The sequence below is a fragment of the Dama dama genome, chromosome 1, assembly GCF_033118175.1.
Source record: "Dama dama isolate Ldn47 chromosome 1, ASM3311817v1, whole genome shotgun sequence".
In the NCBI taxonomy this organism is placed as follows: domain Eukaryota; kingdom Metazoa; phylum Chordata; class Mammalia; order Artiodactyla; family Cervidae; genus Dama; species Dama dama.
Genome location: NC_083681.1, coordinates 30429463 through 30708493, shown reverse-complemented (window position 1 = coordinate 30708493; position 279031 = coordinate 30429463). Strand labels below are relative to the sequence as shown.

Below are 279031 nucleotides of genomic sequence, written 5' to 3'. Positions count from 1 at the left end.
GGACTTTGGGGGTAAAATGGATACACGTGTATGTATGGCTGAGTCCCTCTGCTGTCCTCCTGAAACTACCACAACATCGTTAACTGGCTATACCCCAATACAAAATAAAAAGTTAAAAAAAGAAAAAGACAGGACCCCACCCAGGGACAGTGACTGTGAATGTGATGAGGAAGAATACTGAATGGAGACACTTTCAATCCCTGATTTCCAACCTCAAACCGCTCCGTGAAGCTGCCTAACAACCCTACTGTCTGTCCACAGTTCATACACTCGCCCTCCCACCCACTGGGCCATACTAGCTAGTTCTCAAAGGGTCATCCCTAGACCAGCAGCCTCAGCACCACCCAGAAACTTCCTAGAAACTCAGATTCTCAGGCCCACCCAGCCCTCCAGAACCAGAAACTCTGGACGGGGCTTGAACAGACTCTCTAGGTAATTCTGATACACACTCAAGGTTAAGTGTCCCGAGATGACTAGTGCATCAACGCCCCCCAACTTCTCTAAATTTCTATCCCTTCTTCCATCCAGCTGACCTTGCTGCCTAATTCACTGAGGAAAAGAGGCCATCCGAGAGAATCTCCACCAGGTTCCACCACATCCATCCGTCTCTCTGCCTTGGTGCCCATGCTGTGCTTCTCGTTTCTCATTCTGAATGCACGTTAGTATCCTGACCAAAGCCAAGCTCTCATTCCATAAGAGATCCCATCCACTCATACCTCATCAACAAAGTTGCTCCACTAATCTCTGTCACGCATCATCTGACTCTACTGGCATTTTCCCATCAATATATAAACATACAACTATTTTTCCCACTTAAAAAATTGTCTTTGTAACTCAACAGGACCCCATGGGGCCCTCCCAGCACAGAGCCACCTATATCCTCTGCCTTTCTCTTATTTGTAGAAAATCTTTAGCCTCCTAGGCCTTCCCAAAGAACAAATTTAATCAGAGAAGTGAGAAAATGCAGAATGAAAGGAAAACAGTCAAGCAAGACAATAAGAGTTTATCTATTAAACCAAGTCAAGGGGGACTTCCCTGGTGGCCCAGTGGTCAAGACTCTGTGCTCCCAATGCAGGGGGCCCTGGCTCGGTCCCTGGTCAGGGAACTAGATCCCACACATGGCAACAGAGGCTCCCACATGCCAAAACTAAGACCTGGCACAGCCAAGTACATTTTTCAAAAATAAGTAAATAAATAAACCAAGTCACGCACTTTAGTTCCTCCTCAAGGGCTATGGATAATATTCTGAGCCATATCCTTTAAGCTATTCAGCAGATGCTGAAACCCTCACCATGTGCAAGAAGTTAACTACATGCTGAACACAAACACTTAGACCCCACACAGTTGGAACTGAAAATGTGCAACTCAGACTGGGGCTTAAACCCATCGTCTTCTAACCGAGATCACACACCTGGTCTCAGGACTTAACAAAACTCAGGTTATTGATGTCTCATCACAAAAAGAATTCAGTGAGAGACAAAGGATAGGTAAAAAGTGGACTTAGAACACGCTCCACAGACAAAGTGTAGGCCATCTCAGAAGGTGAGAGCGGCCCCAGGGTATGGGGTTGTCAGTTTTTACCTGGGTGGGTAATTTCATATGCTAATGAGTGGGAGGAGTATTCTACCTATTTGGGGGAAGAGGTGGGAATTTCCAGGAATTTAGGCCACCACCCACTTTGACCTTTAGGGTTAGCTCTGAAGGGTCAAGGTACTGGAGGGTGTGTCATTTAGATGCTAATGTATTATACTGAGCATATAAGGAAGCTCATTTGCCATCACTTCATGGCAAACCAGATAGGGAAACAATGAAAACAGTGAAAGACTTTATTTTCTTGGGCTCCAAAATCAATTCAGATGGTGACTGCAGCCATGAAATTAAAAGATGCTTGCTCCTTGGAAGCTATGACCAACCTAGACAGCATATTAAAAAGCAGAGACATTAATTTGCCAACAAAGGTCTGTCTAGTCAAAACTATGGTTTTTCCAGTAGTCATGTATGGATGTGAGAGCTGGGACTATAAAGAAAGCTGAGTGCCAAAGAATTGATGCTTTTGAATTACGGTGTTGGAGAAGACTCTTGAGTCCCTTGGACTGCAAGGATATCTAAACAATCAATCCTAAAGGAAATCAGTCCTGAATATTCATTGGAAGGACTGATGCTGAAACTGAAACTCCAACACTTTGGCCACCTGATGTGAAGAACTGACTCACTGAAAAAGAGCCTGATGCTGGGAAAGATTGAGGGCAGGAGAAGAAGGGGATGACAGAGGATGAGATGGTTGGATGGCATCACCAACTCAATGGACATGAGTTTGAGTAAGCTCTGGGAGTTGGTGATGGACAGGGAAGCCTGGCATGCTGCAGTCCATGGAGTCATAGAGTCGGACATGACTGAGTGACTGAACTAAACTGAATGAGGCTCAAGGTCCACTGGAATCTTCTGCCATCTTGGACCTAGATGTTTCTAATCAGTTTGTCATGGTGGCTCAGTGGTAAAGAATCCACCTGCCAAAGAAGGAGACACAGGTTCAGTCCCTGGGTTGGGAAGATCCCCTGGAGATGGAAATGGCAACCCACTCCAATATTCTTGCCTGGGAAATCCCATGGACAGAAGAGCCTGGCAGGCTACAGTCCACGGGGTCGTGAAAGAGTCGGATACAACTTAGCAACTAACCAACAATAATTCTCTAAAACCATTTAATGTCGGAGATGTCAATGACAAACTGGCACTTGCCACAGGCATTTGCCATCTGCCTCTGCAGGGATTGACTCCGGTGCTGTTGCAGCTGTTGATCTTCCACATGCCCTGAAGGAAGTTCAGGGTGGAAAACAGGAACTAGATATTTTGTGTTCCAGGAAAACTGGCAGAACAGGTCCTTAAATAGCTAGATATTTTCAGGAACTGATTTTATGAGCCCAGTCCTTGCATCTCCTCCTATCTAGAAGAGCACTAAATCCCCTCATGGTGACATCAGCTCCTCATGGTTGGCAGAAAACTTCTGCAAAGAAAGCGCTTGATCGTATGAATTCCCCCTTCACCAAAACCACATACACTGACCTCCCCACCACCTCACCTCATTGGAGCAGTTTCTCAGAGCTATCTGAGGTGCAGCATCTCGGGCTGCAGTTCTCATTTTGCCCCCAAATAAAACTACTTTGCCCCCAATAAATCATAACTCTCACATTGTGTATCTTTTTTAAGTCGACAGAGAGCTCTGGGATTCAGTCCTTGCACATCTTTTCCTTCCTGTTTATATTTGCTCCCTTGGTGATTTCTTTTAATCTCATAGCTTTAAATAACATCCGTATGCTGATGACTCTCAGTTGTATATCTCCAACCCAGATCTTGCCAAACATGTAAATCCAACCTCTTTCTTGGTGTCTTGACACGCCTAATAGACATCTCAAACTTAATACGTGTTAAATCAAGTTCCTGATCTTCCCCTCACTCCCAAATCTGCTCCTTCTGTGATGTATGTGTGCACGCACGCACGTGCACACTCAGCTGCTCAGTCTTGTCGACTCTCTGCGACCCCATGGACTGTGTAGCCTGCCAGGCTCCTCTGTCCATGGAATTTTCCATGCAAGACTACTGGAGCAGGTTGCTATACTCCAGGATCTTCCCAATCCAGGAATTAAAACCCGTGTCTCCTGTATTGGCAGGTAGATTCTTTACTACTGAGCCACCTAAAACAAAATCTGACTACATGTTGGATCTTTCTTTTACTTTAATCTTTGCTTCCTGTTGCTTTTGTCCACTAACAGGATACTGTCTGTACATAATGGTCTGCCATAGGGAACCCTCCCTTCTGCCCGAAGATTAAACCAAAGTGCCTTTGTTTAGGGAGACATCCGGATCTTTTCCACCTGTGAATGGCTATTAGAAAGAAGAAATTAACACATTTCCTTCCCTCTATTACCCAAGACTGGCCATTCCAGGAGATATTTGCAAGATTTATGACCTTTTTGGGCTTTCTAGGTGGCTCAGTGGTAAAGGATCTGCCTGCCAATGCAGGGGACTTGGGTTTGATCCCTGGATTGGGAAGATCCCAGCCTGGCAGGCTACAGTCCATGGGGTCGCAAAGAGGCGGACACAACTGAGCAACTTCACTTCACTTCACTTCTTGGAGGAGGAAATGGCATCCACTCCAGTATTCTTGTCTGGGAAATCCCATGGACAAAGAAGCCTGGTGGGCAACAGTCCATGGGGTCACAAAAGAGTTGGACATGACTGAGCATACACACACGGCCTTTTTACATACCTTACTTCCTCACCTCCTCCCCCTCTCTGTTCTATAAAAGACACCCAGACCCCGACAAGATCTTTTTTTTGAGACACTAGTCTGCCTTCTTCTCTGCCAACTTTCCAAATAAAGTCACTATTCCTAGCCTCAGCACCTTGTCTCCCAATTTACTGGCCTGTTGTGCATGGAGCACAGAGAGCTAGGACTCAGTAAAACTGCCACAGCCTATACATACTCAGTTAATGGTCAGGCCAAAAATTCCTCCCTTTTTCTCATGCCACCCAATCCATCAGGAAACCCTATTGGCTCTGTATTCAAAACATCCAGAATCCAACTGCTTCTCATCTCCTCTCCTGTTACCACACTAACCAGAGTCACCATCACCTCTCATGGGATGACAGTAGTGACCTACTTGATCTCCTGCTTCTACTCTGGCTCTCTTCAGATCTGTCCTCCATTCACTGTGGGGTCCCATACCAAGGTCACAGATGCGAGACCTTGAACCAAGGCCATCTATGGAACTAACTGAACCCAGCTGTAACTGTTGCCAAAAGCCCCCCAATCCTTACAGGCAGCTTCCTGACCCCAAATTAGGCAAAAATACTCACCCTAACCAATCACCTAATGCAACCTTTCCAGCAGGAATTTTTTGTCTTGAGGCTATAAAAATTGGCTACTAACCCACAAAAACTGTCAACTCTCCCTGACCTGTCAAAAGGTCAGCCCGCTGCACTTTAAGCACCTTAAATTCACTCCCTTCTGAAATACTCTGTGTCTGGAAATTCTTATCCAACCTAGGCTCAGGCTGCCATGACATACAGTGGTTTTAGGGACTCTGTTAAAGCAAAAATCAGATCTATGTCCCTCCTCTGTTCAATGGTTCCTATCTCAGAGTAAAAGTTCAGTTCAGTTCAGTTCGTGTCCAACTCTTTGGGACACTACGGACTGCAGCACACCAGGCTTCCTGTCCATCACCAACTCCCGGAGCTTACTCAAACTCATATCCATCAAGTCGGTGATGCCATCCAACCATCTCATCCTCTGTCATCCCCTTCTCCTTCTATCTTCAGTTGCCCAGCATCAGGCTCTTTTCCAATGAGTCAGTTCTTCGCATGAGGTGGCCAAAGTATTGGAGTTTCAGCTTCAGCATCAGTCCTCCCAATGAATATTCAGGACTGATTTCCTTTAGGATGTACTGGTTGGATCTCCTTGCATTCCAAGGGACTCTGAAGAGTCTTTTCCCACACCACAGTTCAAAAGCATCAATTCTTTGGTGCTCAGCTTTCTTTGTAGTTCAACTCTCACATCCCTACATGACTACTAGAAATCTTCTTTCCAGTAAAAGTTAAAGTCACTGAAATGCTCTTAGGATCCAACAAGGGTGTTCCCTTATCTCTTTGACTTCATCTTCCACTCTCTAGCTTGCCCTCTTTCACTCCAACCGCACTGATCTTCATTCTCTTCCTCAAAGGTGGCCTATCTCAGGACATTTGCAGTACTGTTCACTCTGTTTCAAATACTCTCTGCCCAGACATCCAGACGGTTCACTCCCTTAGCTCCTTTGGGTTATCCAAAGTCACTTCATCTTTGGGGCCATCTCTGATATCACCCGACTCTGATATCACACTGTATCATCCTCCCTGCTTTATTTGCCTCTATCACTCCGACTGCCATCCAATACTATGCATTTTACTTATTTCCTTATTTGCTTATTGTCTTCTACTCCTTAAAGGCAAGCTCCTTAAAGGCAAGGACTTTGCCTGTTTTGTTCACTGCTGTATCCCCACTTCCAGGAAGATTACCCAGCATGTCCAGTAGCTATCTGTAAAATGCAATGGAATGAGGGTCCTAAGGTAAACAGAGTAGGTGGTCCCTGGAGAAAGAGAACTAGGCATGGCTTTCTTGACAGAAGAGAAGCCATTTTTGGCCAAAGCTGTTTTGTCATCTAAGCCTGGCCTCAGTGGCAGCTCTTGAACAGGTCTCAGTGATCAATGACCTTAAGTGAAGGGAAAGAATACAGAAATAAAGGAAAACCAGTCAAGAAACAATTGCTCAGTTAAGTAATAGTAAACAATAGTTTAATAAAAAGAGTCCTAGTTCTTCCTCAAGGGATATATATAAGAATCTGATGTCAATCTTTTAGTTCCGCTGGATCTAAGGTCCTCAACAAGGTGGAGGATAACTATCTGCTGAGACCCTAGACAGGTCTGAATCCAGGGAATGATGCTGACCTTTTCCAACACTCTGACTTCAATCAACTAAGGCTCTCTGTTAAAAAGCAGAGATATCACTTTGCCGACAAATTCCGTCTAGTCAAAGCTATGGTTTTTCCAGTAGTCATGTATGGATGTGATAGTTGGACCATAAAGAAAGCTGAGCACCAAAGACTTGATGCTTTTGAACTGTGGTGTTGGAGAAGACTCTTGAGTCCCTTGGACTGCAAGGATATCCAACCAGTCAATCCTAAAGGAAATGAGTCCTGACTATTCATTGGAAGGACTGTTGCTGAAGCTGAAACTCCAATACTTTGGCCACCTGATGCGAAGAACTGACTCACTGAAAAAGAGCCTGATGCTGGGAAAGACTGAAGGCAGGAGAAGGGGACCACAGCGATGAGATGGTTGGATGGCATCACGTACTCGATGGACATGATTTTGAGCAAGCTCCGGGAGTTGGTGAATGACAGGGAAGCCTGGTGTGCTTCAGTCCATGGGGTCGCAATGAGTCAGTGACTGAGGGGCTGAACCAAACTGAAGTCTGTTAACCTTTGATCCAAATCTCTGCGGAATTCCGCTTAAGCCCCTTCATGAATATGCATACACTGCTCAATCCCTTTCATGAATATGCATGTACTCTTAGCTTAAAACCCCCAATTTTGCTGTTCAGGGACACACTGCTTGGGGAAAGATCCCATGTACCCTCTTTACTTGTTGCAAGTAATAAATTCTTCCTTCTCCTGATCTTTTGACTTGGTTGTGTCTTTTGGATTGACACCCACCAAAAGGGGAACCCGGTTTGGGGGTAACAATAAGGAAACAAAAGAGCTGAGATCTGGAAGACATTTGTCTTGCACAAGAGGGACACAGCTCTCACTGCTCCTGGAGCAGAGGTAAGAATGAATTCAGCTATGTTTGTAGGCAGAACTTTGAGGATTTCCCTCCTGATTGCCTCTAGTTCCTCAGGGAAACAGAAGACAAGGAGGAACTTGGGAGAGTGGTAACGGACAAATGTAGAGAATAAGAGAAGCAGTTAAGGACACTTGGAAGGACTGATGGTCCAGGTGAAATTGAAAACCTTAGACTTGCCTTGGCACCAATCTACCTGGCCGTGTGGTTTTCTTCACGGTGGACGAAAGGGGGAAAGTTATATACAAAGAATGGAAGTAACAAAAAATCAAGTTTCCTTTGGCTTTTTCTTGAAAGACAAAAAGAGAATCTCTTCTACTGACCCGGTGCTACCGTTTACCCACTTCAGGAAACACCACCAATCACTCGTCTCATTTTAGTAAAATAAGCAGAGAGTGTCTTAAAGAGCAGAGAAGAAGGGAAGAAGCAGAAGAACTGGCCCTCTCCCAGTCGGGTGGGAAGGAGCTGGAACATTTAGCCGTCCCTAAAAGCTGAAAGCTGATATGTATGCCCTGGGGTTCAACGCTGAGCCTTCTCCCCGTGACCCTTCCTCTTTCCCAATACCTTCCAGCTGTCCCGTCGTGTCATATTCAGGTCCACTTCAGGTGCTCCAACCACCCCCTCCAAGCTCCTGTGCCTTTTCTCCACGTGGTTCTCTGTATATGTCGGTCGCCTGGGAGATCCTGGTCGGGCGGGGCTATGATGACGTCACAATAGGAACAAGCCAATCGCCGTGACGCGTCTCAGTGACGCGAGACGCGAGGTGTGGCTTTGCCGGCCCCGGCGCAATGAGGCGGCGGCCCGCTGGGTGGCGCCGATTTCCCGGGGAGGTCCTCTCTGGGCCCCCGGCGGAGGTGGGGTAGAGGCGGGCAAGAGCCGAGGCCAGGGAGCCCTCTGCGTCAGCGGCTGTTCACTGCGCCGCTCCAGTACCAGCCGGGACTCACCCGTAGCTCCATGCTTGTGCCCGGTTCGACTCATCCATCCGCGGAGAATAGGCAGGTATGTGCCACCTGTCGGAGACTGGGGAGGGGAGGATACGGAGGGCAGTGCCGTTTGAGGCTCCGAAAGTGAGGTGTCAACGACCGCCTGGGCAGAATGAGCACTAGAAATGTAGGGCAAATGCCAGCTGCGCTGAGGATCTCCAGCTGTGGGTGCCAGTTGTGTGTGTGAGCCGACAGCTCAGGGTGCCAGGGAGAGCCATCTGTGTGCTGATCAGCGTGTTCTAAGGAAACGCTGCCTGAGCAGGACCATATCTCCGAGCCCTGTGTGGGATGTGGCGGAGAGTGATGCCTGGACCCTGACAACCCCCTCCCCACGTGTGCGTGGCAGCTTTCTTACTCCCTCCTCTCAAAGCTCCTGGGGGCTTGTCTCTGGTCAGTTTGCCAAAGGGGGTAGGGTTGGGGGGGGGGGGGGAGGGCAGTAGTTAAGTGGACGGGGGTAGATTTTCCACCAATCCCAAACCAGAAAGAGGCATCTTTGAAATTCTCACCAATCCCAAACCAGAATCAGGCACGAGATGCTCCAAGGCAAGTAACTTATACTCAACAGCCTAAGGAAGTCCTGGCCAACCCATTCTGGCTGTCCTCTAAGGAGGAGCATCTACCTCCTGACCTGGCCGCTCTTAGAATGGGACTGAGCTGGAGATCCTGCCCATGCTCATCTCCCCAGGCACAGGCAGGAGAAGGTCCCCAGAGTCCGACATGTACAGTGGAGGAAGGAGAGCTGGTTGGGCTGCGGCTGGAGCAGCCACCATTCCTTTGATGCTGTAGATGATGCCAGACTGGAGTCGGAATGAGGACTGGAATGAGGGCTGGGGACGAGGGCGTCCTCTGAAGTGCATCGTCAGGACCTGAGCTGAGTCAGTAGTCTCTGCTGAGACAGGGTGGAGGCACCATCCCGGGTACTCCCAGTCCCCAGGGAGAGACATCGAGAAACAGAAGAGACAGACTGGGAGCTGACAAGAGCACCAAGGCCCGAGAGGTTAAGAATCCTGCACCTTCCTCCTGTGACCCTGCCCAGCCAGCCCGGCTCTGTAGGCTCGGGATCCTGAACACTCCTCCAGGTAGAGTGGAACCACTCCAGAGCAGCCAGGCTTGCTCCTGGTAGCCTGGGGGAAGCTACACTTGTTATATTTTTCTAGGTAGAGAAGGAAACAGCCCAAGTGGGCCTGGCCCTTCTCTGATGGGTGGACTGCATATCTGGGAATAGGGCAAGCCTCATTTGCCTTGCCAGGTATGGGACACAGATCAGCTCGGAAAACCATGGCGGTTTTCTGATATGAGAACAGGGCACTCCCACGGGGTGGCCTGGAGGAACCTTTTTTCCCTAGCAAGTTTCACCCGACAAATGCTACCACTAATTGTAAGTGGAAGTATTCGATTTAGTAGTAATGATCATTTATTGAACTCTTACTATGTGCCAGGAAATTAACAAGCATTATTTAATCCTCACCTCCGTGAGGTATATCATTATTATTACTCCCATTTTAAGACTAAATAAGGTTTGGACCACTTAAATGACCGCTTAAATGTCTCCGAGGCAATAAAAGGGAAAGACTTGGAATACAAGCCCAAGCCTAGAAGTCCATCATAAAAGAGTTTGAACCGGAAACCTGAGAGAGGTCCCTTCTGCCTCTCCCTGACTCTGTGTCCTTGAGCCAGCTGCTGTCTGCCTCCAGGTCCCCTCTACCTCAAAGCTAAAGGAGGTTGACTGGAGCTTCTTCCTCTTCTCTAGTTCTGTGACTGACACCTCCTTCTCCATATTTTTGCCTAATTCCACCCCCATCCCTCTACCCTCTTTCCAGTTCTGCTTCCCCTTGAGTCCCCCTTGTGTTCCATTTCAAAACGCTCCCTGCAAACAGTCTCCTAGGGTCTCCTTGCCTGGCACCCACCTGGAGAGGGAGGGCCTGCCACTGCCCCTTTAATTCTCCCTGGGCTCAGAATGCCAGCGAGCGGAGCTAGCCATCTCCATGAGGTCAGATAAGATACTATATATATCGAGTCAGTAACCTGAGCCCCGGATTACCCGGCCCAAGTCAGACTCCTGCTTCTGGGCTCGCCACTGCGCTCCCTGCCCTGCCGGGGAAGGAGAAGCCCCCCAGATCCTGCCCAGTGTCCCCGGACACAGGTCAGTAACTGCCCCTTTGGTATCCGAACTTCACAGGGCTGTTGTCCAGAGGGCCCTGGACTGTCTGTTTGAGGAATCCCTGTCTGTTTGGGGGAGCATGTGAGAGGCCACTCCACCAGGCCTGGGAGGTGCTATGGGCAAGACCAAGGGGCAGGACCAAGGGCTGGGAGGCCAGGAGGAAGAAGCTGAAGCCCTGGAGGGAGAGGGAAGGAGCCTGGGGCTCTCCCCTCGAGTGGGGGTTCCAGGAGAGTGCCTGGGACAGTCGTGGTTGGAAAACAGAATTTAAGGATTCCAACACTGCCTGGGGGCTCCATATCTTTGCCTTTTCTTGGAGGTGTAGAGATGCCCACCCCCTCTCAACCCAAATGAAGGAGAACCCTAAAGAGACACTGCCTTAAGCCCACCCACCTCTTCTCCTCCAGGCGGAATTCTGGTTTTACTCTCCAGTCTCTTTATCTTACCTCTTTTACCCCCTCCCAGGCCTTGAGTAACTGTTGGGATCTAGAGCGACTGAGAGGGACCCAATCCCCTTGATGACTCCCGACCAAAGCATATCAGGCACTAAACTGGGGGGTCAGAGGGTGCCAGCCCGAGAGGTAGAGCCGCTAGCGGCAGGCTGAGGCTCCCAGGCATCTGAGAGCAGTAAACAGAACTCCTGAACTGTGAGAGCACAAATGTTCCCCACCCCAACCTCCCCCTATGCCTACATCTTCCACTCCTGCCAGGACATCCCTCGACCTAGGGGATGACGCTTGTGTCTAGGCAGTGTCCCAGCAGCTGGGCTTGTGGGTGGGAAAGTGTAGATGGAGACAGGGCCCCTCTGTCAGCCCACTTTACCCTTCAAGGTCAGCTGTCTCAGTGCCTCATTCCGATGTTGTTAGCAAGCAGCTTTGGGAAGCTCTGAGGTCACCACTGTGACGGTTCCCAAGCACCTGTGGGACTGGCTGGGATTCCCTACTCACCTCCTCGAACACAAATAGGAGGAAAGGGGTGGAACCCCACTGAGGTATATGTCTGAACCCCAGCTAGGGGCTTTCTATCCAGGCAGTGGCAAGGCCACAGAAGCTGGCGTGCCTTCACCCCAGACAGGAGAGCGGATCTGGGCAGAGAGGGGCCATGAAGGCTACAGGGATGTTGGGCATCACCCATCCCATATCCTGGGGGCCAAGAGTGCCTGGCATTCCTGGGGAGCAAGTCCCTCCCCTGACTGGGCAGGTTAGGGAGCCCTTCACGTGAGCAGCAGGAAATGACAGTGGCTGACGTAATGGGCTGGTGGCCCCAGGAAGATAGGGTTCGTTTTAAGCTCTGACTCACCTAGACTGGGTACCCAAGCTGCCAAAAGGGTAGGAGGCGGGGGACATGCAGGAGCTTGGCATCACGGGTGAAATGGAGGCCTCCTGGACCATCTCTCAGCAGATCAGCATTGTTCTGGGGCTCAGGTTGCGCCTGGCTTCGCTTTCATTTCCCTGCAGTGGAAACTCGAAGGGCAGCTCCTTTGGGAGTCTGTACCTGCCACGCTGTTTTGTGTAGACGGCGGCCACCTGGATCCCCTCACCCCATGCTGCAGGCCCCCCACCCTGTGCCAGCTCAGGGAAAGGCCCGGGAAGACAGAAGGGGGCGGCGGGTTGGCTTCAAGGTAGGCGTTAGCAGACAGAGCCCAGGTAGGTCCCAGTCCCAGTGTGACCCCGCGGGATCCACACTACCTCTCCAAACCCTAGTTTCTTCATCTGCACACCAGCATAATAACAGCACCTGTTGCTTAGGGCAGTCGTGAGGATTAAGTGAGTGATTAATACGCGGTGTCCCAGAAGTCTTAGTGCTGATTTAAGCTTTAATAACTTCAGAAATATGAATGCTAAATGCTTCACTTGTCTGTTTTACTATTTAAATTTCTTGTCTATTTGAATCAAAGTATTTTGAATTTCAATTTAACATTTAAAAAAATTAAACCTTCAAATGATGTTTGTAAGCCAGGGGCATTGGGAAGGCTGTCTTAGTGTTGGACTTTGGGCTGCTGGAAAATGACAAGCTGCCTAAGAAGTACCCAGTGGGATGCCTGGTCCAGGGGTGCTCTGTACCTGCTGGCGGGGTGATGGCCAACTGGTCCCCTCGTCCTTTCAGGCGGGAGAGTGCCTCCACACCTCCCAAGAAGGGGAACTGAGTAAAACGAGGGGGAAGCAAGGGAAGCCTGGCAGAACAGGGAGGGGCCAAGGGCCCTGGTGAGCCTGCACGGAGGAGGAGGCTGGCAGGAAGGCTGCCCCACTGTCCGAGGTGGCAGGCACCTGGGGAGGTGCTGCCTGGAACCGCATGCCTGTACTTGCCAGCTCTGGGTAAACAGCGAAAAGGAGTCGGGCAGCAGGGGCCCCACGCTGGGCAGGGAGGGGCACGGGGGATCACAGCCAATCGGCTGGCCTCCCACTGCCCCATGAAAGGGCCATTCAGTTCAGGCTGTTCCTTTGGCAACAAGGAGACTCGCGGCCATGTGAGTGCCCGTCCTGTCCCTGTCTTGGGCAACAGAGCTATAGCCAGGGCCGCGGCCCGCTCTCCTGCCCAGGGTGCCTCCTGCAGCCTCCAGGGACAGCCACGCCAGGTAACTCGAGGGGCACCAACCCAAGCTGTCTGCCCACCTGCAAGGTGCTGGCACTGTCCTCAAGGGCGAAACTAGGGGTTGGGGGAGGAGACAGGCATGCTCCAGGCCTCAGCCGCAGTGGGGACCCTCTCCCCAGACAGAGGAACTCTCTGCCAGATGCCAGCACTGACCAGACAGCTTCCAGGGGGCTGTTCGTGGTGGGGAGGCCTGTCAGTTGTCTGGCAGATTGAAGCAGACAGGAGAGCAGGGTTTAGGAGCCCTCCCACGAGTGGTGCAGCTCCACTTCCGACCCTGATCCTGCCCAGGGCAACCTGTGGGCCATCCAGGGCCGTCTGTCCCTATCCGCTGTACCTGTTTGGCCCCAGCACTTCTGCGTCAGCAGGGCCAGGAGAGGTCGCAAGCTTGGGGTGCTGCCTGCAGAATACCAATTCCCCCGAGCTTGAGTGTGGGGGGAGGAGTAGAGAGACCCGTGGGGAGGAGGCAGGAGTTCAGGCCCTTGTGGGGGTGGGGGGCATATCTGATTGGCTGCCGGGTGTCCCAGAGCCCAGCTCCTGAGACCTGGAGCCTCTGTGACTTTGAATTATTGATGGAACTCTCCAAAGTGAAATAGAGCAGGACTGGTCCCACACCCCCACCCCGAGCCTCTGCCCATCTCCACCCCTGGCCTCCTCAGCCTTCCTCCTCTTCCTCCTCTGGACCCCAGGAAGCTAAGCAGATGGGAGGGAAGCCTGTGGTTCCCCCAGCCCTACACCTGGTCCTCCTCCCGTTCTCTTTTCCTAGAAAGGTGTAGAAGGTGTGCTGGCTGTGGGAACGTGGCTGGTTGAGGGAGCCCCCAGCCAGGCCAGGTGGGAATGAGGGTGGATGGTAATTTATAGGCCAGGCCTTTCTGACGTCGGCCTGGACTGAAAATGGCTAGAGGTCTCTGGCAGAGCCTGTAAGTTCTGTCCTGGGGCCTATATGAAAAGTGCCACCTGCTCACCTCCCACCTCTGCAACCTATCCCATACCCTACATGGACTGAGTATCTACAGCTCTCTGCCAGGCACTCAGTACCTGGGGCTTGGCACCAAGTCCCCTCTGCCCTAGTGAGCGAGGCTGCGGCCTAGGGCAGGCTGTAGGCTGCCTGAGCCACTGACTGCCAAACAGCCAGATTCTGCCCACGACCCACTCATCTCACTAGGAGCTGCGGGGAGAACCCCGATGCCCGGGGCTGCGGTCAGAGGCTGGCCCGGCCAGGAGACAGCCAGCCCCGACATTATTATAGGCCTACAAAGGGAGGAGCCGGGCTGCCTGGCAGGGCTGGGAGAGGAGATAATAAGCACTGTCTTTGTTGAGAGCTTTCACATGTTATTATCTCATTTATTCCTCACAACAACCCTGTGAGGTAGGAATCATGATGATGATTACTATACTGATTTTGCAGGTGAGGAAATTGGGGCTCAGAGAGGTTCAATGACTAGGGCAGAATCACCCAGCTAGTCAGCCACGGGGCAAGACTCCTCTGAGAGTCCTGGGTGGCTCTGCACCCCCACCACCCCAGGAGCCCCCAAGAGCCCCTGTTGACCCTCAAGGAAAGTAAGAGATCTTACCTACTCCTCCTTTGCCCTCCAGCTCCATTGAGATAAAGCCTGCAGGTTTACGGTGATGGAGGGACTCTGGGGGTCCCCACGTGAGCCTAAATTTGATGGGGGTGGTGAGTCAATGTAAAGTGGGAAGGGCACTGGGCTGGAAATCTGAGAGACATGGACACCAGTCCTGGCTCTGCTAGCATGTGACCCTGGGCAAGTCAGTGGCACTTTTCCACTTGTACAACGGAGAACATAAGATAGATGACCCGAGTAGACACTCTCATATGCCCCCGGGGCGGGGGAGGGGGGTGGATGTCCTAACCAGTCTTAATTGGCTAGAGCTTGCACTTGGACACAGCTGACTCCAAGTTCCTGAAAAACAGCTTGGGCAAACATCTTACTGTTTAGTCTGAGTAACAGTTGGAGGATGTTGCTACAAGTCCTTTGTAGCAACAATTAAAGCGAGCTTGACAATGAGGGCAGGTGACAGGTGCAGTGCATCTAACTGATAATCACCCTTGTTTCAGCAGCGGGGAAATCTGGGCTAGATTCCCAAACCTGATGTCCCCGTGGTGAGACCTGGCTCTAGCTGTTTCGCATCAGTCAGCTTTGGTGTCCTCTATGTAAAGTGTGGTCGTGGCTGTCCACTCCCTAGGCCTGCGGGAAGGTTCAATTGGATGATGAATGTGGAAATGTCCTCTTTCACTTGTGGTAAAATATATTTGATGTGAAAGTTTAAAAAAAAAAAAAAAAAGTCGTCGACCCGTTCAGGCTTTGAAAACTCAATTCAGAGGTTCTGTGTTCCTTCAGCAGATCACTCCAGCGGCAAGGACTGCAGGTGGAGACAGGAGCTCTGCCTGCAGTGCAGGATTTTAGCCTCTAGGGGGCCCCCTTTGCACGAGTCATTATCACCATCAGTTTGCTGTGGGTACTGATGGGGGGAGCCCTGGGAGGCCACAGGGCCCTAACTCCACTTAGAACTGAAGGCTTAGGTCAATGAAGAGGGTGGGCTCTACCACACAAGGATCCCCCACCGCAGCAGGTGGCCATGTCCAGGGAAGTACTCTGGGATTGAGTCTGGAGACTGAGGTCAAGCGTTCCTCTCAGCCACTCATCACCACCACCCCCCACACCTAAGCCCCTTTCCTCCTCTCATGGGCCTTCCTGTTCCTCATCAGGGATCTGGCTAAATGATCCTCAGGTCATGCTGTCTGAACAGTGTAAGATTCCCAAAAGATTGCTTCCAAAGAGGGGAGCAGTCTGAACTCTTGGAATGTCCAGCAGTTTTTAATCCAGGGGGTGAGGGCGGTGGCATCCCTCATCTCGGGGGTGCCTGCAGAAAGAAACCAAGGAGAGGAAGCAGATGGGATTTGGGTTGGAATACTACTGGGGGCTTTTTTGTTTTTGTTTATTCAGCTGCACTGGGTGTTAGTTGGGGAACGTGGGATCTAGTCCCCAGACCAGAGATCGAACTTGGGGCCCTTGCATTGGGAGTGCAGAGTCCTAGCCACTGCACCACCAGGGAAGTCCCTGGAATACTATTTGTTGCTTGAAGGGCTGCAGAGGTGGGGCAGTCCCTGCTCTCAGGCTGGGGGCTTTGAGGGGAGCATCCAGTCCAAGCAGTGCTGAGACTGATTGCCTATGTGGTTTATGAAAGCCTGCTCAGCTCTGGGGCTCTCCCTGAGGTGTGAATGCCTGGGTGCAAGGAGACCTGCATGCCGGTGCGCACGCACATGCAGAGGTGTGTCCCAGTGGTGGGCCAGTGGCTTTCCTGGAAACAGACAAGTATGGTCCCTGGTTGAGGTCAAGCCACTGGGGGATGGAGAGCAGGCACAGTGGGAGCAGCCTGACCCCCGGCAGGGCCTTCTGACAACTGCTTTCCTTGTCTTTCAGCCCATGAGGCTCCCAGTCCCCACCGAGTGCCGCCCTGAAGGATGTCCCAGCTCTCCTCCACCCTGAAGCGCTACACAGAATCGGCCCATTATACAGATGCGCCTTTCACCAAATCGAGCTATGGCACCTACACTCCCTCTTCCTACGGAGCCAACCTGGCTGCCTCCTTCCTGGAGAAGGAGAAGCTTGGTTTCAAGCCCAGCCCCCCCACCAGCTATCTCACCCGTCCCCGTACCTATGGCCCCCCCTCCATCCTGGACTATGACCGAGGCCGCCCCTTGCTGAGACCCGACGTCATCGGGGGTGGTAAGCGGGTGGAGAGCCAGACTCGGGGCACCGAGCGGCCTTCAGGGAGTGGCCTCAGCGGGGGCAGTGGATTCCCTTATGGAGTGACCACCAGCTCCCTCAGCTACCTGCCTGTCAGTGCCCGTGACCAGGGGGTGACCCTGACCCAGAAGAAGTCGAACAGTCAATCAGACCTGGCCCGGGACTTCTCCAGCCTCCGGACCTCAGATAGCTACCGGCTGGACTCTGGGAACCTGGGCCGCAGCCCCATGCTGGCCCGCACGCGCAAGGAGCTGTGCGCCCTGCAGGGCCTGTACCAGGCAGCCAGCCGCTCCGAGTACCTGGCTGACTACCTGGAGAACTATGGTCGCAAGGCCAGTGCACCTCAGGTGCCCACCCCGACCCCTCCCTCACGAGCCCCCGAAGTCCTCAGCCCCACCTACCGACCCAGTGGCCGTTACAGTCTGTGGGAGAAGGGCAAGGGCCAGGTCCTTGTGTCCAGCCGCTCCAGCTCCCCAGGGCGAGACACCATGGTGAGTTTGCCCCTTGGGGACCTGGTGATGGGCTGGGGAGGAAGCCACTGATGAGGAAAGGGCTTCCACCTTGACCGACGATCACAGGCAGAGGTTTTCCTTCCCAGGCCTCACAGTGGCTGTTCCTATAGCCCAGGTGGGGACGAACCAGGGAAGTCATCTCAGCACACCTGGTGCCCTCGTGGCTTGATGTCTTTGCTCAGGGGCTCTCCCACTCTCCCCAGGAAATGCACTTCACGACCCGTGCCCTCGATGATGGCCCTGCAGTGCTCTTGGAAATGCCCAGCTACCCTCACACACACTACGACTTTTATCCTCTGCTTTCCCACCCAACATGCCTGAGGCCCCTGCAGGCCCTGCCCCATCCTGGACTGCATGCTGAGACCCCCAGACCACCAGTGTGCCCTGTGGTAAGAAAGCCCCCCCCCCGGCCCTGACTGCATCTCTCCTCCTGCTCAGGCTTTTACCTCTCAGTCCAGAGACATGGCTTAATGTTGAGACGTAAGACATCAGAAGAAGAGGGTCTCTCCTCTGGTGGATGCAGCCTGGCTCTGGACCAGGGGTCTAGACAGGAGTAGTTCTCCTGTGTCTTTGGAGAAAATGGTGCAGAACTTCTTGTCTAGGGCTTTAGATGATCCAGTCTTTCTACTCCAATGTGCCTGGGTTCAAATAAGGGAAGAGGCTCTGCTGGAGACTTGAGTGAGGGCTGGCATGACCCACCCACATCTGATCCCTGACACACCTCTCCTGGGGCACTGACTACAATTCTTCTTCTTGTGTAGTCATCAATTTACCCATTAGGTGGTGAGCTTTCAGAGGATGAGAAAGAAATCAAATCTCCAGATCCCTCACTATGTACCTAGCTCAGTGTAGAATTCGGCTGACCTGCGTATCACACGGATGATTGGATGGATGGATAGATGGGGGAGTGAACAGATATATGGAGGAACGGATGGATAGATGGGGGAGTGAGTGGGTAGATGGATGGATGGATATGAGTGGGTATGCAAAAGGACAGGCAAGCATATGGGCAGGAGAACTGGGTGTTGTGTCATCTTTATTACTTTATGTGCCCTTCGACTCTTAGGACACATGTCTTTTAGAAACAATAGTTGTGCCACAGCAAGAAATGCTGCTTAGGGGACTTGTCCAGAAAAATGGAGCAGGGGTACAGGATGGGGGCGGGGCTTTGGGACACAGACCTTGTCATAACTAAAAGTCCTGAGAGGACAACTTGATACCATTGCTTAGAGTCTCAGCCTTGCTGGACCCCCTGTGAAGTGCCATGGGAGATGCAAAAGCTGGTGCCTCCCAGAACATTCAGACCCTAAGAAGGCAGGGATGGCTACGTTGGAGGGCTAGAGTGGACAAGGAACGGCAAACGACAGAGCTGGCCTCGGAGAGAAAGACACGTTCTCAGGGGACATGTACTTGGGTTGAAGTGTGATTGGCTGGAACAGGTCTGGTGTTGCTCATCTCAGGGGCAATCAATCAGAAAGCGACTCTCAATGGAGGGGCCTGGGTGTTAGGGGCCTCTGAGGGGCTCCCTCCCTTTGTTCAGAAGGACTCTTTATGGGGCTCAGTGTTCCTAAAAAGTGGGGTCTGCAGACTGACTAGCTCAGAATCATCTGTGTGCTGAATTGTCTGGGGGCCCCATCCAGACCCCCTGGAGCCAAACTCTCTAGGGATATAGGGCCTGAGACTCTGCCCTTTTTCACAAGCTTTTCAGGTAATCTTCAAGCACACTGAGGTGTGAAAACCTCCCCTCCACAGACTAAACTACAGAGCCGTTCTCAGCCCCATCTCAGCCCCAATCCGTGGAGAGCAGGGCCTCCTCCTTCCTACACAGGCAGATCCCAAACCTCCTTGGAGTCTCCACACCCTGGCCCCAACCTCCTCCCCCAGGGCCAGCCTGAGGGGAGTTTTGCAAGAGGACCTCAGAGGAGTGGGCAGGTGGACCCAGGGCAAACTCAGCCACTGTAACATCTCTTTTTCCCTGTCCAGAAACAACCCACAACACACAGGAGTAACCAGCAGCCCTACAACTGAGCTAGTGTTTCACTCTGAGCTCTTCCTCAAGAAAAAGGTCGTCTGAGTTTTTCTGTAACAGAAAAACCAGAACGAATTTCCTGGTCAGCTCAATACTACCAACTGGGAGAGACCCCTCCTGGGCTCAGTGGTGTGAGGCCTTGATTTGATCTCACTCCTCTCCCCTCACCACCCTCACCCTCGCTTCTGGTGCTGATCACATCTTGCTGGGTGAGAACGACCCTGTTTGTGGGGCCTGGACCACTTCTTTCTAGAACCAGGTCGTTTCTTTTCTGACCTCTGGTGCTGATCACATCTTGCTGGGTGAGAACGACCCTGTTTGTGGGGCCTGGACCACTTCTTTCTAGAACCAGGTCGTTTCTTTTCTGACCTCCATCCACGGCTCTTCCCGTCTCATTCATTCATTTTATGGTGTTCAGCTTACTAGCAGCGTAACCTTAGAGAAATGCGTGAACTTCTGAAACTGTTTGCTCTGTAAAACGAGAGCGGTCATAGTTCCCACTTCAGAGATCCTGGTGTGGAATCAAAGGTTGTGGGCTTGGCACTTAGTAGGTGCTTGATCAATATCAGTCCTCCCTTCTGCCTTCCAGGTGCTTGGGCAGGGGCCGTTGGGGGGTGGTGGGGGGGCAGGAGAGTTGTGAGTTGTGGTCCCTGCCCTCAGGGAAGCTTGGGAAATAAGTTCTAAAAATAGTTGCAACAGGAGGCTGCCCTAGGTGTTTTTTCAGTGTCATAGGTGATGGGAAAGGGAGAGGTCATCCAAGGCTGGGATGAACAGTTTGACCGCTGGAAGAACACTTTGCCTCTTTAACCTTGGATACCTCTCATCTGAACTGTTGCCTCACCCATAAAAGGGAATGGTCATGCCTGCCCTGCCCACCTCCCAGGGATGTCATGAGGTTCAAAGCAAATCATGGATGTGGAGGAATCTGCAACCAGTAAAATGCAATGGGAGAGCTGGCTTAAACTCAAGGGGGAAAAGGTGCTGCTGGAAAAGAAGGGGCCTTTGGCAGCTGACTAGAGTGGAGGGAGGGGACCACCGCTGGGAGGAAAAAGGTGAGAAAGTGCATCCCAGGGCAGGGCCCCAGGTGAGATCCGACTCCCCTGCAGCAGCCCTGGCCCCCCGGGCTCTCTGGGCAGCTGACCTGAACTACAGGTCAAAAGAAGCAGGACCAACTGGGGAGTAGAACAGATCTAACCAGATTCAATCCTCCTGTTAATAGTAACAGCCCACATGAACTTGGAATATCACAGACTCAGCTGAGCACGAGTGAAGAACTGGTGGAGGGGGACAAGAATTCTCAACACCTCCTGTCCATGACTGGCTTGCTTAAGCACCGACAAGACGCCAGTCCACAGAGTGTGCGCTGTCAGCCTAGGGCAGTGAGGGCTGCCCTAGACTCCCCCTTCAGATAGATTGCTTGAGAGTTGTATGTTGGTTCAGAACTGGGGTTTTTTTTGTTTTGTTTTTTTTAAAAACTTTCACTACCCACAGTGGGGACTTCAGGCCAGGCCAGGTGGGTTGGCCCTGCAGAGAGCCAGGGGTCCACGCCCCCAGCTTGGTCACATCCCCCCTCCACCCCACCTCTCTTGTTCCCCTGGGCCTATGGAAGGACAAGCTGTTCCCAATGAGCCCTGCCCGGGCTGAGCTTTAACCCCTACAATCCACGCTAATCCTCCACTCCACCCACTCCAGCTGCTCTCTCCCCTGAGCCCTGGCAGTTCTGCCTGCGAGCTTCAGCCCTGCGCTCACCCTGCCCAGGGCACCCTCTCCTCTCCCTCAGAAGAGCTGGGAGCTGGCCCAGGGCCCTCCAGAGCACAAGTCACGGGCTGGGCACCTGCTACTCAGATGCGGAGCCCAGCCCAGCCTCTTGCCCTCACACGGCCTCTCCCACACCCTTGCCCTCTGCTCTGGGACCTGTTGCTAGGAGCAGTCGGCCTGGGCACCTGGACTACCTAGATCCTATTTGCCGCTGGGGGGGCTGCTGACTCATCTCACAAAGCCTTGGGTTCCAGCTGTTCAGTGACAGGGAGATTATATAAGATGAGGTCATGTGATTTTCCTCTCGGGTGGGACTTTGGACTTGACTGCTGTCAAGCAGTGGGGGGAAGGGAGGAGTTTTAGTCTGAAGTGGAGGACAGCGGCGGCTGTCCTCCAGCTCCTGGGTGAGCAGTGTAACCTTTCCCTCTGTCCCTGGCCTTCTCACTGTTTACTCAGCCACGCTGAACTGCATCCCTGCTGTCCTGTTTGTCCAGCTTGGCAGCCGGAGACCCTGGGGCTTGTCCTCACCCACTCGGCCACCTGGAGGAGGGCAAACTTCCTGGGAGCCCGAAGCTGTGCTCACAGCCTAGGAAGGTCACACACAGGGGTCCCATGGATGGACTGATCCTAGATGCTGAGAAAGAAAGGGCAGTCGGTTTGTAGTCTGTGGTCAGAATCAGCAAGACGCCAAGGTCTCAGGCCTTGAAGACTGGCTGTGGGCTGTGACCTGGCTGGTGGCCTTGGAGCTGCCTTACCCAGGCTCATTTTCTCAACCAGTGCCCAGCACCATGCTCCCTGCTTCCTCCTCCACCCCCACTCTGGGATGGATGTCTCTGTGAGTGAGGTCAAGTGGCATGGGGGTGGGCTCAGCAAGGCAGGAGTCCATCCAAGCCTGGCAAAATGTTCCCGGCCTGTGGGAGAGCCGCTCCACTGACCATCCTGCTGCAGAAATGAACATCGCGTTCAGGGCCCAGAGCTGCACACGTTCCCTGCACCCTCTCACCTCAATGGAGACGTAAAACTGGCGCCCCACACAAAGACATAAACGGGAGAGGGAAGTGTGTGGGCCTCTGGAATCCAGCTGGTCCAGACCAGACTGCCCAGGGGCTCCAAGGAGCACAGAGCTTTAGGCCTCCTGGGGTCTGAGTGATGCAGGAAGGAGGAGCTTCCCAGGGACCTCGGTCCAGCTGGCTGGCCCTCCCTCCCCAAAGGCACTGGAAGGCTGAGAGCTGAACCCCTAACAAGGACCCTGAGCCCCCACCAGTTCAGTCAGACAGTCTGTCCCGTGTTGCGTGGGTAATTGCAGGTGCGTGCCGGAGCAGGGTTTAAGCCATGTTTCTAAACCTGGGACTGGGCTGCCCCCTAACAGCTGAGAAAGCAAGATATTTGCAGTCTTGTCTTCACACAACTAACCCTGACTTTAATTTATTTAAATACTCCATCCGTGCCAGGGGGGATTTGAGGGGAGAAAATACCAGCAGGGGAGGCAGGTCAAGCATGGGGTCTGAGAGATGGCAGTCTTGGGCTCCAGCAAGGAGTTCTGCTCAGGTTAGCTCAGTGTGTTTGAGGCAAAAAGTCACGGAGCCAGAGCCAGATTCAGATCCCTGAAGACTGTATGCTTTGTCCATGCCACTTCAGGAAACAGCATTAAGGAAAAAGGGTCTCACGGAGTCTTGAGAAATGACCACAGTTCTTCATGGCCGTGTCCAGCAGCCATCACACCTGCCTGACGAGACTGGACCCCATGTGAATTTTCCCCAACCAGACTTCTCAAAGGGCACCCATGCAAGAGCCTTCCCCAGCTGGGCCTCCCTCCCTGCTCCCAGCAATGCCCCTGACCTCCTACATCCCAGGAAAGAGGGAGAGAGCAGGCTGGCAGAATGCCATGATGTCCCCGGGGTAGCTGGCCTACGTCGTGGGGAAACAGGTCAAACGCTCCAGTGGGTGACCGCCTGACAGCACTTCCTGCAAATCACTTACTCAACACGCAAACCCAGACTTACCCCACCCTCTGAGGCTCAGTGGGACTTCCAGCACCGACTGGTCTGGCCCCCTTTCGTGATGAGCCCAACACCTCTATTAAGCACCTACTAAGAGAACTCACAGTCCTGCCCTTGAGGTATCAGTGTGATGGTACAATCAACACACAACTCAGACCATTTACAGAAGTCTCAGAGACATGTATAAGACAAAGATATACATAGTAAGACAGATTGGTACGGTGGAAACTGAATGCTAGAAAACCGAGAGTATGCTATGCAGTAATGGAATGTTTAGAACTTGGAGTTCATTAGAAAAAGCTTTGTGGAAAACATGCGTTTTGAGCAGAATATACAAGGAGATAATTGCCAGAGAACAGGAAGGGCATTCTAGAATCTCCTGGTAGTTGTTACTAGCATGGGTTTTGCTGTAGGACCCATGTGGGTTCAAAGCCGCACACTGCCATGTACCAGCTCTGCAGTCCTGGCAAGTCGTTTGAACTCTCAGGGCTTAAGATCCTTCATTTAGAAAACAGAGGTAATAGTTACTGCGTCACTGTCACTGAGTTGTTATGCAAGTTAACTGGCATAATGTATATAAAGCACTCAGCAGTGCCTGGCATTTAGTAAGTATTTTACTGGTGACAGTTTTGTTAAACGAGAGAAGGCATGTGCTAAAGCAGGTCGATTGGCAGTGGGGATTAGCGAACAGTGAGGCTGGTGACCATGGTGCTATCCAGCCTAAGGACCACAGCCTCACAGACAAGGCTACCTAAGGCTTCCGGACTGGCTGGAAGAGTCAGGTGTGTCAGGGCAGGGGAGTGATGTGATGAAATGCAAGCCTTGCTGCAGACAGTGTGGGACTGGCTCAGAGGGGTGTGGTTAGGAAGAAGGAACCATGGAGGGAAAGGTGGTTGCATCTTGTCCAGGGCCCAGCTCTGATCCCGGCAAGGACAGTGCACTGGGAGATCTGCGCTTCTAATGTCGCTTACCACCTAGGAGGATGCCCTGAAGCCCCTGCCTCCTGCCCACTCCTCCCACCACTGAGGCGGGAACACGGGGGCGACCGTCTGTGCTCCTCTCTCAACAGCACAAAAGTGCTGTTCTGTGGGAGGCCTGGGGTACAGCCATACGTGTGTCCTGGACACATTCCCCATGTGGCTGCGGTTGTGTGTGCAGTGCGCGTGTACATGTGGGGATGAGCAGGCCAAGAGGAACAGAAGGAGGCCACAGATGAGTAACAGCACACACTGCTGCCTCTCAGAGTATTTTTAAATGCTAAAAATACTGGCTAAAAATAGCCCTCAAGCTCCAAACAAGATACTTTCTCCAGGCAGATTCTGTGTGGGTCCCTGATAGGTGAGACGGTGGAGCAGCAGTAATAAAACCCAGAGACCTCTGATCTCTGAGCATTGCTGCCCTTAGGGTCAGAGAAGGACACTCCCCTCCACACACCAAGGGAGCACCAGTTTCCCCACCAGCTGTGACTTTCTTCCCACTCCCCCCAAAACAAATCAAAATCTGAGATTCTCAGATGGAGTTGGGTAATTGGGTAGATGAGGTCAGAAAAATGTTTCTTCCTGGGGCCAAAAGGGACAGTGACCTGTTGTCATGTAAAAAATCTAGGCATTGCCTTTCCTGATAGTGGGCCAAACTAGGACTGGAGGGAGGAGGGGAGTTCGTCCAGAACCCGTGAAAATCTACCTTCAGGCCCTCTTACCCTCACGGATTGGGTGAATATTGGGCTCCAAGAAAGCCTGAGTCGTCCCCTCCCACCCACACGCCCAGAATGTTGTGCAAAAGTTTGTGCGTGGGTGCATTTTTTCCTGAAAAAAATGAGTACAGGGCTTTCATCAGGTTCTCAAAATGATCTGCAGCCCTCCAAAAGTTAGAAATCTTTCGCTGCCTTCGGGGAAGCTCACCCGCTGACACTCGGCCTTGGAGACGTGTCCTCTTTGGGCCTCAAAGGCAGTTTCTCCCGAGTCCCAACTGGAGGTGGTTCCCGGGCTCCGCGCTCCGGTCCTGCCCGCCTGGGTCCGGCCCGCCCTCGGGGACTGCAGGTCTCGGTCGCGGGCTGGCCCGCCTGGTCCCGGGGGCCTGGGGGCAGCTGGGCCGGGGGTGGAACCGCGGGAGGCGCGGGGGCGCGGCCTCACTCCGGTCCGCGTGCCGGGGCCCGGGGGCGGGGCCGAGCGGGGCGGGGCCGGGTCCTAGCCCCGCCCCGACGATGACGTCGCGCGGCCCGAGGCGCCGGCGGGGCCCCCAGTCGGCAGGAGCGCGAGAGCCGGCGCCGGGGCGGTTGGCGGCTCGTGCCGGGGAGGTTGAGGTGCGGGAGCGCGCGGTCGGCCCGCCGGAGCGGTTACCGCCGGGCGCCGCGGACGGCGTGCTGTGGCGGCCTGGGCGTCCGGGCCGTGGGACCTCGCGGTACTCCCCCGCGCCCTATTGGCCAACGTTAGGCTAGGGGCCGAGCCCGCCGCCCGCCCCCCAGCATGCGCACCTCGTACACCGTGACCCTGCCCGAGGAGCCCCCCGCCGCCCCCTTTCCCGCCCTCGCCAAGGAGCTGCGACCGCGCTCCCCTCTCTCCCCTTCCCTGCTGCTCTCCACCTTCGTGGGGCTTCTGCTCAACAAAGCCAAGGTACGCGGGGCCCTTTTCCGGGACCCTCACGCCGAGGGCTGGGGCTCTGCTTCCTTCCCGGGGTGCCCCCCTCCCGCCCCCTTCCACCGCGCGCCCGCCCGGCCGGGGCACAGATTCTTCCCAGCCCCCACCCCTCCTTTCCCAGGGTCTCCCTACAGGGAATGCCCCCTCCCCAGGTGATCTCACGCTTACTCGCGGCCCCCTCCCCCTTGCTGAGGTCCCTGCCCCCCACCCCGTGTCCCCCGAGCCCCCCTGCCCCCTCCCTCTCCTTGACCCCAGCACCAGGTGGCTCTTGGGCTCGTAATTCCTGGCACCTATCAGGACAGGTGCAGAAAAGCGTAACCTTGACTAGTTCTCGGGGTGTGAGAGAACGGGCAGCTCGCTGGACTCTGCGGGCGTGACTCCTCCAAGGCTAAAAGCCAGCTAGAAAGGCTGGTGAGAAAGGGACCGCCTCCCCGTCACTCATCGCTAAACGCCCTCTCCCAGAGGGTGGGCAGCAGGGGTCCTTTGACCCCGCGAAGGGCAAAGGAGTTGCAGACAGGGAAAGAGGTCAACATCCCTTCCCTTCCCTCCCCTCCCCTCCCCAGTTCAACTAGGTGGGCACTGGAACCCTTCAATGATGTAGCTGCCCCAGAGTGATGCTGGGGCTAAAAGCTGGGCACTGCCCCCTCGGGGAAGGGAGAAGGGGCCAGAGCTTGACAGATCTTATGTAACAGCGCAAGCTCCCGTGTTGGCAGTGCGTGCACTGCCCCGTGCCAGGGCCACACCAGGCTCCTTGGCTGCAGCCAGGACTCATGGCTGACCCTCATGGCACAGGTGAAGTAAGCCGGAAAAGCCCTTTCCTGGGGTCTCAAGTGTGAAGACACAAACCTCCATCAGCCTTTCTTCTGTGGCCCGTGTTCCCAGATGTTTCCTCCATGCTCCCATAGCGGCGGGGCTCTTGCTCCTTCAGTGGGTGGTGAATGCTGTCTGTTTACTAGCCATGGAGGTGGCACCTGCCTTCTAGAACAATGGCTGCTCCTGAGTCGAATTAGGTCTTCTGATGGCTAATTTTAAGGAAGTTTTTGCCCCGAACTTTTCTCAGCTCTTTGCACTTGAGCTCCAGCAGCCCAGCTGGAGTCATTTCCTTCTCCTGCTGAGAGGCTGGCGGGCAGGGTCTCTCCCAGCTTCTCCAGTTTGGGCCTCTCCCTGTCAGCCCTGAGGTAGGATTGTTTTCCCCGTAAGAAAGGTCACTCCTGGGACATTTTGTTCCCCTCTGGAATGGAAACTGCTGACTTTCCCTGGAGCTCCTGATTTCCTATTCATGGCAGAAGAATATCTGGCTGGGCAGAGAACAGCCCTGCTCTCCCCTCCACTCCCACCCCCTGACTCCTGATACCCATCCGCCTTCTACCACAGAGTGCTTGGAAATTGGCAGGCACTTTCAAGCTCAGGAAATTTTAGACAAAGACACAGCCCCCACCCCCAGAATTAAGAGGGTCCTGGCGAAGAAGCCTTAAAGGAGCCTCCCACATCTCTCCACCAGCCAGGCCAGACATAGGGTTAGATTCTTAAGAATAGTAACCCCGATCATGACCTGTTCTTCCTGACCTGCCTCCGCTGCTTCAGAGAGGGAAGTGTCAACACCACAGGAATGCTTCATTAGAAAGATGCCTCCAGCCTCCCATAGCCGCACCCCCACTGGTGCTATGTGACTGCTATCTCAGTCGAGGGCCCACTTTGGTGGACAGTGACAGTCATCAGCGGTAGAATGCTTTGTTTCTGTGGCCTGTTTAGACAGATGTTGTCTGAGGCATGAGGGGCAGGTGGGGGAGGGGTGCGGAGTAGAACTGATAAAGCACTGCTGGAAAGAGGTGTTCAAGTGGGTATTCTAGGGGAGGAAGAGCAGGTATGCAGGTGTGGGCAGGCTTTAATGTTTAGTTCCAAATGAGCAACACAGACTTCAGTGTTTCTCTTGAGCCCCAGGTCTACTTCAAAAGGCTGATAAGGTCTTTGTCCAGGGAATTATCTCTGTTGTGGCCCACTGACTGGAACATCAGGGTTTAGATTGTCATAAAGGTAAGATTTAAATGTCGTGTCTGGGACCATACACTGCTGATCTTCAGTGATGCTTGTACCCCACCTGCTGCCAATAGGCTTTTCTTTCTAGCTGCAGGTGGACAGCAGGTCTGCCTGCTGGTTTAGGTATTTCGCTCCCTACCTGTGAGTGTTAGACCTGATAACTGGCAAGGAGGGATCGTCTTACTTGTGGGGGATCAGCAGGGCAATTCCTGAAAAAGCCCTCCTTCAGCCTGCCTCTCCCCACCCCACCCCCTTATGCTGACAACCTCATGGGCTTTGAGCTGCTGACAGCACACGGCATGAGTAATTTTAGCTGAGTTATTTCAGGCTCCTGTTCTGATCAGGGTTGAGCTGGCCCCACGCATGCCCCAGCCAGTGTTGCTCCAGAGTTGCCTGCTCCCAGGTCCCCTCTCCAAGAAAGTCGGTAGCAGGCTCATCTGTATGCTGATGCTTTAACCCTTTGAGCCGGAAGGTTATCTGACTTCTTGGAGGTTGGGCCAGGATTAGCCAAGAGACCTGGACAAACATTGCTCAGAGTCCTGTTCACTCTCCCACCCCCTCACCAGCCTCCACAAGAAGTACAGGAGCTAGAGTAGCACCTTCAGCCAGGTGCTGACCTCTGCTTGGCCGCAAGCTGCCATCAGAGGGATTCCCAGCCAGTGGCTGATCAGGATGTTGAAACCTGAACCAGGAGGGAGGATTCTCCCAGGCTCTAAACCGCCCTCAGGAGCTGAGCTCAGCTGGAAGGAATTCCACCTGTCTCTGGCAGTTCAGAATGGCAGGCCGACTGGAGATTTTCCCCAGCTGAAGATCTAAACTCAGTTTAGATGTTTTGTCATTGAACTTTTCAAGACCTCCATGAAGTGCTCATTATGACAGCTGCTTTAGATATCAGACATCTCAGAGTACAAATGTAGGTCATTTGAGAGAGTGCCTGGATTTGGGACCTGAAATTTGTCAGAATCAGGTATATGAATTCCTAGCCTCTGGCTTCTAATCTCCAGTCTCCAATATGGCAGATAATGAAAAGTATTAACATAAAAGATGGGGGGAGTAATTACATGTCAGTTAAAAAAAGCAAAACCACATAAGTCAAGAAAAGAAAGCAAAATCTTGAAGAATGTTTTTGTCATGTGTTGAAAATGACAGGCATTCCATACCCCCTTTTCCTACAGTGTAAGTAGATTAAAGTTGAAGAGAGGATCATGTGTGTGGCCTGAGGCTAGTGGCTACAACTGGCAGAAAGTTGCAGAGAGAACCTAACGTAGGCCAGGCCTCTTCCCTCAGCCTGAATATGCCTCCTGTTCTTTGCTTACAGAATTCTAAGAGCGCCCAGGGTCTGGCTGGTCTTCGAAACCTTGGGAACACGGTGAGTTCTCCCCAGCCCACTTCTTTCCCGAGGTGGGACTCAGTCCATCTCAACTGGGACTGTCTAACCAGATGATCCTGGCTGCAGCTCACTCCCTACCCCCAGGCCCATTGGTACCTGCCCTTCCTGGCTGATGTTTTACAGAGTTGCTGGGCTCTGCCTTACCCCCACCCCAGCAGGAAGCACTGCTAAAGGGCAGTCGCCCTTTTAACTGATACCTCAGTCACTTTCCTGGATCCCTCTCCCCCAGGACATCCATCACTTCCCACTCACTCTGTCCAGCTGCCCGACACTCTTTTGTACACCTCTGTAGTAAACAACCAGTTACTTCACCCATGCCAGCAGTGGGGATTTGCCTCACTTCAACACTGTGACTTACAGAAAGAGGAACCTGAGGCTATGGGAGGCTTCATTTGTAGGCCAGGTGTACCAGAGGGCTCTGAGTGTTAGGTAACTAGACATGCCAGCCAGGAGTCTTTGTTCCGCTGCTGATGTCCAGTGGTCTCCCGCAGTGCTTCATGAACTCCATTCTGCAGTGCCTGAGCAACACGCGGGAGCTGAGAGACTACTGCCTGCAGCGGCTCTACCTGCGGGACCTCAGCCACAGCAGCCGTGCCCACACGGCCCTCGTGGAAGGTGAGGGCCTAGCCCTGGGTGCTTTTCTACGCTACTGTAGGAGTCGAGGGTTACATGCTTCTCTCCCATTACTCTTCCTCTGGCTTCTTTTTGTTGGGACTCTATAGAATAGAGAAAATGGCTCAGCTATCCTCCACGCCCCCCCTACCCTTTTCTTCTTCCTATAGAGTTTGCAAAACTAATCCAGACCATATGGACCTCATCCCCCAATGACGTGGTGAGCCCCTCTGAATTCAAAACCCAGATCCAGAGATACGCACCACGTTTCGTCGGCTATAAGTAAGGGCCTTGGGGACGTGTCCCTCCCCAGGGTGGGTGGCGACAGTAGCAGATTCGAGGGACCAGAGGTGTCGCTTACTCCCTTTTCTTCACGTTCAGTCAGCAGGATGCTCAGGAGTTTCTTCGCTTCCTTCTGGACGGGCTGCACAATGAGGTGAACCGGGTCACAGCGAGGCCCAAGTCCAACCCTGAAAACCTCGACCATCTGCCGTAAGTAGGAGGAGAGGGCTGGGGCCCGAACTATGGGAACTTCTTTGGGGATAATGATTTCAGAAGAACTTTGAATGTTAAGGATTTAGATGGCTAGGTCTTTACACTTATCATGGTTTGAGCTCTGACCCAATTGTCTTCCTCTCTTTGGGTCCTAGTGATGATGAGAAAGGGCGCCAGATGTGGAGAAAGTATCTAGAACGGGAGGACAGTCGGATCGGGGGTAAGTGCAGGCAAGGGGGCCGGGGCCTGCCTTCCCTGTTAACTGCTTGGCCTGAGCAGAGCATGAGAAGCCCATTCTCCCAGCACCCCTCCTGCTTCCCAGTGCCCAGGCCCCAGAGGACTGAGGTGGGAGCAGTGAGAAAGGAGACATGGCGTTTAAGCGTCATGTATCCGTCTCTTCCCCAGATCTCTTTGTTGGGCAGCTGAAGAGCTCCCTGACGTGCACTGATTGTGGCTACTGTTCTACGGTCTTTGATCCCTTCTGGGACCTCTCTCTGCCCATTGCTAAGGTAGGCACCCCTGTCGCCCCAGTTTTGAAACTCTCGCTCTTACCCTTTCACTTCGTTGACCTCTGACCCCTCGCTTCTCTCTCATAGCGAGGTTATCCTGAGGTGACGTTAATGGACTGCATGAGGCTCTTCACCAAAGAGGACGTGCTTGATGGCGATGAAAAGCCGGTACATCACCCTCTGTGGCAGGGAGGGCACATCTCCCAGAGTACTCTTGGGGGCAGACCAGCCTAGAAATTGCTGCATTCGGCCGTTGGCCTCACCCATGAGTCCTTCTCAGCTCTGTCCTGTTATGTCTTTCAGACGTGCTGTCGCTGCCGAGCCAGAAAACGGTGTATAAAGAAGTTCTCCATCCAGAGGTTCCCAAAGATCTTGGTGCTCCGTATCCTTGAGATGGTCAGGGCAGGGGCTGACGTTAGAGAGTGACTGAGCACTGGGGGCCAGGTGAGGGCCGGCAGGGTAGGACGAGAAAACGCGCTGGGCCCTCCCCTCCTCTGCCTCCTGAGACGTGTAGCGCCCTCAGGGGCTCTGTCTCCTGTGCTGACTCTGCCCTTGACTTACACCAACACCAGATCTGAAGCGGTTCTCAGAATCCAGGATACGAACCAGCAAGCTCACAACATTTGTGAATTTCCCACTAAGAGACCTGGACTTGAGGGAATTTGCCTCAGAAAACACCAGTAAGCATTTCTCAGCTGGAAGCACAGAACCAAGGCACGGGTGTCTGAGCTGCAGATGGGAGGTTCCAAGGTGGCGGGAAGCTGCTGAGGAGAGAGAGGTGGAAATTGGGAGGAGACGCAGGACTGAGAAGGGTAGAAGGGGAGGGTGCAAGGGATACCTTGGGGCTTGACACCTCAAGCTTCTTCTTCAGACCACGCTGTTTACAACCTGTACGCTGTGTCCAATCACTCCGGAACCACCATGGGCGGCCATTACACAGCCTACTGCCGAAGTCCGGTGACAGGCGAGTGGCACACTTTCAATGACTCCAGGTGAGATGGGCCTCGGGCAGGGCTCCCGGCCGTCAGACACCCGTCCCTCACCCAAGAGCGTCCCACACCCAGAAGGTGTGGAGCTGCCCATTAGAAGGCTCTCCAGGAGATGGCCTCGGGTGTCCAATAGGTCAGAGACGGGCCCTCATGCTGCCCCAGCTGCATGTCACAGGCCCACCAGGCCGCCAGGCTGACCTGTCCTGCTCTCTCCACAGCGTCTCCCCCATGTCCTCCAGCCAAGTGCGTACCAGCGACGCCTACCTGCTCTTCTACGAGTTGGCCAGTCCACCCTCCCGCATGTAGCAACGAGGAGCTACATCCCATCCTCCCTTCCCCGTGGTGGCCCCACAACCTAAGTTTTTTTAAAAAGACCAAAAAAAGGCAAAAAAAAGTCCTGACAAATAAGAGGAAAATAAAGGAAAGTGAAGCTGCAGAGCAGGAGTTGCTGCAGCCTGACCGGAGCCTGGAGCGGGGAGCCCGGTGCCCCCGAGCCCCGCCTGGTAGGGAAGATTGGCAGGACGCAGACTGAGCCAGCACAGTGCCCTTGGCTTCTCATGTCTGTATTTGTAAGTGTGTGGTTCTTTTCCCGTGTGTGATAAACCGCAGCCCTCTGTGGGGAGAAGATCTTGTCTAAGGGCCCACTGGCCTCGGCCCAGCCCCGGCCTCCCGAGAACACAGCGCCCTCTGGAGCCTGCTGGGAGGATCGCCGCCTGGAACGCTGCCCATCTTTGCCTGGACCCCGCTCACCCATGAGCCAAGAGCCCTCTTAAGGCTGCTAACTCCGGGGGGGACAGATGAGGGGACGTCTTTGAAAAAAGCTGTTTTTGATTTTTAAAAGCCCAACTTTTTTTTTTTTTTAATTACCGTAACTAAAGTTTTCAGACTGGAGATGCTCTCTTTCACACCTCTTCACAGCTGGGATGTTGTGCTGGTCATTTTTTTTTTTTAATTCCTCAAGTACAACTTTTCTAGTGCTAGCCCCCAGTGGTGCTAGGTGGGAGTTGGCCGGGCCCAAGCACAGCCACAGTAGACCTGGGATCTGACAGGTTTTTTGTTTTTTTTTTAAATGTTTTGGATGGAATCTAGTTGCCTCCAAGAATTGTGCCTTATAGTGTTTGGGGACCAGGGGGTAACTGCCCCTCCCTGAAATATCCCTCAGCCTCTTCCCTTTTCCCCAGTGCCATGTCCAGAGCTACCAGGGAGCTCGGGGTCACACCCAGAGCCCCTGGCTCATTTCGCATTGCAGTGACGTGAAAGAAGAGAGTAGGTAAAAGGAAATTCTTCTGATAGTGTATCAAGTTCTTCCCGCCAGCTTCCTCTAACCCAGCCCTGGTCTGCTCCCCAGCTGTTGGAAGGATAGTACGAGCCCCTGACCCTTGAGCTTCTCTCACCTTTAATTTATTCCCCCTTAACTTGCTCCTTCGCCCCAGCCTCCCTGCCCCGCCCCCATTCTCAGAGCCTCCTGACATAGGCCCTTTGGACCGAGTTTCTCAGGGATGCCCATGCCACCCTCAGCTCCTCTTGGCATCAGTCTGCAGTTCAGCCTGGGAGCTGGAGCCTGGGTGTCTGGGGACATCTTGCCTCAGTTGTATGGTTCTTCCCCAGGGGCTTGATTTTGCTCTTAAGTCATCAGGCAAAACTCTGTGTTGTCCCAGAGAGAAAAGCTGTTGAGCACCAAGGCCCAGAGCTCTATGCGTGGCGCCCCTTGCGCACCCACACAGCCGGGCCCTGCCTGTGCCCCTCGAGGGCAGAACTCTCCCGTGCTCCCAGGAGGCAGCAGAATAAGACGCCCTGAGTCTCACTGGCCTGACACCCTTCTCCAGGGAAGACCTGTGAACCTGAGCCAAAGGGCTGGTGTATACACTTGTTTACCGTGTAAGCAAGAGTAGATGAATGTGTGATGTACAGTGGAACCTTGTACAGAATAAATCATAGCTTTGAGAAATAAGCTGATAAGTGATGGAATCTTGATTTGGTAGGGGTCCAAACCCAGGAAGCGCTCCTAGCCTATAAGTGACCAGATATTTTACTGCTTCAACCAGGTTGTAAATTTCAAGTTCTAGAAAAAGTAAACTACCTACTTTTTAGCTTAAACTCAATTCTGTTTTTAAAAAAAGCCAGAATAGTACATATTTTGAACATGATATTCCTCATCTGAATTCACCAATATTTTAACTTTTTGCCACATTTGTTTATGCATACACTATTCTTTGGGGCAAAACATTTAGGGGGCGAGGCATCATATTACCACTTCTGAACACCTCAGCGTGTTTCTCCCATTTAACCACAACCCTGGCTTCACACAGAGGAAATCATCTCTAACAGACCTCTCTCTAAATGGTCTGTTTTTTAACTGCTGGTATGGGCACCCTGGTGGTTCTCTATTGACAACTCGGGTCCCTCTACAGACCCATGACGAGCCAAGACAGGTCTCCAGCAGAGGCTGAATAGAGACAGCACAGTTTGCTCTTAGAGCAGAGTGGCCTATGCCTGGGTGTGGAGTGATCAAGGCCTGGTCCTCATATGAAACATCTCCACTTGCCCCACTAATACCTGGAAACAGTTGCGTTTACATTAAAAGTGTTCTCTACTGTTTTCAAGACATCACTAGATTGAACTTCTTGAAGGAAAGACCTCCTTGGCGGCCCCAGGGACTTGGTTCCTTGGGTTTTCTCTTTTTTTCTGTTCAGATTTTCCATTTCTGTCACCAATCTAGAACTTGGGAAATTTAAGTCTCCACCAGTTGAGCTTAGAGTGTCTTAGTGGGATTTTTCCCAGTAACAGCCACCACCCATGATCCAGACACAGAAATCAAGGCCTCCCTCCCCCTCCCTCTCTGAGACAGTGGCACCTGCTGTCACACCTCCTGGGCCAAGACAGCGGTATGTCTGGGCATTTCCAGAGTAGGATCGAAAACAACAGTGACTCAAGGCAGACGTTTCTCCCAAACATGCACTGGCAGGGGCCTGACCTAGGAAAGATAATTTCCCCCAAACCACAAGTGAACAGGATGACCTTCCAAATGGAAACATTAGGCTTAGAGCAAAGTGGATGGCTGAGCCCCTAATCCGTGTAAGGTGCTCTACCTCTTCTGTGACCAGTTTTTCACGAGAGGTAGAAGTCACCTGTGTGTGGTGGTGTCTTTACTGGGGAACAGACAGACTATAGGTAAGGCCCCCCGAGGACAGGGGCTCAGCCCAGCCTGTCCTGTACTTAACCTGTGCTGCTTTCTCATCCCCGAGGCAACAGGTCTTAGGGCCGCACAGGCCCCCAAACAGCCCATCGCCACGCTTCCTCACCCGTCAGCTTTGCCTCCTAGCAACTGGGATTGCGGTCCCCATTGTTTGCTGGCATCCCAGCAGGCCTCTCCCTCGAGGAGAAGCTCCCCTTGCTCCTGCTCTCATGTGACCTTGAGCAAGAACCTCCCTCTTTCTGGGCCTTGGTGTCTCATCTGTGAATTAAGGAGATTGGACTAGAGCTTCTCAAAGGTCTCAACTCAGCTGTTCTCACTCTAAGTCATTTTTTCCCTAAATACAAGTCCTACCTCTGGTTCCCTGATTCCATTTCCTAGAGTCTATCTGTTTTAAAGGAGCCAGTGCTCAGAAAATGCATTCTGCTTTCCGTTGGGGTCACCTTGTCCACGTTCTCATCTTGCCAGGGAAGACACGAGCTCTAGACCACCAGCCTCAAGTTCACCAGCTTGTCAGTGGCAGGGACAGGACGCAACTCGGGGATCTTGACTCCCCACCAGCTCTCTTTCCATCTGAGTGCTCTTCCTTTTGGCCAAATAATTGACAGCATTTTTCAGGGCTTTCTGCAGCAAATTGCCCAACGCTGTGTTCAGCTGAGCGGAACAGTTAACCTGGGAACTCACTGACTTTACACATTTGATACGTGCTAAGTCACTTCAGTCGTGTCCAACTCTTTGTGACCCTGTGGACTGTAGTCTACTAGGCCCTTCTGCCCATGTGATTCTTACACGTTCATACAGCCAAGAGCAAACCAACATGATCTGTTGCATACCTGGGCCCACACACCTCTGAGGGTCCTGTCCTTCACTGCTCTAGAGGCACAAATGAGCATCTGGGCAGAAGGCAGGGGGCAGCAGAGAGAATAGCATTCATAGTCCAAAGTACTTCATTTCTCTGGGCTTGTTTCCACCTCTGTAATCTGTGCACAACAAGAGCTACTCAGAATTGTGACTGAGAATCTGGCACATAGTAGGTACTCAATGGATGTCCATTTCCCCAAGCCTCACCTCCATTTCCAGGACTGTGCCATCAACACTCCATAAGATTCTCATAGCAAGTGATCCTTGGCAAATGCCGAGCTCCCTTGGCCTCTCAGAGTGCTTCTGACTTTTCAGGAATGCAATAAGTATAGTACAGCATCGCCCAAACCACACAGAATTGGTGACGCAGAGCACTGTCTGGGCATTCCAAGGCCAAGGGCTGAGCTCTTCTGGTTTCCTAGTAATCGGTGTGACCTTCCTCTTGGAGACCGCAGAGGGTGGGCTGGGAGGGAGCTGCAGTCGTCCTGGCTCCTAGAGACTAAAGATCCAGGAACCAGAGGGGTGAGTCAAGGGTACAGGAGGCAGTGCATAACAAGAGGAGAGTATTTGACAGACTTAGTGAAGGAGAATTAAGTCCAAATGCACGCCTAGAATGCTGGCTCTGGGAGCAAGCAAAAGGAAAGTCTTCAGAGGACAAGCCTGGACAAAGACAGGTAGGGTGGGTACAGTGTGTGCCAGGGACCAGAGAGAGGCTGATCTGGCAGGAGTGGAGGTCTGGGGCCGGAGGCCCAGTAGGAGGGAGAGCTAGTGAGCCAGAGTGTAAAAGGTGACAGCTAACTTCAGTTGGCCTTGCCCTTCCTGGTTATGGAGGGGCCACAGAGAGCCAGGGAGGCCAAGCTTTGGCAAGAACCAAAGCAAAAGTCCAGTGGATCTTCCAGGGGTCTGGAAATCACCTGAGCAAGAAAAGGGGTCACTTCCCCCTTTGCTTGTTAGTTTTATCCACAGTGGCTGGCAGCAAAGTCCATGCAGTTGCCCCTGTAGGGGCAAGAAAAGGGAGGGCTGGAGACACAAAGTCCTTGCAGGCAACGAGGAGGTGGGGACACCCCTGAGAAAGAAGAGGCAAGAAGGCCAAGGCCTGGGGCCTGCAAAGGAGAAAAGGAAGCCCAAGAGGCAGCCAAGAATGAAGCAAGAACCTGGGACTCGAGCTGCCAGCAGAAAGCCTCCCCCGGGCCTCAGGGCCCAGGCCTCCTCCGCACACCTGGGCTCCAGCAAAGGCCGCCTACGGGGCCCTTGCCCACAGGCCCTCTCGCCTCCACTATTCTACGCAGTTTGCAGAAAAACTTGGAAGGAAAGAAAAAAATAAAAAAAGAAAGGAAGAAAAGGAACAAAAGCTAAAAATTCAGAATCCAATAGACCCGGCTCTGAAACCCAGGGCTGCTCCTTGCCCTCTGTGTGACTCTGGCGCCTCAGTGACATCTGGAAAATGGGAACAAAAATGCCTCCCTGTCCTTGCCTCACGGGGCTGTTGTGAGGGTCAAATGAGCCAATGAGTGAAGGGTCTAGGTTCTGTTTCTCTCGTCCGTTCACCCAAGCCATCTTCCCACCCTGCCCTGGTGCCTTGCCCCCCTTACCTCCTCTCCTAGGAACACTTTCACGAAGCAGCCAACTGCAAGGGGTGTCATGGAGGATGGCCGTGGGCAAGGGCAAAGCCAGAGAGACGCTTCCAGCCCTGGCTGCCTCCCCCTTGCCTCCTTGCTACCACTTCCCCACAAACAGGGACTGTTCTGAGACCTGGTTCTGACCAAGCCACTCCCTGCTTAAAATGGGTCACAACCCAGGCTCCTGAGGCCCACAGTGCTAAGCAGCCCCTCCTTTCTTGGAATCCCTACCCAACCCCCAAGTTTTACCTATTAGAATCTTTTACAGTCCTCTCACTTTTTTCCAATTAAAAAAATTTTTATTTGGCTATACCAGGTCCTAGTTGCAGCATGTGGGATCTAGTTCCCTGACCTGGACTAGAACCCAGGCCCCCTGTAATCTTATCCACTGAACCACCAGGGAAGTCCCTCAACTCTCTAACTTTAGACTAAATGTCCACCTCTTCCAAGAAGTCTCCCTGCCTGTTATAGCTATCAATATTTTCCATGTTAAAATTTGAAAGGAATATAAATACTTATTAATTTTTAAATAAAATTTTAAAATAACAGAAAATCTTTTACATGCTAACATAAGTAACATTTTCTTTCTTTTTTTGACTGCACCACACAGTTTGTGGAATCTTAGTTCTGTGACCAGGGATTAAACCACCTGATCGAACCAGTGACCCCCTGCAGTGGAAGAACACATTCCTAACCGCTGGGCTGCCGGGGAATTCCCTTAAATTTTTATTTTTAATTTATTTATTTATTTATTTATTTATTTAAGTTCTACTACTTTTTTGCTACCAACCCAACTCCCTCCACCCTCGAACACACATGCTCAGTCATGTAACCCCATGGACTGCAGCCCGTCAGGCTCCTCTGTCCATGGACTTTTCCAGGCAAGAATACTGGAGTGGGTTGTTAAATTTTTTTTTTAAACTACATTTTCCAAAACAAAAATAACTTAGGAAGAAGGATAGTATTTACATTTTTGCAAATCTCATTAACACCTGGCTGGATTCTCACCTGCTTCATATCAGGCAGCCTGAGCTGTATGCTCAGGAATGAAAGAGAGAAGGACAAATAATGCCTGTGTTATTTATGGACAATAGTTTTGACCTTTTAAACCCTCTAAAAGCAGTCCAGCCTTAGGACCCAGGAAAGCCTTCTCCCCTAGACAAAAGTGCCCCAGGGCCCTCCATTGGGTGAATGGAGAGGAGCTGGGAACTTCTCTGGTGGTCCAGAGGCTAAGATTCTGAGCTCCCAGTGCAAGGGTCCAGGTTGGATCCCCCCAGTCAGGGAACGAGATGCCACATGCCTCAGCCAAAGCGACTGCATGTGTCAACGAAGATCAAAGATATAGTGCAACTAAGACCTGGCGCAGCCAAATAAATGTTTTTCAAAAAATAAAAAGAGAGACACAGACTTAAGAAAACTTATGCTTTCCAGGGGGAAGGGGTGGTTAGCGAGTTTGGGATGAACTGGTACACACTGCTATATTTTAAATGGATAACCTATGAGGACCTACTGTATAGCACAATTCTGCTCAATGTTGTGTGGCAGGCTGCACGGGAGAGGGGTTGGGAGGAGAGTGGATACATGTATGTGTATGTCTAAGTCCCTGTGCTGTTCACTGGGAACTATCACACTGTTAACTGGCTAAGGTGGTGGTGAAAAGCCGCTCAGTCGTGTCCGACTCTTTGCGACCCCATGGACTGTAGCCTACCAGGCTCTTCCTCCATGGGATTTTCCAGGCAAGAGTACTGGAGTGGGTTGCCATTTCCTTCTCCAGGAGATCTTCCCAACCCAGGGATTGAACCCAGGTCTCCTGCATTGTAGGCTTTACCACTTTACCATCTGAGCCACCAGGGAAGTCTCCAATACAAAAATGCTTTTGGTGTTTAAAAAATTAAAATTTAAAAAAATTAAAATAAATAAAAAGAGAGAGAGGAGCTGAATGTGTGCATGTGAGGAGAGCTGCCTCAGGATCACAGACTCAGTCTCCCCTCTTCTCTCCCCACTGGGTTCCTCACTTAGTTCCCATCTGTCACAAGCCTGCCTCGGGCCAGTGTAGAGGCACAGAGGTGTGTCTGAGAAAATGTGTGTTTGGGATTTTCCCAGTTCAGGGTTCAACGCCTGTCTCGGTATCTCACCAGCTGTGTGAACTTGAGGAAGTTACTGAACCTCTCTGAGCCGTAGGCCATCATTTGTAAAAGGATTATGTAGTTTCACAGTGATTCAAGGAGAGAAACTGCACTTAGGATTTCTCACCCAGGGCTAGTATGTAACAGACATTCTACAAACAGTAGAAAAAAAATATGCTGCTCCCCCACCTCCTGCCCTGCCCGACTCAGCCGGAGCATGGCCGAGTCAAAACAGATTACAATCCCTTTCCAGTCTCCTGCGGACAGCTGCGCCAGGCGGGGATTTTCCAGGAGAACTTCGCTCCTGGAGAGAGAGACATGGAGTGATGTAGTTTGCAGAGGGCAGATTTTCTATCCTGCAACAGCAGATGGCACCACCCACCAGAAGTCACAGCCCATCTGAAGGGCCTGCCCTGACCCTGCCCAAGGCCTCAGGCACCTTCTCCTCCTCTGTCCTTTCTCCTGCAGCCTGAAGTAGCCCAGGAAGAAGCAGCCAACCCCTCAAGTTCACAAGCAACCCCTACACACCATGTCCTGCCCACACCATGTTCTTGTCCCGGGGCACCCAGGTGCTTTAGGGGGACTTTCAAAGACCCAGCTTGGGTAATGCCTCAGTCACCCTGATGCCAAGAAGCAGTTGTTGTTTAGTCGCTAAATTGTTGTCTGACTCTTTGCGACGCCATGGACTGAAGCCCACCAGGCTCCTCTGTCCATGGGATTTCCCAGGCAAGCATACTGGAGTGGGTTACCACTTCCTTCACCAGAGGATCTTCCCCACCCAGCAACTGAACTCCTGTCTCCTGCATTGGCAGGCAGATTCTTTACCCCTGAGCCACCTGGGAAGCCTAGAAGGAGTAGAAGGCCGCTGTTTTTGTCCGCTGTTTTGTCAAAGACAGGCTTTGAAGCTGTCAAGTCCTCACACCTGGCTTTGAAGGCTCCCTCATGCTTGCAAAACTGCCCCACTGCCCCCCTTTCCTCCCAGCACTCACTCAACACGTCAGTGAGGTTAAGAAAGAGGGTGACCAGCTCCCCGTCACAGCCCACAGAGAGCACCCAGCTTCCTCTGCAGGGTGCCCTCAGCCATGGCCTGTGCCTTTAAGGACCGCTGCTGTGTGCCAGGGTCTCGACTTCAGCATCCTCAGCTGAGTTGGATTAAGGGACCGTTCCATGCCCTTGCGAATTCCTTCTGGCTGTTGTCCCTTCCCCCACACGGAGACGGAATAGCCAGCAGCCTGAGCCAGTCTGCCTAAGGCAGCAGGAGAGCTGGTCTAGCCCGACTGCCCGCAGCCTCAGGGAGCAGAGGCTGCCCCTTGAGAGGGGGACTGGGGCAGGAAGTGGGCTCTTTAGGGCCTTGTGCCGTCGCAGGGACTCCAGAAAGCCATGCAGAGCCTAGAGCCATGAAGGACTGCTCAGATATCGTCCTCTGTGTGGAGACGACAGAGCTGAGCAAGGTAGGGTCACCAGGGCCACTCCCGCAAGACCCAGACGCCTGCCCAGGGCTGCTGTGCCCCGTGATCAGACCTGCCAGGCAGCACTGCCACCAGCCCTCAGCCCTCAAATCTCTCCCTCCAGACTGAGTTCTGCAATCCTGCTTTCGAGCCTGAATCAGGGCCACCCTGCCCCCTCCCCGCCCTCCGGGAGGACGCCAACTGCAGCGTCCAAGCTCCCTGGCATGGTAACCATCTCAGGGGGTGACCCGGGGGTAGGACAAGAAAGGCCTGGCAGCTGAGGGTGGTAGGTGAGGGACGCCCAAGGGAGAGGGTTCTCAAAACCCCGCCCTGCCTGTCCCCAGGTCGGCATCCCCGACGGCTGCAGCCGGACTGCCGCTTCTCCTGGCTGTGTGTCCTTCTGCTGGCCGGCCTGCTGCTCCTGCTGCTCGGGCTGCTGGTGGCCATCATCCTGGCCCGTAAGTCCCCAGGGCCTGCTGGAAGAAGGGCTTTAGGATGAGACTCCATGAGCTCTACTGCCCATGCCCCCAAGGGATCCAGAGCCTCTGAGCCCCTCCCCCATCTTGTCACCTCCAGAATTGCAGGCTACAGCCCCACCCGGGGCCACCTACCATCCACTGCCTTCCCGAGGCCTTGCCACCATTGACACCACCCCTGCCACCTCCACCACCACCTCCCAGGCAACTGGGACCCCTAGAGGGCAACCGGAGGTAGGAGTGAGCCTCGCACCCCACTCAGGTGAGTACTCAGGGCTGATCTTCCTGGAGAAGGGCCCAAGATGGCAGGAGGGGGGTGTGTAGGAAAAGGCACCTTGAGAAAAAAAAAAAAAAAACTCTCTCTTCTTTTGACCTCTGAATGCTAACCTCCATCTCTGCAGCCTGTGGGGGCCTCCTTCCTGGCCCAAGGGGCTTCTTCAGCAGCCCCAACTACCCAGACCCTTACCCACCCAACGCCCACTGCGTGTGGCATATCCAGGTGGCCACAGACCATGCAATACAGCTCAAGATCGAAACGCTCAGCACGGAGAGTGTGGCCTCTTGTCTTTTCGATCGCTTGGAAATCTCTCCTGAGCCGGAAGGCCCCCTCCTCAGGTAGGTTCCTCTGTCCCCAGAGATCCCAAGCCCCACTCTCTCACCCCTGTCCTGAACGACTGTCTGGAGGGCAGACCAGGGAGGTGCAGAGGGAAACTCTTGACTGGGAGGAAGAAATGGAGAGACTTGGCCTCTGTGCCCAGCTCTGCCACCATCTTGGTATATGACCTTGGGAAGGTCACTTCCCCTCTCTGACCTTGGCTTCCAAATCTGGAAGCTGGAGCTCCCGCATGTCTTTCCCATGAATCAATGCTTCAAGGATGGACAAGCAGGTGCCGGGGAGGTCACGGCTCTGCTGGGAAGAAACGGAACCTTTTTCGACACATCATCCCCAGGATGGGGCTTCAGGAAAGAGGACCACAGAGCCCAGGCAGGCTCCACTCCTGCTGGCCCTGAGCTCTGAGCCACCATCACCCCCAATCTGGCTTCTTGCAGAGTATGTGGGAGGGTGCCTCCCCCCACACTCAACACCAATGCCAGCCGCCTCCGGGTGGCCTTCGTCTCTGACAGCAGTGTGGAAGGATCTGGCTTCCATGCCTGGTACCAGGCTGTGGCCCCTGGACACGGTGAGTGTTCTCCCGCCAAATGCCCAGCTACCCATCAACCGGCCACTTTCCTCCCCTCCCAACCACTCCCAGCCCTGCAAAAGGGGTAGAGCTCTAGAGGGTTCTGAATCCAGATGCCTACCCCCAGGGAGCTGTGCCCACGAGGAGTTCCCCTGTGACCAGTTCGTCTGCTTGCTGCGTGACTCGGTGTGTGACGGCTTTGCCAACTGTGCTGATGGCAGTGATGAGACCAACTGCAGTGCCAAGTCTTCAGGTACAGGTCCGATCAGCCTCGGGGCGGGTACTGTCTGATCCAAGTGCAGGCTGGACCCCCCCCCGGCCTGGCCCAGCTCCAAACCTGCCTGGTCACCCTTCTGGCCCAGAACTTGTTTCCCATGGGCACAGCCAAGACTCTGCCGCTGTCACTGCCGGGCCTACTGGCCAAAGGCACAGATCCTGGTAAACTCATGAGCCTCCTCCTCTCTACAGGGTGTGGGGGGAACCTGACTGGGCTTGAGGGCACTTTCTCTGCTCCCAGCTACCTGCAGCAGTACCCTCACCAACAGGTAAGCCAGCCAGCACTCCATAGGGAGGGCAGTGGGGCACACGTGGGCACACCTGAGCATCGGGGTTAGTGCAATTGAGAACAGCATGGCAGATACTCCTTGTACCTGGACAGACCAGAGATCAAGCAGACAGGAAGGGGACATTATTAAGTGCTTACTAGGCACCAGCTCCCATGCTGGGTAAGCTTATCTGAGACCAGACAAGTTAAAGGCCCTTCCACGAACGATGATGAGAGTGGTGTGAACCAAGCACCCCCCACCTGCACCCGGGGAATGCCCGTCTGGAGCTCAGCCTGGGGACCCCGATTGGGACAGGAGAAGGAACCCATAAATTACCCGACCTGTGCCTTTCCCCAGCTTTGCACCTGGCATATCTCGGTGCCTGCTGGACATGGCATCGAACTGCTCTTCCACAACTTCAGCCTGGAAGCTCAGGACGAGTGCAAGTCTGACTACGTGGAGGTGTACGAGGCCCGCAGCTCAGGGGCCCTCAGTCTCCTGGACAGGTATAGGGCAGAGCCACGGGAGGAGCCAAGAATACACCCCCGCCTCCACCGCCTGACGTCAAGGCTGCCCACAAATTACCACACCCATTCAGTAGCTTCGTTGTCCTCTTTTGCACCAAGCTGGAGGTCTCCTCACTGTCACGCTTTTTTAAAAAAGCCTTGTCCTTCCGCACCTTTGTACGTGTCCCTCTTGCCTTGACTCCTTACATTGCTCCTCCAAGAAGCCCTCCCCGGGCCTCTCCCACTCCCAGTTCTCCTGGGTCCGTGTCCACTTCCCCCAGAACCTTCACTAATTTTCCCCAGGTTGAAGTGGCTCAAGTACAAGCAGTGTGTCTAGTCCTTTGTCTACTGAACACGGGTGTCTTCCTCCCATGAGTCAATGACTATGCCTCCCATCCCCTCTGGCATCGTCCAGAGCACCTGGCTCCCCCCACCCACCCCGGGCCTGCAGGAGGCCTCGAGCATGCTCGGTCAGCCAGGCGGCCCGATGCCAGGACCGCTGCCTGCTCTGGACAGGTTCTGCGGAGCAGAGCCGCCCCCGCGTCTCGTCTCCTCGCACCACCAGCTGGCAGTGCTCTTTAGGACAGACCATGGCTTCAGCGTTGGGGGCTTCTCAGCCACCTATCGGGCCCTCAATGCCACAGAGAGTAGGTGGCCCTGGGCACTTGGGTGTGGGCAGTAGGGGCGCCTCCAGAAGAATGGGGAAGGGCACTGTGCCCTGGTCTGGGCACAGTGAAGGCCATGGGGATTCAGACATGTCCCCCTGTGCCTGCAGGCCCCTGTAGGCCCGGAGAGTTCCCCTGCCAGGATGGAGGGTGTAAGAGTCTGCAGTGGATGTGCAGCACGTGGCCAGACTGCGCCGGTGACAACTGCAGCAGCCCCTTGTTCCCAACCCCAGGTGAGGAGCCTGCACCCGGGCACTGCAGGGCTGGCAGACCTGGGAAGGCTGGGTGCCCATCCAGAGAAACCCACGGGCACGTGTCTCAATAGCTACCCCATCCTTCCTGATGGGGGCTGGGGGCCCCCTAGTCAGACTCTGAACAACTTCACCAAATCCTGAAGGGATTCTCCCCCAGCCATGGCAACAGTATTTAGAGTTACCCCCATAGCAAATGGGAATCTGGGAGACAATGGTTGGGGCTTCAAGAACCAGTCTGGCCTTTGCCACACAGAGAGGTCCACCTCACAGATGTGGGTGAGCCCGAGGGAATTCCTTCCAGATGGCTAGTGGTTCTGCCAATGTTGGTGACCCTTGCTTCCCGAGATCACAGGGGTGCCTGCATGATGCCTGGGGCTGGCGAAAGATGCTTGGAGTAGGCTCCCGAGAACAGGAACCCTTGACATGTATATAAGGCACCTCTCCGTGTTAGCTCCTTTGATTCTCACAATGGCAACCCACTCCAGGATCTTGCCTGGAGAATTCCGTGGACAGAGGAGGCTGGCAGGCTACAGTCCATGGAGTCGCAGAGTCAGACACGACTGAGCGACTGACACTTTCACTTTCTTTCCATATTACCTCCTTTGGTTCTCACAACAAGCCCCATCTGACCCATGAAGGGTGATTAGGTGACTTGTCCCCAGTCACACAGGCGGGGAGTGCTCCCCAGGGTGACCCTCCCCTCCCCTCCCTGCAGAGCTGGCCTGTGAGCCTGTCCAGGTGGAGATGTGCGTCGGTCTGAGCTACAACACCACGGCCTTCCCTAACATCTGGGTGGGCATGACCACCCAGGAAGAGGTGGTGGAGGTCCTCAGAGGTTACAAGGTGCTCCAGGCAGAGATAAGGAGGAGCCCCCAGGAAGGGAGGGAAACTGGGGAGCCGGGTGCCTGAGGGCTCCCCTCTTCCTTCCACAGAGCCTGACAAGCCTGCCCTGCTACCAGAATTTCCGGAGGCTCCTTTGCGGGCTGCTGGTGCCCCACTGCACCCCACTAGGCAGCGTCCTTCCCCCTTGCCGCTCTGTCTGCCAGGAGGCAGAGCGCCAGTGCCAGTCTGGCCTGGCGCTACTGGGCACCCCCTGGCCCTTCAACTGCAACAGGCTGCCTGAGGCAGCTGGCCTGGAGGCTTGTGCCCAGCCCTGATCCTGAGGCGGGGCCCTTGCCCTCTGTTACACACCCTTTTTTGCCCATCAGGGTGGGCAGGCAAGGGGGCAAGGGAAGGGGCCCAGCATGGAACTCTGCCCATCCCCCTCACCTCGGGGTCCTCCCAGGGAGGGGAAGAGGAGTCCTCAGTGCCGCTAGTGGAGCCCTCCCACCCTCCCACATCCTCGCCTGTGCCTTTACTTTCCCCAGCTGCTGCAAACAGCTGGCCTGACTCCACGCTGTGACAATCTGGAGCCCTTCCCACCCAAGGGTCTGACCTTGACTTCCTGTTTTCTGCCTTCCCCATCTCCCATCTGGTTTTTCAGGCTCTCTACCACCTGCCTTCTGACATTTTCATTTATTCAACAGAAAATGTCATCTAGAGTCTAGTTACGTGGCAGGGCCTGTTCTGAGCCCTGGCCATCCAGTTGTCTACTGCTGCTCTAGAACCCTCCACCCTCAGTTTTCAGCTTCTATTTCTCCTGGATTTATCCTTGGTCTCTGTCGCAGCATCATCTCTGCTTCCAGCTCCTTGGAGCTATGGATGCTCTGAGCCTCTGTCTCTCACAGTTCTGCCTCTCTGTGTCCGCCTCAAACCTCTCCCTCCTCTCTCCCCCAAACTTTGGCCGGCCGCCGCGAGACACCACGAGTTATTTCCCTGCTATTTCCCGGCCTGGGCTTTTGGCCCCCGAGCAACTGGTTTCCTCTTGGAGTCTGGGAGGAGCACCGCGGAGCCGGCAAGGAACGAACAGGACCAGGGAGACACCGGGGGCAGGGGGAGCCTGGCTGGAGCGAAGCGCAGGGAAGGCAGCGCTGGGGTCACCTGGAGGGTCTGGATTAGCGAGAGCCCCGAAGGCCACGGAGACAGCGAGCAGCCCCCGGCGCCGGGAGGGGCGTGAGTGGGGCGGGGAGATGGGGCTGGGGGAGGGGACTGTGGGAAAGACTGGGCGCCGGCCGGGGCTGGAGGAGGAGGGAGGTCCGGTCTGTCCTTCCCTCGGCGCGGGGCTTTAGAGGTTCCCGGGTGTAGGGACCCCTCTTCTTCTTCCCCACGCGGCCACTCAGCCTCGCTCAGGGACACGGCAGTGGGGTGGGGACCGAGGCGGCCGCGCCGGGAGTGGGGACCGAGACAGGTCCCAGGATTCTTGGTCCCGACTCCCGTCCTGCCCGGCCCACAGACGACCAGAGGCCCGCGGCGTCCGGGCTCCGCGTGCCAGCGCCATGAGGCCGCTCCTCGCCCTGCTGCTCCTGGGCCTGGCGACCGGCTCGGGCCCTCTGGACGACAACAAGATCCCCAGCCTGTGCCCGGGGCAACCGGGCCTCCCCGGCACGCCGGGCCACCACGGCAGCCAGGGCCTGCCGGGCCGCGACGGCCGCGACGGCCGCGATGGCGCGCCGGGGGCTCCGGGAGAGAAAGGCGAGGGCGGGAGGCCGGGTAAGCGGCGCCTCGGCGGCGATCGGTGGGGACGTCCCAGTGAGCGCGTCCGGGCTCTTGCCCGCGGGGTCCCGAGCTAGCGGTTCACGCCAGGGGGCGCCGCTCCCGTCCCCGCCCGACCCCGTCGGCTCCGGGAGCGCGCAGAGGAGTGACTCAGCGGGGGAGCCGGAACCCCTGGGACCCTCAGATCCGCCCCAAGCCCTGCAGGAAGAGGGGATGGAGGCCCTGGGGCGCAGGGCGGCCCCAGCCGGGAAGGGGCGGCTGGGAGGCTGAGGGAGGGTGCGGGAGGACCGCGGCGGGCGCACCCTAACCGCTCTGCTTCCCTCCCCCCCCCCACCCGCAGGCCTCCCGGGGCCGCGTGGGGAGCCCGGGCCGCGAGGAGAGGCGGGACCCATGGGGGCAACCGGGCCGGCGGGCGAATGCTCGGTGCCTCCGCGCTCCGCCTTCAGCGCTAAGCGCTCTGAGAGCCGGGTGCCCCCGCCATCGGACGCGCCCCTACCCTTCGACCGCGTGCTGGTGAACGAGCAGGGACATTACGACGCCGTCACCGGCAAGTTCACCTGCCAGGTGCCCGGGGTCTACTACTTTGCCGTCCACGCCACCGTCTACCGGGCTAGTCTGCAGTTTGATCTGGTCAAGAACGGCGAGTCTATCGCCTCTTTCTTCCAGTTCTTCGGGGGGTGGCCCAAGCCAGCCTCGCTCTCCGGGGGCGCCATGGTGAGGCTGGAGCCTGAAGACCAGGTGTGGGTACAGGTGGGCGTGGGGGATTATATTGGCATCTATGCCAGCATCAAGACAGACAGCACCTTCTCTGGATTTCTAGTGTATTCTGACTGGCACAGCTCCCCTGTCTTCGCTTGATGCCCACTGGGGAGTGAGCTCATGCTCTCTCACTCCTAAGGGAGGAGGGAGTGACGCCGACGGCCCCATCACCTGGGAGGGCTGGCCCCCCTGGAGTGTCCTGAACGACTGCAGAGGTGGGGTGGGGGCCTCTCTGTTCTGCTGCCGGCAGGGAATGGGGATCAAGGCTGAGATCAGGGCTGGCAGCATGGGGCAGTAGCTGGATTTCTGCCCTAGATCAAAGGAGTTCGCTGTTCTGGCAGGTTTAGTTCCCCCCAGTTGCTCTGGCCCGGGACCCCAAGGTGCGGTGCTCGTTTCCTGGTCCTCTGTCTCTCTGGGTCTTCCCTCATCCCTCCTGCTCCTGGGCCCTTTTTCTCAGAGATCATTCAATAAATCTAATGAAACCCTCCTGCTGGCTTCAGTCTTTCTTTACTGGTGGAAATGCTTTGATTCCAAGAATGGGGAGACATGGGAGAAGGGTGGAGGGAGACGGTGCTCAGGCAGAAGGGAGGGCTCTGAGGCTGGATGGAGCTATGGACCAAGAGATACAGAAAACAGGCCCAGGTGATGAAGAGGCCGGTCCACGGAGCTGCTCCCCAAGCGATGTAGGTTGTGAACAGGAGCGCCCTGCTGGGGATGGTGTCCTGGTGGGGGACTCCGGCCACCCAAGAAGGCACACCTTTTTCTAACTCAAAGATGTCATAAGAACTGGCTGGAGCTTCAACACACACATGCCTGCCCTGACCAACAAAAAGGAACTTGAGATTTTCACCCATGGCTCCTCTGGCTATGTGCCTGTTTCCTGGATGACTGGAACACTATTTCTCCGTCCTCGATGCCAGGGGAGTGGAGTGTCCCTGGCTGTCTAGAGATGTCATTTTCGGAGATGGCCACAAGGGGGCGCCCCAGTTCCAGAATGCAGCAGTGACCCCAGATAGCTTGAGCTGGCTACTAGGGCGATTAGGTAGAGGAAGGGTTTTGAGGTCTCCCAGTAGGATTCCAGATGAGGGTGGGGGATAATGGGGTCATTTGCTCCCAGCTCAGGAAGTTTATCTTCTCTCATAAAATGTTTATCCTCACATTAAACAGAGACTGGAAGGAACTAAGCCTCCCCTTGGTCAGCTCCCCCTCCAGGGTTGGGGGAAGGGAGGCAGAAAAGCCCTTCCTCAGGCCTCTCCACTCCAAGGTGGATGTGGGGAACGCTCCCTCACTGTGCTAGGCCGCGCCACTAAGTCTGAGGCTAGCCGCAGAGCCCCTTCAAGTCTCCCCGCCTTGTCCCGCCCCTAACCCAATGACTAACAAACCCTGGCTTGCCAGGCCCACATCAGCTCAGGCTCTCAACGCAAAAGTGAAGGGGCCTCTCCTCAGCATTTCCTCCTGACCTACCCCTTTCCCCCCTCCCCTCCTTCCAGAAGGCTGTCCCTGGCATTATGCTCCTACATTTAACATATAATTATAGGGTAGTGTCCCGCCTCCCCCCACCCCCCGCACCCCTTTGCAGGTCATGAGGATTGATATGACCAATGGGGACTGGGCCCATTAAATGAGCTAGGCCTCCCAGCTCTCCATGAGGCCCCACAGCTAGACTCCAGCCCATCATAGCGCCCCTCTCTGCCAAGAGACACAAAGAGAAGCACCAACTCCTTCAGGGATCTCAGGGTAGATTGGACTCCAGGCAGCAGGAGCCACAAGTGCTCTCCTGGAAAGTGTGGCACTAGAGGAAAAACTTGCTCAAAGGGTAAGTTCACATTCCTCTCTCTGAGGGCTCAATTCTGGCAAAATGGAAAAGATAGGGCTATGCTTAGTCGCTCAGTTGTGTCCGACTCTTTGCAACCCCATGGACTGTAGCCTGCCAGGCTCCTCTGTCCATGGGGATTCAGGACAGAATACTAGAGTGGGTTGCCATGCCCTTCTCTGGGGGATCTTCCCAACCCAGGAATCAAACCCTGCAGGTCTCTCACACTGCAGGCAGATTCTTTACTGACTGAGCCACCAGGGAAGTCTGGAAAAGATAGGGAGAGCTTTCCAAAAGCCATGCATATGAGAGGGCACAAATTGGAGAAGCTAAAAGCAAATCTAGCCACACAGGGCACGGGCTATCCCTAAGGCACCCTATCTCAGCTCTTCCCCTGCCAGTTCCATCAACTACACTTGTTGGGACTGAAAGACCCTGCTGGAGCATCCATTACCATAACCAACCACTGACCCTTGCAAAGATGCACACAGAGGCCATCAGAGCTGTAACACAACTTTATTCATTGGATCCTGGGCCAGGCGGACCCCTCAGGGAGCTGCATGCCCCTCAGCCCTGGCTCCTTCTGTATTTGGACCCTAGTGAAATGTGCAGTCTGCCCTCCCCAGTGGCAGGGAGAGACGGACAGAAAGGGAATACCATTTTTGTCTCTGTGATGTGGGGAGTGAAAGGAAGAGGAATAGAAATCTGGTTATCCCTCCTGAGGTTCCCAGTGGTGCCGGGTATCAGAGGGTACATGGTCCCAAAGCCAGGTGCAAACATACACACATACACACACACCTGGGAGATGCTTGATCCCAGCTGTCGGGTCAGGTAAGGAGGGAGTCTTGTAAGATCACAACAGGTAGAAGCAGCTCAAAGGGCACCTGAGATATACTACCCCCAAAGCCTGCCAGAGCATAGCAGCTCCAGCTGAAAGCAAATGTTCAAGATCATTCTAAGGCCCTTGAGTTGCCAAAATACCCAAATGACATTGATGTGCGTGGCTGAAGAAGCTGGGAAGGAAGTGGGCAGGGAGCAAGGAGAGAACCTACAAATCCACAACAGAAAAACCAGAAGCGAAGTGGGGGGAGTCCCTAACGCTGGCATCAGGGTGGGCCCTGGCAGGCTGGAGGGAATCCACAGTGAACAGTCTCCAGGGCCTTGCAGGGCAACACCCTCACCACCCTCGGCATCACAGGGACACACGGGGTAAGGAAAAGCTGTTACCCTGCCCCTACCCAAGTCACAGTCTTCCAGGGTTTCCCATTTCAATGTCCTGGAGATGCAGCTTAGAGACTCAGCACGATGACTGTGGGGGCAGCAGGGGATACAGGCCGGGACCCAGAGATCAGGTGTGAACGCTGTCTGCGCGCAAATGGCTGCGTGGAGCATGGAGGGGTGGGCAGGAGGGAGGGAGGAAACCTTCAGAGGTAGACGTTGAGGGTCTGCAGGATGCCCCGACGGCACAGTGGGCAGTTGCGGTGGTAGACGGGGTGGCGCATCAGGATCTCAGTGCAGGCCTGGCACAGGCACAGGTGCCGACAAGGCAGAAGCAGCACCGTCTTGCTCTGGTCCTGGCAGATGACACACTTCTTCCGCTCCTCCTGCTCCTTCAGCAGTTTCCACGGGTCCTGCCCAGCTACAGACTCCTCCTCGTTGAGCCTCTCCCGGCCCCGGGCTGCGGTCACTCTGGCCATCCTGACCTCCTCTTCTGCCTCCGAATGGGGCCCAGCTTCAGGAAGAGCGTCCTGTCGCCATGTCCTGGCTGAGGGCAGCCTCCTAGGGCCACCCTGGGGGGCTCCAGGGGCCCCTCCCCGGTTTGGCCAGCTCGCCAGCTGCAGGCTACGGCTCCAGACTCGGCGCCAGGCCTCCAAGCCCAGGACTAGCTGAGAGAGACGCACAACATCCTCTCTGAGCCGGTGGTAGGATGGCCGGGCATGGAGCTGACTGAGCGCCCGGGTGGCCAGCCTCAGGGTGAGGTCCGGGTGCAACAGAGTCACTGTCACTGCCAGCACACAAGCCAGCAGCACCAGGCCAGTGAGATTGACAAGTACAAAGCTGGCCAGGAGGCGGGCAGCTGAGGCCAAGAGCTCCAGCACTAGCTGGCAGGGGGTCCAGAGAAGGATGGACATGGCCACGGCACTGCTAGAAATGTGGGCTAGGAAGGCAGCCACTACATCTGTCATCCTCCACAGCGGCCCCATCACTGCATCCCACAGGGCCAGCACGAGGGAGAAGAAGTTCTGAGTGCCAATGAGGCAGATGTTGACCAGGCTATTGATCACGTAGGCCACCAGGCTCATGGTGATGGCACAGACGTCACAGATCTGACGCAGCAAAGCATGGCCATTAGAGATCATATTGAGGACACCTCGGTGGAGGATCTCCCGGCTCCTAAGTGCCCCATGGGAGGCCAGGTGCCCCAGGAGCTTTAGGCTCTCCAGGCCAGAACAGCAGCTGTACAGTACCGCAGACAAGGCCTGCAAGCCCCCACAGGTGAAGCGGACCATAGCTTCAATCAAGGCCAGCAGTGAAAGTAAGACTCCACGGCCCAAGTGCAGAAGACTAGTCAGTACCGTGTGTGGCAGGTTGTAGATGAAGGCCAGGAGCCAGGCCAAGGAAGCCAGGAGGGAGGACACCAGCAGGAAGTTGAGATCCAACACCAAGGTCAGCACATCCAGCAACAGGCCCACCCCATTCACTACCAAGTACACAGCCTCCATGATAGGGCTATGGGGTTGGTCCAAGAGAAGTCTGGCTCCCGGTTGAGGGGGGTGTCAGGGTTGTCAATATTTGGGGGAAAAGGAGCTCAGGGATTAATCTGGAAGGGAGGTGAACGGTCTCTCCAATCTGAGAGAAGCTGAGGAAGAACTGGGTTAGAAGTGGAGTCTCAGGGGAGGGAAAGAGGGCCAGGTCTCCCAGTTTTGAAGGCGATCTGTTTGGGAAGAAAGAGCCCAAACATCTCTAAAGTGGAAGTGATTCCCAGGCTGGAGGAAAAATTTCAGCTTTGGAGGCCTGCTGGTGGCGTACCACGGCCGGGCAATGGGTCAGATCGAGAGGAGACCGGGAACGGAAGGGATCGGGCCAGGCCGGGGCCGGGTGGGGGCGGCGCAGTCTGGGCGCGAGCTCGCGGTCCAGCTACGCAGGTGCCCCTGTCCCCTCCCGGCCCCCGTTCTCTGGGCTCGCGGCGCTTTGCGCCCAAGGGAGCAGGAGGGAAGGGAGCGAGCCTCAGCAAACCCCAGGCGCTGCCTCTACTCCGCTGGGCGCCGCCATCTTGTGTGAGGAAGGGTGGGGCAAGAGGCATGTCAAGGAAGGAGGGGCGACGAACTCTGGCCAATCGGTGAGACCCAACCACAGGAAATGTCGAGCGCTCATTGGTCCGTTTGAACGGCGCCCAAACACATTCAGTGCTTTACAGAGGTGGGGCGGAAACAGATTGAAATCCCCGCCCCCTTGAGGCTGGGATTGGTCAATTGAAGGGCAGAGGCGAATTGCCCCAGCCCCGCCCCCTAAAGGAGCAGGACTTTGTGTATGTGTGTTCTGTGACTCAGTCGTGTCAGACTGGGACTCCACGGACTGTGGTCTGCCAAATTTCTCTGTCCATGGGATATCCTAAGCAAGAATGTTGGAGTGGGTTGCCATTTCCTACTCCAAGGGATCTTCCTGACCCAGGGATCGAACCCTCCTCTCTTGAGTCTCCTGCATTGGCAGGTGGATTCTAAAGGAACAGGACTTCAGACTGGGCTAAAACGGGCGCTGTTCTTTCTCTTCTCCTCCAGCCTTGATTTTTTTTTTTTTTAAGTACGGATTGGTGGTCACTGTTCTGAACCAGGCTTTAGGATTGCACCGCCTCCGCAACCAGACTCAGTCCCTTGTCCTCCTCCATTCATCCATTTACTCCGTCGTGTATTGAGCTGCTACACATGCACTGGGGATGCAAAAAATGTTTAAGACCTGCCTGCTCACAAGCAATTTAAGGGGAAACAGATTGTGATAGGGGATTCCCAAGCTGCTATTTCCAAACTGTTTCCTCAAGCCCTGTCACGTATTCTCAGCATCCTCAGGAGATTACCTCATTGTCACAGGCCGGAAATAGCTCACACCCCTAGCCCAGGCCCTATTCATTTGTTTACTTAAACACTCTAGTTAGATATCTGCCTGGGCAGCCTTAGTGACCTCAAAAATTTATCCCTTTTTAAAATATTCAAATAATATTTAAAATATCTAAGATCCTATCCCAAATATATCGAGAGCCTGGTGTCCTTTACTAAAGCCAAGAATACTTGGGGGTCTGAGCCTTCCCCAGGCCTCTATTGCTTTAATTTCCTGCTTCCATTTGTCCACTGAAAACAATGCACAAGAAAGTTGTGAGTTAAGTTTTACTTAGGGTAAAACAAGGACTATAGGCCAGCAGACAGCCTTTCAGATAGTTCTGAGGAAGTGCTCAGAAGAGGTAAGAGGGGAGGTGGATATATATATATGCAATTTTGGTAGGTAATCAGGCAGATGTGCAATTTCACACATGTTTTTACAGAAGGCTGCTGTTGGTCACAGGAAGTTTGCTGCTAGTCGTGAGAAGCAGATGTCTCAGTTAATGATTGTAGTGCTTTTCTAGATATAAGAAGGTGCAAGAATTTGGGTTCATAAAATCTCCTGAAAATAACTATCCAAAGGCCTGTTCTGCCTGTTTTTCCCAGAGCACAGTGTGCCTCATTCCTGCTCTTGGCTCTGAATTCCCTTCAGGGTATGTCAACGTTCAGTGACTGGTGGCTAGTGACAGTTTTTAGTTGGCACATTAAACTCTTCATCTCCACTCTGGCCTGGACTTCTTAAACTGTCCCCATCACCCCACCCTTGACACTGCCTGAATCCTTTCTTTCCCAAAGGACCACTGATTCATGGCTGAAATATTTGCACACCAATTTTTATAGCCTCAAGACCGAGAAAATTCCTACCAGACGAGTGGCATTAGTGATTGGTTAAGATGCTATGGGCATTTCCCTGGTGGCTCCGATGGTAAAGAATCTGCCTGCAACGCAGGAGATGCAGGTTTGATCTATCCCCTGGAGAAGGGAATGGCTACCTACCCACTCCGGTATTCTTGCCCGGAGAATTCCAGGGACAGAGGAGCCTAGCGGGCTACAGTTCATGAGATCACAGAGTCAGACACCACTGAGCAACTGACACTTTCACTTTTTAGGATGCATTGAGTGGGTATTTTACCTAATATGGGGTCAGGGCACTGACTGGTTTAGATGATCTGAAGACTTATGGCAGCAGTAGATATAGGGCTCTGTCAGTTTCAGAGATTTCTGTCCTGTGACCTTGGTATAGGGCTCCACACCTCTGAACTGGGTATAAGGCTCCACAGTTTGCTTTCACTCTGACCCCTCCACCCTGTTCCCTTCGAGTAACACCCTAAGCCCCACAAATCACAAACACACTGAAAACTGTTCTCCTCTCTCAATCGGCATCCGAGGCTTGGCACTGGTACAGGAGAACCCAAACCCTAAACATCGGCTCTAGTAATAACACTGTTCAGGCCCAGAGAAGCACTTCACATCTCATAACCCATGTCCTGGAAACATGAGGTGACTGTATCCAAATGCCACAAAGTTCTATGGTTTGTGCCAGGGGAGGATTTCAGCCACTGAAGCACTTAGGGAAGAAAAGAAATACATTAATTAACTAGTCAAATCCTCTTGCTTTTCCTCCTGTTCCAATTTGTGGTTCCAGAAGTACTCAGAAATTAATGTGGTATGTGCAATAGTGGCTGAGGAACATTTGTAATATTAATTCATATTTTTTAAAATTTGTCTATATATGAGTCTAAATGAAACAGACTCGCAATTTAATTGGTTTTAGTCCTGTTCTGATTTACGGGAAGGACTGAAGAAAAGCAACTTAACGATTTTAGGCATTGATTTAAAAGGATGTTGAAGGCAAGTTGATAATGTGATTGACATGGTTAGTAAAAATAAAGATGAACAAGGTCATTTTTTTCACTGAAAATCCAGAAACATTTTTTGTGCCATATGCCATGTATGGCATATAGTTATTTGTTACTATGACCTGACCTCAATTGTGATCATCATGGCTTTCTTTGGAACATTGAAAAGATTATATACAGAATTTTCTGGACCTTCCCAAAGATGAAACATCTTAGGAAAACACATATCACATTTGACTTCACAACACTCTTGGACACATAATGAGAATATTGGCTAAATGCTAATAAAACAAGTAGACTTAATTAACACATGATACTAAAATAACTTGAAGAGTTAAGCAAAACAACAGAAAACTCTCAAATAAAGAGTTTCCACATGGTCCCAAGTGGAAAATGAAATTATTCTTGAATATGTGCTACCCACAGATATTTGAGAGGGACTGTTTCTTAATATTAATAATATCGACAAAAGTTTAACAAATCTAAACCTAAGTTTGACCGTTTTAGTTTCTTTCTCACAATTGATGAGCTAATACTAATACATTATTATTACTAACTGAAGTCCATAGTTTACATTAAGGTTCACTTTTAATGTGGGACATCCTATGGAGACTTCCCTGGTAGTCCAGTGATTAAGACTCCAAGCTCCCAATGCAGGGGGGTGGAGTTTGATACCTGAACAGGGAACTAGATTCCAAATGCCACAACTAAAGATCCCGCATGCCGCAATGAAGACCCAGCACAGCCAAATAAATAAATAAAAATAAATATTTAAAAAAACCCTGAAATCTGCTGTAGATCCTATGGGTTTTGACAGATGTATTATACCATGGTCTACCATTACAATATCATGCAAAGTATTTTCCCTGCCCTAAAAATCCCCTGTGCTCCACAGGGATGACCCCTTCCTGCCTCCCCTCCAGCTCCACTTCGTGGCCATCACTGATCTTTTTGCCATCTTCTTCGTTTTGCCTTTTCCAGAATGTCAAATCACTGGAATCATGCAGTAGGTAGCCTTTCCAAATTATCTTCTTAGCAATAAACATTCAAGCTTCCTCCATGTCTTTTTGTGACTTGATAGCCCACTTCTTTTTAATCCCCACATAATAATCCATTGTATGGATGCAAATACCAGTTTGCTTATCCATTCTCCTATTAAACGACATCGCAATTGCTTCCAAGTTTTGACAGTTATGAATAAATCTGCTATAAAACTCCATATGGAGGTAGTTGTGTAGAACTAAGTTTTCAATTCATTTGGGTGAATACCAAGGAGCGTGATTAATGGATCTTATAGTAAAGGTATGTTTCACTTTATAATAAACTTCCACACTGTTTTCCAAAGTGGCTATGCCATTTGGCAGTCCCATCAGAAATGAATGAGAGTCCCTATCACTCCATATGCTCTGCAGCGCTTGGAGTTGCCTGTGTTTTTGAACTTTAGCTATTCCGATAGGTGTGTATTGCATCTCACTGTTGTTTTAATTTGCAATTCCCCAGGTTTCCCTGGTGGTTCAGACTGTAAAGAATCTGCCTGCAATGCAGGAGACATAAGAGATATGGGTTCGATCCCTGGGTCGTGAAAATCCCTTGGAGGAGGGCACGGCAACCCTCTCCAGTATTCTTGCCTGGAAAATCCCCTGGACAGAGGAGCCTGGTGGGCTACATTCCATGGGGTCGCAAAGAGTCAGACACGACTGAAGAGACCGAGTACAGAATAGCACTCCCCACTGCTGAACTGTGTGCTTAAAAATGGCAAAGGAGTTAAATTTTACAAACGTTTTTTAATCACAATTAAAGAAACAAACAAAAAACCCTACCTGTGCGTTTACCCTTTGACCCAGAAATCCACCTCTAAGAATGTACCGTTAAGACACTTTCAACAACATGAAAATTTCTTGTCACATTATTTATAATTGCAAAATACTGGAAATTGTTTTTGGCCCCGCCTGTATGGCTTGTGGAATCTTAGTTCTTGGACCACAGCAGTGAGAGCTCCAAGTCCTAACCACTGGACCGATAGGGAATTCTCTTGTGTAATTTTGACTTTTAGAAGCATGTTAATCTCCTACACACTTAAAATATTAAACTAAATCAAAATATGAGGAAAAAACAAACCAAACTGAATGCAAACAGAAACATGAACCCAGCTGAATTTCATACGAGTGATATAACCACATAGCAAGGAGGGAAGTATACCCTATGTCTAAGACGGTAAAGAATCTGCCCGAAATGCAGGAGACCCGGGTTCCATCCATGGGTCAGGAAGATCCTCTGGAGAAGGGAATGGCAATCCACCCCGGTGTTCTTGCCTGGAGATTCCCATGTACAGAAGAGCCTGGTGGGCTACAGTCTGTGGGGTCACAAAGAGTAGGACATGACTGGACAACGAACACCACACCATACACCCTCAGCCTGGGGGAAGTAAAGACCTCCTGAACTCACTTTACTAGGCTTACCTTTTGTAGTGTACGACAATTTTGAAATATTTTGGGAGCCAGAGTTCTTCCTTTGGAAGAAGGAAGACATAAATATGGAATACAGGAAGGCAAGGTAGAGAACCCGATGAAACTGGATCAAAATTGTGTTACCAGTATAAACTCATGCTTTCTATAATAATAATATATATATTAGACATACTATATATTAGCTTAGGTGTATTATATACATAGTATTTGTGATTATGTGTGTCCACTGAAAGAACCTAGAAGCAATAAAACCCTAGTAGCAAGAAGCATACCTAGTACCCAGATGTTGGTTTCTACCATTCCCCACTAAAAGAAACAGGGTTCCTGGGGGAAAGAGTTGATTATAGTGGCTGAGACAGAGAAGGTAGAAGGTTGAAAATTCTGCCAGAAATAAAGTAGCGCCAAAAATTATGGGGCAGGGGCCAGCCGACTGGGGGTGGGGGTGGCTGTGTCAGAGGATACAGAAGCCAGGTCAAAGGTGGCCACATCTGGGTTGATTTCAGCATCAAAATAAATAAGGACAGTAATGGAATAAAACCCACTGAATAAAACAGGAGTCCATGAGTCCAAATATGTTACAAAGAATATAAATAAACAAAAAATTAGAAAGGAGGGCTCTTGTTTACAATGGAACACTGACTGATACAGAAGGAGGGAGGCTGACCGGAGAAAATTATCATTTCAAACCATCATAGCTACTCCCCTAGTGGTCCAGTGGGGAGTACGCTGCACTTCTAATGCAGGGGGTGCAGGTTCAATCCCTGGTTGGGGAACTAAGGTCCCACATGCTGTGGGGTGTAGCCAAAAATTTAAAAAATATATAATAATAAATAAAACCATCATGGTAAAAATTGGTTCAGACCAGAACCATTAAGGGATGCTAACGTATGTATTACTTATATAGTATTTCAGCCTGGGTTGCATAACCCTACTTCATGCACAAGATTACACCAGACAAATCCTGATTGACAAATGTGAAGGCAATGTATGAGGAACCATTGCAGATTACAGGGAAATAACGAGACCTGAAGACTAAAGACAGCAGAGAAGCCTGGACTGCATCCTGTTCTGGAGGGAAAAGACCAACACCACAGTGGACGTTTGGGACTCTTGTCAAACTGGGATATGGATTATAGGCTAAAAATGTTTTGTATCAATTTAAATCTTCTAAATTGGATAACTGTATTGTGATTATATGGGACAATATCCTTCTTCTCAGGAAATATTGAAGTATAAAGGGAACTAGGAGCATACCGTATGCAGTCTACTTTCATGATTTAGAAAAATTATACATATGTACACACATCAAATAAAAAATTTTAGTTAAAATTTAATATAAATTTTAGTTCAGAGAGAATGAAAAAGCAAAATCTGGGGAATTCCCCGGTGGTGCGGTGGTTAGGACTCTGAGTTTTCACTGCTGAGAGCATGGATTCAAATCCTTGGTACAGACTAAGATCCCACAAGCCAGCTAGCATGGCCCAAAAAGAAAAAAGCAAAATCTGTGGCAAAACATTAATCATCTTTGATTCTAAGTAAAGAGTATACAGGGAGTCTACACTATCTCTGCAACCTTTCTGAATGTTTGAAATTATTTCGAAATAAAGTTAAATATATAAAAAGAGAAGCTAAAACAAGGAAATAAAAATGTTTGCAAGGGCATAAACGAAAAAACTCACGTGCAAATAATCCCCAAACTAATTTCTCTTGAAACTTGAACTTCTGGCCAAGTTCAAATAACAACTTCAGTTGCAGAGAGATTTTAAGAAATATAACAAAATAGTACTCTTTGGTGTTTTTTTAAAATAAGAGCTCAGCATTGAATAATTTTCAATCAGTAAAATTTAAACACCAAATGGATCTAGATATTGCTTTAAAGGGTGTTGAAAATTATTATGATAAAGACTTACATGATGAAAAAGTATTTTCAGGGATAAAATATTTATTATCTGTGACTCCTTTATAATGTTTAAATGTGAGGTGCAAAATTTATGATTCAACTCTGAATCCAAGTATTGTTTTAAAATTGTTAGTAATAATTTCAGTTTGGAGCAACGTTTCTCTAAATTGAAATTTATTTTTTAAACAGTTAAAAACAACAACCCAAGAAAAGTAAATTAACTAGGCATCCCTAGCAATAGAATATGCATTATGAGATTTTTATTATACAAAGTAACTAGGGGTTTTGCCAAAATGAAGACAAGAACATTTTATTTAATGGAATATTATATAATAACTTATGAGTTGCACATGACTTTATTATCCATCCAAACATTGTTGGCCCTTCTTGAGGATACCCAGGCAAGCGCAATGAAGATTAAATTATCTTGAATATTTTGCTGACTTTAAGTCATAAAAAAACTGTGGCATTACATATCTTATAATTTTGTCATTAGAAAGGTTATTTGTCAAGGTAAGAGGGCAGAGCATGTTTAAGAGTTAGCTAACCTTCAAATAATTCAAACAGCTTGACATATAACATGTGAACCTTCTTTTGTATCTGACCTGGCCACACAAGTATTGAAGGTTTTGGTCCTTTATTTCTATTTGAAAGTATAAACATATGTTGATCATATAAAAATATTTATCTATTCTTATAAAAAAGGTAGCATTCCACATATAGCACTGTATATCAAGCTTTTAAATTTAGAACTATATTCTACATCAACCATACCTCAATAAAAATGTCAATGACCCTCAAATAAGTAAATAAAATTATATTCCAGTGATCATTCCATATCAATGCCTAGGGGTGTCCTTATCCTTTTAACTGTTGCATAGTATGCCACTTAGTGGAGTTAATTCAAAGATTGTTGATAGAGGGCTCAGAAGTGTTGTGTCCCATCTCCAGGTGGATGTGGTAAGGAGAGAAGGCTGCCAAGAGAATCTCAGTCACGGTGAGTGACATAGGGACCAGATTCCTCCCAAGCTTATGTTTTATTCTAGTGTGAAGCTTTTATGATCAGATGGATTGGCATGTTCAAAGTTAAAATAAGGCCATACCCCAGGTAGAGTAGGTATACCCCAGGTATAGCAGCAACCTCCCCAGAAGCAACTGGATGTTTCCAACCTCAGTCACCCAAGGGAGAGGACAGATCTGGGAGGGGAGACAGGACCTTAGAAAGTGGAACCTTTGGGGGGACTTCCCTGGAGGTCCAGTGGCTAAGACTCCATCCACGCTCCCAATGCAAGAGGCCTGGGTTGATCCCTAGTCAAGGAGCTAGATCCCACAAGCTGCAATTTTAAAAAGATCCTGCATGCTGTAACTAAAAAAAAAAAAAAAAAAGATCCCACATTTGGCAACAAAGATCTCTCATGAGGCAACTAAGACCCGGCCCAGTCTAATTAATTAGTTAAAAAAAGAAGGAAAATGAGACCTTTGGTTCTGTCCCTCTGTGCCTGAACTCAGATGGATCTAAACTGATTGGCAGGGATTCCTCTGCTCAGAACCATTTATACACACCCTGCTGTGCTAAACCATTTATCAGGGTCTACAAATCCTCTGTAATCTGACCTCATCCCTCACTAAATTCATTCCTCCCTTGCAGGATATGAACCAACCACTAGTCTCCTGCACAGAGGATGCTACCATACCCTATTTACCCGGCTACCTGCCATTATCCCTTAAAATGAAGCTAGGTGTCAACTCTTCCAGGAAGCCTTCCTTGGCCACCTAAGGTTGAGGTAAGTAACTGTTCATATGCATTTGTGCACCCTAGTACTTGCACTTTATATTCTAATTGTTTACTTGTCAGTCCCCCTCACTAGGGCTTCCCCAGTGGCTCAGCGTTCACAAATCTGCCTGCCGTGCAAGAGAGGCAGGTTTGATCCTTGGGTCAGGAAGATTCCCCTGGAGGAGGGCATGGCAACCCACTCCAGTATTCTTGCCTGGTAAAATCCTGTGAACAGAGGAGCTTGGCAGGCTACAGTTCCTGGGGTCACAAAGAGTCGGACACGACTGAAGCAACGGAGCATGCATTCCCGCACTAGAGTACAAACCTCTTAAGCCCATGAACCTTGTCTTAATTATGATCCCATCCTCCGCCCCCAAGCTTAGACACGACATCCTAGTTCAATGATGAGACAGAGAAGGGAGCAGCCACAGTGCCCTTTTCCTTTGAAGCAAACCCACATGTCACCTCTATTTGTACCACAGTGTTGGCATCACTCAGGACGAATTGAAATGAAGCCTAAGACTGGCTTCTCCAACTCATCAACTCTGTTTTTCCATCCCCCCATCCTACCTGCTTTCCGTGAGATGAGAGAACAATTTAAATTAGGGGCACCAGGGGGCGCTCTCAGGCAAGAAGAAATAGAGAAACCCTTCAGTTAAGTTCAATCGTTCAGTCTTCTGACTCTCTGCAACCCCATAGACTGCAGCAGGCCAGGCTTCCCTGTCCATCACCAACTCCTGGAGCCTACTCAGATTCATGTCCATCCTGTCCATGATGCCATCCAACCATCTCATCCTCTGTCGTTCCCTTCTCCTCCTGCCTTCAATCTTTCCCAGCATCAGGGTTTTTCCCAATGAGTCGTTTCTTCGCATTAGGTGGCCAAAGTATTGGAGTTTTAGCTTCAGCATCAGCCCTTCAACTGAATATTCAGGACTGATTTCCTTTAGGATGGACTGACTTCCTTTAGGATGATTTCCTTTAGGATGGAGAAACCCTTATAAACCTCCATCCCAATTTCATCACAGCATTGCTCAAGAACTTACAGTGGCTCCCCACTGCCTCTTCTATCTTAAGATCCAAGTTCCTCCCCCATGACTTTACCCCACCTCATCTGCCCACCCTCTACCCTCTTGAATTTCTAGCTAGCCGTGTAACACTTTATTTTAGCACCAGCTATTTGCATAAAAGTGGTGCCAATACATGGTAGCACTGGCTGAAGCTCTCCTCAAGACACTCGAAGTAAACATACAATGAAAGTGAAAGCGGTGACCTGGCTATGCAAACAGCAGTTCTTGTTTGCCAGCCTCCCCACATCAGCCTGACCTTCTAGCCAGATGCTGATGCTGAAACTTTAATACAGAAGAACCAGTTGTCACTGTGTGTGTCCCCTTCTTCATCCTCACCCTTCCTGTCCTTGTTTGTGCCACTTGCTCTGCTTGGAATGATTTGGCCTCACTCCCCCCCTGTCTACACTTGACTTTTCGCTAGAGCCTCCACACTTCCAGAAAGGCTTTCCTGGCTAGTGCAGGCGCTGTCCATAGAAGCTCCCTCTTCTGAATCCCTGCTGCATTTCCTGTTTATACCACATAATTCGTTGGTAGTCAATCTGCTGCTTTCTTTCCCATGATGTGTTTACTTAATGCAGCTGTAAATTATCACAGGTATGGGGCCCAGCTTTGGGAGTTGGATCAATCTTCGTTCAAATTTTAGTTCCTTGGAGTGATCAAAAGTTCTGGAACTAGACAGTGGTGATGGTTGCATAACATTGTAAGCATGCTTGATGCCACTGACTTGTGCACTTAAAGTGGTTTAAAGGGTAAGTTTTAGGTTATGCGTATTTTACCACACTGAAAAAATGTAGCTCCGTTACTCACAGGCTGTGTGACTTTAGGTCGTGTAAATTTTCACTTCAGTTTCCTCATTTTTTGTTGCAAAGATCAAGATAAACATTAGCAATGAAAATGACCCTTAAGTCATGGGCTGAGTTGTACAGCCCTGTGAAAATATTAGCCATGAGCAGATTCTTCTTTCATTCTGGGCACTGCCATGTCCCTTCTCAACAGTCACTGGTTTGGCCACATGCCCAAGATGAGTTAATTAAGTGGCAAGAGATCTCAAAGCCACCAATTCCTTCATGGAGTTTACAGCTGGGTGTTGGAGACAAGTGCTTCTACGGTGGCTCGGCCGGTAAAAGAATCCACCGACAATGCAGGAGATATGGGTTCGATCCCTGGGTCAGGAATCCCCTGGAGGAGGGCACGGACAACCCACTCCAGTATTCTTGCCTGGAGAATCCCACGGACTGAGGAGCCTGGCGGGCTACGGTCCACGGGGCTGCAAAGGGTCAGACATGACTGAAGGGACGGGGCGACATGCATGATCACACCCTGGAGACCAAAGCAGAGCTAGCTCTTTCCATGTGATTGGGACACAAAGACAAGGTGCCCGCGAGAACACAGGCTCAGTCTGACCTGGTCTGGGGATTTTCTCTGACTCCAAATCCTGTGTTCTCTCCACTTTTCAAGGTCCCTTGAGGCCGCGGGCCCTGGGATGTGGGTCAGGGAGATGGGGGTTCAGCGTCCCTCTCCCCCCAGCTTGCTGTTCCCTTCCCCCCACCTCTCTGGCAGCCTCCAAGGCCAGCTGTGGCGACTACAGAAGGGGCCACAGGCCCTGCCAGGGTGCAATGGAACACGGCTCCCCCCTGGTCTGGGGCTCCCCCAGTTGTTCAAAGCTCTGGGGGTCTCCAGGGGTGGAGCAGAATCTGGGGTCACTAGGGTTCCTATAGGCTCCTCTCGGGTAGACGAGCTAGCCCTTCCTCAGGGACGTCTCAAAGTCAAAATTTAAACAGTTCTCTGGGGACACTCCTCCTCCTGGGTGGTGGTATTTTGGGGAGCGGATGTGAACTTCCCCGAGGGGAGAGATGTAGGCTCCCAGCGTCCGGCCCTTTGCCCTTCCCCTTGCCCCCCGCTCGCTCCGTTCTCCAAATTTAGGATGGGAGGAAGAAGTGGGAAGATGTTTGGGTCCTCAGAGGCCGGAGAGCAGAGACCCAGGACCGGAAGCAAGACAATCCTTTATCACAGCTGACAGGAGCCCCCAGCCCTGCCCGAGGCTGAAATCCTGGCTGGATCATCCTCCTCTCCCCTCCATCAGAGGTCACTGGGCCCCGGGAGGCAGTGCTCAGGGACTCCCCACGCCGTCTGGCTCTCTGCCCAAACTCCACCCGACTCCCACCCGCAACTCAGCTCCCCCTCCGTTTCCCTAAGCAGAGACTGAATCACCTCCACCAGCCCTCGCTGGGAAAGGCCTGGAGACCGGATTCGGGGCTTCCGGAGAGCCCCCAAGGTCTCCTGCCCCAGCCCCTCCCCGGCCCGCAGCAGCCTGAGCATTTATGGTAATGTTTGGATTGGGGCGAGCTCGGCGAACGCCCCGCCTCCCCCGGGCAGGACCTGGGATCCCCTGGGCTGAGGCCCTGCGTGCTGGACGCCAGCCCACGTGGAGAGGACCCTGGGGTCGGAGAGGACTAGAGGGGATAGTCCAGGCCCGAGGGATGGCTCAACAGGGCTGGAGACTAGGACGGGAGGGCAGGGTCCCCCTCTGCACACCGCACTCACTGCGAACCCTCCCTCTGGTTTATGGGTCCCTAATCCCCAGGAAGAGTCCCCCTGCGGCCACATCCTCTTTTCCCTCTCTCCCCCACCCCCTTAGCAGGGAAGGGGCTGAGAGGAGAGGCCGGCAGCTCCCAGGGGAGTCGCTGGAATGCTGGGAGCCTGGGAACGGACCCTGCAGTGTCCCTGGGAAAGCCAGGCTGTGGGAATTCCACCCACAGCCCCCTCCCCAGGATGCGACACCGGATGCCAGAGACAGATCCCACCTCCCCAGGAGGGGGCTTCTGTGAGAGAGGGAAAACCCTCCTGTCCCAGCCCCAGCCTGGTTCGACCCCGGAGTTCAGTAGGCCAGCTGTGATGGAGACGCCCCCTCCCGCGCCCTCCTCTCCCCCGCCGGCTCCGATATAATCCCAGTCATTGTGCCACCACCTCCCCTCCCCCGCCCCTTCTCTGGACCCCTGTACAATGGGGCCTTTGCCTCCTCCAGCACTCAGGGTGGAGATGAACTCACTGACGGTTTTTCCAAGTTTAAAAATAGCCCCTCCCATCTCCCCCCGCCCCACCCACCACCACCAGCACAAGTCACCCTCCTCCTCTTCCAAGGCGTTTCTGGGGCGCAGCTCAATCCAGGCCGCAGCTCCTTCCTGCCTGGAGTCAGGTGCGAAGGACATGGGTGAGGCCACGTCCGGCCAAGACAGGGGCCGCTTCCCCCTATTCAATCTCTTCCCCAACATTTTCCACCCAGCCCCCCAGTATCCGGTTTCCTGGCCCAAGATTGCCTCAGCAGCAACTGCCCCCCACCCGCCTCCTACCCCATTTCTTCAGTCCCTGAGCACAATCTCCTCCCAGCTCAGACCCCCCGACACTGGAAAAAATTCTCCTACCTCCCCTCCAAAGACTCAGACTGAACCCTATTTTTAGGCCAGGCCGGGAGGCGGGGCGGGGGGGGGCGGGGGGGGATTCCCCAGCCTCAGTCATTGCCAATATTGCTGGTCCACCCCCTCCACCCCATAGCTCCTTCTTACTGCAGATGTAAACTTGTCTTTATCGGCTTCCTTCCTCTGCTCAGCCCGCCCTTCTCATATCCTCCTGGTTAAGGCCCCTCCACCGGAGAGGATGGTTGGGAGACCTCTGTACCCACTATGAAAGAGGACTCCTGGGTTTACTCTCACCCCAGCAGGACTACCCCCGGGGGCAGGACTAGCCCCCCTGGGCAGGACTAGCCTTGTCTTTTTACCTCCAGCTCCATGGGGGCGGTGGGAGGGTCCCACATCGTACAATGAAATGAAAGCCCCCACTCACCCCGGAGACAGCAGTTGAGGAACTCAGACCGTGGCCACCACCCCACACAGCCTCAGTTTCCCTACCTGTGGTCAGATTTATGCCCAAGAGACGCACCAAGGGCCTTCTGCGCCCCCTGGGTCTGCCGTGGGAGTGAAGAAGGTAGCCTTCCTACCCATTCCTTCTGGACAGAAATGAGGCTGGGAACTTAGGGCTCTGGTCTGGGGTTCTGCTGATCCTGGCCTGCATCTGGGCAAGGCTGCCTCCACCGAGTCCAGGCACAACAGTGTCTGCAGATGGAAAGCCCACAGTGGCCTCCTTAGCTCTCCCCTTCTGCTGGACCTCCATCCTCTCTCGCTGAAAGTTCTTCCCCATCTGCTTCCTCTCTTTCCTGCAGCTGTGGACGCTCTAGCTTCTGGCATCTCAGAGACATGGAGATCCCCATCTCAGATACCCTCCGCCTCCTGCTCCTTCACCCTGTGCTGCCATCATTCTGCTTCCTTCTGCTTCCAGTCCCCTCTGAAGCCTCTCCAAGGACTTGACCTCTTTGGTTTGAAATCCTAGTGGGCCCTGCTCATGAAGCCTTCTCGAGGTTGTCTGCCCCCTGACCTCTACCACCCACTCCCTGGCAGCCCAGATCACCCTAAGCTACTGGCTTCCCTAAAGGATAGTCTCTGTGCTAGTTTGGTGGAGACATGTGGGACACAGAGGTCACCCTGGGCTCTACCCTCACTTCTCTTTCACCGCAGAGGCAGCTCCACCACCCCCTCCTAGCTTCACTCTTCTCACAACGGAAGAAGGATTCTGAACTGACCGTCCTTGGTGGTTAGCTGGCTTTGCTCTCAGGCTGGAGAGAGGAGAATGATTAGTTAATGCTGTTAAGAGAAGGGAAGCGGGGTGGGGGCAGGGAAGCAGAATACCATGCCCAGCTCTGAGCTTGCCAGGGCAAACAGCATCCTTCAGCCATTCCCACTCCTGCCCCTGCAGACAAAAACAAATGCATCCATTCCATTCTGGGCCCTGGGCCAGTCCATACATTCACTCTGGGGGATGAGGAAGCACCATCCTTCTCTCAACCCCCACCCCCACCCCGGGCTCCAGGCCCCTGGCTTGGCCTGCCTGGCATGGCCTCTGGCTGAAAATTAATGGAGACGGAGGAGGGGATCAGCAAAGATCTGAAAGATGAGGGCTGATGTGGCTCAAGAGTCACCTCGGCGTCATCAAAACGCCATCCTGGAGCATCCTCTAAGTCACCTGCCCATCTCTGGCATTTGCTGCCTCACCCTGCTCCTCCCCCAACCAGCGGGAAGGCTGCCCTGCCTAGGACAGGGCTCTATCCTAAATCCAGGCCCCCTTTAGACCTTCCCAGTTAGACGGGTCCCAGATGATGTGGAACCCTTTCCCAGGGTCAGGGAGCTGGGGGTCTGTCTCTATGAGACAAGAATCAGTCTCACTCCCCAGAGCCTCAGTTCAGGTTCAAGGGGCCCGAAGACCCAGGCATTGGGAATAAGGGGAGATGCAGGTCCCCTTGCCTCGCTGGGACAGATTCCACTTGGGCAGGGCAGCCTGGAGTCAATTCTGATTCCTCCTCCAAAACCCCCACCCTCAGCTGCTGAGGGGCAAGAGCCCTGACACAGGGGGTCTCTTCAACCCTCAGCAAAAGCAACAGGTAAGGGGGGGCAAGCTGGAGATCTTGTGCCCATTAACTCATTTTCCCCTCTTCTTTCTTCATTCGGGGGAAACTGAGTCCCGGGCTGGGTTCAGTGAGTGAAGCCAGCAGGGGCAGAAACCTCAAGATCCGGGCTGGGTGGGACAAGTGTGACAACTTCGGGCCTGTGAATTCAGGCCCTCCCGGCTTCCTCTGGTCTGAGACTTGCAAGAGCTGAGGGTGAAGGGACCACCTTTAGCGCACCGTCTCCACTCCGCAGTACAGATGCCTCTGGGTCTGTGGGCCCCCGGCCCAGGGTTCTTCCCTCAAAGCGGCCAGGACTGCAAGGCTTGGGGGCAGTGCCAGGCCGGCGGCCGCCGCAGTGGTGCAACCGTTCTGGGAAGCCCTATTTCTCTGGAGCAGAGGTCCGGGGGAGTGGAGGAGGCGGCGGGCAGAAGAGCTTAAAAGGGAGCGAGGCCCCCATCAAGGACACCAAGGACCTGCCAGTGGCTCCTCCGCCAGGAGGTCCCCCAGGGCTACACGGGCTGGCTGGGGCTAAGCGGGGTCTGACCCGGCGGGACTCCAGCATCCGGGCCAGCTTCTCCCCGCAGCCGCCTCGGAGACACCTGTCACCGCCCCCTGTCCGTTCCCTAGCGGGGGTCTGGGAGGAAGGCTCCGGCCTAACCGCGCGCCGCGCTGTTCCGCGGCGCAGCTCCGGGCATCTCGGCGCCGGGCCCGCCCCCTAGGGCTGCGGCGCGCCGGGCGGGGGGTGGGCTGCGCGGGGCGTGGCGGGCGGCCCGGGCGCCCGGGCCCCCTCCCCCGCCCCCCTGACGTCAGCCCCCGGCGGCCGCGAGCTCCCTCACTTGGCTCTAGCCCTCCGGCCGGGAAGCATGGGACGGTCCGGGCTCATCTGCGTTTTCCTGCTCGCCGTGTGCTGCTGCTCTCGCCGCGCCGCGGGTGAGTGAGCTCGCTGGAGCCCCGCACCCCGAACGGCCCGGCCCGGCGGTCTTCGGCGGAGCGTGCCCGGGAGCAGAGCCCGCATCCCGGTGGGGGCCGGGGCTTTGCGCGGCGGCGTGCGTTCCTCCTCTCGGGGTCCCCGGCACCCGGCGCCTTGCGCGCGTACAACTCTTCTTTGTGGCCAGTTTGCGGTCTCTGCTCCAGACCATCCCGGGAGCAGGACTGGGGAGACGGGGAGGGGGCTTCTGCCTGGATCGGGAAGGGGTGGAGCAGAGTCCCTTCAGGCGCTGGGGAGAGCTTTTCTTCAGGTGCTTTCTCGGGGGCGGGGGGCGGGGAGCGTGATTGGAGCCTTGGCGGGAGGGGCAGCTACAGCGCATCCCCAAATCCTGAATTCCGCGCCCGCCTGTTGCTGGAAAATGCAGCTTTCTTAGCTGGAGGGGTGCACCGACCCCTCCCTCTCCCGCCTGGGCTTCGAGCCAGACTAGAGGTGAGCGAAAGGGGGAGGTACGGCGGCTCCCGCCCTGCCAGGGCGTTGGCAAAGGCTGGAGCGCCGTGTGGGTCCCCTCGCGCCTACCCGGGTGACGGGGTCACAGGTGGCAGGGAATGGGGATCGCGGAGTCCCAGAGTGCGAGCGCCCCAGACTTGTTACACCTCCCAGAATGGGACCAGATTCAGGTGGGAAAAGGGCCCCTGCACCTCGGAGTTTTTCTCTGAAACCGCCCAGGAGCCGGGTGCTCCCGGGCTCACCCTGCCCTTGTATGGCCGCAGTGGTGTCGCTCCTTTCTCTTGGCTCCGTTTCCCGGGTTCTAGCCGCTGGCTGGCTGGGGAAAGGGAGGTCTGGGCAATACCCAATGCCATGGCTTCGTGCCCATGCCAACAGTATCCCTGGGGTACTCTCGGTTGCTGCCTTCAAAGCCTTTCTGGGGGATGGAGGGGAAAGGGCTGCATGGGGCTCCAGTGCTGCAGAAGGTCCAGCCCCACCCTGCCCCGTTCTTCTAGCGCTGGGGAAACTGAGTCAGGGAGCTGAGGCTTTTGCTCTGGGCTGAAGACCACCCCATCTGCCCTCATTGTCTGGGAGCCAGCTCAGGGCAACCGCCCAGGCACCCGAGTCCAACCAGATGGTATGGAGTGACATCACCTCCTCGTGGGGCGGGCAGGACACTGGCACTGCTGACGTCACTCCTGCCCACTGCCTGGCCCTTGCCCTGACCCCTGCCCCCGACCCCAGGGAGAGATTCTGGCCCCTCCATGACTCTGACCCCTCCTGTACTCACAAGACTCCCAGGATGGGGTCCCCTGAGAGTGTGAGAATTCGCAGAGGTGCTGCTTACAGAGTAGGAGATAGGGGTCTCCTGACCAGGGTTGCCCATTGGGGTCTTATGGGGGGGTCGTTGGGGGGCAAAGGGTAGAGTAGTGATGTCTTACCCTGGGTGTGGGGACAAAAAGAGCCTGTGTGCCCCGGCCTGGCACATGCCTTGCATTCCCACACTCTGAGCTCACCCAGGGAGGAGGGGGCCTGGAAGGAAAGGGGCCTTCCTCTTGGCCCACCCTCTGCCAGCCTCATCTGAGAGTTCCTGGTGCTCAGGGTCTCGGCTCCAATGACCAGAAATGTCCAGCCCCAGCTCCCTTGAGCCAGGAGAGGGCCGGCCCGGGGTTGGGGGGAGTCATACAGAGTGGTTGAGGCTTAGAGAGGACAGCGTGCCCTTCGGACCCTCATTGAAGTGGCAGAGAGAACAGCTGCTGCGAGCGGGTGTGAGCGAAGGGCATGGTGAGCAGCTGGAGCTCACACAGCTGCTGGTGCCGCCTCCCGCCTCCCCCCAGGTGTGCCCGGAGAGGCCGAGCAGCCGGAGCCCGAGCTGGTGGAGGTGGAAGTGGGCCACACGGCCCTTCTGAAGTGTGGCCTCTCCCATGCCCAGGGCAACCTCAGCCACGTGGACTGGTTTTCTGTGAGTGCAGCAGAGGGCAGCAGGGGCGGGAGGCCCTGCCCTTCGTGTAGCCCCAGGACCCTAACCCCCGCCCTGCTGCCTCTGCTCAGGTCCACAAGGAGAAGCGGACGCTCATCTTCCGTGTGCGTCAGGGTCAGGGCCAGAGTGAGCCTGGGGAGTACCACAACCGGCTCAGCCTCCAGGACAAAGGGACTGCTCTGGCCCTGACCGGCATCACGCCCCACGATGACCGCATCTTCACGTGCCAGGGCAGGCGCCGGGCTCAGGAGCACCGCATCCGGCTTCGCGTCTACAGTGAGTGCCCCGTCCGCGCCCTGTGGGCAGCGTGGGGCCCAGGAAGCGGTGGTCCCACACGCCTCCCCACCTCTCTCCCTTATAGAAGCTCCAGAGGAGCCAAGCATCCAGGTCAATACCTTGGGCATTTCTGTGAACAGTGAGGAGCCTGTGGAGGTGAGGTCTGCTGGGGTGGCCTGGGGTTGGGGGAGGCAGGTTGGCAGGAGCTAAGAGGGGGCAGCTCGGCCAGGTCACAGAGTCAGGAAGCCTCACGCCCTGTCCTCCCTAGGTTGCCACCTGCGTCGGAAGGAATGGGTACCCTGTTCCTCAAGTCACCTGGTACAAGAACGGCCAGTCACTGAAGGAGGAGAAGAATCGTAAGTCATCCTCTCTGCCCTTAGAAGCCATGCTTGTGGCACTATATGGGGACCGCTTTGCACTTTTACTTTGTTGTTTTGACTGCACTGTGAGGCATGCTGGATCTTAGTTCCCCAACCAGGAATGAAACCCATGACCCCTGCCTTGGGAGCGCGGAGTCTTTAATCACTGGACCGCCAGCGAAGTCACTATTGTATTTTTTTTTTTTTTAAGTACACAAGCCATCCATGAAAATATCATTAGAGTTCAAACTGTACAGAAAATCTAGAAGGAAAATTTCCTTCCTGCCCCAGACCCCTCTCCCAGAAATATCTCTGCTGTCAGTGTGTATATGTATTCTTTCAAGCCTATTTCTAGGTCCTTACTCACACATGTAAATATATCTAGGACTATATAGGGTTTTGTTTTTTATTACTTAAATCAGTGGTTCTCTTCTAAGGCTGATCTTGCTCTCCTCTGGGACACTTGGCAGTGTCTGGAAATATTTTTGGTTGTTGCATACGGAGAGATGCAACTGGCATTTGGGGAGGGGGGCGCGCAGTGAGGCCAAGGATGCTGTAAACATCCCATAGGGCACAGAGTACTGGCTCCAAATCTCAGTAGTGCTGAGGTGGAGAAACCCTGATCTGAATGGCACGGCCTGCCCTACACTTTGTTTTCCTTTTGACAACAAGTCCTGGAAATCTTGCTGGATCGCTTTATTTAGATCTACCTGATTGTTTACCTACTACCCAGCACTTCACATGGCTGAGCTATAATGTAATATATAATATAGCTATAATATGATCTAGCTAACCATTCATTCTGGTTAGTAGACGTCCAGAGTATTTTCTCTTTACTTTTAAATCACTGCAGTATTATTTGCACACACCCTTGTATGAGTGCCCACGTGTTTGGGGTAGATAGCAAGCAGTAAATAGCTGGGTTGAAGGGCTGCAGGTGGCATTTGTAATGATCCACGGCCCTCTACAGGGGCTCCCCACCATTCCTTCCCTGACCCAGGATACCACAGGGTGGGGATGGAGGCGGAGCAGAGACCCACCGAACCCTTCTCCCCTTCTTCCCTGACCAGGGGTCCACATCCAGTCATCCCAGACAGAGGAGTCCAGTGGTCTGTTTACCTTGCGCAGCGTTCTGCAGGCACAGGTGTCCAAGGAGGACAAAGATGCTCAGTTTTACTGTGAGCTCAGCTACCGGCTACCCAGTGGGAACCACATGAAAGAATCTAAGGAGGTCACTGTCCCTGTTTTCTGTGAGTACCGACCCTTCACAGTGGGGCTGGGTCCTGCGAGCTTCTACCTGCCTGGCACAGAGGCCATTCTTGGGCTGAGAACTGTCCCCTTTGCCTGTACAGACCCGGCAGAGAGAGTGTGGTTGGAAGTGGAGCCTGAGGGGATGCTGAAGGAGGGGGACCGTGTGGAAATCAGGTGTTTGGCTGATGGCAACCCCCAGCCCCACTTCAGCATCATCAAGCAGGTGTGGGACCCTCTGTTCTGGGTGGAGGCGGGCATGCAAGAGTGGCTGGAGGTCTGTTCTGATCACACTCTCGTCCTCTCCCAGAACCTCAATACCAGGGAGATGGAGGAAGAGAAGACGGATGACAATGGGGTCCTGGTCTTGGATCCCGCCCAGAAGGAGCATAGTGGCCGCTATGAATGTCAGGGCCTGGACTTGGAGACCACGACATCGCTGCAGAGCGACCAACAGGAGCTGGTGGTGAACTGTGAGGGGCTGGGGGCCCAGGACAGGGGGACCAGGCTGGGGCAAGAGGGAATCCAACCCGCCCTGTCCTGCCTGACCCCACTGCTGCACCCCCAGATGTGTCTGATGTCCGGGTGAGCCCCGCAGCCCCTGAGAGCCAGGAGGGCAGCAGCCTCACCCTGAACTGTGAGGCCGAGAGCAACCAGGACCTTCAGTTCCAGTGGCTGAGAGAAAAGGTACCCAGGTGGACCCAGGGCTCTGGGGGCATGGATGGGCCTGGGAGTGACCTCTGACCCATCTCTCATCTCAGACAGGCAAGTTACTGGCAAAGGGGCAGATGCTCCAGTTACACAAACTGAAACGGGAGGAAGGGGGAGGCTACCGCTGCCTGGCCTCTGTGCCCAGCGTTCCCGGCCTGAACCGCTCCCAGCTGGTCAACGTGGCCGTTTTTGGTGAGGCCCTTGAGTTGGTCGGTGTTTTCAAGCTCTCCAGGGGCCAGAAATCACCTGCTGCCCTGGGGCGCTCTGGTGCGGGGAGGGGATGGTGGGCTGGCAGAGTGTGCTGTCTCAACCTGCCCTGCCCTCACGCAGGGCCCCCGTGGATGGCATTAAGGGAAAAGAAGATGTGGGTGAAGGAGAACTCAGTGCTGAATCTGTCCTGTGAAGCCTCGGGGCACCCTCGGCCCAGCATCGTGTGGAGCGTCCACGGCGCGGTGAGTGGGCGCATGGCAACCTCCCAGGCGCCGGGCCATCCCCTTGCAGGTTCTGCTGCCACCACCCCACACCCTCCCACCCCTGAGCCGCACCTCCTTTCTTGTAGGCAAGTGAGCAAGACCAGGAGCCGCAGAGTGTCCTGAGTGTCCTGAACGTCCTGGTGACCCCTGAGCTGTTGGAGACAGGCGCTGAGTGCGTGGCCTCCAACTCCCTGGGCAGAAACACCACCATCATTTTCCTGGAGCTGGGTAAGGGCCGGGTCCTGCAGAGGGGGCGGGGACCAGCCCACGTCGGGCTCATTCTTCTCCCACCCCTGACCCCAATCCATTTCATGTCTTCCACCCCAGACTCCAACAGAACCACCAACCTCAGCACCTCCACCGTCAGTCCCCCTGCCAGAGCCAACGGCACCTCAACAGGTGAGCTAGGCTGGACCGGGCATCCTCATTCTGCCCTGCCCAGCCCAGGGGAGCCTTGGGCAGCTGCCCACCTTCCATCAGCCCTGGACTGGGCAGGGCAGTGATGGTAACGTGACAGCTTGGGGCAGGGAGTGACTCCGAGTGTCTTTGTGGAACAGAGAAGAAGCTGACAGAGCCCGAAAGCAAGGGTGTGGTCATCGTGGCTGTGACCGTGTGCGTCCTGGTCCTGGCCTTGCTGGGCGCTGTCCTCTATTTCTTCTACAAGAAGGGCAAGCTGCCATGTGGACGGTCAGGCAAACAAGAGATGTAAGCACAATACCTGGAATCTTGCACACCCACCCCCCCATCTCATGCTGCCAGCTTGCTGCCTCCTCGGGGACGTTCCCCTGCCAGCCCTCAGCCCACTAGCCCTTTCGGAGCAGGAGTGGGACACCTGCTTTCCCACCACTATCCAGCTCCTTCCACCACACCGCTTCCCTTCTTCCCTGTTGCCCTTCCCCGAGCTGGTCCAGAACACCCAAGGGCCCGTCATCACCCAGTGCCCTGTCCCTCCTGACAGCCCCCCTTCCCTTGCCCTCAAGTTGCCAACCTCTTGCCTCCCTCCCTCCTCCCAGCACGCTGTCCCCGTCTCGTAAGAGCGAATTTGTAGTTGAAGTTAAGTCAGATAAGCTCCCAGAAGAGATGGGCCTCCTTCAGGGCAGCAACGGTGACAAGAGGGCTCCAGGAGACCAGGTAGGAGGCAGTTCCCGTGGCCAGAGCCTGACAGTCTTCAGGGATTGGGAGCAGCAGGGGCTGACGGTTGCTGAACACTAACTCTGTCCTTCATCCTTCCCCGTCTCCAACGGGGAGCAGCTCCCACCTCGCCTCCCTAACGCTACTCACAGATGGTAGGGCCAGGCAGGTGGCTGAGGGACCCCGGAGAAGGTAGCCCCCAGGACCAAGAGCAGGACCCCGTCTATCACCACTTCCTGAACGGCGCTGGTGGCTCACATCACTAGGTGTGACGCACGGCCCAGTGTGATTTGGGGGTCTCACCTCTCATTCCCTGCCCGCCCCCCCGCCCGCCCCCACCCTGGCTTCTTCCCTCCAGGCGCTGCACCTAGTTCATCAGCTGTGGCTTCAGTCCCTGCTCCCTCTTAGCGCTGGCACCTAAACCCCGGTCTGTGTCTCCGAATCCCCGCCTCACTTCTGCTCTTCATCCATCTTTAGGGAGAGAAATACATCGATCTGAGGCACTAGCCGCTGAATCACACGGCTCTCCCCCCACTGCCTGGAACCTCCCCTGTTCCCTGCTCACCCTCCTCCCCAGCACTCAGGATGGTCGCCAAAGCCTCTAAAGTGGACTACTGAAGTGGAAAAGATCCCCCTCCAGCTTACCTGCAGACCCCGTTTCAGAGGGCACGTGGGCTAGGACCCGAGCTGTCCAGAGAAAGACCTCATGTGGCCCTGGAGGCCCCCTCCTTGGGGACCTGTCCACCACGGTCTTAATTTGTTGAGACCAAAGAGAAGCCTCAATATCCCAGAAATGCATAGGAGAGTTTCTTATAGAACTTCTTTTCTCTTTACACATTATGGATGTAAGTACCCGTCTTCTACCAGCAACCAAATTAGGTAGCCTGTTTATCTTGAGCTGACTTCCTGGCCCAGGGCTGGCTTCATAATCCAGTCATATCGCTGAAGCATGGCTGTGGTGAGCCCAGGCCTCTCTCCGCGGGTGAGGGTCACTGCTCACTTCAGTTCTGGGGAGACCCCCCCTCCACAGTAAATGGAAGCAGCTGCCTGCCTGCCTGCCTGTGGAGTCGCTTTTGCGACATTCCTTTCTTTCCCTGGGCAGAAGCTAGGACCTGGTGGTGTTCCTTACAGGATAGTCAGTGAGGATGCCAGGCACAGATTTCCAGAGTGAAGGCCCTTGGGCCCGAGCACCCTCATTCACTTGGCTCCCCCCACCCGCTCTAAAAATCACATTATGACTGAAGGCTGGGGGTGGGGGCTGGAGATGAGGTCCAGATTGTCCTTTACAAGGGTTAAGGCTATAAAGTTATATTAGCACCAGGGTCCTAATGGGAGAATGGTACTTGGAGATGAGAAATGGGCCTGGCTAGAGCTTTGGGGCGTGTATGTGTATCTGCGTGTGTGTGTGCGCGTGCGTGTGTGTATATATATGGTTTTGTTAGGTTGTAAATTTGCAAATTGTTTCCTTTTTATATATGTGTGTGTATATATATATATATATGAAAAATAAAGCTTAATTGTCCCTTAATCTTACACTGTTTTTTATTCATCATGGGTACCACAGCAGCCTGGGGCCTGCAGAGTTGGAACCATGCCAAAAGGAACACAGAGCCCTTTGCAGCTGGGAGCAGGGACCAGAGGTCAGCTCTGCTTCTTAGCAGAGGGCTCAAGCTCTAACACAGAGGATAAGCTTGCTCCTTAGCAGCACAGCTGCCCTGATCGAGGCAGCTTACAGAGCCTGGTGAGCTGTCGGCAGGGAGTTTTTGCCCCTTTCCTGTCACTTAAACGGCCCTCCAGGTAGCAGAACAAGGCGTCTGGTGATGAACTGATGGGGTTATACATCTGGCCCTGTAGTTCCCCAATGCATTACTCCCTGACCCACGAATGAGCAAGAACTCTGGTCTGCTACAACAAAAGAAACTTTATTTAAAAATATTTTTTACAGACATGGGTGCCTGAAAAAGCTCTTTAGTTAACTGTGTATGGAAGTGAAAAAAATTAATAAATAACATTAGTATAACAGAACCTCTAAACATTAATACATTGGCAAAACAAAATGGACTTAAAATGAAAATGACTCTTAAAGCTCTGCTATTCTCTGTAAGAATATTTACCTTCTGTTTTATTCTTTACAGGTGAGAATGATTAAATACTGCTAATATAATTTTTTTATATTAATGACACATTTTTAAAATAGTCCACAAAAATCTCATCTAAGGTTTCATTTTGTTTTATTTTTAACACTGATATACAAATGGGACTCTTCATTCTGGAGAAAGCATCAAGTTCTCTCCAGCCCCACCCAGGCCAAGAATGTCAAAATCCTGAATAAGGAGGACTTTGAAAAGAACTGTTTCTATCTCCCAATTCTTTATTAAGTTAAAGGCAAGGAAGAACTGAGAAGAGGGAAAGAGACAAGTAAAACGTCATTATACAGAAAACTTTTGTTGTTTAAACCTACAGTGGCCACCATACTGAGGACAGGCTTCTGTTCCGGTACGTGGTCCTTGCCGCCCTGTCCAGGGGAAAACTCGCCCCTGCAGAGGCACTATCTGCTTAATGCTCTACGTCTGAAGTTTTCAAATGAAAGGAAAGCCAAGTCTTAAGAGAGAGGCAGGAGGTCTAGGCCAGTTCAGGATCCAGCATAAAGACAAGACAAGACAAACAACCTCCTCTTCTCGGGAGTCCACTCTACACTGTTCAATGCCGTTGGGTCACTGACAGGATCGGGAGGCTGGGTCACTTGAAACGGTCCAGAGGATACCTGGCAGTCATGGAACATTCTGTCTCCTGCTGAATACAGAACATCCAACCTGACAACTAAGATTCTGACTGGAGCCAACGAAATGATCCTGGGGTACAATGCTCATTTCTTCCAACTCAGCACTGTGGCTGGAGAAGGGACCGCTGACCCGCTGCACCTGGGTGCCACCTCCCCGGCTGCATGGAGACACGTCCTCTCCCCTAGACTGGAGAACTAATGACCCTCAAGGTAGAGGAGCTAAGACTCTGGTATTTCCATATTAAGTCCTAAAATGCAGCCTGGGATACAGTGCTGCCTTAGAAAGGCACAAAATGTTTGGTTTTTTTTTTTTTTTTTTTCAGTGTGCTAAAAATTGTTTTGTTTTGAATAAAGCAAAAAGATATATAAGGTTAAAAATACCAAGTCACCACAGCCAGAAAGCAGGGGGAGGAGGTACCTCCTAGCTGCCACGCCCCTGCCACACATTTTAGCAGGAGGCCAAGGCCAGGACACTAAAACAAGGCTGAGACGGGCAGGTCGGGAGGCATCCACTCTTGTGGGCCTGGCGCCTGCAGGCTCACTCACCCCGACAGCAGAAGGAAGAAGCCAAGGAACAGAATACACAGGGTCTACAGCTGGGTAAGCAGTCGCCTGCCTCGTCAGCTTCCAGACAGCCGTAAGCGCAGCTTCCTCAGCCACAAAGCGCAGTCAGAGGGAGGCAGGGAGGCGGGAACCGACACATGGGGCACATTAGCACCTATGTCTGAGCGTCGGAGCGCTGGGTGCAGGCGCACACACACCCCCCACGCGGGGGCCCAGCAGGGCAGCGGCACCAGGCCTGGGGAGGCTCAGACAGCCTGGACCGAGCAGACTCTCCTGGCCTCCCAAAGTGACCCAGGGGCAGAAGGAGGATTTGTGAAGGGCGCCTCTCACATTTTGGGGACCGAACAAGAATCTGGGGCAGGGCAATGAGAACTCTGATTTGTTCCACTGCCAGATCAGTAGGTTGGCGTTCAGCCTCCGCTCTCTACACACGTAGGGAGTGGTCGGCTACATTTTTCTCAAGAACTGAACAAGGGAAGGGGCAGTGAGATCTCCAAACAGTTGTTAGTCTGTTAGTCAACAGCTGGCCCTTTGGCACCCTGCTCTCCAGAAGACTGCCAGGGGGCCTCTAGGCAGGCCTGGCTCTCCCCACCCCGACTCCCCCACTCACTCCTGGGCTACTTTCCGGAAACAAGAAACATTGGTGCTCCCCCTCTGAAACCAACCCAGACTTCCTAGGACTAGGTGAAGGCAAGTGGCACGGCTGTCCCTCTGCCCCTGAATTCTAGAGCCTAGAAGGGAATTTCAAACACAGGCCCCAGCCTTCACCACGGGCCTCAGTGTGCATCTTTGGATTATTAGGCGACTTCGATGTACATCAAATGACTCCAGTAGTTTAAAAAAGTTGTAAGTAATTATGAACTGCATTAATAACAAGGGACAGGGTCCGGGATGAGAGAAATAAGATCAGAAGATTCAGGCAAGCAGAAGCACGGCTTTAAAAAACCAACAAACAAAGGCTTTACTACAGGATGACAAAGGAAGCAACGGGACAGAGAGGACAGATGCATCCTGTCGAAAGAGCTCTCAGCAGAAACTCTCAACTGGAATCTATACCTAATTCACATCCTGGCAACTGTCCCAATGTCATAAATTCTTACTGCAAAGTAGTTTCTGAGGTACCATGGACCTCAGTGATGCCTAAGGACATCACTGCAGAGGAAAGACTAGATGAAAGGGTAGGGAGGAGGACATGGAGGGACTGAGGCCACGGGCCTGGAGAATGAGTATGTTCTCAGCACTAAAACCTGAAGAGAGCCCAGAAGTCCACGGGCAGGGGCGACGGGGGATTTGTGATCTGCTCTCTAAAGAAACTGAAAGACAGCCAGAGACCTGAGATTAAATGAAGGCTAAGAAATGTCACCCAAGAACAGACTAGCTCTGGAACAGGAGAAACAGGTCCTGAAGAAAGAGGTAAGAAATCTTGGATGCCAGGACTCATAAAGGAAAGAAAAACAGGCAATAAACAGTGAAGACAGTAACCCAAGTTAACGTTAACCTAAGCGCTTCTTCAATGTCCCAGACACAGTCCCATGCCTGCCTTTCCCCTCTCAAGAAAGCAGTATGGTAAGCTTTGCTACTAAAGTATTGGTTTGGCCAAAAAGTGCATTTGGGTTTTCATGTCATGACATCATACACAAAAGCTGATTGAACTTTTAGGCCAACCCAAAATGGTTTAGGGTCTCTCTCACCTCCAGTCAGAACCTCCCACTGCCCCTTCTTCCCACCTGAACTAACCTGCGGCTGCCGCCCTGTGTGGCAAAGGCGGACTGGTTGGGTGCCCATACCTGATCAACATGCTGGGCTGATGACAGTTTTCCTTGAGAATATGAACAAGAGGAGCTGGGTATCTGTTAAAGTGATGATCCCTAGAACTGGGGGGCCATTAGGACTTGAGTACTAGGGTACTGATTTCACGGCCACACATTACTGACAAACAGATTTACTTGCAGGAGAAAGATCGAGTTGCAAAGTTTCTCAGCTCCATGCAGAATCAACTGTACTGCTTCGCTGGGTTCTGGGAGATACTCTGCATCCTGATGACTCCCTCCTTTCTTCTGCTTGAATTCGGTTTCTGGTATCCGAAGGACTGCTCAACAGGATGGTCAAACATACAGTCTTGACCTTCTTCCACTATGCGCCCTCCTCCATGCATTAAGTGGCAACATGCATTTCTAACATGAGGCTGCTAATGTAGACTGAGATCAAAGTAACAGTAATGCTTTATGCTGAGAATACTTCAGATCGAATTTCTAGCGCGTGAAAATCCAGGAGGAGAATAACATGTTGACTCTTACACTAAGTTCCAGGGTCTCTAAGCTCCATACTCCTAGAGATACAGGCTGACATTTTTGAGAACTGAATTCAGTCTACCTCACTGCCTGGCTCTTGGGAGACCAAACAACTGGTGGACGATCAGGACCCAGAGACAGGCGCTCATTCTCCTCTCACAACTTTGGCTCTTCTAAAGAGACATAGGATTAGCAGGAAGGCTGTGGAACGATTGAAAACCAATTCCACACAGGATGGGAGATGGTAAGAGGTCCCAGAAGGGTCATAAGAAAACTTCCTAATAAAGGGGAATAGGAATACAAGCAGCTGAGTAAAAAGATCAAGGAAGGCACTAGAGTGGAAAGGGGACTGTAGGCAGATGCTTTCCTTAAACATTTGACTGCCCTACTGTCCAACTCTGAGCCAATGAACAGATCCATCACACAGACTATAAACACATAAAAATGGTGGGTAATCCATGAGACTTACATGGAGGAATCTCCCAGACATTGTCAAAACTACAGGAAGATAACGGGAGTTAAGGGGAGCATCTTGAACTGATTCTTAACTAGGACAGCTCTATAAGGAAACATATGTCTGCATACAGCTGTGACTATAAACTGCACAATCGAATTGGGAATGGGTATTTTAGGGCCAAATGCACATGCTAGACAGTCCAAGTACAATTCCTCAACATCAGTAAACCGCCTTGTGGTGGCAGGCGAGAACACAGAGCTGGCACTTGAGGCTCATGGTATTCACTCACAACCACCTGTTGAACGAACACACACTCTGAGAGCCAGGCCAATGGTCAGAATATCATTATTCCATGGGCAGTGGTCACTGCAGAGTCAGAAAGGCCAACAGCAAGAGGGGAGATTTACAGTTTGGGAAGAGGGCCTGTACCCCTCTGCCTCTCATGACGTGAGGTAGGAGAATATTCTGCACTAACACCATTGCTGGTCACATGCAAAAAGATCTAGATCTTGTTAAAGGGAACATATAGCTAGTCCTACTTTGCAAGCAAATATAAAAAGTTCATGTGTGAGGTTTCTGATTGAACCATAAAATATATTTTACTTTTCTAAAGAGGAAATAAATATTTTAAGTATGAGAAATAGCAACCCCCCTAATTTTTCTTCTAAATCCACAAAACAGCTAAATGATACTAACAGTACTATACTACGCCCTGGGCCCTGGTGTGAAAAGTCTGCATGAGAAGCAAAAGAACAGAAGGATGGCACAACACGCAGAGCAGGGTTGGGGGCACAGAGAGAGTTAGGGGAGAGAATGGCCACCCACAGGTATATAGCACTATTGATATAAATATTAACAGATAAATGCTGAGACGATAGACTGCCAAATCTATTATTTACCTAAACGGAGGTATATCACTGAGCCCACAGGTTTTTTCCACCTTGAGAACCCCTGACTTTAATAGGAGTATGGCAGGGGCAGTGGATGAAACAGCCAGCCAGCATCAAGGAGGGCTGTAGAAAGCAGTCCAAGGAGACATGGGGAAGCAGGGTTGAACCGAAGAGCCTAATGCATTTGAGAAAAGGGGAAACAGCAAAGTGGTTTTTACCTTACCTGATAGCTAACAGAGGGGGAACCATTTGTAATTTAGAGGGAGAAAGGGGATGTGACTGCTCCAAATGGCAAAATTCAAAGCCCATTTGTGAAAGGGCAATTTAGTTAAATTCAGAGCAGAACCAAAGAATTAGAAACTGCCACATGAACTGAGGATGAAGAATGGGTGACTGGTGCCTCAAAGGAAAATTTAAGAAATTATGGTTTTGGAAATATCCTCAAACAAGAGCCATGCGAAAACCTGCCTGAGGCTCATCTGGCAATCTCAGACTCAGACCCAGGCATGAACTCAGAGCACCCAAAGGAACCTCTCACCGAAAGGTCTGAGACCCTGAGTGCCCGTAGACAAACAACTGACAAGCTAAGAACCAGGCCAAGCAATGGTGCATATGTTCAGCACCGAGTTTGAGGGCTGACCCAATGAACCACACAGGTACTCAATGAACTGTTGAGTACTGAATGACCCAATGAACCATTATGGAAAAAAAAAAAAAGGATAAGCTTGCCTTTCGCGTATATAAGTAAGGACATAATCTTCAAAGAAGACTTTGCATGCACTTTGAAAAGACAAAGGATTTGCAGAACCACTGCTTTGTTCTCTTGTCAGATCTTCAGACTATAGGTAGTATCTACAGACGAGGAAAAACTCCAGCAGGCAGAGGTACGCAGGCTGCTGCCATGTTTTCTAGTTCTTCACCTAGGCCTTCCACATCTAAACAAAGTGCAAAAATGAACCCTACCACAAGTGAAACACTATACCGGCTTTGAGCAGGAGACACTAGGTTCCTCTTTCCCACTCTCTGTCGCTTTCCTCTGCCCTCTCCACCCTGACTGAGGCCCTCCTGCACCTGCTGGGGGCTGTGTCATTTCTGCCATAAAGAGAAAACAATGCGTAACCACGGCAATTCAGCAAGAATCCCCAAACCATCCACTCTGGAAATGTAAATGGCTCGGAGGCAAGAGGAGAAAAACAAAAGATCTAGGAGTAACTGAAAGCCAAGAAAAGAGTTAGAAAAAGCTTTAAGTCCAATTATGGTAACATGGGAAGGAAAATAGATGCAAAGTCATTTCTGTTTAGACTGTGAGACAAAACCAGGTTTTAGATTGTGAGGCAGGTGGGTTTATCAAGGAGCAGGCTTGTTTCTGACCAGGAGGAAGGTTACCCACTGCCAGGGAAGTCAGTTAAAAGGCTCGGGCTGGCAGCATCTACAGGAACAGACCAATGAACTCTGAGTCTTCTTTACCAACTGGCAAGGGCACAAGCTGGAGGGCTTGTCAATGTTGTCTGAGTGCAATAAAGGCATTGATCACACCAGTGATGTCTAATGACCGTGGGGAACGCAGTCACTAAAGAGTATCTGAGAGCTAAAGGGAAGAAGAAAGGGGATGAGGAAGAAGAAGGAAATGCTACATTCCCAAAGCCATAGGCACAAAGAGAAAAGCGAGTCGCCAGGCAGCACCAGTGTAGGGCTGGTGCTAACTGTCAGCAGAATGCTGTGCTACCCTGGAGTGATACCCTCAACTCCTTAAAGAGCAAAGAAAAAAACTCACCTCTGAAAATATAACCTGGCTCATTATCACAGGGAGACACCCATACAAGCTGAAATTCACTGGGAAGAAAAGCTGAAGAGAGAAATCCTTATTGTCTGCTGTGTGCATTTTATGTATAACAAGGTACAGAGCGTGTGAATGGAGCTTCCTAAGTGCTTCATGGTATTTGGGCCAGAAAGCCATGCTGGAAACAAATGTTTTCCCCTTCCCATTAAGTAGAAAATCTCATGATCTACATTAGAACACATACCTGGCACCAAGGCAACTGACTCCCGCAGACTACTTTCTGGGGAGAGCATGGAATGTATCTGAAGGCCTCTATCTCATATCAGTCATTATGTAATTACGATAATTAAAACATCTTTTTAAAAACAGATTCAATGTTCCTATAGAAACAGTGCTTTGGAGTGACCAGTGTTCGCTGCGAGTATCAAACAGGACCATAATGACAGAGCGACAGTACTTTTTTCCCACCTATCTACCAAATAAACCAACACCATCACACATTATAAAGAACATCCTATAAGCTGCTTGGCGTCAGTAAGGCTGATCACAGTAAGCCCACTGCCAATGACGGACACTAAGGAGGAGGAGGGCAGAGGAGACAGGGAGAAGACAGAGCAGGGGGGTGGGGAGGCGTTCTAAAAATACAAGACTTCAGCTATGCACATGACAATCCAAGCCAAAGGGGAGTGTTTGAGTTGTTAACACACGCTGGGGTTGGGGAGAAAACCACAGTAGATGGGAGTCTTTAAGATTCCTTCCTAAACCTCTTGTGCTAATTCCCCGCCTGGAATTTACACACACAGCAGGTTAATCTTATAACCACAGGACACACACAACCACAGACAGACAGACAAAACGCATACAACCATATCCTTAACCCAAGAAAGTCTTAAGTCCTCAATTAGGATTTAGAGCACAGTACTTCTGCTTTCTGGACTTTTCCCCAGGTAGGCTACCATTTCACAAAAATCCACACTCTTTCCAAGTGGGAACTGAAGGACACCTTCAAATGCACTCTTAAAACATTAAGAAAAGAATCAAGCCTCCTAGCTGTTCCGTCCTCAGTCCACTGCTTTGAAATCTTGGAACCACAGATGTGATACCCCACAGACAGGGCAAGACCTCACTGTGAAGTTTCCAAAGGAACCTAACCGCCCTTTAGGGTGCTACTTGAGCGAGAGCTCCCGGCTCCTCGGTCCTCTAAGCTGCGGCAGGGATGGGGTGTGCTAGGTGGCAACGTGGGCCGGAGAAGAAATAGAAACGAATTCCCGGAGGATGTTTTTGGCCATTTCAATGTTGTTGTGGGCAATGACCAAGGCTTTCTGAATGTCCTGATAGGAGTAGCCCTGACTCAGGAGGCTCTCGATCTCGCTGGAGAGCTGTGGGGAGGCGGCGGCCGAGGTGGCAGCACTGCTCTGCTGACAGCTGCCTGCTTTCCGTTCAGAGTTGATTCTCCGAGGGAACGGCTTGGGTGGCCTCTCAGGAACCTGGGCACTCTCAGTGAAGTCTGGAAGAAATCGGAAAGAGAATATTTGCAAATCTGGGGGCGGGTGGGGGTGGGGAGAAAGCCTCATCTAATAACAATGTGCTAGTATGAGATATTACTGACCCACTGTCAGTCGGGTCCATGTGTTCTTCAGTCACACGGCTGGGTTTTTACAGCTTTAAGAGTTTTAGTGTACAGCCTTCCTCTCACGGCAGGACAACCTTCTACAGACACCATGCACTTGCCCTACCGACGGGGACCATGCTGCCCTGCCCACACAACATCTGCAACACGCTTTACACTGAGCACCAAATTTTCACATGCATTACTGCCTGAATAAGTCAAAAAACATTTCTGAGGGGCCAGAGCAGGCATTAGATTTCTCCCTTTACAAATCAAGGAACAGAAATAAGCCGAGGTCACAGTGAAGAAGCATTAAACAAAGCTGGGTGGCAGGGGATCACTGCCTGTTTGGGCAATGGATGCCATGTATCTTTTTTCACCAGCTGTCCTAAAGGCTGTCTTCCGTTAGTTACTAAAGTGACAGAAACTCTGGCCACTGCGTTCCCAGGCGGCCACAGGTGCAAGAAGGACAGCCCTTAACAGTTGAGGTCCAAATGTGGGCTGGCTCTAGGCCCACTCAGATGCTTTCCAGAGCCAGTACGCCTCCCTTCCAGCGGGACAGGGCCTAGAAGTCAGGAATGTGTGCTCCAAATCATCAAGCTGAATTATCACTGTCATCACGCATGCTCAGATGAGCCAGAAAGCCTACTACCCCCAACATAGGCAGAGCCAGGGTGTAGGTAATAACCTTATTTCTAAGTCAGGCAAAATTCTCAAGAGTCTAAATCAACTTTAACTTCCCAATTTGGGTCCGAGGACCAGCTTTCCTCCCACTTTGGTCCACTCCTTTCAGCTACTGACTTACTGTCACTAGGCAGTCATCTCTGTCTTGGTATAAATAGGGAGCCACACAGCATTTCTGGGTAAACCTGAGGGAGCCTGGAGACTCACGTGTTGGGGGATCACCTTCCAGGGATAGCCAGCCAAAGGAGGAACTGGCGTTGGAGATGTCGGAGAGCGTGCGGCGGGCCAGCACCACAGGCACGGGTGGCTTGGGAACATCATACCCGTCCTCTTCATTTTCTGATTCCTCAGGGCCAGTGTTGGCATGGGCTGCAGCCAAATTACCTTCACCTAGAGAAAAATTTGTGCAGTAATCCTCTTTTTCTAACATACTTCTCTGTCTAACATTTCAGGACAGGGACATCCACTCATCGAGCATATATAGCATCAAACAGTTACTAAATATCCATTATGGGTCAAACACTGTGTGGCCCTGTGGGTAGAAATAAAAGAAACAAGGAACCAAAATCTGCACCAATCCTGCAGCTCTATTTTTCTAAATATGTCAAAAGCTACCCTGGCTAAGGTTAACGGCCACTGAAATCCAAGACTCAAGCACCACTTTACAGCATTCAGTCAACATTTTCATCTGCATTTCACCTTGGAAGATCAGCCAAAGGGCCCTGTTGTATGTACTGCCTTCTTGAACTTTCAACTTGGTAAGCTAGTTAATATGGGAATGGAGTATTCACCACCCACACACACAAGAATTTCATCAATGTTGAAAAGCAATGGGAGTAAGAGGGAGCTAGCTGCCAGCACTGCAGGTCCAGGCCATATAACACAAAGGCTGCCAGGCCCTGGAAGGATGAAAATCCCAAATGGAACTGGCTGTGTGAATGAAAAATAAAAGAGAAGAAAGGCCTTTACTGCCATAGATCAAAGATACTTTGCAAAGAAAATTATTTAAGAATATTCCACTTAGATCAAGCTCTCATTGGCCAGACATTATCAGCTCATTCCTCCAGCACATCAATGATTGTTAAAGCAGCAGAACTGGGGACTTCCCTGGTGGTCCAGTGGCTAAGACTCCATGCCCCCAAAGCAAGAGGCCCAGGTCTGATCCCTGGTCAGGGAACTAAGATCCCACATGCTGCAACTAAGAGTTTGCACGCCACAACTAAAGATCCCACATGCTGCAATTAACACCCGGCATGGCCAAATGAATAAATAAATTTAAATAAATAAATAAAGTAGCAGAATGACTACTCACCAAACGTACCACTCTCTGTGACAGATGGCGCCACCTGGGACTGAATATTATACATGGCTTCGTATGTACAGCTATCGATCTGCTGGTCACAGTCACACGTTCTGGACCGGAAGGAAAGTGGCATAATGATCTTCAGAAACAGAACTCTGTTATCTGTAAACTTAGCAGGAGTCACTTAATTCACAACTTCTCTAGACCCTGATTCTATCAAGATAACACTCTCCCTTCGCCAGTGTCACTACTAGTAAATATCCTAAGATTGACTCCTATTATGAGTAACAGCTGTGTATGTTTTTGAAATTATTGTGATGCTCAAGAAACATTTAAGTAGAACTGCTTACAGCTGCAAGAAGCTTAAAACATTAGCGGCTACACACATCTTTCTGCTTTATTTTTGGCTGGATAACGCTATGTGCAGGCAGCAAGCCAAGCAGGTAAGTGAGTTGGTGTCAACTGAATTCCCAAACAGGACTGTTGTGAACCTACCGTGAACTCTGCGCTATCTCTGGAGGCCACTTCACTTCTGGCTTTTGAAGTCCCAGGGGCCTAGAGGAAGGAGTCATATACTCTGTATCCTCCTCATTTTCACACTGCTCCCCAGGGGGCAGCTTTGGCACAGGAAGAGGTCTGGAAGAGGAAGAATAGAAAAACAGAAAAAGAAAACAAAAAGAATGAACTGCTTTGCAATTACCTGAAATAATTTGAAAATCACTGTGGCAGAAGAAATATATAACATCCTCAGATGTTCAAGATACTCCTAGTAAAAAACAGCAAGCATGATTCTAAACACATAAGAATGGCAATGAGTATACTACCCATTGCCAATTACTGTCTGACTCTAGGTGGTAAGATTCTGCTAACTTTCTTTAGCATTGCTCACCTGTGTTTTTAAAATATTCTTATAACATATACTATTTTCATAAAGAGAAAAAGGTCATTAAAAGGGTAATCCAAAAATTTTAATTACAATTCTTTTTGTTGATGCTACACCATTTATTCATTAAGCATTTTGGCAATACATACTTTAAAACATTCACATTCTTCTGTCACAGTAATTCTACCTTGGCTGCATCTCTGGCTATGTAGAAAGATACACTGAAGTAAAATCATTACATTAAAAGCTTTTAAACAAAATGAATATCCAACAACAGGAATGATTAAATATATGATGTCATAAATTTGCGGGAGATAGTGAAGGACAGGGAAGCCTGGTATGCTGCAGCCCATGGGGTCGCAGAGAGTTGGACACAACTGAGCAACAAAATAGTCACATTATGTAATAATATGCAATCATTAAAAGTGAAGATTTTGAAGAACTTTTTAACTGAAAGGAAGAAGTGCCCAATATATAATGCTAAGTTTAAAAAAAGGGAAAACATAAAACTATATTGATCTAAAACATACATACATTTTACATGTCTACAGCCATGACCAAGTAGCTAGTCTGACCATCTGCCTAGAACAGCCAGCTATAAAAGCAGGAAACTATACAAAAGAAAGAAGCAGAGGCATATTCTCTTTCCAGAGGCAAGGAGAATACACTGCATTAAGCCCCATATTAGGAGTTCTGAACTTGGGCTTTCAATGTAGATTTCAACAGACTGAGGAGAGAGGGATTGGAATTCGGGAATACCACGATGGCCAAGACACAAGGAGTCAAAAATCCTGGAGAAGGGAACGGTAGAGACACAGGTTTGAAATGCTACCTGCAATTTTCCCTAGAGCTACTGTGAATCCTTAAACCATGTATGCATGGGACAACATTCTGAGAAACTAAGCAAAAAGCAGTAGTACTTTGGCTGTCTTGCCAAACTAGAGAGACAAAGTTGAAAGTAACAAATATGACCTTTAAAATAGTTATAATTTATATGTTCAAGAAAAAAGAGAATTTTATTAGAAAGCTATACATGAAAAGTCTAGAACCTAAAAACATAGCATTTGTTAAGATGGATTCTGGGGCAGATTAGAAACTGGGGGAAAAAAAAAAGATTAGGCAAGTGAAATAGAGTAAGAACTATTCCAATTCAAGTAAAGACAGGAAAAAGAATGGAAAACATGGAAATGAGCAAAAGAGCTATACGAGGTATGATGAAAAGGCGGAACTTCCAGGTAACTGGAGTCACAGAAGAGAGAGACTGCACAGTTTCAGTCTATCTGAAGAAACAGTACACACTGGAAACTAACACAACACTGTAAATCAACTATACTCCAATAAAAGTTTTAAAAAGAAAAAGGAAATACTGGCTGAGATTTTCTATGCTGATTTTTTTTTGCGGGGGTGGGGGCAGGTGGAGAGAAGGGGGCTGCACTGCATGGCTTACAGGATCTTAGTTTCCCAACCAGGGAATGAACCCAGACTCTTGGCAGTGAGAGCACAGAATCCTAACCACTGGACCACCAGGGAATTCCCAGTGGCTGAGATTTTCTAAAACTGATTAAAAGCATCAAATGGCAAAATCCATAAACTCAAAAGCCTTAAGCATAAATATAAAGAAAACTACATAGGCACATTATAGTAAAACTGCTGGGATTCAAAGACAAAAAGGTGTTATAAGTAGTCAGAAAAAGAAACATTACCCTTGAAGAAGCAACATTACTCTCATTTTCCAACAGATACAATAAAAGTCAGAAGGTGGTGTGATATTTTTAAAGTGCTGAAAGACATGGGTTTGAATTGCATTGGTCCACTTTTATGCACATTTTCCCCATAAATGAATACTATAGTACTACACAATCCACAAAGTTGGTTGAATTTGGATGCAAAACTGTGGATACAGAGGGCGCACTGTAGTTATATCTGGATATTCCAATACATAGTGGGTTGGTGCCCCTAACTCCTGAATTGTTCAAGGACTGACTGTACTATATTTAGTAAAAATATCTTTAAAAAATGAATGATAAAAGATATTTTAAATTTTTTTTTATTTTTTTTTTTATAAAAGATATTTTAAGTCAAAGAAGATTTAAGTGAATCCACTAATAGAAGATACACTCACACACTCTCCTCTTTCTCTCCCTCTGTTGCTCTAAAGGAAGTTATCTAGGCAGAAGGAAAAAGATTTCAGATGGAATGATGGCAAAGCAGGAAGAAATGAAAATACTAGAGGATAAATATGTGGAAATTTAAATGTCCTTGAAGTGTTAAGAGGCCCTGATTCCAAGTGGACTCTAATGATCATGAGTCAAGGGTATATGTTGGAATCCTGAAGATAACTGTTAAAAGAATATAAGGAGAGAAATGGTATAATAAAAAGGATTTTACTCCCAAAGAAAGAAAATTGGAAAAGAAAAAAAAAAATGAGCAAAGACAGGAAAAATGGGGGAAAGGGTAGGGAACAAATATTTTAAAACAAAAATGCTAGACTGGATTTAAGGGGGAAAAAAGCCAAAAAGTATATCTATATATACTGCTTACAAGAAACATACCTTCAAACATCCCTTCAGCAGGAAAGTTGAAAGTAAAAGGATGGAAAAAGATCAAGCAAACACTAAAAGAGAGCTGAGTCCAGGGGTTAGGACTCTGATACAGACATTTTAATATAAGTCAAACTCCAGGGGGTCACAAAGAGTCGGATAGGACTTAAGCAACTGAACAATAACAATAAAGCAGACTAAGGCTGGTTTGAAGCACAATCAGAGAGTAAATGGAGTAACAAGAACAATGATTATTTAGTTAATAATTCTAAATTTCTATGTACCCTGATTACATAGACTAAATACACATACAAATGGACAGAAATAAACAGAAAAAAGAGAGACCCCCAATTATAGGTGGAGTTATTAAAATAACGCCTCTTAGTATTTGACAGAACATGTAAATTTAAAAAAAAATCAGCAAGGAGATAGTACATTTGAATACAATTAACAAACCTGACATATACAGAATGTTGTGCCCAACAACTGCAGAATATCCATTTTTATAAAATGAAGGTGGTAATAACACATACGGAATTTACCATAAACTAGTCAATAAGGAAGGTCCCACAAATGGCACAAATTTAAGTCACAGGGTATAGTTTCTGACCTCACTGGAAGGAAGCTAGAATGCAGGAACAGAAAAATAACTAGAAAATCTTCCAATATTTGAAAATCAAGGAACATATAAACAACTGATAGTCAAAGAAGAAATCACAAATGGGAAATCATATAATTTGAAGTGAATGATAAAGAAAACATGACATATCAAAATTTGTGGTTTTACAGCTACAGCATCTGTTATGGACTGAATGTTTGTATCCTTCCCAAAACTACTGTCTTGAGGCCCTAATCCCCATTGTGGCTATATGTGTGAACATTGGGCATCTGAGGCAGTAACTAAGGTTGGATGAGGTCATAAGGATGGGCCCCAACCCAACAGGATGGTGTCCTGATATGAAGAGACACCAGAGAGCCTGCTGTTGCTCTCTATACCTCTCCCTCAACACATGTATGAAGGAAAAGCCATGTGAGAACATAGTGAGAAGGTTATGCAAGCATATAAGCCAGTAAGAGATTCCTCACCAGAAACCAAATATGCTGACATCCTGATAGATCTTGGACTTCCAGTTGCCAGAACGATGAGAAAATTAAATTCTGCTGCTTAAGCTGCCCAGTCTGTATGCAGTATTTTGTTATGGCAGCCTGAGCAGATTAACAGAGCACCCAGCTCATGGAGCTAGAAAAATAACAAATAAAGCCTAAAGAAAGTTGGGAGAAAAAAATATGAGGAGAAAGCAATGAAACAAAAAACAGATACTCAACGAGGATTCTGGGAAGATGGTAGAAGTTGTCTGGTGTAACCATTTTGGAACTCCAGAGTCTGTCGAAGGCTTGTAACTGCCAGGTAAAGGTCAGGATGCTAAACTGCTATTAATTTCAGTTCTTAGCATAGTAGCAGCTATCCATTCCCAACCCTTGTCACAGGGCAGGCAGCTGTACAAATGTTCCTGGAGCAGCCTGCACATAACATTCAGGAGTCAAGGTGGACAAAAGGACTCAGCCCCTCAAATGTTGGGAATCTGTGTTCTGATGACAGATTGCTGCTCCTGTTCACCGAGGTGCTCACAAAGGGGCAGGAGCAGCAGCCACTGCTGCTGCACCTCCCTGCATTGTAAATCCCTCCCACTCTGGCTGAAGTAACTTCCATGAGATTTAAAGGAAGATGTGGAGAAAAATCAAGAAAACCATGTGGAACAAAATGGAAGTATCAACAGAAACAGAAAAACCTAAGAAAAAACAAAAAAGAAATTCTAGACTGAAAAGTACAAGTGAAATGGAAAAAAAAAAAAAATCACTAGAGGGAGTCAAAGGTACACTTGAGCAGCGAGGAGAAAGAATCAGTGAACTTGAAGAGAGAACAATGGAAATTATCAAGGCTGAGGAATAAACAGAAAGAAAAAAAGACTGAAGAAAACCAAACAGAGTCTAAGGGAGTTGTGGGACATACCACCACCAAAGGACCAACCTACACACTGTGGGAGTCCTAGTAGGAGAGAGAGAGAAAAGGGGCAGAGAGAATAGATGAAGAAATAAGGGCCCGAAACTTCCCAACTCAATGAACACAAACATCTGAGAAGTTCAACAAACTCCAAGTAAAAGGAACTCAAAAAGACTCACACTCTTAAAAGACAAAGATAAAGAAAGAAGCAAACCATCACACATGAGGGATCCTCAATGAGATTATAAGCAGACTTCTCATCAGAAACTTTAAAGGCCAGAAGACAGTCGGCTTATATATTCGAAATGCTAAAAGAAAAGAAGCTCTCAACCAAGAATTCTACACAGGCATACCTTATTTTACTGCACTTCAGAGACAGCATTTTGTTGTTGTTTTTTAATAAATTGAAGACCTGGGGCAACTCTGTATCAAGTAAGTCTACTAGCACCATTTTTCTAACAGCATTTTCTCACTTCATGTCCGTGTGCCACATTTTGATAATTCTCAAGATATTTCAAGATTTTTCATTATTATATTTGTTACAGTGATCTATAATCAGTGATCTCTGATATCACTATTGTAAAAAGATTATGACTTGCTGAAGGCTCAGGTGATGGTTAGAATTTTTTAGCGATGAAACATTTTACATTAAGGTGTGTGTGTGTGTGTATATAGGACACAATGCAACTGCACACGTAACAGACTACAGCATAGTGTAAACATAACACTTATATATACTGGGAAACCAAAACCAAAGAATTCAGCGGTCTCACTTTACTGCAATATTCACCTTCACGCAGTGGTCTGGAACCAAACCACAGTATCTTTGAAGTATAACTGCATCTGGTAAAATTGCTTCCAAAAGTGAGGGAGAAATCAAGATATTCCCAAACAAACAAAAGCTGAGGGAGTACATGACCACTAAACCTGCCCTGTAAGAAATGCCCAAGTAAGTCCTGCAGGGTGAAATGAAAACACTAGACAGTAATTTCAAGCTGTATGGAGAAATAAAGACTTGCATAAAAGTAAATACACAGACAGTTATAAAAGCTAGTATTGTTGTTAAGAGTGGTTTGTAACTGTACCTTTTTTTTCCTACATGATTTAAGAGACTAGTGCATTTAAAAGGAAAAAATCCATAATTAACAGTGTAAAAGCCAGTATTACTATAACTTTGGCTGGTTAACTCCAAATCTCTTTTTCTGTATAAATTTTAGGAAACCAATGCACTTAAAAGAACTAGATCATAATCTAGTTTAAAAGTACTAGGGGAAAAAAAAAAAAGTACTAGGGGCACACAATATATAAAGATGTAATTTAGGACTCAACAACGAAAGGGGTGTGGTGGAGCAGTAAAGGAGCAGAGTTTTTACATGCTACTGAAGCTAAGCTGGTATAAATTCAAATTACACTGTTATAGCTTTGGGATGTTACATATAATCCCTATGGTAACCACAAAGAAAGAATCTATAGAATATACACAAAAGGAAATGAGAAAGGCACTTAAAACATTTCACCACACACACACACACACACACACACACACACACACAAACCCAAAAACTAAACACAAAAGAAAGTAATGCAGGAAATGAGGGACAAAAAAACTACAGGGAATACAGAAAACAAACAGCACATGATAGAAGTCCCTCCATATCAGTAATTGCTTTAAATATAAATGAGCTAAACTCTCCAATCATAAGACAGAGACTTTGGATTGGATTAAAACATACAATCCAAGATATGCTATCTATAAGAGACTCATTTGAGACTCCATGACACAAACAGGCTGAAAGTCAAAGGATGTATTAAGTTATTCTGTGCAAATAGTAACCAAAGGGGTGCGGGGAGGAGGGAGCTATGCTAATATTCAGACACAATAGACTTTCAGTCAAAAAAGGTTACAAGGGACAAAGAACATTATATAAACTGGAAGATTTAACAATTATAAACATTTATACACCTGAGATCAGTCCTGGGTGTTCACTGGAAGGACTGATGTTGAAGCTGAAACTCCAATACTTTGGCCACCTGATGTGAAGAGCTGATTCACTGGAAAAGACCCTGATGCTGGGAAAGATTGAGGGCAGGAGGAGAAGGGGACGACAGAGGATGAGATGGTTGGATGGCACCACCGACTCAATGGACATGGGTTTGGGTGGACTCTGGGAGTTGGTGATGGACAGGGAGGCCTGGCGTGCTGTGGTTCATGGGGTCACAAAGAGTCGGACACAACTGAGCGACTGAACTGAACTGATACACCTAATGACAGACCATCAAAACATCAATATATGAAGCAAAACCTGACAGAATTGAAGGGAGAAACAGACAGCTCTAGAATAACAACTGGAGATTTCAACACCCTACTCATAATCATGGACACAAAAATCAAATATAAGATAAGTAAAGAAACAAAGGACTTAATACAATAAACCAATTAGATGTAATAGACAAACACAAAAAACCTCTACTCAACATTAACAGCACACACGCTCTTCTCATGTACAAACAGGACACCTTACAGATGGACAATATGTTATGTTAGGCCACAAACTAAGTCTCAATAGATTTTTTAAAATATCATACAAAATATTTTCTCTAATCACAACAGATAAAGTTACAAATCAATTAAAAAAAAAAGTAACACTGAAAAGTCCCCAAACTGTGGAAATTAAATGATATACTCCTAAATAACTGTGTAGCTGAAACATACTGGCTCCATTCTGTGAGCTCCATCTTACACCTGCAGTCCCATGCCTTCCCCTTCTCTGTGACTGGGCTTTAGCCTGCTCACAAGGAATATGCCCAAGCCAGGTGACTTCCCTATCAACTTTTACGTTTGTTTCATCTGACATGAAAACTCGAGGAATACCTTCAGCTGACATAGATTAATGGTCTGTGAGGAATAATGGCAAGAGATTCTCCCCCCAGCTCGCCCCACCCGGTTCCTATTGCTGTAGACACACTTCTCCTTTAGGAGTCAGATTCTATCTTTAGCTTTAGCCCCTTTATACTCCCTTGTTCCCCTTTCAGTGACGTGCAGTGTAGCTCCAAGTGCCTCTGGATGGTTGTCTGCCCAATACTGCCTATATGTAAGTTTCCCACAATACACTCCACATTGTACCTTATTTTGCTTTTTTTTTTTTTAAGAAGGTCTCAAAGTTCCTTCTCATTCTGTATTGTTGGAAGAGGATGTTTGCTATGACCAGTGTGTTCTCCTGACAAAACTCTCTTAGCCTTTAATTACCCTGTTTCATTTTTACTCCAAGGCCAAACTTGCCTATTACTCCAGATATCTCTTGACTTCCTACTTTTGCATTCCTACTATGTACATATACACAGAGAAAATAATGGAAAGAAACAGTCCAATACATGATAATTTTTACATAATAGAAATACAGGTCAATTTTTATTTTCTTCTTTACAACCCTCTGGGTTTTCTAAATTTCCTATAAACAAGTTGTTTGAAAATATCAACTCCACTGTATGAAATACAGTTTTAGTAAACTTACCTGGCAGCCAGAGAATAAATGGCATTGGCAGATGCGGAAGGTTTGATTTTGGGATGCTCACACTCTGCACCTGCTAATGGGCTGCTATTCATATTCTGGAAAGAAGAGAGTTAAAAAAAAATGTTCTTAATATAGCTAAGCATCTCCTCTTATTTAATCTATTCAAAATAACAAGAACAGTCATATAGACAGAGACCTCATCCTCAATGCCATGCTTTGGGCTTATTATATCTGACAAAAGTATAGTTGAAGGTTCAAATATAAGGGTTAGGGAGGGTAGATCTAAAAATGAGGCAATGAAATGAGGGGTTTTTTTGTTTGTTTTAATTCTAGAAAGATCTGAGGAAACTGGTTGTCTGCACAATTACCATTCTAGCTTTAAAAATCTACATATTTTTCTATATTAATGCCACTGAAAGTCAAACCTAATCCACTCTCACTAATTAAGACTGCCTATACCATAGATGCCACTTAAATGCTAAGTTACCTTCCCCTTTCCCTTTCAACCATGAAATGCATAGTTCATTTAAGGACCACAGCATTTCTCAACTTTACCCTCCAATTCCATCTTCTTCTTGGGTTTGTAACTGCCCACTGGCCAATTCTTCCTTTAATGGCTCATGTCAAATTCAACATGTCTATCCCTAGTTAGCCAGGTTAAAAACCTCTGCGGTGTGTGCATATGTGTATATATGTACATGCGACCTCTCATCCTCTTTTCCACCGACCAACTGCTTTCAAGACTCACTGGGTCTTTGTTCCATGCGCCCTGAAGTCTCTACCTAACCAGGCTCCCCCTTCTGTTCCTGGACCAGGAGTCTCCCTCTCGCTTCCCCGTACCAGCTATGTGGAGCCCCTCTGTGATTACAACCACAGACTCTCCCAAACTCATCTGCTTTCCCTCCACCCCATGTTGCTCCAAGTCTTTGCTCAGAAATGTATGTCATCCCTTCATGTACCTCCCCATCCCAAATCCAGCTTTCTCTACACTGTTTTCACCCTATGTTTCTCCACAGCATTCATCAGCATCCAAAACTTTTTGTATTTTATAGGTTATCTTGTTTATTTCCCATCCTTCCTCCAGTAGAATGTAAATTTTTTGAGGGCAAGATTTTTTGCTGAGTGCATAAAGAACCAACAAAAAGAAAAAGAAAAAAAAAAGAACCAACAAAAGAATAAATACACCTCTCCCACCCCCAATTCTATCCCTTATCTCCTGCTTATCCAATGGACTGCTAACCTGTCTTTCTTCAATCCATTCTCTTTCTAATCCATTCTGCATACTATTCCTAGATTTCTCTCTCTTTTTTAGATTCCTCTCTTTAAGCCATCATTTTGGTCACATTACTGCACTAATTTAATCTTCATGTACTCTTCATTTATACCAAATAAATTCCAATTCTTCTGGGAGGGTGCCCTCTAATCTAGAAACAATGTTCCTTTCTAGCCCCCTTTCCTACTCTGATACACAAAACTTCTCCTCCTCTCAAATTAAACACTTCTTATTCCACAATACATCTTAAGCATTTCTGCCATTGTAGTCTATCTTAAAACAGTATCCACTTTGGAAAGAATACTTCAAATTCAGATGCCACTCTTATAAAGCCCTCATGATTGCTCTATCTGGAAATAATCTTTTCTTTCTCTAAAATTAAAGTGTTTTCTATTCATACAACTCATGGCAGAAATATGCTTATTGCATTTATAAACATATTAATAGATATACTTCTTGAAAATAGGGATTATATTATCTCTGAATCCAGGACAAAACATAACATAGAACATTCCCCATCAATGTCATCCACAAATATTTGTTACTAAGATAAATAATTTCAAAATGAGGACTCACCATGGAGGTATCCAGATTGAATGTGCTTCCGAGCCTAGGCATATCAGTTCTGGGTTCCATTTGTGAGGGCAATGAAAATGGAAGTGAATGCCGGTTGGTTAATTCTCTCCCTGTCCAGGGGTCACTAGGGTTTGGGGCAACTACTGGTACTTTGGGGATTGGCCGATGTAGCCATGACGCTTCTCCAATGCGGCCAGAGGGAACAGGGGGCAGTTTGTCTCTGGATGGACAGTCACCCGGTGTACAAGGCAAGGGGCGTCTCTGAGGCCGGGTTTCTGCTCCACCAGAATATGGCCGGTCTGGAGGAGGTGGCGGTGGAAGATCTCGAAGAGTGGGAGGTATTGGTAATGGTTTGTCCTTATGAAGAGAGCCAGGAGGAGCCTATGGAAGCATGATGGAAGCAATCAAATTCTACTAATCCACAAAAAAGAATCAGAAAAAACTGCAGAAGTGGATAATGCTTTACCTTAGAAGCAGTTCCAAGACCAGAAGCACTTGAAGGGATAGATATTCGCTGCTGTAGAAGGTCAAGTCGTGGTGGCACTGGGGGAAGGGAAGCTTGTGGGGCCATGGAGAATGGAGAAGGAGGTCGTTCCACCTAATACAAGTAACAATTTCCTAATAGGTTATTCTTGTTTGGAGAAGGGGTAACTATCAACTCCTAAAGCTGTAAACAAGTACAATATGAACAGTGAATATAGCAATGAGCCTGACTTTGGCTTACGGAAGCACTTTCTGAATTATTTTTATGTTACCATAAGAGGGCGCTCTCAATCACAAAAGTATCATAGATACAAGCTACAAAACTTATATCTAGAAACTACTGTGCTGTAAAAAGCTTCCAAGTTTATAATTTTAAAAAACTTTACGATTTCCCATCTCTTAATCTTCAGAAGAAAAAAAATCTTTTCAAGATTAAAAAAAGAAAGTCGTACTAAAAGAAAGGGATACACATTAATCTCTCAACAAATCATGTAGGAAAATAATGCTTAAGGAGCAGAATGAAGAAAGAAATCAAAGTAAATAAACTCTCCAGAGGTTATTATGATTCAAAGAAAAAAAAGAAATTTATAAGATAAAGTGATCGATGGTATTATTAAAAAGCATCTTGTGTTCTTCCAAAGAAATGTTATTTCAATTGAGTAATTAAAAGGGATGATATTTTTGTCAATTTGTATTCCGAAAATTGTGCCAAATCAAAAGAAACAAATAAACATATAACCTTTTCCATTTCCCTGCCCACAGCAGGGTGATGAATAGCTGATAAGCTTGTCCAAGTAGGCTGTCAAGAGATATACGAGAATTTATACAAAATACTACTTTGCATTTCCTGAAAGCAAAACAGATGGAAAACAGGCAAATATGTATTACAAGCACTTATGTAAAATGACAGAAAAACAATCATCTCCATATTAAGTCCTATCATTAATGCCAGGATGGGAATAAGGGAAAAAGCCTGCGTTACAGGTTACTTGCTCTGACTCACGCTTAAGAACATGGCCTCCACGTCAATGAAGCGTGAGCAGCGCAACACCTCAAGGGTTAAGAAAGTGAAAAGTCACACTTACTCTCCCTCCATCATCAATATCTAAGTCAGTCACTGTATCTTCCCTGGTGGCTCAGACGGTAAAGCGTCTGTCTACAATGCGGGTAGACCCAGGTTCAATCCCTGGGTCAGGAAGACTCCCTGGAGAAGGAAATGGCAACTCACTCCAGTACTCTTGCCTGGAAAATCCCATGGACAGAGGAGCCTGGAGGGCTACAGTCCATGGGGCCGCAAAGAGTCGGACTGAGTGACTTCACTTTCTTTCTTTCTTTCACTGTATCTTGTTATTTTTCCACAAAAGAATGGCATATCTATATTTTCCTTTCCATTCTACTTACCAACCTCAGACCTAATTTATCAAAACCACCTTCTAATGATTCTCCCAGCTTTCTAGTTTCTTATCTCGCTAAATCATTTTGCTCACCATTACCAGTTTAACCATCCTTAAATCCTCACTAGCTCAAAAACCATCCACCAGTAACTCCTACTTTCCCATGTCATAAAATGTCACTTTCCTGCCTGGCTTTCACAAGTCTAATTTGGTCTCCCTAACCAATAGCGTTTTCTGTAATTCTCTATTTTGGAATTCCTACCTCCTTAACTTTCTTCAAGTTGTTTCTCAGTTGGAAGGCCCTCTCAGCCTATTTTGATCCACTCCCCACCATCCATTCCTCCCCTCCTTCTCATCCTTAAAGGGCAGAGGTTTGAGCTAATCAATCATATTCTTCAATTCATGCTTCAATATCATAACCAATCCCTAAAATGTTCTTTTATCTCAACATATAATAAAGTTCCTGAAAAGGATAAAAGCACATACGAGGAAGAAATTACAAAAAAAAAAAAAAAAGAGTATTTGCAAGACCTAAGGGATATAAATATCCATATAGAAAGTGTTCATTACATAGGTAGCCCAAAGAAAGAAAAGAAACCCATAACCAGCCAAACAACAACACCCTTAAGTTTTCAGGGAATCAAGGATAAAGAAAATAGTCTAAGGCTTTTGAGGACAGAGAGAAAAGAGGCACCAAAGAGCAAAAATATGCTAGAAACTAGAAGTCACTGAGGCTGTACCAATTCAGAGGTGAAGTGTTCTTTCAACCCAGTAAGTCTATATTTAGTCAGCTTGAGGGCTGAATAAAGACATTTTTAAGATATCAGATGTCTCAAAAATTTCACCTCTCACCTCTTCACAGAAAGCTATTTTGAGGGCATACTCTACTCAAACAAGGAAGTTAAAGCAAGAAACAGAAAAACATGGGAGTTACGAAATCCAACACAGATGAGAGGCAATGAAGTCCCATGATGATGGCGAGGAGAGACCTCAGGGTGACAGAATGCAGGACACTCAGTGAAAAACCAGTCTACACTGAAGCCAAAACATGACAGACTCCCATACATCAGTATACTACAATCCATAACATCTACTTTATTAATACATGCATAGAATTTACTCCAGAGAAAATTATATCAAGAGGATGTTTGGTAGTGACAGGTACAAATTGAAAACTAAGGAAATAAAAACAAATCAATTATTTCAGAAAAGTGGAAGGTTGTAAAACAAAGCAAAAGTAATCACATTATAGTATATTACTTGAAACAATAGGGAGCAAAACTCATTTAAACACTGCATACTGACTGAACCAAAAAACATTCCAATTAACTACAGTCGGAAGTTAGGGAGTAGGAAGGAGGAAGATAAGAGATTTAAATCCTTTTCTAAACATAACTAATATCGAAAAATCAGGAGAAAGCAGTATAGCCTGTGGCTAAGGAACAGCTTTACGAATGGAAAAATCTGAATGGGACATAGGAGCTGGAGGAGATGGAAGTAGATAACGACATATTTAGCAATTCTTTTAAACTTTAAACAACAACAAAAAAACCATCTGTATTTATCACAAGGATATTTTTAAAAGTAGATTCACTATTTTAAAAACAAATCAAAATTAAGCAACAAAACAACAAGCTACTGGGATGTGACAAAGCAAGTACTCTCATAGTCGCATATACTTTAGGAGTGACCTTAGGACAAAAAATACGGGTAATAAATTTTAATGTCTATCCAAAAAAAGAAACATTTTTACTCCAATATTTTATCCATAAAAAGTAGATAATGAACTATAAGGTACAAAGAATAAGATGAAACATTCACATAGAACCTACCTTTCAGCTAAAAAGTGAAATACCATTGCTTTCTGAAATTCCCATATGCCCCACCACTAATTATATCCCTCTCCTCTCTCAAAGAGTTTAAATGGACATACTCTTACCTAGCAATCCGACTGTTAGAAATTCACCCTACAGACAGACTTGCAAAAGAACACCCATAAGGGTCAGCCTCAAAAAATTAAAAATGTACTACTCAAACAGTCCAGATTTCTTCACCTATCCATATAGCATAGATACATTTATCAATTCCTGTTTCAATGTGTTTTTAATTCCCAAACATCCAAAGCAATTACTATGTGCTCAATTGTGAATAGCCAATTACAAAAGAGAGGTGACTCTTGCCTTCTAGGAACTAATGGGAAACGATTATTTTTTTGGTCACACAACATGGTATGTGGGATCTCAGTTACCCAACAAGGGATCAAACCCAGTAGTGGCAGCAAGGAACTCTAACCACTGCCATGGAATTTCCAGGAAATACTTTTAATAAATTATTACCAGGTGGCAGACATTCTATGGCAGACATTTCACAGTGTCCCAGAAACACTTAGCCAGACCTAGATTATATTTGGGTAAATATGTGTGAGTTAGGGGTAGGAGAAGCAGGGTATCATCTGGAAAGATTTCTCAGGATATGAAAACTGAGCTAAATTACATAGAAACTATCAAGACAAAAGCACGGAGAAATCTTTAATGATTCAGCTTCCACAAAACAAAGTGAAAGGATTATCAGGGCAAAGTGCCTAGAACAGAGAATGTACTTACTAACCTATTAAGTAATGAGAAATCATTAAAGAGCATGAGGCAAAGGAATGAGACGATCAAGGTGTGTGTTGTAGATCAATGACTCTGGAAACAGGGAGAACCTATGCTTCTGAGAGCCTGAAATAAGGCAGTGGCATTGAGGACAGAGAAGAAGAGACAAACTGGACACAATCATTGAAGAGAATCCAACCCATCTTCTCAATATTTATTGAGCACCTACCATGTACCAGGCAGTTGGGTGCTGATATAAAAGAAAGATTCTTCTGTATCAAAAAATGCCTCCTATCAAAGTTGTAACAGCCTAAACTAGAGAACTGACAGCATATTAGAACCTTTGTCTGCCCTATATTTATTAACATCTTTGGTGACTGCCTTACTTTGAATTAGCGAATAAACCTCTGTTTTATCCTACCACTGATGTAACAGAATCTGGTCACAGCCTTTCTTGGCCTTTACCTTTCCTATCTCTACTAGGGCCTTTCTAGTTTGTTTAGTCTCTGTACGGTACCTCCTATCACCCTCCAATCACTTTAGTTGCCATTTATTAGTTAACAAGGCCTCATTTCTCCTGCCTAAACCTAACTTTCCATTGCCAAGACTCCACTAGAGAAAAAAACAAGGAGAAAATAGTCTAGTCACAGTAGCAAGACACGGTCCAATTCTTTTACTCCCCCTTCATTTTCTCCACAAGCTATCTGAGTAGAACCCACTTCTAGGATACAGACAGTAAGAGCATGGGCCTGGAAGGCGGGATGCCTGGCCACAGATTCTAGCTCAACTTACTAGTAGTGTGACCTTCAGCAAATTCCTTAATCTCATTGCTCCTTGATTTCTTCAATTGCTGAATGAGGATAATAATAGCATTTACTCATAGGGTTACATGAATATAGGTAAGTATAGGATTATGAATTAAAGCAGTTAAGTATTTAGCATGGTTCTCTTTCACATGGTAAATGTTCAATAAATATTACCTATTATTACTCCTTGTATTTTAGATGTTGTTAAGTGTTCTACTGCTTTAGGACACAGCTGATGATGAGATTTTGCCACAGTCTATTAAATTGTAGACTTACCTTGGCACCAGCCAATTCCTTCATCATGAAGAGAGAATCATCAGCTCGTTCATCATCATCATCATCATAATTTGGGGAGGGAGCTCCCTCTGCTCCTTGCCTCAACAGGCTGCCACTTCCTCTAGGATCAAAGGGATCAACCACAATGGGCTCAGTACCTTTAATTTCACATCGGCAGAAAGGACAGCCCTGGCCTTCTGATTCCTACAAAGCAAACAGGAGATGGTGACAGACACATCTGAAAGTTCTTAAAATATTCGTCCACTAAGAACACAGTACCTAAAAATGAAAAAAGCACCAAAAGTTTAGAACCTACCCCACAAACCAGACCATTCTTTATATCCATAAAGGATATACAACCCCTAATTCTTCACTGTGATTATTGAGCTGAGAAAAAGCATGGTTTGGATCCATACCTGCCAGGATGTTAGACAGGATGTGCACATGAGGTGGCCACAGGGCTCAATCTTCACATCTTTATCATTCTCAGCACATATTTTACACAGTTGGAATGTGGAGCCCATCTCACAGTATAATTCATATTGCTCCTTTGATTAAAAAAGAAAAAGAGATTATTCAGTTTGTTACAAATATTTGTTGAATGAATAAATGAATGACTGCAACTATATAGCTAAAAATAGGAAAACTGAAGATGGTTACTTGTAATACTAATCTTTGCCTGGAAACAGAGTGTCACAACAGTGAACAGGTAAAACAGAAAGCGCCTAGTCTTGGTCCTATTTTAAGAAGCAGGGTTTAAAAAGAGAACACACACACATAAATTCACTAATCTAGTCAATGGTTTAAAATTTTAAGTGTTCCAATCACTTAATATAATTCTGTCAGTTCTACAGAGTAATATACAGAAGCTTGGGTCTAGCAATATGATTAAAATGGAAAACAAAACTCACCTGGGTCACTTTGATGTGGTCTTGAGGAGTTGGCTCACATAAGCCTGTCAGGTCGGGATTCTGATTCCGTCCATCAGGAAACAAATAGCTGTAAAAAGAGTAACCAATCTGAAGCCAATTTATCACTGCTTACTAGTACAGACAAATGTTATCTAGGAATTCTCTCACTCTAAAAGGGTAATTTAGGAGAAGTGCAAAGAGAAATTTTATTAGTACTTCAAAAAAATTAAATAACACAGATCAGTTCTAAGAAGATACTCTTCAAACATTGATATTCTTTATCCAGGGTGTCACAGGCTCTATTTTAATCAAGGGGTTGACAAGCTGTTCCTGTAAAGGGCCAGTTAGTAAATGTTTCAGGCTCTGCAAGCCACATAAGTCTGTGTCACATATTCTTCTTTGGGTTTTTTTTAAAACAACATTCTGAAAAGGAAAAACTATCTTAGACACAGACTAAAAGACCTAGTCTGTGCACCACAATTTACCAACTATTTTTATCTGTGGATGACCACAGATTAAAGTGTGAATTCTCAATTTAAAAAAATGACACTTGCTTCAACCAAAGACCTTAAAACACCCTTGTTTACAGATTTAACACTAAGAGACACCAATTTGAAAGAAAAGTAACAAGAAGCAAATTAAACCACTAAGATCAACTACCAGGAAGCTTCTAGCATCAAACTGCTCTGCCATCTGGTGAAGTACCCCTTTCAGTTCTAACATTACTGTAGAAAATGATGTGCAATGGAAAATGGATTTTCCTAATCACTTTAAAACACATGTAGTTTTCTTATACCTGGTCAACTGTTAGTATGTTTAGTGCTTACCAATTTGATAATCAATTTGAATTCCCAAAGGAATAGGAATTCTGGAATAAATAGGAACTTAAGTCATAAATATTAGCAGAGATAACAAAAACCCATAGCCTGAAGAAATTCTGCTGAATTAAAATGAAGTTAGGATGAAGGCCACTGGGCCTGTTGCCATCAGGAACATCTAAGTCATCCTAACTGTGCCTAGTCAAATAACTGGTAACATTTTCTGCTAACTGGTATAGAAATATATATTTTAAAAAATATTTACCTATTTATTTATTTGGCTGAGTCAGGTCTTAATTGCAGCACGGGAGATCTTCACTGTGTCATGAGGGATCTTTCATTGTGGCACTGAAATCTTTAGTTGTAGCATGCGGACTTAGATGCTCTGCAACATGTGGGATCTTAGTTCCCCAACCAGGGATCGAACCCGTGTCCCTTGCACTGCAAAGTGAATTCTTAACCACTGCACCACCAAGTGACACAGACTTATGTGGTTCGCAAAGACTGAAGAACTATTTACTATCTGGCCCTTCACAAAAAAAGCTTATCAACCCCTTGATTAAAATAGAGCCTGTGGCACTGTGCCCTGGAGAAAGAGTATCAGTGTCTGGAGGACAATACTGATGTTGTCAGTGTTGTAGTCACTCACTCATGTCAAGACCCCTTGTGACCCTTTGGACTTTAGCCCACCAGGCACCTCAGTCCATGGGATTCTCCAGACAAGTGGGCTGCCATTTCCTTCTCCAGGAGATCTTCCCAACCCAGGGATCAAACCCGTGTCTCGTGTCTTCTGCACTGCAAGCAGATTCTCTACCTGCTGAGCTCTAGGGGAGGCCCCTGTGTTTGGAAAGTACTGTATATTTTAAAATCTAATATAGACCTGAAAATAAGTTAACATGTGAAAAAAAAAAGAAAGATAAAATCTACTCAGGGTAACAATGGAAATAGTAGAGGCAAAAATAATTTCACTCAAGGAATCCTTTTCAAATAAAAACAGAAGTCCTACAGAAGTTGAAAATTCAAACAATATAAGTTGTTAATATGTTTCCTGAATCTTAACCTGTAGAGGAAACCTGTAATAAAGTCATTAATGATGCAGTTTCATAGTCCTAAGTTCCTAGACTCTAACAGATGATAAACAGTAGGTACTCACAAGCCTTCCCTGAAGCCATCAATCAGCGCTTGGAAGAGAGGTTTATTGTGAGGGATTGTCTGGAGAATGTTCCCATCAGCAGTGACATACCCAATAGCCCACTGACCCAGACGAGTACAGCTCAGCCGGAAAATGTAACTGAAAACAGAGAGAAATAAAACCTTGATTACATATGCTTGCATTAGGGTGGAAGATGAGACAGAGACAAAATTCAAAAAGACCATCAATAACAGATTTTTCAATGACTTCACACCAAAAGTAAAAGACACAAAAGCTTAATTCTTAAGTGGCTTGAAAGCATTTATCAAATCATAGTATCTGAATAAGTCAATTCCTCTGATAAACAGACAATCCTATCACAGAAATGTGGCCACCAGGGAACTAGTAAAAGATCATGTTTCCTCCTTTTCAGCAAAGGTCACAGAATAAAATTCAGGTGAATAAACTTCTTTGCTTCATTCCACTGACCTGCCAGGTTTGTGAATGAATTTCTGGAGTCGCGCTTTCACTTCATCATATGTCAGGAAAGCCATGTAACCAGGATGAGTTACAGCAAGGCTATTCCAGTTTCTGAGCAAAGAGGACCAGGGCTAAGGAAATAAGAGATTCAATCAGACCATCTGGCTCCAAACATACAATCAGCCTCAGAGGTTAAGCAACAGACAAAAACAGAGAAAACAGGGCAAGGCCTGATGTGCAAGTAAGTTCCAAATAAAGGTTTATGCAAGGTAGCATATACACACATTATTTTTAGAAAAGGAAAGAAGTTGCAAACCATCAATGCATCTCAATATTAGTCAAGAATTTTAATACCACAGGAGAAAAAGCTGGAAACATACATAAATGTCCAGTAACTGAACCCAGGAAGTATATTATACCCACTTTTAGGGTAAAATACAACCACTAAAATGATGCAAAGAAAAAAAAATGATGTAAAAAAGAATATTTAATAAAAAAAGAAAGATTATAAATATGAGGGGAATAAGCAGATTATATAGTTACTCTTTTTACAAATATCTATATAAATATAAAATACAGAGTAGTTTTAACCTTTTTTTAAACTATATTTTCTAGAATAAAAATACTTTTATAAAAGGCAAACTCCCAAATGTCCAAATGTTATTTTTTCAGAAGGTTTCCCTTCAGAAAAGTGGCAATAATTAGTTCAGCCAACATTTTAGCATCCTACCTGAAAGAGTCTTGTAAAGATGTCGAATTCAAAAACTGAAATATAATCATTGCAGGTCAGATCAATAGTGGATTTCAGAGCCATGGCTTCCAGCCCAGAACTGATGGGATGTACTTCATGAAGGGCCTGTCTGAAGCTCTTCCAAGGGACTATTGTCCTAGGATGCGGGTGGGGGTGGGAGAGAAGGCACAGAATAAGATAGCAGATAATTCCAGGCACTACTACAGTCAAGGAAAACACAGTCTCTTTAAATTCTCAAAATCCACTTTAATTTTCTTAGAGAAACTGAATTATATTTTACATTGATAATAGAAAGGATATAAATGATACATTTCTTAACTTGCTAATGAGTAAATTAATAATAGAAACATCTTTTCCCATTTTTCTTTGGCAGAATGCCACAAGTCAATTCCCTTTCTCACCTTCAGACATTTGTTGTATTAGAGAAGCATGAAGAGAGATGAGATTATCCTTTTAGTATTAGAGATGTAACCTGTGGCCAGATCTTCATTCACATAGTGTGTTTAAACTAACCTTTTAAAAGCACATAAAACACTCTGATTCTTTTGAGGAACCCACACTATCAAAGACTAAACTTGAGGAATATAAAGCTTAAGGTACAGGAAGAAAAGAGTTCTGATACAGATGAAGAAGAAATTATTTAACAAAAGAATGATTAAACTCCAGATGTGGCTAGCAAAGGGTACTGTGGGATTTCTATTTCTCAAGATTTAAAAATAAATAAAATAAAATCTCATTCTGTTTTCATTTACATGCCTTTATGTATTCACCTGCCTGAAAGTAAGAGATCAAGTGACAATTCAAACTCTTTTCTAAAGTAGATAGTTACTAAGTTAAAGTAAAAAAGTTAAACTCATGCCTATCCTCTTCAACTAGGTTTTTAAAAATCGCTAATTATTCTATATCTGATGTTTAAACACAACTTTTTAAAATAAAGCAAGCATTTAACATACATAAAATCAAGACGCAGTATATACCTGAGACTAACTTAACAGTTTGCATCAACTATATTGCAATTAAAAAAAAAAAGCATTCAAAGAGAGGCTTACATTAGGATCTGTATATTCAACTGAAAAATTTTATTGTTTTCTACTTTTTCAGTTCTTTGATTTAAAATTTCAGAGTATATTCAAGAACATTTATATTAATACTTAGAAACAAAAACTTGACTTAAATCATGGGCTTCCCTGGTGGCTCAGTGGTAAAGAATCCACCTGCTAATGTAGGAGACATGGGTTCAATCCTTGCTCCTATTCCAGGAGGATCCCACATGCCGTGGAGCAGCTGAGTCCCTGCGCCACAACTACTGAGCCTGTGCTCTAGAGCCCGGGAACCTGAACTTCTGAAGCCCTCATGTCCTAGAGCCTGTGCTCCACAACAAAAGAAGCCATTGTGATGAGAAGCCTATGCCACCACAATTAGAGAGTAGCTCGTGCTTGCAGCAACTAGAGAAAAGCCTGTGCAACAGCAAAGACGCAGCACAGCCAAATAAAAAAAAATTTTTTTTTAAAAAGGACAATACAGCAAAGTGGAAACACAAGCCACAGACTAGGAGAAGACATCTCTAATGTTAGTGACTAACAAAGAATTAGTATCTTACAACATGAAAAAGACAAGTCTATAGGAAAATAGACAAGTCAGGAATAGAAACAGCCAAGTCAGAAAAAGAATCTAGACAGGTGACAAACGTGAAAAGGTGCTCAAGCTCCCTTGTCATTAGGAATATAAAGCAAAATATGATACCAATTCATATTACCAGTGTTAGCCAAATTGCAGAGCTACTGGAACATGTGCATACTACTTACAGGAACAGAAACGGGTACAACCACTTTGGAAAGCAGTTAGGCAATGTTTGGCAAAGCAGAAGATGTGAAATCCCCTGACTCAGCAATTCCACTCCTAAGTATTTAAGTATTGAGAAACTCCTGCATATGAAGGTAAATACAATTTTGTTTTCTGCAGCACTGTTTGCAATAGCAAATAATTTGAAATGTATGTGTTCATTAACAGCATAATGGATGAGGAAAAAAAGAGAACAGCATGGGTTTCAACACAACTGCAAAGGTCTATCTACTTCTTTAAGAAAAAAAAAAAATGATCAGAGCAAAAAAAAGAAAAACTAGGTTAATATTTACCAAAGTTGGGAGTAGTTACGCATATATTCATTATTTTTCTGTTTCAAACTAAACAAAAACCCAAAACACAAGCTTCAGTTCCTCATAGTTCAAATTCATTATTTTGACACTTACTTTTCCCCAAAAGCTTTCCTCCAAAATTCTGCAGCATCTGCTTTAGTAATCCGAAACGTGTCTCCTTGAAAGAGTCCACTTGGGAAGATTCCTTTTAGTTCTGCCAGCATGTGGCTGAAGATCAGGGACAGTTTGGTCAGGTTTCGCCTAAAAATGATCAGAAGTGCAATGGTTAAATGAGCACATAAAATTATTTTTATTTTAAATGTGCTGAATCTACTACACCAGGTGTGTGATTATAATGCAAGAAAGACTGTTGCATTCACTAAAGTCCACTCCTTTCCCTCCATTCAAATAGGCATTAACAGGTAAATAAGAAAAAAATAATTTTAACAGTAATCTATTTCAAGACTTTTAATCTTAAATTAATCAGGCCTAATAACTGAGCATAAACTTCTATGAACAAATCTACCTTTTTTAGGCTGATAGGTAAAAGAGGACTCAACCAAAAAGTGTAAGAAGTTATACACTGCTATAACCATTCACTCACAAAAGAGATGTTAGAAAAGCAAAATATATTATTTCCTGCTTTGCATAAACTAATCTGGATGTTTAAATTATCCCAACTCATCTAAATTAAAAATCCTCAATAAAGAGGACTATTTAAATATCCAGAACAAATATTTTCACTAATCAGACATAAAAGAGATAAGTTTTCCTCTTTAAGGAACTTCTTTTTCTTTATCAAAAACTAAAAGCTAAAATCCAAACCATGTAAAAATTTCTAAATAAGTGCACATGCTACTACTATATTTTAACAAGTTAACTTTAGCCTGACAACCTCTGTTTAATGGTTGTGGTTATAAAGTACCAGTTCAACACACCAGACGATGTCTCTACTTTCAGGTGTGTGCTTAAATCAGATTATCTCGGTAATCTTTAACGGTACTGCTACAGAACAAGATACAGATGTCTTAGATATTGCTATTCACCAAATCAGCTACTATTACAGTTGCCTATTTTCCCTTGCCTCAATAATTAGTATTTATGTATTAAAAAGTCAATTCTTGTCATACAAGTAGACAATAAAATTTCAAATCAATCCATGATCAATTTTATTGCCTCAAAATTCTCTTTAACACAGATTTTTCTTTTCACCATTGGTCCCATCTTTGTCCTTCCTGGATAAAATGCTGCACCAAGTCCCTGCAGCCCTAATACTTCTGAAATCTTTCTAATCAGCTTTTCAACAAATCAGCTTCAGTTTTCTGGTATCTGACTTCTAGCACTTGTATCAAGTTTTACTCTTTCTAGTTTTCCTATTTCTGAAAGCACCGAAAAAGTGATAAAATCAATATTCACTGAAGTCAGTCTAAAATAATTCATATGCCAAATAGCTCAAGTAAGTTGTAAAGTTCAAGTAAGTAAGTAAGTTGAAAAACACAATCACTTATCCAATCCCTGAACTCCAGTAATTGTTTTCCTCTTGGTACTTTGAGAGCCTTCAATTGTTGCTGGTTAGGACAGTTACTATTTTAGTAAACAGGAAACACACACAGAGACTATTGAGATATATATATATCACAGATAATATGATAGAAAATCTGCAAAGCACAAATTATTCTCAATGATTTCCCCAAGTTTTCAGCAGGACACCAGACTGCACAATGCACTAAACCTTAATATTTATGTAACATTTTGCCAAATGTTAATCTTTAAAGATAAGCAAGAGAGAGTCCTGATTCCCTTAAGATGTGCTAAATTGCTGAGAACTATGTGTAAAGAACTATGCTAAACAGTACAGCAGAGTAACATATATGATAGAAAATACACATATTACAAAGTTACACCAAAGATCTTTTTGGAAGAAACAGTTTGAATCCTACGTCCTCCTGAAAATGTCTTTCCTTAGTTTCTCCAGTGTCATCCTCTCTTGGTTCTCCTACTTGCTTTTGTTCTTCCTTTGGTTTTACTATCTATCCTCCAAAAATAGCTATTTCCCAAGAATCTGCTCAGAACTGAAGAATCTGCTCTCCATTTCCTTTCTTTCTCCATGCACTCTCTCGACTCTTTCTTTGCTAACTCAAGGATTCAAAAACTGCTTTGCAAGAGATTCCCAAATCTTAGGCCTTGGTAGCTTTCCAACTGCCTACTGTATTTCTGCAAACAAATGCTAGCACCTCAAAGCAACATTCTCAGACTTAAACTAACCTTCCTTGAGTGAGGTGTTAATAAATTTGGAATTTGAGATTAACAGATATATACAGTTCAGTTCAGTTCAGTCGCTTAGTCGTGTCCGACTATTTGCAACCCATAGACTGCAGCATGCCAGGCCTCCCTGTCTATCACCAACTCCCAGAGCCTACCCAAACCCATGTCCGTTGAGTCGGTGATGCCATCCAACCATCTCATCCTCTGTCGTCCCCTTCTCCTCCCGCCTTCAATCTTTCCCAGCATCAGGGTCTTTTTAGATGAGTCAGCTCTTCGCATCAGGTGGCCAAAGTATTGGAGTTTCAGCTTCAACATCAGTCCCTCCAATGAACACCCAGGGCTGATCTCCTTTAGGATGGACTGGGTTTGATCTCCTTGCAGTCCAAGGGACTCTCAAGAGTCTTCTCCAACACCTCAGTTCAAAAAAAAAAAAGCACCAATTCTTTGGTGCTCAGCTCTCTTTATAGTCTAAATCTCACATCCATACATGACTACTGGAAAAACCATAGCCTTGACTAGACGGACCTTTGTTGGCAAAGTAGTGTCTCTGCTTTTTAATATGCTGTCTAGGTTGGTCATAACTTTCCTTCCAAGGAGTAAGCATCTTTTGATTTCATGGCTGCAATCACTATCTGCAATACTACACACAAAATAAACAGCAAGGACCTACTGTACAACAGAGCTATATTCAGTATCTTCCAATAACCTATATGGAAAATAATCTGAAAAAAGAATATATATATAAAACTGAACCACTTTGCTGTACCCTTGAAACATTATAAATCAGCTATACTTCAATCAAAAAACTTGTCTTCAGTCTATTCCTATACATGTTCAATCACACCACATATAACTAATTACCTTTTAAGGGGAGGAGGGCACAATTTCAATAGTACCAATGAGACAAAATCCAGGTCAGCTTTGATTTTTAGACTTTCCACTAACCTGGGTCTAACCTACCTTTATAACTAATTTCACTAGCATATTCCTGCCAAACTGAATATTTTCAGTTCAGTTCAGTTGCTCAGTCATGTCCGACTCTTTGCGACTCCATTGACTGTAGCACATCAGGCTTCCCTGTTCATCACCAACTCCTGGAGCTTGCTCAAACAGATGTCCACTGAGCCAGTGATGCCATCCAACCATCTCATTCTCTGTCGTCCCCTTCTCCTCCCGCCTTCAATCTTTCCCAGCATCAGGGTCTTTTCCAGTGAGTCAGTTCTTCACATCAGGTGGCCCAAAGTATTGGAGTTTCAGCTTCAACACCAGTCCTTCTAATGAATATCCAGGACTGATTTCCTTTAAGATTGACTGGTTTGATCTCCTTGGCAGTCCAAGGGACTCTCAAGAGTCTTCTCCAACACCACAGTTCAAAAGCATCAATTCTTCAGCGCTCAGCTTTCTTTATAGTCCAACTCTCACATCCATACATGATCACTGGAAAAACCACAGCTTTGACTAGACGAACCCTTGCTGGCAAAGTAATGTCTCTGGTTTTTAGTATGCTGTATAGGTTGGTCATAGCTTTTCTTCCAAGGAGCAAGCATCTTTTGATTTCATGGCTGCAGTCATCATCTGCAGTGATTTTGGAGCCCCCAAAAATAAAGTCTGTCACTGTTTCCATTGCTTCCCCATCTATGTGCAATGAAGTGATGGAACCAGATGCCATGATCTTAAGTTTTCTAAATGTTGAGTTTTAAGCCAGCTTTTTCACTCTCCTCTTTCACTTTCATCAAGAGGCTCTTTAGTTCTTCCTCGCTTTTAGCCATAAGGGTGGTGTCATCTTCATATCTGAGGTTGTTGATATTTCTCCTGGCAATCTTGAATCCAGCCTGTGCTTCATCCAGCCGGACATTTGCATGATGTACTCTGCATATAAGTTAAATAAGCAGGGTGACAATATACAGCCTTGATGTACTCCTTTCCCGATTCTGAACCAATCTGTTGCTCCATGTCCAGTTCTAATTGTTGCTTCTTGACTTGCATAAAGATTTCTCAGGAGGCAGATCTCTGGTTCCTCTGCCTTTTCTAAATCCAGCTTGAACATCTGGAAGTTCACGGTTCACATTCTGTTGAAGTCTGGCTTGGAGAATTTTGAGCATTACTTCGCTAGCGTGTGCTGCTGCTGCTGCTGCTGCTAAGTCGCTTCAGTCGTGTCTGACTCTGTGCGACCCCACAGACGGCAGCCCACAAGGCTCTGCTGTCCCTGGGATTCTCCAGGCAAGAACACTGGAGTGGGTCGCCATTTCCTTCTCCAATGCATGAAAGTGAAAAGTGAAAGTGAAGTCGCTCAGTCTTATCCGACCCTTCGCGACCCCAGGGACTGCAGCCCACCAGGCTCCTCCGTCCATGGGATTTTCCAGGCAAGAGTACTGGAGTGGGGTGCCATTGCCTTCTCCATCGCTAGCGTGTGAGATGAGTGCAATTGTGCAGTAGTTTTAGCATTCTTTGACATTGCCTTTCTTTGGAACTGGAATGAAAACTGACCTTTTCCAGTCCTGCCACTGCTGAGTTTTCCAAATTTGCTGGCATATCAAGTGCAGCACTTTAACAACATCATCTTTTAGGATTTGAAACAGCTCAACTGGAATTCCATCAACTCCACTAGCATTTCTATCCTTTATTGTGCCTAGCTTTGCATGAAATGTTCCCTTGGTATCTCTAATTTTCTTGAAGAGATCTGTAATCTTTCCTATTCTATTGTTTTCCTCTATTTCTTTGCATTGATCACTGAGGAAGGCTTTCTTATCTCTCCTTGCTACTCTTTGGAACTCTGCATTCAAATGGGTATGTCTTTCCTTTTCTCCTTTGCCTTTAGCTTCTCTTTTCTCAGCTATTTGTAAGGCCTCCTCAGACAACCATTTTGCCTTTTTGCATTTCTTTTTCATTTTACCTTTTCTTATACATACTACCCTAATTCACTTTTTTATCTCTGAATCACTATGCATTTGTTCCTTAATTTGAAAAAGACCCTGCTTAAATGTCACTTTCCTAAGAGGCTAGATAGAAGTAACAAACTCTAAAATACCCTGAGTATTTTCACTGCAGTTCTTCTCCATGTCATCTGAACCCATCCTGTACTACAGTTATCTGTGTACATGAGGGCTGAATTCATTTCTGATGTATATTTATATCCTTCTGGCATCATTTCTAACCTTTATTACACCTCCAGAAAATATGTGACTGCATACTATGTGCTAGGCACTAGGGATGGATACAACAATGAACAAGACAAAAATTCCTGGTTTTAGAGCACTCTCATTTCCTTGGTATCAGGGTTGTATGAGAAAAAGGCTTTGAAGAAAAACAAAGCAGGGTATGCGAAGAGAGGCCTGTATGGCTGTTATCTTTAGAGAGGATGATCTTACGGTCCTCTCTGAGAGGTGATTTTTCAAGCCAATTCTGAAGTGAAGGTAGGAAGCCAGTCTTTGGGTGACTGGGCCACGTCAACATCTTTGACTTTTCAAATAATTTTCTACTAAGAATCTACCAGGTATGCAGTACTATGCTGGATCAGAAATAAAATACATGAACCAAAATATAATGGGCCAAAAAGCTATCTTAATATGTGGAGTAAGCCACAACAAGGAGAAAGTTATTGACCACAAGGATATAATGGCACCAGGTGCATAAGAACAATCTGAAGTGCTGGCTGAAATAGTTACTGAAAATCAATTTAAGACATTTTCCTACTCAAGGATGCATCCCCCAAAAAGCCATCTTATATTTCTTAAAACCACCAGAGATGTGCACCATAAGCATCACACTTCTTAAAAGGAAAAAAAAGAAACTATAAAAGCCCATGTATGGATCAGAGTATTTGGTAAGTGGTCTTGAGTTGCAGTTCTATTCAAAAACATTTTAAGGCAGTAGGCTTATGGTTCAGTGCCTTCAGGGCAGAATTTAACCAGCAAAATCCGTCTAAACTTGTAAACTTAGAGCAATGAAGCATGATGGATATTTGGGCTTATTACAAGCAACCAATTACATTTCAAAATTCTGTCAGCAGTTACTTCAACTTATACAATGTGTTCTGACATTTCTCCAAAGATCCACAGAGGAACACAACTATTCAATTTTCCTTGTAAATGCCCTAAAGACAAAACTTGTCTTTCTTAACTTTGAGTGGTAGCAAAAGCTTTTCTTTAATTCAGTATTTGAAGGCAGTTATTTTTACTACCCTTAACACTAACCTTCACATCTAAGTAACTACAAATTCTACTCTATAGCTTCCATCTTTCTTTTCTCTTTTCCTCTCACAACTTCCCCAGAATCAAAGGCTGCTTCAGTATGCAGTGTCAATTTTTAAAAAGGTTCAGGACTGGTGTGAGTTCTCCCCCACCTCAGGTCCTACTCTAAAAGCCAAAGTACCTTTGTACCTCAGGCCTAATGTAATGGTATACATTTTTCCATGTATACTTTCAGCTAAAAGGGACTAAGATTTATGTATCACCAATACATAAGGATATTGAAAATTAAATGATCATTGTTCCTGTTTTAGCTTCAAAAGTAAAAAGATAAATACAACCTGACAGAAACCACAATCACCATTTCTATAGATCAAGCAAGACAGTGTTGGAAAGTAGCCTTTATAGGAATATGAAACAAACAGAAAACTCTTTAAGGGATGCCAACCAATGAATTTTCTATTACACAAAATACTAAAACACAAGTTGCCATGTTACTCTTGGTCACAAAGTACTTTGCAAAGAGGAAATGGAAAAAAGAACACAGTATGGGGAGCTATATTAACCCTCTATATTAAAGTGTATCTATTAATGTTTAAGTTAAGTACAGAGAACAGTACCATTCTTTTTTGTTACAATGAGAATGTTCCATCCCAAAAAAAGTTTCAAGAAAAAGACTTTTGAGAAATTAGTATTAAGAGATTTGAGATCTTCTAGAAAAAAATTTAATGATGACTTACAAAACAATCAGTCCAATGTACTCATAAAGATAGTCTCATGGTTACTTTTTCTGAAACTACACTTTGATAGTCAAGTGCTGCCATTCAGCGGCTAAAGTGTATAACTGACAAGCATGCTCTGTTTATTCTTTCCACAAAAGAGGACTTGAAAATATATATAACAGTCAAGATGACTCGGGACTTTATATATGACAACAGTCAAGATGACTCAGGACTTCGCTGGCAGTCAAGTGGTTAGGACACCATGTTTCTTTCCACCGCAGGAGGCACAGGTTCAACCTCTCCTCAGGGAACTAAGATCCCACATGCTGTGTAGCATGGCCAAAAAACAGGGGGAAAAAAAAAAAACACCTGGGGGAAAAAAGACAACTAGAAATCTAAAATGTATTTCCTGGTCTCCCATTAATTTACTGCGTCCTGCAACAGTTATTTAAACACTCTGAGCCTCCACCAACTCAAATGTAATATAAGGAAACTGGAACCAATTACCCCCAAAGGTGTCTTTCCACTTATAAAAATGTATAAATGTATGCTACTGTCACTGATTTGAAACTGGAAAAGAAACCTTAACTTCAGCAGTTTAACTGCATAATAAGATTGAAGAAGTCATGAAAGAAAGAAAGTCAGCACTTTACCCTTATATGACAGAGGGCTAGAAATTATGTCAAGAAACAACAATTTTTAAAAGTACATTTCTGCCTGCAAAAATTTAATAAACTTACATTTTATGGAATTTAAAGTAACTTGTATGAACCATATACGGGAATAAATTAAAATACTGTTGTCTACTCTAGTACTAGGGGTCTACTAAATTCCAGAATATGTACTGAATTATTTTACTCAAAGAATTTTATCATTTCTGAAAAAATAACATAAAAAATCATCCCAGCTAAGTGAAAATACTGTCACATGTGAAAATGGTTCAAAGACTCAGAAGTTTTATTTTTAAAAAGCAAAGAAAGTTGAACTTTCCTCTTGAAAACAATAACTTAGGTAACTGTAGCATCTAGGTGATAGGTACATAATTATTGTAAAATTTTTCCCAATTTTTCTGTATGACTGAAGAATTTTATAATAAAACATTGGTGGGGAAAACCCCAAAAATCTATTTTAATAATATCTGTAGACCCAGTGATCCTGTACTTCCCAGGGAGTAAATTTCAGAATGATTAACACTTAATACAATGATTGACAAACAAGCTGCACACCATTATACAATACCATTTTGGAGCAGTAAAATATTTCCCAAATAAGGTCACAATATAACTCACTCTGCCACTCAGTCATGGTGTGAGCTGTAAAACCTACACAGATGATGAGAAATAATCATACTGCTCAACAGTGACATGATCAATGTTTTTAAGTATTTCATTTACTGGTACCATTTGAGGGATAACTGTGTTGCTTTTTTTATTCAATAAACTCCAAAACTTTATATGCAAACACTAGTGTCCTCCCAAGAACGCTGAGTGAGAACATGCTGAGATGACATTTATAACTCAATAGCAGCATCCTCTGCTCACAGTAATCAGCTTTAAAAATAGATACAACGGAACTTCTTTCAGCAAAGCTTCACAGGAAGTCAATGAAGTACTGTGTAACTCTTATCTGCTTAAGCTGCTTTAAAAAAAAAAAAGAGGGAGGTGAAGCAAAAACCATCACCTATTTAAAAAAAGTACTAAGCCATGTCTAAAAATATCAATGACCTTTTTTACTTAACACATATTAAGTGTATTTGATAATATACTAATGGTCATGCTTTTGAGACCCCCCCAAGTTACATGATAACAGATTGGAACAGTATTATTCAGAGCATTTGGAGCCACTTCATAGAACTTTAATCCTAAAGAAACAGTAATCTCATTCACCAGGTAAAGGGGAAGTCAGCAGCCTGCAAAAGAATCTCCAACATGACCCACTAATTCTATTACAACCTTAAAACATAGACTCAATCTCCTTAATCTCCCTACACCAAAATCCTCAATGATTTACCAATAACTACCAAAAACGTTCAAGTTACTCTACTTATAAGTCTAAGCACGCACAGTATAGTCCTGATTCACTTTTCCAGACATATACTACTCAGTATTTCCCAAGCCCCAGGCCTATGGTGATTGTGTTACATCAATAATCTATGTCTCTCTTTCTCTAGTACTTAACATTAAGAGTTTACCATGTATCAGATAGGCTCTTCCGGTGGCTCAGGCAGTGAACAATCTGCCAGCAACGCAGGAGAGCTGCGTTGGATCCCTGGCTTGGGAAGATTCCCTGGAGAAGGGAATGGCTACCCACTCCCGTATTATTGCCTGGAGAATTCCTTGGACAGAGGAGCCTGGCAGGCTACAGTCTATAGGGCCTCAGAGAGTCAGACAGGACTGACAAACCAACACTTGGACTTTTTTCAGGTATCAGATACTTTGTTAAGCTACATAAGTACTTCATTTAATTCTCATAACAGTGCTTTGAAACAGAAATTACTAATCCTATTTTACAAGGAGAAACAGACTTTAGTAACATCAAATAAGCTATCCAGGTCACAGAGCTAGTAAGTGATAGAGCAGGTCTGTGATTCAAGAGCCCTGGCTTGCTGGTGTGATATGTATCATTTCCTTTCCAATGACTATGGTTACAGAAATCTTGCCCATTCAAAATTCATTTTAAATGTTATCTTCTCAGAAATGTATTCCCAGTCTTCATTTAGTGTCTACTTTCAAACTCAGAAATGACAATCCACTCCAGTATTCTTGCCTGGAAAATCCCATGAATGGAGGGGCCTGGTGGGCTACAGTCCATGGGGTCGCAAAAAGTTGGACACGACTGAGCGACTTCACTTTCACTTTCAAATTCGGACACACCCCTGCCATGCCTCACAGCTTCTTGTTCATACTCTGTACTGGCTTCATCATGTTCCACTGTGTACCAGGTATCTTATTCCCCAACTGGATGACAACTCCTTAAGGACAGGCACAGTGAAGGTGTCTTGTACACTATCCCCTGCAGTGGTGAGCGCACTGCCTTGCACTTAGACATTCCATAAATTTATAGGATTGAAAAATATTCCTAATTTTTTAAATAAACTTTTTATTGTGGGATTTTAGATTTACAGAAAAGTTGAAAAGATGGTACGAGGCATTCCCCCATATACCCTTCATTCAATGGTTTCCATTAATAGTACCATCTCATATTCCTGTGGTACATCTGTCAAAACTAAGAAACTGTCAGTACGGTGCTATTAACTAAACCCTAGACTTTATCCAGGTTTCACCAGTTATTTTTTCCATTAATGTCCTTATCTATCCGGGGTTCTAATCTAGGATACTACATTATATTTATCCACACATCTCCTTAGTCTCCCCTGGTCTGTAATAGTTCCTCAGTCATTCCTTATTTTTCATGATCTTAACTGTTTTGAGGAGTACCAGTTACGTATTTTGTAGAACGTGTCTCAGTTTCTATTTAGCCGATGTTTTTCTCATGCTTTGACTGGGGTTATCAGCTTTATGGTCACAATACCACAGAGGTGCCTATCTCATCACATAATACTGGAGGGTACATGAAGTCCCAGGACATCACTGGTGATGTTAACTTTGACCACTTGAGTTAAGGCACTAAGGATTCGCCATGCTTCTCCACTTACTACTGGAAAAGATTTATTTTTTTTTTTCACAGATACATTCCTTCTTTCCTAACTCATGTAAAACAGGTCACTTATCCTTGTCACTATTTTTAAATGATTAATGTGATATTCTCATTAAAGCACACACTATAAAGACACAGTATTTATAAGTTAGTATCTTTGGCTTTTAGTGCATTTGGAAAAAACAAAACAGCTTAAAACTCATTGAGAACATTTAGCAAATGTTCACTAAGTTACATTAACTTAAGGTACTATCATCATTATTTCCTAAAGAGGTCAAGAATATAATCAGATTTCCCTATCTTTCAAAATAACCTCTGAATTTATTCAACCCAAATTCTGAAAGATAACTTTGTAAGTTACATACACTGGAGCATCTGTCTGCAGCTAAAAGCAAATTAACCCTGAGAACTGATTACTATTTCTCTATGTGTGCATGCTTTGTCGCTCAGCTGTGTCTGACTTTTTGTGATCCTATGAATGCAGCCCATCAGGTTCCCCACCCATGGGATTTCTCAGGTAAAAATACTAGAGTGGGGAGCCATTCCCTTCTCTAAGGGGTCTTCCTGGAGAAGATGCCCTCGAAGTATCGAAGGTTCATCTCTTGCACTGCAGGCGGATTCTTTATGGTCTGAGCCACCAGGGAAGCCCACTATTTCTCTACACCAGCGACTTAAAGAATATACAAATACATCCGTAATATAATACAGAAATCTCCAAGACTTCTCATACCCCTCAACAAGTGACAAAAACTACCAAGCACCTTCAGAAGTTTTATCCCGTGAACTTAAAAAAAAAACTTTAAAATATACAGATATACAGACAAATTATATACCGAGCAAGAGACTGCTCTAATAGAATCTAATCAAATACATAAAAAGCATATCAAATTGTCATTAATTATTTAACTCCTGAGTATATTATTTATCAGACATCCATTTCCATTTCAAATATATGGTTTCCTAGAACAAACGCTGAGTAACTACGAGATTGTACTGTTCTCAAAAGTTGGGAAAGAAGAAATTTTCTATATCTACTGAATCTCCTCTAACGTGGAGGCATCAAAATCAGAGAATCTTTACCACTGCCATTTTCTGCAATGTATTTTCCATGAAAAATAATTCTCCTCAAGTTCAAGAATCTGTGTCTGTACAACTCTGGTGTTAGTATTTTAGTTAGTAGCATTTAATTAGCATTTTACAAAATTTAATATGGTTTTATTAAAAAGCTATAGATAAAGACAACGCCAGATAACACAGGAAAGAAGGTCTTCCTGGCCCTGAACAGTTATGAAAGCAAACTCACACATTGAGGCAGACTTTGCTGAGGATTAGAGTAAAGTGTCAAAAGAGCATGGGTGGGAGAACCACTAATTAAAACTAGTATATTTTAGGAGGCTTCTTGGACTTTAAAGAATAGATGGGATTTCAAAGACAATATGGGAGGGCAAGGGATTCCAAGTCAAGGTAATGACCAAAGCAAAGACTCAGCAGAAAAAAAGTTCAGGGACTGGCAAATAGATGGACATGGGCTTCCCAGTAGCTCAGTGGTAAAGAATTCATCTGCAATACAGGAGACACAGGTTCAATCCCTGGGTCAGGAAGATCCCTTGGAGAAGGAAATGGCAACCCACTCCAGTACTCTTGCCTGGAAAACTCCATGGACTAAGGAGCCTGGTAGGCTACAGTCCATGGGGTCACAAAGAGTCAGACACCACTGAGCGACTTAGCATGGGCTAGAATGTAGAATCATGGCAGCATGTGATAAAACTGAGTAACATAGGCAGGACTCAAAATGTAGAGACTTAATTACCATGATGAGAGAGATTACAGATGCAGCAGGAAGTCATTAAGGGTTTGGAACTGAGGAGTGACATCGAATCTGTTTCAAGGCCATAAATGACAGCAGTATGCAAGATGAAACACAGAGGAAATGACAAAAAGCAGCAAGCTCAATCAGGACAGTACTGCAGTAGAAAGGTAATGGGAGCCCAAAAATGGGCAGTAAAATAAGACAGACTTGAGAGAGACTGCAGAAGTAAACCAAGAAAATGAGATGATTAGTAGGAGGGAAGAGATGATGAAACAGCCTGCGCAGCTGAGAGCAGGGTCTTAAAAATAATATATTAATAAAGCTAATACTTTTAAAAAAAACTTTTTGTTTTTTTATTGGGGTATAGCCGATGAACAGGCTTCCCTTGTGGCTCAGCTGGTAAAGAATCCCCCTGCAATGCAGGAGACCTGGGTTCGATCCCTGGGTTGGGAAGATCTCCTGGAGAAGGGAACGGTTACCCACTCCAATATTCTGGTCTGGAGAACTCATATACAGTCCATGGGGTCATAAAGAGTCAGAGGACTGAGAGACTTTCACTTTCTTACATAGCCAGTGAACAATGTTGTGGCAGTTTCATGTGAACTGCGAAAGGCCTCAGCCATACATATACAATAAAGCTAATATTTTTAAAGGGCTTACTATGTGTCAGGCATTTTATATTTTTTATTATTTAATTTTCACACACAATCCTCTAAGACAGATTCTGCTCTTATTCCCATTTTATAGATGAAAGAAACCTTGGCTGAAAGAAATTAATCCAAGAGTCAGTCTCATAACTAATGCCTGTCACCACTATATACTACTAACCAAGGGAACTTAGAGAAGAGGAAGTTGGTTTGCTAATGAAGAGGACACATTCAGTATTTAGACATGTTGAGTGTGAGATGTCTGAAAGATATTACTATGGCCTGTCTAGCAGGAAACTTGCGATGGACGTAGCAAGTAGGGAAATAGTTTGTGAATATCTGTATAAGGCCATTGACACTGTTGAGAATAACCTATCTGCTAATTCACTCACATGGGATAATCAAAATGAAATGGAGCTTTTATCAAATCAACATATTGCACACCTTAAACTTACATAATGCTGTATGTCAATCGCATCTCAATAAACTTCTAAAAGTTTAAAAGAAACTGAAACAGTTTTGAAAAGATTTGGCATTTCTCCCTTTGGGACTATGGGGGTATGTAGGATGGAGTCAGAAAAGGACAGAAGTGGCAGGCTTCTCTTATTAAAAAAATATGAGTGTGTGTGTGTGTGTGTGTATACACACACACACACACACACATACACATATCACCCTAAATATTTGCTCCAAAGAAATTAGAATATATATCCACACAAAGACTTGGACATGAATGTTCCTGTTAGCTGCATTTATAGTAGCCAAAAACTGGAGACAACTAAAATGTACATCAATGGATAAACAAATTGTGGTAAACCCATATAACAGAATTCTACTTAGCAAACAGAGGAATAAGATACTCATATGCAACGTGTGTATGTGTATATATATATGAAATTATTTTATAGATCCAGTGACTTTTTATTTCCACCACGTTCAGTTACTACCTTAGTCCAAACAACTACCATCCCTCTCAGATTACTGCATCTGACCCCTGACTGGCCATCTTGCTCTTTCTGCATTGCCTGGCAACGAGCTTGACTAGGACCAGGGGCTCCTCCTAATATGCTCCCAAGGAACCTCCACCTCCAAAGTCTCTAGCGACCAGGCTGGTTCTCAGCAACTCCTATACAAAGGTGGCACCAAACATGCTCTTTACCTCACTTATCACACTGACTCCGTAAACCAGAATGCAGGGGTGCATGGGGAGGCTGTGCCCCCTTCCTGGACTGTGCCTGAGCGCTTCTCTCCACAAGACACCAAGAAAACTATGGGTCTCTATACAGGCTCATCCTGTGAATTCAAGCCTGATGTTCACCTAGAGTGCACTGAGAGCAAGATTTCAAAAACGCTTGCGGGGACTTCTGGGGCAGCCCAGTGGTGAAGACTCTGTGCGCTAATGCAGGGGGACTTGTTCAATCCTTGGTTGGGGAACCAAGATCTCACATGCCGCACCACATGGCCAAAAAGCAAAAGTTAAATTAAATTTAAAAAAATAAATACTTGCTGAAGACAGCAAAAGAGACACAGATGTAAAGAACAGACTTTTGGATCATGTGGGAGAAGGCGTGGGAGGGAAGGTTTGAGAGAATAGCACTGAAACAGTACATTACCATACGTAAAACAGATGACCAGCGCAAGCTCGATGCACGAGGCAGAGCACTCAAAGCCGGTGCTCTGGGACAACCCAGAGGGATGGGGTGGGGAGGGAGGAGGGAGGAGGGTTCAGGACGGGGGACACGAGTGCACCTGTGGCCAATTCATGTCAATGCATGGCAAAAACCACCACAATACTGTAAAGTAATTAGCCTTCAATTAAGATAAATTAATTAATTTTAAAAAATACTTGCTGAATGAATACTTGCATAAAGAAAATTTCAACAGCCTTTGAATCATGCCATTTCTTTTTTAAAAGTAATGACAAATATACATGACATAAAATTTATTACAACTATTTTGAAGTGCATATGTACATTTCTCTTAACATTTTTCCCCCTCCCATATTTTTTCAGTGAGTGTATATCTCTAATTTTTAAAAAATCAAATACTTAGGTCTTGTGGTATTAAGCAGTGCCTTAATCACTCAACAAATCTATGCAACCTTAATCTAGTAATAAAAAATAAAATAGGTAACACTCAGTCATATACAGCCCTAAAGAGCTCTTCACAATGTTTCACGTCAAAAGAACCTAGCTTGGGGCTTCCCTAGTGGCTCAGTGGTAACGAATCCACCTGCCAATACAGGAGAGACAGGCTCAATCCCTGGTCTGCGAAGATCCCACACACCACAGAGCAACAAACAGGTCCACGTGCCACGGCTACTGAAGCCCGCGTGGCCTAGAGCCTGAGTTCTGCAACAAGTGAAGCCACTGCAGTAAGTCCACACGCTGCAACTGAGAGCAACGTGCTCACTGCAACTAGAGAAAAGCCCACGCGGCAACAAAGACCCGACACAGCCATAAATAAACACATAAACAAAATTATTTTTAAGAAAACAGAGAACTGAGTTCAAACTCACTGTTAACAGAAATAATGATGAAAGATTTCCTTTTCTAAAAAGCCACTAAAAAAAAAAAGTGGCTTTTTAGTCATGCTCTTTTAAGTTAGAACAGAAGAATAGAAGAAAAGGGATCGCTACAATCTGGCTCAACCTTACAGGGTAAATAAAACATTCAACTAATTATTTTAAATGTAAATAAGAAAAATACCATAAGAGTAAGAATGAAACAAGTTAAGAAATAGTAACTCTGAATACTTAAATCATTTAGATATATTTTATTAGATGCTAAGCAGGATGAGTGTTTTGCATGTAAAAGGAGTAGGGGAAGGGTTTAAACAAAGAGTAAAGAAAAATGCTAATGGGAGTTTTTTATTCCATTTCTTTAACAAATATATAGGGTTTTAAGCTTTCCGAACAAAACATACACTTCAGGTTCAATAAGCAGCAAGTAAAACTAAAATATATATATATATATATATATATATATATATATATGTTTCCAGGATTCAAGTTCACTATGTTTCTAACATTTTCATGCTACTAGGTATCTCTAGCAAGCATTTGCTGCTTTGTATACTACAGTCTGGCAAAAAAGACATTCTTGTAGCCAGCTTTTGAGCTTGTTCTTTAAGATGTCCTAATTTAAATGCAGTTGTAGACTTCACAAGTATTATGGTTTTAGAGCAAGTCTTGGTTGGCACTATTAGAGCAAAGTGATTACAAAAAGGCTTTCGTGCATTCTACTCAACATTCACTGCTTACTTCTCTATACTGCTCTGGTCTTATAAAAGTCATCACTGATTCTTTGAGGGGAGGCAAGGGCCAGGGTACCTTCATATTCCCTGTCTATCTGCATAATCAAGCCTATGTTCTGTTAGAAATATTCTGAGTGAAATTCTCTTGCTATCTATGTGAATACCTAATCCTGTAGTAAATCACAGTATTGAATATTTGCCTGTTCAAAAGACAGGTCTATTAAAATGTTTTAACTTCCCCAAGTTTATATAGTTTACCATTTCATATACTACTTGAAATATGGCCTCTAAGGGATTGTTTCTGTAATATGAAATGAAACACACAATCATTATTCCTTTAAATTCAAACCAAGATAACCAAAGTAACTGTTAATAAACACTTGGGAGACTAGCTTAAATTAAAAAGGCCCTGGCACTTAATAACTTCATACACTTGGGTAATGTAGTCTAACTTTCTGAGCCTTGGTTCCACATCTATAAAGTGGAAAACACATAAAGGCAAAGGTCATGCTCTTTCTGTTCAACATAAAGGAGAGAGTGCCCAATTGATATGTGTGGTGCGACAGGGAGTGAGTAAAGAAGATTAGACCACATTTGAACTTTTCAGGCATACAGCAATCACATGATGAAGATTAATGGTATCTGAATTTGGAAAACCCAAACACCAAATTAAATTTTAGACCGAGACTCCTACTTTCAGCCAAGATGAAATTTGCAGGGACTGGATATGCCCTCCCTGAAAGAACTAAAAAACTGGACAGAATATATAAAATAATGGTTTCCAGACAGTAGACATCATGCAACAGAGGACTGTCCCTAAGAGAGGGGAAACAAATGGAGATGAACTCTTAGGACTGATTACACTTACTGCCTGGAATTTCCAGGTCTCAGCACTGGGAGGGGGGACCCAGGCAGACCCTGACAGTCTCTTGAGTTGAGAAAACAGATTTGAGTCTGGGGAAACCACGGCAGCTGGAGTTCTCAATACAGAATACAAGAAAGGAGAAACATGCATAAGAGCACAAGCTCAGGAAATCCACAGCTGAGCACCGATGAGCAAAGGGCAACACCTGAGGTTGGGCACGACCCATACGAAAGGAGTACAGGGAACACGCCCCAGTTCTCAAATAGGAGGCGGTGGGAGGAATCTTGTAATTCAGACAGCACAGGTAGTTCCAGCACGCAGCTAGATTAAAAGCTATTCATCTATCTGGAGAAAACTCTTAAATTTGAAGATACATGCCCCCAGTGTTCATTAACAACACTATTAACAATAACCAAGACATGGAAGCAACCTAAATGTCCACCAACAGGCGTATGGATGAAGATGTGATATGTATGTGTATACACACACACACACAAAAATGGAATATTACTCAGCCTAAAAAAAAGAACAAAATAACGCCATTTGCAGCAACATGACGGACCTACAAACTATTATATATCTGCTTGTCACCCTGTTTGTTTGCATATATACGCTGAGCACATCATGAGAAGTGCTGGACTGAATGAGTTACAAGCTGGAATCAAGATAGGGGGCAGAAACATCAACAACCTCAGATACGTGGATGATACCATTCTAATGTCAGAACCTGAAGAGGAACTAAACAGCTTCCTGATGAGGGTAAAGAAGGAGAGTGAAAGAGCCAGCTTAAAACTAAATATTAAAAAGCTAAGACCATGGCATCCGGCCCCACTGTGCTATGCGTAGTTTCTCAGTTGTGTCCGACTCTTTGTGGCCCCATGGGCTACAGCCCCCAGGCTCCTCTGTCCTTGGGTTTCTCCAGGCAAGAATACTGGAGTAGGTTGCCAAGCCCTCCTCCAGGGGATCTTTCCAACCCAGAGATCAAACACAGGTCTCCCATTGCAGGCGGATTCTTGACCGTCTGAGTCACCAGGGAAGCACAAGAATACTGGAGTGGGTAGCCTATCCCTCCTCCAGGGGGTCTTCCCGATCCAGGAATTGAACTGGGGTTTCCTGCACTGCAGGAGAGCTGAGCTACCAGGTCCCATTACTTCATGGCAAATAGAAGCAGTGACAGATTTCCTCTTCTTGAGTTCTAAAATCACTGCACATGGCTGATTCATGTCAATGTATGACAAAACCCACTGAAATGTTGTGAAGTAATTAGCCTCCAACTAATAAAAATAAATGAAAAAAAAAAAGAAGCTTAAAAAAAATAAAAAATAATAATAATAAAATAAAATCACTGCAGATGGTGACTGCAGCCATGAAATCAGATGATTGCTTCTTGGCAGGAAAGCTATGACAAACCTAGACAGTATGTTGAAAAGCAGAGACATTACTCTGCCAACAAAGGTCCGTATAGTCAAGGCTATTGTCTTCCCAGTGATCACATACAGCTGTGAGAGCTGGACCATAAAGAAAGCAGAGTGCCAAAGAATTAATGCCTTTGAACTGTGGTGCTAGAGAAGACTCCTGAAAGTCCCTTGGGACAGCAAGGAGATCAACTCAGTCAATCTTAAGGCAAATCAACCCTGAATACTCATTGGAAGGACTGATGTTGAAGCTGAAGAACAAGTATTTTGGTCATCTGATGTGAACAGCCGACCCACTGGAAAAGTCCCTGATGCTGGGAAAGGTTGAGGGCAGAAGAAAAAGGTGTCAGAGGATGAGATGGTTGGATAGCATCACTGATACAATGGACATGAACTTGGGCAAACTTCAGGAGATGGTGAGGGACAGGGAAGCCTGGCACGCTGCAGTCCATGGAGCTGCAAAGAGTTGAACACGACTGGATTACTGACCAACAACATATATATCTGTGTGTATACGCACACACAAAATGGAATATTACTCAGCTAAAAAAAGAACAAAATAATGCCATTTGCAGCAACATGATGGACCTAGAGACTATTAAGTCAAGCAAATATCATATTTCGCTTATGATACAAATGAATTTATTTACAAAACAAAAATAGACTCAGAGACATAGGAAAAAAACTTATGGTTACCAAAGGAGATAATGGAGGGGCAGAGGTAAATTAGAAGGTTGGGATTAACATATACACACTGCTATACATAAAACAAATGACAAGGACTTACTGTATAGCACAAGGAACTATCTCTCTCTCTGTATATACAAATATATATATATATATATAATTACACCTGATATACACCTGAAATTAATACAACATTGTACAAAATTAACTATACTTCAATTTTTAAAAGGTAAATATTTTAAAAAGAAAGTTATTCTGGCCTTGCCTAACAAAGTTTAAAAGGATCAAATTATTCAGCTATATCCCAAAATACAGCTCAAGAATATTTATAAGGATACAAAAGTATAGAGCACCTACCACAGTAAAATTAACAATGTCTAGCATCCAATCAAAAATCAGCAAACATGAAATGAAGCAATAAGCAAGTAAGGATAACAACAAATCAACAGAATTCATGAGTGACACCAATGACAGAATAGACAAGAATATTGAAATAATTTATTTTAACTATATTTGTACAAAAAGGCAGAGAAATTCTTGTACATGTTAAAGATATGAAAGACATAAAAAAGATCTAAATCTACCTTCTGGACATGTAAACTAAAATGGAAGGGGCTCTCAGCAGATTACCTACTGCAGAATAAAAGATTAATTAACTTAAAAGCACAGTGATAGAAAATCCTCAAAATAAAACACTGGAAAAAAAAATAAATAAATAAAACACTGGGAAAAAAATGAAGACCAGAGTACCAGTGGTTTATGGGATGACATCAAGTAGCCAAATATACATATAAACAGAATCCCCTAAGGCGAAGAAAACAAAATTTTTTTCTGAAGAAATTAGATAAAGATTTTCTAAAACTATGAATTTTAGACTAAAACAATACAAAGAACAAATTATGACAATGTCATATCTCTTTCCCAAGTCCAAGGAAGACATTTCTATTCTACATTTCTATTCCAACCTTTACCCACTGAACTCCTCAAAACAACAATCTAAGCAGCTACACCCTAGCTATAGGACCAGCAATTATTAAAACCTATTTACCAGCCTTGATATTCTGTTCCCTAGAAATGTACAATGGTTCAAACATAAAAGAGGATTAAGATTATCCTGCCTTGCTCCAGAATTATAAGACAGTACTGGAACAGTATAACATCAAGTCACTCTTTAACAGACTAAACGGAACTATATCAAAATAACAGCAGCATGAATCACGATCTTTTTCCTTGCACTACTTTTCAATTCTCTACAACATGGCTGTAGCATTTTTAAAACTTGTATATCAGTATAGTAGTTCTCAAAGTGTGCTATGCAATCCTTAGGGGTCTTTGAGACCTTTTCAGAGTTTGCAACGTTAAAACTACTTCCACACTACTACTTAAGACGTGACACGATTCATCTTTTCCACTGGGTTGACACTCGCACCAAAGGCACAGTGTCAATGGAGAGTTGTGTCTTGCTCATGTTCTGGCTGAATCAAGGCAGGAGCCCTGAACTGTACACAGAGGCACCGTATTCATCACCATGACTGGCAGTAAAATCAAAAACAAAACGCTAGTTGCACTTCAGAATATCCTTGATGAAACAGAGAAGACCATTAATTTCTTTAAATTTTGAATATTGAGAATATTTTTAAAAATATTACGTGTGACCAAATGAGAGGTACCCTGGAAGCATTCTTGCTGTAGAACAGTTGTCTTCACAAAAAGCATTTGTGCCATGTTTAGTTAGTTGAAGAAGTTGCTTTTTTGAGGAATATCTTCTTTTGTAAGCCATTTTTAAATGTACAATTCCGTAGCATTAAGTACATCCACAATGTTGTATAACTATCACCAGTACCCATGTCCAGAATTTTTCATCATTCCAAACAGAAACGTTAGCAATAACTACCTACTCTCCCTCTGCCCAGCCTCCTGGTAACCTCGTTTCTAACTTTCTGTCGCTATGAATTTGCCTAGTCTAGATACCTCATATAAGCGGAATCTTACAATATTTGTCTCTTTGTATCTGCTATATTTCACTTAGTACAATGCTTTTAAGTTTCAGCCATGTTGTAGCATGTATCAGAATTTCATTTCTTTTTATAGCTGGATAATATTCCATCACATGAGTACATCACCTATTGCTTGTCCATTCATCTACTGAGGGACACTTGTGTTGTTTCTACCTTTTGGCTATCAGGAAGAATGCTGCTATGAACACAGGTATACAAATATCTAAGTCCCTCCTTTTGATTCTTTGGGGGTAGATACTTAGTGGAATCAGTGGATCATATGGTAATTCCACTTCAACTTTCTGAGGAACCACCAAATTCTTTACAAAGTGATCACACTATTTTACATCTCCACCAGAAATGGAAAAGGATTCCAATGTCTCTTCACCAACTTTTGTTAGTTTCCCTTGTTTCATAATAGCCTCTCTAAAGAGTGTGAAGTGGTATCTTGTGGTTTTTATTTACATTTTCTTAATGACATGGAGCATCTTTTCATGCACTTATTGGCCAACTACATAACTTCTTGGGAGAAGTGTCTACTCAAATCTTTTGCTCATTTTTGAACTGGGTTTGTGTGTGTGTTTCTGTTGAGCTGTAGGAGTTCTTTACATAATCTGGATTTAAATCCCTTACCTAATATAGGCTTTGCAAATATTTTCTCCCAGTTGCAGGCTGTCTTTTCATTCTCTTGTTAGTGTCCTTTGATGGATAAAGTTTTTATATTTTGATAAAGTCCAACTGATCTTTTTTTTTTTTTTTTTATGCTTTTGGTGTTATAACTCAAGAAATCATTGCCCAATCCAACATCATGAAGATCTTCGCCTGTTTTAAGGGTTTGGTACTTAGCTCTTTAATTTAGGTCTTTGATCATTTAAAGCCAATTTTTTTATGTAATATAAGGTGAAAGTCTAACTTCATCCTTTTAATTGTGGTTATCCAGTTTTGCTAACACCATTCATTGAAAAGACTTGGCATACTTGGTGAAAATTAATTGGCCATATGTATGAAGGTGTATTTCTGGGCTCTCTTTTATTCCATTTGTCTATATGTCTATCCCTATGCCAGTACCACATCATCTTGATTACTGTAGCTTTGTAGTAAAAGTTTTGATATCAAGAAGTGTGAGTCTTCCACCTTTGTCCTTTTTCTAAATTATTTTGGTTTTTTAAAGCTCCTTAAGATTCTTAATAAATTTTAGGATTAGCCTGTCAATTTTCACCAAAATGGCAGCTGGAATTTTAACAGGAATTGCACAGGACCTTTAGATCAATGTGGGTAGTACTGCCATCTTAGCACTACTGAGTCATTCCCAATCTATGAACATGACATGTCTTTATTTGGGTCTTCCTTAATTTCTTTCAGCAGCATTTTGTTGCTCTCAGTGTACAAATCTTTCACCTCTTTGGTTAAATTTATTCCTAAATACTTTACTCTTTCTGATGCTATTATATGAAATTGTTTTTTCTTAGTTTCATCTTTGGATTGTTCATTGCTGCTGTGTAGAAAGAATACGATTCAGTTTTGTGAAGTTTTGTGTTTGATCTTGAATCCTGTAACTCTGCAGATATCATTTATTGGTTCTGGTAGTAGTGGGTTTTTTTAATGGACTCCTTAGGATTTTAAGCAAACATAGTTTTACCTCTTCCTTTTCCATGTGGGTGCTTTTAATTCCTTCTTTTTGCCTAATCACTCTGGCTAGAACTTCATATGCTGAACAGAAATCATGTTGAACAGAAGCAGTGAAAGCAGACGTCTTTGTTTTCTCTCTTTTGAAAAAAAAATTTATTTATTTATTTGGCTGTGCCAGGTCTTAATTGTGGCATGTGGGATCTAGTCCCTTGACCAGGGATTGAACTTGGGCCCCCTGCATTGGGAATATGGAATTAGCCACTGGACCACCAGGGAAGTCCCTTCTGATGTTAGGTGGAAAGCTTTCAGTCTTTCATCATTGAGTATAATGTTAGCTGTGGGATTTTCACATATGGCATGGAAGACCATTTTTGCTTGAAAGAATGACTAATAGACAAAGTATGGTTTATTCAGACTCGGCTATTTGGCAGTTTCTCCAAAATAAGCAAAGTGACTTGTCACTTCAAGGAAAAGAAGTGATCGCCCATCCTCCACTATGAGCTTAACAGCTTCCAAATGAAACTTTTCTAATATTTAACTAATGAATGTGATTATACAGTGATGTGTCAACACTTGGAAAATCTACATAATCTAGTGAACCAGTATTTTCCAAGTGATCAAGGGATGATGCTATGAAACCATGCATGGGTAAAAGATTCATTCCAAACGCAAGACAGACCAATGAATTTTGATATAACCAAGTACAAAATGTTGTCTGAGGCAGTTTAAGACATTTGCGAAAATGGAGAGATACTTATTTTTTAAAATATTTCCCCAAGAGTTCCCTTGGGAACTAGTGGTCAGTTTCCTTGATTGCCTAGTGGTTAGAATTCCAGGCTTTCACTGCTGTGGCACAGGTTCAGTACCTGTTCAGGGAACTATGATCCCATGAGCCAGATGATGTAGCCAAAAGGGAAAAAAATTTTTTTTTCCTATTAAAATGTTTTCATGTTTAAAAAAATATTTTATGTTAATATGTAATGGGCTTATTATTAAATGGTATTTTAAGTATTTTCAATTTCTCAGTTTTAATAGTGAATATGGTAAATATTGATAGATATATAATCCACACACATGAAAGTTCTTTGAGGTCTTCTTTGAGGAAAAAACTATATCAATTAATAACTGCTCTATACAACAATGTAGATATTTGGTTTAAAACAAACAGTACTTTAGTCACTAATATTCAGCCAAACACCTACATTAGAATTTCTTAAGATCTTATTATCAATATTAACAATTAACCACAGTAATTTATGATTAACTGGTCTGCAAGTGCTGTCATATTATAGCTGTACAGGATGGTGTTAAGAACTAAATGTGACTCTTAACTTTCATTAAACTTCACCCTGTCCATTTGAGCCCAGTTCTCGCCTCTCAAGCAGAGAACTTAAGACTTTGACTTTAGGTTCACTGAATTCAACTGAACCTACCAATCATGTTACTACAAGAAATGGGAAGTTCAGGATTGTCCTTGTAAACCCAAGTTGTCACCTAAGAAGTATCACACCTTTTTCTTCTTTCAAAAAATAATTTGGTTGATTATATATTAATTGGAGAAAATTGAGAAAATATATAAATAGAAAGAAAATTAAAATTACCTCTAATTCCAATACCTAGAAATAACTACTGTTGATATTTTAGCATCATTCCTTCCATGTTTTTTCTATATTTCTTAAATACATTTTACAAAAATGTGATCTTATTAGTTACAGATACAATTCTGTGGCCTCTTTTCCTTCATAAAAATATTACAGTCATCATGTTGTACATTATATCCCCAGGACTTATTCATCTTATAATTAGAAATGTGTACCTTTTGACATTTTCACTATTTCTTTAATATATTGCCTATCAAAAATCTTTGACAAAAACTTTTATGTCTGCATAGCACATCTTATTTTCTCTTGTGTATGTAATTTATCTTATGTTGGACCTTTAGGTTGTTTCCAATTTTTCCCTTTTATATACAACACCTAAATGAATAGTTTTGTAACTGCATTTTAACCCAAATCACTTCTCTGTTCTTTCCGATAAATCACCCTCCAGAAAGGCTAAACCAGTTTCATTCTACCACAACCAGTTATGAGTACTCACATTCCTGTACCCCCTCCTTTGAAACATTAATTATAAGTAGATTTTCCTTTTTGTCTTTTGCCAATTTTACAGGCCAAAAGGAAATTTTTTACAACTAACAAGTTGATGGAAGGGCTTCCCTCGTAGCTCAGTCGGTAAAGAATCTGCCTGCAATCTACCTCTTTCATGGATTACTTATTTCCTTTGCTAGTTTTGTATTTAGAGACAATTTAAGGAGGGGAAGGAAGGATATTTCTTTTTTTTTTTTAACTGAAGTATAGTTTATTTACAGTGTTGTATTAATTTCTGCCATACAGCAAAAAGATTCAGTTATACATATATATATATTCTTTTTTATATTTTTTCCATTAGTTTATCACAGGATATTAAATATAGTTCCCCATGCTATATAGTAGGACCTTGCTGTTTATCCATTCTATATATACTTGTTTGCATCTACTAACTCCCAAATCTCACCCCACCTCCTTTCCTTTGGCAACCACAAGTATGTTCTCTATAACTGTGAGGGTCTGTTTTATAGATAAATTCACTTGTGTCATATTTTAGATTTCACATATAAGTGATATCATACAGTATTTATCTGACTTACTTCACTTAGTATGATATCTCTAGGTCCATCTGTGTTGCTGCAAATGGCATTATTTCATTCTTTTTTATGGCCAAGTACTATTCCATGATGTGTGTGTGTGTGTGTGTGTGTGTGTGTATTCCACATCTTCTTTATCCATTTATTTGTTGAAAGATATTCAGGTTGCTTCCATGTCTTGGCTATTGTGAACAGTGCTGCTATGAACATAGTGGTGCATTTATCTTTTTGAATTATTGTTTTCTCTGGATAAATACCCAGGAGTGGAATTGCTGGATCATACGGCAATTCTATTTTCAGTTGCTTTTTTTTTTTTTTTTAGGAATATCCATACTATTTTCCACAGTGGCTGTACCAATTTACAATTCTACCAACAGCATAGCAGGGTTCCATTTTAGAGAGAATTGTTTTTTGTTTTTTACTCTGTGTTGACTATTTTAATCTATTCTCTACTTTCTTCCTTAGTTGTGCCCCCTTTTAAGTCTCCTTTGATGATTTCTCTCCCCAACCAGAAGTCCTGGCTTTAAATACTATTCTGAATATTACCAAAATTCTCTATTCCAGATCTCTCCTTCTAAACTTCAAGCTCTAATATACCCAATTGCCTGCTTGATGTATCACCTTAGATGGCTCATGAGAATATTTCAAACTTAAAGCTGTCCAAAATGGAACTCTTAATTTCCCTTACTCTCAACTTAACTTTTCCCACCTCTACTCCGAATTCTGCATTTCAGTAAATGCTGCCACCAGTTGGCAGAGTTAATGACCACAAACCTACAAAGCATCCTTGATTCTTCCCTGCCCATTCTTCTCACCATTCTCTTGTCCAATCCACTAGCAATTCTTATTGAGTCTAGCTCCACTCTATTTCCCTTCCTTTCACCTTTCTCATCCTTAGTCTAAATTATTTCATCTCTTATCTGATCTATAGCAGTAACCTTTTAACCTATCCCCTCTACTTTCATCACTGCTACCTCCACAAGCCTAATCCATTTCCCACACAACAGCCAATACTAGCACTGTAAAATAAAAATCAGATCATGACTTTCCCTTGTTATTTATACCTTTCCATGGCTTCCCATTACATCATTCACTTGCTCAAACCAGAAACCTAAGCCACTGCATTTACAAGTCATGTTATGCAAACTTTAAAACACCTCAAGTTTTGCCCAAACTCCTCAACACAGATCTAAGCCACTGTTATCTACCAATAGGATTTGGCATACTTGTTGACACCTATTTTCAGGCTACTAGTGAAAAACTACAGCAGTAACAAATTCTGCCATTTCTTTGTGCATCACCACTCTTCCACTGGAGGATAACCTGGAAACCAAGAGTACTGGTTCAGTGGTTATATTTTTGAAACAAATGTAAAGAGACAAGAGCATAAAGTTATAATTTTGTTGTTCAGTCATTAAGTCAAGTACAACTCTTTGCAATAAGCATTGTGAGAAAAGGGACTATCTTCTATTTACTGCTCTATCAGTGCTCCTAGAGCAGTGCATACCAGAGAAAATGCTCACTACTATTTTTTCTTTAATGAATGGTTAGCACATAAGCTTTTATCTATTTCTGAATTCTTCCTGGCTGAATATAACAAAACCAAATTTTGATAATTTCAGTTTATAACCACCTCTAAAAAGATAAAATACATGCAACAGAAAAGTTTACTCTAACTTCCAAAATGAATACAATAAGACAATGACAATACAGTAAGATAATTTTAAAATTAACTGCACCGACTGGGAGGACCCAGAGGGATGGGATGGGGAAGGAGGCGGGAGTGGGGATCGGGATGGGGATGTAAATCCATAGCTGATTTATCTCAATGTATGGCAAAAACCACTACAATACTGTAAAGTACTTAGCCTCCAACTAATAAAAATAAATGAAAAAATAAACAAATAAAATAAAAATAATAATAAAATTAACTGCACCGTATAATCCCACTCAGCTTCTACTATAACAGCCTGCACACTAAGGAAAACAGGTGCAAAAACCAGAATTAAAGATAAAAGGCAAGAAAGCAGCTTATGGTTTTCACTTAATTCATTTTTAATAAAGTCTAAGAAGAATGAGGGCAAATGTATCTTCAGAGAAGTTAATTCATCTAATATCCTCCCTAAAATAAAAACAGGAAGTAACTGTATTATATACTGACAGATACTTATGTACACTCTTCTACAGAATATTTAAGGGATAAGCTCCTTAACACCCAGTCTTGGAACAAATTCCCTCATGTACATGGTTTGAGGGAACAGATATGTTCCCCAAGCCATAGCAGGTTTGTTTAGAAGTGACACTTTGCCCATGTTTGACTAATCATAGAACTAAGTTTTTCTTTTAGAGCTGACTGGTCCATAGATAATCAATTGGTCTATACCAAGCCTAAATCAAAAGGGGGATCAAGACACAGATGCTCTGCTATGGTGGACACCTATAAGATGTAAATCTTGGATTTAGCAGAGGCCAGTTGTTGCTCAGTCACTGAATCGTGTCTCATTCTTTGTGACCCCATGGACTGTAGCGTGCCAGGCTTTCTGTCCGTGGGATTTCCCAGGCAAGAACACTGGAGTGGGTTGTCATTTTCTTCTCCAGGGGACCTCCCGGCCCAGGTATCAAACCTGCATCTCCTGCATCAGCAGGTGGATTCTTTACCACTGAGTCACCTAGGAAGCCTCTAGCAGAGACCAGATTTCCCCACAATTCAGATATTAATCTGCATTGAAAGAATGCAGGTAGTGTCCTGGCAGCATTCTCAACCCTGATTTCAGTTACTCCTTGGGCTTGCCTGCATTCTTGTCCTTAACGCAACTCAAGATACTCACTTTTTCTAGAATTTTAAGAGTCCAAAATTTTCCTTTCCCAAGAAGAAAAACCAAAAGCAAATCATAAAAGGCCTATAACATTCTTCTGTGATTTAAAAAAAAAAAAAAAAATTAAAGAAATAGAAACTTTCTCAACCTGAATAAAGGGCATCTATGAAAATCCCAGAGTTAACATCATACCCAGTGATGAAAGGCTGAAACCTTTCCTCCTAATATCAGGAACAAGACAAGGATATCTGCTCTCACTACTTCTATTCAACATATTTCTATCCAACACATGAGGTTCTAGCTAAAGTGATTCGGCAAGAAAAAGAAATGAAAAGCAGCCACATGGAAAAGGAAGAGGTAAAACTATCTCTATTTGCACATGACATGATCTTGTTTGTAGAAAATCCCAAAGAATCCATTAAAACAAAAACCCACCACTACCAGTACCAATAAATGATTTCTGCAAAGTTACAGGATTCAGAATCAAACACAAAACTTCACAAAACTGATTTATATTCTTTCTATACAGCAGCAATGAACAATCCAAAGATAAAACTAAGAAAAAACAATTTCATATAATAGCATCAGGAAGAGTAAAGTACTTAGGAATAAATTTAACCAAAGAGGTAAGTGATTTGTACACTGAAAACAAAATGCTGCTGAAAGAAATTAAAGACCCAAAAATAAATGGAAAGTCATCCACGTTCATAGATTGGGAAGACTTAATATTGTTGGGGTAGCAGTACTTCCTGCACTGATCTAAAGGTCCTTCTCAATTTCTATTAAAATTCCAGCTGCCCTTTTGGTAGAAATTGGCAGGCTCATCCTAAAATTCATAAGAATCTCAAGGGACTTCAAAAAGCCAAAACAATTTAGAAAAAGGACAAAATTGGAAGATTCACACTTCCTGATTTCAAAACTTTACTTCAAAGATGACGTGGTACTGGCATAAAGATATACATACAGAAAAGCTAAAGTCAGTTGCTCAGTTGTGTTTGACTCTTTGCAACCCATGGACTGTAGCCCACCAGGCTCCTTTTCCCATGGAATTCTCCAAGCAAGAATACTGGAGTTGGTCGGCATGCCCTTCTCCAGGGGATCTTCCCAACCCAGGGACTGAACCTTGGTCTCCCACACTGCAGACAGATTCTTTAGTGTCTGAGCCACCAGGGAAGGCATAAGGATAGACATGTAGACCAATGAAATAAAATAAAGAGCCCAGAAATACAACTTCACATACATGGTCAATTAATTTTCAACACAGATGCCAACTTCATTCAGTGAGAAAAGGACAGTCTTTTCAACAAATAGTGCTGGAAAAACTGAATGACTACAATCAAAAGAATTAAGTTGGACCCTTACCTTACTCCATAAACAAAAATTAACACAAAATGATCATAACTGTAATCTTCATGATCTTGGATTAGGTACTAGTTTCTCTGCTATGACGCTTCCCTGGTGGCTCAGACAGTAAAGAATCTGCCTGCAATGCAGGAGACCTGGGTTTGATCCCTACATTAGGAAGACTCCCTGCAGAAGGGAATGGCAACCCACTCCAGTATTCTTGCCTGGAGAATTCCATGAACAGAGTACAGTCCTTGGAGTCACAAAGAGTTGGACACAACTGGGCAACTAACACTGTCACTTTCACTCTGTTAGCTATGAAATAAAAAGCACAGGAACCAAAGAAAAAAATTACTGAACTTCATCAAAATTAAAAACTTTCAAGCTTCAGGGACATCCCTGGTGGTCCAATGGCTAAGACTCCACACTCCCAATCCGGGGGGCCCAGGTTCGATCCCTGGTCAGAGTACTAGATCCCACATGCCACAGCTAAGAGCCTGTGTGCTGCAACTAAGATCTGGTGCAACCAAATAAATAAAACACTTCTTTGCTTCAAATGATACTATCAAGAAAGTGAAAAGATGACCCACAGAATGGGGATAAAGTTTTATAAATCATATATCTGATAAGAATCTGGGCTTCCCTGATAGCTCAGTTGGTAAAGAATTTGCCTGCAATGCAGGAGACGTCAGTTTGATTCCTGGGTCAGGAAGATCCCCTGGAGAAGGGAAAGGCTACCCACTCCAGTATTCCTGGGTTTCCCTTGTGGCTTAGCTGGTAAAGAATCTGCCTGCAATGTGGGAGACATAGGTTCAATCCCTGGGTTGGGAAGATCCCCTGGAGAAGGGAAAGGCTACCAAATCATACTATCAAGAAAGTGAAAAGATGATCCACAGAATGGGAATAAAGTTTTATAAATCATATATCTGATAAGAATCTAGTATCCAGAATATGTAAAGAACTCTTACAACTCAACAATAAAAAGACAAGTTGTTGTTCAGTCCCTAAGCCGTGTGTGACTCTTTGCGATCCCACTGACTGCAGCACACCAGGCTCCCCTGTCCTCCACTATCTCCCAGAGTTTGCTCAAATTCATGTGCACTGAGTCAGTGATGCTATCTAACCATCTCATCCTCTGATGCCCCTTCTCCTTTTGCCTTCAATCTTTCCCAGCATCAGGGTCTTTTCCAGAGAGCCAGCCCTTTGCATCACGTGGGCAAAGTACTGGAGATTCAGCATCAGTCATTCCAATGAATATTCAGGTTTGATTTCCTTAAGGATTGACTGGTTTGAGCTTCCTGCTGTTCAAGGGACTCTAGAGAGTCTTCTCCAGCACCACAGTTCAGCACTCAGCCTTCTTTATGATCCAACTCTCATACCCATACCTGACTACTGGAAAAACTATAGCTTTGACTAGATGGACCTTTGTCGGCAAAGTGATATCTCTGCTTTTTAATATTCTGTCTAGGTTTGTCATAGCTTTCCTTCCAAGGAGCAAGTGTCTTTTAATTTCATGGCTGCAATTACCGTCTGCAGTGATTTTGAAGCCCAAGAAAATAAAATCTGTCACTGCTTCCACTTTTTCCCCTTCTACATGCCATGAAGTGATGGAACCGGATGCCAAGTAACCCAGGTCAAAAAAACAAGCAGAGGATTCAAATAAGACATTTCTCCAGAGAACATACACAAGCAGAGAATAAACATATAAAAATACTGCTCATTTTATTATTTTTTAGGGAAATGAAAATCAAAACAATGAGTATCTACTTCATACCCAGTAAGATGGATATAACAAAAAAAATAAAAGTATTGGTGAGAAGTTGGAACCCTTATATATTGCTTGGGGAATGTAAAATGGTGCAGCTACAGTGAAAAACAATTTGGTGGTTCCTCAAAATGTTAAATACAGAATTACCATATGACTCAGCAATTCCACTCCTAGATATATGTCCAATAGAACTGAAAACATATAGTCTCATAAAAAATTGTGCATAAATGTTCATAGCAGCATTATTAGTAATAGGCAGAAACCACCCAAATATCATAATCAAAATGTCAATACAATATCAATAAAATATAATTACAATGCAATATAAATACCCTGGTAGCACAGTGGAAAAGAATCTGCCTACCAATGCAGGAGACACAGGAAACATGGGTTCGATCCCCAGGTCAGGAAGACCCTTGGGGAAGAAAATGGCAACCCACTCCAGTAATCTTGCCTAGGAAATCCCATGGACAGTGGAGCCTGGTGGACTATGGTCCATGGAGTCGCAAAGAGTTGGACATGACTTCGCGCGCGCACACACACACACAAATACAATATAAATATAATTTTGCCATAAAAGGAACGAAGTAATGATCTAGGCTATAAAAGGGATGAATGGGAAAACATACTAAGTCAGAGATGCTAGACAAAAAAGGCCATATGTAAATGAAATGTCTATTACAGGCAATACACAGAGACAGAAAGTAAATATTATTGATCACGAAGGGCTGGGGAGAAGCAGGAGTAGGGAATGGGATAGGGTGACTGCTAATGAAAATGAGGCTTCTTTTTGGGGTGATAAAAATGTTCTGGAATTAAATGGGTAGTGACGGTTGCACAACTTTATGAACACTAAGTTTATAAAAACTACTAAATTATATACTTTAAAAGGGTGAATTTTATGGTATATGAATTCTATCTCAATTTTTAAAACTGAATAGGAGAAAAGCTTCCTAACAACCAAAATACAGATCACAAAGATTATAGAGTAAAGCCATATATTTTCCTTTACTAAAAAAAAATTGTATTCTCACCTCAAATTTATTTATTCTCACTTTATATATAATTTGTACAAGCCTGGTTGTATGGTCAAAACCTATAGTGGATTAAGAGCTTTATATTAGGGGAAATGAAATTGATACCAACAGACATACTGATAGTAAGATTTTTTTAAAAAAGCAAAAGAACTTATAAGCATCTTGTGAAGCCATGTAGTAAGAGCAAATTGGTCTATGCATTTCACTGCACATATGTATGCATTCTAAGTCACTTCAGTCGTATCTGACTCTTTGCAACCCTATGGACTATAGCCCGCCAGGCTCCTCTGTCCATGGGATTCTCCAGGCAAGAATACTGGAGTGGGTTGCCATGCCCTTCTCCAGTGGATCTTCCCCATCTAGGGATCGAACACTTGTTTCTTATGTCTCCTTCACTGGCAGGTGGGTTCTTTATCACTAGCAACATCTCGGAAGTCCCACGCACTTCATTAGGTTATGCTTACTAATGACAAACAGCCTGACACAACAATCTTATGTTTATAGTAATGAAAATAATGAAGATGATTAATATAATAAGAGCTAACCCACTCATTATTTTCCGTATGTCAATCACTGTTCTAAGTACCAAACATTTACTTATCAAATTCCCAACAACCCCACAAGAAAAGTTATATTATTATCTCATTTTACAGATGAGGAAAACAAGGAATCACACTAAGTAAGTGGAAAAGTTAAGATTCAAACTAAGGCAGTTGGCTTCAGAGTTAATCCTCTTCTTAACCAGTAGACTATCCTGCCTTTCAGTGATGAACTATCAGTCATAAAAATTAAAAAAATTAAAATGTCAAACAATGTTCAGTGTGCTCCAGAAAGACTGAAAAATCTACAATTTTGTTTCATTATTTTAAAAAAGCTGCAGTCCATGAGGTCACAAAGAGTTGCACACAACTTAGCAACTGAACAACAATTCAAAAAATAAATAAATAAAACCTTTCCAATGGCGTCATGTTATCAACAGGAGAAATTCTAGAGGTCAAAAAACAGTTTTTACAATCTGACTCTAACCCGTATTTCCAGCTTATCTATCTCCCCTAGTTCTAGCCAAACCAGACCGCTCACGTTCTTTAAACAGAGCCTGCATTTTCACGCCACTGTGTTAAAGGCCTTTGCTTCACTTCTCTGCCTAGAAAATTCCTTCAAAAGATCCTTCAAAATCTAGCTCAAATAATACTTTCTCTGTGCCACCTTCCCTGATGCCACTAGGCAAAACTGTTCATACAGCATTTTGCACATATTTCTATTAAAGCATTTATCACATGACATCAGAATTAAATGCTTAACTCTTCTTTTCACCTCCTAGAATTAGAACCTAGTACACTGTGGATGATAAATAAAATTAATCTTAAGGTATGGTACTTAATAAAGTCCAAAATTACTTTTATTTTAATTTAGCAATACAAAATGACTGGTTAGCTAATGTCTAAGTAGTCATGGTTTTAACAAAAGCCATAAAATTTAAATAATTTAAGTAGACAAAGGTCATTTTCATATAAATTCGATGTTATAAAAATTCCTACAAATAGAATTCAGTCACCAAAAATCTTAAGAAGAAAATTCTAATACTCTAGACCAAACCTGAGTCATTTGTCACAGTAAAGTTAACATGAATAATGATGTGGGTAAAATTTTAAGTGAGAGATGAAAGTTCCCAGAATCTAAGCCAACAGAATCAAAGGCTACAAGGATACCATTTAGTAAATTACTGCTTGGCACACTGACTGAATGCCCTCAGAAATTATTGTCCCTCCCAATTCAAGTCAGTCCTCAAGAGTAAATTACTCTCTAAAAAGTTCTAACAGAATTTATATCTTATTACTTGTTCCAGGTGAGTTAATATTTAATTCCGATTGGACAAAACACAACTATACAATGCACGCAATCAATCTATTTCTCTCCCAATGCGTAATTTACAACAACCAAGCCAATAACATACAGAACAGCCAATACAGTTTTTAGCATTTAATAATTACAAAAGAATACTTAACGGTTCCTCAAATATTTATTGAATTAACTGCATTTTGCCAATTCTATTTGAAAAGTTACTTTACCTATAAAGGAAATGTCATTTCACTTAGGCTTATTTGTTTTTAAAGTTACCCAAACTACTAGCTAATTTTTTGTATTATCCCCAACTTATAACCTTACCTAATATGCTATCAGCTCAGGCAAATGAGGCTTCCCAGATGGAGCTAGTGGTAAAGAGCACGCCTGCCAATGCAGGACACATGAGACATGGATTCGATCCTTAGGTGGGGGAAGATCCCTTGGAGATGGGCATGGCAACCCACTTCAGTATTCTTGCCTGGAGAATCCCAAGGACAGAGGAGCCTGGTGGGCTATAGTTCATGGTCCAAATCTGACCCCTTACTATTTACTGTCAACTCCAACTTCTTTCTTTCAAACTCTCACCCATCCACAAACTTCCGGATCTCTAAAAAATCGCCTGCCTCCAGCTCATCTTCCTGACTGTAAGTCACTCACACTTTTCAGAGGTAAATGATCAGAGCTAAGGATGGATCACTACCCTCCAAGGCAACCTTTAACACAAAACACAGCTTTAAGTCAAAATGTTAACTTTGCATTCTATTTCTGTTGACATAAAATTAAAACCAACTCAACTATTTCTATGTGTTACCCATTCAGGCAGTCACAGACCTGAATAAATATTTGTGTAGTATTCTCCATTACCTAGGCTGAGAATTCTCCTCATACATTCTTTCTTTCCCCTCCTTGAAGAGGCTTATGGTCTGCTTAGTTTTCTTCATCAAATTCTCCATGAACACCCTAAAATACTCATTTTCTCCAAGTGTCTCCATCTTCCCCTCATATCTTGACAAGATAGTGCGGAGATGCTGGTAGGTATCTGGTAGCAGGTCTAAGATATAAGGTGGGCTATTCTTTAGCGCCAGCTTTGGGTTCTGACACAACCGTACCACCTGCAACAAATGGAAAAGAAGGACTATTACTTGGAGGATCTTATGGGCAACTTCCTTTTTTAAATTTAAAAAAAGTTATAAAATATGTGCTCTTTTGTAGAAATATGAAAAATGCACAAGAATATAAGAAATGATCCATAACACCCCCCTACAGGCAATCTCTTTTAGCAGTCCCCCGAAAGGGTGGGTTCTTAAAACTGTATTTAACAGTTCAGATAACACACAGAAGACTAAACAATTGGGGTGGGGGAGACACCCACACACATGCCTAAAAAACGCTAGACGAAGTACAGAAAGTTCCTTTGAAATGCATGGCTCATCCCACAACAGAACAAAGAAAATTTCTAGGCGGCACAAATAAAGAACATGGCTGCCCTGGGAGGAAAACCTTGGAAATGCAGGAGCCTAGAGCTTTGACGACCACTAGGGGACAGGAGCACAGATGTCTTGGACCCAGCAAAGACCCAGCAAAGAGTTGAAACCAACTCTTTCAAGACACCATTTCTTCCCATTTAAATGCAAGACTCTGAGAATGTGCCTGGTCATTCATTTTACCTTCATTTACTTTCAACTTTTTTGAGTTCTTAGCTTTAAGTAGGTCTCTTTTTAAAAAACATATTAGACTTTATAATCCAATGTAACAATCTTTGTTTTTTGACTGGTGAGTTTAGCATATTTTATATTTGTTATAATGATTAATAATTTGTATTCATTCCTATTCTTGTTTAGCACTTTGCATCTACATAGATTTTTCTGTGTCTGAAAAAAACATAAATTAGTGGAATAATAAAGCCTACTTCAGTAACGAAATAGACCCACACATATATAGACCCTTGACTTCTCACAATGGAGGGATGATCTTTTCCAAAAACAGTAGTGGTACAATCACACAGGAAAAAAAGAAAATCAAACTAAACCCTCCCCTTATACTATACAATAAACAAAATAAATCAAGGACTTCCCTGGTAGTCCAGTGGTTAAGACTCTGCACTCCCAATGCAGGGGACACAGGTTTGATCCCTGGCCAGGGAACTAAGATCCCGTGTGCTATACAGCATGGTCAAAAATTAAGATAAATAAAATAAAAAGAATTCACTCTTCAAAAAAAAAGACAAAACAAAAAACCTAGATGGGTTCTAGACCCAAATGTGAAAGGCAATTTTAGAAGATAGGAAAACTATCTTTCATTATCTCATGATGGAGAAAAAATTCTGAAATAGGACCATAAATACATTAGCTATAAAGGAAAATATTAAAGACTACTATACTCTAAAAGAACTTCTAGATACCATGAAAGAGTAAAAACGCATGTAAAGAAACAGACAAGATATTTATAATATGTATATATTAAGACATACATATATATCCAGAATATATAAAGAGCATCTACAAATCAGTAAGGCAGATACAACCTAATACAAAATGAACAAAAGACTTGAACAAGAGCAAAACAAAAGAAGATATCAAAATAACCACTAAACATACGAAATGGTCCTTAATCTTATTAATAATTTTAATTTCACTAAAATGAAAATCATATGCTCACAACTACCACTACACACATCACACTGGTAATGCCAATCACTAGAAAGGAGCAAGGACCTTCAAATACTACTGGTGGGAATCTAAGCTAATAAAACCACCTTGAAAAACAAGTCAGCACTATATTGTCAGGCTAAAGATTGATATGCTCTAAAAACCTGCAGATCTCCACCTGGAAAGGTATACTAGGATACACATACAAAAATATGTAACAACTAACAACTACAAACAACCCAAATGTCCATCAACGTAGAGTGGACAAATTGTAGTATATTTATTAGCAATAATACACTACCACATTGGAGAAGGAAACAGCAACCCACTCCAGTATTCCTGGAAACAGCTTCCCTGGTAGCTCAGAGGGTAAAGCATCTGCCTCCAATGCGGGAGACCTGGGTTCGATCCCTGGGTCGGGAAGATCCCCTGGAGAAAGAAATGGCAACCTACTCCAGTATTCTTGCCTGGAGAATCCCATGGACGAAGGAGCCTGGTAGGCTACAGTCCACGGGGTCGCAAAGAGTTGGACACAACTGAGTGACTTCACTTCTCTTTTCAGTATTCCTGCCTGGACAAGGACAGAGGAGCCTGGCAGGCTACAGTCCATGGTGTCACAAGAGTCTTAGTGACTACACCACCATCACACTACTACATGGACGCTCCTCTCAAAACAGATCTAAAGAAACCAGAAAACAAAATATATTTAACACCATTACACATATATGACTACACTACTGTTACAAAGATATCCCATTAAATTGTTGAGATATGCATACATAGGTGGTAAAAATATAAGTAACAGAAAAAAATAAATTTTATTTTATCTGCAGCTGATATAACTGTCCATGATTAAAATAAAGGAGAACTGACAAACCATTAGAAGCAAACAGTCTAACAGGTTACTGGATTCAAAAGTAACCTGGATTCAAAACTGATATACCAAAACAGCATTCATAAACATTTTATAAATAATTTTAAAACATGATTTTAATTGTTGTCATTTTAAATGGCTTAAATAAAATTTTAAGGCTCCTAGGAATACATCTAACAAACAATGTGCAAGACTTTTATTAAGAAGATTATTAAACTTTACTGAAGAACATAAAAACAGAAATTAAGGAAGAATTGTATCATGTTTAAGGAAATGTCAATTCTCTCCCAAGTTAGTATATAAATGCAGGGCACTTCCTACCAAAACCCCAAAAAGCTTTTTCGCAGAACTTAACAAGTTGATCCCAAATTCACATGGAATAAAAAGAAACCAAAACCAGTCAAGCCTATTTTGAAGCAGGAGATATTTACCCAATGGGCCATCAAGACTCCTTCATATCTTATAATTAAAATAATGTGATATTGGCCAAAGACAGATAAATGACTAAATGGATAAGAAAAGAGATCAAACAGACACACATGTATAGATATTCAGTATCAGAAGCGGCATTACAGATAAGTTCAAGAGGAGTCCGCTGGCGACCAGCGGTTAGGATTCTGCACTTCTGCTTCGGGGGCACAGGTCCCCTCCCTGGTCAGGGAGCTAAGATCCTGCATGCCCTGAGGCGTGGCCAAAAAAAAAAATCAAACCCACAAATCAATTAAAGAGAAAAACTACTGGAAAACTGGTTATCCATATGGAAAAAAAAATATCCCTTACACATTACGTCAGAAGTAAATTTCCAGTGAATTAAACATTTTGTGCAGAGAAAAACTTTGAAGATTTTAGGAAAAAAATTTGGAAAATATTTGTTGAACTTTATGATCTCAAAGGGGAAGTATTACTTAAGACACAAAAACAAATCATAACCATAAACAAAACAAAGACAACCCATAGAATGGGAGAAAATGTTCTCAAACAAAGCAACTGACAAGGGATTAATCTCCAAAATATACAAACAGCTCATTCAGCTCAATTTCAAAAAAACAAACAACCTAATCAAAAAATAAGAGGAAGATCTAAATAGACACATCTTCAAAAGAGACATACAAATGGCCAAACACATGAAAAGATGCTCAACATCATTAATTAGTAGAAAAATGCAAATCAAAACTATAGTGAGGGATCCCCTTACACTGGTCAGAATAGCCATCATCAAAAAGTCTACAAATGGGGGGTTAGTAGTTAGGATTCTGGGCTTTCTTTCTTTCTTTCTTTCTTTCTTTTTTTGGATTCTGGGCTTTCAACTGCATGGCCTGGGTTCAACCCCTAATCAGGGAACTGAGATCCTCCAAGCCAAGCTGTGAGCCAAAAAAAAAAAAGTATTCTTACACTTAAGGCATAATTTTGTTGTGCAGAATATAACTGCTGCTGCTAAGTCACTTCAGTCGTGTCCGACCCTGTGCGACTCCATAGACGGCAGCCCACCAGGCTCCCCCGTCCCTGGGATTCTCAAGGCAAGAACACTGGAGTGGGTTGCCATTTCCTTCTCCAATGTGTGAAAGCGAAAAGTGAAAGTGAAGTTGTTCAGTCAATGTCCAACTCGTAGCTACCGGATCGACTTTAGCCTACCAGGCTCCTCCATCCATGGGATTCTCCAGGCAAGAGTATTGGAGTAGGGTGCCATTGCCTTCTCCACAGAATATAACTGGTTTCTTTTTAATCCATTCTGTCTATCTTTGGTTCTAACCAATTTGACCTGTTTACACTTCAATTATGAAACTTATTATTGCAGGTCAAATACTGCCAATTTCATATGGTTCACTTAATAAGTTCTGACAGTATAGTAAATAATAAAATAATTTACTATTTGTTTCCAACGTCTCTCTTGTTTCATATTCCTTTACCTCCCCTTTCTAGCCCTCACTTAGTTTACGTGTTTTTTGTCCCAATTTTCTCCATTAGCTTGTCAAATATATATTCTACTACTCTTTAAATGAACAACTTAATAATTATAAAATGCACTCTGACTCATGAAAACTTGTATCAAGTAGCACTTTTACCACTTCCCAGACAATGCAAGGGACACTAACTCCATTCACTCTTTCCAAGTCATGTGCTATCACTATCATACATTTTAATCCCAAATAGCATGTATCAAGTTCATAAGTCATTATTACTATTTATTATTTTATACAGACAATATTCATTCATATTTACCCACAAGACCACCCTTCCCAACTCTCTTCATTGCATCTGAAATCATTTTCCTTCAGCCTAAAGAACACCCTATGCCCTTTAAGGTATAGGCTATGGGCTATAAGTTCTCCTCAGCTACAGACATACCTCGGATATACCACCATTTCCGTATCAAACCACTGCAATGAAGGGAGTACTGCTATAAAGCAACTCACACAAAAATTTTGGTTCCCCAGTGCACATAAGCCATCCTTATATTATACGGCAGTCTATTAAGTGTGCAATAGTAATAATGTGTCTTTAAAAATAATATACATACCTTAGTTTAAAATATTACTAAAAAATTGCTAATCTTCAACTAACAACACAGGGCTGCCACAAACCTTCAATTTATAAAAAATGTATTATCTGCTGAGCGCAATAAAATGAGGTATGCCTTCTGGATACCACTGTTCCTGTTGAAAAGTCATGCTGTCAGTCTCACTGCTGCACCTTTGAATATAAAAGGTCTTTTATTCTACGGTTGCTTATAAGATTTCTCTTTTCCTCGGGCTTTACTAATAATGTGCCTAGGTGCAGTTTACTCTGGATTTTTCCTGGTATTGAGAAAACTTTTTTAATTCATGACTTCATTTTCACCAGTTTTGGAAAATTCTCAACCAATTTCTTATCAAATACAGCTTCTGCCTCATTCTCTATTCTCCTCCTCAACTTCAAGTACTTGTGCATGATAACTTTACTCAGTATTCCATATGCCTCTCGTACTCTTTTTGGTATTCTCCATCATTTTGCCTCTCAATGCTTCAGTCTAGATTTTTTTCTGACTTATCTTCCACTTCACTAATTTTTCCTTCATCTTTATACTGTTAAACCCAACCACTGAGCTCTTAACAATCAGGTCTTCTGTTTTTCAGATCTAGAATTTCTATTTCATTATTTACCATCTCAATCTCTGACAAAATTATCCATTTTACTTTTAATTCTTCTAAGACATTAATCACAGATATAAACCCATGACTGACAGCTCAAATATCTGTATCCCTTGTATGTTTCTATTATCAATCTTTCCTGTTGGTTGTAGTTTATCTTTTCATAAGCCTTGCTATTTTTTATTGAGGGCTGAACACTGCATATAAAAAATTATAGAGATAATCTGAGGCTATGGATGATATTATTCAGAAAGGATTTACTTGTGCTTCTAGCAAACAGATTAGCTAGGGACACGAGGAATTCCATCCAGGTTGTCTTACTCTAACCCCAAATTGAGAGTAAAAGGCTGGGTTTCAGTCTTCAATTCCCTGTAAAGACTGGTTTACTTCTGTTTCACCCTTACTCCTATAATTCAGGCCCTCAGGGACTCAACCCCCAAATCTAGAGTGTTTCTCTCCACCTTTGCAGGCCCTAATTCCAGTTTTTTGTCCTCCAAGACATGAGCATTTTGAAAATTCTATTTGGCCTCTTCACCTATGGCTTTCAGAATCAACAATGACCTCATGGGCAAGGCAGCCTCAAAAATCAGGCTTACCTTTCAGAGCCTTCCTTATCTTCCAGATCCTGGCCTCTAATTCCTCACTGCCTTTATAGCTCTTTGACCTCTTCTAGCTTCTCTAGTTGCCAGCAGCATTATTTGGTTCCAAACAACCTAGTCTAACATTGGTAGAAGAAGAAATCAGACTTCCTATGCTTTAATTCATATTTTTAAATGCCTATTTTCTTGTGTCACCAAAAGCTCATATAAACTTTTTAAAGACATCTAAACGATTGTACTCTACGGATATACCACATCTTAAACCATCCCCTCCACTTTAAAATTAATATTGTTTTTAAGTCTTCACTATGACAAATATCACCATGATGAACAACTTTGGGATCACTAGGTCCATCTAGAACAATTGCAAAATTCCAATTTAATTACTAATTGTTCTTCAAATGATGTAAGAGCATATGAAAATTTTTAAACTAAATATTTTCTCCTCTGTACATCAATTCCTGTACTCTTGAAATATAGCCCTATATGAGCCTAGCAAATAAAGACAAGCTGAATCAACAAAAATATCTGATTTATGAATATTTTAACAGTGTTTTAGGAAGCAGCTCATCCCATTAAGGGTTTCAAGCCAAAAGGGCACAACACAGCCAAGAAACAGGACTCTACCTCAGAAGAGAATATATTTGAAATGCAACAGAGTTATGAACTCATACTAATTTTAAAAAAGTAGTCTCTGATGTATTACATTCCAAATCTCATTTGTAAGGCAGTTATTTATGATTGAGAATACACATTTATAATAAAAATTAAAATGGTAGGTTCTTAAGTTAGTCCATGGAAGGAGTCGGGGAGAGTGACATTGAGACTAAGAGATCAAGACTAAAGGTTTTTACTTTCAGAGACTACTGAATGTGTTTTATATGGATAAAGAACCAAAAGAGAAGAAGATAAATTAAAGGGGGTCTACAACACAGCTAGGAACACTAAACGCCTAATATCATTAAAAGAAGGGACACCTTCCTCCCCTAAAACAGGAAGAAAGGGAGTGAGGACAGGATGAAACAGACACAAATTCAGAGATGTGAAGGCAGTCTATTTAAGAAGGCTGCACCTGGTTTTGATTTTTCTCAATGTACCCATTCAACAAATATGTCAGGCACTGGGACACAGAAGTGAAAATATAATACTCCTGAATCTGAGAGGAATCAAGCAATAAACAACAAAAGGAAATCAATAAGAAAAATATCAGCTTCTTTGCAGATAATGAAAATAGAATAATAAGAAAATACTGAATGACACTGTAGCATAGTGAGTAGGGAAAGCTTCTCTAAGCTGAACTTAGGCTGAGTTAAAATTACAGGAAGGAGCCAGTCATGTAGAATCAGCAGAAGAGTAGGCCAAACAGAGGGAACAACTAATCCAACAGCCCTAGAGTGGGAACAGAAAGGTCAGTGAGACTGAGATGTAAAGAGCAAGGTGAAAGAGGGTCATTAAGAGAGAGATGTGGAGCATCAGGGAATTAAAAAGGAGACAGTAAGACAAAGCCTAAAATATAAGCTTTTATGTGTTGAATTAAAATTAAAATGTTTTAATATGACAAGATTACACCAAATAGCTGCATCAGAATGCCCTGTTTCAGTCTTTTACCTTCAGTAAATTTCTTAACCTCTGAGTCTCAGTTTTTTACCTGTAAGACAATGATAATACCCACCTCATAATAAGTGTTTATGAAGGGACTGCACAATTTAAAAAAAAAATAGACATTTAAGGCTCGTCCCCTCCCCATTTCCATACAACTTGACCAGGTTTATCTGCAGGTTACACAGGAATTATCTATTGAAGACAGACGGTTAGACCTCACATAACCCTTTGATGACTCCCAGAAACTGACACCATTATTCCTACCATCCTGGCCATGCCACAGGTAGCCTTCCAAACATGTATGGTCTCAGACTACTTTGTAATCAAAAGATAGAGAAAAGGCAGCAAGCCTCCCAAGAACAGGGTGACCAACAATCTGCAAAAGCTACAGTATCCACTCCTTCAAAGGTTCAAACCAAGCAAATTTATTACATCCAGGGCCACACACCCCTAACCCACATACTCTCCCTGCCGCTGCCGCTGCTAAGTCACTTCAGTCGTGTCCAACTCTGTGCGACCCCATAGACGGCAGCCCACCAGGCTCCTCTGTCCCTGGGATTCTCCAGGCAAGAGTACTGGAGTGGGTTGCCAATGCCTTCTCCTATATTCTCCCTATTTCAAAGCAAATGTATTAACATTAAGAATTCAGGCTAAAATGCAGTATCTGCCTAATACTTCTGGAGAAAAAGGTATACTTCCTTTCAATAATTAAACTAAAATTGTTCTACCCAACCTATAGTAAGCAAACAATAAATGCTGTTAATGACAATGAACTGAAAAACCATATTACCCCTCACAACAAACAGATTTAAAATATCATGAGTTGGGACCCAGAAATCCCAAAGGAAAACAAATAAATAAATAAAGGAAAAGTTTCATTTTCCATAACAAAAAAATAAATAAAATATCATGAGTTTTAAAATGTCTCCTAAACACTTGATTAGTTCACATTTTTGAACCACCACCATCCCATGGTACATCCCATGAATGTTACCAGTCCCTCCTTAGAATGTGACCTCATAAAGATCGTTTGTAGATTAAATATCTGCTTTTCTCAAGATATTTCAAAGATAAATCATCACATGACCAGGGAAATCAGCACTCCACTGACAACTCTGAGTCTTTAGCACTAACACAGACCATAAAGAAAAGTATATAGGTAGAGTAACTTTTTTGATATTAAAATCTCCAGAAAAAAAAAAAAAAATTCCCTAAATATTTAGAGCCTCTAGGGGAAAAGCTTCCCAAAGCCTTTGTGAATAATTCAAGTCAATAGTTAACAAACATCAAAAGCCAAAAGAACCTGCTTTTACTACTTAGTGAATTTCAAACACTTGGTTTTCATTAACCTCTAAAGTACAAACGAGCATTCTGAGCTTTAAAACTTCACCAAAACAATTTCTGAAAGGTATTTTCCTTCTTAGTCTATTCTTCCTTTGACTAATGTTATTTTGCTTTACAAGTCTTGGAATAGCAAAAATGGCTTCCTCTTGTTTACTTCTGCCTGTACATTTACAGCATCACTCAGAACAATGTCAAAAAGAAACACACTCAGTTCCGGGAAACCAACAACATCCTTGTACGGCTGCCATATACTCCATTCATAATAGCTTCCTCACTGGCCTAGAACCTCCCTTTGCTTCTGCCAAGGGCTCAGTGGTCAACAAAAAAAAAAATTTGGAAAGTGCTATGATTACAATAAAGAATAAATTATGGTTGGAAATTGTTAAATTTTAAAAAAGATAAAAGTTAGAGAGAACAGCATCTATGCCTAATTCTATTCTGAACACAGAGTCTTCTGTAACACTAAGGAATTAAATTTCTAGTCAGGCAGAAAACTGTAAGCTTATAGTTTTAGTACAACTTATAGAACCTAGATAGCATATTAAAAAGCAGAGACATTACTTTGCCAACAAAATTTCGTCTAGTCAAGGCTATGTAGTTTTTCCAGTGGTCATGTATGGATGTGAGAGTGGGACTATGAAGAAAGCTGAGTGCCGAAGAATTGATGCTTTTGAACTGTGGTGTTGGGGAAGACTCTTGAGAGTCCCTTGGACTGCAAGGAGATCCAACCAGTCCATCCTAAAGATCAGTCCTGGGTGTTTATTGGAAGGACTGATGCTGAAACTGAAACTCTAATACTTTGGCCACCTCATGCAAAGAGTCGACTTATTGGAAAAGACCCTGATGCTGGGAGGGATTGGGGGCTGGAGGAGAAGGGGACGACAGAGGATGAGATGGCTGGATGGCATCACCGACTCGATGAACTTGAGTTTGAGTAAACTCCGGGAGTTGGTGATGGACAGGGAGGCCTGGCATGCTGCGATTCATGGGGTTGCAAAGAGTCGGACACAACTGAGCAACTGAACTGAACTGATAGACTATGAATGATTAAATATTTTTACCTCTGTAACCTTAACTTATCCATGGAAGCATTTTTCATTTCAAACTTTTCGTATGATAAAAAGCATGATTAAAATAACCACTATACTTCTAAAGCAAGTATTCAATATGAGGAACTATACATAAAACACAAAAAATTTGATTACAGTTTTAAAGAATCAGTTGCTCAAGAGAACAGGAAGTATACCAGAAAGGACTAGGAGCCGAGAGACATGGGTCCTAGTCTGGTGACTGACATTAACTGGCCACGTGACCTTGAGCAAGTTACTCATCTTTCTGAGACTCTCTCCCTCTATCAATTAAGAGTTAGATCAATTAATCTCTTAGTCTTCTTAAAGCTTCAAATTTTAGAAACTAATCAACTTAGAAACTTAAAAAAGATTTTAAGTTTTACAAGTGTAACTACACAGTGAAGCTTCTAAGTGAAAACAACTCATGACTTTTTTCAAAGAGAAATCAGAAACCCATACTTTTTTAAGAGAAACATATCATCACTAGTAATGGCCCCAAGGAAAAAAAGTCTTTTACTTCTAATTACTATTCTCCATTATTGATTTATCAAAACCCATCCAGGGACCTGAACTATAATTACTACCCAACACTTCTCAAATACCACCCAACACTATTTATTAAAAACACTCTGCCACTTACAACTAATTACCAATCTCATTATTTTCATTTATCACATTAATCACAGGACAAAAATATAGTCAACAGGAAATTAAATAACTGACATGTGCTTACAGTTTAACTGTGCAGTTTTTATACATGGATTCTGTTTTTAAAAGGAAAAAATAATTCTCTCCCCAGACTTATCAATGCAACTTCAAAACCAAATACTTAGCATGAACTAGAGATTAAATGATTTTAGCACCATTTTTGGATGTCAGACCCTAATTAGAGCACAACTGTGAATTAGGATATTGTGGAGTTCCCATTCCCAGTTTGGTCTAAAACACCTCCCCAGTTCCAATTCCCTTTCTCCTCTCCTCAAGGATTAGGTAAAGATTTGCCTAATGGTTCCCATGGTGTGGGGTGTAGGGTGCAAGGCTGGGATTCCTCACCCAGTATAACTACAATTATATCTCTAGTTTGTAAATGTGAGCAATGGCTCGTTCTTAACTCCCTAGCACCCAGCAAGAAGTTCATGTTCAATGAAAACGTGATGTGGAAAGGTGCCAACACAATTTTCACCTAAAAGAACTAGGAATCAGCTACCATATTTAAATCAACAAACTAGACAAGGATTGTGGATGAAAGCAGATTTTTTGGAAGGCAATGTGCCAATACATACTTTTCAAAGTTTAATGTATGAATCCCTTGACCCAGTACATTTTATTTCTGGAAGTTTATTCTAAAGAATACCTAGAAACTGCATAATAGATTGTCACTGTAACATTGTTTCTAAAAACCAGAAGCCACCTAGAAGACTATCATTATGATTTGTTAAACAAACATATATATATCCATATTACAAAATCTTAAATAAAACTTAAAAAAAGAATTCAAGGAGACCTACATGTTGTATCAATATAGATAATCTTTTCATTCTAGAAGCATTTTTGTTTAAAAATTCCACTTTTGCTTAGCAATGTATTCTATATGTATTAAAAATGTTATATATACTACTTTTCAAATTTAAGAACATAATAATATATTAAACATAAATAAATAAATAAAATTCAAGCTTATCTAAAATAAAAGTAACTGTGGAAGGGGCCTTGCTTCTTGAAGTATGATCCATGTCAGCAACACAGAGTTTCAGGCCCCACCTCAGACCTATTCAGACAAGGTCCACAGATCTGAATTTTTGTTAAGGTCTGAGAAGCACTGGTTTATAAAACTCACTTAACAGAGTCTGAACATCAGTTCAAGATTCACATTAAAAAACAAAACTATGAGTTGGGTGGCTTATCTTACTTAATTTCTCTGAATCTTGTTTCATTCTCATAAGACACATTATTTTGAAATTTTTACTGTATCAGATGTGAAATTGTAAACTGCTCCACAATATAAGGAATTATTAGTTGTCAGTCTTCGCAACTAAATGCTAAGAAGGCAACAACTTGCTCAGAGCCACTTAGAAAAAGGGACTGGAGGGATGGACCCCAAATAGTAGACAGTGGTTACCTCTGCAGAGAATAGTAGTTTAGGGGTATGAGAGTAAAGGGAGACTTACATTTTGTTCTATATATTTTTTTGTGTGTTCTATATATTTTATGATCCATAAATTGTTTCTCACAAAGAGTGCTATACTTGTATACTGCTATTCAGATAGGTCTAAGAAGTGAAGAAGTGAAAGTCACTCAGTCATGTCCAACTCTTTGTGACCCATGGACTGTAGCCCTCCAGGTTCCTCTGTCCATGGATTTCTCCAGGCAAGAATACTGGAGTGGGTTGCCATTTCCTTCTCCAGGGTATCTTCCCAACCCACGGATCTAACCCAGGTCTCCCGCATTTTAGGCAGATTCTACACCAACTGAGCCACCAGGGAAGCCCAAGTCTGAGAAAGGAGGCAAGAATTAGGATCCCATCCCCCTCACTGAAGTAGCAGCAGGTTGGCCTCATTTTAAGATTTCCTCATGGCTGATCCCAGAGCCACAGGGAAGGTCAGTGGTGGCTGCAAGGAGGCACCCGAGGTAGTGGACACCACTGAGTAAGACCTACCACCTGTCCCGGAAGTTGCAGAGGGGAGACCCAGAGTCATTGCTGGTTAAGGAGCTTCTACAGTAGTGACATTCCATCTCCTAGGGCTTGACCCCCCATGGGTGTGCATCACTAATGCCATCACTGTACCCCTTTCCCCTCCTCCTTTTGGAAGCTGCTGCAGGAAGGAACATTGTGGGGACAGAGCTGAGGCTGGCTTCCAGTGCTCCTGGTTGACTACTCCCACCTATTTCCTTCCAGCACAAAATGTGCTAATCATGAAAACATTTCACAATGACTTGCTTGTTATAATTCCCCTCTTCCAACAAACCTAATGGAGATCAGAATTAACAACTTCACTGGAAAATATGAATGAAATTTAGGCTCAGTTTTCAAAAAAATATTTGGACCACTTTTCTTTTAATACTTAGTTCATTTTTCTTTCAATGCTCTAGGTTAGTCATTAAAGGACATTATCATATGGCTGACTGTAACATGAACTCCACTGAAAGTAGACTTGGGGAACCAACCTGCCCATGTGTATACAGCTAACAACATATTAAAAACAGGCTTCATTATAGCAAGAAGTCACCAAAAACTTTAACCAAAGCCACAAAATGAACAGAGCAGATTATCTTCTTCCCCAGCCTAAGCCCTTCAAAATTTCTATCATGAATCACATGAAATGCTCAGTGAGCTCACATCTCACAAGGAATTAAGGGAGAATATTACATCCATTGGGGGAATTCTTAACAGGTTCGAAAACCACACCATCTTTTTTTTACACTGACTATGTATCACTTTTACAACCAAAAGAAGGTAAAACTACTTTTAGCAAATGTTATTTTAATTCAACACTCAAAAAAACCAAAACAAAACAAAACTCCCTACCTTATCCCCCTAATTAATCACACAGAAAATGAGGGAGCATGTTTCGATCTCATTTTACTTTATTAAAATGTCTGCGCTTCATTCAGCAAGTATAATACTATGTATTAGACACAGGAACTGAAGTTAAGACAAAGCCTTGATCCTGAAGAGGCTCTAGTGGAGCAAGAGACAGATGAAATAAAAAGTGATAAATGCTACCACAGATAACATGAATAAGTATCGTGGAAAAATAACATGTAGAAGCCTCCACAATAACCATGCAAAGTAACCAGTACACATAATTTGAAAAGACACAAATCCTTAACTTAAAAGTAGCTATTTCTTTTAATGGTACTAGTTAAACATCATGTTAATATCATTTAAGAATAACATCTACTTTGTGTGTGAATGGTGGTGTGGGAGTGTGAGTGAGGATTGCTGTTGTATACCTACACAGGCCACTTTCTGAAAAATGACTTTCATTATCAAGACTGTTGTATACCTGAGAAGTTACTGTATGGAGGAAATAACTAAGCCTTGTTCAGTTGCTAAGCCGTGTCTGACTCTTTGTGACCTCATGAACTGTAGCATGCCAGACTTCCCTGTCCATCACTGTCTCCCCGAGTCTGCTCAAACTCATGGTTACTGAGTTGGTGATGCCATCCAACTATCTCCTCCTCTGTCGTCCCCTTCTCCTGCCCTCAATCTTTCCCAGGATCAGAATCTTTTTCAATGAGCTGGCTCTTCATATCAGGTGGCCAAAGTACTGGAGTTTCAGCTTCAGCATCAGTCCTTCCAATGAATATTCAGGGCTGATTTCCTTTAGGATTGACTGGTTTGATTTCCATGCTGCCCAAGGGACTCTCCAGACTCTTCTCCAACACCACAGTTCAAAAAAGCATCAATTCTTTGGCGCTCAGCCTTCTTTATGGTCCAACTCTCACATCCATACTTTGACTACTGGAAAAATTGTAGCTTTGACTGTACAGGCCTTTGTTGGCAAAGTGATGTCTCTGCTTTTTAACAGGCTGTCTAGTTTTGTCATAGCTCTCCTTCCAAGGAGCAAGCCCCAACTAAGCCTAAGGAGGTGGGTAATCCTAGATTCTAAGTCAAGCTCCCTATTAACTAAATAATATAGCCTCTTCGAAGCTAAGTACCCAAAAAAGAGGGGTGATACTGCCAAAGAACTAGTGAAAGAAGTTAATGTAATTAATAATGATTACCACTTGCATACCTCTTCCTTTCAGTTTTCCTTTGGGGGCACACAAAGCAATTTCATTTAACAAATATTTACAAATGCACTTACTATTGTGTAAGACCTCGTGATTAGAGACTGCAGGAGATAAAGAGATTACAGCTGTTGTCCTCGTGATACTTACATCTTGAGAGGTTAGGATAGAGAAGAAATATGTGCTTTTTTTTTTTTTTTTTTTTTTAATCTTTCAGCCGAACTGCGTGGCATGTGGGATCTTAGTTCCCCAACCAGGGATTGAACTCATGCCCCCTGCACTGGCAGTGCAGAGTCTTAACCACTGGACCACCAGCGAAGTCCCTGTACATGATGTTTAAACTTAAAAGATCCCGTATCACGCTGAACATCCTTACTTAGTCACTTATCACTATAATGGAATCTCCTGGAATGCAAGAATTTACACGTAGTGCTATCCTTGGGATTTAGTAAGCATGCAAACATAGGGGAGAGGTAAAAAGGAAGGGAGAAAGCAATCCAATGAAACACTGATTCATAAATTCTGTTAAGTGCATCTTACTTCCAAAATACAAGAAGTTACTTAAGGTGCTTTTTTTTAACAGCAAGCAAGAAAAGGTAAGTAGTAGTAGGATTATCTTTTTAAAAAGCTTTTTAAAACTCATGATTTAAAGGAAAGCATTTTTCCAATAAATTATATTCCATTAAATAAATCAATACCTCCAGGTTTTACTAACGTAAGCTAATTTAAAATAAAAACATAGCAGGGACCTAAAATACTGCCGGCATGATGCTCTACTTCAGCGGTGGGCAAACTAAAACGTGATGGATTTTTCTGTACACCTGCAAGATAAGAATGGCTTTTACATTTTCAAAGAGTTGTAAAAACAACAGCAGCCAAGAATATAGAACTGCATAGCTGGCCAACAATGCTTAAAGTATTTACTATCTGTTCCGTGACAGAAAGTTTGTCAACTCCCTCTCTACCTCACAATGGAATTTTGAGTCTCTCACGAAATTAAATACTTGATACTTCCATATTTAAATTTAAGGCAATTATATGATTGCTTTCTCTACCCCCTACCCAGCTGTCTATTTCCTTACTAGCCACTTTCTTCGCATACAGGTATCTTCACAAATATCAATTACAATATACTGGGATGGTAAGAAAAAAACAAAACTATACAGACTGAACCACATCTTCTGTTTAATAACAAGCATCTCAGCACAAGCATTTTTCCAACAATGAGTTTAAGTTCTGCAATGGTATAGTAAATTGGGCCTACACTGACCAGAACCCATGGCTTAGGCCAACTTCTCCATCCATATATATCAAATATGGAGGAGAGGAGACAGTTCGCAGTACTAAATCAACAAGCTGATTAATAATAGGCTGGAATAATATTCACCTAGCTTTAATGACAAGGTTAAAACAGGTAAGAGATGGTGACTTAGAGTTAAATTCAATAAATACATGGAACATTTGTGGATTTAACACTAAGTTCTTCATCACTTGTATTATACAACATGAAGTCAAGAAGGGTTAGTGATACATTAAGACTGTCAACAATAAAGTGAAAAAAGAGAACATTTATGCTCAAAACATCAAGAGTAAAAGAGCACAATCTAACAACACTACAGGAGTATTCAGAAAATCTGGAAAGCAGAACAAATCTACTGGATTAACACATCAGAAAGAAGAACGAAGCTTTCATTTCAGCACAACCAGTAACATGTGATATAGGGCACTGAATACTAAAAATCATCTTTCAAAACAATCAACACAAGAATAAAACCACCACTCTTCCTACACTAGAATGGAAAAGGTAGACGCCTACTTTTCTTCAACTATCAAAACCTGAAAAGTCTTTGACTCAAAACTGAGAGGTCTTTATTCTTCTCAAATAAACATTCTGCAGAAGAAATCATACTACACACTCTTTAAAAGATGGAGTTAAGGCTTAAGGGGTGGGGGGAATCATTTTAAGGACTACATTACAGAGACTCTAGAGTTTTACAAAAAGTTTTATTTTTAAGGAGAGGTCTCTAATCAATACAATCTTGATACACTGCAGTTTGATACATGTGTCTCAAATGAGAAAATAATTAGAAATGCAAATTCAAGGAGAAACTTTTTAAATCAACTCTAAATCCCCAAAATGCAAACCTACAATCTTCAGATTTTGAATATATTCAATATATTTTTTTAAAGTATCAATGCACTTAAAATTCCTTTAACTGTCTATCTTTCTGTAATGGTTTTACTGCAATTTCTAAGAATGAAATTAGCATTATAACAGTAATTACAATACCAATTACTTAACATGAGAAAAACCAGCCCTGAAAAAGTAGCTTCCGAAGCCACTGGTATGCACTACAGGAGCGCTAATTCACACAGAGGACTTATTAAGTATTTCTACAGCACATTTATATCTGCCAAGTGCTTCATAATCACTTTTATTAGCTGTTTCTAGTCCAAAGCAATCCATGAAAAACTTTACAGAAGAGGAACCTAGGCTCAGAGAGGAACCAAAGAAAACCAATTTTACTGTGGCGGAAATAACACCATTCTCTTACAATATACGCCTGATCCTTCTAACCATCTTTCATCTGCAGAATGAATTTTGCAAAAGTCAGTTATTGATAAATGTTGAAAAACAGCAAGGAAAAATTGAATGCTCTGGAACAAACCGTTAGACTTGGGACTAACTACTATCTTTCATCATACAGACATACTATAAGGAAGTAAAATTCTGTCAAATGGCAAGCTTAAAGTGAAGTTATTTTTCACACTTGCTAAAAAAAAAAACAAAACAAAAAAAGCAATTCAAACAAATCAAAGCAGTTCATCTAACAATTTTAAAGTCAGGTTCTGTAATAAGGAGTCAGGGTCTATTACCAAAAAAAGTAGAACCCAACGAAAAGCAGTGTGTGTGAGGAGGAAGTTCTGGAAGGAGTCAGAATCTGCTGCTTAACCCACTCGGTCAACGTATCTCTTCGAAGATAAAGGTTATAACCAGAACTTGTGGTTTAATCAGTGCATATCTCAGCACCAGCAATGGATCCCATCCAATGTTTTGGAAGAGAAAAACTTGAGCCAGCGCTAGATGTGGAGGAAAGTTCCTTCCTCGGTCCATTTAAACATTCCCCATTTCTTTTATCTCTGTCACATCTTAATGAGAAGAAGGGGGAGAAAAAAAAAAAAAAACAATTGTACGCTCACCCAGAGCAGTCTACCCGCGGAGTTGTCAGGACCCCAGGTCTCTCCATGAGAGCCCGTAAAACCCAATTTCCCAATTAGAGCCCAGCCAGCTCAGTCCCAGCCGGTAAATCAAGCGCTCTTCCTCACCCCCCTTCCCTCCTATCTCCCGGGGCTAATTCCGTGACCCACATCCCTACATCCTGCGCAGAGCCCCAAACTCTGCAGCCCCACTAGACTTCCGCCCCGGTGGCTCCCCAGTTAACCTCCCCCAGCCCCCACCCCATCTTTGTCTCGCAACCCCAAACACACCACCTCAACGTCCCCCCCCGCCCCGCTCCCAACCGCAGCCCTTCCCCCTCCGCCGACCCCCGTCCTCCTGCTCTCCTCCCTACCCCCACACCCCCCAGCCCTCAGCCCCGGCACCCCGGCTCCTCGCCTCCCCAGCCTCGCACGACCCGTCCCCTCCCCCAGCTTCCTCCGTCCCTTCCTTCCCCTCCCTCAGCCCCTCCGCCCACGCCCACCCCTGCTCCCGCGGGTCCTCCGCAGGGCCTTTCACCTTGTCCATGAGCTTCCAGCACTTCTCCACCATCTTCTTGTCCACGGTCCCCGGCGGGTGGGGGCTGAGGTGGTGGTGGTGGTGGTGGTGCGGCTGGAAGGCGTCCTTCATGAGCCCGATCAGGCCGCCAGAGCCCCCGGAGCCGCCGCCGCCCCCGGCCCCAGAGCTCTTTTTCACGTTGCCGGCCATGGCCCGGGAGAGGGTCAGGGGCCCAGCCGCGTCCGCCGGCTCCGCTCGGCTGCGAGTGAGGGAAGAAGGAGGGCGTGAAGGAGGGGCCTCTCCCGCCGCCGCCGCCGCCGCCGCCGCCGCCGCCGGCCGTCCGGCGGAGGGAGGGAGGGAGGGGAGTGGGCGGTGCCGGGCGCGCGAGTGCGCGCGGGCGCGCCCCCTCACAGAGCGCGAGCCCGAGGGGAGCGCGCCGGGCTCGGAGAAGCGAGCGGCCGCGTCTGAGGAGCGGCCTCTCCTGCGCCACCCCCTTTCCGAGTCGCCGCTCCCGGAAAGCCGCCGCCAAGTTTCCGCACCGCCTCCCCCGTCCCTGCCCCCGGGGGGCGGGCCCAGGCCGAACCGTCCCCCTTCGCCCCCTGCTGGAAGAGTGGGGGAAAGGGCGGGGCGTGGCCAACGTGGAGTCTGCGCACTAGGCGGAACCCAGGCCCTCCATGTTCCCTCTGGGTTGTGGGGTGTCACCCCTGGAGGAGGTCGTTGGGCTGTTTAAGTGAAGACGGGTAGAGCTAGGAAGTTCCACTGGTTAATCAGAACTAGAACAAAGGCCTCGACCAGTTCTCCCAACAAGTGATTGTAACCTCTTCTGAGTTACTGATTCTGAGAGGTTCTTTTCAGAGGGTTACCCACATGAACCTCTATTTTAATAGAAGAAATTGATGCCTAAGTTGTGAGTCAACCTTCAGTTTCATGTCTATTTCAGTCTGTGGTGAGGGGTCATTTGAATTCTTTTTTTATTTTTATTTCTATTTTTAATTGAAGTATATTTGATTTACAGTGTTGTGTTCATTTCAGGTGTAAGCAAAGTGATTCAGTTGTATATGTACCTATTAATATATTTCCGATTCTTTTCACTTATAGGTTATTACAAAATATTAAGTATAGTTCCCTGTGATACAGAGTATGTCTTTGTTGGTTATCTATTTTATATTGAATATCTTCTTAAAAGGGAGTCTACTGCACTATTTTACTTATAATGATTCTTGGAAAGGATGTTAGAAGAAAGGAGATTTGGGAATTTCATGAAAGTCAACTTTGGAATGACATCTGAGTTTAAACTTCTTTTTCTAAACTTCTGGCTTTGTAAAAGCTCTTTTCTACATTGTGAAAAGAGTGTGTGTGTGGGGGGGGGGGGGATGCATGCGCACGCGTGCTTGTTCTCAGTCATTCAGTTGTGTCTGACTTTGTGGCCCCATGGAGTGTAGCCCATCAGGTTCCTCTACCCATGGATTTTCCAGGCAAGAATACTGGAGTGGGTTGCCATGCCCTTCTCCAGGGGATCTTCCCCATCCAGGGATCAAACCCACATCTCCTGCATTGGCAGACAGATTCTTTACCACTAGTACCACCTGGGAAACCTTAAGAGAATATGTGCATGCATGCTAAGTCGCTTCAGTCCTGATGCCCTCCTCCAGGGGATCTTCCCAACCAAGGGACTGAACCCACATCTCTTATGTCTCCTGCATTGGCAGATGGGTTCTTTACCACTCGCACCACCTGGGAATCCCCAATTGTTAAAAAAAGAAATAAGAAAAGAAAAATTAAGACAAGTGCCATGGAAAGAATCTCGATGTTGTCTTTACCCCACACCTGACAAATTAGGAAATTGAACTTTATTTGCTTCTCCTAACATTGTGGAAGAAAAGGGGAAGTTTTTTCCCCCACTTCGTAGTGTTTTAAACTCCTAGTTAAGTCTGGACCAGGGCTTCCCTGGTAGCTCAGACGGTAAAGCGTCTGTCTACAATGCGGGAGACCCGGCTTCGATCCTTGGGTCGGGAAGATCCCCTGGAGAAGGAAATGGCAACCCACTCCAGTGTTCATGCCCGGAAAATCCTGTGGCCCGGGGAGCCTGGAGGGCTACAGTCCATGGGGTCGCAAAGAGTCGGACACGACTGAGCGACTTCAGCTCAGCTCAGCTAAGTCTGGACCAAGGACAGGAATTGGAATGCTGCAGATCATTGCATCCTGATTAGACCTCAGAAAGGCTAGTGTCATCAGACCATGAGTTCTTCTTCCAGGCCCTTTGACCTTCTGAAAACAAAACACTTCCCCCTTTTTTTGCCTTAAGATTCCCCTGCTTTGCACCTTGTTCTGCAGGTGGGTAGGCACCGCCAGTATCAGACCCTGACCCCAGAAACCTTGAGCTTTGAGCCCTGGCCTGAGGAGGCCATGCCCCTCCCAGGAACAGCAATGCAGTTCCCAGTCACTTCCACTTTTCTAGTCTCAAAGTTCCGTTGGAAGAACTTTGAAAAAACAGAACTTCCCTCCTGAAGAAGGAAGTGCCCTGCCCTAATTTGCTAATTCTGAGCCTCAGCTTTGGGAGTTTGCAGGCCCTGGTGTGTCAATAAGTACTCAGTTCCGCCTTAGATTCCCCACCTGGCTCTTTTACAAAGCTCTTGACTGATTAGGGAATTAAGCTTATCAAATGATCCTAGAAGAAAGGGCGGGGGAATCTCTGAACTCAAAGACTCTTCAACCAGACATTCTTGTTTGTAACTCAGTGGCCTGTATCTACAATTGATTGTGGAGTCAGAATTATCATCTCCTATCAATAGAATTTCCATTAATCAGTACTTACCTAGAAAGAGTTAGAATAGCTAAAGAAAAAATACAGGCAAAGCTCTTAGATAATTATCAAAACTTCGCACCCCTGATGCATCCACCCTTAGTTGCAGGCCCTCCTTTCCTCCCACTGCGTCTATTGAAACCTTTTCCTTACTGATTTCCCTGCCACTTTCAATCCATTCTGTCACCAGACCAGTGTCCCTAAAGTATACTTCTGACAACATAAAATAAAAAACAAAAACTTTCAGCACTCCCCATTGCCTCCTTAATGAAGTTAATAGTCATGTTCTAACTCCAAACTACTTTGCAGTTTTATACTATTCCAGTACATATATTCTATGCTGGGTGACTCACCAAGTCACGAAATGCCACAATTCTTTTCCCATCACCATTACTTAGAACATTCCGTCTGCCTAAAGAGTGCAATGAAGTCCAATCCAATTTTTATACTCAAATGTTGTCCTCCTTATCAGACTCTCCAGCTAGAAATAATCCTTCTCTCTTCTAAATTTCCATAACTATCTATTTCTCACCTACCACATATTAATTTGAGGGCTTCTCCGGTGGCTTAGCAGTAAAGAATCCATTTTCGACGCAGGAGACTCAGGTTTGATCCCTGGGTTGGGAAGATCCCCTGGAGAAGGAAATCGCAACCCCTTCCAGTATTCTTGCTGGAAAAATCCCATAGACAAAGGAGCTTGGCTGGCTATAATCCAAGGGGTCACAGAGTCAGACTCGACTGAAGCAACGGAGCACACATGCAGACATTAATTTATGCTACACTGTCCTATCAACTTTGGTCTTCCACAGTACCCAGAACACTGGAGACATGCAAGGGGACATTTTTCCCCTCATAGTCAAAGCCTAGATTTAATAGAGTATAGCTCAGTTCAGTTCAGCCATTCAGTCTTGTCCAACTCTTTGCGACCCTGCGACCCCATGGACTGCTGCACACCAGGCTTCCCTGTCCATCACCAACTCCCAGAACTTACTCAAACTCATGTCCATCGAGTCTGTGATACCATCAAACCATCTCATCCTCTGTCATCTCCTTCTCCTCCTGCCTTCAATCTTTCCCAGCATCAGGGTCTTTTCAGATGAGTCAGTTCTTCACATCAGGTGGCCAAAGTATTGGAATTTCAGCTGCAGCATCAGTCCTTCCAATGAATATTCAGGACTGATCTCCTTTAGGATAGACTGGTTTGATCTCCTTGCAGTCCAAGAGACTCTCAAGAACTTTCTCCAGCACCACAGTTCAAAAGCACCAAATTCTTTGGTGCTCAGCTTTCTTTATAGTCCAACTCTCACATCCATACATGACTACTGGAAAAATTAGACAAAGTCTAGTTTGACTAGACAAACCTTTGCTGGCAAAGTAATGTCTCTGCTTTTTAGTATGCTGTCTAGGTTTGTCATAGCTTTTCTTCCAAAGAGCAAGCGTCTTTTCATGGCTGCAGTCACCATCTGCAATGATTTTGGAGCGCAAAAAAATAAAGTCTGTCACTGTTTCCATTGTTTCCCCATCTATTTGCCATGAATTGATGAGACTGGATACCATGATCTTAGTTTTCTGAATGTTGAATTTTAAGCCAACTTTTTCACTCTCCTCTTTCACTTTCATCAAGAGGCTCTTTAGTTCACTTTCTGCCCTAAGGGTGGTGTCATCTGTATATCTGAGGTTATTGATATTCCTCCTGGCAATCTTGATTCCAGCTTGTGCTTCATCCAGCCCGACATTTCACATGATGTGCTCTGCATATAAGTTAAATAAGCAGGGTGACAATATACAACCTTGACATACTGCTTTCCCAATTTGGAACCAGTCTGTTGTTCCATGTCCAGTTCTAACTGTTGCTTCTTGACCTGCATACAGATTTCTCAGGGTGAGAAATTAACCCTTGGAGTTGCATATGAGCTTGTGGCTCATCTACACCATCTCTGGCTTGGTTTAAGGCTTCCAATTTGTATTACATTCAGTATGGTCTGTATATTATAGAATGGGATGGTGTAATTTGCGCTTTGTCCTTGCTGCAGCAAGCCATATTTCTTTTAATGCATGATGACCTATGTCTCACATCTGAATAAAGTAGAGAGGGTGACCTTCTCTCTGTGTCTCTTTAAAACCCCAAGATGGGATCCTATTTAAAGGAAGGCAGAATTCTGCTGAAATGATCTTTCCTCTTTTCACTTCTGAACTGAGGTTAATGGAAAAAAAAAAAAAGAACAAAAGATTGACCTTTCTTTCCCAATTTTCACTTGGCTTATTTTCAAAAGGTACTAGAGATTGAATCATAGAGCACAGTGTCATTCCTGGATGATTCTAGAGCTGGCTCAGTTTGTATCGCATCATGTGATCTGTGGCACTCTTCTTATTCCATTTCACCTTCACCCCAAACCACATCCTCATTCTGCACCTGAAAGTCAGTTGACTGAATGTATTTGAAAAGTAAATGCTCTTCTGAGACACGATATGTTGTTTATTCTCTGTAATCTCTTCCTCAATATGTGACTCCCTGCATCAGCCTAGCAGAGACACTAATTGTTCTATGGAAAAGTCCCCAGCACAGAATTCTGGATGAGGGGAAGACAGGACAGAGATGTCTACTGCTTTCCTATGCGGGGAGAGAGGGTTGTCAGTGGGGTGGGGTGGGGGTGGGGTGGTGGGGGAAGGGCAGGAGTAAATGAAAACGTGTCAAGGTTATAAGAAAAGTCTTCAGATTTGAGACATGTGGGCAAGATTTTCTGGCACTGAAGTAGAGGAACAGTAAGCATCGTGAAGAACAAGGCTGGCTCTTCCCTTTACTCTGTAAAATGTCCCTGTGGTCAGAGAGGTATCCTGCAACTGTGAAGGTGACAAATAAATATCCTCAGGCTCTGCCTGAATCTGCTACTACCTAGAAGGATCCCCCCACCCCCACCCCGCCCCAAGATCTCATGGCTGTTTCTTCAGATCTGTTCCTGATAACAGGCAATGGACCAAAACTGTTGAGGAAGACAGAGAAATATCTAAAGAAAGAGTCTGCAGTTCCCTAAATCCACAAGGGGGAAAGCCCTGAAGTTTCTGCTGTTTTCATTTTAGCCACTTTGGTGTTCACAAATCTGGGTGGCAGACAAACAACAAGGCTCCCAATAGCAAAAGGCTGGAGAGAGGGGTTTCTGGGAGGGAACAGCTGACCAGGGCAAGCCACTCAGCATTCTCCCTTCCCCAGATTTATTTTTCCAACTATTCGTGACTCCAGCAAGATGCTAGGCAGCATCCCTAAGTGAGGGGCTCCCCCAACATTGTTCCATAAATAATTTAAATAGAAAAATGCAGGAGACTCAGTAGAAGGTCAAGAAAATCCACTAGAGGGAGCACAAATCAACTCAATGCCACAGGGAACCAAGCTGGTTATTTTCTCAGCACCTGTCTGAAAGTCAACCACAGACAGGAATAGGGGGAAAGAGGAAATATATTAAGTCGCCATAAAAGAATATAGTCCTGTAAATACCTGGTGAAAATCCAAGCCTTTCAAGATTTACAAAATCAAAGATTTATTTTTTGGCCACACACTGCGGCTTGCTGGATCTTAATTTCCAAACCAGGGATCGAACCCATGCCTCTTGCAGTGGAAGCACAGAGTTCTAACCACTGGATTGCCAGGGAATTTCCCAAAATCAAAGATGTAAAGATTTAGGAAACCAAGGCTGAGCAAGGAAAATGATTTACCCAAATTTACATATCTGGAGAAGGGTAAGGATGAGAAGTCAAAAGCTCCTGTCTCTAACCAGTACCTTTCTTCTTGATTTGCATCTACGTCAGAAGGGCATGGCAACCCACTCCAGTATTCTTGCCTGGAGAATCCAACGGACAGAGGAGCCTGGAGGGCTACAGTCCAAGGGGTCACAAGAGGTCACAAGAGTCGAACACGACTGAAGCGACTTAGCACAGAACCTTGAGGTCCTAGGTCTAACTCTCCTCTGTGTCTCATTTATCTGAAATAGGAAACTATCTCAACTACCATCTTCTGAATTGCTTTCCCTCATTCACCATAGAGTACCTTCCTGAAAGGGATCTTCAGTTTTAAGCCTATTTAATAATGTTGTTTTGTTGATAAGACTTTGGGAAGTGTAAATCACCCCAAATGGCTACCGTCAGTTCTTTTCCTCTGTATCAGCACAATAGCTGATTTTTTTCGATGTGTAAATCTGTAATTTATAAGTGTTCAAATTGCAGGCAGTGCTACATAGAAGTGAATCATAGTTAATCAGTTCCAAAGCCCTTTTTCCTCAAACTACACTTAGGATCTGGGGACAAGAAGAGTATTGGCTCTCTGAGACCTTGTTATTTTAAGCATTGTATTTAGCCCCTTCTACCAGACATGATTAAAGCGACTAAGCAAGCATGCATGTACCTTCCTATCAACTCCATGTTTCCCAGTTGCCTGGACAACATGCAGCCTCCAGAAGCCCAACCTTCCAGTTCTCAGTCCCACCCCCAGATGAAATTTGCCACTCCGGATTGGGTCCCAGAACACAATCGCCTCCTCCAACTCCTTGCTGGTTGGGTCTTTTCTCTGCCCCTCCTGGAGAGTGGGTCACACCACAGGGAGACACAACAGAGACAAGTAAGGGTCTTGGAGGAAGGAAGAGGCAGGGTAAGGATGATGGGAAGAGAGAAGGGGCCAGGTACTGAGCTTTATTTTCTCTGAAAGAGGGTTGAGAGGAATGATTTCTGTACTTAAAGCCTGACTGGTAGAGAGAAACGGGTTCATCCTTCCCACTGGCCCCAGCCTTGCCTAAGTTTCCAAGGAAACCAAGAACTGAAGCTTCTGGAAAGTGTAAGAGACAGACTTGGAGACGAGAGCACTAATTCTCCTGGGACTTCTGGGCCTCTAGGGAGTCAGGAGAGCGTCTCCATGTCCAGGCCTAAATATGAGTCCCCTCCCTCCCTCCAGGACAGGAAGGAGATGCCACCTAAGACCAAACAAAAAGGGACAAAAGCTGGGGCCCAGAAGAAGAAAAGGAGTGCAGGTGCTGGTGAGTCAGACTGGGTGGAGGTGGGTGCCTCCCTGCCTCTCCTTGTTCTGGCTCAGAGACCTCCAGAGAGTATTCAGCCCTCTGCGTGACAAGATGGAGCCGTCTTGGCCTTCCCCCTTTGTATCCATATCCAGGTTCCATGGAGCTGGGAACGTGGGAAAATCAGTGCCCATGAATCCTTTCTGGCTCTGTGCCTTCCTTATATATTCATTACACATCTTTTAAGTCCCTACTATGTGCTGGGCAGTGAACTCATTAGACTTTGCCGTCAGAGATCCCTCATTTAGTGGTTCTCATATCGCCCACAAAAAAAGGAGAAGTCCAGGGTACAGGAGGAGGGTGGGAGGGGAGTAGGGAAGGCTGAGATCCTGACAGGCTGAGGGTCTGCCGTCTTGCCAAGGCAGATGTGGAGGCTGAATCCATGCTCAGGATGGCGCTGCTGGAAAAGGAGGTGCTCCAAGACCGCTTGGGTAAGAAGGGTGGAAGTTCTGGGGGCAACAGAGACAGTGGGCATTTGTGTATCCCTGGGAGCTTAAAGTTTTGGAGCCATGGTGGAGGGCTGAGCTGATCTCTAACCCATCCCCTAATGGGAAAAGATTGTCAAGAGTTGGGGTCGTGAGGACAGGGTGGGCAGTGAGGGCTGATAAAGAAAGCTATTTTTTTATAGCTGGAATACAGAGGGAGTTTTTCCCTCTTAGTAACAAAGAGTCTGTAGGATTCTAAGGCGGGGAAGGGAAACACACAGAATGACAATGAGAGACTGGCAGCCTGCCACCAGGTTTCTGAAGGTGGACAGAATCCATCAAGCTCTGGGGGCTGAGTCAGTGGAGTCTCCAGCCAGTGCAGAGGGCCGCTCTGGACTGTTCACAGCTCTGCAGAGGGATGAAGCCCGCCGAGCCAAGGCTTCTGAAGACCAGCTGAAGCAGAGGATCAGAGACCTGGAGGCTGAACTGGAGGGGGCCCGGAGCGAAGGGAAGGCCATATATGCAGGTGTGAGGTTGATCAAGCAGGTGGGCGGGAGACAGGGGCCTGCAAGAGGACAACTGGGAGGGCCCGAGGATGCTAGGAAGGGAGACAAGGAGGACTTCAGCCCTCCCAGCATGCACAGGAATCCTGAAGGAACCAAAGCAAGATCTTCTGTGGTCTTGGGCAGGAACCGTCCATGATGTGCAGTGCTAAGTGCTTGATGTCACGTGGGTTATAAAACACAGCCCTAGCCTTTGTCTCGCTCCTCCCGTGGGAGTGGGTGGGAAGGAGGGCCTGAATTCCCATCCTGAGCCGGCACAGCAGGTGGGTATCTTGTTTCCTAGCTTTGTCCCCACCTTCTCAGATCACCACAAGAAAAACCCAGAAGACCTTTTTTTTTAAGATTTTTTTTTAATTTGATGTGGACCATTTTTTAAGTCTTTATTGGATTTGTTACAATATTGGTTCTGTTTTGTGTTTTTGGCCCTGAAGAATGTGGGATCTTAGCTTCCAGATCAGGGATGAAACCCACATCCCCTGCATTGGTACGTGAAGTCTTAACTACTGGACTGCCAGGGAAGGCCCCCAAAAGACCTTTATGCCCCTGTCCACTGGATCAAGCAGAGCCCTCCCCACCCACAACTCCTTGTCTTTTCTCCACTGCTCTCTCCCCACCTGGGTCCCTGGCCACCCACCACTCTGCCAGAGATGAGTCGTCAGTGCCGGAGCCTGCAGGCGGCAATGCAGAGTCGCAGCAGGCAGCTGGAGGAAGAAGTGAAGGGCCTGCGCGAGCAGTTAGGTAGGCTTCCCAGGTGGCCCTAGTGGTAAAGAACCCACCTGGCAATGCAGGAGACTTAAAAGACGCGGGTCCCATCCCTGGGTCAGGAAGATCCCCTGGAGGAGGGCATGGCAACTCACTCTGTAGTCTTGCCTGGAGAATCCCATGGGCAGAGGAGCCTGGACGGCCCCATTCCATGGGGTCACAAAGAGTCGAACACTAAGCAATTTAGCACATACACACAGCACACCCTAGCCTCACAGCACTTTCTCTCAGAGGATCACTGATGTAGTCCAGCCTGAAGGGGTGGAGTTAGGATGGTCTTTCTTTAGAAAACTCTCTCATTTTAAGCTCAATTTAAGCTTAACTGCTGCTGCTGCTGCTAAGTCACTTCAGTCGTGTCCAACTCTGTGCGACCCCATAGATGGCAGCCCACCAGGTTCTCCAGGCAAGAATACTGGAGTGGGTTGCCATTTCCTTCTCCAATGCATGAAAGTGAAAAGTGAAAGTGAAGTCGCTCAGTCATGTCCAACTCTTAGCGACTCCATGGACTGCAGCCTACCAGGCTCCTCCATCCATGGGATTTTCCAGGCAAGAGTACTGGAGTGGGGTTAAGCTTAACTAAGTTTGCTTAATTTAAGCAAACTCTCTCAATTTAAGCTCTCATACTGTCTTCCCCACTGACTCTCCTACCACTTGCAACAGAATGTTCAGGATGGCAAAAAATACCCTATCTTAAACTTTAAGTTATAAGTGAAGAAGACCTAACTTTCTCACTGCATCTCCCTCTCTCAATGGTCTCTCTAAAGACAGTTCTTACTCCCCACCGCCGCCATGTCTCTCATGAGCAAAACACATTCTCTCTTAGTTTGGCTAATTTTTAGAATGAAAGCAAGCTTGAATGTAACCGTTTGAATTACTTACCTCTGTATCTTCAAGACCTAATGTGTGGTAGGTCCTAAATAACTATTCGGTAATAAATGAGCTTCTAAATAAGCAACAAAGCAAAACAAAAAAACAGGAAGTTTTTGCTCTCTTCCATCTTGGTAACAGGACAGAGTTGAAAAATTTTAGCATGGCACGGATTTTCCATAATTTTGGCCTCAAAGTTTTCTTACCCTAAAATAGCTTTAGTTTAGCTTTGGATATCCAAGAGTTGCTTATCTGCCCATGCAGACCCTGAGTTCCTTTCCTAATCTTTGCCTTATCTCAAATGCAATCAGCGTTTATTAAGCACCTCCTACATACTAGGTGCTTTCCCACACACTATCACATTTTTTTAAATGTATTTTTTTTTATTTATTTGTTTGGCTGCCCCAGGTCTTAGTTGGGAGCATGTGGGATCTTTAGTTGGGGCATGTGAACTCTTAGTTGCAGCGTGTGGGATCTAGTTCCCCAACTAGGGATCAAACCTCAGCCCCCTGCACTGGGAGCGCAGTCTTAGCCATTGGCACTGGGGAAGTCCTCAAGTTATCACATTTAACTTTCAGAGCACACCTGTGAAGTATGTGTCATTTTCCCTATAAAGATGAAGAAACTGAGTCTTAGAGACGTGTCAGATGTTACAGAAGTAGGGAATGGCAACCTGATTTGGGAGCCAAATCTCTTGTCCCAAGCCCTCTCTCTCTCACTCTGTTAATGGTATAGGTCAGCTCTTTATAGGAACTAGGGGAAGTTGACAGCTCTGGGGGAGTCTTGAACAGTCTTGCTCATGTTGTGCTCTTTGGGTGGGAGATTCTGTTCAGAGTGTCCTCTTTCATCCTGCCCGTGGCACCATCTCCCCCAGAATTGTACCAGAGGGAGGCTGAGACTGCACAGAGGGAGGCCAAGCAGGCCCTCGGAGAGCGGGACCGGACTCTGGCTCAGCTTCAGGCCCACGTGGCAGACATGGAGGCCAAGTATGAGGAAGTCTTACATGTAAGCCCTACCCTCTGAAGACCAGCCATCCCAGTATCCAGCCCTCCCCCATCCCCACAGATCCCAGTGAGTATGACAATGACAGCCCAGGGGGAAGCGAAAGAAGCATCTCCACAGGGGACTCTGCTCTGTCTTAGGGGGATCCCACCATGCCTACCCACTAAGAATAAGAGCTTGAAGAAACACTGGCCAGGAAAGCTTACAGACCAGGCTGGGGGCAGCCCTCACCCCACCCTCTCCCTTCCTGAGATTGAAGCTCTGTGTCTGCAGGACAGCCTGGACCGGCTCCTGGCTAAGCTGAGAGCTGTGAAGCCTCAGTGGGACGGGGCTGTGCTGAGACTCCACGCCAGGCTCAAGGAGCAGCTCCGCCAGTTTGGACTCAACCCCCTGAATCTTTGAGGCTGTGAGTCTCTAGTCTCTGGGGCCCTCTGAGACCCCAGCAATAAAGCTGTCTTGATGTAGACCTCAGCAGGACTGTGAGCTGTGTTTTTTTGGCAGAGAGGAGTACCTCTCATGGGAATATCTCAGCTGTGGACTGACCCATTACCCTGAAGATGGAATAATAAGAGAGAAACTTGATTAGGTCTCAACTTCTCTCCTAGAGAGTCTGGGTCCCACCCCTTGAGCCTGAAACCCTTTTGGTCACCCTATCCCCATCAGCACCAACAAAGGCAGCCAGATTTGTGGATAAAGGCCTTTTCTATAAAGGACCAACCGTGACTAGGCACCAGCCCCCACAATCCTCGGGTGCCCCCAGAGGGAAGGTGCAGCTAGTCTCCAGATTCTTGTAATATACCCAACATCCCGTAGTCATGCTTAGGGCAAGTTCCAGATGGCTTCAATCCTAGCCAGCCCCACAGCCCACCTGAAAAGGGAATACTCTCTGCTTCTCCTTTTTTTTTTCACTACAACGTTCTCAATTCTACTTCATTTCTGGTTAAATGTGGAAGGGGTAGATTTTGAAAAGAATTCCCAGCATTGCCTTTTATTGAATTTATAATGTCATTTTAAAAGTTTACTTAGTTTAATTAATTTTGTATAAAGTAGGAATAACCAAATATATTCTAACTGTTCTGCCATCTCTTGGGAATAATAGAATATATTCACCATAATAGAAATAGCAGAAACAGTTCATTTTCACCCTCTATAGATTCTTCCTTTCAGTAATTTGTGTTTCATCCTTACAGACTGATCTTTCATGTAGAACAGGTGAAGGTTTAGGTAGAAATAAGCATCAGGATTCTACTCACTATGCACAATTGTTTCCACTATGCACAACTGTGTATCTTTTAGCTATGGTGCTTAAAAGGCTTCCTGGGTAGCTTAGTAAAGAATTCACCTGCAATGCAGGAGACCTAAATTCAATCCCTGGATTAAGAAGATCCCCTGGAGAAGGAAATGGCAGCCCACTCCAGTATTCTTGCCTGGAAAATCCCATGGACAGAGAGGAGACTGGCAGGTTACAGTCCATGGAGTCACAAAAGAGTTGGACAGGACTGAGCAGCTAAACCACCACACCACCACGGTGCTTAAACTTCCTCCAAGAGAAATAAATATAACACATTTTTAAAAGGGGGGCGGGGAGGTTTCCCACACCAAGTAATTCTCTGTAGACATAATTTAACTCTTGTGTTACAATTTAACTCAATTGTGGCACTATCTACCTGGCAATAGCATCAGATCCCACAGGTTAAGGGCTCAGTCCCACAAGACTGCCCTCAACCTCAAATACCAATCTGAAGTCCAGGTTGTCACTTGTGCTTTTGACTAACTGGCTATCAATCAGTGATAGCCACAACCCCCTCCCTGGGTTCAATCATTTGCTAGAGTGATTGAATTCAGGGAAATGGTTTACTTACTAGATCACCATTTTATTACAAAGGACACAACTCAAGAATAGCCAGTTGCAAGAGATACACGGCGTGGGGTATGAGCGTGGAAGCTCCACACCCTCTCCAGGTGTGCCACCCCCAGCACCTCCACATGTTCATCAACAAAGAAAGCTCTCTGAACCTGTGCTTCTGGGTTTCTATGGAGACTTCATTATGTAGGCGTGATTAATCAATCCACTGATCACTGTGATTAATTCAACCTCCAGCCCCTCTCCCCTCCCAGGAGACTGAGGGTGGCAGAGGCACTGAAAGTTCCAGCCCGCTAATTAGATGATCGGTTCTCCTGGAAACCAGTGCCCCATTCTTAGGTGCTTTCCAAAAGGTACCTCATTAACAAGGATAGCTGTAATTGAAACAGCCTTATTATGAATAACAGAAGACAACTTTATCACTCTTATTACTTAGGAAATCCCAAGGATTTTAGGAGCTCTCTGCCAGGAAAGGATAGGAAAACCTAATATTATTTCTTGTTATAAATCACAAAATTGCACAGCTCATCTCAAGCAGATCTTCATCTCTGGGGCACAGCTCCCAAAGACCCCACATGACTTCCTCCAGAATCAAGCGGGAAGCTCCCTCATGGGCCCACCTGAGGGCTCTGGCCACACCCTCTTCCAGGAGGTGGACCCATGGGAAGGGAGAGAGACCTTGAACAATCCTGTGACTGGAGGTATCAGGAGTCCTAAAGCTGCAGCTTCTGGTTTAAAGAGAGCATCTCAGCTCCTACCACCTCAGGCTGGAGGGTGAAGACAGGAAAGCTTGGGCAGATCATTGCCGAGCACGGGGTGCTACAGCAGATCTGAGGCCAGAACCCCGTCCTAAGCAGAGAAAGAAGGGAAGAAGTCATTCAGGGAACAGAAGAGTTCCTTTTCCCTGCCCCCACCTGCACTGGAATGCCCAGAAATAGGGGCTTCTTCTCCGGGGCCCTTCTGTCCCCACCCACCCTGGCCTAAAGTCCCAACCAGGGTCCCCCAAACTGCTTCACCCTGCAGCCTCCCGCTCTGCCCTCCTCTCTGACCAACCCCCTCCTCTTCTGGCTATCTCTTCTTCCTCACCTCTCTGGACCCTGGGGGAATCCAGGCTTCCAAGCCCTGCTGAGATCTGGCCGCCAACTTCAGGCACAGGGGTGGCTTTGCCTCAGCCAGCTGCTGAAGTCTTTTCAGGTCATTGTCTCCACCCATGGGATACCCGTTCACCTCCAGAATCATGTCTCCTGTTTGCAGCCCGGCCTGGGCAGCAGAGCCTCCTAGGGTCACCTGGTGGAATAGGTGGGGTCTAGAGGAGCCTGGAACACCACAGAAATGCTTGCTGGGTATTCTAGGGCTCTGGGAGGGAAGCAGAAAAAGGCTCATCAAGAGGCAAAGGATTGAAAACATCCAAGGTGCCCGGGGCATCCGTCACCTGGGAGATGAAGAGACCAGGCTTGCTGGCCACACGGCTGAGTCGGAAGCCGTAGCCACCGCCAGGCCCAGGGTACAGGAAGCACTGGCGGAAGTTGCCGGGGACAAGAGCCACTGCTGTGTCTTCGACAGGTGGGCTCTTGCTCTCAACCACAGAGGCTGAGCCACTACCCCGGGGAGAGTCAGGAGCCTCTGTGCTCTCCAAGAAGAGGAGCGGAGACAAGTGAACCTGGAAAAGAGGAAGCGGACAAGTCTGTTGCTCCTCCCTAACCTGAGCCCTGCTCCATTCCGGCCCCTTCTCTAGCCCCAGCCCCTCAGCTCGCACCATGCTGAAGAAGCGGTCAGCCTTGGGGTCGACGACAATGAGGGAGACACGGGAGCCCTGCGCCCGGATCTTGGACACTGTCTCCTCGTGGCCCAGCCCCTCCACGCTCTCCCCAGCCACAGCCACCAGCCGGTCCCCAGCCTGCATCCCGGCCTTCTCCGCTGGCAGTCCTGGGTCCACCTCCCATAGGAACTGACCTGGGATGCAGACATCCTCATGGCTCCCTCCCCCCTGACCGCCAGTGCCAGCCCAGGCCACTGTGTGCACACTGGGGGCCTGACCCAGGGGAACACAGGAGGAGGAGGCCCCGGGCTGGGGTTCAGCCAGGGCCACCACTTGTGTGCACTGAGCAGTGGATGCAGACACTGGTGTGCCCACCCCGAGGCCCGCCTTCCCGCCTCATCCCCAGGGCTCCCACTCACCGAGGCGACCGTCAAGGCCCTTCTCCTCCCGGAGCACGAACCCGAAGCCCTGGGGCCCTTTCTCGAGATGCAGACAGCGGGGCTTGGTGGGCAGTGCCCAGCCCTCTGCCAGAGGCGCAGCCAGGGGCATTCCCAGCTGGCGACACTGCTCCTCCACCTCTGGCCCTGCCACCAGCAGGGTCACCTGCTTGCCACTCTGCCAAAGCTGTGGGGACCCAGCAGGGCATCAGCATCAACCAACTGGGGAGGGAGGGCAGAGGCAGGCACCCCCTCCCAGCCCTTCTTCCCAGGCCCTAGAATGAAGCCCTCGGGAGGGGAGGGGGGTGGCGAGCACAGAGTGGAAAGGGAAGGATGGTGACAGAGGCACAAGATCAGACCGGGAGATTGAGAGTCTGCTTCCCGAGACAGGGACCAGGCCCAGAGGGGTGAGGACCAAGAGGAACCAGCCATACCTTCCTGTTGAGTTGGTTATGCGTGAGGTTTTCAACACTGACCCCATTCACTTCTAGCAGCCGGGCCCCAGGGGGCACTCCTGCCCGCTCAGCTGCTCCTCCAGTGCTCAGCACTAGCCAGAAAGGACCCCGATGTCCTGGAAGCCCAAAGGGTGACTTTCTGCCTGCCGCCCACCAGAACAGGGCTCAGGGCCCCCCTGCTGACCCCTGCCACGCTCTAAGCTCACCTTGGGTGACACTGAAGCCAAAGCCGCCCTCGTCTTTCACTATGTGGCACAGCCGAGGCCGGACCCCCTGGCCGAGAGGGGGACAGAGGTGGGCGTTGTTCCCCCGCTGAGCTCGGGCCACCTCGTGCACGTGCTGCGCCAAGACTGTCAGCAACACCCGAGGCCCGCTGGCCCGGATCCGGCGTATCACCTGAACAGCAGGCATGCGGGGTGGGCTTGAGCCGGCCCCCTTTATGAAGGTCCCCTCCCCGGAAGCTACATTCTTCACCACAGGAACCAGCTCTCTGGAGGCCTTCACCCAACCATTCTGACCTGGGGTATCCCTAAATTCTGGGAGATGGGGGAGGTGACCCCCCACCCCCCCACCTCCCATGTGGGAGGTATGTCACCCCCACATACCCAAGGAGGTAACTAAGAGGCTTCTGTCTCCCTTAGGTGCTACAGAACGTTCCCTCGTACCACCGGGATTCCAGCCCAACCTCACCATCAAATAATCTTCATGTTCCACGACGTGGTTGTTCACCCCCAGGATCCAGTCCCCTTCTCGAAGACCCTGGCGCTGGGCGGAAGAGCCTGGCTCCACCCTGCATACCACATGCCCAGCCCTGCCCGGCTGCTGCTGCAGGTGGAAGCCAAAAGTCCTGCCCTCCTCTTTATTCAGCAGGTAGAAGCGAGGCCGTTCCAGGCTCCAGAGATCTGGATGGGGAGGTGGGCAGCAGAAAATGTGGAGGAAAGGGGACATGACCCAAGTCACGTTATGCCTGGTAGCCTCTGCCCGTGTGATTGAACAGTGAACAGGCTTCTGCCCAGTTAGGGGTCGGGCAGAGGGGCTGAACACAGCCCAGGCAGAGTGGCTGGGACAGAAGGAAAAAGTCCAGCCCCCTTCCACCTCCATGTAGTCACTCCCCACCAAGGCTGTCATCAGAGGGAGACAGTGAGTGGTTTCCAAGGAGACGGGATGCTTTGTGGTGCCCTGGTGGCTCTGGGGAAAGGAAGTGGTTGCCCCAAGGGGGTGGGGGAGGTTACCAGAAGGGTCGTAGTCTTCAGCCAGGGAGAGGACAGGATTATCAATGCCCAGCTTTGGGTTAAACTCAAACTTCCTGCAAGGAGGCAAGTCACGCAGGTAGGAGAAAGCTGACATCCAGACTTGGGTCCCAGGCTCGCCTTGAGGTGCCAAAGGCAGCTGATGAGCCTCCCCACCTTCAGTTCCCTCCTCTCCTTGCCCCAGTCTTTCGCAGCATGGCACTTACAGGGCCAAGGAAGCTGTGTCCTGAAGATCTGCCAGGCAAAGAAGGGGTGAGGGAACGAGAGGCAGTCTGCCCCCCAAGACTCCACTTCCATGGTCGTTAACTGAAAGGACTTAGGGGAACCCCCAAATTCAGGACTCGCCCTATGTTCTGCTCCAAAAGGGTCTTCCCTTCCCCTTCCTTCCGCTCCCTGGCCCAGGCCTTCTGATCCACACAGAAATCTGAGCATGTCAGTACAGGGCGTGGACCAGGAAGGCAGACACATCCACCCACTCACCTCTCACCTCCTAACTTCCAGTCTATTTTCAGGGCTCCAAGCCCCAATACCAAGTGTGTCCTAGTGCCAAAGCCTTCCAATCCGCCCTCTGCCCTGAAGTCCCCTCCAGAGGGTTTCTCCCAGCCTCCTACCTGCAGCTGCCTCCATGGTTGGATCTGCGACCCAGCGCTCAGTGTAAGGACAAGGTCCATCGAAACCAGCTGATCCTCCCACCTACCCCCGCCCCCACGTCCCGCCTCCTTCAAGACACTGCCTTAGAAGCAGCTGGGTAATGGTTAAGGGGAGGAGAGTCTTGTCTTCTGGGGAAGTGTATATGTCCTTCCCGCCCCATTCCTGAGCCCCGACTTTCTCAGGAGGCTCTGCTGCTGTCCCAGGTCCCTCTCTGCACAGAGAAAGGTCACTATAATTGCTAGTCACTGCAATCCCAAGCCTGGGATAAGTGTATGACATGGGTGACAGAAGCCCTATGACCCAACATGGCCTCCCACCCACCCCAACATCTAGTTCATGTACCACCCCCTCCCCAGCCCTCGCTGCCTCTGAACTTAGTGCTCAAGAAACGTCTGCAACAGAAACTGGCCAGTGGTTTAACCAGAATGACGAAGAACAGTACCCTTTCTTGAAACCAACAGGCAAAATAGAGGCCACAATAGTTGGAAGACACAGCTCTTTAATAGCAGCAAGTCAGCGCCCACATCCCTAGAGGCCACCAAGCTTGGGTACCATTGGTGAAAGGGCGACGACGGTGAGGAGACAGCACCAGTGAGACAGGAAAGTGGCTGCTGGCATCCCGAGTGTCCCCAGAAAACATAAAGGCAGGACGTGGAAACCCTCCAACACATCTGGACAGCAATGCCCCTGGCAAGTCCAACATGAGAAGAGTGCCCCCTGGTGGCATAATCAGAGAGGAGCGTGGTGGTGCTGCTACAGGACAGGTGTATTCCCTGAATAGCTCAGCGGTAAAGAATCTGCCTGCAATGCAGGAGACACGGGGGACATGGGTCCAATCCCTGGGTTGGGAAGATCCCCTGGAGGAGGGCATGGCAACCTACTCCAGTATCCTTGCCTGGAGAATCCCATGGACAGAGGAGCCTGGTGGGCTACAGCCCGAAGGGTCTGACACAAACAGTCGGACACAACTGAAGCAACTTAGCGTGCACATACCCACACTAAGGAACAGTGTGGCCAGCAAATGCCACATCTTTCAGTCCTTCTGGCTGAAGGGAGGTGAGGCATGTTCCACAGTCCTGGAAACTCCAGACTTGTAACACTGGTTGGACATGCCCTAGGAGAGCAACTGGCATACCTGTGTGCCTATTCCATCCATCCCCTGAAGGGATCTTTCTAGAAGTAGTAGTGGAAGCTAGGGGATCACAGACAGAAGGGACTTGGGGCGAGGGGACACACACTGCTGCCATGGTCTCAGCTTCCAGGGCCGCCCAGCTGCTCCAGGAGGGCCCTGACCTCACCCTCCACCCGCAGCAGCTGGGCCTTACGCCAGGGATTAAGTGTGGCTCCCCGGTTGTCTTCCAGATCCCTCAGCAGCAGCTCCAGGTGGCGCCGGACCCGGCCCCGATCCCAGCTGTTGAGGTTCCGCTGGACTTCACTCAGGATCACGGACCAGTACTCGGACACTGCTGTCCCCTCCGTCAGCGACACCACGACCCGGGCACCGCCCTCTGCAGCGCTCCCCAAGTCCCGCAGGGCCTGGCGGCACTCTGAGCTCAGCTCATTGAAGTAGAGACTAGTGGGAGACAGCAGAGTAGATGCCATTCAGCGGGGTTCAGAGAAGGAAGGCAGAGGGCGAGTGGACAGAAAGCGAGGGGTCTCATAACTCATCCCCTAGCTGTGGAATGCGATGGGGAAAGTGTCTGAAATATGCCAGAGACGGAGGGTGGTGGCCGGTGGGAGGCAGGGATGACACTAGAATTCAGTGGGACCAGAGTCAATAGGAACCAGGCCACTAGGACCCGAAGGGAAACGGTGGTGGAGAATCAGGGCTGGGGAAGGGCCCATCACGGATGGGGGGTGGGGTGATGGGACAGGGTGGGGGAGGGGCAGGGAAACTCACTGCAGCAGCTCCAAGGAAGGGTGCTTCCAGGCAGCCTTGGCTAAGGCCAGGGCCGCCGTGTCACCAGCACCGTTGTAGGCCACGTTCAGCTCCTGGAGCTGCTGGTTTTGGTCCAGCTGGGCAGCCAGCAGCTCTAGGCCCTCATCCCCAAGGCCCGTGTGCAGTAGAGACAGGTGTTTCAGGGAGGTATTTCCTGCCAGCCCCTCTAGCAGCAGGGCCACGCCTGCCGCCGTCAGTGGGTTGTTGGACAGCCTAGGGCCACAAGCAGTCCAAGGTTATGAGAGCTCCTAGCAGCTGCCCTGTGCTGAGCACCGGGACTTGGGCCTAAAGGGTGCATCGCCTGGGGCAGAGACCAGCCTGGATGCAGAGAAATGCAGGCCAGGAAATGAGAAAATAGGGGTGAGCTCCCTGCAGAGGAGGAAGAGTGAGATGGAAGCTGGCTTCTCCCTCCCCTCCTCCGGCCTTCCATTCTCCTTGGGACACCTTCCCCTCTATTCCCTCTCCCCTTCCTCCTCCCTTCTTCCTCCTTTTTTCACTCCCTTCCAATCCCTGCTTTGCCCTCTGTTCCCAATTGCCCCTCCTTCTTCCCACCCCATTCACCTCCCCTTACTCCAACCCGAAATCAGGAGCCCAGGCGTCTGGGTTGCTAGTCAACCAGTCAACACTTTGGGAGCATCTATTGAGTGCCCAGCATCAGGGTCATCCTTGTGAGGCGACAGGGAAAATCCTCAGAGGGAACCAGTGATGCTGTTACCAGGCAACTGGCCTGGGTGTTATTTCTCTGGCCCCTCCCCAGGCTGATTTTAGCCATGTGAGAGGCTTACTTAATACCTATGGCCTGTGGTACTTTCCCCCGGCCTGGCTGCTTGTACTAGACAGGAAGGATCGGGAAGAGGGGGGTGGAGGGAGTGGGTGGGTCGGGGTCTACCCTCCTGCCTTGTTTATTACACCAGGCATGTTGGGAAGCGGAAAGCCCACCCTTGACCATAGCTGGCCAGCAGGATGAAGCCCCCCATAGGGCGCTCACCGCAGGGTAGTCACTTGGCACTGGTCATGTAGCAGCAGGTCTCGGAGGTCCCTGCAGGCCTCGGGGCCCAGGCTGTTGAGCTGCAACCTAGAGCAGAAGGTGGCCAGAGGGGAGGTAAGAAACCGAGGAAGGAGTTCGGCCTGGAGCCTGCCCACCCACTAGGACCCTCCCTCATCATCCACCTCTTTTAGGCACAGCTGCATCCCCTTCTGTGGCTCTTGTCACCTCCACCCACACCAGACTCACCCCACCCCCTGGTTTTTCCTCACTCCCTTTGGTCTCCTGAGCACCTTCTCCTCTGCCCGTGCAGGAGGGCAGGGCCTCACCCCAGCTTCCGGGCACGCAGGAAGACAGGCGTGAGCGTGCGCAACCCAGCAGGATCCAGCTGGCAGGAGGCCAAGTTCACCTCATCCAGGGCGTGCCTTCCACTGCCCAGGACAGCTGCCACCACCGTGCACTTGAGGGGTGTCATGCGCACGCCCGCCAGGTTGAGCTGGCGCAGAGAGCCAAGCACCTCGGCAGAGAAGCGCTGATTCTGGAACTCATAGTGGAAGAAGAGGTGGTCCAGGAGCTCCGAGGGGGGCAGCACCTGCCGGCCCAGCTTGCCCAGCTTCTTCTTGATGGCCTGGGCATTCTCCAGGGCATCCAGGGTCTTTATGGGGCAGCCAAGTTGAGCCAGCACTGCCCGGTTGTGGGCAGACAGAAGCCCGCCCATGAACATGGGGAAAAGCTCAAAGACTTCATCATCTGGAGGCTCGTCCGGGTGGCGCCGGGGACCTTCGATGCCCAGGATACTAGCACCCATCTGGTCTAGGACATCGTCGTTGTAGTAGTCCTCCTCTCGGAACATCTCCAGCACCATGGCCTGGGCCACTGCCTCACGGCTCTTACCCACCACGCGCCCAAACACTCGTGGAACCACCTGGAAGGGAAGCAGTGTGGAGGAATGGGGAGGCGGGTGCAGCCTCCTGCTTGCCTTTCAGCCTTCCTGCCTAAGCCTCACAGTCTCCTTTAAACTGGAGCGTGATTTGTCTGATCACATTACCCCCCTCCTGCAGCACCTTCCGTGGCTCCCTGTTGCCCATGTGAAATAGAAAACTGCATAATTTGGCCCCAACTGGACCTTTCCAGAGTCATCTCTCAGCACTTGTCTCACGTACTCCAGACAAAAGGAAATTCTTTCTTTTTCCCTAATACTCCTTCCGTTTTCAAGTCCAGGGTTGGTGGGAAAGAATTAACATATATTATGCATTTAGCTTGAAGAAATTAGCATATACTATTCATCTAGCTTGGTCCCAGGCTAGGTGGTGTAAATACATCACCATCTTCAACATCATCACTGTCATCACAGCAGCAATGACTGATGTCGCTCCTACTACTTCAGACCCTTCATGACTTGACCTGATGAAATAAAATTCATCTTTTAAGGTAAGACAAGAAAAATTTAAACATAAAGTTTTTCTCTGCCCATTTGGGCCTCCTCCCTTCCTTCTGGTATGCACTGTGCATCTCTATTCTACATTTAACTAGACTTCCCCAAAGGCAAAAATACCTGCCACAAAGATCAGTTTCTCCTTCTGGCATCAATTATGTGACTCCTTTGAAGATAACATTCCTTTTTCAATCTTCTAAGAGGTCATGATAATCTACCCCTCACCTTGTATATGCAAACATCTTAGGTGAACTTTATGTAGAATGCCGATATATCATTTTCCTTAAAGATAGCGACTGATGCAAAACAAGACTTCTCAGATGACCTGGGGGGATACTGGACCTCACCTCAAGGAAGATCTTAGCTTCAATACTTATTTATGATCTTATCAGTACTATGAGGTCTATTACTTGTATTTGCCTATTTTATAAGACTGTTCCCTGAATCACCATGTGACTGAGCTTCAGATAAAATTAATGACTAGGCAACTTGAAAGTGAAAGTTAATCACACAATCATGTCCGACTCTGCAGTCCCATGGACTGCAGCCTGCCCGGCTCCTCTGTCCATGGAACTGTCCAGGCAAGAGTGCTGGAGTGGGTTGCTCTTTCCTTCTTCAGGGGATCTTCCCTAACCGGCCGAGTCTCCTGCATTGCAGGCAGATTCTTTACCAACTGAGCCACTAATGAAGGCCAGGCAACTTGAAATACTGATCAAATACATAGTTCTATATGATGAATGACTGTAAGTTGTAACTCTAATATGGGAAGAAGCAACAAGAGGGAATCATTTTCTGGATCATAACAGACTGGTAAGACAGGCAGGTCAGAGGATGTTGGCTACTGTGAATAAGGCCTAGTCCAGTAACCGCACACTGAGTGGCCCATCAGTGAAATCCTTGCCTGACCTGCAAACGAGAAGTCCTAGTCCCTTGGAACAAATTGGTCACAAACTGCCTCCCAAACCTTCATCAAAATTAAGACTGAAAAGGGAAGGGATTGTAAAATAAAGAATGTTGCCCACCACCCAGTTCTACAAAATCAAGTCATTAGCCACTGCTGTTGCTGGCCTACAATAACCTTGAAAGGAATTCAGGGTAAAGATCAGGATGAGGCAATTTGTGTTCTGGTTAAACTGACAGTGAAAGTGAAAGAGGAGAGTGAAAATGCTGACTTAAAACTCAGCATTCAAAAAACGAAGATCATGGCATGCAGTCCCATCACTTCATGGCAAATAGATGGGGAAACAGTGGAAACAGTGACAAGACTTTATTTTCTTGGGCTCCAAAATCACTACAGATGGTGACTGCAGCCATGAAATCAAAATTCACTTGCTCCTTGAAAGAAAAGCTATGACCAACTTAGATATCACATTAAAAAGCAGAGACATTACTTTGCTGACAAAGGTCCGTCCAGTCAAAGCTATAGTTTTTCCAGTAGTCATGTATGGATGTGAGAGTTGAACTATAAAGAAAGCTGAGCATGGAAGAATTGATGCTTTTGAACCGTGGAGTTTGAGAAGACTCTTGAGAGTCCCTTGGACTGCAAGGAGATCCAACCAGTCCATGCTAAAGGAAATCAGTTCTGAATATTCATTGGAAGGACTGATGCTGATGGTGAAGCTCCAATACTTTGGCCACCTGATGCGAAGAACTGACTCATTGGAAAAGACCCTGATGCTGGGTAACGTTGAAGGCAGGAGGAAAAGGGGACGACAGGAAGAGATGGTTGGATGGCATCACCTACTCAGTGGACATGAGTTTGAGCAAGCTCCAGGAGTTGGTGATGGACAGGGAAGCCTGGTGTACTGCAGTCCATGGGGTCGCAAAGAGTCAAACATGACTGAGCGACTGAACTGGACTGAAACTGACAGAACTGGTCCTTAGATATTTTCAGGAGAAATTTTTATGAACCTGGATTCTTGCATCTTTCCATACTTAGGAAAGCACTAAAACCATTAAGATGTCTGTTCCTCATGATTAGATGGGGCTTCCCTGGTGGCTCAGTGGTAAAGATGTGGGTTCAATCCCAGGGTCAGAAAGATCCCCTGGAGAAGGAAATGGCAACCCCCTCCACTATCCTTGTCTGGAGAATACCATGGACAGAGAAGCCTGGTGGGCAACAGTCCATGAGGTCACGACCCGAATGAGGCAACTAAACACACAGACACACACACACTCCCTTCAACAAAACAGCATATGTACTGGTCTCCCTCTGTACGTCTGAAATAGTTCTTAGAACTCTCTGAGAGACTGTCTCCCAGGTTAGAATCCTCAGATTGGTTTGAATTAAAATTTCCATTTCTCTCTTAGATATGTTACGGAACCATTGACCTAAACAGCCCGCCTTGACCAGAGCGATGATGACCACTTGCATGAGTGATCTCACAGTAGGAGGTCCCAAAGAGGAACATGGTGCTGCTGCCAAATGCTAACCTGGAAAACCTGGGAGGGGCCAAAAGGAGGGAGGAGATGCCAGCCCCATAATACTGTCCTACTAACATCCCAGAAGCCTTCACACTGGAATCCATCTTGGCTAAGAGATGCACACGCCACTTGGAAGGACCCTGAGTCAGACTAAATATGGGCCAAACAAGATGACTGACCAAAGACAACCCAGAAATTAATCTTATCACCGTAAGTCCTGAGACTGTGAGTCACGGTGCAGAGCAGTTCTGCTCCTCCCCACCCCCTTTCCTACTACTCTCTGCCTGGACGTCCCTTCCCAATAAAGCCTCTTGCGTTGTCAGTATGTGTGTCTCCTCAGACAATTCATTTCCAAGAGTTAGACAAGAGCCCACTCTCAGGCCCTGGAAGGGGTCCTCCCTTCCTGCAACAGATGGACGATTGATTAATTTTTCATTGACAGGCCCCTGCCAACCACAGCGCCTTCATCACAGCCTCTCACTCACTCTGCTCTTGTCCTCTCTGCTTCTCTCTCTCTCTCTCTCTCTTCTGTCTTTTTGACAGCGCTAAGATTTTTCCTCCTTCAAAGCTATATCCTCTTCCTGGAGTGTTTCTCCCCCAGTGCTTCTCCTGGTTAATCCTCCAGAGATCAGATTAAATGCCCTTCCTACAGAGCGGCCTTCCTTATCCCCCTAAATGAGGTCCCCACCTTACACACTTCCACAACACCTGGAACTTGGCTTTCCAGGCACTTCACAGGATTTTTAATCATATGGTTATGCTGACAAGTTTGTGTTGAGACTGCATGATCAGAAAAGACAAAAACCTGGGGTTCTGTTAGTTTTTTTCCTCCGAATCTAACACATTGTCTAGCACAAAGCAGGCGCTCAAATATCTGTTGGAAAAAAATGAATGTTTGGGAGGTTGGTGACATCAGCTCCCATGTTTGCAATGGTTCTGAGGAGAAAGGACCTCTGGCCAGAGCCACGAGGTTGTTTTCTGGCACCTCCTCTACTAGCGTGCTGCAGTCCATGGGGTCACAGAGAGTCAGACATGACTGAGCAACTGAACAATTACCTCTAATGCCTGCCTTTTTTTTTTTTTTTTTCACTTGTTACAGGCAAGGTTCTCACCATGGAGGGTAGAGGGTCCCTCCCCCAACAATCATCTGGAGACAAGATACGAAAACAGTCCCCCTGGGAAACTGAATCAATAGGCTCATATAGACACAGATGGGACCCAACCTCTGCTAGGCAACCCTCCCTCCAAGAGGGGCTGGGGGTGCGGTGCCCCCTCAAGTAACTGAGCGGCTTTCTGAATCCCGTCAGGAGACCACAACCCCACTGCAATCCAGATGAAGCAAGGACATCCTCAAAGGGGTGGAGCAGCCTCAGCAATGGCCATTACCTCCCTGCCTGAGTTGATGCTGTGAGAAGGGATGGGCTGCCTGAGCCTGTTTATGTTTAACAAAAAAATTTTTTTGTTAAGCTTTTTATTTATTTTTATTATGCTGCACTGGGTCTTACTCTCAGCATATAAAACCTTAGTTGCATCATGTAGGATCTAGTTTCCTGACTAGGGATCAAACCTGGACCCCCCAAATTGGGAGGGTGTAGTCTTAGCCACTGGAACACCAGGGAAGTCCCTAACAAACAATTAAATAGCACTTACTATGTGCCAGGATCTGCAGATGAAGACATTTAACCCTCATATTGGGCCAATGATACAGACTCTTTATTTTTCTAGTTTGGAGTAGGAAATGGCAAGCCACTCCAGTATTCTTGACTGAAAAATTCTATGGACAGGGGAGCCTGGGCGGGCTACAGTCCATGGGATTGTAAAGAGTTGGACATGACTGAGTGAATGAACACACACATTATTCCCATTTAACAGATAAGGACCTTGAGACATAGGGAGATTAAGTAATTTGTACAAAGTTACACAGCTAGTAAATGGCAGAGCCTGGATTTGAACCCAGGTAGCTGTGTTACAGAATCCCTATTCTTAACCCTAATGCTTTGCTGCCTATAAAAAGGAAAACTTGTTAAAATTTTGTCCACTTACCAAGGCCCTGCTTCCTCAAGATAGGTAACTGAAACATTTCTACAGAGGACTGGGGTTCCCAGCAAAGCACCACAGCTTCACAGAAATATCCACAGTACATCAGTAAAGTTTAGCAGAAAGAGCACAGGATTCGGAACTATAACACCTGCACTCAGATCCCAATTATTCTACTTACTGAGTGACCGTGTTCACGTTACTTAGCCTCTGCAAGCCCCAGTTTCCTCATCTAGAAAAAGGATTATAATAGTGTTTCATTTACAAGGCATCCGGCAGACATCAGCTAAAAGTGGATACTTCTTCCCGTCAAAAACTTAGTGCATCTGCACTGCACACAGCACAGTCCTGAGGCCTGTAATTTGGTTTCTGGAGCGGACCTGCACCCCGGACGGATTGTCCTAAACCAATTACCAATGCCATTTATCCTCCTGGTATAAATGAATAAAATGCCATCTGCTTTATAAACCTGTCTCTGGTGATTAAGTTAGGATGAGACATCACTCCCAGAGTCTCATCACCTCTGAGGAATAGATACAGTTGGGTTTCCGGACCTGCAAAGCACAGGATAGACCCTGGATTGTAGTGACCCCTGCCGCCCAGCAACAAAGACCAGGAGAGATAGTAAACCACCCCCCAAAACCTATCATCAGAGTTATGGGATTGTTATTAATAAAGTCCCTGCACCCTCAGGTTCCCCTCCAAGCGTTCCCCAGCCTATAGCTTCTCTCTCCCTCTTCCTTATACCCCAATCCCATTAAAAGCCAGACTGCCCAGATCTGAAACAGAGCCAAGAAAGAGATTCACAGCCATGCAGGGTAAACAGGTTCCTTATGGGAGAAAAGCAGGGGTGAACAGGGAGGATGGGGCTGGCAGCCAGGGGTCCTGGGGCTGTTACCTTGAGAAGGTTGAGGAGCAGTGGCAGGGCCCGAAAGGGCAGCAGCTTGGCCACGATGCCCAGGACCAGGCTGACATCCTCCCCGACACGGCCCACAAGCTCGGCCACTTCCTTGCCCACCCGCTGCAGAGTCGTCTTCCGCAAACCCAGCACGATGTAGAGGGCAGCCAGGTATTCCTGCATGGCAGGCACGGTGAACACGAAGGCACCCTCGTGTCCTGGCTCCACGCACGGAGCCAGAAAAAACCGCAGGGCATCTCGGCAGAAAACATGCAGCAGCTGAAACTCCTCTTCTGTCTGGACGCCGGCTTCCAGGCAGCCACGCACGTCCTCTTCAGAGAAGTAGGTCTTGCGGGAGGACACCCCCTCGTAGGCCAGCTTGCCCATGGTTCGGGCTGCATAGGCCATCAGGGACAACTTGGAGGGGTCAGTGCTGTCCAGCATCTCCCCACTGAAGTTAAGACGCAGGAAGCTGGTGTAGATGCTCGTGAGGGTCTGGCCGGCTGGCGTGGGGGCATGCAGGAAGTGCAGGGTGGCACAGACGAGCCAGCAGTAGGAGGGCAGGAAGCAGGCAGCAGAGATCTGGTGGTGTCCCTCCAGGTTCCGGGTCAGCATCTGCACCAGGTGGTCGCGCTGAGCTGGCGTGACCGACACCCCCCCAGCTCCAGGCCCGCAGTCTGGCTGGTTGAGGCGGAGCTGGAAGTAGAGCTTCTGGAGGTTGGTATCAGAGAAGCCACAGATCTCGCCATAGCGGCCCACGTATTTGCTGGGGATGCGGCCGATCGCAGAGGACCGGGTGGTCACCAGAATGCTGGCCTGGGAAGGGCATGGTGGAGGGTTAAGAAAGACCCTGGTGTCCTCATTGCCTCACTTGCCAGGGAGGAGAGTCCAAGGGTGAAGATGATGATGACTTCAGTAATAATAACTCAGGCTTACTGTGGACCCACTATGATCCAGGGCACCGTGCTAAGCACTTCATATGCAGCATCTCATTTGATCAACGCAACTCAAGGCAAGAAGGAAATGGAAGCCTAAAGAAGCTACTGACCAGCTCAGTCCCACAGCTCGGAAGCAGAGGAGCAGGATTTGAACTAACCCAGAGCCTACGCTCCTATGCATTAAATATGTGGACCCAGAATGCAAAAATCCTTAGGGTGCAAGTTAGGGACAGCAAACCGGGGCAGGGCACACTCACCTCGGGCAACATGTATTTGCGCAGCAGGTTGACGATGATGGCAGCTGGCACCTCTGGCTTCTCAGGGTCACTGCAAAGCCCTGTGCTGGCCAATGAGAAACTGAGGTTGAGATGCTCCAAGCCGTGGAGCACAAATAGCAGGCGGGAGCCGGCAGTGGCCATCAGAGGCAGAATCTCCTTCAGGGGTGTGTAGCGCTGGGCTACAAGTTGGCACAAGGAGGCGGGAGCAGGGCCCAGGGATGACAGGTCCTCGCAGGAGAAGGGGATGAGCAGCTCGAAAGCTGGCAGCCGCCCGTAACACCAGTCCAGGACCATCTTGCGCACCAGTGTGCTCTTGCCTGTGCCCACGGTCCCATAAAGCACCACTGTCTGCACCCGACGCCCACAGGCATCTGGGTCAAAGAGCTGAGACAGGGCTAGCGGGGGGAGCCCAGCAGAGGGTGGCTGACGCTCCAGGGCCAGTTCAGCCTGTGGGCGCAGCAGCTCATCAGGGGTGCTCTCACGGATCACAGGGTCTACATGGACTGTGTCTAATGCAAAGGTCGGGCCGAACTGGCGCTCTTCCCTGGGCAACCGACTGAACCACTCGGCCAGGTTGCGGCGGTGCCGCTGGATAGCTTCTGAATGGGAAGGCAAGAGGAGAGAGGGGCGTCAGGAAGAGGGGCGGAGAAACACAAGAGCTTAGGGAGATGGTAGGGTCAAGCTGCCGAGTCAAGACACGACATCGGGAGATGCTGGGGTCCAAAATGGTGCTGGACACACAGGACTCCCTCAGAATGTCCAGGAAGTTCAGACCCCTGTGACAGGAAGTGGGGAGCCATGGGATGAGTGATGGTGAGTCTGGGCTGACTGGTTGCATAATTATCTGTGCATGATCTTCCCTGACAGCTAGAGGCAGTGTGTTGAAGGGAGGGATGATATGTCCCTCCCAGTGCTTTGTACATCGAAAGCGTGCACTGCACGAGTGTCACAGGAAGGGGTACACAGATAGATGGATAATAAGGCCAGGGAGAGTGGGTCCACGGATGGCCGATGGTAACGGATGCTTTATACCACCTTCCTGCTTGCTTCTCTGCCCACCCTCCCCGACCCCATCACACGCCCTGGGATTCCAGCAGCCCCTCTCCTCAGGCTGACTGAGGAGCCAGTTCCTTTACCAGATGCAGCAATGCCCCGGAACAACTGTCCGTGCGTCCCGGATGAAGGACCGTTGCCCACTGAGCTTCCATTGTGGCGTATGAAGGCCCTGTGAGCAAAGAGAGGGGGTGAGCTGGGGCTTGGCTGTTGGGCTCAGGCTCCACAGAGGCTCAGAGTCCAGTCCTGCCTTAGCTGATAGGCTTCTGGCTTCTTGAGATCCAGCCCTGACCCTGGACATCCAAGTCCAGAGCCTCGTCTGACTCACACCCTTCCCCGGGTCTGAGGTCTTGCCCCTAGCCCTCCAGCTCCCCACTGCTCCCTGCCTGCCTGGAACTCAGGCTGGCCTCTGCTGGACTCCGCCCACTTTCCACCAGTCCTTCCTCTGGCTGACCACTGTGACTTGCACCATGGATGATATGAGCCAACTTCCTCTTTAGGTCTACTAGCTGACTCTCTACCCTTCTACCCACTGGAAGACCAACCTCTCCCCAGGACATCAAGCTCTCTTCAAGTCCTGACCCTTCCCAGGCTACTCTGCTGTGTCCAGATGTGTCATAAAGTATGACACCGAGGCCTCACCTCAGGGACCCAAGAGGGCCCTCCCCTTTAAGGGGCCAACTCCAGTGAATCAGGAAGGGGATACGTTCATCTACAGAGAGAAAGAAGAAGGAAGAAATAGCATCGAGAACGCAACCACATTAGCTCAACAATACACAGACCCCACATCTACGTCAACCCCCCTCATCATTTGCTCTCATAGCATCACGAACTGCCCCTTTGCAGCAGTTATTATATTTCATTATGTAATTATTTCATTAACACTCATTCACACACACACCCATTCTTCCATGAGAGCGGGGATTATATCTGTTTTGTTCATAATTATCCACTTAGAAATAAGCATAGGGTCTAGCACACAGCAGGCACTCAATAAATATCTGTTGAACGCAAAATGAAATCAGACAAGTGTTCCTGGACTTATGTAGCTACAAGGACCCTCAAAGATCTTCCAGTTTGACTCCCTTAGTTTAGGATGGGAGAAAGGAAGCTGGGGAGGTGCAGTGACTTGTTCAAGGTCAACAGCTAGTGAATCACAGAACTGGGACTAGCACACCTGGTGTCTGGATCCCTGCTCTCCTGGGGGTGCCGTCTGGACTCTGAAGATGAAGGAAGAGTTGGAAACAGAAACCCTTACTTTCTGCTCACCTGCTGGCTGGAGTACTCTTCCCAGACCAGGGCTCCAAGAGGCCCTGGGCAAATGGCAACCCCACCTCATGGCAGGAGAAAAGATCAGAGCCTGAGGGACTGAGCACACCACCTTCTATCCAGTTCCCCTGCAGGAAAAATGGTATGAATGGACCCCACACACCCCAACTTTCCCACCCCACCTCCCCGAGCAGGCCAAAGGGTGACCTTCCGCCTCAAGAGAATATTAGCTTTTCATTAAGTGTCAATATCGCCAAAGCCCTGGCCTGGCCTTCAGACCTCTCTCCCCTACATCCCCCACCTGAGTGATCCCATTTTATCTCCTACCATCCACTGCCCCTCCTCCCCTATGGCTTCATGATTGCCTTTCTCCTGAGTTCCAGCTTAATGAACTATTTAGTTATCCTTTTAAAAAAACAAATTTATTTATTTTGGCTGTGCCACAAAGCATGTAGGATCTTAGTTCCTTGACTAGGGATGGAACCTGTACCTACTGCAATGGAAGGGCGGAGTCTTAACCACTGGACTACCAGGGAAGTGCCCCTTGTTGTCCTTTTCTTCTTTTGCTTGGCTTCCAGCAAACTCACAAGAGTTCTGTGTTCATGTTCAGAAGCTTTTCTGAGCCAACAATTCCCAGTAAACAGTCATCCACTCTCTTCTGAAGTTTTTCTGTAGCTATCAGGTCCTTTTAGCTGAGTTTTAATGGTTTGACCGTTTTATCTTCTCTGTGACTTTTATCTAACCTGCTTTTCAGGTTGGCATAAATAATAGATAAATGAATGAAGGACTTCTTACTTGGTGTCTCCATATGGACATCCTGCCTGTGCTGCAAGACACATGCTTGCAGAACTGAACTCAGCATCCCTCGTCCCTGTTCAGTTACTTTATGGCACGTCTTCCCAATCACATGATTTCTACTTTAAATCTGACCCCTTTGTCTTCAAATTCTTCTCTCCTTCTTCATACACTGGAAACAGCCCGGCCCATTCCTCCTCCCCATTCTTTACCAGCCTGTTCCTATTGCATCATCCCTCCCACCCCTGTGCTAACTCAGACCCTCTCCAGACTTCTGGGGACCCCTCTTCTCTTTACCGGCCTCTGCCTTCAGTGTCATCCATTCCCATCCCTCATCCCAGCCACCAATCGCCTCCCTAAAATCCTAGGTTGTATGGAGTCCAAATTACCTGACCCACACCTGCTAGTATCCACCAGGCTTTCTGAATCTTGCTTGCACTTTACTTTGTTCATACTCTTCCATCAGCTCGGAATGACCTTTCTCTCCTGCCAGAATCCTACCCAAGCTTTTAAAAACTGCTTAAAGGCCCTCTCCTGGAAGTCCTTCCCAATCCCTGAGCTCCTTTAAATGAAGCACACAGCTATTTGGCAGCCGGTCTCCACTGGGATGTGGCTCCTTAAGTGCAGGACACACAGGGAGAAGTGGGTGCACTGGGTCCTCTTGCCAGCAGGGCCAACCAGTGGAGATGCAGGCTGGGGCTCAGAAGACCTGGAGTCCCGGTTGCAGAAGAAGGGTTAAGAGGCGGCCCTGGCAAGCTGGAAAAGCTTGGGGAAACTAGTGGGGAAAAATCTGACGCAGGGCCTCTAATTCAAGATGGGACTCGCGGTGGGGGCGGGGGTGGGGAAGGTAACTTTCGGAAGATCTCCAGAGCAGTGAGAAAAGAAGAGGGCACCGCAGGAAAGGTACCAGGTCTGTGCTCGCACAAATCCAGAGCTCCTCCTCTTAATCGGGGACCCCAGCTTTCCTTGTTCAAGTTGGTTTCAGACCCAAGGGGAGAGCCCGCCACAACGGCCACCATTCAGCGCACCGCTGCGTCCTACGCAACCCCGGCAGCCAGCTCCTAGCGGCTCCAGCCCAGCCCCGCCCCGCCCCCGCTGCTGAGACCTTTACCCGCCGCAGTCCAGGCCGGGAGCGGTCGCCGCCGGAGTCTCCCGCTTACTCGCAGAGGCCCCGGCGCGGCGCCGCGCTTCCTGCCCGCCCCGCCCGCCTGCGCGGAGCCCTGCCCTTTCTGGCTACCCGCCCGGCAGCGGGCACGCGCGAGGACGCGCCTCCGCGCTCCGGGCCTCCGCGTCCTGGGAGGAGGGAGATAGCGAGAGAGGCTGGGGTCCCGGAGAGCCGGCCCGGGGCGGGGACTTCTTCCCCATTCATCCGGCCGTCTCCCCGCGCCTTCCGTCCTACACCTCTCCATCCGGCGGGCCCTGCCGCTGGGACTGTCTTCTGCAGGTCGCCGAGCGACAGTCTCATCCCATTAGTCACCACCGCCCAGGCAGGCCTTGTTGCAACCCCCATTGTACAGATGAAGGCACTGCCGCTCAGAAGGGTGAAATGACTTGCGCCGCCAGTTGACCCAACTTGGAAGGGGAAGAGCCAGAACAAGAATCTGGGGCCTAGGTCTTCCTACCTCCGACCCCTGGCCCTTCCCGAGGCGACCTCACTCCCTCATCGCCAGGACATTCTTCCCTCTGCCTCTTCACCGCTTCAGCCCACCTCTTGGCAGAGATCTTTGGATCTTCCGTCTTCCCTCTGTACCTGGCTCTCTGCACCTCTGCCCCAACCTCTGTGTGTGGCTTCTGGTCACTTGCCTCAAGGAAGACAGAAGAATGGGGCTGAGGGGCTGCTCCCACCTCTAACTGCCCTTCTTGTCTGGCACCCAGTCATAGCCTAGCCCTGGGGCTTCCTGGTCCTCAGAACCCCCACTCTCCCTGTGCTTCCATACCTGGCACGCTCAGGACGCACGAAGCTGAGGGAGGCGTCACCCACCACCCACAGCCAGGGCATGCCTCCGCAAGCAGACACAGGTGTGCACTGAACTGATGTGAGCTGTAGGGAAGTGGCAGAGAGGCAGCAGGGCAGGGCTGGGAAGAGGGCTTTGTGATCCTGATTTCAGGGAGGCAGCAGTGAGCAGTGGCTTGAAGCAAGATCTTAATTCCCTCTCCAGGAACTGAACCTGGATCTTTGCCCCCAGTGAAAAATACATGTATCACAAAGGCAGAAATTGTAAATGTAGGTACAAAGTATCATTAGAGACATAGCACACAGGTGGGAGAGCATATAGAGAAATGGCTTGTTTAGTTAAGGCAGAAGCAAGGCAGAGATGGACACCCAGAAAGAAGGGGCGGACCCCTTAGAGAGGAGGAGTGCAGTAAAAAAGCAGTGAAGTCATTTATACAGGTCAGTACTTCTGGGTCTTTGTCTTCCTTCAGCCAATTATCTGGTTTCTTTTTCTACATCTGACCTACCCTGGGACCCTCCCCTGGTTGCACAGGCAGCCCTCAGTCACGATTTATCTCGAAGTGAAGGCTTCTGGGAGGCGCAAGGCTCATTCATTATTGCCTGGAATTATCCCCTGACTTTTGACCCTCAAGGAGCCTTTCTGCGCATGTGTAGTGTCTCCTTTGTCCCAAAAAGGGGGGAGTGGAGATCCCTTAATCCTTTACTCAAACAGAGCTTTACACCTCTTTGTCCTTGCTATGACTATCATTTTTATTATTGCCATGACTATTACCTAAAGGTGTTCACAAGAGACAGAGGCTGGCTATTTACCCTGCTTCTGTTGTTACTTCCTCAACTGGAGCCTATCTCTTATATCAGGAATTGCAAACAGTTGTTAACTACCCAGGCTAAAGCCCACTTCTTCCAGCCCCATGAAATGCAAACAGGAGGCCAGTTGTAAAAGTCTAGCCTGGAGCCCACCTATCTCCTGACTCAATCTCTACCTTCCATCCAGACTGAAGATTCACTTATACGTGTAAACATCTGTTCTTTCACCAAACGCGTGGTATTGGGCTAAGACTGAACAAGAAGAATGAGGACCAGACCAGAGCAGCTCCCCTCTAGGGGACCCAAAGCACGGTACTTCAGAGGCAGATGGAAGCCTTAGGAAAGTCTGGGAGAGGAAGTTACTCACTGACTGTGACCCGGAAGTGACATTTGAACTGGATCTTAAAAAATAAGGTGATACTCAGCCCAAAAAAACAATGAAATAATGACATTTGCAGCAACATGGATGGACCTAGAGATGATCATACTAGGTGAAGTAAGTCAGTTGCCTCTGTCAGACAGAGAAAGACAAATATCATGTGATATCACTTATATGCAAAATCTTAAAAAAAAAAGGTACAAGTGAAGAAGGAATTCATAGGGCCTGGACTCCATCTCAGACCTGTCCGTGCTGGCCGTGCTCGGCTGCCTCTCCAGCGGACTCTGAACTCTCTGCTTAGTGCCTGTGGGGACGACAATGGAAGGATAAGACCCCCTCCAGGCAGGGGAATCTTGAAGATCACATCCAGGCTATTCATTGCCTAAGAGGAAGCATACCGTAATCACCCCTGTCTCCGGACAGGTCATAAACTTTTTTTCGTATCTATCAGGATGTAATCACAGGCTTATCGATTATTAACTGGTTGGAATGTAACTGCGGGCTTATTGACTATTGACTGTTTGGACACGTACACATGGGGTAGGTGGTGGGTTTAGACACATACACATGGGGTAGGTGGTGGGTTTAGACACGTACACATGGGGTAGGTGGTGGGTTTAGACACGTACACATGGGGTAGGTGTTGGGTCTGGACACGTACGCATGGGGTATAAAAGATTTTCACAAATGCTGGACGGGGTCCTTGGCTAAGAGGAGACTCTGCCTTGGGCCCGCCGGCGTAATAAACTGCACTCCACTATCTGCATTGTCCTTCTGAGTGAGTCTGTTTCCCGGAAAGCGTGGCTATAACACAAAGAGGGAGGTTCAAGAGGGAGGGGACATATATATATATATCTATGGCTGATTCATGCTGGTATATGGCAGAAACCAACAATATTGTGAGGCAGTTACCCTCCAATTAAAAATAAATTAATTTAAAAAATGAACTTATTTACAAAACAGAAATAAACTAACAGACATAAAAAACAAACTTATGGTTACCATAGGGGAAAGGGAAGGGAGGGATATATTTGGACTTTGGGATTAACAGATACACATTACTACATATAAAACATAATCAGGGACTTCCCTGGAGGTCCAGTGGCTGACTCCACGCTCCCACTGCAGGGGCCCAGGTTCAATCCCTGGTCAGGGAACTAGATCCAACATACCACAACTACAAAGGTGCCATGTGCTTCAACGAAGATGGAAGATCCCACTTGCCACAACTAAGACCCAGCACAGCCAAATAAATAAATAAATACTTTTTAAAAATAAAAAGTAAAAATAAAATAAACAGCAAATATAACAGGGAATTATGTTCAATATCTTGTAATAACCTATAATGGAGAATAATCTGAAAAAGAATATATATATAGTTGAATATATATATATGTGTGTGTGTAAAACTGAATCACATTGCTATACACCTGAGACATTGTAAATCAATAATGTGTCAATTAAAATTTTTCTTAAAAAGCCAAGGAATGGAAGGGCATTCCTGACAGCAGGAAAACAACACATTTGATTTCAACAGCATTCTGAACAGGGAGTGGGAGGGGTAAGGGGTGAGGGGAGAGGAGGCAGAGTGACCCTGTGAATGTGATTTTAGGGCCTGGGGGGCTCCTCTAGCTTCACTCCACTTCCCTAGCCATGTGAGGCAGACAGGCCTCTGGCTGCGTTACTGGACCCGGTACAGAACAAACCATTTCCCTCCCCTGCCCCCTCAGAGGGCATGGCAACCAAGTAAGCTTTATTAATGACATATAATTTGACCAGCCTCTTGCAGACAGAAGCACTGTGAGTCATGCTGCGGGCATGTGCCCTGTCGTCTGACCTCAGGACGGGGCAGCAGGTGCCACAGAGCCACAGCACGAAGTGCCCTGGTCATCTCTGTCCTCCTGCACCTCGCACAGACCCTGACACAGAAGGGAGCACCGTGTTGAAGGAAACGATCTCTGGGTCCAGGAAGGTTGGCATTCAGGGAGAGTGGGTCCATTTCAAAACATGTTTGAAAGCCGCCTGGCACCTCCGCAGGTTACTGGGACTGGGAGTAGAAATTGAGAAGACTCTCAGTGGCAAGAGCGTAGCAACTTGAGGGCTTGCTCAAGGCACTTCTCCATGCCTTGGTTTCCTTCTCTGTAAACGGAGGAAATGATCACACTCCTCCTGTCAGCCTCAGGGGGTTGCTGCAAGAAACAGAAGTGCTTTCTCTGCAATTAGGTGAGCCACTTTGAGAATGTTCTGTGTGCCTGAATGGCCTTTGCTGGCTCTGGAATGGCTGTTCATTTCCTTTAGCTCCTAAGGGAATGTACAATTGTGTGAACTTATAAGTGTTACTCTTTTGAAAGTATTTTAAATTTCATCTTAAAAGAGAAAGAAAAGACTTCCCTGATTGTCCAGTGGCTAAGATTCTGCCCTCCCAATGCAGGGCCCCTGGGCTCAATCCCTGGTCAGGGAACTAGATCCCACATGCTGCAGCTAAGACTTGGTACAGCCAGATAAATAAATATTAAGAGAGAGAGAAAGTAAAAATGAAGAATCTTTAGACTATATAGTGGTGGGATTTTGTGCCTTCTGACTTATGGGAGCCATCTATTGGCATTATGCCAGGGAGAAGGTGGCACCCAGTCCAGTTCAGTTCAGTTCAGTCGCTCAGTCGTGTCCGACTCTTTGTGACCCCATGAACTGCAGCACACCAGGCCTCCCTGTCCATCACTAACTCCCGGAGTTTGCTCAAACTCATGCCATCGAGTCGGTGATGCCATCCAGCCATCTCATCCTCTGTCATCCCCTTCTCCTCCTGCCCCCAATCCCTCCCAGCATCAGGGTCTTTTCCAATGAGTCAATTCTTCGCATGAGGTGGCCAAAGTATTGGAGTTTCAGCTTCAGCATCAGTCCTTCCAATGAACACCCAGGACTTATCTCCTTCAGGATGGACTGGTTGGATCTCCTTGCAGTCCAAGGGACTCTCAAGAGTCTTCTCCAACACCACAGTTCTAAAGCATCAATTTTTCGGCGCTCAGCTTTCTTCACAGTCCAACTCTCACATCCATACATGACCACTGGAAAAACCATAGCCTTGACTAGATGGACCTTTGTTGGCAAAGTAATGTCTCTGCTTTTAATATGCTATCTAGGTTGGTCATACCTTTCCTTCCAAGGAGTAAGCATCTTTTAATTTCACGGCTGCAGTCACGATCTGGTGGCACCCAGAGTGGCCCTTAAAGCTAACTAGAATTCCTGGAGCTAGGACTCAGACTTCCCACTTCCCAACCCCCATGCCCACCCCCATAAGAAACTCAGTTAGTCCATCTCCAGCCAAGCACCCAGCCAGTCATAAATTGGGCCCTACCCTACCCGTGGCACTACTAGGGTATTCTGGGCAACCGGCAGGACTGATGCTGCCCTTTCCTTCAGTCCTCAAGCTCAGGATCAGGAGGGAAGAGGGTGAGACAATGTATTCCCTCTTGGGTAATCCTTCTACCAGCCCTTAAGGCCTTCCAGACAATTGCCTACTTCAAATCTCAGGCCACAATGATAGGGACAGAGTACAGGGACAAAGTAGGTGATTAAATAGTTAATCCCACTAGGTGATTGTAGTAAAAAAATATGGGAGACCCCTGTAAGTTAATGGGTACTCAAGAAAGCAGGTTTGCTTAACCACAAAACCACACAAGCTTGTTTAGCAGTGAAACCATGCAACAGAAGCACAAGACGAGCTCCAAAACAAGCAAACAATGGTTAATGATTCCTAGGACATGCTTTCTGCACACATAAACAATATTTGGTCCATAATTTGTGGACCTAGCTTGACTATACAGGGACAAGAAAACTCCCCTGCTCATCCTGGAGAAGGAGTTGATGATAGAAGCACAACATTAAAGACAAGGAAGTTCTTCTCCCCTTCCTCATTTTTCTTTTGATTATAAAACTATAGCCCAGTAAGTACTGGGTGCAGCATCCCTTGCCTGCCTGCTTGTAAGTCTCACAAGCATCCTATTCTAATGAATCATTTCTATCTTCTCTGTGCTGAGACATAAAAAATTATGGTACCGGAGGTCTTCGGAGCCCCCAGACAACACCAGATGGTTCCAACCGGAGCAGTCCTCATGGCTGATGAGTTGCCCTGGAAGTATGGCTCAGTAGGAAAGAAGTGAAGAGGAAATGGGGAAAGCTGTGCTGAGCTCAGTGGGGTCCCTGCCACTCTTATCCTGGGGCTTAGGCCCCGGGAGCTTTCTGCTTCTCACTGCCTTCATGACTCCTAACCCTCCCCTCTCTCCCATAGGCACAATCAGGGAACCAGGGCTCAGTGAGTTCTGAAAAGAAAGCCGGGTATCAGTCAGGCAAGAACTCACCCAAGCAACAGACAGAGAACCCACGCACAGAGCTTGCATGTGTGTGTATGCATGTGTGTGCTCAGCTGTGTCTGACTCTGCGGCACCGTGGACTGTAGCCCTCCAGGCTCCTCTGCCCATGGAATTTTCCAGGCAGCAATACTGGAGTGGGTTGCCTTTTCTCCTCTGGGGATCTTCCCCGCCCAGGAATCGAGCCCACGTCTCTGGAGTCTTCTACATTGGCAGGCAGATTCTTTACCACTAGTGCCATCTGGGAAGCACACAGCTTGCAGATTCACCATAAATAAGCGTCATCAGCTGATGCCGAGGATGAGGCAGGAGGCAGAAGACCTGGTTGCCAGAGCGGAGTCCCACTTCCCTTAGCTCAGGGCCCTTTGGCAAGTTACTTAACCCAAGTCTCAGTTCTCTTATCTGCAAAATGGGTTGTCACGAGAGATAACACAGGTTTGATCTGAGACTTCCTTGAGATAGTGAACATAAAAATTTGTAAGATGTGGAGCGTAATACAGATATCTCATAAGTTACACACTCACCAGCTTGATTTCCATCTAGGACTTCCCATCCATTGCCACAGCTCCCTAAAGCGCATAGACTTCTTACCAAGAGCTTTGAAGACCGCCTCATAGCCCATGGTACCGAGTGCCAGACCCACACACATTTCCACGCAGCATACTGTATAAATATAGGTTTTATTAATAATGAGTGAAATCCCACAAATACAGTGGGCATCTCTGTGTGATGGGGAGAATCCGTGGCAGGGTAAGGAAGGTAGAGTGGTATGTGCACAGGAAGAAAAGGTGACAAGTGCCCTAGGGGAAGAGGAAATCAGAAGTAATGAGCCTGGACCCTAGCCATCCCAGGAAAGTCAGACGTGTTCTAGATGCATCTGTCACTCTGGTGTCCTGGCCATGCTGCTTTGACACCCAGGGCCCACCTTGGCTGATAGGAAGCAGGTAGCAGGACATGGACAGGAGTTTGAATGAGCCGCAAGTGGCCATGAAAGGGGTGAGGGAGTGACATCGCCAGCTTGACACGCAAAAGAAGAGCCATGGGGAGGCGGGGACCATGTCCAACTTATGCTCACACTTTGTGCTTGTGTGGGGTCCTGAACTCCAGGGAGCTGGTACCCTATGTCACCCCAGGCTTGGGAAGGAGGGAAGACTCGGGGGTAGACACCTGCAGCTCCTGGAGACGGCCCGGGCAGCACCAGCCTCATCCTTAGAGTCAAAGTGGGGGCCCCAGGAAGAGGTTGGCATTGGCCTCCCCACAGCACCTGCCACCACCATGCCACTATCACCCTTCCTCTGAGCCATCGGGGCGACAGCGAGTGTGTGCAGGGTAGAGATTGCCTGTTTGTGTCGTGTGGATGTGCCTGTAACTCAGGAGAGGGGAGGGAGCACCGCGGGACCACATGAACAGCAAGAAGGGAGGCTTGGGTCTTTGCTCACTCACCACCACCCCCTCCACCCCATCCCACCCTCACCCCGGAAGAAAGCATCTTCTCCATTTCCAGCAACAGATGGGAAAGAAACAGAGACATTATTGCAGAGGAGCCATAGGCCCAGCCCCTGCCAGAGGGGCCCGGGGGACAGCCGAAGGTGCCAGCCCTCTCCAACCCCTAGGACTGAGAGGGATGGTCCAGACAGATCCAAACACCTGTCTCCACAGATTGTCCAGATCAGCCAGGGTCTAGGGGCAGAGAGAAGTAAGGAGAAGGAAGAAGAGGCTTCCAGAGCCTGTCCCTGCCCCGTTCCAACAGGACATCCAGGGGACCTCACTGGGACCCAGCCCTAGAACCCCAACCTTATAACAGCCAGTTTACAAACACTTGTGTGGTGGGACCCAAAAAGGAGGGCCACTTTGGTCAATTGTGAGAGGGGGCCTGGAGAGCCTGGGGCTCCCAGGCAGACAACAGAGGAGGGTGTCGGGGGCGGGGCAGGAAGGAGGGTGGCAGCCTCCTAGTGGTCTTTGCATGCAGGTGTTGGAGAGAGGAGGGAGGAAGCTACAGACCTCGTCAACTCGGAAAGACTCCTGGTCATGGCAGAGAGGCCTGGCACCCCCACCCCTAGGGCCAAGGCTGGGAGCACAGTCCGACAGCCAGCCTGCAAAGGAGCTGAGAGAGGGGAGGGCCCAAGTCTACAAGGTTAAAACAGTCCCGAAGGGCTGGGGCCCAGGCCAAGGCAAAGCTCTATCTCTCGGACTTGATTCGGTAGCGGAGCACAAGGTACGCCAGCAGCCGCAGGAACAGGAAGAAGATGCCCAAGGCCAGGAAGTCCATGTAGAGCTTGCCACCTTCAACATCCATGGCTCGGAGGATGCTCTGTGGCTTTTGGAAAGGGCAGTGTTCCGTCAGGCAGCTCAGGTCTTCTCTCCCCATGCCATATATGGTCAGCATCACACCCTCGAAGCCATACCTAGGCAATCACAGGCATCAGAGCAGGACAGAGCACAGGGCCCCTGCCACCTGGGCAAACTGCCAGAGGCCAGGTGCAATCTCTCACCTGGAGGCACGGCCTCCTGCAAGGAGGAGCAGGGGCAGATGGGAAGGGGAGGGGTACTGACCTGACATAGGAGAGGTAGGAGCTCCACTGCAGGTAACTGGGGATGGTTTTGTAGCTGACGAAAAAACCGGAGAACAGGAGGACAGGGACAGAGGTGACGGGACCCACAAAGGTGGCCACCTGCAGGGGAGGGAAGGGGACCGGGCCATCACAGGGGTGACCAGGACAAACTCAGGACTGGGGTTGGGGGGACCCGGGCTTCCCAGAGATCCATCCCATTCCTTAGGCCAGCCCCTGCTTCCTCCCACTAGACTTCGATCCCTCTCTTTGGGGTCCCCACATGCCAGCCCCTCACCTGTAGGGAGCTAGAGGCAGCTCCAATCAGCATCCCCAAAGACTGGGCTACAAAGGCCGTGGAGGTAGCCAGGGCTAAGAAGAGCAGGAAGCGGCTGGTCTCAGCTGGCTGGCTTGTCATCCAGTACATGATACTGCAGTACACAGTTGGGAATATCACCTGGGGAGAAGGCACAGGGCTGGGCAGTGGCCAAGACCCTCAACTCCACCCAGGCAGGAGCCTTTAGGACAGCAATGCTAGAGTGTCCATGCCTGGTCCTCTGTCCTCCTGCTCATGCTGTCACATGAACTTGACATGTGTCCCCTTCCCTGGCTCTAAGAACCTCATTCATCTTCCATCAGGCCCACTCAGGCCCATGCAGGTCTGGTGACTTCTTTGAAGATCCATCCCATCTGAACCAGCGGATCCCTTATACTGTTAATTACTTTACATATGAGCGCCTTTTGTCCCACTGTACGTGCTAAGTCACTTCAATCGTGTCCAACTCTTTGCAACCCTATGGACCATAGCCCACCAGACTCCCCTGTCCATGGGATTCTCCAGGCAAGAATATCGGAGTGGGTTGCCATACCCTCCTTCAGGAGATCTTCCCAACCCAGGGACTGAACCTGTGTCTCTCATGTCTCCTGCATTGGCAGGTGAATTCTTTACCACGAGCACCACCTGGGGAGCCCTCTGTCCCCATCAGTTCCTGGGCAACAGGGACCGAGATACCAAGTACAGTAGTGAGGGCTGCTCCCTGGACAAGGCACTCAACCAAGAGGCAACCAGAAGCCAAGCCCCAGCTTGTACTCTTTTCACCCTGGCACAGTGCACCCTCGCCCTGGGGAAGGGACACCTCTTCTAATTTGCTCAAAGGTCTCCTATGGATCATTAGTGACCCTGGTGCTTGGAAGAGGGTGGTGGTGGCCATAACAATCAAACCCAGCGAACATTATTGGATACTTCAATACGTGCCAAGCACTATTCTAAGTACTTTACCTGTATTAACTCATTTCATTCTTATAAACAATCACAAGGTAGATATTATCATCATTCTATTTTATAAATGGAGACACTGAAGCAAAAAGAGATTAGGTGACTTGCCCAGTGTCTCACAGCTAACAAGGAGCAGCAAGGCTCCAGAGCCCACGCTGTTCTCTACTGTCTTGAGTGAGAGTCATTTGTAGGGCTATTATTTTCATCATGTGTTGTTTGTCTTCTCTTATTCCCACTGGAACATAAATTCCACAAGGTCAAGACTACTTCCGCCATGTTCATTGCTACATCCCCAGCGCCTGACAAAGAGCCTGGTGCGTGGTTGGTACTCACCACCTCTTACTAAGTGAGTAGAAGTGAAGGAAAGGATGGCACGTAACAAGGTTGGGGGGTGGGGGGCAGGAAGCAAGGATGGAAGGAGCAAGACAGGAGGGAGGCAGCAGGGAGGTAGGAGGAAGAGGCTCACCTGGAAGGGCACATCAGCCATGGTCTTGGCCAGGAAATACACTTTGAGGCTGTACCAATAGTTGAGATGCTCCCTCAGGAAGACTGCCATCTCTAAGGGGACTGAAGACACAGGCTGATGAGGCATAGCACCCTGACCCTACCCCATGCTCCCCACGCCCGCCCATGCCCAGGGCATCTCAGCTCACAGGTGAGCACAGTTGGCATCATGGCGGCAAACATGAGGAAAAGAATGGAGAAGAAGAGGCAGCCGGTGTTGTTTAAGACCTTGTTGGCATCGTTGCCAGTTTGCAGGTAGAGGAGACCAATGAGCACGCCAATCCCCGCATGGGATATGAACCGTAGGTGGGTCAGGACCTGTGTGAGGGGTGATCATGAGAGAGGATGGATCACAGGCTAGGGATGGGTGAGTCCACTTGCATAGGAATGTGGGTGTGCCCTCACAGGCACAGAGACCCACAGGAGCACCGGGGGCCGCTGGGAGAGGGACCCATCGCCATCTCCACTGCTGGGACCCTACACCACACACCCAGGCCAACACCAGCCTCCCCCTCCTCCAACCTGATGTCTCACCATGTCCCTGAGGATGGACAAGAAGCTCCTTTTGAAGAGGATGCAGAACTGCGTGAGGGAGCTGGTGGCAAAGGTGTGGCTTTCAATGGTATCCACTTCCTGGGGAGAGGAAATTGGATCAGGTGAGCCCACCCCACCCACCCACCACATAGCCAGCTCAGTTGGTGGGAAAACCACTGAGCCTGTCCCCAGGGACAAGGGTCCCCCAGAATTCTCCACCACTGAGCTGGGTACCTGGAAGCTGGCCTTAGAGGTGTGAATCAGAGTGAGATTCAGAGAGACACAAAGAGGGAGTAAACAGAAGTGGGGAGGGAGGAGATGGAAGAGGAGTCAAGGACACCTGTGGTGGCTACTAGTAGATCAGTTGTTTATTTTTAAACTTTATTTTATTTGACTGAGCTGCATGGCTTGTGGGATCTTAGTTCCCTGACCAGGGATTGAACCCACACCCTAGGCAGTGAAAGCAGAGTCTGAACCACTGAACTGCCAGGGAATTCCCCAGTCATTCTGGGGAAATTTTAATCCATTGAATACATTTATCCTAAGGGCATAATACCTTTATGCAACCAGTTTCACGATAATGGTAATGATGACAGCAGCAACAGTAACCCTTCTGGTCCCCTGTGGTCACAGTATCTCATTTAAGGAAAAGAGCCAACTAGAGTAGGAAGAGCTTTGTGTGACTAATCTAATTAGTCCTCCCAATAAGCCTGTGAAATAAGTATCATCACCCCCAAGTTAAAGGTGACAGTAAACCACATGGGCCATGAAGTCAGAGACAGATTCAACCTTGCTTACCAGGTGGCACTACAGTTGCTTGGTAAGAATTTGTTGAACAAATAAATGAATGAGAAAGCCGAAGCTCAGAGAGGTTAAGTAATGTGCCCAAGGTCACACCGCTAATAGTAGGTCTATTCCAAGTCCTGGTTCTTCCTAGTACCCAGGGGTTGGGAGGCCTCTGGGGCACAGCCTCTCTGGCCGGGCCATGTCCCTGGTCCTGTCTCCCCTCCCCAACTCTGCATCCTGCTCCCTCCACCCCTACTCACCAGAGGGCGAGGGGGACAGAGGGCGGGAACCTCATTCTTCTCAGGGCCACTGTTCTTCTCTGCCAGGGCACAGAGCCCATTCTGCACAGCCCTGAACAGCAGGGGGTTCAGGTCTCCATACTCGCCAGAGGCCACCTCGATGACTGGGGGACACAGAGGGGTGCACTCAGCTCAGATCTCTCCTTGCTTCCCAAGGGCAAGTCAGCTCTTCTTTGAGTGTGTGTGGAAGGCAGGTGACAGTGAGATCTCTGCCCCCAGGAGGTCCAAGGATATGATCTGGACCCCTAGGTTTGGCCCACCACCATATCCCAGCCTGGACCACCAGGCCCCTACTCACTGAAGTCAGCCGGGTTGTGGTACGTGGGGCAGTGCAAACCGAGCCCCTTCAGATAGGGAATCAGGTTGGTGACCATGCCCTTGAAGATGCACTGACCCTGGCTCAGGATGTAGAGCTGAGGTGGAAAAAGAAGGGCAAGGAAAATAGCACGAGTGGGTCAGGCAGGTCCCAACACACCCTGACTGACCCCCGGCCCTCTCCCCATTGCTGGTCAGTCACCTTTGAGTCCCAGAGACCCTCACCTTGTCAAACATCTCAAAGAGCTTAGCACTGGGCTGGTGGATGGTGCAGATGATGGTTCGGCCCCCCTGGGCCAGGGACTTCATGAGGGACACCACTTGGAAAGAGGAGGCACTGTCCAGTCCACTGTCCAGAGAGAGGCCACCAGGGGGCAGGGTGAGGTGGGGATGGCCAAGGGAGTGTCTGAATGAGGCAGCTACTATGAGGGCGAGGGAGCTGGCAGGAAGGGGGTCACTCTGGCCACCCCTATATCCCATCCACATTGGATGATTCAGGCGTTTGGAGGTACCAAGAAGCCCAGACTACGGATAGGTGCAACAAGCAATTATTAAGCACTTGTTGAATTCTAGCCACTGGGATTACAGACAAATAAATAAGACATAGACTCTGGTTGGAAGGGAGAGAGAGAGAGAAATGCATAGATCATTTGAGACAATGTGAACCATGCTGTAGAAATGGGGTGAAAAGTAGGGGAGAATTCACATCCGCTGTACAAAGGTTTGGGAGAGGGGTCAGGGGAGGTTCCTGAGTGAGGCTAGCAGAAGAAAGAGCTCAGCCAAGTGAGGGGGCAAGGGCAGGTGCAGTGGTGAAGGGCATTCCAGGCAGAAGACACAGCATGTGCAAGGCTCAGAGGCATGGAACACATGGCTTGACGAAGATAATAATAAGCTATTCAATCTTATTAGAGCATAAAATACAAGACAGCATGAAGCAAGATGTGAGGCCAGAGAAGTAGGTTCAGCCCCGGACCTTGTAAGTCCTCTGCCTTTATTCTGAGGGCAAATGTGAATTGTTGCATGTTTTTAAGCAGAGAAGTGAGTATTGCCAGACTTGTCTTTTAGAAAGTTCACTTTGGTTGCAGTTTGGAGGAAGGATGGGCTGGGAGAGACTGGAGACAATGAGAGAGGAGTCTGTTGCAGAAATGCAGGCAAGAGTTGATGATGTCCTGAATTTAGGCACTGGCACTAAGAATGGGGGTGGGGTGAATGTGAGAGATGGAGAAAGAAGGTAGACTCAGCAGGACTCTGATTGATTGGCTGTTGAGGAGAGAAGGATCGAGTGGCATCAGTCAAGGAGGACATGGGGATTTCTGTGAGGGTGAAGGATAGGGCTGCTAGGCAACAGGCTTGGCAGGGGTGCAGCCCTTCTCTGGCCTCAGGAGGCTACAAACACATGCTCTGGTCTCCAGCAGCGGAGCAGATGCAGCCTCCAGTTCTGGCTCTGGGCTGAGGGGAGGGGGCAGCCCAGTAGGAGAGGAGGGGAGAACAACCTGGTGGGTTCATCAAAGAACATGACAGGTGGGTTGTTGACCAGCTCCAGGGCGATGGACAGGCGCTTCCTCTGCCCGCCGGAGAGCAGGGCTGTCCTTGTGTGGGAGCAGGACAGCAGGCCAAGCGCCGTCAGGATCTCCGTCACCTGGCCCAGCCCCCCATACAGCCCAGGTCAGCTTCAGAGTCTCTGCTTCCCCCCAGCACCACCCCGATGTATTTATGTATTCAAAAAAAATTTTTAATTGTTTTATTTTTTTGGCCACCCAGCACGGCATGTGAGATCTCAGTCCCCTGACCAGGAATGGAACCTGGGACCCCTGTAAGAGACGTGTGGAGTCTTAACCACTTGGCCACCAGGCAAGTCCCACCACCCCAATTTAAATAAGCATCTCCCTTAAACCCCCAGCCTTGGCCAACCCTCTCCTCCCACTCAAATCGAGGGCACCCCAGATCTCAGGGCCTGGAAAGGGCAGCTGCCTTGTTTCCCCTCCCCACCCCACCCCACCCCCATCCCACCGACTCACCAGTTCCTTCTTCACCTCCTGCTTCTCATTCAGTTTCAGGTTAGCAGAGACCTGGGGCCCAGAGACGGGGCAGATCAGATATGCATGGGGGCAGGCACGGCCTTGACCCCTTGGCCAATGGAAAGGGTGGGGACAGCAGGCACCTGGGGGACTGGGAGGGGGCAATGGCTGTCCAGCTCTCACCATCATGGCTTCCAGCACCGTGAGGTGTGGCAGTAGGATGTCTTCCTGCATGATGTAACAGGACATCTTGCGGAAGGTCCTCAGTTCCCGCGGCTTCCCATTGACCAGTATCTGCCCCTTCATTCCAGACTCCCTGCAGGAACGTCGTCAGTTAGGGATGGAGGTCAGGGTCACTTCAGAACCTCTTCCGTGCTCCCCAGGGTACCTCTCTTCCTGGGCCCTGCCCCCATTCTACCCCAGCCTTGTCCTTACCTGTATCCTGCCAAGATGTTCATGAGCGTGGACTTGCCAGACCCTGAGGGGCCCATGATGCCAATCATCTCCTGGCAGCAGAATTTACCTGACAGGCACTTAAGGAGGGTCTTATAACCTGTAATGTGGGAGGTAGGGAGGAACTTTCGATCAGTGCTTCAATGAACAGAGACACCTCAGACTCTTAGCAGCCATGGCTATCAGTGAACTAGGCAGTCTCTACTCACTGTGACTTGGTTAGGATGGCAGAGTGACCCTCAGAGCCCCAGTGATGACCTGTACCCTCTCATTCTGTCCCCCCAGAAGCAACCACCACTCATGTCAACGTACCTGAGGTGACAGTGCTCTTCTGAAAGCCATGGGAAAATCCCCACATCCAATGGATGGGTATGGAGAGGGGACCCAACAGAAGACCCCACTTCTCTTCTACAAACACGGCGGTCACTCTCTTACCCACTCCGGAAAGACGTTTCCAATTTTCCAGTCTAAACTAGGTAACTGTCCTCTATTCCCACAGCACTTCTCATATGCCAGCGTGTTTGTTGCTTGAGGTGCCTGGCCCTCAGCCCCCTCCCCCAGCCTCTTAGTCAGTGAGCTCCTTGGGGACAGGGTCTGTGTGTGACTCATCTTTGTAACCTTAGCAGATTGGCTGGCACGTACTAGGTGCTCAATAAGTGTTTGTTCTGAATGTGTGTTCTCAGAGCCTTGGCCTCCTTCTAAAAGTCTTTCATCAGCGTGCTCTGTCTCCCCACCAGGCTTATGTCTGCAGCCCCTAATGTGGCCCAGTAAAATCTCACCTTTCACTCACTGGGAGGCAGCATATGCATTAAGAGTACACATTTGGAGTCAGTTGGATCTGTATTCAAATTCTGATTCCACACTCACCAGCTAGCTGTGTGACCTGCGGCAAGTTGCTTAACCTCTCTGAGCTCCAGGTGCCTCATTTGTAAGGTGCCTCATTGTAAGATAGATAGTATCTATCTCATTGGGTTGCTATAAAGGTTCAGTGAGATAATATATGTAAATAGGGCTTCCCTGGAGGCTTAGTGGTAAAGAATCCTCCAATGCAGGAGAAACAGGTTCGATCCCTATACTGGGAGGGTCCCACATGCCACGGAACACCTAAGCCTGTGCACCACAACTGCTGAGCCCACGTGCCACAGTTACTGAAGCTGCGCACCCTGGAGCCTGTGCTCTGCAACAGGAGAGGCTTCCGCAACGAGAGGCCCTTGCACCGCAACCGGAGAGTGGCCCCTGCTTGCCACAACTAGAGAAAAGCCTGCACAGCAACAAAGACCCAGCACAGCCACAAATAAAGAAATATGTATATATATGTATGTAAAGTATATGACACAGTGCTTGGTACATAGAGTGCATTAAAAGCAAGTGGCATTTTAGTGCTCGCTTCGGCAGCACATATACTAAAAAAGCAAGTGGCATTTTAATGTTAATTCCATGTGATAATGCTTATTGATATACACTACATTCCAAACTCTGTATCAGACACTCAATCAAAAAAAAAAAAAAAAAAAAAAAACACGAGGAAGACACAGTTCCTGCACTCAAGACAGTGATAGTCTAGGTAAAAGAGATGGACAAGAAAACATCTATGGGGACTTCCCTGGTGATCCTGAGGCAAAGATTCCGTACTCCCAATACAGGGGGCCCAGTTTCCATCCCTGGTCAGGGAACTAGATCCCCCATGTCCCAACCAAGAGTTTGCATGCCACAATTAAAGATCCCACATGCCACAACGGAGACTGAACATAGTTCATGTGGCAACTAAGACCCAGGACAGTCACATGAATAACAAGTAATTGTTTAAAAAAGAAATCATCTATAGATCTGAAGAAAGATAAAGTAAGGGTTATCATAGAAGCATAAATTTTGGGCAATGAGAATCTAGAAAATAGAACTGAAGAGGGTAGAGGGACAAGGGGGAGATCAGGAATGGCTTCATGGAAGAGGTGGCATTTGAGCTAAGTGTTGAAGAATAAGCAGCATTTCAAAATGGAAAAGGAAGGCAGAGGCTTTCCAGGCTTTGGGAGGGAAAAGCTGCTGTATAACAACATATATGTAATACAATCCAGGGAGCAGAGGGCAGAGATTCCACAGAGTCAACTGCCGAGGCAAGGGGATGGAGAGGAAAGATGAAGCCAAGGAGGCTGGCCTTGCCTGCCCTGCTTATAGGCCTGCCTCAGTGAGGTTGAAACACCAATCCCTGACAGCCAACACTCACTACCACTCTCTTCCGTCCCCTATGGAGCCCAATTCCCTCTTCATCCTACCTCCTTAGCAGAGGCAGTGAAGGGATGTGATCTTTCACCCTCCCTCCACAGCACCCAGCTGTCCTTCTGAACACATTCCATCAGACAGGGGATCCTCTGGTGTCCACTATGGGATCCTGACCATACTAACTGCCTGGATGGTGCTTTCTGGTTTACAAAGCTCGTTGCCTCAGTCACTGCCATAGCAACACGGATGAGGCAGCTAGGGCCCAGAGACATTCAGTGACACCTAAGGTCACACAGCAAGGTCTTTACTTGGAGAAGGGACATCGTGAATTCCAACCCTCTGCTTCAGTCATTGTCACCATCAATCAGAGAGACATGTGGCTGTGCAAACCAGCAAATGCCTCTCAGAGCTACTCATGAGAAGTGATTTCTTTTGCAGGGGAAGAAATTGGCAATGATGAACCTTCCCCTCATTTAATCACCGCCAAGCACTTGATTGAACTCTGATGCCAAATTCAGATATCATCTTAATGCTTGCCTTTCACAAAGCATTTTCATGGCTAACGTCTCAGCTAAGCTGCACAAGCCCATGTGGTGGGTATTCTTATCATCCCTGTTTATAGGTGAGGAAAGTGAGAGCAAGAGAGGGTAGGCAGTCTGCTCAAGATCACGCAGCTTACAAGTGGCTAAGAACCTATGTCTTGGGACTCCTGCTGGACCCCAGCTGCTCAACCTGGGAAGGGCCTGCCTCCCAGGCTTTCAGGATGGAGACCCACCAGAGTTCTAGTTCTGCCTCCATCAGTAACTCTCTTTGCAATTTTATGAAGTCACTTACTCTTTCAGGGCCTCCATTTCCTCACCTGTAATATAAGGATAGTAGTATCTCCTCCCAAGGACAAAATAAGGTTATTATGACTATTAACTGACATTAATAATAATTAATAGAAAAGTGTTTTGACTATCAAGAAATGTCATATATAATTAGGAGAGGCAGGTGACAAATTCTGACCTGGGAAAGTCAGAATCTCCCTTTCTCCATGCTCCTTATTCTTTTTCCTCTTGAAATGAATGAATGTGCCTGCGTGCTCAGTCGTGTTCAACTCTTTGTGACCCCATGAACTGTGGCCCACCAAGCTCCTCTGTCCATGGGGATTCTCTAGGCAAGAATACTAGAGTGGGTTGCCATTTCCTTCTCCAGGTGATCTTTCCGACTCGGGGATCAAACCCGTGTCTCCTGTGTCTCCTGCATCGAGAGGCAGATTCTTTACCACTGCCTCTAATTGCTCTCTGTCCTCCAAAGAAAAGGACAGGGATTCACGTGAGAAAAGCAGGCAGAGAGAGGGACAAGGGATGCAAAAGATGGCAGAATGGCCAGTAGAACAGAATGGGGCTGGCAAGGGCAAAGGAGGGCAGGACCTGGTCTGTTGCTGCTACTGCTAAGTCGCTTCAGTCGTGTCCAACTCTGTGCGACCGCATAGATGGCAGCCCACCAGGCTCTGCCGTCCCTGGGATTCTCCAGGCAAGAACACTGGAGTGGGTTGCCATTTCCTTCTCCAATGCATGAAAGTGAAAAGTGAAAGTGAAGTCGCTCAGTTGTCTGACTCTTCGCAATCCCATGGACTGTATCCTACCAGGCTCCTCCATCCATGGGATTTTCCAAGCAAGAGTACTGGAGTGGGGTGCCATCGCCTTCTCCAGGACCTGGTCAGGGGTGCCCATTTGTGGCTGGTGAGTTGAGTTGAAGCCACCAGAGAGTTGGCCCATCTAGACACTTCTTTTGTATTTTCATTTCTCCTAAAACTGAAGGTGTTACTTGCTCAGTCATGTCCAACTCTTTGAGGTCCCATGGACTGTACCACTCACACTCTGTCCATGGAATTCTCCAGGCCAGAATACTGAAGCAGGTAGCCATTCCCTTCTCCAGGGGATCTTCCCAACCCAGGGATCGAACCCCGGTCTCCCACATTGAAGGCAGATTCTTTACCATCTGAGCCACCAGAGAAGTCCTTAAAACTGAAGGTTAAGGAGAAGGAAATGGCAACCCGCTCCAGTGTTCTTGCCTGGAGAATCCCATGGATAGAGGAGCCTGGTGGGCTACAGTCCACAGGGTTGCAAAGAGTTGGACACGACTGAGTAACTATATTTACTAACTTACACTTACTTACTTACTTACTTACTTATAGGGACAACAGATATTATGATTAAAGTAGAGGCCTTGACTAATTTCACAAAACAGGCCCTCCTAGATAGAACAAAAGCCATCCAAGCCTTAAATGAAGAGCAAAGCCAAATGAGAAAAGCGGTAATTCAAAATAGAATGGCTTTGGACATACTCACAGCTGCTCAAGGAGGGACCTGTGCTATAATTAAGGTTGAATGTTGTGTATGCATTCCTGACTTACCTGGCAATGTATCACTGCTTTAGATGACATGAAAAACCAGGTAAAAGGAATGTCAAATGAAAACATTCCTTTCTGGACTTCAGTCCTATCTTGGGTGAAGGGCGATTGGTGGAAAACTATATTTACCATTGTTATAGTTGCCTTGATATTTCTGCTTTGTGGACCCTGAATTTTACAATGTATTATGAACTTTGTAACCCGAAGGTTGATGTCATTCTCCCAAACTGGCGGTCGGAGAGCCAGGGTGCAATATATCCCTATGAATGATGCTCATAATATGAGTTAAGAGCATCAGGAAGGGGGAATGAAGGAGGAAACAGACAGAGCTGGACTCCATCCTAGACCAGGCTGTGAACATTAGGCTACACGCATGGTCACCCTCCCAAAGGACTCTGAACTTTGTGCCGGGTGTCTATAGAAATGGCATACAAATGGAAAATCAGACTCCCTAGATAAAAGCGCCTCAGGACTTGTACTTGGATTCTCTGTTGCCTAAAACAATACGCTAATTATCTCTGTAACAGAACAAAGTGGTAAATTCCATTATGTTTATTGGGCTATGACCACAGGCCTATTGATAAATATCCACTGTTTAGCTCGTCTTGCGACACATGAATTATGGGTTAACTTTGATCGTATCTCTCTTTTACCTAGTCCAGACTAGTTTCAAGGAATTTGGGGAGGTGGGTTTGAGCAAGTACACTTAGGGTATATAATGTTTTCTCAAAAACTGGTTGGGGTCCTTGGCTAAGAGGAGACTCTGCCTTGGGCCTGCCGGTGTAATAAACTGCACTCTATTAAAACAAACAAACAAAAAAACTGAGGGTTAAGGAAATAACAGGTACCTCATGATTGTGCCCAAAACTGGCCTCAGGACCGAGGGGACTGAGCAGAGAGCCCAGATATCTCAAAGTCTAGTGACTCAGACCCTGTGATCTTTTGGTCGCTCATGGGAGTGAGGGTAGGGAGTGCAGAGAGAGTATAGGCTCAGCTCTGCTCAGAAGCACCCCAAACATTTCTTAAACCTCAGAGAAGAATGTCCCAGCTCCACCCCTGATCCACACCCAGCCTCTAGGGAAACCCCAGCTTCTCTATTCCCAGCTCAACCTGCCCAGGGCAGGGGGATGAGGTGAAGAGCAAAAGATGGGAGATGGTGAGGATTCAGAGAATTTGGAGTCACAGGCAATCCCATTACCCACCTGTCTTAAATAGAGAAGCAGTGCAGATGGGAATGCTTAACAGGGAAGATAAGAGAAAGACAGGAACACTGCAAGGAGAGCTGGGAAACCTGGCTTCTGGTCCTCACACTGCCACTTATTAGCTGTGTGACATCGGTCAAGTTACTCAACTTTTTTGGGCCTCAGTTTTCATAAGAGCAACATAGAGAGGGCTTCCCAGGTAGCTCAGAAGTAAAGAATCCATCTGCAAAGCAGGAGACCCAGGTTTTATTCCTGAGTTGGGCAAATCTGGAGAAAGAAATTGCAACCCAGGCCAATTTGCCTGGGAAATCCCATGGACAGAGAAACCTGGAGGGCTACAGTCCATGGGCTCTCAAAAGAGTCGAACAAGACTTAGCAACTAAACAACAAGATGTCACCTATCCTACCAACCCTTCACCCTCCCTGCCTTGGAGAACTTTGGCAAGAATGAAGTAAGAAGACAGGAATGAGAACATCTTTTAAAATTAGCAGTGATCCATAGGTCCAAGGATTTTTGCTAACCACTGAGGACAACCGCTGCCACACAGCCCAGACTTTCTCAAATCCACCTTAGAAGGCAGGAGCTCCACCTGAAACAAAGAAGGACAACGCCTCAAGGACCAGGAACAGAAGCGTCAACTCAGAAGAGGAAATAACCCATTGAACCTCGTGTCCCATGGTGTTTACAGGTGTGAAGGGAGCTCAGACCCTGGCACCTCAGCTGTCGGCAGAGTAAATGAGGGGCTGAGATTTTAGTGGACTGGCTCCTGCAGGATTTGCAGAACAGGGGACAAACCCAGGCCTCCTGTTCCAGAAGGGGCAACTCATAGGGGCCCACAGTTCCCCACCAGACTGCTCCCTTACCCCGTTTGCGCCAGCAGGGCCCCTCCCTCACGGAGTAGGACAGCTCCACGAACTCAATGTCCACCGCTGAGCGCTTGGGTAGGTGGGAGAAGCGCTGGGCTTCGGTGATGTCGTTCTCCACCTTCTTCAGGTGCGCGGTCAGCACAGGGGGCTCCGCCCCGTCTTCCAGCGCCACGGCCATGGCCACAGCTCCAGGTCGTAGTCCACAGGCCACGGCCTCCAGAGTCTTCTCCGCCATCACGCCAAGTCCGGCCTGAGGGAGAGGCCCTGCTCAGTTTGGGGCAGACCTCCATCCCTGGCTCGGAGCTCCCGTGCTTTCTCGTGTGCCCTCGCCTCCCCGCCTCCTTCTCAGGGTAGATCGGCTACCGGAAGCTCCCGCGTCCTACCTCCAGAGCATCTGCCCTCCACCGACCACCACTCCCAGCGCAGTTATGTTCAGTTCCCACCTCTCCACCGTCCCGGGCAGCCCCAGCCCCAGCCAGACCCCTCGAAGTCCACACCCGCTCCCTCCTCCCCGCGGAGGTTCTAATCTCCTTACCCCGCAGGCCAGCAGTCTCTGGGGACAGGATAGGGCGCGGAGGGGTGGGGGGTGGGGGGTGTGCAGAAAGGGCGGCTGGCAGAGGCTGCCTGCTCGGAAATCAGGGTAGCAGGATGGACCAGGCAAAGGCGGAGGAAGAGGATGCTCTGGGCCTCCCGCTGCGCCTCCCTCCCCATCTCTAGGCGAGGTGCCCTGGCCAGTCCCTCCTGCCGGCGGCCCTGGGTCCGCGCGCCCTGGGCTCTCGCCTCAAACGGGCTCACCACCCGGACTCAAAACCCACACTGCCAACTAAGCTCCGCATTGGGGGTCATTCCCCTCCCATCTTCCGCAAGCCTGGTCACCTTGAGGCTCCCCGGGCTGGTGCAGAGCTGAGATGATGAGCGCTGCCACGGGCTGAGGATGGAAACGCTAGGTCCTCCTTACCTGCCTCTGGCTGCGGCACTGGGCCCGGTGTCCCGGCTCCCGAACCCGGCGGCCGGGCCGGGGCGGGGCCAGAGTGGGGCAGGAGACAGGGGAGAGCTCGAGCCTCAGGTCAGAAAAGAGATGACAAGTCTGGGGAGGGGCGACTGGGGCGTGCCCCTTCCCCTCTCGGCCGTGCACACCCGGTTCCCTAAGCCCGATCTTTGGTGGCTTGTCCTCCCGAAGCCGCCGGGCGACTGCGCTCTCGCCCAAGCTGCTACCAGCCGGTCCTGCGCTTCTTAAAGGGCCCACGCCGCCCCGCAGCCAGCGGGGAGCGAGGATGGCCAAGGGGAGAGAAGCGCCGGCTACTAGCGGTGCGGGAGAGAGTGCAAGTGTGGACCCAGGACTGGGGATTGGTGGCAAAAGGCCGACTCTGAGGCGGTGAAGAGAGCTGAAGTCGCTCAGTGGAGACAGGTCCCTGAATTTCAGATTATACAATGGTGGTGGGGGAGGCGGGGTACAGATTCCGTCACTCTCAGGGGATTGTGGAGCTGCAAGCCTGTCTGCATCACCACCCTACCCCCATCAATTTCCCTCAATTCTGGCCCTTGAGCTCAGCATCCCCCAGGAATTCCCAAGCAAGAGTCTTGGGACATCCTCCCCACCTCCCCTTTCCCTCTCTGAGGGCCAGGAGACCAGTCAAAAAGGGACAGAGCTGCTTTTGGAGAATTCAGAGGCAGCTCCAAGGTTAAACCGGTACCCAGAGCCCAGCCTGCTCCTGTCATCCACTCTTTGCAACCCCGTGGACTGCAGCCGGTCAGGCTCCTCTGTCCGTGAGACATTCTCACCCCCACCCCAAGCAAGAATCCTGGAATGGGTTGCCATTTCCTTCTCCATTTCCAACTGTAGAAATCTCGGTTCTCCCAGGCAAATTTGGGCCTTTAAGACAGACAGCGCCTGATGCTGGAGGTACATGTGTGCCAGGGCGTAGAGCAGAACACTGTGTTTGGCATCTTCTCACACACATGTGCATACTCACCCTCACCCTACAAGCCTGTAAGACTCCAAGGCACTCCAGGGGCTTCCCCCTGCCCTGTGCCTTTCTGAGGCATCTCCTCCTGGCCCCAGCCTGCCCCAGCCCCAGTCTTCAAGGGGGTAAGTAGGTTAGCCAGCTGAGACACGTGACCTGAGCTTTTAAGTTCCTACCTGTCACATAGCAAAGATGGATGGGAGGGGAGGCTGCTGCCACTGCTGAGGTTTCTCCTTACCGCAGCAGACGAGAGGTTACTAGCAGTCAAACCTCTCCTCCGCGGGTTCCCCACCCTCCTCCAGCCTCTCTGCAGCCTGCAGACATCTCCAGGCCCCGCCCTGTGACTTAGAGTTGCAAACACATTTCAGGTCCAGCCCTCTCTACCTTCCTCTGATCCCATGCCCCACATCACCACTGTTCCTCAGGACCCTCTATTCTCCCAGGTAACCTCCAGTCCTCTACTATAGGCTCCCCCCTCCAACAGTTGCATTATCTCATTTAATTCTCACCCTACTAGGCAGGTGTTACAACAACTCTTTACAGATGAAGAAGCTGAGGCATAAGTTTCTGAGGTTTCTGAGGTGAAGCCATGTGCCAAGAAGCCATGTGCCAAATCTAATTGGTAGCAGAATAGGGCTTAAACCCTAAAGCCCTCACTTCTACCCACTCTGCTATGAAGCCCCTGGAAACCCTGTTCCAGGACTGTCTCCCTCCACTCTCTGGACAGGCTGTTCATAACCTCCACAGCTTAAGGACATTCTCCTCCATTCTGTGGCATATAACTTGACAATTTTCAGGAAAACTTCTTCCCCTTCCTTAGGAATGCTCTGTCCCCATTCCTCAGGATAGCCTTCCCTATCCTCAGAGATCAACATTCCCAAATCTTCTACCAGCTTTCCACCCTGTGTGATTCACATCCCCGGCCCCAGAGCAGTGGTCCCCAGCTTTGGTTGAGACACAGCATCACTTGGGGATTTTCAAAAGATGCTTAGATAACACTCTAAAGCAGTTCATGCTGATCTCTAAGGTTGGATCCAGGCATTAGTATTTTTAAATGCTCTCCAACTGATCCCACTGAGCTGGCCAAGTTGAGAGCCACTACCCTAGATGAAGCTGCCAATTCCCTGGGTTAGAACACCTGTCATTAAAACAAACAAAGATGGGCTCCTTTTTTTAGGCTTTTATCTTTGGAATACAGTGTCTGGATTTTCCAAAGGTATTGGCATATCCCAATGATCTCTGTCAAGTTTTAGGGTGTGATAACTTAGGAATTAATATGATTTGAACTTGATAAGCTTTTAGATAACTAGACATCCCATCTCCTGACCCTAAACAGGATCCTACAGTGAACTGCTTGAGGAAATTGGATCTTAAAGATTACAGGTGGCAAACTTTGAAGTGCACTCCACTGAAGATCAAAGAGGCCCAACTAAAACAGCTGTGGCATCACAGCTGTGGATTGAGCAGAACTTTTTGTAAGGGCTGCCTTGAAGATGACAACTTTGGAGGAACTATGGTGACTGACAGTGGAAAGAATCAGGACATGTGAAAATCCTTAAAAAATTATTGACTTAAATAACTTTGCCTATGTTATGAATAAAAAGAAACCTTTGTGCAGAAAAAAAAAAAAAAAAAGAAGAACACCTGTCATGTGCCTACTAAACGCCTGTCTCTTCCCTGGGATGTTCTCTAGGACACGGGACACCCTCTCCCATTTTGTGAACACTTCTTTCATGTCCTGAATTTGGAGTTGGAAGATATGCATTCTACCCGTGGTGCTTTCACTAATTCTGTACTGAAGCAAATTTCTCCACCTCTCTGAGCATCATTCAAGTTGTGGGGATGATAAAAATCCAACATGTCTACCTCAGAAGGTTCTTATGAGATTCAAGTGTTCAAGTGCCTAGATTGGTGATTTTTCATTCTCAAAAACAGATCATATATCCTTACTCTCTAAGTCTTACTTTCTAAGTCAGACTTATCATGGTTCAAGGTCATTTCATTTTCCCCAGAAGAATCTCTCATTTCCTTGGCAAAGGAGAGGAAACTACATTTGTTGAATATCTTCTATGTGCTCGGCTCTCATCTTAGGGATATGAGCTCTAAAGACGGAGCTAGGTCTCTTTCTCCCCTCAATTCCCAGAACTTGTACACAGAAAACCCATTCTATAGCTATCTGTTGACTAACCAGTCCTCACAAATTTAGAGGCCAGTATTTGTTACTATGATTGTTTTATTTGGCTCCACCAGGTTTTAGCTCTGACCGGTAGGATCTTCAGTCTTCATTGTGGCATGCAGGGCATTTAGTTGCTGCCTGCAGGATGTATGGTTCTTTGTTGTTGTTGTTGTTGTTTTAGTTGCAGCATGCAAACTCTTAGTTGTGGCATGTGGGATCTAGCTCCCTGACCAGGGATTGAACCTGGGCCCCATGCACTGGAAACGTGGAGTCTTAGCCACTGGACCACTAAGGCCAGTTATTATCCTCTCATGTTTCAGATAAGGAAACTGAAGCTAAGAAATGTTAAGTACTAGTGTGAGGTCATACAACTCATGTAGTGGATCCAGGGATTCAAATCCAAGACTACTCATTCTAAACCATGACTTGATCTACAATGTCAAGCTTCCTCAGTCCCTGGTAGTGTCACCTTCCCATTTTATGAAGCAGATACATCTCTACTCTCCTAAATAGGCTTTTTCCCCTTCTAGGATACAAAAGTTTTCCACCCTTCTAGAGGTCCACTAGGGTAGACCCTTCCCATTCTGGAAGATACCTCCAATTTCCTCCGTATACCTTCCCAGACAAGAGTTTGATTCCATAGTATGCATACCTCTAACTCCTGGAAGAGGGCTTGTAACTCGAGAATGGTGGTTCTCAAGCTTAGCACATGTGAGTATCCTCTGGAGGGGTCCGTAAAACACAGATCATGGTCTCTGACCCTCCCAGAGTTTCTGATTCAACATCTGGGGTGGGGGCAGAGAATCTGCATATCTAATAAGTCCCCAGGTGATGCTGACGTTGCTAGTCTGGGAGTACACTTTGATTTCTCAACCCCCAAATTAACTTTCAATCTCCTACCCTGGGCTTTTCCTCAATGCCTCAATGAACCCTCCCTCCTTTCCTCAAATAGACCTCCTCCGTTCCCTGTCATTGATCCTCTTCTGTTTCTAGGATCCTCCCCAATTCCCATTCCAGAACTTCCCCTCCCATCACCACCAAAGACAGCCTCCATCCAGGACAGGTTCCCTAGACCCAGATAGGTAACTGTTGATGGTAACTGGCTTATGAGGAACAAGGCAGAAGCAGAAAATTCCTATCTCAGCTTAGTGCCAGGAAGTAATCAAGCAGACACAGGGTGCTCTGGGCAGGGATTTGTGAGAGAAGCAGTTGATAAGGAGATTTATGGACCAATTCAGAAAAGGGAAGGGTATCAGGATCCTATGGGAGCTGGGCAGAAATTGGACTGAGGACTTTGGAACTGACTCAGTTTTGCTTCCACCACCCCAGGTTTCTTGTCCACCAGGACACTCTCTTATCTTTGGATAATTATCAAGTGTATTTGTCAATGGAAGGACCCTCTGCTGTCTACTTGGGGAAATGGGAGAGAGTGGTGGTTGAAGAGGGAGGTGTTGGAGGCAGGTAGTAAAGATGGGTCTAGGCACCTGAGTCCAGGCAGTGGAGTGGTATCTACAAGGAGTCCCTGATGTTACCTTAAAAAAAAAACAAAAAAAACAAAAAACCACCTTTATTGTTAGGACTTCCCTGGTGGTGCAGTAGAAAAGAATCTGCCTGCCAATGCAGGGGATATGGGTTCAATCCCTGGTCCATGAAGATTCCACACACCACAGAACAACTAAGCTCATGCAGCACAACTACTGAGCCCAAGAGCCAAAACTATCGAGCCTGAGTGCTGCAGCTCCTGAAGCCCGCATGCTCCGGGGCGCGCAGCCGCAGCTACCCAGCCTATGCTCGCTCGCCCCAGCACCTCAGAGCCCATACAGCACCACTGTGAGCCTGAGTGCGCAGCTCCTGAAGCCCGCCTGCCTAGAGTCTATGCTCTGCGACAAGACAAGCCACTGCCATGAGAAGCCCACACACAGCAACAAAGACCCAGTGCAGCCAAGCGAAATCAACTTTTAAAACTTTGTTTAAAAATATAAGGACATAACATATATAACAAAATCAAGCAATATTGAAGTATATTTTTAAAGTGTGATATTTCTCTCTCCATCTCTTACCTGTGATGTACTGCCATTTCCTCTTGATAAGAAGAAAATGAGGGGTTCTTCAAAGGTGCAGAATGCCAAGGTTCTCTGCCCAAGTCATTGTCTCTCTTTCCTTGAGAACCCACACACCGCTGCCTCCCAGTCTTAGCTTGCCATCTTTCTTTTCCTAGAACCTGAACTCCCACCACAGCCCTTTGTACTCTTTGCATGGAACCAGCCTGAGACCAGGTGTCTGCCCAGATTTTCTCTGTGACCTGTTCTCCTGCTCCTAACATGGATTACTCACTGGAGGGTGAGAAGAAAGGCCACAGCTAGTAGGTGTTCAAAATGCTTTATTTCCACTGGTCTCCGCTACTCCAATGACCTCTGTCTCCACTCAGCAGCCTACTTCCTTGTGGACATACTCTGGATTCTTAATAGCTCCATTTAAAAATGTCCCTTTTCACACACACATACACACACAACCCAATCAAAAAATGGGAAGAAGACCAAATAGACATTTCTCCAAGGAAGAAATACAGAAGGCTGATAGGCACAAGAAAGATGCTCAACATTGCTTATTATTAGAGAAATGTAAATAAAAACTATTGATACTATGAGGTACCGCCTCATGCCAGTCAAAATGGCCATGATTTTAAAAGTCTACAAATAACAAATGCTGGAGAGGGTGTGGAGAAAAGGGAACCCTCCTCAAGTGTTGGTGGGAATGTAAATTGGTACAGCCACTATGGAAAATAGTATGGAGGTTCCTTAAAAAACTAAAAATAGAGCTACCACACCATCCTGCAATCCTACTCCTGGGCATATATCTGGAGAAAATTATAATTCAAAAAGGTATTTGTACCCCAATGTTCATAGCAGCACTATTCACAATAGTCAAGACATGGAAACACCCTAAATGTCCATTGACAGATGAGTGGATGAAGAAGATATGGTACCTACATACAATGTAATGCTACTTAGTCATTAAAAAAAAAAAAAGCCATTTGCAGCAACATGGATGGACTTAGAGATTATCATACTAAGTGACGTGAGTCAGAAAGAGAAAGACAAATTCCATATGATATCACTTATCAGTTCAGTTCAGTTCAGTTCAGTTGCTCAGTTGTGTCTGACTCTTTGAGACCCCATGAATCGCAGCACACCAGGCCTCCCTGTCCATCACCAACTCCCAGAGTTTACTCAAACTCATGCCCATCGAGTCGGTGATGCCATCCAGCCATCTCATCCTCTGTCATCCCCTTCTCCTCCTGCCCCCAATCCCTCCCAGCATCAGGGTCTTTTCCAATGAGTCAACCCTTCACATGAGGTGGCCAAAGTATTGGAGTTTCAGCTTCAGCATCAGTCCTTCCAATGAACACCCAGGACTTATCTCCTTCAGGATGGACTGGTTGGATCTCCTTGCAGTCCAAGGGACTCTCAAGAGTCTTCTCCAACACCACAGTTCTAAAGCATCAATTTTTCGGCGCTCAGCTTTCTTCACAGTCCAACTCTCACATCCATACACGACCACTGGAAAAACCATAGCCTTGACCAGACGGACCTTTGTTGGCAAAGTAATGTCTCTGCTTTTTAATATGCTGTCTAGGTTGGTCATAACTTTCCTTCTAAGGAGTAAGCGTCTTTTAATTTCATGGCTGCAGTCACCATCTGCAGTGATTTTGGAGCCCCAAAAAATAAAGTCTGACACGGTTTCCACTGTCTCCTCATCTGGTCCGAGTGCAGTGGTGTTTACAATTAATTGATATCACTTATATGTGGACACAAATATATGTGGACACATATATGACACAAATGAACTTATCCACAAAACAGAAACAGACTCAAAGAAATACAGAACAGACTTGTGGTTGCCAAAGGAAAGGGAGGTTGAGGGAGGGATAGAGTGGGATAGGGTGGGAATGTGGGATTAACAGGTGAAAACTATTATATATAAAATGGGTGAACAATAAGGTCCTACTGTATAACACAGGAAACTATTAAAATATTCAATAGCTTGTGATAAACCATAATGGAAAAGAATCTGAAAAAGAATGTATATATATACATACATATATATATGTACATATGTGTATACCTGAATCACTTTGCAATACAGCAGAAATTAACACAACATTGTAAGCTAACTGTACCTCAGTTTTCTAAAAAAAACCCTTAAAAATGTCCCTTTGTTCTGACCACCTTTCCCTCCTGCCCTCTAATCTTCAGAGGTTCACTTTATTTAACTCTAACTAGTCTCCAAGGGTCTCCATGTCCAGTTTTGACGTCACAATGCATCTCTGGCTGCTCTAACTACCTTGCTTCTTGACCCTAGACAATTCATGTCCAGGCTGGCAGATCATGGTTGAGGATCAATCCAGATCAATTTCTTCTTCTTTTGCTCCAGGAGTGATGATATCTTCTTCAAAAAGGTGTCTGGTTGTGTTGAACTTGCCTCTGCCTGTTTTTGGATTTCAGCTTTGCTGACTTGTCAGGTGATCTATCCCACTCCTATATCTATTAATGGTATTTCTAAAACTTGACAATTCTTATAAAGAACATTAATCCAACAGGTTATCCCTCAGTCACATTAATCCCCACTCTATCAAGAAAACAGAGACCTCCAGGCATGAAATGCCCCTCGCACCTTATACCTCCTACAAACTAAACCCATGTCCTCTCTCATTCTGCCTTCCCACTACTTTAAAGAAGGGGTGTCTCCAGTCCTTTCCAAGCTCCCTCTCTCCACTTGTCCTCCATACTCCTTTCCCAGTCAAGAAATTCAGCTATTTAGCATGCTAGGAAAAGTGTTCACAACCCCTTGAACCCTCCCTCTCAGCCTCAAGCTCCTCTGCCACTGTACATGAAATGAGTATGCTCCTCATTCTCCAAATGCACCATAGCATTCCTGATCTTGCCCACATTAATTCATTCACTGAAAATTTCCATCCACTACATCATAATCTGACAGAAATGACTTTGTTCCCCATGACTATTCCTCCTTCTTCTCATTATGGAGGAATATTTCTCTTTTCTACTGGCTCACTTTTTCCGTGGTCTTGTCTGAGGTTATGGACTTGCTCCAAAGAAGAGAAAAGAAAGAGAGCTTCTACCTTCCTGGACCACCTGCCCTCTCTTCCTACCTTCACCCCTTTGTGAAGAGTAAGAAGGTGTCTCCTTAATCTTCAGGCACCACAATCTGACTCTAGATGAAATTCTAATCAAATTAGTATCGGCAGCCTCCTCCCTCCAGGGATCTGCTCTCACCCACCCCCAGCCTCTAATATCCTTCCACAGGCATCTGACTACTTAGACTCAATACTCTCTCTCCAGTTCAGTGCGTTCTAACCCAGGAACACAGAGCCCTGGATCCCCTCTTCCTGGAGAGCTAGAATCATACAGTATCAGGTCAAAATGTCTTCTGCTGCCCCCATGGTCCAGACAGAGCAGTGGGATTTGGTGTGGGTGTGATCCATACGACTGGTAGGCAAGGCCGTTTTCCTGGGGTGCTGTCCTGGTCCTGAAAACTCTGCTCAGCTGAGGAATGAATGGCATCAGTAAATGCTGGAGTAACCACTCAAGGGGCAGCCCATGCCATTGCTTAGAACACCAGCAAAACATGGGCACCAAAAAAATGAAAAAGAAAAATTGATGGCAGAATTTGATAGGTTATAAATATATGTTTGTGAAAGCATAGTCATACTGTTCTTCCTTATATTTGCTTCCTGGTTTAATATTTTCATTCTGAATTATACACAAGAATGGGGCATCATGGGGCACCACACTCTTATCAGGGCTCAGAGGTTTTAGTCTTCATCTGGTCTTTTTTTTAATAATTTTAAAAAATTAATTATTTATTTATTTGGCTGTGCCAGGTCTTACTTGTGGCACTTGGGATCTTTGATTGCAGCATACGGGATTTTTAGTTGCAGCATCTGAGCATTTAGTTGAGGCATGTGGGATCTAGTACCCTAACCAGGAATGGAACTCAAGTCCCCTGCATTGGGAACACAGAGTCTTAGCCAGTCCCCGTCTTCATCTGGTCTTGATTAGGAGAAAGGTCTCTAACTGACTTGCCTTTGGGGGTTTGCCTTTGGCCCTGTTAACCTGCCACTTTGAGACAGTTGTCAATTGAGTCTAACAAGTCAAAATTTAATAAGGATAAACATGAGAGCCTGCTGTTAGGCCCAAGATCACCACTGCAGACATCCAAAGTGAAAAAGCATGGTTTGGGCAATAACAACAGATGTAGAGGCTTAGACATTTCAGAGGGCAGTGGCTTCATAATAAACTGAGAACATGGTATAACTACCAAAACCATAGGCACCGAGGACGTGGGGATGGAATGGGGATTCCAAACCACACAACACAAGGAAGTTTAGAAGAAACTGAGGGTACTTAGCCCAAAGAACTTCTGTTGCTTCAACTATTTTGAAGGCCTAAGGGGGGAACTAGAATTATACTTGTTTAGTGGAGGGACAGGGTGTGGGGTAACCAAATTAACACAGGATCCTAGAGGAGTGAGCCTGGAGATGCAGTAGTTTTGCTTATGGAGTCTTCACTCACTTTTCCTCTCTCTTCTACGTTGCCATTTTTAAAAATTACCTTTTCAATGCCTTCTTTATAAAGTCATTTATTTTTTTATTGAACTATAATCAATGTGCAGTATATGTTAGAGCTATATAATATAGTAATTCACAATTTTAAAAGTTATACTCCATTTATAGTTATTATAAAATATTGGCTATATTCCCTGTGTTGTACAGTATATCCTTGTAGCTTATTTTTCCTTGGCTATGCCACTTGTGGGAACTTAGTTCCCTGGTCAGTGATTGAACCCAGGCCCTCAGCAGTGGAAGCACAGAATCCTAACCACAGGACCACCAGAGAATTTCCACTCATGGCTTATTTCATATATTATAGTTTGTATTTCTTAAAATATTTGTATTTGTTTTTGGCTGTGTCCAGTCTTAATTGAGGCAGATGGGATCTTCCTTGCAGCATGCATGATCTTTCATTGTAGCTGGCAGGCTCTGTAGTTGCCACATGCGGACTTAGTTGCTCTGTAGCATATGAGATCCTAGTTCTCAGACCAGGGATCAAATCCACATCCCCTCCATTGGAAGGCAGATTCTTAACCACTAGACCTCCAGGGAAGTCTCTTCTTAATCCCCTACTCCTATCTTGTCCCTTCCCACTTTCCTCTCCTGACTAGTAATCACTCATTTATTCTCTGTATCTGTGAACCTGCTTCATTAGCTTGTTACTTTTTTAAGATTCTACAAATAAGTGATATCATATAGTATTTATCTTTATCTGATTTACTTCACTTGGTACAATATCCTTCGTCTATCCATATTGTTGCAAATGGCAAAATTTCATTCTTATGACTGAGTAGTATTCCTGTATATATATATATGTATATATTTACATACATGCTACATCATTTTTATTCATTCATCTATTGATGGACATTTAGGTTGTTTCCATATATTGGCAATGGGAAATAGTGCTGCTATGAACATTAGGGTGCATGTATTTTTTTTGAATTCGTGTTTTTGTTTTTTTTCCAGATACACATTCAGGTAGAATTGCTGGATGGTATGGTGGGTCTACTTTTAGTTTTTTGAGAAACCTCCATACTGCTTTCCACAGTGGCTGCACTGATTTACATTCCCACCAACAGTGAACTGTTTCTCCACATCCTCACCAACATGTTATTTGTGTTCTTTTTTGATTATAGCCTTTCTGATAGGTGTGAGATGATATCTCATTGTAGTTTTGATTTGCATTTCTCTGGTGATTAGCAATGTTGAGCATCTTTTCATATGCCTATTGGTTATTGTTTTGCTGAAAGTTTTAAGTTTCACTTCAGGTTCGAAGGATTCCTTAACAAAAGAAACCACTCATTATACACAAATAAACAATTTTAATATTTAACAGAGAAGTATCTAACTTACTTTCAACATACAATCATTAAAAGAAAAGAGAAATAGAAACAGTAGAGGGGAGTAACAGCACATACATCACTGAACTGGACTGACTAATATCCAGATTCAAACAGCACTGGGATGTCCTATGTAACAGCAGTCTGGAGTCCCAACTGAGAAAAGGTCCCAGGTAGTGCATCCACTCACGGGCAAGACTTCAAATTGCAGTTTTGGGGACTCCCTGTTGTAATCCCAAGCTTCAAACTGGCATCATCATGTTTACAAGCAAAAATGCAGCTCTAGTTTTTTGACCTTTCTACAAAGCTATTTATCTTGTGAATGATGAAATTTTTTAGGTCCTGAGGAATTGGCCAGATTCTCAGGACTCAATTTCAAGACTCAATCTCTATCTTATTTATAGTGTCATGCACCTTACTGGTACCAATTAGTACATTCACAAGCAGGCATGTAGTCAAGGCAGTGTCAAGGCAGGTCATAAGCAAGGTCAGAGGCCTGCTCTGCTTTCTTGTCTTTGAAACCTGAACAAGACTTCCTCCATTTTAATTTCCCCAACAGTTATCTGCATGTCCTCTTTGGAAAAATATCTATTCAGTTCTGCCCAATTTCTAATTTTTTCCTTTTGATGTTGAGTTGCAGGAGTTGCTTCATATATTTTGGATACTCTTTGAATATCATTTGCAAATATTTTCTCTCCCTCTGTAGGTTGTCTTTTTATTTTGTTTAGTTTCCTTTTCTATGCAGAAGCTTTTAAAAATTGGGTCCCCTTTGTTTATTTTTGTTTCCTATACTTTAGGAGACAGATCCAAAAATACATTGTTACAATTTATGTCAGAGTGTTCTGCCTGTTTTCCTGTAGTTTTATAGTTTCTGGTCTTACATTTAGGTCTTTAACCCATTTTGAGTTTATTTTTGTATATGGTGAACACATTGGTGTTTCTTGAAGTGGCTCTTGCAAAGGCAAGGGAACAGCTACACTGACTTGACCTTAAAGCCCTCAAGATGTCTGCCTGAATTCCTGCAGCAACCCCTTAACTTGTCGGCCTGCTCTCTCATTCCCCATCATGGCCAGAATCACCATTCTAAATCTTGATGCAGTCCTTCTGGGTGGCTTTGCATTCTTTCCCAGTCTTCTCTCTCTACGACCTATGGCCCTCAGTGCTTAAGACCATAAAGTCCCTCTTTAAATTCCAGACCTAGTCTCTTCTGCCTGGAATAACCTGCCACCCCTTTGTAGATGGTAGCTTTATTCGTTTCTTTGCCGAAGCCCTTCCTGAGCTCTTGCCCAAGTAATACTGTCAGCTCCTTCTTTGAGTCTCCTCAGTGAACCCTGACCGGCCACTCATTTAGGTCTTTCCTCACCTCTGGACTCCAAGTCACTCCAGGGCAGGTCCTGCCTGTGTTTATCCATCTTTGTATCCTTAGCACCCGTCACAGTGCCTGAACTATAGGAAGAACTCAGTAAATGGCTGATGGAATTAACTGACTTTTCTTTCTGAATTCTTTCACCAACAGGCACACAAAAAAGTAGGTTTTTGTAGTAAGAATTACATTTAATTTTTGAAGGGAGGGGGGATAGCTTCCTGCCCATCTAAGACCCCTGAGAGTATTTCCTTGATCTCTTTTTTTTTTTTTTTTTTTACTCAAAAATGGTTCATTTTTTATTTAGCTTTCTGACTCCGTGCTTGTGCTTTCAATACTTTCACAACGATCTTCTGCTCTTCAATGAGGAAAGCGCGCTTGATCCTGTCCCGGACACATTTAGCACACATGGAACCACCACAGGCCTGGCTGATGTGTTTCTTCGTTTTAGACAACCTCATGAGAACTTTAGTCTCATAGCACGAACGCCTCTAAGTCAGCCTGGGCACACACCACATACGGATTCTGGTGCTTTCCCAACCTTCTTGGTACAAACATAAACAATTCTATTACCAGGGGTTCGGGACAGCCTGGTTTTGTTAGAGGTTGTATTGTAGGACAGCCTATGACGGTACGTCAGATGCTGCACCATCCTGAATGCCTCTAGATGCCATGCCCGGAAGAGCTCCTTGATCTCTTGAGAGTGGCAGAGACTCTAAGAGTGATACAGAGTGCTAAGATCTGACTAGACAGGCCTAAAAAAACGGTTCCTATTTTGAAGGCTTCCCTTTCAGAATCTACTGAAGAAACAGACCCTTTTCTTCAGGAAAACACACCTTCAGACACATACCTTTCTAACTTGGTTCTGGGACTCCAAGTACCTGTTCTTCCCTAGGGCCTTTCACATCCACCCCCACCCCACCCCCAGAGCTGCCTCTGTAGAACCCCTACCCCAGAAGCACTGGGCTCTAACCAGCACCGAGTATGGTTGTGGTCAGGTGCTCCGTCTCCCTGGTGAGCTCCACTTGTCCATTCCAGAGTGTTCTACTGCCCACTGTTGGCCTATGCCTGGGACCTCTATGGAGGTGGTAGATGTTCCGAGAGGAAATGGAGAAGTTTCCCACCCACCAAAGGTGGGGTGAGGGGGAGGGAGGCAGGGAGGCAGGGAACAAGAGGACAGTTAAAAACAAAACAAACCCCAGTCACTAAAAGGTAAACAAGCCTAATTATTCTGCTCCACTTCTGGGCAGCGGTATCTCATTACCTAGTTAATACCACCAAACATAAGGAAGAAGAAATGAGTAACGGCCCACATGTTTCTTTTATTACCAAAAACAACTGTTATGCACAAACTCAGTGCCTCCAATCCCATCCCTGAGGATAACCATGAAAGTCCTTGGGGCTATAAGAGGAACCATTCAGAGGGAAATGCCTTGGCTGGTTTTGAGGAAAGGGCCCTTGGAGGGATCAGTTACTTGGCATCCCTGGGCCCAAGGACCCCTACAGATAGGAATGGATGTGAGTTGACTATGGATTTTCATCCCTGTTTTAGCATGTCTAGGGGATTAGGGTTTTAAGCCTGACACTAGCCCCCTCTACAGGAACACACACACAACCAGGGTGCCCCCCCCCCTCAAAGAATCAAAACTCTTCAGGATCACCAAAGAATGTGGACTGACAGAAAAAGGATGTCCTTCAGCCTGCCGAGTGATGCAAGCCAGCTCCAGAGTGGACCATGCTGCTCTCAGCATCACTCCTAAAGGCATCCACTGACAAGGGCTGCCCACTAGGGGCGCTGCCACCAGCCCGGCTCAGACTCCAGGGCCTGGAGGTAGCAACGGTCGGGGCCTGCAGCCTTCACACCATCTGGACTTCTGGCTCCTCAGCAGCTCCCTGAAGCTCTCCTATAACGCCCCCGACGGGGGGCTCAGAGGCGGGTGGGGGCTCTCCCGGGGCTTCGAACAGCACATAATAGACGACCTCCCGCTCGCCCTGGGCATTGGTCTGGTTTACCACGTGGATGATAGGGCTGGACGTGTCCTGAGAGGCCGGGAGGGCTGTGCCCTCACTGCCCCCACCTTCCTCTTCGGCTTCCTCCTGGGGTCCTGGCTCTCCGGGCACTGTTTCCAGAATGATGTCCTGCAGGCTACTCTCATTCAGAGATGCTCCCAGGCCCGATCCCTCTTGTGGCTGCCGCAGCAGTTGCTGGGTCAGCTCTACACTCTCATAGCGAACCAGCTGCAGCCGCATGTAGCCATCCTCATGCTCCTTGTACCTGGTGGAGGAGCATGGAGGGTATAGCAAGCAGGGGCGGAGGGCACGGCGTGGATGGGGAGCAGACAGTCTGGAGACTGGCGAGGCAAGGGACAACAGGAGGGAAGGAAGAAGCCCTGGGATTCTAAGTGATGGGTGTTAAAGACAAAAAAAAAAGTCTTTATTGTATAATATTTAGAAGAAAAGGCAAGAAGGCTCATTACTCAGAAAGGAAAGGGAGGGACTTCCCTGGTGGTCCAGTGTTTAAAAACATACCTTCCAATGCAGGGGATGGGGCTTCAATCCCTGGTGGGGGAACCAAGATCCCATATGCCACAGGGCAACTAAGCCCATGTGCCTCAACTAGAGAACTCATAGGCCGCAATTAGAGAGAAGCCTGCACTTCTCTCTAGAAGCCTTCACAGTAGGGCTGCAATGAAGATCATGTGTGCTGCAACTAAGACCCGATGCAGTCAAAAAATAAATATTTTTTTTAAAAAATAGGAAAGGGAGCGGAGGGAAGAGAGAGGAACTGTCTGTGTTGGACAGCAGGGCTGTCAAAGGGTTTATGAGAAGGCCATGAAGCTACTGATTAGGACCCTTGGGTTCACACTCTGGGCTCTGGTTCTGGCTGCAGGGCTTTTGGGATCATTTATTAGGTTTGGTATTGTTCCCTGGATTCAAAAATTAGATAAACACTCTTTGTCCCACCAATATTTTGGAGGTTGCTTGAGCCTAAATGGAGAGAGTGGACATCAGAGCACCATCAAATTCAAGGTTTTTAAATTGCTGAAAAGTATGAAGAAAAACTGCAGAAATCTTGGTGGGGGGAGGTTGGGAGACATACCGAAAGCGGGGGTGCCCTGAGGGCCACTTGAACTGGTGCTTCTTGCGAAGGTGCACAGTGAGGTTGTTGCCCCTTGTGAAGCATTTGTCACACACGTGGCATCTGTACCTTGGCTCAGAGTCTCCCTGGTGGGGAGGGGAGAGTGAGGCCAGCTTCCCCCCTCCCCAGGCACCCCCCACACTTCTGCCGGCCCCTCCCTACCATCAGCCCCACTCACTTCATGCACTTTTCGGTAATGCGACTTGATAGAGTAGAGCGACCGGGCACTGAAGGTGCAGTTCTCAAAATCACAGCTGTAGGCTGGCTCCTTGCTATGGGTATCTAGGTGCTTCCGGAGGTCGATCAGATTCTTGCAGCTGCCAAGAAAGGTCAGGAGGGATCAGAAAGGATGCGGGATCCTGGAACCCAAGTTTTGTGATTTCCCATCCTATTTCCTCTTACCTGTAGTCGCAACAGTCACATTTAAAGGGACGGGCCTCGCTGTGGCGAAAGCGCATGTGGTTTCGGAGGGAGGATGGCAGTGGGCAGGTCATGTCACACAGAGGGCACTTGTAGTGGTTCACTGAGGAGCAAAGAGGCTGTGACTGGGAAGCTGGCAGAAGCTTGCAGGGCAGGCCAGGAGGAAGGGATGGTGGCTACTCACCATGGTTACGCATGTGGTCCCGCAAAAGCCGCTCTGTGGCAAATCTCTTGGAACAGTGAGAGCACTGGAAGTGCTGCTCTGCAGTGGGTCAGGCAGAAGACAGGTGGGGCACGGGGGTGGCAGAGAGGAGGAGAGCATGCTGGGAGAGGGGAACCCCCCCAGGCAGAGGGAAACCACCTAAGAAGAGGGGAGCTTGGGGAACTATGGGTGGACCTAGTATCATGGAAAGAGCATGGGACTTGGAGTGGAGAACCCGAATTAGAATTCTGACTTGCCCACTTATTAGCAGCATGATCTCAGGTAAGTGATTTAACCTGAGCCTCAGTTTTCTCATCTGCAAAAACGGGGGATAAGCAGCGTACCTCACAGGGCTGCTGCGAGGATTCCTGAGATAAGAGCCGTGGCACACAGTAAGCATGGAGTGAACAACGTCTAACGAGTCCCCATCAGCAGAGACTGTGCCGGTGACTGAGCCCTCAAGATAGATATGGCTAAGCTGCAGATACCTTCAGGGGCCCCTTCTCCTGAGAATGTGCCAGCCACCACCCCTAGTAGGACAGCCTGCACCTATGCCCCTTCTTTTTCAATCGCTTACGATCCAACGAGGACTGGCGACGGATATGATCTAAGAACTTGGTGTTGTTGGCGAACATGCCCCCACAGGTGGGACAGGCCACCACCTTCTCCTGGGTATGGCTGCGGAGGTGCTCTCGAAGCTTAAAGCGGTCCTTGAAGGTGCAGGTACAGCCTGGGAAGGAAGGCCCGGTCAGGTCCAGCCACAAACCCCCAGAATAGGGTCTGGTACCCCCAAGTCTCTTCAGTCAGCAGCCAACCCTGCCCTGCAGGACTGGTCCTATCCCTAGCTGCCCTGGTCCCGTAGCAATCCCAAAGTTTCTTTAGAAGCCAGAAATTAAGGAGTGGCCCTACCTTTCCAGCCACAGAGCACCACATTGTTGTCCTTGCCGACTACTTGGTATTCACAACACAGGCTGTGCGCTTCCACGTGCCGGTAGAACCACTCGGGATTGTCAAAGGAGTTCTGTGCCACAAGCAACTTGGGGTAAGGACTGAGGATGGGTGGAGGGACTCCTACTCCCAGGTGTCCTGAGGGGGGCTTCTTGGTTCTCTCCCAAATTAATTGGTGGGGATAGGGAAGTTTGAGCAAGGGGCTACCCAGAAATGAAGAAAGGCTATTAGCAGAAACTTCAAGAATATAGCATACCCCAGAAAGGATTAAGAAGTCTTGAGTTGCGATCCCCAACCCCTCTCCATCCCTACTCCTGGCTGTCTGCTGACCTCACAGTGCTCCCACAGACACAGGAAGTGGTCGGGAATGTCAGGGATGAGGTTGCGGCTCTGGAAGTCCAGGATGCAGGGGCTGAGGTCAGCCTGGCTCTGCAGGGCCTGCAGTCCCCACTGTTTCAGCTTGGTGTGGTAGCAGTGGAAGTAGACATGGCGGATGAGATCAGCAGAATTGTCCGGAGAACAGAAGCCACACTCCCGCCACAAGCAGGAGAATTCTTCCTCTGCAAAAAGGAGTTTAGAAGGAAGTGACTGATAACTTTCCAAAGCACTCCTTCCACTTAGCAGCAAGGGACCAGGCTGGGGTGACCTGGTATACCAGGAGTTCATTTAGCAAATGCTAGCATTTAGTGACTACCAATTGTGTGCCAGGAACTGGGAATAGAACAACGAGTACAAAAAGAGTCCCAGTCCTTGCCCTTGCACAGCTTTCAGTCAGGAAGAAAAACACATCAAGATAATCACATGCATAAATAGAAAACTGCAACCAGGTGGAGAGGAAGCGTGGTCCAGCAGGAAGACAGTGTGTGCACAGCCCAGTGCCACTGACTCAGACACAGCAGGTGTGGCTGGCATTTGCTACTGTGGCTTGGAGTTTCTGCTCTTCCCTGAGGAACCTGGGATGCCTCCCACTCCTTCCTGTCAAACCATAGGTTTTTCCTTTCCCCCATATTCTGCCCAAGATCAGCCTTCTCTAGGAAGGCCTATCAGCTATCCCAGTCTACTTCCTATCTCTCTAAGCACCAAATTTTCAATGCTCTATAGAGGTTTACTTGTTTTGAAAAGTAGGTACTTTTAAAAATATAATAATCATCTAATTTCCCTTCTGTATAAATATTACTCGACTTTTGAAGCTATTAGTTATAGTCACTAGATTCAAACGGAATTTGAGGTGGGGAAGGAGAGCAGTCTCTATCTGTAGAGACTTCTATAGAAAAGTTTTTTTCAAACTGTGTTGTGACCCATTAGTGGGTAGTGAAATCAATTTAGGGGATTGCGAATCACAATTTCTTTTTAATTAAAGAGAATAAAATAGAACAATTCAGAAATAATTTAATCAAGGCAAGGATTGTTTTTAGTATTTCTTAACTTCTGTATACAGGGTTGTGACACAAAATGCATTTCTAACTAGTGGTCACAGTAAAAAATAAATAAATAAAAACACTGCCAGAGAGTGAAAAAAGCAGACTGCCAACAGCTTGTACAATATGATCTGTGGCAAAGAGAGGAAGATTTTCCACCATCCCTTGAGCTCTTTCCCCTTCCTGTGTCCTGCTTCCTTACCAAGCAGGTCATCCTCTTCCTCTTCTTCCTCCCCGGAGCCCTGCAGGTGCTGCTGCAGATGCTGAGTGACGTGCTGGCAGAACTCCTCCATGGCTGAGCACACAAAGGAACAGGACCCCCACTCACACTGCAGCCCCAGGTTCTCCTTTCGGGGAACTTTCCCAGGAGGCGGCATGGCCTTCACCCTAGAGGAGGAAGAAATCGACACCTGTAAGGATTCCACCCAAGTGCTGCTGGGGGTTAACACGGGACAGCCAGCCAGCCTAGAGCCAAGAGATATTTTTCAGTGACCCGTGAGAAATGCTGTGCTTTCTCAGTAAGGACAGAGTAGCAGTTCTTCAAACCCCTGGAAGCCGTCTGGTGTTCTTGGGAATGGAGAATACAAACTGACATTATTGAGCGTGTGCCAGGTTCTGAGCTAAGAACTTTAACAGACACTTTTTCAAGGTGCTTCAGGGCAACCCATCAAGAAGGAATTACTCCTACAGGAGGCAGAACAATGCTCAGGTTCAAAAAGATGGCTTTGAAAAATGACCCAGAGCTCAGACTCAGACGACTCTGTCCACCACCTACTTAGTTGTGTGACCTTGGCCAAGTAAGCTTAACCCTTCTATTCCTGAACACCCTTATCTTCAGAATGGGGATAACAAACCCTTCTGCTTTTAATCTGCTATACACCAAGCACCTACTAAGCACATTGTGTCATCTAATTACCAACACCATCCTATGAGGGAAGTACTGTTTTTAATTTCATTCGTAGATAAGGGCATAAGGCCTGGAGAGGTTAACTGCTTTGCTCAAGATCACACACCAGTGGTAGGGTCAGGTCAGGCTGACTCCAAAGTCCACATTTTTCCTATGCACACAGATGAGCTCCTTATTTCTCACTGGATCACATTGTAAGTACTCCATCAGACTTATGAAATGCCACGCATACTCCTTTTGCCTAACCTATCTGGTGCTTTACTTTGCCACTGCCTTAATATCCTCTGAACAAAAATGTCAATTCTATTTCACATAAGAAGCAGTTGTCTGTCCAGTTTATACTGGGTGTACACAGTGTTAGGCACACTTAGGCGGGTGATAAACATTTGTTGAAGAAAGCTGAATAAAAAACAAAAGGTTCTCAACCTTTAATATGCACACAAATGCAGAGATTTCCAGCTCCTGCCCTAGAGATTCAGATTTGGGAAGGCTGGGGTTAGGCCTAGAAATCTGCCCTTTAACTCAGAAGCCCAGTTGTGATGGGGCCTCCAGAAACAGAGTCTGAGGAACAATAAAAGGATAGTTTCCTTCATTAAAACAAAACACAGAATGACAGGTGACACTGCAAACAAAAATCTCTGGGGGAAGAAAAGACACTAAGAGGCCCTGACTCTGTCCCCTGAGCATCACCTCCTTGAGGATTCTCACCAACTCTCACTGTGGTACCCAGGAAGGGAGTGGGGTATTGCTCCCTCTGGCCTTCCAGAAAGAGGTGGGAACTCTGAAAAAGAACTTTATTACATAATAAAAGGGAAAGACCCCAGAAAATACAAAATGCATAAAATCTTTCATACTTACAAGTATAAGAACCTACTATATCTAACTGGTTACCAAAGGAACCCCTCCCCCCTTTTTGTCCACACCTCATGGCATGTGGGATCTTAGTTCTCTGACCAGGGACCAAATCGGCAACCCCTGCCTTGGAAGCATGGAGTCTTAACCACTGGACAACGAGGGAAGTACCAGAAACCCCTTTTTAAAGAAGCCTTAAGGAAATGGCAACCTATTCCAGTATTCTTGCCTGGAAAATTCCACAGACAGAGGAGCCTGGTAGGTTACAGTCCACGGGGTCTCAAAGAATTGAACATGACTAAGCAAGTAAGCACAGCACATAGCAGCACAGAAGGTATAAAAACCTAGGGCTTCTCTGGTGGCTCAGGGGTACAAAATCCACCTACCAGTGCAGGAGATGCAGGTTTGATCTCCGCGTTGGGAAGATCCCCTGGAAAAGGAAATGGCAATTCACTCCAGTATTCTTGCCTGGAAAATTCCATGGACAGAGGAGCCTGGAGAGCTACAGTCCATGGGGTCGCAGAGTCAGACATGACTAAGCATGCACAGAAGCATATGCCAACCACTGTTCTAAGTGTCTTATATTTATAAAAACTCATTAGTACAACAATCCTATTGAAGTAAGCAGCCTGATTATCCCACTTTACAGATGAGGAAATGGCCCAGATAGGTTAAGTAACTTACCCAAGATCACAAAGCTAGGAAGTGATGGAGACAGAATTCAAAGCCAGGGAGCATGGCTCCATTCTCCTCCTCCATCTGCCTGTCTTACCTTTTTATGTTTGATTCTCTCCTCACCAAAGACGTCATACACAATACCCAAAGCATGCTTTATCCAGTAGCTATTTTGTAAGTTTCCTCCAATAAGCTGTGAGCTCCTAGAAAGCCTGGTCTGTGTTCTCTTCAGTTCTAACTGCAGAGTCAGCACACACCTACTATGAGCTCTTTTAATGTTCAAGTAAATTTATAACATTATTTTACTTTTGGACAAATCACCTAGCTTCTCTGAACCTGTTTCCTTAAAGGTAAAACAGGATATTAATATCACAGCAGTGGATGAGGGATTCTGACTGATATGATTAGAAAGCTCCAAACATTTACTAGCCCTGTGATCTTAGGCAAGTTACTTAAACCCGGGTTTCCCATGTATTATTAGCACGAGAATAATCATGCCTGTTTCACTGAAATGATTTCTGGATTAAAACACATAATGGATACTAAAATGCTTAGCCTAACTCAACAAGTGTTGGCTCTTCGTATCCTTGCTTCTAAGAATTAGATGATCCAAGCACGAATGGTACAAAAAGATCAACAAAAGGAAAACCCGAAGTATTCCTAACCCTTCCTTTCATAGGGAATCATAGTAAGAAGCAACGAGCAAATACTTGAGTATAAATTGCAACGCAATGCACCGAGAATGAACCCTGAATGGTATTAAAGAAAAGAGGGACCAAGGTACGGAACCTTCTAAGGACTCACAATTTGGCTGACGAGATGATTCTGACGTGTTTAAACAACGACCAAAACAAAGGGCCCGGTGAGGGGAGCTGGACAGGGAGAAACCGCGGCGGCAGGCGAAGCAGGAAAGGTTGCCCTTAGCGGTGGGGACCGGGCCCCTGGAGCACAGGTAGAATTCGGAGACAAGGAAGGAGGCCATTCGGTTGGGGAAGCCTCCCCCTCAGCCCCGCTGGCTTCCCCCTAAGGCGTGGCGACGATCGTGCTTCAGCTGCAACGAAGCCCCAGACTGGAAACCAAGTCGGGGTTGTGGGCTGGGGTCGCTGCAGACGCCAGGCAGAACAGCGTGGCCGAGCAGCAAGAGAGCGCCTCGCCGAAGCGACCGGAAAAGTGCCTGGCTTCAGCAGCCGGCCCAAAGCACAAGCCGATGCCGCCCGGCATCCCCTGCTTACCTCCCGTCAGTCAGCTCCCGGGTCTCTCCAGCTCCCCTCCCACCTCGCACCATCTCCGGGAGGGCGCTTGAGTGACGGCCAATGATAGCCAATCGTCGCCCTCGAATCCCTCTAACAGCCAATCGCCTCTGCGACTGACGGAACCCGTGCGCGACCAAAACACGGAAGGGGCGGGAGTGAGCGGCAGCTGGCCGCGCGGGAAGGTAGCGCTGTGGACGCCGCAGGTCTGCAGGCGAAGTGCAGGCGGGCATCCCTAGGGTCCGAATTTCCCCGACTGCGCAGGCTCGGAGCACGGCACCCACTGGGCATGCGCAGAGCTCAGGCTGTGAGCAGAGAGGGGTCTCCCTCCTCTTGTTGGTTACAGCTCCAGCTGGCCGCGTGGGCGTTGAGACAGAGGAAGAGGCGGAGGAAAAGGCGGAGGAGGCTGGGTGCCCAGAACAACGAACCCCGCTCGGCCCAAACTGGGGGTCCTTCACCTTCTTAATCTTCCTGTTTTTTAAATATCAGTATTCCTTATGCCATCTTCTCTTCCTCCCACAACTCTGCCTCCTTTGTTACCAGTCTCAGTGAACGACTCCTGAAACCTGGCAGTCATGTCTGATTCCTCCCTCACACGTCACATCCATTCCATTGCCAACTCCTATAAATTCTACCCCCTTAACACAGGATCTCTCAAGTTCCCCCCCTTTCTTGAGCTTCGCAGTCCCATTTCTCGACCATTAGCGACGTCCATCCCGGATGTCTACGCTGACCCAACTGGTTCCCTGAGGGCACTCCTGCTTCCCTCCAAATCATTCTCGACGGAGCTCTCAAAGTGATCTTTGCAGAGAGCAAATCTGATCAAACCACCACGCTGCTTTAAACGCTCAAAGCCCCAAACCATACTGAGGCTCTCTGGACCCTTCAGCATCTGGGTCCTGCATACTTCTCTCCATCGTATCTTCAGTGCTTTTCGACCTCACTCTCTGCTCCCCAGCCCCGCATTTCTTTCAGCTTCCCCACCACACCCAGCCACCTTTCCTCTGCTGCCTTGTACTTACTGTTTCCTCTGCCTGGAACAATCTTCTGAAACTGATTGGAACTGATTCCTACTCATTCGTCTGGTCTCAAAGAAGATGCTTTTTTCCCCCTGGAAATCTTCCTGTACATCCCTTTTCTGTGTTTCCCTATTACAGCTCTATCACACTTTCCAGGTGGCGCTACTGGTAAAGAATCCTCCTGCCAATGCAGGAGAGGCAAGAGAGGAGGGTTGGATCCCTGGATGGGGAAGATCCCCTGGAGGAGGAAGTGGCAACACACTCCACTATTCTTGCCTGGAAAAATTCCCTGGACAGAGGAGCCAGGCAAGCTACAGTTCATGGGGCCACAGAGTCAGACATGACTGAGCACACATTGTATTCTATTTGCCTATTTAACTTGTCTGCATTCTGCACTGACTCACTCAGTTCAGTGAGGGAGGACAGGGAGAGAGTGTGTGTGTGTGTGTGTGTGTGTGTTTCTATAACCCCATTGCTTAGCCTAGTAACTGAAACTCAGTAAGCATCCAAGACATACTTGTTTAAAAATTATGTACCTTAGTAAAGTTCGTTAGGACTGATACTACATTTTCTAGCCTAAATATAAGTCTCTATAGTTTACAAAATCATAAAACCCATTAAATGCTCAATGTAAATAAAATGAACTTAAAGATGCTATAAAAAATAGCAGTCACAAGAAAATCAGAAATTTGTGCATGAAATTTTTTACCAACAGTGATTAAATTTTGTCCCTATTTTAAAATAAGGGTTTAAAAATATAATTCGAGTAACAAAAATGTTTTATCAACTTTATCCATTCAAAAGCACATAGCTTTAGTAATACTTCACAAATTGCCAACCATATTTTAATTCATAATTAAACCACCATAGATGGCTCTTAGCTTTAATTTAGCAATTCCTAAAGAAAAATTCATTCATGGAGCTGTGTAGACTCAAACAATTTTTACAGAGAAAAAATTTCAGGATATCTCTGAAATGCACACGTTTCCAAAATTTGAGACAGTGCTTTGCTGTCTAGCGTAGTTTACTTCCATCTCAATCTGCTTCTCTTGAAAACAGGCCACAATTTTGGCTGGATAATTCAAGACACATCCTGAGATTTGTTCTTTAAAAGCTGCCACAAAACCCTGAAGCATAACTCATACTCACCAAAAACTCTGGGTCTCTCTTGAAAGTAGAAAACGGATAAGCTGAATTATGTTTTGTGTTTCTTCTGCGTTCATTTTTTAAAAGTCTATTTTTGAAAAGTGATGAGACTCTTCTTCATTACAAAATAGGTGATTGCACTGGGCAGCTCAGCACTGGAAACTGAGTAAGTTTTCCAGTCATCAACAACTCAATCCACAGGTCCAGTAGGAACCTGAATACCTGCCCTCTCATCCAAAAAAATTTCTCGTAAAATTCTGAGTTCAGTGTGTTGGCTGTCTTGTCATGTTGGTAAAAGAACTGCCCCTCTGTGAACAGCTGAGTTTCATTTCTTAGATCAGGGGAAGGAGCTTGATAAATCTCTTTGAGTTTTGATAACTAGAATTTGGCATATCACTCATACAAATTGGGCTTCCCTGGTAGCTCAGCTGGTAAAAAATCTGCCTGAAATGCAGGAAACCCTGGTTTGATTCCTGGGTCGGGAAGATCCACTGGAGAGGGATAGGCTACCCACTCAAGTATTCTGGGGCTTCCCTGATGGCTCAGCTGGTAAAGAATCCGCCTGCAATGGGGGAAACTTGGGTTTGATCCCTGGGCTGGAAAGATCCCCTGAAGAAGGGAATGGCTACACACTCCAGTATTGAAGGCCTGGAAAATTCCAAAGACTGTATAGTTCAATCAGTCAGTTCAGTCGCTCAGTTGTGTCCAACTCTTTGCAACCCCATGGACTGCTGCATGCCAGGCTTCCCTGTCCATCACCAACTCCCAGAGCTTGCTCAAACAGATGTCCATCAAGTTGGTGATGCCATCCAACCATCTCATCCTCTATCATCCCCTCTCCTCCTGCTGCCTTCAATCTTTCCCAGCATCAGGGTCTTTTCCAATGAGTCAGTTCTTCACATCAGGTGGCCAAAGTATTGGAGTTTCAGCATCAGTCCTTCCAGTGAATATTCAGGACTGATTTCCTACAGGATTGACTGGTTGGATGTCCTTGCAGTCCAAGGGACTCTCAAGAGTCTTCTCCAACACTGCAGTTCAAAAGCATCAATTCTTCCATGCTCAGCTTTCTTATAGTCCAACTCTCACATCCATACGTGACTCCTGGAAAATCCATAGCTTTGACTAGACGGACCTTTGTCAGCAAAGTAATGTCTCTGCTTTTTAATATGCTGTCTAGGTTGGTCACAGCTTTTCTTTCAAGGAGCAAGTGTCTTTTGATTTCATGGCTGCAGGCACCATCTGCAGTTATGTTGGAGCCGAAAAAAATATAGTATAGTCCATGGGGTCACAAAGAGTTGGACACGACTGAGCAGCTTTTACTTTCACTCTGTACAAATGAACCAAATATCCATATTCTGCCACCCTTTCAAAATGTTCTGTATTCTGTGGCCTGTATGGACAGGAACATGGGGGAATATTAACAACTCCAAGCTGACTCCCCACAGTCAGGTACCCTAAAGCCTCTGTGATATAGGTTAGTCAAAATGTCAAGGCTGGAGTGACCTGGAAGATTATCTTGGCCACCCTTCACTTTATTTTTTTTTTTCACCCTTCACTTTAGAGATGAGGAAGCTGAGGTCCAGAAAGGAGAAGTGGACTTCTCAAGGTCACTTGCAAGGTCTGTGGTACACCCAGGTTTTCTGTCCCTGGTTCAGTGCTCTGACACCCTACAGCAGCTTATCTGCTTCAAGTCCTGAGTAAGGTCTGGGAGAATAGGAACCAGGATCCTCGAATTTGCTAGTACCCATGATCCCCTGAAACTTGCCCACATTTAGGAGTGAAAGACTTTTTATTATGATGAAACCCTTACGAGACTTCACCCTTCCAATCTGTCTCTTCTGAGGCAACAGCTCACCCTTATTCAGCACTGACTGTATGCCAGCCAAGTTCTAAACACTTTACTCATTTACTTCTCACCCACAACCAAAGGATAGCTACTATCATCACAGTCCCCACTCCACAGATGAGAAAACTGAGGTACTCTGAAGTTACATAATTTGTCCAAGGTCACGCAGATAATTATGTGTGGAACTGGGACTCAGATCCAGAGGCTCTACTCCAGACTCTCCTATATTCCAGGAGGAGCAGCCTGTTCAAGGAAGGGGAATGAAGATGCCCATACTAGCTGAAGGGCTTTTTTTCTTCCTGATTGAAATTACCACTACAACTTGACCTTTCAAAGACACTGTGCTCCCATCCTCTCTCCACATGTCCCTCCCTCTCTGCAAGAACTTCACAGACCCAATGTATGTGTCACCTACCCCACCTGGGTCTGTCTCTGATCCTCCCACTAGATTGACACCACAGCCTCACTACCCATTTGCCTTTCAAAGGATGACCATTTATCCAGTTTATAAACTCCAGTTTGACTTTAATAAATTAAATTCCAAGCCATCACACAGCAATGGACATCATCATCTCCCACTGCACAGAGGGGCAACCCTGCTCTTGCTCCATCATCACACAGTCTGTAAATAAAACTCCTAAAGCCATCTCTCTGGGGAAGGCTTCCCAGCAGGCTCCTGGCTCCCTCCTTCCAACAGAGCCACTGCTCACAGAGAAGGCATCAAGTACAAAAATGGTAATAAAGGGGGAGGGAAGGATGAGGAGCAGAAGGGGAGGCAGGGAGTGGGGAGTACCTGCCCCCCATCCCGGGCACCGGCCCGGCATTCTATGAGCTGCCAATGTCCTCAGAGGCAGACACTGGTGCTGGTCAGGGTGGGGACCTGAGGGAGGTGTGGGAGCCCCATCCCAAAGGGAATTGCCAACCCTCCTGGGACAGGAGAGAAGGGTCACCGGGAGAGATGCCCTCTATCAACTGTTCACTGAGGGTCCGGGACCACACATATAAATAGAAAAGAGAATAAATAAGGGAGGAAGGATCATCTGAGGAGCTGAGCACCCTGGGACTCCTCTGAGGGGGTGGGTGTCAACAGCAGGCAAAGGAGTCTGAGGAATGCCCACAGGTGTCAGGACTGAGCCTCCTCTTGCTCCCAGCCACCCACTCCCTCTTCTACGTCCTTGGCAACGGGCGTCCACTTCTCACACGCTTCCCGTTGCAAGTACCCTTCCAGCTGGCCCCACAGCCCAGGGTGGACAGGGCTTCCCGGAACTCAGGGGGCTTCCCTGGCCCAGGCTGTTGGGAATCCAGGGAGGGGAATGGAAGGGAACGTGGGGAAAGGGCTGAGAGGACTCCCGCTCTCTCCTAGCTCAGAAGGTGAACAGGGCCCTCACAGCTGAGGGCTGGGGTTGCCATTGGCCTTGGGTTTGGATTTGAAGGAAAAGCGCTTGATAAGACGCCGAGAAAAGCTGCCAGCCTTCTTTCGGACGCTGGGTGTGGTCGCCGTGTTGGAGAGGTCATCGTGTGATTGGCTCAGACCAGCTTCCTTCTGACGTGGCCTCCGGCGGAAGATAAGCTTCGTGCCGCTGCGCAGGAAGCTCACTGTGGGGGGAGAGGGGAGGCTGAGGGGCAAGGTGGGGAGCAGAGCATGGAAGAGCATGAAGGGGGCCAAGGCATGGAACAGAAAAAACATGCCCGCCCTCCTTCCTGTGAAAAACATGGTGGCGCTCGTGGGGTTCTGTGTGCACTCCTGAGGAGGAATGTCCCAGGGCTGGCTACTCTGTGAGGGCAGACTGACAGTTGGGCCTCTTTACTACAGAAAGAAAAAGGCTGAGCAGAGGTGTTCCTAAAAGCCTATAAAATCACGAAGGGACAAAGTGTGTTGACCTTGACTTGTTGACTAGATTCCAGGGTGTGAGCAAGGAAGCGGTGTGTCTGGAAAACTTTAAAGGGGTAAATTCAAGACCAATATAATGAGAAAGGTGCTTACACAGCAGGCTTTGGACTTAGGACCCTCATTATCCCAAGAAGTGATGCAGGCTTAAATCATAGATAGTTAAAATAGTTAAAGATGCACTGGCAGAGGGAGAAGGATATTTGGGGCAAGTCCTACAACCTTATAAATGAGAAATACACAGGTATGCACCGACTGTGTCACTGCTACAGGGACACTCCTAGGGTTGGCCTAGGGAAGGATTTCTTTTAGCGGAGAGAGTATGGAATGAAGGGAAAGGGGGAAGAAAAGAATAAGGGAAGGAAGATATGCCCTTAGATCCAGGAAGAGAGAAAAAAGGAGGTTTTTTAAAAAAGGGAAATACTTTTGCATCTCTTCTTATTACCCACGCCTGTTAGATACAAGCCAAGACCCAAGGCAGCAAGTCCCCAGTCTCTACTCTGGCGTGGTTGAAACAGGCTGGGAACTCTGATGATCTGTTGAAGGAGGAAGGAGGAGACTGGCCCAAGGCTCCCATGTCCCTAAGTGTCCAGTGGGACCCAGGTGATGAAACTGGGCATCAAAGAGAGGTGGGGGTGGGGGCTTCCCTGGTGGCACAGTGGTTAAGAATTTGCCTGCCAGTGCAAGGGACATAAGTTCGAGCCCTGGTCCAGGAAGATTCCACATGCCTTGGAGCAACTAAGCCTGTGGACCACAACCACTGAGCCGGAGCTCTAGCGGCTGGGAGCCGCAGCCACTGAAGCCTGCACGCCTAGAGCCTGTGCTCCACAATAAGAGAAGCCAGTGCAATGAGAAGGCCACACACTGCAACAAGGAGTAGCCTCCCTGTCTGAAACTAGAGAAAGCCTGTGCGCAGCAACCAAGACCCAGCATAACCCCACAATAAACAAGTACATTTTTTAAAAAAGGAGAGGCTGTCAATGTCACCCCACCTTTGTGATCCTTGAGACTGCGGGTTTCCAGGGCACCAGTAGACCCTGTTTCCGACTCAACATCATCCACAGAGGGCCTCTCAGAAATGTCCGAACGTGTTGTCTCATCTGCTTCCTGGACACTCGTGGGACTGGAAAGGGCATCTAGGGGTCCTGGGGACATGGCTGGGGGGTCTGAGGGAGGTGAGGAGGGACCTTCACTGGGCCCTGCATCATCCTGTATTGAGGCGTCCAAGGATGCCGCATAGCCCAGGGACAGTGCCAACTCATCCTGAGCGATGGGCACCTGGCAGGAAGGACAAGTTTTAATGGGCAACAGTGACCCATGAGGGCTTTCTCCCGAGCCCACCTCCTTTCCCTGGAGCCCTGTTACCTTGGAAACACCCGAGATGATAAGTGTGCTACGCTTGGTGGGTGTCTTCTTGGCTGCCCGCCCACTGGGTTCAGTCAACTGGCGAATGGCTGTCTCTGCTACAGGGTCCAGGCCGTTGGAAAGGTGGCTCTCCCCTGCTGGATGACGGATACAGAAGACGGGCAACCTGACTCCTCCCCAGCTCCTTCTTGGACTTGAACTCCTGTGCCCCACCCAAAGTGGTTTTTGACTCTGGGACTCCGGTGTCAACCACCACTCACACTTCCCAATTCCCTACTCACGGCTGCTGCTGTGGGACGTGCTGCTGGGGCCACCACTCTCACTCAGCACAGTCGTCGTCTTCTCGGTCACCTCCACCTTGGACGGGGAGCGGGAGGGGGAGTCTGGTGGGTGGGGGAGGGTCAGTGAGCTGGGAGGTGCTTTAGAGTGGTCCCCACCCGCTACTGTCTTTATTGAGAGGCAGACTTTGGCTGACTCATGGCTAAGGCATGATTAGTCACAGGGGTGACTAACAAGATGCCATGGGGACAAAAAGATACCACAGGAACCAATAGGAGTGTGGGAAAGAGCCAGGGGGCCCATCAAGGGCATGAAAATACTGAGAGTGTGCCGAGATGGCACAGAGGTCCAGTAGAAGTAGGGGAAATGCCATGGGACCCGTAGAGCTGGGAGAAATGTCATGGAGAAGCCCTGGGAGTAGGAGAATTGCCGCTGAGGTCACTGGGTTTGTTGGAGGCTCCCTCGGGCTGCTACAGGTTGAGGGGTGAGGGAGGGGCAATTAGGCAGCTGGGGCTGGGAAAAGGGAAGAAGACAGACGTGTGAAAAGAAAGAGGGGAACTTGGGGAGGTGGAAGTATGAGTACTGTCGTGGGGGCTGGTAGGTCCAGGCTTAAAGGGGAGAGGGCTAGTTAGGGAAATGGACAGATGTACGGGAAAGTCTAGGGCTTCCCTGGTGGCTCAGATGGTAAAGCATCTGCCTGCAATGAGGAAGACTTGGGTTCTATCCCTGGGTCAGGAAGATCCCCTGGAGAAGGAAATGGCAACCCACTCCAGTATTCTTGCCTGGAAAATTCCATGGACTGAGGAGCCTCGTAGGCTACAGTCCATGGAGTGGCAAAGAATCAGACATAACTGAGCGACTTAACTTTCACTTTCAAGGGAAAGTTTGAGAGAGGCATAGGCAATATGGAAGATGTGGTCAGAAAACAGGGGGATTTGGAATTAGGTCTTTCTTTGCCCTCTCCCTGTCCTGCCAAGGATCTGCAGTCCAGGGCCCCTGGCTAGAGCTGGGCTCCCAGGCTCCTCCTCTTTACCTAACTTGCCATCTACCCGGGGCCGGGACTGGACAGTGGTGACCGTGGTGACAATGGTGCCATCCGGCATGATGGTCCGGTCCAGCTCAATCTTCTTGGTAGGTGTGATGCTGGGGCGTGGAGTCGAGGGGGTGGAAGTGCCCAGGTTCCGGGGGGAACCCTCCTCATACTGAAGCTGCCAAGGGGGGAAGAGGAAAGAGGCAGGGCCTCAGGACTGGCCTTCCCCCGGATCTTCCCATCTCCCCCCCAGGGGCAGCTTCTCACCTCTATTGCCATGGTGGCTGCCTGCCCCAGGGCTTTCCCGGGCCCAGGGGTGAGTGGGCATACCTGTCTTCGGGACAGTGGTCTGGAAGGGGAGGCCACAGACAGTGTGGCCTGGCCCAGGAGTTCAGCTGGGGAAAGGGGTGGCACTGAGTTGGGTCCATGACCAGGCGGCCCCACTCAGCACCCACCCAGAGGTCTCCTTCCTGCCCCATACTCACTGTCTCCACAGCTGCTACTCCTCAGCACTTTGAGGATCAGCTCCCGGCTCTGGGGGCCCAGATCCCTGTGGCCAACAAGAGGTGGGGCAGGGAGGGGGAAGATTAGCAAACTGAATCCACCCTTGAGTTGATCACAGGCCAGAGGCAGAGAGTGCGTGCATGTATGCTCAGTTGTGTTTAACTCTTTGCGACCCCATGGAATATAGCCCACCAGGCTCCTCTGTCCATGGGACTTCCCAGGCAAGAAAACAAGTGAGTTGCCATTCCCTCCTCCAGGGGATCTTCGAAACCTAGGGATCAAACCTGCATCTCCTGCATTGGCAGACAGATTCTTTACCACTGAGCCACCTGAGAAGCCCAGAGGCAGAGAGAGATGGATGTAAATAAGATGGAACAAGTGCTCCAATATGCTTCCAAAGACAGACTCTTCCTTAGAAAATGGGATGGGGCTGAGCAGGGACCATACTCCTCAGCTGGGCATTCAGATCTTCCAGGTTCCTGCCTTTCTAGTTTCTATGTTGAATCACCCTCTTTTTCTTTTACTCAAGTTGTTCCCTCTGCCATGAACCCTTGGTCTTTCACACTCCGTTGAAATCCTACTTTTGTTCAAAGGTGTGGTTTAAATGCCACTTCCTCTATGAAGCCTACTCTGATCTTTATTTCTGTGGAATTAAGCACCCTCACCTAAGCACTCCCATGGCACTTTTTATAAACCTGGACTGGAGCACTTATACCATCTTCTTGACGTACATCTGTCTCTGCTTTGAGCCGGTGACCAACTCAGGGTTGAGGTAGGTGCATCTTGGTCATGTCTGTAGCCCTTGGAACTAGGCCAGGGCCTGGCATACAATAGAGGCTCACACCAAAATTTAAGACCTGAAAACAGCTGATTCATGTCAGGGCTCTGCTGGAAGGACTTGATCTCAGTTTACCCGTGGGAGCAGGGGTGGGGGCTGGGGAGTCACTCCTTACAGTGTCAAGTCCTCGCTCCACTCCACCTCAGGCCCAGCCCTCGTGGGCTTGGTCCACTTCTGTTGCATGGGGTTGTCAAGCTCAGCTACACAGCACACTTCCCCAGTGCCTGTGAGGAACCAGAAACATAAAAATGCTCATATCCAAGCTGAGAGGCCATTGAGTAGTAGAGAGGTCATACCCTGGGCAGAGGGGCCAGGAACACCTCCAGCCACAGCCTTGGTAGCCCACCAGAAGCTTCTGGCTCTCACCTTCCAGCTCACCTCCCAGGTGAGATGCTCGAAGCTGCCTTAGGAATAACCGGATAGGTCTGGGGATGGATGGCTGGGCCTGGGGCGCCGTGGGTGGCTTCTCACTGGGAACCTAAGAGCAGGAGGAGATAAAAAGAGCTGCAAGAATCCCAACACAGTACACTGGAGACAACATGCACACAAACTATTTGCTTGGAGTGCCTACTCACCAGGCCCCCAGGGGCAGAGCAAGCCCTAAGGTTGACCATCATAGCTGGCTGGGTGCTGACTATGGCATCCTCAATCAGCTCCTCAATAGTAGAAAGCTCTACTTGCTCCTCACCTCTCTGCGGGGAGGGGAACAAGGAGGTGAGGCCCTCAGCTCTGCCTCCCCCTCCCTGTTCTGTCTCTTCTCTCCAGCCCTTCCCCCTTACCTCCCTGGCCTGCAGCTTGGGAAGCACCGTCAGGCTGAGATCTGGGCGATCGGTGAAGGCCCAGGATACAAGCAGGCCTTCGCCAGGGATTTCCTCCAGGTTGACTTCCAACTGGGGACAAAGGGACTGGGTTGACTTGCCCCACTCCCCCAACCCCCTAGGACCCTCTCTTCCCAAATTCCATCTTAGAGAGGAACCAAACAAAAAAGGCAGAGGCAACTGAACCTCCCACCCCCTGCCCAACTCAGTTTCCCACACCCCCTCCACCTGTGTTGGTGGCAGTGTCAGAGTGACGTGGTAGGTCTCCATGGAGACGGCAGCGGGGGACTGCTGGGTCACAGAGACTGGGAACATCACCTCCTCAGCAGAGAGCTGGCAGTGCAGCACCTGAGACAGCCGAGGCACAGAGGCAAGGAGGGTTAGGCATGGAGGAAGGATGCTCAACTCGGCCCTGCCCTGTCCTGCCTAAGAGTGGGTCAGCAGACCCCTCTCCAGTTTCCCTTGGGAATCACTTTTTGGGGGGTCCACCTCTTTTGTGACTCTTTAGTGACCCCAAAGACTGTAACCCGCCAGGCCCCTCTGTCCATGTGATTTCCCAGGCAAGAATACTAGAGTGGGTTGCCATTTCCTTCTCTAAGGGGATCTTCCCAACCCAGGGATCAAACCTGAGTCTCCTGCATTACAGGCATACTCTTTACCACTGAGCCACCAGGGAAGCCCCTGGGGTAGTCATAAATTCATAAAAGAACGATAAAATTCAGACTCCTCCAGAAAAATGCAGATATGCACACAAGTACTACATTTTGCCTGTAACTTCAATGGGATTCTCCAACCTCCTGAAGTCAATTCTGGGATTCCTAAGGCATTCACAGACTTCAGGTTAGAACCCTCAAACTAAAGGGAACTCAGGATCAGCCCCCACCCCAGTCCTAAAGAAGGCAGTACCCATCAGACCCTTACCATGGTGCGCTCTGATTGGTCTACGCAGGTCACATGACTAATGCTGGCTTTGGGTGGGAGTTGGGGCACCTCCTCAAAGGCGATTTGGATGGAGCTCTGGGGGAGGAATGTGGACATAGGATCAGGTCTCTGGAGCTGCCCCCGCAGGGCTGACCTAGTCAGTTGCTGGCTAGGCCCTGGCACTGCAGAGGCCTCAGCTGCAGGCTGGCTTCTGGCCCCTCCTTGGCTCAGGGCTTTAGGACAGGAAGTGTTTCTTCTGAATCCCACCTCTTTAGGGGTCTGCAGCTGTGAGGCAGACCTGGGGAGCTAGACCACCTCACAGAGACCAGATCACCTTGAGCTAAAGACCCTAGATTCCTCCTTGAATGCCAGGAGCCTTCCTTCTTCCCCCACCTCTTCCCTACCCCTGAAGAAAGGTGTGCATAGAAAAAAATAACAGTAATAAAGGTGTTGGTGCCACCTATATATCCTAGCTGGATGGGAAGAGGCACAGCTGAGCCAAGGGTGAAAGCAGTAGGGCCACTTATTCAAGATAAGAACTAAGCCTTCTTCCAGCTAAATGGGATGTGGAGGCACAGGAGTATGACTCTACCCATATTCTTGGAGATGAAGACTAGCTCAGCATGGCCTTGGGGAAGTTTACCAGAGGAACTGGGAAGAAAAGCAAGCTCAGAGGGCTCAGGGGCCAGGGACCTGGCTAATTCCTCAAGGCAGAGAGTAAGGTGGCATTAGGGAGCAGAAAGCTGCTTAGCTTAGGTGTTGTAAGAGCTTCCTAATTCTTCCACAGCAGTGGAAGCAAACTGCTGCAGCCCCATCCAGGGAGCAGGATGGGAAGAAGTGAGGAGGGGGCACAGCCTGAGCACAGACAGAAACAAATCCATAGGGCTCATTTGCCTGGCAAACCGGGGAAAGCCAACTTCTCTGCTACTGTAGCAGTCTTGTCCGAAGGTCAGGCCAAGGGAGATGGATGGTTAGAACCCCAATCTCCCCACCCCCTCCAAGGGAGGCTAATGTCCAGCTGAGTCAGCTATCGTGGGGAGTCAGTCCTGACAGAGGGACAAGGTCCAGGGAGAGCTGGGTGGAAGACTGAGTTCATGGTGCAGACTGACAGATGCCATCTGGCTTTCTGGTCAGCTGGGTGAAGGAGGAAGAGCAATTTTTTGTGTGTCTACTTCTGTTTCCAGGCATCTGGGCAGCTAGTTGAGTGAAGCCCTCCAACTAGTGGTGCCTGGAAATGGAGAACCCTCTGAGCAAGGCGGTTCATAGGCTGTGAAGGCCAAGATGAGTGGGGACCCCAAGACAAGGAGGTCTCCACTTCCCACTCCCACCTCAGTCTTATGACCATGCTTCCTGCCCCACTTCCTGGGAGGCCAGCTGTTGGTGGTGCAATGGGAGGAAGTAGGCTGGGCTGGTTTGTGACTGACCCTCAAGGGACTGCTCTAGGCTCATATGCTGGGAGGGCTATGGATTGTCAATCTCCTTTCCGCCTGAACATCTTTCTTTCCACACAGACATGGCAGGGAGCATGAAGAAGGATGTGTTAGACTGGAGCCATGAAATTACTGAGGGATTGGGGGTGGGTGGGATTCAGGCTTCTCGGGGACCTGCCTGGTCACACCAGGGATCTGGTGCATGAAGTGCTGACTGGGTGTGGTGGCAAGAGGACCAGGCAGATTCTTTCACAGGTGCACCTGTCTCTTTTCTACGCCTGCCAGCCCTGCTCTCCCCCCACTCCCCCCTCTCCACACACACAACTGGCACCCAGGCTAGGCGGAAGTGCCCTGGGGCACAGGGATTAGTGTTGCTATGAGAACAGCAAGTTGTGCACCGGTTTGAAGCCAGAGAGTACCTAGACCACAGGAATAGAAAATTTGGGATACAGCTGGATTTCCACAACGCCCAGTCACACCTGAACCCTTCTCTCTGACCCCAGAGGGGAAGAGATGCCATGGGGTTCCTCAGTTGATCCCCACCCCGATATGGTCCTCCTGGCCTGAGCAGTCCTTCCTCTAAAAAAATAAAAAAGGCAGAGTGGGGGGACCATCTAGGTCCTGTCCAACTCACCCCATCCCTGCAGGCCTGCTCGTTCAGCGCTCGCACCCAAGCCCGCTGCCAGTTCTCCCGGAAAGACTTGAAGGCGAAGAGAGATGCCAGAAGGCCCCGGACGCCTGGCTCCTCGGGTGCGCCGGCCCGTGTCGCCCTTAGCCTCAGCAGCGAGCGCCACACGCCCAGCTCCCGCAGGGAGCCGGCGGGCTCGGCAGCGAAGGCGGGTCTCTGGCCCCGGCCCCCGCGGGCCCGCGCCAGCCACAAGCCCCGGGCATACTGCAGCAGCCAGCCCAACACCGTGAGCAGTGAGGCGGCGAAGAGGATCAGCAGGGCTGCCCAGCCCACGTCCCGTTGCCCCCAACCCGGATCCATGCTCCGCGCGGGCTCCGGTCCCGGTTCCAGCTCAGGCTCAGCCGCTGCCCCGGGGGAGCATGGCCCGAGCGGGCCGTGGGGCGGGGGCGGGCTCCCCCGGGGCTGGGCGCGCGGGATTGGGGGCTCTCCGGGATTGAGTGCCCGGGACTAGTGGGTGCCACAGATCGAGGAGAGGAGGTTCCTTGGGGGTCGCGACGCCGGAGTCCCTCTCTCCGTAGTCCGGGGCCCTCCTCGGCTGATCCACCAGTGCGACCGGGTTAGTCGCCGGCCAGCGCCCGACTCCTCCCACGGCGGGGGCCCCGCCGGACCCGGGCGGAGACTTGTCTGCAGAGACGCTGTGGCTCACAGGCCGGCACCGGCTCCCGGAGGGCTGCGTGCGCAGAGCTGACACTGACAACACGGCCGGCCCCCCGCCCCCACCCTGCCTTAAAGGAGCCGCACCCGCGCGGGGCGGGGCTTAGGGAGCCGGGAACTCCAGCTCTGGAAGACGGTGGGAGGAGGAGAGGAACGGGGAGGAGGTTCCTGGGTGGGAAATGGGCGGGATCTTTAACTACCCCGCCCCATCCTGGAATCGGGGGTACTCCTGCTCCCCTGAGCTCAAGGTAAGAGTAAGCAAGAGTAACTGCACTCACCAGAGATGCCGCCTCTGCTTTCCCCTACGCTCCTTAGCTTTCCGTAGTCTGGACCCCTGTGGGGTTAAAAAGGAGGTACCCCCTGTGGATGGCATCAGCCCCTTATCCCAACACTCCCAGGTTCCGCAGCTTCTTGGTTCCTATGTCCTGGCCGAAGCTAGGCTCTGGGTGTGTAGCTGCAGAGCATCCCTCCTAGATAGAAGTGCCTGGCAGAGGTCCAGCTGATACCCACCGGAGAGAGGTTGAGAACATGGAATACTGACCCCCCTCATCCACTCCCATCCTTTGGGGCCAGGACGAAGAGACACCCTATTAACCTCCTTGCTCCTGTGGAGATACTTCCCAAGCCTGGGGCTGCTTCTGTTTTTAAAAATAATGTATTTCCATAGTAACAGCTTCTGCCTAAGGAGCACGTGTAGAGGGGGTGGTAATGAGAAGGGAGCTGGCAGTGCAGCACTGGACTATCAATAGATTCAGCCAGAGGACTGAAATATGTGATATCTCAGCACGCATCCAAAAATGACGTTATAGGTACACTCTGGCCTCAGAATCCATCCCTTTTCCTAGATGTAAGGGGATGGATTCCATTCCCATAGGACAGAGGTTTGTCATTGCTTCCTGGAGGCAGGGGAAGGAAAATTCTACAAAAGGATTCGGAATCTCCATTCCCCAAGAGGCCCCTTTTCTCCACATACATATGGCAGGCCTTCCTTAGAGATGTAAACAGGAAGGTGTTAAGTATCTCTCTCCCAAATCCAGTCATTACTCTGAGCAATGAGCACATGGAAGTAAACAATGTCCTCTTCAAGTGTGGGGTTGCAGAGCTAAGCTGAACCTGCCAGGTTAGCGACAGGGTGCCTGAGCCACGGGAGGTGTAGGAAAGCCTGGGGCATCCCCAGATTTCACTCTAAGGAATGGGGTGTGGGTGACCTTGCTGTGGCCCTGCCCATGCTTCATCACTGGATCCCCCAAACTATAGGTTTCCCTTGTAGCTCAGTTGGAAAAGAACGTGCCTGCAATGTAGGAGGCCGGGGTTCGACTCCTGGTTTGGGAAGATCCCCTGGAGAAGGAAATGGCATCCCATTCCAATAATCTTGCTTGGAGAATCCCATGGACAGAAGAGCCTGGCGGGCTACAGTCGATTGGATCCCAAGAGTCAGATATGACTTAGCAACAAAACCACAAACTACAGAAGTCTTAGAGTGTGGATTTTAGGGGCAAAAAGAGTGGGGACCCTGTCTTAACTCATCTCTCTTTCCTCATATTCAGTCAAGATACCTTAATACAATGAAGTCACCTCCTTCAGGAAAACAATCATGTTTATATCAGTTTGTATCCCTACAGTACTTAAAAGTTTCCCAAGCACAACTTCTTTGTAATTTTAAGAAGTCTAACAGAGGGACTTCCCTGGTGGTCCAGTGGCTGGGACTCTCTGTGCTCCCAATGCAGGGGCCCCGGGTTTGGTACCTGGTCAGAGAATTGGATCCCACGTGCCACAACTAGGAGTTTGCATGTCACAACAAAGATCGAAGGTCCTCCGTGACGTGGCTAGGACCCAACACAGCCAAATAAATAAATATAAAGAAGCCTAACAGAAAATATTCCAATATACATGTAAACACTGAGAATTTCTAAACTGTTTCCATCTTTTGAAAATCTATTTGTATCATCCAAGTGGAATGGGAGATCTTGGGGCTTGCTGATAAAGGAGAGGCAGGAAGAAATGGAAAAAACTCAGTTGCCTGGAAACAGCCACAGATATGGTCCTGTAAGTATCATAGATCCAAACCCTCCAAAGCTGTCTCATAATGACTTGTTCAGCACTGTGAAACATTTCTAGGACAGTCTTTTCAGGCAATCGGACTTAATAATGCATTGGCTTTGCTTACTGGAAGGCACTCAGGGCTCCCTAGCAGGAGGTGTGCATATCAGACCTTGCCTGCTCAGCCCAAGAAACCAGCTGAAACCATTGACAACCCACCTGATCCATGGATCCTAGGATGAGCGTCAGCATATAGGCAGATGCTTTGAACTTGTATCAGGACAGGCACAAAATTTCAAGTGTGCCCAGTCATGCGTTTGTTCCTCCTTGTGAGTCTGATAATCACCTGGGCATTTACCATCATGGGAACAAAAATATTCCAATTATATAAGAAGTATCCAAGTAACCATGTTCTGATAGTAACATGTATTCATGGACCTTGAATCCCCGGTGTCTTGTTTTTGAACAAGTCCCCTACCCTCTTCCAGTGGGGGTTGTAGGGGAGGGCTAATGATCTCTGGAGAAAAAAGAGAAGGAAAAAAAAAAGGTTCCCAATGCCAAGATGGGAAGATTTATTAGGATTGGCCTCCTAATAAAACAGGAAATAGATACAGATTATTCCTCAGATCTCCAGGGAGTCTCAGTCTGCTCCTGATCAACAAGATAACTGAATGCTGCCTCCTCTGGGGCTCTCACAAGCTCTTCCTTTCCACCTGCTCCTGGTGTCTCATTTTCCCTGTTTGAAAGGCCCTTCCACTCTTGTCACATACTGAAATCCTTGGAGATATTACTCTTCCTCAAGGTCCTCTCACTTCCCCTGGTCACAACTAATTGTTCTCTCCTATTGCCCTCTGTACCTCTTTCAGATGGAGACTGATTATATGTATTGATGCCTTCTATACAGATATCTGTGTGCTTAGCCCCGGGGGACACCCTGTGGAACAGAAAACACTTTGCCTCTAGGGGGTTTCCAGTCTAAGAGGCACAGATGCACACTCATGTACCTATGTGCAGCTGCACACTCACACACAGAAAAACAATACCAGTGGGATAATAAGTACTGAAAAACCGGTGGAATACAACTATCAAGTAAATACTGGCTTGGTATATATAATATATAAGCCATATATATGGCTTTATGTTGTTAATCAGAGCCACCTTCAAGTAGAAAGGACATTTGAGAGACACGATGGACTACCTTTGGCCTAAAAAGAGTCAACCTGACTCTGACTCCTATTCAAAAGAATGAAGAAACTATCAGCATACTTGAGTTCTCTCCTCAACTTCCTCGTGATGATTTCTTCCCTGAGGACTGGAAATCATTTGCCACCTAAGAGCCTGTGAATGCGTGAAAAAGGGAAACAGGTGCCAAGCAAAAGGCACCTGAGCTGGAGGGAGAACCCTGCCTGGGAATTCCTCAGGTTACAAGAAGCCAGCCACTTTTGGGTCTGCTTCTCCTATTTAGTTCTTTCCAAAGCCTCGGCCTCACCTCCTCGGACTGGAAGGCTGCCACAGTCTAATGATCCAGTACGAAGGAAAGTCACGTACTGGGTTAAATCCAAGACCTGAGAGCACTCCCCGCCCCATCAGTTCTGAAGTGCGCAGCTATGTTGCCCGGCAACTAACTGCTACTGCGAGGGTAGAAGGTGGGTGGGATGATGAAGGAAAAGTACCTGAATCAAGGACACCGGAAAACATGAAGTGGGAGGGGCTTTTCAAGTGTCGGCGCTTAAAATTTACATCATCTTCCAAACTGTAGCTGAGTTTCGGGGAACTGAGTTGTGTTTACCTTGGCTTCCTTCTCAACGTTTACTACCTTGGCAACAGGTTTTCTACCAGGAGCAGGTGCTGCTCCACATCCTTATCCCGCCTGCCCCCTTCGCCCCCGCCCCTTGCTTCCTGTAGCCATCTTCCCGGTTCCTGAGGCGTCCCAGAGTAAACGCCAGGCATTGGCTCTTTTAGCGTGACCAGCGGAGGCCAACGGAGCTAAACCTGACGTGGAACCAAAAATAAGCCGCGTCAGACACGTGGTACAAGGAGGCGCTCATCTTGGAACCTGGCAAGGAGTTTTTCCCCTCTGGGCTGTACATCTTTAATATGATGTTGGGAAAGAATCTGCTTTTGTTTGTCCTTCTTTAATTGCTTTTCCAGATCCCTGGTGATGATTCATCTCTCGAATAAAGGGTGTGGTTTAAAAATCACACTTCTGTCCCCACTATTATGCCCGTATTAAAAATGGCCGCCTCCTTCCAGTGATCGTTGCTCTGCGAACTAGATCCGGGCGGAAACAGTGGGTAAGCAGAGGCAGAGAGGCAGAGCCAAGGTTGCTTCATAGAGGCTCGCGGGAGTCCCGAAGGCGGCTCAGGTCAGAGTTCTTGGGTTTTGCTCAGGCTGCTGTAGGAAGAGCCAGCCTGTGGGGAGCGGCCACACCTTACTGCTGGAGCTTGCCCATTAGCTAAGAAGGCGGCCGAGTGGGCCCCCTGGCAGGTCACCATGTGGGCCTTCCCGGAGTTGCCGATGCCGCTGTTGGTGAATTTGATCGGCTCGCTGATGGGATTTGTGGCCACACTCACCCTTATCCCTGCTTTCCGAGGCCACTTCATCGCCGCGCGCCTCTGTGGCCAGGACCTCAACAAATCCAGCCGGCAGCAAATGTGAGGGGCCGGGCAGGGGGGAAGGGGTGTGGGCAGAGGCGGGGACTGGAATGCTTGACTGCGCTCGAGACAAAGCGCTAACCTAGGAGCCAGCCCGGGATTCTGGGAGGTGGAGGGCAGATCTGGTTAGTATTGGGGAAGGGATGGAGGCGGAAAGATGGGACCCTTGGGTGTATCTGGGATTCCAGTGGTGGTGCCTTTCCCCGCCAAGTTAGGTGACGGTACTGCTTGTATTAGTGAGTGACCACGCCCCCTTTCCTCTTTTCCCCTCTCCACCTGACATGCTGCTGGGCCACAGCCCAGAGTCCCAGGGAGTGATCAGCGGTGCTGTTTTCCTTATCATACTCTTCTGCTTCATCCCTTTCCCTTTCCTGAACTGCTTTGTGGAGCAGCAGTGTAAAGTCTTCCCCCACCATGAAGTAAGTGGGTTAGTGCGGGCGGCTGCCTGGGACTAGGGCTAAGAGTTAGTGACGACAGTTGGGGTTATTTGGGTTTGCGGGGAGGAGCTGAGAACGAACGAAAAGACGGGTCTTGAAAGGAACGGTGAAGTGGGAGTAGACTGGAGCCATGACATGCCCGAGCCTCCCCCAGTTTGTGGCCCTGATAGGTGCACTCCTTGCCATCTGCTGCATGATTTTCCTGGGCTTCGCGGATGATGTACTGAATTTGCGCTGGCGCCATAAGCTGCTGCTGCCCACAGCTGCCTCACTACCTCTCCTCATGGTCTATTTCACCAACTTTGGCAACACGACCATTGTGGTACCCAAGCCCTTACGCCCGATCCTTGGCCTGCATCTGGACTTGGGTGAGTAGCACGGCCACTTCTGCCCCTATGACCCCTATTTCAGGGCACCCTTGCCAACCACCCCCCTACCCCGGGGCGGGGGGGCGGGGGGGGGGGGCGGTGTCTGGCCGAGCATCCTTCCTGGTGCTCCACATTCTCCTTCCTGATTTGTACCCCCATGTCTTCTTAGATCCTTTTGTTGACCTTTCATCTCACACTCGGTCCTCACCGCTTTTGTCAGAAGAATATCCTTAAATCCTCATTCCACAGGCGGCATTATTTTTCTTACTGTCTTCTTCCCGCAGGGATCCTGTACTATGTCTACATGGGGCTGCTGGCAGTGTTCTGTACCAATGCCATTAATATTCTAGCAGGAATTAATGGCCTTGAGGCTGGCCAGTCACTCGTCATTTCTGCTTCCATCATTGTCTTCAACTTGGTGGAGCTGGATGGTAGGTGGGATTGGAATAGGGAGAGAAGTCTGAGTATTAAGGAAACGGCCTGATCTCTGGCTTTGGGGAATTCAGAAAAAAATGTGATATGTGAGTAATTATGGAAAATAAGGGGAGCTATTTACCTATTAATAGTAAGTTACAAATAGTAACTAAGATTTGTTAAATGTGAGAAAGAAAGCCCTGCCATTTATAAAGGGATTGTCACTAATAGGTAGGCCATGGTCTTCTCCTATTGAACATAAACAATTTTATAAAACCCCAAATCAGACAGGGTAACTCTTCTCTGTGACCAAAACCAGACCCCCTCTATAACTGTGTCTGAGAATAGACAAAACCACAGGAACACAGTACATCTCACAATGACCAAGATCCCCTGCTGGCTAAAATGAGTGGTTGCTGGTTCCTTCTGATAACAGCTCAGTTCTTCTCACTTCTTGGATAAAAATTATTAACCTTCTCAATCATGGCACTAACACTGCTGACAGCACCCAGGGCAAAACTCTGCCTTCTTGCATCCTCTGCAGAATTATTTAAATCATATAACAAGTCCTCCTAACACCTCCTTACTGAGGCATCCTAAGGTTCCCCACAGTGTGTGGGTTCCAAAGTGTCCCTTGTTACACTGCAATAAACCTAGCTTTGACTCCAGGCATGTTTCTAGTGGTCTATGGCTGAAGGACCTCCATAAGTGCTTATTAAAGTTAAGCACTTTAAAAATGTAATCTCACTTTAAACTCTGTAGCCACTCTATGTGGCAGGTATTTTTATCAACCTTTTTTCACAGATAAGAAACTGAGACTCAGAGAGGTTAAATGTGTCATGATCAAGGTCAGTCAGGAAGTAAAGCTGACATTCAAACCAAGGTGTGAATGGTCTGAACCAAATGTAAGACAGTAACTAGTTTAGGAGGGGTTCATGAAAGAGGTGAAGTATTGGAAATTGCCTGGGTGATATAAAAGGGGTAGTAAGTCCTTGAGACTTTAGAGAGGTGGACTGTATAGCTTGGGACAGAACTTGGAGACAGAGGAAAATAGGACCATGATGTGCAGGGGAAGTGGACATCAACTTTTCCTTCTTTCTTTTTCCCCTTCTTCCAAAGGTGATTATCGAGATGATCACATCTTTTCCCTCTACTTCATGATACCCTTTTTTTTCACCACCTTGGGACTGCTCTACCATAACTGGTAAGTAGGCCTGTGGACAGGGGGGACAGCTCTTTGGACATGTGGCAAGTATCGTCCAGATTGTGACCCATCTCCTGATACAGAGGCTAAACCTGCACATCTCTGTATTGTTCTCTGGGTCTTTAGTTTGTAATATTCTTAAATCTTGGGCTTCCCCAGTGGCTCAGCGCTAAAGAATCCACCTGCAATATAGGAGACCTGGTTCAATCCGTGGGCCAGGAAGATTCCCTGAAGCAGGACATGGCAACCCACTCCAGTATTCTTCCCTGGGAAATTTCATGGCAGGCTACAGTTCATGGAGTCACAAAGAGTTAGACATGACTGAGCAACTTAGCATGCATGCATTTGTAAACCAGTCACTTGGGCAGATGCTGTGGAGCCCCCAGGAATAGAAGGAATCAGGGCCTTGGTTCCTGGAGAGTTGCTGGGAGAGCAGGAACCCTCTCTGAGCCAAATCTAGCCAGGGCTAGCACAGTGCCCAGGATGTGTGATGTGAGATAAAGGATTGCTAACACCTCTTGCTGCTGGCTCAGATCCTCTCCCCCACACAGGTACCCGTCTCGGGTGTTTGTGGGAGATACCTTCTGTTACTTTGCTGGCATGACCTTTGCCGTGGTGGGCATCTTGGGACACTTCAGCAAGACCATGCTCCTCTTCTTCATGCCCCAGGTGTTCAACTTCCTCTACTCACTGCCTCAGCTCCTGCATATCATCCCCTGTCCTCGCCACCGTATGCCCAGGTAGCTTTGGGGCTTGAAAGGGACATCGTAGCTTTGTCACTTGGGATGCCTTAGACGTTTGCTGTGCAAAGGGAGTGGGCCCAAAGAAGGGCTCTCTCCATACAGTTAGCCCTTTATACATTACAGAGCACATTTAGTTACATGATCTCATTTAATGTTCACAGAAGCATAGATCACACAGAAGTATGCAGCAGAATCAGAAATAGATCTCAGGGTGTTTGACTCTACATTCAGTGCTCTTTCTATGAATTAACCACAGTGAGGAGAGTTCTTGGTGTAGTGGCCCAGTCACATGAAGCTCTCTTCCCCCGCAGACTCAATACCAAGACAGGCAAACTGGAGATGAGCTATTCCAAGTTCAAGACCAAGAGCCTCTCTTTCTTGGGCACCTTTATTCTAAAGGTAACAGGGTAACAAGGAGGTAAGGCTCTAGGCTGCCATTCTGAATTCAGGGAATGGGAAAACCTAGGCCTACATCAGACCCAAGGGGAGTTTGCAAGCATTCAGCAGATCCCATTCCTGAAGCATAAGTATTAGCAAAAGTTCTCTCCACTTTTGGCCCCTCCAGGTAGCAGAGAACCTTGGGCTGTTGACGGTGCACCACAGTGAGAATGAGGACGGTGCCTTCACGGAATGTAACAACATGACCCTCATCAACTTGCTACTTAAAGTCTTTGGGCCCATGCATGAGAGAAACCTCACCCTCTTCCTGCTGCTGCTACAGGTGCAATGCTCTTGGGGGTGTGGTTTACACCTCCTTGTCTCCCTTTCTCCAGGGTTCTTACTATAGTTCATTTCTCCTTGCAGGTCGTCGGTAGTGCTGTCACCTTCTCCATTCGGTACCAGCTTGTCCGACTCTTCTATGATGTCTGAGTCCCCTGATCCATTGCCCTTTGCCTCACAGCTTCCAAGGTTCCTGACTCAGGCCAACATCTCCTGGACCAAGACTGCCAACCGGCCCAGGCCTCTCCCACCCTTCATTTTCCTCCAGATTTTGTTCTCAGCATTTCCTTTCCCGTGATTATTGACACCTGGGCCTGTCTTGCTCTCTAATGACTGGTGATTGGACTTTGCCTATGGCTTTCTTCAGCTTGCCACTCTCCCTCTCCATCCCATCTTTGCTGCCTCCTAAGTTGGGGTACTGTAGCTTTTATGCAATTGCCCACAACTCTGACACTCAAGGAAAATGCTGGACTTGGAGACAGAACCCTGGCTGGGGATAGGGACACAGGTTCAAAGGTGACTTGACTATAAATTAAGTATCATGATGATTAAGAGTAGACCGGGGGGCCAGGTGCTCCCAGTGGTGACAATAAAGTATTGTCTTTTTCTTGTTGTTCCTATAGGTGTATTTCCTATATGGGCATTGTAGGGTGGATGGGGAAGGTTGAAGGAGGTATTTCCTCGGAGAGGATGCCTATCTCTGTCCCATCCTTTTTTTCTTCTTTTTTTTTTAAGCACATTAGGCGCCTCCTAGCAAGAAGTGATCAGAAAGAACAGACCAGACAGAACATGTTGAATAAATGTGAAATCCTCCTGCTCAGGTGGCATAAAGAGCCATAAGATTGGCGTTATCTGTTCTCTGGGGTAGGATTGGACTTTCAGGGGGTCTCATTCCTTCCCCCTTTCACTCTCCTTTTGCAAGGTAGGAGGAGGGAGTGACCAGACCTAGGACGGGAGGCAGAGGTAGTTGTGGTGTTGACTCTTTTCCTTTAAAAGTCCTAGGCCTGCCGTGCGCAGACTTCCCAGACGCTCTTGAGGTGGCTTCCGACTCTACCCTTCTTGTCTTCCGGTTCTGGGCTCGGGCCGTAGCGTTTAAATCTGGCGCGCTTCACTTGGATTGGCTACAGCCGAGACTGGCTGGCTGTCGGCTAGTCTCTGCGCCTCCTCGCCCGTTCCCCGGGCAAAAGGTTTTCAAATTCGACCAATCGGCGGACGCGTCCCCTCAGCGGAGGCGCGTCACCGAAGAGTTAACCGCAGCCAACCAGAGGCGGGTATTAGAGAAAAGAGCCAATCAGGAGGGCGCGGGGGTGTGCCCTGAGGGGCTTATAAGGGCGGCCCCTGGGCGCGCGCGGAAGCGTTAGACTGCGGCGGGTGGTAGTTCCTGTGTTTTGTTATCCCTTCTCCTCACCGCTCCTCTACCTCATACAGCATGTCGGGCCGCGGCAAGACCGGCGGCAAGGCCCGCGCCAAGGCCAAGTCGCGGTCTTCGCGAGCGGGCCTCCAGTTCCCCGTGGGCCGCGTGCACCGGCTGCTGCGGAAGGGCCACTACGCCGAGAGGGTGGGCGCCGGGGCGCCGGTCTACCTGGCGGCGGTACTCGAGTACCTCACCGCTGAGATCCTGGAGCTGGCGGGCAACGCGGCCCGCGACAACAAGAAGACGCGGATAATCCCCCGCCACCTGCAGCTGGCCATCCGCAACGACGAGGAGCTCAACAAGCTGCTGGGCGGCGTGACGATCGCCCAGGGAGGCGTCCTGCCCAACATCCAGGCCGTGCTGCTGCCCAAGAAGACCAGCGCCACCGTGGGGCCGAAGGCGCCCGCGGGCGGCAAGAAGGCCACCCAGGCCTCTCAGGAGTACTGAGGGCGCCCGTGCCGCCACCGCCCGGCCCTCCCCTCTACACCACAAAGGCCCTTTTAAGGGCCACCACAGCGCTCACGGAAAGAGCTGGGCCACTTCAGGCTCCGGGCCGGGCGGCCGCGCGCTCGCCCCTTCCCGGTCCGCCCCTCCCCCCGCGGCTCGCTCCCGCCGAGGCTCGGCGGAGGGCGTGCGTTCGAACGCCGCCCGGCCCTGCGAGCGAGCTCGTGACTCGACCGGCTTGGCCCCAGAATGCCGATGGGCTGCGGGGAGGCCGCGGCACCTTCCGGAAGGCTGGGCCGGCAGAGCTGACGCAGGGCCGGGGAGTGCGGGAGGAAGGTGAGTCTGTGCGGACGGTCGCCGGCGAGGCCGTGCGCTCTGCTACAGCTCGGTGCTTCGGACTGGACTTGATTGCCGCCGCCGGCGGAGTCAATCGGTCGCTTCATTTCGTCCCGGGACCCCTTTTGCTGCCGGATCCCGGGCCTCGCACGTCCGCGCTCCCTCCATCTTCATTCGCAGGCCTGTGCGCGTCCCGGAAGAAACCCTTCGCGGCGTGAGCGTCTCCAACGGTAGCCGGGCTTGGCGGCGTGGGGTCTGCGGGAGCCCTGCCCCCGGGCCCGCCCCTCCTCCCCGCTCCCTTCCCGGTGGGGTCCACTCCGCCAGCCAAGCACCTAGATACCAGCACAAGTCCGTTAATCCCCGTCTGGACTGAGCCGCCTTTGGCTTCGGAACTGGAATTTTGCAGCTAACCCATTCAAAACTAGTACTTTAGGTATTGGGGGGAGTTTCAGATGGACTAATTTTATTAAAGGGTTGTTTTTTTCCTAAAGAAAAGTGAGGTGTCTTCATTTTGCGAAAGGGTTGTAGAGTCGACTCTGTAGATACCTAAAGGTAGTGGGAGAGGGGGAACCGATATAAGGCTTTACTGTTAACTGGAGCGGCAAATTGTAGCTTATTAAGATGATGGGTCTTTCTTGGCGTTCCCTGGGAGACACTTGATTCTGTCAGAAAATGGGAACTATTGACAGGCGTTTTTCAGGAGAACTTTGAAAGGGTCCTAGCCTCTGAGATCAGGCATAAATAAAGGGTTTTGAGTTTTGTCCTTTTCTGCAGCCCCACCAAAAACAAATACCACCTTCAAATTTGGTTTATTAGTAGAACTGGTTACATTCAAAGGCTGTGGCTTAAGATTTTTTTTCTCTAGAGAGGAAGCCCCCACCTACTGGGGAGGCAAGGCCCCACGGTGAGACAAGTCTCTGCCCCTGCAGTTCAATCCTGTGGGGGTAGTCACTCCTCAGGTAGCAGAGGGCTAGGGTGTAGGCACCAGGCACCAGCAAGGCAGGCACCTGTGCCCCACAGGCCAATTAGTGGGCTTCATTGAGCTGCCGTGCAACATCCAAGATGTTCTTGGCGCCTTTGTTCAGCAACAAGGTGGCCAGACTGATGCCCAGGTTCTCAGCAGCCAGCTGGGGTTGTCGTGGAATGTTGCGGGCAGTGATGCCCACCAGCTGTGGATCATCCTCAGGGCCATCTTCATGCTGGGTAGGGAAGAAGGGTTGGGTTTGGTGAGAACGAAAGGGAAGCTAACATAAAGGTGTGCCCCCTCCCTCCAGCCCTAGCACCTGGACAGGGACGTGGATGGTGGTCTGCATGGTGTCCTGCATGGTCTCTGCGCCATTCAGACTCCAGACTCCTCCAGTCAGGTACAACTGGGAAAGAAAATGGGTGCCTCAGTAGACTGTCAGAGAGAACTACTTAGAAACCTGTGTTCTTCATGCTGGTGGATACACAGCGGAAACGCCAGTCCCTTCCCTGTCCTCCCACCCATCTTCCCCTGCTTACTTGCCCATCCTTAATAGTTGTATGCACTGCCACTGGCACACTGCAGCCTCCTTCCTGCAACAAGTTCTCCCTGTTAGCTTAAGACCCTTACCACCACCCTGTAACCAGGGCCCACAGATACACAGACCCCCGCTAAGGACACAATGGAAAATGAGGCAGGGGCCCAGACCTGTCCTGTCCATTCTTAAAAGAATGAGTTATGACTAAATACACAGCATTGAGAAATCTCCCCATTACCCTTCCTAATACCCACCCCTCCACAGGAGCACAGGTCCTACCAGGTGCCTCAGGAAGGATCGTTCAGCAATGCAGCGAAGTAGAGTCTCAGGATCGTGCAACACACCCACCAGATCCAAGATGTCCTGGTCTTTGGCTCGAACTTCCACACCCAGAGCCCCCTGATGGGAAAATAGCCTAAGATACCAGTGCCAATCTTTTCCCAGCCAATAGAGCTAAGGGACAGTACTTGGTTGAAAACAAAAGGGGACAACAATACATGGCTTCGCTGGTCAAGCATACCTGACCCACAGCATACATGCACTCCTCAGGGTGCAGGATCTGTGGGGGCAGAAGAGACAGTCAGAAGGGTGGAGGTAGGGGTGCCCAGAAGCACACAGCACTGAGCTGGGGTTTCCCTACCTACAGAAAGCCTGGATAAGCAAAAGTGGGAGTCCAGCCTCTGATCCCCAACCTTCCCAACCTGGGACTCATTTCCAGCTTGCATTGGCTAGAGGTGGGTATTCAGAAAGAATACAGGCAGGAAAGAGATGAAGATAACTAGAGAGGGGAGAGGGACAGGCCCTACCTGCCCCACCCGGTTCTGCCAGCCCATGCGCTGCAGGCCAGCTGCAGCCAGGATGATGGCACTGAACTCCTGCAGCTCATCCAACTTCTGCAGCCGCGTGTTGAGGTTTCCCCGCTGTGGAGAGACGCTAAGGACCACAAGATCTGGGCAGGCTGGAGCCTGATACTGTTTCCTCTGCCTGAGTCTAGCTGCTAACTTCTCACCTTTGAGTTCTCAGCTTGGTGACAACTGCTAACACTTACTCATACTTGCTATATGCCACACACTGTCCTGAAGTGCTTTATATACATCAATTCACTGAATTTTCACCAAAGCCCTAGGGTGAAAGAGTAGGTAGTAGTAGTACCACCTCCATTTTACAGATGAGGAAATGATACAGAGAGGTTTTAAGTTATTATATTTAACCTTACCCAAGGTTACAACACCTCTGAGAAGCCTTCCTTGACCCTCAAGTCTGTTTAGATGTTTCAGCTATAAGCCTCCGGAGAATTCTCTACTTTCCACATTGAAGCACTTAGCAAATACTACTTTGAAAATCAGCTTTACAAACGTAACTGTAAAAATCAAAACAATATGGTGAAATATAAAATAAAAATGAATTTATGGTTACCAAAGGGGAAAGTAATGGGGTAGGGATAAATTAGGAGTTTGAGATTAGCTGATACAAACTACTACATACAAAACAGATAAACAACAAGGCCCCATGGTATAGCACATTGGAACTATGTCCAATATCTTGTAATAAACCACAATGGAAAATAACATGAAAAGGAATATGTATATATATGTATAACTGAATCACCAGAAGTTAACACAACATTGTAAATCAACTATACTAAAATTAAAACGTTTAATTAATTAAAATGGAAGCAACTGCCAATCCCACTGCCTCCATGTAATCATTATTCAGCATCACTCTGTATTGTCAATGCCTGGTTGTCTGTCTCCAGAACTAAAATGTAAACTATGTTAGGAGGGACAATGCTGATCTTCCTCACCATATCCCCAGTGCCAGGCACTTGCTTGGGGCTAAAAAAACATGAAAGGATTATGAATGGATGGATGGATAGATGGGTGGGTGGATGAATGGGACGACATGCAGTCCACTGCATTCACAGTCCACTTCCTCTGGAAGTCCTTCCCACTCACAACTCCCAGGGCCCTCTGGACTTTGTCTTCCTCCTTGGCTGCTGCCTCCTCCCTTCTCTGAAAGGATACAATACTCTTGAACTCCAGATGTGGGAACTTTCTCTGCAGCTGGGCTGCTCTCCGCAGGGAGCTAGTTCCTACCACGCTGCGCAGAAAGATGGTTTAAAATTATATTTAACCCTAAGCAGGAACTGTTCTGAAATCTCCTCCTTCCACCCCTCCATCTGCTGTACATATCCCAAGATGCCTGTCCACTCACCTCTTCTCTGGCAAGGTTTCTAGAGTCTTCCCAACAAATTTTGGGTGAAAGACAACAGCATCATAGGGGCTCTCCCGCCTGGAGATGGAGAGGTCATCGAATGAGGGAGGGATCTCAGTTCAAGTCACTTCCAGTCTCTCTCAACAGTCAACTAACTAGCATTTTCTGAGTTTTCTGCCATGCATGACATTCCTTAGGTTAGGGGAGACGGCCTAGAGACAGAAGGCCAAGTTCCAAGGGGAAAAGTCAAGGTTAATGTGATTTCCCTGACTGGCAGGGATCTTACTTGCAGACAGCTCCAATGGTGAAGCCAGGAGGAAGCACCGTGGGCAGGTCCTTCAGCGAGTGAACAACCAGGTCCACTCTAGGGAGATGGGAGAGAGGCAAGAAGAAGGGTCTGAGCAGCAGGCCCCAACCCTCTTCCACTTACTCCTGCCTGTTTGTCACTGATGGAGCCTAGAGCAGTTCAGGAAGCGGGCATTTCTGAGACCTTGGGTCCCTGAGACTTGCTCCCCCTCCTCTCTTCCCTCTCACCCCTCTCCCCCAGCCAGTCCAGCACCCCAGGCAGCCAGATGGCTGAGATCCAGGATTCTCTCCTTTTCTGAGGCCTGAAAAACTCACATTTGAGCCCCTCTCTAGCCTACCCAAGCATTTAAGCCTAACAGTCTAGCTGACACCCAGATGTGGTGTGCACTGGGGTCCTAGTGAGAGCTTGGGAGGGCGTCATGCTCCCGATTTCCCTTACTCATTCCTCTCCAAGGCATGCTCCAGCTCCTTGGTAAACAGGCTCTTCTCTCCAATCTGCCAGGCAAGAAAGAACTTCAAGGTGAATCTTTGGGGGAAAGGAAAGAGGAGCAGGGAGGAAAGGGTTGGATGAAAAATGGTGTTACCTTAGAGAGCGCAGTATCAAGAATCTTGTCCCCGGTGGTGGACATAGCAACTGAAGAGAAAGTCAACCAATTAGATGCTCATGGAACAGCGCTTACTGAGCCCCTCCTAAGCCCAGCTCTTGTGCTAAGATTGGCACTGGATACAGAGGCACAAAAGTGCCAGATCATATCCCCTGAGAAAGTACAATCTAGGAGGAAGACCAGACACAATCATAAGAAGACCCAAAGCAGAAGATGTTAAAATGCTAGGTTAGCCCAGCTAAGCTCAAAGCTGGAGGTGTTCAGAGGAGGAATGGGCCCTCCAAACTGGGGATAGCCAAGAACTCTTGGAGGCAATGGGACCAGGCTCTAGTCAAAGAAACCCCCTCCAGCGGGGGTAAAAGCTTCCCATCAGCTTCCATTCCTGTCCAGAAAACTCACTTATTTCAAACTGCAGGCCTGGGTATAAAGCTTTCAGCGTTGCCACCACACTGTCCGTCTGTATGCGAGCCAGCTGGGGGGAGAAATTCAGGTTAACCCTGTAGTCTGGTGACTGCCCTGGGCTCAAATCCTCACAGGGTCATGGAGATCCTGAAGGGACTGGAATTCAGAGAGGGGATTGAATGGCCACCTAGGAAGGGGAGGGGTCTGGAGTAGGAGTCCTCTGTACCCCCAATAACTTCCCCAGCCTAGGGACTATCTCTTCACAGAATGCCATCTATCATTCTGCATGGGATTTAATGCTCAGTCACCCCATTTCCTCCATCCCCAGGCTGCTGAGAACCCTCTGGGCCCCTCAACTTATTATAATACTATGAACAAAGAACTCTTCTGACAAACCTCCTCCACCCTGGTACCTGCACTAACCTGGCTCTTGCGGGTACCCACTCGAATCACTCTCATCTTTGGGGTGTCTTCTTCCTGCAAAAAAAGTCCCCAGGTTACAGTCCCCGCTGCTGTTTGAGGTCCTCAAAACCTTGTCCAAGAACCAGAGTCACTGGCTTGGAATAAAGGATCCTCAGCCCCTTCCCTGTGGCCATCTGAGCCTCAGAGTGGGGAAAGACTCTCCAAGACAGTCCCTTTAACTTCCCTAATACCTTCTGCCTCCTCACAGATCCAGAGAAGCAGAGACCAGAGAGAAGCGATAGTAGGACCCGCTGTTGCTGTAATGCCAAGGACACTAAGCCTGAAGCCCATCTAAGCAGAGGCACCAGGAATGCTGCACCCAAGCAGGTGGATAGAGAGATAAGGCCCATCAGCCTGGCCCCAGAGAGGGCGGGCCTGCAGCAGGCAGGGGCAGGGCAGCTGGGGCCACACAGGGGAACTTGCGCTGAGTCACTGAGGACAAGTTCAGCATCCCCAACAGAGCAGCACTCAAGAAAGCTTCAGTGCTACCTAGGTACTATAAGACCTACCCAATAGCTGCCACACTATGGATCCCATAATCTGGTTGGTATGCACATGTAAAGGACTGGGGTCAATAGATCTGACATATAGTCCTGCTCAGCCTCTTGGCAGGGTGACCTTAAATTCACCATCTTTGTTTTTTATCTATAAAGTTATTTGTTCATCTATAAAATGAAGTTTGCACTCAAGTATCTTCTGCTTTTGATATTCTATAAGGCTAAGAGAATAAGCTGTCTAATGTCCCTTCACCTAGAATGTGGCCTCTGAAATCACCAAGAAGGAAATATTAGGATGTCACAGACCAAGCCAAGAACTCAATGGGACATACCTCTTCCTCTTGTCAGGGTACCTTGGACAAACGTAATCAGTGCCAACCAGGGAGAACTGAGTTCTCCAGTCTGAGGTCCTATTTCTTTCCAGATCAGACAATAGCCCCTACAGACACTATCAACTTTCCCTATTCTGGAATCTTCATCCTATGGAGTTCTTCTGCAGCCAGGTATCGGGGGCCTCTGTTACTAGAGGAGGTAACAGCTGGTTGCTCTCAGACTCTAGTCTGCTCCACAGCTATCACTTCTCCAAAAAATAAACCCTAGGGTACCCTGAGCACATTAGACTAAGCTCGAAATGACAAACATGGCCACTAAAATTCTGGGCCACAAGGAGCCCACAGAAACATCCCAGAAACTGCTATGTTCAAACTATCCCTTAATTTTATTGACTCTGCACAGCATATTCAAGTAAAAAGATCCTTATCAAGTATGTATATACTAGAGCTATTGCTATCAATCTTCATAACAACTTAGCAGGTAGAGAGGAACCATGTTACAGAAGCAAAGGCTGGCTGTGAAGAGCAAAGCAACTTGACCAGGGCCACAGGTTAAATCATGGGTGCATGCCTGTGCAGGCTCAGTCATGTCTGACTCTGTGACCCCATGGATTGTAGCCCACCAGGTTCCTCTGTCCATGAAATTTTCCCAGCAAGAATGCTGGAGCAGGTTGCCATTTCCTACTCCAGGGGATCTTCCGACCCAGGGACGGAACCTGTGTCTCCTGCATTGGCAGGCGGATTCTTTACCACTGAGAATTGCAATCCACACCTTGTTACTTCTAGTCCAGCTCTCAGGTATGTCAACAATGGCAAAGAATCCCACTCCTTACCAGCAGGTAGTTCCGGAAGAGATAAACAGCTTCTCCCCTCCTTATCTCAGGCTGACTTTGGCCTCACCAGCTCTGCACTTTGCATCTGCACAAGCCCAAAGCTAGGACCCCAGGCTAAGGATAGGATGGCTCGAGGGCGCTCCCCACCCACAAAGGTAGTAACTCAATGGTGCCTCAGCGGGGGGATTTTGAGTGTAGTTTGGGGCTAGGTGGCCGTTAAAAGAAAAAAAAAGGAGAGAAGGTGCACTTCCAAAACGTTTGTGTGTAGTTCGGAGACTTAGAGGTACGCTCTCCTCCTCGATCCGAAGTGCCTCGGACCTGTCTCGAGTGAAGAGATCCCATGGAATAGCACCCTGTCTCCTGTACATGAATTTTCCTGGGTTGGGTCACTAAATCTAGAGCCGTGGACTCCAGGCCTCATGGAATGCCATTCAGATCCCCGCAGCAACGTGGTTCCAGTTCGAGACAAACCTTTTGCTCTTAAGTCTGTCCTCACCGTTCACAGATTCCCCTAGGGCAACACGGATTTTAAGGGCAACCCAGCTACTGGCCCTTTAAAAACTATTCGGGCCAAAGGGGGTTGGAAAAAAAAAAAAAAAAGACAGATAATCGTCCCGACCAATAGGCGACGGAGAGTGGCAACTTGGGGCCAATCGTTGCACCGCTAGTGCGGAAGACTGAGGTTGAGAGGGTCACCGGCTCTGAACTCACCTCCGTTGCGGCCGCGTTGCCATTACCAGACATGGCTGTGCTCAGCAGGTAGGCCGGAGGCTGCGGCCAATGTCCTCCGGTGTCAGGGAAGCCGAAGGCCCCTGCCGGCCGGACACTGGGCTCGCGCAGGTCTCCAGCTTCTCCAGCAGCCACACACTCCCGGCTCCGCTAAAGGACTACGTCACTTCCAGCGCCGCCCGACGGGGCGGGACTTCCCCTGGGCGGGAATTAGAATGATTGCAACAGCAAAGACCTTACCTTGGGTTACTATCGCTAGTGATATTGCAACCTTGCTTATTTAATTTATATGCAGAGTACATCTTGCGAAATCCCGGACTGGATGAAGCACAAGCTGGAATCAAGATGGCCGGGAGAAATATCAATAACCTCAAATATGCAGATAATACCACCCTTGTGGCAGAAAGCAAAGAATTAAAGAGCCTCTTGATGAAAGTGAAAGAGAGTGAAAAGGCTGGATTAAAATTCAATATTAAAAAAACTAAGATCATGGCATCCGGCCCCATCACTTCATGACAAATAGATGGGGAAACAATGGGAACAGGACAGACTATTTTCTTGGGCTCCAAATCACTGCAGATGGTGACTGCAGCCATGAAATTAAAAGATGCTTGATTGGAGAAGAAAATGGCAAACCACTCCAGTATTCTTGCCTGGAAAAGTCCATGGACTGAGGATCCTGGCGGGCTGCAGTCCATGGGATTACATGACTGAGCATGTGTGCACGAGGGAGATGGGTTGGTAGCAATAAACTGGTAGAACTAAAAATAAATAAATAAATAAAAGACGCTTGCTCCTTGGAAGAAAAGCTATGACAGACCTAGACAGCATATTAAAAAGCAGAGACATTACTTTACTGACAAAGGTCTATCTAGTGAAAGCTATGGTTTTTCCAGTAGTCATGTAAAGATGTGAGAGTTGAACCATAAAGAAAGTTGAGCGCCGAAGAATTGATGCTTTTGAACTGTGGTGTTGGAGAAGACTCTTGAGTCCCTTGGGCTGTAAGGAGATCCAACCAGTGCATCCTAAAGGAACTCAGTCCTGAATATTCATTGCTAGGACTGATGCTGAGGCTCCAATACTTTGGCCACCTAATGCAAAGAACTGAGTCATTTGAAAAGACCCCGATGCTCGGGAAGATTGAAGGCAGGAGGAGAAAGGAACGACAGAGGAGATGGTTGGATGGCATCACCAACTCGATGGACAGGAGTTTGAGCAAGCTCTGGGATTTGGTGATGGACAGGGAAGCCTGGTGTGCTGCACTCCATGGGGTCGCAAAGAGTCAGACATGACTGAGCAACTGAACTGATTGAGCGCCCCTACTCTCCAAGGCTAGCTCTGGTCTTCATTGTTTTGAGACCCAGGCCCAACTATTCATTTTATTTTTACCTAGCCAGTACTGATGTCCTGTGGCTAAAATATGCTCCCCAGATTTACCCACAAAATAAGTTCTTTGTTGTCCCTACCGCCCCCCAAAAGTAAGTCAATAAGCCAAAAGTGGGAGTCCCTGAGAGGAAAAGGATATTAAGCCATACTATGCAGGGTTGTGGACTTCCTAGGTGGCGCAGTGGTAAAGAACCTGCCTGCAAGTACAGGAGACACAGGAGATGCAGGTTGGATCGCTGGGTCCAGAAGATCCCCTGGAGGAGGAAATGGCAACCTACTCCAGTATTCTTGCCTGGAGAATCCCATGGACAGAGGAGGCTGGTGGGCTACAGTCCAGGGCATCTATCTCAAAGAGTCCAACATGACTGAGCACCCATATGTGTATGCAGGGTTGCAAGTAAGGCTACTTGAGCAATTTACCATGCCCCCAGGCTGGATTCAAAGTCTACAAATGAAAAGGGCATGCTCTTGAAAGTTAATCATCCAGAATTCTACAGCTTTATTTCCTTAGCTGTGTCCCAAGCAATTAGTGCAGCTTATGCAGTGCTTCAGCTACAACCCTGAAGTAGGCAACATTTTTATTTTTATTTTAAAAAATATTTATTTTGGGCAGGGCTGGGTCTTCATTGCTGTGTGGGCTTTTCTCTAGTTGCAGTGAGCCAGGGCATTTCTATTTTTTAAAATGAGTCAAAATTGGCTCAGAGATCCAAGGTCATGCCTAAACACAAATAACTGTGAAATGGGAGTGCCAATACATTATTAGTGTTAGCCAGGAAAGGACTTGTTAGTAACCCATTAACAGTGCTAATAACTGTCTATTAACCACTTCCACAAATCTGGACACCTGTCGTCCATACCAGCCCCTGAGGACTAAAAGCATCCAAACTTGACTTACCTGTGTGTGTTTCAAAAGCACCTAGTATTTGACAGAGATGTTTTGCAGTTGAACTTTAAAAGATATGGGGTGGTCAACAGGCCCAAAGCAGATGAGACCTGGTGGTGTCCTAAAGCTACCTTTTCTTCATCACCATGCCAAGATCCCTGCCCAAGGGGGCTATCTGTACACTACCAGGTACAATTCCTGCCATGTGCAAAAAAGCATGGAAGACTGTCATGCCCAGGCTGCCCCCCAAAATCTCTGCCCCTTTCCTAGAGTCTGACCTGTCTGCCTCCTATTTTTTTAATTCCCTTACTCCCCTCCTTGCAGGGAGGTGTCTTTAGAGCATGTGCTCTCTCTTCTCCATTCCTTCATCAGTGAATACAGTTTCTGCTCTCCTATACCAAACTTGATTTCTACTGGCATTTGCAACTTCAAGCAAAGGATCCATTGAGGAGTCACCAACCTGCTGGGGACCAATAACACATCCATTGATTGGCTCCTTAAAGCTTCATAACAGCCATACCAGAAAGATGTTGTAATTCCTTACACATAGATGAAGAACTGAGGTTCAGAGAAGGTTCAGAATTGCCCTAAGTGGAACTAGGATTCAAGCTCTGGACAGCTAACCCAA

The 279031-nt window shown here is 47.4% G+C and overlaps 15 protein-coding genes, 1 long non-coding RNA gene, 1 other non-coding gene and 1 pseudogene across 43 annotated transcripts; 8 read left to right on the top strand and 10 right to left on the bottom strand.

The window, feature by feature from the left end:
• Positions 1-8318: 8318 nt before the first annotated feature.
• On the top strand, positions 8319-32794 carry USP2 (ubiquitin specific peptidase 2). Of its 2 annotated transcripts, XM_061146047.1 has the most exons (13): positions 8319-8370; positions 16548-17365; positions 29165-29215; positions 29728-29851; positions 30019-30130; positions 30230-30340; positions 30499-30563; positions 30749-30852; positions 30940-31020; positions 31156-31234; positions 31425-31532; positions 31724-31844; positions 32060-32794. In XM_061146047.1, the coding sequence occupies exons 2-13, from the start codon at positions 16589-16591 to the stop codon at positions 32145-32147; spliced, it is 1821 nt and encodes a 606-aa protein (XP_061002030.1). In that variant the 5' UTR covers positions 8319-8370; positions 16548-16588; the 3' UTR covers positions 32148-32794. The 2 variants fall into 2 exon arrangements, with proteins under 2 accessions (XP_061002030.1, XP_061002026.1); XM_061146043.1 differs by lacking the exons at positions 8319-8370; positions 16548-17365 and adding an exon at positions 25541-25785.
• Positions 32795-41037: 8243 nt separating this feature from the next.
• On the top strand, positions 41038-45872 carry MFRP (membrane frizzled-related protein). The gene is made up of 13 exons (XM_061130163.1): positions 41038-41091; positions 41213-41315; positions 41433-41546; positions 41665-41826; positions 41966-42179; positions 42615-42745; positions 42873-42998; positions 43214-43290; positions 43648-43796; positions 44313-44443; positions 44572-44694; positions 45431-45558; positions 45648-45872. Exons 1-13 carry the CDS (start codon positions 41038-41040, stop codon positions 45870-45872), a joined length of 1737 nt encoding a protein of 578 aa, XP_060986146.1.
• Positions 45873-46214: 342 nt separating this feature from the next.
• C1QTNF5 (C1q and TNF related 5) lies at positions 46215-48553 on the top strand. 2 transcript variants are annotated; one of them, XM_061146040.1, is made up of 3 exons: positions 46215-46767; positions 47048-47304; positions 47648-48553. In XM_061146040.1, the coding sequence occupies exons 2-3, from the start codon at positions 47091-47093 to the stop codon at positions 48163-48165; spliced, it is 732 nt and encodes a 243-aa protein (XP_061002023.1). In that variant the 5' UTR covers positions 46215-46767; positions 47048-47090; the 3' UTR covers positions 48166-48553. The 2 variants fall into 2 exon arrangements, with proteins under 2 accessions (XP_061002023.1, XP_061002024.1); XM_061146041.1 differs by lacking the exon at positions 46215-46767 and having other exon boundaries at positions 46814-47304.
• A 1825-nt stretch (positions 48554-50378) lies between these two features.
• RNF26 (ring finger protein 26) lies at positions 50379-53166 on the bottom strand. Its single transcript, XM_061146038.1, has one exon. It carries the CDS (start codon positions 52600-52602, stop codon positions 51304-51306), a length of 1299 nt encoding a protein of 432 aa, XP_061002021.1. The 5' UTR covers positions 52603-53166; the 3' UTR covers positions 50379-51303.
• Positions 53167-69345: 16179 nt separating this feature from the next.
• Positions 69346-77152, top strand: MCAM (melanoma cell adhesion molecule). Of its 2 annotated transcripts, XM_061146036.1 has the most exons (16): positions 69346-69462; positions 71284-71408; positions 71498-71702; positions 71788-71858; positions 71971-72058; positions 73132-73311; positions 73414-73535; positions 73620-73782; positions 73878-73996; positions 74071-74212; positions 74351-74472; positions 74580-74721; positions 74821-74892; positions 75051-75198; positions 75507-75624; positions 76102-77152. In XM_061146036.1, the coding sequence occupies exons 1-16, from the start codon at positions 69396-69398 to the stop codon at positions 76129-76131; spliced, it is 1914 nt and encodes a 637-aa protein (XP_061002019.1). In that variant the 5' UTR covers positions 69346-69395; the 3' UTR covers positions 76132-77152. The 2 variants fall into 2 exon arrangements, with proteins under 2 accessions (XP_061002019.1, XP_061002020.1); XM_061146037.1 differs by lacking the exon at positions 75507-75624 and having other exon boundaries at positions 69384-69462.
• A 375-nt stretch (positions 77153-77527) lies between these two features.
• On the bottom strand, positions 77528-165232 carry CBL (Cbl proto-oncogene). Of its 3 annotated transcripts, XM_061146021.1 has the most exons (17): positions 164915-165232; positions 146044-146291; positions 110665-110811; positions 108395-108551; positions 107674-107795; positions 107206-107343; positions 105235-105322; positions 104740-104871; positions 104324-104527; positions 99993-100052; positions 99237-99368; positions 98771-99151; positions 96922-97016; positions 88480-88620; positions 87994-88094; positions 86889-87071; positions 77528-85895 (listed from the first exon to the last, which is right to left on the bottom strand). In XM_061146021.1, the coding sequence occupies exons 1-17, from the start codon at positions 165101-165103 to the stop codon at positions 85615-85617; spliced, it is 2799 nt and encodes a 932-aa protein (XP_061002004.1). In that variant the 5' UTR covers positions 165104-165232; the 3' UTR covers positions 77528-85614. The 3 variants fall into 3 exon arrangements, with proteins under 3 accessions (XP_061002004.1, XP_061002015.1, XP_061002018.1); XM_061146032.1 differs by lacking the exon at positions 99993-100052; XM_061146035.1 differs by lacking the exon at positions 146044-146291 and having other exon boundaries at positions 164915-165053.
• On the top strand, positions 147251-147323 carry TRNAG-CCC (transfer RNA glycine (anticodon CCC)). The gene has a single exon. It is a non-coding gene; the product is annotated as a tRNA-Gly (tRNA).
• A 380-nt stretch (positions 165233-165612) lies between the features above and the next one.
• On the top strand, positions 165613-177205 carry CCDC153 (coiled-coil domain containing 153). Of its 5 annotated transcripts, none has more exons than XM_061145997.1 (7): positions 165613-165800; positions 172633-172714; positions 173119-173184; positions 173585-173704; positions 174387-174479; positions 176245-176375; positions 176646-177205. In XM_061145997.1, exons 2-7 carry the CDS (start codon positions 172645-172647, stop codon positions 176772-176774), a joined length of 609 nt encoding a protein of 202 aa, XP_061001980.1. In that variant the 5' UTR covers positions 165613-165800; positions 172633-172644; the 3' UTR covers positions 176775-177205. The 5 variants fall into 5 exon arrangements, with proteins under 5 accessions (XP_061001980.1, XP_061001970.1, XP_061001956.1 ...); XM_061145987.1 differs by lacking the exon at positions 165613-165800 and adding an exon at positions 172299-172332; XM_061145973.1 differs by lacking the exon at positions 165613-165800 and having other exon boundaries at positions 172544-172714.
• A 299-nt stretch (positions 177206-177504) lies between these two features.
• Positions 177505-182811, bottom strand: NHERF4 (NHERF family PDZ scaffold protein 4). 3 transcript variants are annotated; one of them, XM_061145949.1, is made up of 11 exons: positions 182749-182811; positions 182344-182371; positions 182120-182257; positions 181578-181789; positions 181094-181283; positions 180867-180979; positions 180415-180619; positions 179993-180189; positions 179669-179896; positions 179323-179523; positions 177505-179085 (listed from the first exon to the last, which is right to left on the bottom strand). In XM_061145949.1, exons 1-11 carry the CDS (start codon positions 182806-182808, stop codon positions 179056-179058), a joined length of 1602 nt encoding a protein of 533 aa, XP_061001932.1. In that variant the 5' UTR covers positions 182809-182811; the 3' UTR covers positions 177505-179055. The 3 variants fall into 3 exon arrangements, with proteins under 3 accessions (XP_061001932.1, XP_061001921.1, XP_061001941.1); XM_061145938.1 differs by having other exon boundaries at positions 177511-179085; positions 180867-181003; XM_061145958.1 differs by having other exon boundaries at positions 177514-179085; positions 180867-181003; positions 182120-182193.
• A 459-nt stretch (positions 182812-183270) lies between these two features.
• On the bottom strand, positions 183271-198012 carry NLRX1 (NLR family member X1). Of its 4 annotated transcripts, none has more exons than XM_061145906.1 (10): positions 197951-198012; positions 196045-196172; positions 195418-195487; positions 194859-194947; positions 193702-194321; positions 192507-193322; positions 186042-186637; positions 185716-185802; positions 184689-184940; positions 183271-184361 (listed from the first exon to the last, which is right to left on the bottom strand). In XM_061145906.1, exons 2-10 carry the CDS (start codon positions 196112-196114, stop codon positions 184040-184042), a joined length of 2922 nt encoding a protein of 973 aa, XP_061001889.1. In that variant the 5' UTR covers positions 196115-196172; positions 197951-198012; the 3' UTR covers positions 183271-184039. The 4 variants fall into 4 exon arrangements, with proteins under 4 accessions (XP_061001889.1, XP_061001907.1, XP_061001880.1 ...); XM_061145924.1 differs by having other exon boundaries at positions 197945-197983; XM_061145897.1 differs by lacking the exon at positions 197951-198012 and adding an exon at positions 197229-197928.
• Positions 198013-205082: 7070 nt separating this feature from the next.
• Positions 205083-220935, bottom strand: ABCG4 (ATP binding cassette subfamily G member 4). 3 transcript variants are annotated; one of them, XM_061129970.1, is made up of 15 exons: positions 220641-220935; positions 219762-220014; positions 213063-213180; positions 212811-212943; positions 212628-212678; positions 212103-212248; positions 210835-210958; positions 210593-210707; positions 210256-210398; positions 209210-209308; positions 208825-208993; positions 208638-208738; positions 207194-207352; positions 206900-207018; positions 205083-206751 (listed from the first exon to the last, which is right to left on the bottom strand). In XM_061129970.1, exons 2-15 carry the CDS (start codon positions 219997-219999, stop codon positions 206526-206528), a joined length of 1941 nt encoding a protein of 646 aa, XP_060985953.1. In that variant the 5' UTR covers positions 220000-220014; positions 220641-220935; the 3' UTR covers positions 205083-206525. The 3 variants fall into 3 exon arrangements, with proteins under 3 accessions (XP_060985953.1, XP_060986012.1, XP_060986063.1); XM_061130029.1 differs by having other exon boundaries at positions 220723-220935; XM_061130080.1 differs by lacking the exon at positions 220641-220935 and adding an exon at positions 219420-219487 and having other exon boundaries at positions 219762-219898.
• A 10921-nt stretch (positions 220936-231856) lies between these two features.
• On the bottom strand, positions 231857-234407 carry LOC133058858 (large ribosomal subunit protein eL34-like; annotated as a pseudogene).
• A 136-nt stretch (positions 234408-234543) lies between these two features.
• Positions 234544-244224, bottom strand: HINFP (histone H4 transcription factor). Of its 5 annotated transcripts, none has more exons than XM_061145875.1 (11): positions 244075-244096; positions 241514-241557; positions 239571-239755; positions 238281-238510; positions 237912-238023; positions 237580-237732; positions 236985-237062; positions 236783-236903; positions 236559-236697; positions 236342-236466; positions 234544-235516 (listed from the first exon to the last, which is right to left on the bottom strand). In XM_061145875.1, exons 3-11 carry the CDS (start codon positions 239743-239745, stop codon positions 235099-235101), a joined length of 1551 nt encoding a protein of 516 aa, XP_061001858.1. In that variant the 5' UTR covers positions 239746-239755; positions 241514-241557; positions 244075-244096; the 3' UTR covers positions 234544-235098. The 5 variants fall into 5 exon arrangements, with proteins under 5 accessions (XP_061001858.1, XP_061001843.1, XP_061001852.1 ...); XM_061145860.1 differs by lacking the exon at positions 244075-244096 and adding an exon at positions 243035-243129; XM_061145869.1 differs by lacking the exon at positions 244075-244096 and adding an exon at positions 242607-243028.
• Positions 244225-247567: 3343 nt separating this feature from the next.
• C2CD2L (C2CD2 like) lies at positions 247568-257534 on the bottom strand. 6 transcript variants are annotated; one of them, XM_061145755.1, is made up of 14 exons: positions 256771-257534; positions 254707-254802; positions 254014-254133; positions 253747-253857; positions 253543-253659; positions 253334-253445; positions 253083-253191; positions 252111-252175; positions 251893-252038; positions 251629-251803; positions 250598-250699; positions 250317-250450; positions 249944-250229; positions 247568-248659 (listed from the first exon to the last, which is right to left on the bottom strand). In XM_061145755.1, exons 1-14 carry the CDS (start codon positions 257122-257124, stop codon positions 248448-248450), a joined length of 2139 nt encoding a protein of 712 aa, XP_061001738.1. In that variant the 5' UTR covers positions 257125-257534; the 3' UTR covers positions 247568-248447. The 6 variants fall into 6 exon arrangements, with proteins under 6 accessions (XP_061001738.1, XP_061001759.1, XP_061001767.1 ...); XM_061145776.1 differs by having other exon boundaries at positions 250317-250453; positions 251956-252038; XM_061145784.1 differs by having other exon boundaries at positions 250317-250453; positions 251956-252020.
• Positions 257535-259117: 1583 nt separating this feature from the next.
• LOC133058829 (uncharacterized) lies at positions 259118-261388 on the bottom strand. Its single transcript, XR_009693397.1, has 3 exons — positions 261308-261388; positions 259738-259864; positions 259118-259304 (listed from the first exon to the last, which is right to left on the bottom strand). It is a non-coding gene; the product is annotated as an uncharacterized LOC133058829 (long non-coding RNA).
• A 430-nt stretch (positions 261389-261818) lies between these two features.
• Positions 261819-266672, top strand: DPAGT1 (dolichyl-phosphate N-acetylglucosaminephosphotransferase 1). Its single transcript, XM_061145794.1, has 9 exons — positions 261819-262172; positions 262471-262591; positions 262764-262977; positions 263262-263408; positions 264511-264595; positions 265147-265335; positions 265650-265737; positions 265904-266059; positions 266143-266672. The coding sequence occupies exons 1-9, from the start codon at positions 262012-262014 to the stop codon at positions 266206-266208; spliced, it is 1227 nt and encodes a 408-aa protein (XP_061001777.1). The 5' UTR covers positions 261819-262011; the 3' UTR covers positions 266209-266672.
• A 714-nt stretch (positions 266673-267386) lies between these two features.
• LOC133058825 (histone H2AX) lies at positions 267387-268747 on the top strand. The gene has a single exon (XM_061145829.1). The coding sequence runs from the start codon at positions 267488-267490 to the stop codon at positions 267917-267919; it is 432 nt and encodes a 143-aa protein (XP_061001812.1). The 5' UTR covers positions 267387-267487; the 3' UTR covers positions 267920-268747.
• Positions 268748-269045: 298 nt separating this feature from the next.
• HMBS (hydroxymethylbilane synthase) lies at positions 269046-276324 on the bottom strand. Of its 2 annotated transcripts, XM_061145806.1 has the most exons (14): positions 276117-276321; positions 273705-273758; positions 273279-273351; positions 272859-272908; positions 272714-272769; positions 272255-272332; positions 271969-272046; positions 271779-271854; positions 270561-270674; positions 270275-270313; positions 270034-270153; positions 269756-269809; positions 269536-269622; positions 269046-269451 (listed from the first exon to the last, which is right to left on the bottom strand). In XM_061145806.1, exons 1-14 carry the CDS (start codon positions 276147-276149, stop codon positions 269278-269280), a joined length of 1086 nt encoding a protein of 361 aa, XP_061001789.1. In that variant the 5' UTR covers positions 276150-276321; the 3' UTR covers positions 269046-269277. The 2 variants fall into 2 exon arrangements, with proteins under 2 accessions (XP_061001789.1, XP_061001799.1); XM_061145816.1 differs by lacking the exon at positions 269756-269809 and having other exon boundaries at positions 276117-276324.
• Between the last annotated feature and the right edge of the window lie 2707 nt (positions 276325-279031).

Bases quoted from the DNA above. Each gene is read 5' to 3' on its own strand.
- USP2 (XM_061146047.1), top strand. From the start codon at position 16,589: ATGTCCCAGCTCTCCTCCACCCTGAAGCGCTACACAGAATCGGCCCAT. The intron at 30,131-30,229 runs GTAAGGGCCTTG...CTTCACGTTCAG, and splicing joins CCACGTTTCGTCGGCTATAA to TCAGCAGGATGCTCAGGAGT. The intron at 31,235-31,424 runs GTATCCTTGAGA...CACCAACACCAG, and splicing joins CCCAAAGATCTTGGTGCTCC to ATCTGAAGCGGTTCTCAGAA.
- MFRP (XM_061130163.1), top strand. From the start codon at position 41,038: ATGAAGGACTGCTCAGATATCGTCCTCTGTGTGGAGACGACAGAGCTG. The intron at 41,092-41,212 runs GTAGGGTCACCA...CTCTCCCTCCAG, and splicing joins AGACGACAGAGCTGAGCAAG to ACTGAGTTCTGCAATCCTGC. The intron at 42,999-43,213 runs GTACAGGTCCGA...TCCTCTCTACAG, and splicing joins CTGCAGTGCCAAGTCTTCAG to GGTGTGGGGGGAACCTGACT.
- C1QTNF5 (XM_061146040.1), top strand. From the start codon at position 47,091: ATGAGGCCGCTCCTCGCCCTGCTGCTCCTGGGCCTGGCGACCGGCTCG. The intron at 47,305-47,647 runs GTAAGCGGCGCC...CCCCACCCGCAG, and splicing joins AGGCGAGGGCGGGAGGCCGG to GCCTCCCGGGGCCGCGTGGG.
- RNF26 (XM_061146038.1), bottom strand. From the start codon at position 52,602: ATGGAGGCTGTGTACTTGGTAGTGAATGGGGTGGGCCTGTTGCTGGAT.
- MCAM (XM_061146036.1), top strand. From the start codon at position 69,396: ATGGGACGGTCCGGGCTCATCTGCGTTTTCCTGCTCGCCGTGTGCTGC. The intron at 73,312-73,413 runs GTGAGTACCGAC...TTGCCTGTACAG, and splicing joins GGTCACTGTCCCTGTTTTCT to ACCCGGCAGAGAGAGTGTGG. The intron at 73,783-73,877 runs GTGAGGGGCTGG...CTGCACCCCCAG, and splicing joins ACAGGAGCTGGTGGTGAACT to ATGTGTCTGATGTCCGGGTG.
- CBL (XM_061146021.1), bottom strand. From the start codon at position 165,103: ATGGCCGGCAACGTGAAAAAGAGCTCTGGGGCCGGGGGCGGCGGCGGC. The intron at 146,292-164,914 runs GTGAAAGGCCCT...CATTTGTTGCAG, and splicing joins GCTGGAAGCTCATGGACAAG to GTGGTACGGTTGTGTCAGAA. The intron at 99,369-99,992 runs GTTATATGTTTA...TACTTGTATTAG, and splicing joins TGGGCAGGGAAATGGAAAAG to GTGGAACGACCTCCTTCTCC.
- CCDC153 (XM_061145973.1), top strand. From the start codon at position 172,594: ATGTCCAGGCCTAAATATGAGTCCCCTCCCTCCCTCCAGGACAGGAAG. The intron at 173,705-174,386 runs GTGTGAGGTTGA...CCACTCTGCCAG, and splicing joins AGGGAAGGCCATATATGCAG to AGATGAGTCGTCAGTGCCGG. The intron at 176,376-176,645 runs GTAAGCCCTACC...CTGTGTCTGCAG, and splicing joins AGTATGAGGAAGTCTTACAT to GACAGCCTGGACCGGCTCCT.
- NHERF4 (XM_061145938.1), bottom strand. From the start codon at position 182,808: ATGGACCTTGTCCTTACACTGAGCGCTGGGTCGCAGATCCAACCATGG. The intron at 182,372-182,748 runs GTAGGAGGCTGG...TTTGCCTGGCAG, and splicing joins AACCATGGAGGCAGCTGCAG to ATCTTCAGGACACAGCTTCC. The intron at 182,258-182,343 runs GTAAGTGCCATG...TGGCACCTCAAG, and splicing joins GACACAGCTTCCTTGGCCCT to GCGAGCCTGGGACCCAAGTC.
- NLRX1 (XM_061145906.1), bottom strand. From the start codon at position 196,114: ATGAGGTGGGGTTGCCATTTGCCCAGGGCCTCTTGGAGCCCTGGTCTG. The intron at 194,948-195,417 runs GTGAGGCCTCGG...CTTTGCTCACAG, and splicing joins GGCCCTCTTGGGTCCCTGAG to GGCCTTCATACGCCACAATG. The intron at 185,803-186,041 runs GTGAGGCCCTGC...CTTCTGCTCTAG, and splicing joins CTGCGTGCCCGGAAGCTGGG to GTTGCAGCTCAACAGCCTGG.
- ABCG4 (XM_061129970.1), bottom strand. From the start codon at position 219,999: ATGGCGGAGAAGACTCTGGAGGCCGTGGCCTGTGGACTACGACCTGGA. The intron at 212,249-212,627 runs GTGAGTCGGTGG...GGGCTGGGCCAG, and splicing joins AGGAGGTGAAGAAGGAACTG to GTGACGGAGATCCTGACGGC. The intron at 208,994-209,209 runs GTGAGACATCAG...CCCCTCACACAG, and splicing joins TGTCCATCCTCAGGGACATG to GTCCTGACCCACCTACGGTT.
- HINFP (XM_061145841.1), bottom strand. From the start codon at position 244,130: ATGAGTAGGAATCAGTTCCAATCAGTTTCAGAAGATTGTTCCAGGCAG. The intron at 239,756-244,074 runs GTAAGTACAAGG...TTCCTCCTCTAG, and splicing joins TGTTCCAGGCAGAGGAAACA to GGTGAAGGCCATGCCGCCTC. The intron at 236,698-236,782 runs GTAAGAGGAAAT...CTTTCTTGGCAG, and splicing joins TGTGACTGTTGCGACTACAG to CTGCAAGAATCTGATCGACC.
- C2CD2L (XM_061145751.1), bottom strand. From the start codon at position 257,124: ATGGATCCGGGTTGGGGGCAACGGGACGTGGGCTGGGCAGCCCTGCTG. The intron at 253,192-253,333 runs GTGAGAGCCAGA...GGTTCCTCACAG, and splicing joins CCTGGGAGGTGAGCTGGAAG to GCACTGGGGAAGTGTGCTGT. The intron at 252,176-253,082 runs GTAAGGAGTGAC...TGTTGGCCACAG, and splicing joins TGGAGCGAGGACTTGACACT to GGATCTGGGCCCCCAGAGCC.
- DPAGT1 (XM_061145794.1), top strand. From the start codon at position 262,012: ATGTGGGCCTTCCCGGAGTTGCCGATGCCGCTGTTGGTGAATTTGATC. The intron at 262,592-262,763 runs GTAAGTGGGTTA...AGCCTCCCCCAG, and splicing joins AAGTCTTCCCCCACCATGAA to TTTGTGGCCCTGATAGGTGC. The intron at 262,978-263,261 runs GTGAGTAGCACG...TTCTTCCCGCAG, and splicing joins TGGCCTGCATCTGGACTTGG to GGATCCTGTACTATGTCTAC.
- LOC133058825 (XM_061145829.1), top strand. From the start codon at position 267,488: ATGTCGGGCCGCGGCAAGACCGGCGGCAAGGCCCGCGCCAAGGCCAAG.
- HMBS (XM_061145806.1), bottom strand. From the start codon at position 276,149: ATGTCTGGTAATGGCAACGCGGCCGCAACGGAG. The intron at 272,770-272,858 runs GTAACACCATTT...CTTGCCTGGCAG, and splicing joins TTGATACTGCGCTCTCTAAG to ATTGGAGAGAAGAGCCTGTT. The intron at 269,623-269,755 runs GTAAGCAGGGGA...TTTCTTTCCCAG, and splicing joins CAACTATTAAGGATGGGCAA to TTGTACCTGACTGGAGGAGT.